The sequence below is a fragment of the Amphiprion ocellaris genome, chromosome 5, assembly GCF_022539595.1.
Source record: "Amphiprion ocellaris isolate individual 3 ecotype Okinawa chromosome 5, ASM2253959v1, whole genome shotgun sequence".
Taxonomy (NCBI): domain Eukaryota; kingdom Metazoa; phylum Chordata; class Actinopteri; family Pomacentridae; genus Amphiprion; species Amphiprion ocellaris.
In genome coordinates this window covers 29,688,694-29,926,070 of record NC_072770.1, presented here as the reverse complement: position 1 = coordinate 29,926,070, position 237,377 = coordinate 29,688,694, and the positions used below count along the sequence as shown (strand labels likewise).

The following is a 237,377-nucleotide window of genomic DNA, read 5'->3' as shown; positions in this document are numbered from 1 at the left end:
ACGTCATAGTTTAGTTTGTTGTCCAAAATATCACAAAAATGTCATAGTTTAGTATGTCGTCCAAAATATCACAAAAATGTCATAGTTTAGTATGTCGTCCAAAATGTGAGAAAAATGTCATAGTTTAGTATGTCGTCCAAAATGTGACAAAAATCAGTTCATGTTTCCATTGACTTTCAGAGAGCTGAATGTGCTGAAAGGGAGAAAATTGAGTTTGGTGGAACTTGTTCATCACTTGATGAGTGTCGCCTTCCTCTGGACTTCCACAACAAAGAGATCCTGACTGATGTTACAGAATCCACCTCAGTGGATGTGCTGCTGACAAACCTGATCAGGGGGAAGATGCTTCCCTCTGCTCGCCTGTGAATAACCACACGACCTGCAGCAGCCAATCAGATCCCTCCTGACTGTGTGGACATGGTGACGGAGGTCAGAGGGTTCACCGACCCACAGAAGGAGTACTTCAGGAAGAGATTCAGAAATAAGAACCAGGCCAGCAGCATCATCTCCCACATGAAGACGTCACAAAGCCTCCAGATCATGTGCCACATCCCAGTGTTCTGCTGGATCACTGCTACAGTTCTGGAGGAGCTGCTGAGAACCAGAGAGGGAGGAGAGCTGCTGAGAACCCTGACTGAGATGTTCATCCACCACCTAGTGGTTCAGGCCAAAGTCAAGAAGGTCAAGTATGATGGAGGAGCTGAGACAGATCCACACTGGAGTCCAGACAGCCGGAGGATGATTGAGTCTCTGGGAAAACTGTCTTTTAATCAGCTGCAGAGAGGAAACCTGATCTTCTATGAATCCGACCTGACAGAGTGGGGCATCGATATGGAAGCAGCCTTAGTGTACTCAGGATTGTTCACACAGATCTTTAAAAAGGAGAGAGGGCTGTGCCAGGACAAGGTGTTCTGCTTCGTCCATCTGAGTGTTCAGGAGTTTCTGGCTCCTCTTCATGTCCATCAGACCTTCATCAACTCTGGAATCAACCTGCTGGAAGAACAACAAACAACATTCCATTGGACTGAACTGTTACAAAGTTATTCGATAGTTTTCTACCAGAGAGCTGTGGACGAGGCCTTACAGAGTCCAAACGGACACCTGGACTTGTTCCTGTGCGTCCTCCTGGGTCTGTCACTGCTGACCAATCAGCATCTCCTACGAGGTATCTTTTGTGGTACCAGGCACTGAAATGAACAAGAAATTGAAGAAAACAAGGGTGGTCTAATCATTTTATCCATGACTGTAGTTATGAACTTGTTGTCTCACTACTCAGTTTCTCTGCATCCACACTACATATATTCAACACTTTAAGTTGTTATTTATTAAATTATTATTGAGTTGTGAATAGACTGTGTTTTTGGCATGCATTTTTAAAAAAATGAATTGCATATTTTACCTTCAATTGTCATGGTAAGGAGAATGCTATTCTTTTTTTAGTCTTGGAACTTATTTTATTGGATTCCTTGACCCTAAAAATGTACACTTTGACACCAAGTTTGTCATTATAGCTATAACAGAAACAAAGATATGGGCCTCTGAAGTATAGTCGGCACCGATGTGTGTGATCTCACTTGTGTCTTAGGATAAATTTATTTCCATGGCTCTAAGGTACTTCCATGCCAAAGGGGACCTTTGCATCATGGCTTGAAGTCAAAAGTGACTTAACCTCCCTACTATTATGTCTGTGTGCTTTTTCTGGGCAGTGTGTAGGCTGCTCTGCTTTGGTGAATTTGTACCTTCAGACATTTTGGATGCAGCCCAGATTCTGGTGGAACCAAGCTGAGTGAGAGGACGTGGACTGCTGGAGCAGAGGTTAAACTGCAGCAAGCTGAGGTGATCCGATAACTGACTGCTTTGTGCTCATGGATACATAATAATAACAATAATAATAATTGTATTTGTATGGCAAAGTTCATACAGCAAGCACAACTCAATGGGTTTGACATGAATTATTTTTTTTTAAAATGACAGAATACCAAACAAAATACAATCAAATAAGTAATAAATAGGTCTGATAGCCACAAATTCCATGAAACTACATAAATGCAAGCCTAAAAGATATCCTATTCATAGTTTTTCACTAGAAGTACAGTTAAATGAATTAAAATTAAGGGGATTTAATGTTTTCCACCATAATTCAGAGTCACAAATACTTTTTTGATCACCAAGGGATCAATAAAGGGATCAATTACAGTTGTTCCCATTCAAAGCCTTAAGCTGTAGAAGATACTTAACCCCTTATAACCATTTGTGTCTTATTTACTACATGAGTTTCTGAGACCTCTATCGCAGGAACATAATAACTAGTTGAATAAAGGACAAAACTAGTTTTTGTTTCTAGAATTGACATTGTTGTGAGCAAAAAGTTGCCAAAACTGCCCAATGTATCATATGTGATACAAAAATATAAACAAAACTCATGGCAATTTTTTGGGTGGATTTTGTTAAAATGGTTAATAACCATCTCAGTTCCAAAAAAATTTTAATTTTCTGGCTATTTTTTGATGGGTCATGCTTTAAATAGATAAGATAAACTTGAGTAGAAAAATATGTCCTAAACATACAAAGATGTGTAGGAAAGTATAAGAATACAAAGCAAAAATATACACTGTCCTGGGAAAATAAAATGTAAGTATATAGTGGCTGATGAATTGCATATTTTTAAGCAACTTTTAGATAAGGTTGGAGTTAGTCGACAGTTTCCGAGGTGGCTGAGGTTCTGTTTTTGTCTCTGTTACTAATTTTACATCAAGAATATGCCTTTTATGTATGAAATTTTGCAACACACGCAACCACAGCTGGTCACATACCACAAAAAACAGATTATACTTGCCACCTATTTACTGTGGATTGCAGTTCTTTGTGTGAACTACACACAATGAAGTAAAATCACTTTCGGTTTAATCTTAATGTTTTACACACACACACACACACACACACACACACACACACACATATATATATATATATATATACATATATACATATATACATATATACGTATATATATATATGTATATATATGTATATATATATATATATATATATATATATACATATATACATATATATATATGTATATATGTATATATATATATATATATATATATATATATGTATATATATATATATATATACATATATATATATACATATATAATATTCTGTGTCAGATTCCCATTGGATGCTCTTTTTCGTGCATGAACAAAACATTAACCGTTTCCTTCAACACACCACACTTAGAATAAATACGTCATGTGACCAAACTTTTATTTACATTTATCAAGTGAATGACTTTCCTCTTAATATTAATGAACAACTATCATCCATTTGTCTTGGTGTTGTGGTGCATTTTCAATCATGGATTATGTGAACAGAAGTGGAGTAGAAATAGCCCTAATTCACACTATGAAGAAAGCATGTCTCTAAAGAACAAGTGTAAACAGATATCAAGGCACAAACATATGTAAAAAGACTTGGAATGAGACAGATAGTACAGAACAATCCATGTTAGGAATAGACATAACCACTTAAAAATCTTGCAGATATCTTAAAAGTGACACATAATTTCAGTTTTGTTTCTTTAAAGAAGTTACTTCAGGAATGTTATTCAGTTTGTGGGAGGGATACAGGCTAATCTATGGACAGTCATGCAGAACAATGCACTATAGTACAAGTGTGAATATTGATTCTGTGTAAACATTGTACAAAAACATTTTCCCTTCATCCATTTTCATTCTCCATGCTTGTTTGTTTTCTTCTAAAAATAAGCTCTGTGCAGTCAAAAGGTTCATAAAATGCCAGTTAACATAAGTTAATGTGATTTTTATAAAAAGTTGTTTTATTAGTCTACTGTATCCTCTTATTAAACTTCAAAAGCAAAAAAGCAAGTAAAATGAAAACCTACAAAACTCAAAAGGAGATCTGAATACAAAAAAAAGACTGGACAAATCAAATAAATACCATTTAAACAAGCGGTTCTCAGACTAGTCCATGAAGATCTATTAAGAATGAAAAATACTTCAATTTTGGTATTTCAATTTGTTATTTTGATGAGATAATGGGCTTTTCTTACTCCAAGTGTTGCTCTTTTAACAATTATTTTCCCCTAAAGCCAGGTGGTTAATATAATTTATGTTACAAATCTAATTAAAAAACAGCCATTTTCTCAGGCGGATGGATAATGCTGTAGTTGTTAGTTGACTGATTGTGAAGAATCAGTGGGTCCTCGGTTAAATATGTGTTTGCAGGTAATCAGTATGAATAGTATAAGAACCCCTGATAACGAGCAGTTAGAAATATATATATAAAAATAACAGTAACAGATTAAACAGAGAATGCAATGGTTGCAAATCAGCGATTGTTGAAGTTCTTCAGGTTCCCCCTCTAGGAATCAAGTCCGTTATGGTTTTCATTATGAAAAGCAGTAATCGTCACATGGCTATTGCAGTCTCTCATGCAGTCTGTGTGCGTCAGGCATTGTCCTGCATACAAAGAAAGATGGCAAATTTAGTTTTCAGACAAAATAAAATGCAGAGACAAGGGCTGTTACTTCACTATTGACTTCACTATTTCCAGTTTACAGGAAACAATTAGGTTTCACAGAACTGGATGAGTTTACACTACACCTGTCAACCTCAAAATGTAATGTAAAGACGAAGTTCATTCACCCAAATATAATCACACACAAAGCGACCATTTTTAATTTTTTACTGCAAGCATAGCCATTCAGATGTACTGGTTATATGTGCTGAGGTTTTAAGGTGTCCTAATCAGGGATGCGGAAGATAAATTTTGCTGTCATAGTAATGATCCATGTCATACTCTATAAAATTCAAAGAACTTTTTGAAAAAAAAAAAGTCAATTTGTTCATGTAGATCCAAATCTCAATCTATAAAATATATGACATTCTTATAGCTCATGTTAGGCCAATTAACAAGTCTTATAGAAGTGCATGCTGAAGGCTCTAATTTTCCCACTTTCAGAGTCAAACCAGAGTCAAGATAAATTTCATTATCAATTAAACTGACAACTATTGCAAGTATATTAGTTGATAAAATGTCATAGAATATTACAAAAACTCATTCAGAAATCCATAGAGCTCAGGCTAACATATTCAAATTTGTTGTATTTTTCTGACTAACAACCCAAAATTTAAAAAAAAGGCTTACAAGTACAGAAGGATCAAAAAACCAACAAATAGTCACATTTGAGAAGCTAAAGCTAAAAGATTTTGACATCTGTGCATAAAAAATAACTTAAGCAATTATGGTTGCCAGTTGTTTTTTTCCAGTTGACCAATTAGTTGATGATTCAAATTCAGCTTGAGATTGAAATCTGAAATACGCCAGTGCCTGTTTATCAGTAAAGATGATTAATAGCCCCGCTAAATGACATGAAACTCGTTCAATAACATTTTATGATTAAGCTTTACAGTAAATCCCACTCGCCCTGTCATCTCTGTATTTTACCTTTAGAAAAGACCACAGTCTTTCAGATTGTTCTTTATTATAACGTCAGTGACGGCGTCAAAGACAAACTGCACGTTCTTGGTGTCAGTGGCACAGGTGAAGTGGGTGTAGATCTCCTTGGTGTCCTTTTTCTTGTTAAGGTCCTCAAACTTGGTCTGGATATAACTGGCAGCTTCATCAAACTTATTGGCTCCTGGGAAGCAACATTGGGGGAAAAAAATGAGATGAGAAAGTGACTTATTACCAAGGGGGATAATAACATCACCTCTGATACTCCGCTGTGTACCTGTGTACTCAGGAAAGCAGATGGTGAGAGGGCTGCGAGTGATCTTCTCCTCAAAGAGATCCTTCTTGTTGAGGAAGAGGATGATGGAGGTTTCAGTGAACCATTTGTTGTTGCAGATGGAGTCAAAAAGCTTCATGCTCTCATGCATTCGGTTCTGAAGAGAGAGGAAACTGGTTGTGTCTTCAGTGTTCATTAAAACGTCACAGCACATCAGAGCTGCCACCAGAGGACAATGTTGTTTCACATTTTAAATGCGAAGATAAGCAGTGCAGAGGCACGTCAGAGCATCTTTTGGCCAAGTCCCTTTTGAACACTTCCTTTAAATTCATAAGCAGCTCAAGAAATTGAGGTCAACTGGTTCAAGTCACTTGAAAAAATACCTCTTAGGACTTTTATTACATAATTACACCTTACAGATGAGTTCAGTGAGCTAATTTTAGCCACCTGAAGCTCACTATTATTAAACCATAATAGGGAGGGATGGGCGGTGTTAAATGCCTCACAATGCATTATAATCTAAAGTACCTCATACTGAAAATGAGCCAAAGAGCAGCAGATGGGAATTTTTCTTACCATCTCCTCATCCTCAGCCAGCACCAGGTCATAAGCACTCAGTGCAACACAAAAGATAATGGCTGTTACTCCCTCAAAACAGTGAATCCACTTCTTTCTCTCTGAGCGTTGGCCTCCCACATCAAACATTCTGCAAGGGACACCAAACAAAGGCGATAAACGGTTTGTTTGTGTGTTTGGAGAAGGAGGTCACAATGAAGACAGAAGAAGGTGAAGCGAACAAGAAAGAACAGAGCAGTGGAGAGAACATTTCAGGAAGAATGGTGGTGAAGGAAGGTAGAAGAAAGTTAGGGTGACATTCCATCCCTGGAAATACATTAAGTTTTCATGAGGTTGTTTGGAGAACAAAAGTGGAGAGATGTAGGTCAGATATCCGATAAAAGACAGCAGGGTCAATGTGAGGCAGGCCTTTACAGTCACAGCAAAACGATGGCTAATGGGAGGCCGAGTGCTGCGATCGAAACTGAGAGGTCTGAAGTCAGAACCACACCAGGACAGTTGCTGTATTCCGATGATACATGGAACAAACATTCCACTGTATCTATGGATACTTCCTGTCTGTACTTATTATGGCAAGCGGAGCAGAATTACAAAAACATGACTTTCCTTTTATTGATTGGCTCCATGCATTATTCAGGTCAAACATTGAGGCTGTGGCAGAAGGTAAATGTCAGAGAGTTTATCAGGAAACAGGTCACACCAGATACATGTGACTGCCGCCGTTTCTCATTAACCACGTCTGTTTAGCTGCTTCATAAAGTGTTACAAAGCAGTATTTTATACACTCCTTGACACCTAAAGAAGGCGAGCCAAACAGATGTAATCTGTACAAATAAAAAGATTTAATCTCATTGTCATCTCTCTTTTGCCAATTTATATAACATATTTTAAATATTATATGCGATACAAAAATGGGATCTGCTTCAGTTATTAAATGTTTAAACACTTACAGCACATCTCACACGTCCAACAGAGATATATCTATACATTCATTACTATCCCACACTTGAGTGCTCAGACTGGGCCAGAGCATATTTTATGTAAGACCTACAGTGCTGTGCCATGTACGACATACTCAAATGTTATCACTAAATAAAGCTCTGGTTACATTGAGTGAGAACATTGTGGGCAGGGTCTAATTTATTTACTCAGCTTTTGAGCAGTCATGATGAATTAAGCCTTTAATTGCTGGTATAATTTGGCTTCTGAGTAGCAGAGTTGCACATTTCAAGCCAGGAAGGTCAGTCTGCCTTTAATGCGAGCGCTATTAGAATTGAATTAAGTGTGAATATTTGTGGTGTAATGCTGCAAACTAGGTGTATCATAATGACTTTGTGTTAGTGCAGGTATCAAGGATGAGGCTGGCACTTCAATGCCGCTGCTTGCACTGATGGTGCCTGCAGTAATTCAATGAAAACACTAGCAATGAGATACCCATATTTAATATCTAAGCTGGATTTTTTTCTTCTATCACCAAATAAGATTGCAAGCAAGCATCAGAGGCGAGTGGACATTCAGAGGTCATATTACCACTCTGGTTACTTAATGTCAAATACACCCTCTGACTGTGGGTCAGTTGCTAAGCGAGAGCTCCCTTGACTCTCACATTGGTTGCTAATGGCTAAGGCCCCTGTTCTGCCAAAAGGGAGACAGAGTGAGAGTGAAAATGGCCGTCTGTTTTTCATTTAGAAACGTATTTATGTTTCAGAAAAATAACCAGAATTATAATCGACAACGATGTGGGTCTTTGCTGTGCGACCTTACTTGAAGTGCAGTTCCTTGAAAGTGAAGTGAGTCTCAACAATGCCGGTAGTCTTCACACGAGTTCGTAGCACGTCCTGCTGGGTGGGGATGTAATCTGCTTTAGCTATCCTCTCCAGGTCATTCAGATAACTGAAGGGAGAAAGAGAGCAACACGATTTTAATGTGATTTGCAAAAAAAGAGAGACAAAAACACAAACAGGCTGATACAGTGCACCGACACGTAAGGTCACTGAGACACTTGTGGTGCATTAACATCCAAAACAGTTTGCATTTTACTGAAGAGCTCTTTCTGTCTCTGCTGCGGTCCTCTCTCAGAGCCTCAAACACTTCATTTGATCGACTGCAAACAAGCTAAATTATTACTCTTTGTGCTATGAATTGTAAATCTCTAAATATTTCCGATGTGTATGGCTTTTCTGTCTGGACTACATATGAGAATTTTATGCCTTGTGATGCATTTTACGCTGCTGATTTACACAGAGGTGAAAAAACTCAGGTTTTAGTATCGGGACTGTATGTGAGGAATTAGTTTTGCAGTCTTGATTGCTGCTGCTGTTGTAGTTTCATCTTTTAGTGACGCACTGCAGACATTTGTTCGATCAATCAACAACATGTTTATTATGCGGCTTATTGGCTGCCTCTCAACTTTGCGTGATCTCTCAAAGGAGATGATTTGACTCAAGGCCATACGTTTCTGTGAGTTTAACAACCATCCATCCATCATCTATATACTGCTTAATCCTCATTAGGGTCGTCGGGAGGCTGGAGTCTATCCCAGCTGACTTAGGACAAAGGCAGGGGACAACCTGGGCAGGTCGCCAGAGCTACATATACAGACAAACAATCACACTCGCATTCACACCTACTGACAATTTAGAGTTACCAATTAACTTCAGTATGTTTTGGAACTGTGGGAGGAAGCCAGAGTACCTGAAGAAAACCCACGCATGCACAGGGAGAACATGCAAACTCCATGCAGAAAGATCCCGGACAGGCCGGGACGCGAACCAGGGATCTTGTAGCTGCAAGGCGAAAGTGTTAACCACCTAGCCACTGTGCAGCCTGAGTGTAACATGCTGAAGTTAAATATAATCTGCTGCAGCAGTTGTCCTAGCTTGCTGGTGCAAATAGGGAGTTTCAGTTTGTTCATTTCACATCACTGCCCTGCAGTAGACGTGTTGGTGCTGGGCTCTGTATCTAATGCAATTTTTTTGGAATACATTTTTCATTGTCACTCCAATCTCTGCGGTGCTGAGCTTGGTTTAGGCTTATGGGGAGTAAGGTGAGGTCAGAACATGGATAGCAAACAGCAACTCTACAAATGGTTGACTGGAACGGGGATGTGAGACCACTGTGGGTTTGCCACTAGACCCACTAGTACTGTGAATGATCTGTAGTTAGAGGATTTCTATGGCAACATGCATGTTCTTTACTGTTTTACTCTACTGGAGTGAATTTTCTGTTCCTCCTGTGATCTATTTAAATACAATGATCCAAGTCCAAGAAAGGCATAGTTGCTGGCAACTTTAGAGTTAAAAGAATGCAAAAAAACAAAACAAAGAGCATCATACAGGATCTATTCAAGATGGAGATGCAAATTAAAATTCACACACAATCAGATAGTTAAGTTCTTCTCTCCAGATATTAACTTGGATGCTTTTCTTTCAGTTCTACATTTGTATCTTTTAGGTCTCTAATGAAAACTGATCTGTCTCACTTTCCCTCTATAGCGTCTCATATTTTCTGATTTCTGACAGACTGTTGGTCAGTAGGGGAGTGTGGAAGCATCTTCACCATGCCTGACACAGCCTGCCCCACTTACACAAGCACTGCATCATCCTCCAAGGCCAGCTGGGAGCTTTAGTTGCCCAGCCAACCTACACTTCACAGAGAGAAAGAGATATATATCCAGCATTTCACCATTCATGCAGGACACATCCTCATAAAATTATTAATCAATGAGCTGATAAAAACCTGTCAGCTTTACTAAAGTGAATAAAAACAGAATAAATCATATACAACAACATTTTTTCATCTCATCATAGCAACCGTTATATTTCAGCTGAGATGAGCAAACTATCACATAAAGAAACATCAGATGTTGGAGCAGTGATACCACAAAATTAATTATGTTGTTTACAAAAAAAAAATAATAATCAAAGGAGACACTTGGGGGTATCGAAGTTTACTTGGAAGCTAACACTCCTTGAAGTAAGCAAAATATGTTTACAATTTTTTTTTTTTTTTTTATCCCTAAAGACAAACTATGGTGTGCTCTGCTTATCAGGTTACAATATCAAAGAATAAAATCCAGAGAGGAAGAAATAAGCACTAAATGGAAATCAATGGACTATCTTTCCAGGCTCAATAACTCCTCAGAGAAGTCCCTGTGCTATAGATGAGAGAAGCTGCAAAGACGGCACATTAGAACCATCACTACACTGAGAGTACAGTATGAAATAACCCCCAATGTGACACAAACATGAAAGTAATCAACACCATCCTCATCCAAATGCAAACAAGAGAAACTCTCTTATTGTAACTCTCTAGAGATGTTTTATTTTCTTATTAACACAGCACTGCTGTGATTCAGCTGTAAAACACTTCTCTAATGTAAATGTCAAGTAATTTGAGAGGAAAAGTGCATCTGACAGGCTGCTCTAATTGAGCCTGTGAATAGCTGCGAGGTATTACTTTATTGCAGTGGCAGTAAATGTGTATTTAATTGTGGCGTAACATTACAAAATACACCCGCAAATGCAGACTCACTATGCTGCAGAGTCGTTGAGCTGGTATTCTCGTGACCTTGCAAAGCAACTCTGTATGCCGCTGTCAGCCCACAATCGCCTGATCACGTTGGCCAAGTCATCAGGAAGGATGCCCTGTTCCTCGGCAGCTGCAGACAGAGCGAAGAGCTGCTGGGCGTCATCCTGCAGGAGGCGATAAAGACACACAACCGGGATGTTACACTGAGAGCATTAGTGTCAAAACAAACACGCAAACTGTTATCCTCCATAAAATTACAATCCACTGTATAAAATTATGCTTGGATTAAAATGCATCTGATTTGTTTTGCAAGTCTGTCTTGATGCAATACTCATATGCTCATATGTACGTTATAGTCCTGTAATGATAAGAAGGGATTAAAACACAAACTCCACAATTCTCATTCTGGGAAAAATGTGTTTTTGTATTCAGCTGAAGATCAAATGTGGAATGTACTCAAAGAAGAGATCTTTTTTGAGCCACTCTGAAAAGGAGAATCACTTGCTCTACAATAATTGACTAATAGCTGTAAACTTGTTCTTGAATTCCTACTTGAGAAATGAACTCGATTAAGATGAAAGCAGCATGAAAATTAAAATAAACCTTCAAACTATGTAAAATATGAAACAGTTTACCTAGAATTAAGTGAAACACATTTGTGATCTAAAGTATAGCAGGCATCAAGTGAAGCTGACATACAAAATATAGCGCCTTAAAAAGGATCAACAGGTGACAGTCTTCTCAGTATTTATACAGTATTTGATTGCAAACTGGTAAATCAAGTAATATGTAGCCATACGATCTGTATCTCTGAAGTACATCCAAAAAAGCAAAGGTTATGCTAGTAGCAACAATGTAATTCTGATTTATTGGAAATCACAATATCTGATGTGCCTTTAAATCTGTGTTGAGCAAATGTATGAAATAGTCGGAGTGACTCAAGGTAGCAGCATGCTGGGCTGCTATAACAGACTGTGGTTTGACTTCCTGCTGTTTGCCACATTGCTTGTTTCTCTCAATTCTCCATATTCCTTCTGGCATGAAATTAATATTCGCCTTCAGGCTTTATTCACAATAATAGAAATATTTTTTAAAAAGCAATAATGAATCCTCAGTCTTGTCTTTGCAAGTTCTCAGTGGATTTATACATTTATGCTCCTTTTATGGGATTTATTTTCATACTTTGAACTGATTTCCTTCTGTTGATTAATGTTTCTTTATCTTCTTGGTGAGCATCAATTCAATCATTTACTGTTCATTATTCAGTTCAGTATGCAGAATTTTTATGTTGAAATAGAGAAACAGTCTTACTACGGTATAATTTCTGTTATTCCTGCTGCATTTTGTTGTAGTGAGTATGAGTGATTAGTTTTATACACAACTGATGAAAGTCCCGCTGCTGGATGTAAGTGATCTATACCATGAATCTCCGCAAATGTGATGCACTTGTCGGAACTCTTCCTGCTCCCTCAACCAGACTAAACAGCAAACAGCGTGAATAATGTGTAAGAGTGTGCAATTTGGCTTCATGCACGCTTTTCAGCTTGTGCATGTGTATGCATGTAAGCACACATGCATGGTCTGTGTATGTGTGTGCACATCCACACTGCTGCTCTGTGCAAGTATGGGCAGGCTAGCACACTAATTGCTATGTGTGGGAGTGTGAGAGTACTGTCACGTACACGCAGCCATTTGACAGATCAGTCGTTCAGAAAAAAAAACAAACAAAAAAAAAAAAAAAACACCACAGCCGAGTCCTCAATCCTTCTATTACAGCTTCAGTTAGAGAACACATGCGCTGACTGTGCTACAGGAATGAGTTCGGCCACAGTTAGACCTCACTGACAGCTTGTTCAAAGGTTGTAAAGTGTTCACAGCAGACTGCATCTCCGCCTGAAGCTGTGACTTGTTGATGTTGTCGGTGGTGTGTGTCCTCCTGTGTCTGCATGTATGAGTGCCATCTGTCCATCCGAACCTTTACGTGAGTTTAATGAATGTGCTGATGAGCTGCTGTACGTGTCTGTTAATTAGGGCTACACCTAATTATTATTTATTACATTAATTATATATTCATTATACTGAAATTGTTTTAATTAACAGATTAAGCATCAGAAGGGGGCGACACAACAGCTAAAGCTCTGGGTTGCTAATCAGAAGGTCGGAGGCTCAAGCAACAATTGCGTCCCTGAGTGAAGCCTTGAGATGCTTGTGCTCCAGGGCTGCTGTATCATGGCTACACTCTGACCCCGGCGTCCTATCCAGCTGAGACATGTGAAAAAAGAATTTCACGCTAAGTAAAGTATGTGCAGCAAATAAAGGTTATAAAGTAACATACTGTGCATACCATACTGTAAGTAGTGCACTTTACTGCTGCTTTTGCATTTCTGGTTAGATGCTAAAATGCATTTTGTTGTCTTAGTACTTCTACTCTGTGCATTGACAATAAAGTTCAATCTAATCTAATCTAAAGGCTTATTATTCTTCTGAATTTAAACCCAAAGTCAGCTTTTGAGGAACAGAACAAAATCTCAAAGATATTCAATTTGCAATTGGATGCAGTAGAGACAATCTGAAAATCGTCTCATAAGAGAAACTCAAGCCAGTAAATGTTTTTTACTGATGCAAGCTGAATGTTTGCTGAGCTCTGACTCTTTCCACTTCCGGACATACTGTATGTAGTTTAAAAGCGACAAATTACTCAAAATTAATCCGCAGGTTAAGACAATGACAATGGCTACTGTTAATTTTCTGAGCTAACATGAGAACCGTCACTGACAGATTCAATAAGCTGTAGCTGCAGTTACTTAAGCTATTTGAGCTGTGACTTTCTGACTTTCAGGTGTTCCCAGGTGACTCCTAAAATAAGAATCCTGTACCAGAAGAACTAGAAGAGCAGAGTTGTGGGGTGATGATTTAACTAGGAGCTAAAACTCACTATAAAGCTGCGCAAAGTAAAGGGGAACTACAAATCACTTGATAGTTTTCTGAAGGCTTATCACCACAAGCAACCCCATTCACATTGTTTTCACTCTTTTATTATAAAAAGTATAGATTGTAGCTGCCTTAACATTGTGTAAGTTGGCTTTTGACATTAAATTAGAAACTAGTTTGACAAAAATGCTACGAAATGCATCTTACAATAGAGCCAAACATTATCTTCATCACCATCTCTTTTGATTTTGGAAAGATACATCACACTTCAAACTCTTCAAATGCTGAGTTTTGCTCAGATTTGTCTCCCAAAGAACAACTTTGTAACAAGTTGAGTTATCCCAAGATTGACAAGCCTGACTTATTTAGAAAGACGGAAGGGTTTTATAAACATTAACATGTAAAGTAGACATAAAATAAGTCACAGTTTCATTTTAAAAAATGGAAATCAGACAGTTGTTCCACATGTAAAGTCTTCCTGCAGCTGTGTATTCTTCAAAAACAGAAAAATCAATTTGTGTCTCTGCTGAGGCTTCAGAAAACATCTGGCTATTCGAATCTGTCTTGTTAGCACTTCTGAACAAATCCAATCCCCCAAATAGCCCTCAGTGGCTGCTGCTGCTCCTGTTGCAGGTCTCAAGTACACATTAAGACTCTTCTCAGTCTATTACAACTTTGAGGTAAGAGCAGATCAAAGATGGAGTAGATGAAGGCGGCAAGACAAGGACTTTTTTCCTGCAGGTTACAAAGATGTATCAGAAAAAAGGATTTACACCGTGTTCCAGATTCTACTATAGCGAGGTTGCTGCTGATAAAAATGCTTCTGTGCACAGGTGTGTGCTGGAACTCACATGATCCCACATTTGTTTAAAACCCTGGCACAGCTTACCCATGTTATTGACTGAACAAGAAGCGCTAAGAGGAGGAGGGATGTGAGAAACAGACCTGGTTTCCCAGAGGCATCACAGCTTTGAAATAGTCTGTGCTCACCAGGTTGTACTAGAATAGGTTTAAGTGAGGGAGTAAAATGTTTTGCTTCAGAGATAATAAGTGGTGCATGCAGCTGAGTTTTTTCCCTATTATTTTGAGACAGAGAGGGAGTGAAAAAAAAAACACAATAAATAATAAAAACCAAGGCAAACTTGTGATTTTAGTTCTGGAAAAGCACACTGCAAATCTGAAGGATTGGGCCAGATACACAACTGCAAAATGCTGTTGATAAAACAGGCTTTTTATTTTCTTGTAGCCTGAGGGAGATGGTGATCTGTCCACTGTTAGTGAGGCCAACTCAATTCTGCATTCTCACACAATAATGATGCCTTTAAGTCTGTAGCCTAACGCTTCCTTATGAATTTTTGTTACTTGTGGTCAATATGCACTTGTGCCTGAAGCTGGAGGATTTTGAAGAACATATTGTATACAGATGTTAAGCTTTAACAAATAAATTGTATTTTTTGCCTGTTTGTGTATCTTACCGCTCTGGCAGGGCTGCAGTAGTCTATCTTGAGACTGGCCATGGCTTTCACAATGGCCATAATAGACTGGATGGTATTACTATAAACCACAGCTCGGTACTGCTTACACTCATCTTCCGAGTAGCCATCTTCATGGATGATCCTGAGGATATCAAGAAACAGGCAGCATTTATTTAGGAGCACATGTTCACAGTATTTTTAAGGTTGTGATGTAATCATGCTTGTGGTAACAATTCCTGCTGTTCAGACCATTAGAAGACCTCCTTAATGCACTTCTGGTGTACTTATTAGTATTCAGACGTTTGATGTTTTTGCACAGAACATGGACTGCAGAGCACATTAGGACTGAATCACCCCATATTAAGTATGATGAAGGAATCGGAGTGCATTTAGCAACACATCAATCACTAACCCGAACATAAAATAACATTATATTGCTATGAATAAGTAATATATGAGCAGTAATAACATAAAGGACATGTGTGAAGGATTTAATAGCCTCTAGCGGTGAGGTTGCATATTGCATCCAGCTCAGTACCCCTCAGTTAACCCTCTGAAAGCCAAAGCCCTGAACTGAACTCGGCTGGACTGCAGGCTGTGTTCACTAAGAGCAGAGAGGCAACGCGAATGGAAACAAATTTAAAATGTAAACCGTGAAGTAAGTTTATCATGTAGAGCCATCATTTTTCCCAACACTAGTAACGTCTGTGGGCACTTGGAAAAATGTGGTACATGTTGATTCCAAGTTGTTTCAATTATTGTACAATAAATAGTCAAAGTAACTCGATTTTTGTCCTTATGGCATCATAATCTGAGATATTTGTACTTCTATTCATGGTTGTGCTGTTTGCATGAAGGTGCAGGAGTTGAGCCCAGTGAGTATGTGACATGAGCAAAATAGTTTATTAAAAAAAAAAAAAAAAAAAAAAAATCGAGAAACTGCTTGGGGTTCAGAGGGTTAACAAGTGTGCAGGAGAACCGACAGTGGAAATAATTCTAAATTCAAATATAAAAGGTTTTCTTTATAGTCCATGTTTGGTTTGTCTTTTTTGTGCTACATTTTGTCAACATGGCACCACAATATAGTGGGGTCCATGAGTAGATATAAGGAGCTCATTCTAAGATTAAAAAAACACAACGTATCCCATTTTTAGGCCATTACAAAACAATGAAAACATGATAATTAATACTACATGTAACTTCTGCTAATAAATCCCCCTAAATCTGACACACTGGTCCTTTAACTGGTATGCCTTTGAGAGACAAAATTGGGCGTTGAAAGGCAAAACATTTTGCAGCTGATAGCCAGCGTTTTCGTCTGCCTTTCCATCTTGTCTAGCAAGAAGCGTACTGTATCACATTTATCATGCCAGCATGCTGTGTAGGATGATGTGTAGCAGTGGGGTTAACACACAGTGAAACTGCCTCAACTCTGCAGCATTCAGCTGATGGAGTATCCTGAGTTTGTGTCCTGAAATATTATCATTCTGAATGCGAGAGTGAGCACACTAATGCCTGTGTGTGCACGAGTCTGCATTCTATCATGCAATCTGCCAGACTTCTTCAGGCTGCAGGAGGAAGTGCAGTGAGAGCAAACTGAGATAACTACATGTTAATTCTGATGTAAAGCTGCTGCTGCTGCTTTTAACAGCACAGTGATGCAAGCGTTAATGAACAGCTGTAATTTAGAAAACATCTGCCTTGTTTTTTTAGCCATGTAAGAACATAGCTCCTAACCTGATGCAATGTTGTGTTTACACGGGATATTTCAATGTGTAATGTTACATAATAGACTAGTGTCATGAGTGTTTCTGTCTTGCAGGCTGATTTATCTGTACGTGTTAATGACCTGGCTTCAAAAGCGACAGACTGTTCCTGTTCCAAACTCATAAAAAATGGATTCAATGCCTGGCTAGCCCAGAGGAATGTGAATAATTAAGCCATTTAGGGTCTTGCGTGTGTGTGTGTGTGTGCGTGTGTGTGTGTGTGTGTGTGTGTGTGTGTGTGTGTTGATTGGTGCACAGACATTACAACAACCTCTGTATTCAGAAACTCTTCACTCTATTATTGTTTTATGGGCAGCAGAAGAAAATAGCAAATATTAGTGAGTGTAATATCCTCTGAAAACCACATAAAATGACACAGTTTTTTTTATTATCTAATAATGCTGTTATAAACGACTACACAGGACCAGAGTGTCTCACCCAAACACAGTAAAAATGAGATCAGTGAAGCAGGACAGGGACTCGAGCATCATTAGGTGTCGGTTTGGTAATTTATGCTCTTGTTTTTCTGCTGGCTTCCAAAATGCATCAAGGTTTTAAAAATGATAACATAATCCGTAGCTAAAACATTCTAAAATCTTCCAACTTTGGAAGAAAGAACTCCTCCTTTGGCTTCTTTTACAGAACAAGTAAATAACCATTTTGCCAACAGACTATATTATGATTACTTCTAAGCCTATCGCCAGGTTTTATGGCATTTATTGGCTGACTCATCACACTAACTGAGTTTCAGTGAGGTGGAGAATCCATCTATGAGCTGCAGAGAACCCACCAAGTATTAAAAATAAAGTGAGATAAACTGTAACTTACTTCATCTGCTTTACAATGGTGCTCTTCCCAGACTCCCCAGCACCTGTAGGAACATTAAAAAGGTAAAGGAGTTATAAAGGAACACTGAGTGCTTTTTGTGTTGGTGTGATTAGAATAAGCTGAACGTCAGCTGTGGGTGTTTCAGCTTTGAAGAAATGACGCCCCAGTGATGACCCGCTCCTGACATCACATTTTGTCCTCTGGGTTGTCTGGTTTATTTATGTTTCCACTGGTGAGGACGTGATGTACAGATACGCACGGAGACTTCTCTATTCATATCAGTGTTTATTTTTCACTCTAACAGAGGAAGGGTGCAGGGAAGAGGGACTGTTTCATGGCTATTTATTACTGAATGTTTCAGGGTTGCATACCTTTTTTCCAACCCATGCAAGAATGAAAAAACACATTATTTTTCGTATGTCATGAATATAGAATCATGAACCATTTTTCCGTTTACTTCATCAGAGATTGAAAATCCAGTTGAAGACACATAAGACAGGAAATTGATCCATGTGAACGATCTGTAACCAAGAATTTTGTGAAGGTTATTTCACTGCGGCAATAGACCTGCAAGCTGTAGCACCACTAGTAGATCTGTTGAAAATTGAAATATAAGGGTCAGCTGCCAAATTTTGGATTTAAGTAGCTGCCAAATTCAAAAAAGCATTAAATAAAAATTTGAAGTCCCTCCTCACAACAATGCCACACTAAAAATATTTATATTTTAAAAAACTACCAAGTTTCTAGCCAATGTGAAGTGACACTTTACTTCATGTTTTAATGCGATTCCACAGATTGCCACTTGGTAGAATTAAGCACAAATAAACTGAACAATGTGCCGTCAAAGTTAAAGAACAAGGAGACTTTCAGCTAGCAAACTAGGGAATAAACAATATTTGAATATTTTAATAAAGGCTTTGCAAAATTTTAGTAGCGAAACCACCTGCATAATTTAAGTTTGTTGCTGTAACGTCAAGACACACTTAAAACTCCAAGGACAAGAAAAATCTTAATTTTGTGGTTCAAAAAGAAAGAATAAAAACCTCCATAAAGAATGAGAATTAAAGAAATTAATTGCTGAAACAGCCCAGCAAAGATGTAAGTGCCATTCAGTAGAAAGTTGTCATACACACAATTCAAAAATCCCATAGCAAATAAACCTACTCTACTGAACTACGAATACAGTGCGCTGTGCTTCAGGAACATTGTAATCCTGTTGCAATGAGTAAACCGGTGTCGTCTACGTTACTGTCAGGACTTTGCCACAACACACTGTCCCTTCATGCCACCTGACCCAGCCCTGCCAACTAACATCAGTCTGACCCGGCTGTGACAGAGCAAGTGTTACCTGTTCACGCTGTCAACACACATCATCTCCACACACATCCAGCACTTTTCTGAGAGAAAAGGGGAAACCCAGGGCAAAGAGAGGAGTGTAAAAAGGACGTCTGAGGTTGCCTTTGCTGCGACACAAGCTGTCACTCATGTCTTACTGCTAGACAGGAATGAAAGCACAGAGCTGGATGGAGGTGTCCAGGGGCAAAAAGTACACAACAATTCAGCACCCACAAAACTTATTTTTACCTTTTCTCTCTGATCATTTATTATCCATAGCTTACACCTGGATGGATCCTGAGGCAGAAACCTTTTAATCTTACTTAAAGCTAATCAAGATAAATTATGTAACTGGGCCGCTGCTTTTATTCATTCGGCTCCGTATCTGTAAGAACGCAATGTTTTATCGCAGGGATTGTTGAACTGCCATCTGAGAAATCAAAGTTTGCCTTCAGTGAGATAAACATGAACAAATAATGAAACTCCAGCTTCTGATTTACAGGTGCTTGGATAAAAGTGTCCTGTTTAAGGATAAAAAGGTGTGTGATGGAAAATGGAATTTCAGTCTCTCTGAGGACTCGCACGTGTATGAAGGTCACCTTCCTGACTCCAGAATAAAACTCATCCATTAATATTTCAAACCTAAAGGGAGATGAACACTTGTGAACAGTGCTGAAAAAGGAGTGAGCCTCCCAAATCCTCCTGCTCAAAGTGTTTTAGGAGGAACTGAGCACTGCTGTTGTGCCGCTTCAGGGAAAACCTCTAAATTGACTTCGGATTTTACAGGATAAGGTCAAGTTATTGTTGCAACCAGAGGGAGTAAACAGTGCAATACAAATATTACTGTTTTTATTCATCATCAGAGTGCAATTCATCATGAATAATGATTAAAAACTGCTTGAATTATATGTCTTTCCCTGCGCTATGACAAAAAATATAAAGAAAATATAGTAGAGCCAAACCAATTTAGCAGTAGGTACTGAGAACTGCCTTAATTCTTCGTGGCATACTTTCAGCAAGGTGTTTCAAACAATCCTCAGAGATTTTGGTCCATATTGACCTGATAGCATCACACAGTTGCTGCAGATTTGTCGGCTGCACATCCATGATGCGAATCTCCCATTGCACTGCATCCCAAAGGTGCTCTATAGGACTGACATCTGGTGACTGTGGAGGTCATTGGAGCACAGTGAACTCATTGTCATGTTCAAGAAAGCAGTTAGAGATGATTTGAACTATGTGACATGGTGCATTATGAGCCTGTGCAAACTGCAGCCTCAGTTTCCTGTTCTTAGCTGACAAGAGAAGCACTCGGTGTGGTCTTCTGCTGCTGTAGCCCATCTTCTTCAAAGTTGGATGTGTTGTGCATTCAGAGATGGTATTCTGCATTCCTTGGTTGTACTGAGTGGTTATTTGAGTTACTGTTGCCTTTCTGTCATCCCCAACCAGTCTGCCCATTCTCCTCTGATCTCTCACATCAACAAGACATTTTCATCCACACAACTCACTCATATTTTGTCTTTTTCAGACCATTCTCTGTAAAACCTAGAGATGGCTGTGTGGAAAAATCCCAGTAGATCAGCAGTTTCTGAAATACTCAGTCCAACACGTCTGGCACCAGCAAGCATACCACGAGTGATTTTAAATAGAAATGTTACTTTTCCATTTATATTTACTGAATTTTTGAATGGTAAAGGAACTGTTAGACAATTCTTTGATTTAGCTTTTTTGCCAGCAGTGCCAACCCCTGGCTGACTTAGTTTACCATAAAGACATGAAACAGGGGAACACAGTGAGATAGTGTTTTTAGTATTAATGCTAAGCTAAGCTAAGATTTCTCTCGAGACATGAAGTGAGGATAAATATCCCCTTATCACAGTCTTAAAAATAAAAGTTAAAAAGTGTTTTCTTCCAAAACTTCTAGCTACTTTTTTACATTTATACTAATAACAATTACAAACAACAACACACATATAATAAAATACATCTTATACAGTTATAAACTTATAATTTAAAGTGTACACAGACATATCATACAGTGTTGTAGATATTGAACATTTTGCACTTACACTGACACAATATATCTGTAAACTGAAGTCTGTTGATAGTATTAACTCACTTTTGGCTGAGGAAGTCTTTAAGATCCACAAGCTGCTTCATGGCTTTGTGAGGAGCTGAGCTATAAATTCAAGAGGATTTCAGATGTCTAACTATTATATAGAGATCCTACAAGAATTGACTATACTGCTGTAAGTAACAAGCTGAGTCATTATAAGAAGAAAGATGAACCTAGCTGAAGTCTTCTGAACACAAAGGGAAAATATACATACAAAAAGAGCTATGAAACTAAAGTTAGAAAATGGTACTACTTGTGAAATTACTCACAGTAAGAAACAGGAAGAACATTAATTTATCCCAATAGAACACGACTAAACCACTATCTCATCTTTAATTCAAGTACAGACATTGCTGGCATTCAAAACAGTGGTTAATCATAAGCAGACAAAGAGCCGCTGCACAGAGTTAATCAGTTGCCCTGGACTGAGCATGACATTAACAGTTTTATTTGCCAATAAAATGACCGGTTGCATAATTAATTTCAACAACTGCCTCAGATGGAGCTTCAATATTGATATGAGTATAACAGTCGATGTCTGCCTCAAAGATCTAACAGTACTGCCAGAAACATTTAATTTTGCTCTTACAGATAAATGTGCAGAAGATTCAAATTGAATGGGTCTCTCTACTGCACATGCAGCCTGTGTTTCTACAGAGCTGGGGCAGCAAAAAGGGCTAATCAGTACTACAAAGATCCATCTATGTGCTGTGCTGGCAGGGGGCACCAGCTCCTTCTTCAGAATGTCATTAGAAACAGAATCTCTATCTGGTTATGAGAAGACGATGCCACGCGCACTTTCTGCTTCTTCATGCCCGACTTCCCACAGTTGCTCTCTATAGCTGGTTTTTGGTGTGTGCCAGAACACACAGCAATGATAAAATACTACAGAAAATACAACCATCTTTCTCAGCACATCCAATTACTCTCACAGGCCCACTCCCATGGAGGACATTCTGGCAGCAGTTCAGTTACTCACTGCTGATGACACAAAGTCTTCATTCACGGACTGATGAGACATCCTGATCTCAGCAAGCGTAAACCTAATATCAAAGCAGAAAGGATCAATCATCTGTCAAAAAGCATTTATGGCATCAATCTACATCTGGAGTTTTCGCAAGATCATTGCTTGTATGTTGATCTTTCTGTTACAGCACTAGTTGATTATTTGATCAGTCTCTTGGCAGCAACTTGACCCCAAAACTCGATGGTGGTTTGACAGCCATTTTTCCTTTAAAAAAAAACATTCAAAATTCATCTACTTATTAAACTTAGAAACTACGAGAACAGAAATAATAATTTCTTTCAACATTATGATGGTCCTTGAACTAATAATCCGTAATGGCAACTTTATTTTTTTAGCTTAAAATCGTGATCACCACATGCCTCATTTAAAACGTCAAACCAGGTGATGTGAAACTCTTAAAAAAATCAAGGTAAAATGAGCCCACAGTTAGTAAAAATGGGACAGGAACAAAAAATGCTCAGAAACTGATTTCTATGCAACGTAGACAAGGGGAACGGATGGTCTCTATGCATGGTTCCTACTGTGAAGCATGGAGGAGGAGGTGTGATGGTGTGGGGGTGTTTTACTGATGACTCTGTATTTATTCAAAACTGAAGGCAAACTGAACCAACATGGCTACCACAGCATTCTGCAGTGACATGCCATCCCATCCAGTTTGCATTTAGCTGGACAATCATTTAACAAAAAACAATTTAACAAAAAATAAATAAATCCTTGAACCTCCATCTCTTCTGACACCATTGAACACAACTGGCAATTTCAGTGAGTAGGAAGCCAGTAAAAGATAGTGTCATGGCAGTATTGACTTCTACACGCTGGTGTCAGATCTGTGGGGAAAAGTGGGAACCTTCAAGTGAAGTGACTGGTGTGACTCCACATCCATCAGAGGATGTCTACATGCACCTGGACCAATGTAGCACCGGGAGGGGAGCTGTCAGAGAAGGTGTTAAAATAATACAGAAAACCGAGCAAAAATAAATCATATTACATCAGTGACATCTGACCTTCTTTGGTCTGTATTTGATCCATATACATTAATTATAAGCCTGAGGCGAAGGAAAGTCACCTTATAAACTGTCTGAGAATAGCTGCGTACAACAGGGAGGAGGTAAGAACTGCTCTGGTGCAGCTCACAGGGCACAGATTCCCTTTGGAGAAACTGTCATAGTACCTTAACCCTGTGTGGTGAGGAGATACTGAGCTGAGACAAACCAACTAACACTAAAAATACCCTAAAACTAAGTCATTTAACATAGAATGAGATTGAGGACAATTCTGAAGAAAGCTTGAGAAAGTATGTAGTTAAAAGGCAGTTAAAGAAGAGGGCAGATAAGAGGTGGACAACTTGGACCAGAGTGACAAATGAGCAAGAAGTAGAGGAGGAGGATGACAATGCAGAGTAAAGTGTGAGATGAGTGAGCATGGAGGGCACCGGTTAGGAGAAAAGGTAGTGGGATGGAGACGAGCGTGAGCGCCTGATAAATTCATGAATATGCATAACAGGCTATCTGCCACTATGCAGATAAATGCAGAGTTCAGCTGTAAGCTCAGCAAGTACAAGGGAAAAAAAGATCAGTGATGGAGGCTGAATACTTGGAGTGTACAGTATGTACAGAATGCAAAGCGTTCAGCGGCTACCAACACTTTATATGTTCTTGGTTTGTGCATCACTTCACTGCCAACGGATTAGTGGTTTGCTAAACTACATGAAACAGGAAATTGTTGAGCCACAGCAAAGATAAACTCAACAGCAGAAGTGAGAGTGCAGAATAAGCAGCAGTCTGAAGTCAAATTGCATCATATTTTGTTGGCAGTTTTGTGGTATACTTAAGAACAAAAATCTACTGCCACATATTGCAGGCGTAGAAACATACTTGCTTTTAACAATGTGACTGTGCAGAAAACAGATTATGCGGTGAATTTTTTTGTTCACATATATGCTTTGCTGGGGGCTCAAAGCAGTTTGCGTGATGGAGGTTAGAGATTGGTTAATTCTAAGATGACGGCAGAGCCAGTGATTGATGAAACTGCTTAGTCAGCTCAGGAGTCAAATGACTGGTGATCTCAGCAGCTATTTTGACAAGCATATTTGTCACTGTGCAACAACAACGACACAAGACACATATGTGGGTAATTGCAGCCTCGCATGAGCTTGTCTTCAGAACTTGTAGCCATTTTTCACGCTGCAGACAAACCTACCGACTCTGACACATTCCCATATTGCACCTACTCTGCCCCTTCTGCACTTTACGAACTCATAGGGTTACTTTCTGAGGACGTGTCCAGACTTTACACAGGATATGCAAGACACAAGATTAGTCTGCCACAAATTTTCGAGCAATGCTTCAAATAGTTGACATTATACCACATATCTCCCGGAGTAGTCAGGGACAACAGTTATTGAAGTATTTCAGTCTGGGCCAATGATGAGCTGCTAGCATGAATTAAAACTACTAAACATTGCTGCAATGAGTGGTTCTTTAATCAGTCACAATGTAATGTGTCATTACACTTAAAAAATGTCAATTTCATGATGGAACTAGATTAAAAAAAAAAAATCAGAGGATCATCAAAGTTAGTTGGAATAATTCTCTGTGGAAAGTGAATGTCTGTACAGAATTTCATGGCAGTGCATCAGTAGTTGTTGAGGTATTTGAGTCTGGACCATCCCTGGAGCCATACGCTAGAATGGTAAAAATCTTTGCCAAGCAGCTATTTGGAGAAACTTACTGCAGCGGAACAAGAAAAAAGAACTCAGCTGTGATGACAAGCACACACACACATGCACGCACGCACACACACACGCACGCACGCACGCACACAAACAACAAACACATATTTTCTGGAAACCGGCAGTCATAAATCCACTCTGCTATTTCAACACAATTTCACAGCATGCTTAGGAGGCCTTTCATCATAAATACTGTGTTTCACATCTCCGTGTCACACAGTCTTACTGCCGTGGCATTTCTTTTGTGGAGACATGCAATAAAGCTCAGCATATGCCAGCGTCATACGCCATCTATTGTCTAAGTGGCTGCCATGGGAGAATGACTCACTGGTCCGGCTGTGACACAATTCCTCCTTCGCTCTCATCCTGGCTTGTTGCCCCCAACTGTTGGTGTCACGACTGCTCACATCCAACTAGCTTTTACAGCCATTTAAAAGGTTAACCTCTTGTGGGCGTTGATGACACTGAACACTATACACAAGGGTGATGCTGTTACTATTTAAAGCTTTGTCGCAGTGCACTGGGGTAGCTGACTGACACAGGCAGGCGTGATGCTATTTCATGACTTAATACATTTGTAAGTACACTTGTCTTCTTGATTTATGAGGGAGTTCATGTATTGAAGCAAGAAGAAATACATTTACTACTGAAATCTAAAATCCTTTTCAGACATGGGATACATCATCAATCTGACATGGGTCACATTTAATATAAATGTTCCTGATTTTTTCATCCAGACATAACCATTACCACAGCAAAGAGAGCCATAATGAGATTGATAATATTGCATTAATAAACTGAATCTGAACTCACAGGAAGCCTCTCAAACTGGCCAAACAGCTGATATGGATAGAGCTCAGGACTCAACCTGAAGACAGCAGCTATCTAACAAATGATTTGACAGCAGCTGATAAACTGCGACTCTGCGTTGCAGCTCATTTGTCTCAAGTGAAGAAAAGTACACAGTGTGACTTGCTGTTAGATCCCAACCAATCCCACCTTCATGTCATCATTCATTATTTTTAGGCTAATTTTAAGTAATTAATGATGTTATCCTCTTGTCCCATGTGCATTAAAGGTCTTTGGAGATGCTCATATGAATCCTGCTGCTGTCAGATGCTGCAGGCATAAAAAAAAATAAATAAATCAAAGGAGAGACAGCTGGAAGCAACAAACTAAACTTAAATTCAGACTACATTTATTATTGGTCAGTCTCATTACTCAGACCTTTTACAGAGTCTGTCTTTATCACAGTAAAGTTATGGACACTTCATTTGTAGAGCAAAGTGACCGTTTTTTGTGTCTTTTGCATGAAAACCTGTCTTTGGCACTCTCTGTGATGTTTCTGAATCAATACTAGAAACAAAACAAGGGGAAAATTACTTTTCCAAATTGCTTCTCCCAACCTGTAGTGTCTCACACTGTGACAGCAAGGAGCTTAAAAGTATATTGGGCTGGTGGTCAGTAGTATTTTGGCAAAATTAAAACTTGCCTTGACTTTTATTCGTATTCATTAAAGTGGTAGATAACTTACTGTTTGTGATAAGATTCATTTGGCTTTTTCCAGATAGATTATTTTTTGTATTTACCTAACTACTTGAATGCTGTAAAGCTGCTTTTAACAACAACAACAAAAACTCTAGGAAAGTACATTTTTGAAATCATGATTTTTTTTTTTTTTTTTTTTAAAAAGCACAACAATTCAGACAAATCATGAGTATGGTTTGAGAGAGACTAATTGGAATGGTGTTACAGATAGCTTGAAAGAAAATGTTGACTGTTTTGACTTAGTCACAGTGCAATTATGACTAGTAAGATGCTCAAACTCAGCTGTTTAAGGTTAAAATGGTTTGCCATAGTCTCCTTGTTGGAAGACCTTTTCCTACTATGCCTTAGTCTAACCTCTTGGAGAGAAAATATGTTTGTTTCTTCACAAAATTACAGTCACAAAAAGGAAAAGACAATGCAGTTAAGTTGTTAAGGAATTTTTCAGAGGCAGGGTTGGAGAAACTCAGTTCAAGGCTAATTTATAAAGGAAACAAGCTTTTCTTTTTTTTGCCACACACTTGGTTCTAGTACACTGCTCTCTGTCAGCAGGCTATTAACAGTCTCCTCTTTTTTCACTGTGCCTGAAGACAAGCATTTCTCTTTCCTCCTCTTATTGACCTATTGATCGCTGCAGTCTTTGAATTATTTCCACCACTTCAGTTTTTCAGGGGGGAACAAAGACCTAGATTAGTTTACTGTATCACAGCGTGCAGTTCCTATTGGCTGACTGTCTACAAACCAGAATCGGCAGCACAGGTGTCTCAGGCAGCCACCTTCTCCCCTGAATCCTTTTCACATGCAGAGTAGAGAGTGATTGAGGAATTTTACATGGCTGGATACAGTACAGTATGTTATCGCCTGAAGTGGAAAAGTAGGTCATCAGCCTTGCAGAGAGCAGTGGAGCTTCACTGCTTTTGCTCTGCAGAGTGGGATGCCTGCTGCACTCTGAATGCACAGCCAGCATTCAATCACTAGAATTCTCCTATGCAGCTGCCGCTTACCAATTCAAGCAAAGCGAACGAAAATGAAAATAGGTGATTTTAAAAGAAAATCACTGAGAGACAACAGAAAGACACGTGGAAGCTTCCTCTGATGCTCGCAAATCAACAGAACGAGAAAAGTGTGAACACGTAATGGCGGCTGTAACATGACAAGCAGATGTATGCAACACAAGCGACGCCTGAGGAAGAACACTGAGCTCATACAGGGAGCGTAGCAAAGATGCTCTTCATTACCGTCTCCTAATAACAGAAGCAAGCACTTTTTCGCTTCTAATCCTTTTAGAACTCAGTGCATCCTTCAGCACCATTGACCATGCTGTTTTAAATTGATGCCTATGAGCAGTGGGTAGATGTCACCGGTACCGCTCTTGACTGCTTCATAGCTTTCCAATACAACCTTCTCAGTCACCACTGACAACGCATCCTCCTACTTAGCAAACACAACACGTGCTGTGCCACAAAGTGCCATTCTTTTTTCAATCCATTTCTTTCCACACGCTCCCCCATGGCAATGTAAAATTAAATGCATAATTTCATTGCTACGCCTGCGATGCCCAACTGTGTCCACTCCTAAAAGTAAACGATCCGAACCACTCGACATTTTCAGAAAGTGACTTTTTGATGTCAAGTGCTGGATCTCTCAAAGCTTATTTCACCGCAGTGGTAGAAAGTCTGAATACTTTGCCATTTCCAGCAAAAAATAATCTATTTGTGAGCTTACAATCATTTGAGGGTGTTTTTTCACAGTGAATCTGACTTTTCAGGATGAGGTTATGAATGTACCGCTGTCCTACTTATTCCATTTGGCAGTATATCAAAAAGCGATTTTTCTTTCAGCCCGCCAGTAACATTTGCATTAATACAGTATTTCATGTTTTCACCCTGTACCAGAATGAAACAGCACTATTGCAGCTGCACCAAAAATCTTAATGACCTCAATAATATCATCCCCTTCAGTAGGTCCAGAGTGGACTGGAGAGAGGGTTAAAAGTTTCCAGCAGATATTGATACTCCCCTTAGGGGTCTTGCTCTTGCTGTCTGTCAATAAGACCTTGCTTGAGCCGCCAGTTCCAAAGGAAAACCTGAATCCACTTTTGCATTGCATGGAGATATTAGATTCAAGGTCAAAGTTTAAATTCTGTCTTAAGGCTCATCTCTAGGGCTGGAAATGGTTTCAGTCCCAATACTTTTTGATATTTGCTTTGAGGGATACAAACATATTTTCCTATAAAATCCTTTTTTATTTAAAAAAAAAAAACAAAAAAAACCAAAAACAACTATTCAACCTCTCGAATGTTAAATGTAGTCTAAGTGCCAGGTGCTGTAAGATTCTTTCTGAATTAAAATACTGTATAAAGTCGACCAATGTAAACCTTTTAGTATTTTTTTGATACAGTTTGTTAGATAATTTCATCTCTTCCAAAAAAAGGTAGCGAGAATCAGAAGCATCTTTAACAACTGGAGGTCAAATACATTTCCATATTCAAAACCAATGCATATTTCTGAAATTTCATTATCATCATTATCATGAGGTTACTTTCAAAAACTTTAACAAGTCGGTTTCCTGGGATGAGCCACAGATATAAACCCACTAATCCCTCAGGTATAAGTCTGAATATGCAGGGGAAAGAAAAAAATGAGTGAGCTACTAATATGATTTGATATGGAAATAGTTGGAAGGATGTCTGCTTGGATAGCGTTCTCACAATGATTTAGTCATTATCTAAATCCTCGGCTCAAAAAAACTGGCAGGGAGCAAAATGTTGTTCTCACTTTAACTTCAGGTGAAGCACAAATTCTAACTCTACACTGCATCATGCTTTCAAAATCGCACCAAATTATTCATCTCACCTTTAAACAGGTCCAACGATGAAAAAAACGGTTATAGTAAGTTTCAGTTTTGTTAAACAAAATTAGGTATTAATTAGATAATTAGCTGAAAAGAATAGAAAAGAATAAATATTACAAGCTTTATTATGATGAAGGTAATACTTAAAGCATCACTTTTTGCACACAGAATTCATACACATTAAATTATTCATTAACATGCAAAAATAATCTCCTATTTCCATCCACTGAGACTTTCAGTGCTTCCTGTCAGCAGAGCAGATTCTACATCTTACATGTGACAGGTTGTCGGAAGTATCGGATATCACAGTGAACATACACCAATCACACAGGTCAGAATCAATATGTACTCTGCTTTGCTGGAGTCCCTGTTAATTACGCAAATCAAGTAAATGCTTATTGATCACCGATTACAACACTTGACATGTGGAGGCCCTTTGGAGAGGGAGTAAACGGGCAATCAGAGAAAAAGATGCTGCGACTGGATGTAAAGCAAGAAATGGAACCTGTCCTGCGAACATGTTTCGTGTTATTTAGACATCAGAGCTACATGCACTACAGGTTTCAGGTGAATTTTCATCTAGAACAAGTTTCTTATAGACAAGTGAGATAAAAATCAGCCTACATTAGAGCCTGAGTGTGAGCCTGATAAACATGCAACGTCAATATACGATACCGATCACTATTGATGACAATCAGTTTTCAGTAACAATCATTCAGACTAGCCAAGCATACCAAAGAAAGTAGAAATGTGAAAAGCTTTATTATGATATACTGTTTAATACAGTATTGCCATTTTCCAAGACCAAGTAAGGAATGGATGGTCTACGGTGTAGGAATTCTAGTCTCCACCATGTGAGGGATTGTTTTGCCTGCTGCTGGTGTGTGGCCAGATATTGTATCACTGCAGTGCTATGAAGGAAAATCCAAGGAAATTATTGTAATTTAATCTATTCAGTAGTGAGAAAACAGTTAACTGACCATCAAACCAAGAAAAGTGTCAAATAAAAGACAACATGTTTTCAGCAAAATAGCAATTTTTCTCCCTTTGGTGAACAGATGTAATCTACATGTCAAACTGCTGACACACTGCACAGTTTCATGTCTTTTTAATCTACTGTAAATGCATACGTTCTGGTATACATCATAGATTTAGACTGCGTTGATCAAAACTAATTCATCTCTTAATTAAATCTGGCAGATCCACAATTCTGAAAACTAAGGCTGATTCTTCAATATGTGAAAACTGAACATTTCCCACATGCTGGTTCTCTGTTCCTGAGCACTGCTCCAGGACATTTGGTAAATTAAAAATTAAACAACAAATATAACTCACAGATTTAGGAGCCAGTATAAAACCCAAACTCTGTAAAGATAATGACATGCACAGCTTTAGTACCTTCTCCTTTGCTCTCCTCTAATCAATCCACTGCAGCAGGAAACTGATTCATCACATAACAAACCATCACAGCTGGTGTTTGCCTTGCAGTCACTCTGCTTATTCTGCCGCCTCCCTATGTTTCTGCATACCGGCATGTCAGCTTATACTCTATGCACTCGCACACATGTCGGCAAACAGATGAGACATCAGGGGTGTTAGGCAGTTGCTGCAGTGTTTGTGGGACTATAAAACCATGCAGTGTTCTACCGGCTCACCAGATTGTTCCGGTGAGTCACGGGGAGCAGGTTTTATGTGCTCAGACTGTTAATATTGGAAATGGTGTTTTGTTTTTTTTTTTAATAGTGTTGGTTGATGAAAGCACACAAAATATTACAATGCAAGAAGCAGGAAAAAATTAAGAGTGGCGTAAAATATCAAACTAATGTGGTTGCTATGCAGCTTTATCTCTGACAGAAGGTTGGTGTAATTTATTAAGCTCACGACACCGACACACTGTGCAACATCTGACAGTTCATCCCTGAATTTGAGACTATTATTTTTCATGACGTTCCCGTGTGCCCACGAGAAACTTGCATTGTGTTGTAGCAGCTGTTTCATTACTGCTGAGCTGATGGCACATACTGTGGGAGAGAAATGGGATGATGCACCTGGAGAACATATCTGAATGTTGGCAAAGCTGGGAGTGAAATGATGGATGGTCTTGTATGTGTATGCACTGGATTAGTTGCCATGGGCACAGCACCACATCGCCTTACCAAAACAAAATCATCAACACATTCACAGGATGGCGTGTTACTACAAAAGATAAACCAACAGCATTTAAAGCAAAGACTCAGTTGGTCACAGCATTTGTTCATTCCAAGTCATGCACAAGTTTACAGAGAGGAGCATAAAGGAATTTCTGATTTGGCTTTGAAATAGCTGCTTAGTCATGATGACATATGTGAAGAATTCATCTTTATACATGTCACCTTCAGAACTATTGCAAATAATATTTCTTGCTGTTACTCGGTCCACTTTCAAAGTGTGCAGGTTAGTGATCATTCGATATACCGATGCTACATCAAGAAAGGCTGATAATCAATATCTGGAACTGATAAATTCATCAAATGTAATGTTTTAACAGCATGTAATACAAAGGTGACTATAGCTGAATATGTAAGATAGAAATAGGAGTGATTAAATCAGGACATTCTCCTCTGTTTATGTGGGATCAACTGGGAACTTCTTTATTTTCTTCATCTTTCACTGTTCTACCGCATTTATTGCCCACTAAGGTCCAGATCTTAAAGCTCTATTAATTATTGTCTTCCAGACTCTGTTTCAGGGTAATTTGTGTCTGCCTTTTAACGTAGCCACTAGCTGTTAGCATAGCCTTAACCATCCTGAGAGTAGCTAATTCCCTTGTTTGTGACTATGGCATGTTTCTTGTTTTTGAGTCTCTGCTTGACAGAAATTTCTGAGACCACAGAGTGACGACAGACAGAAAGAGGTGGTTGCATCAGACCTGAAGTAGCACATTTAATTGATCAATAATAATAATTTATCAATACTTATAATTGGAAAAATGCCAAAGATCAACCATGATAATCGCAAGGCCAACGGTTGGTCTATCCCTAGTGCAGGTACGATTCCTAGTAAAATGTTGGGTAACTCTCACAGAGTAGTGGGCAAATATATATATATATATATATATATATATATATATATATATATATATATATATATATATATATATATATATATATATATATATATATATACATAGTAAATTATGATTTGAAAATCTTTTCTCTAGTTACCTATTGTCTTTCTGACAGGCAGTATTAAATTAAATGGAAGCAGCAAATCACTAAGAACTGTAACCAGCAAATGTTTCTTGCTGGATAATTTCTTCACATTTTGACAACTTTAAATTCTTTATTACTTATATGTGAACTAAATATGAAACTACGACTTGGCTGAGTGCATAGTTAGAAACCACCAGCCAGGCACTGCCCCCCCCCCCCCCCCCCCGCCCCCCCGCCCCCCCCCAAAAAAAATAAAAATCTACCTAGCACAATCTACAAAGCTCTTTAATTAACAAGTCTTGTTAATTTCAAATGACAACTCATAGCAAAGTACAGTTTTGTTAGCAGTTTCCCCCCTCCTGTTTTTAAATACAGATTCCGCAAAGCCAAACTAGCAGACCTTTTGTTGGAGCTTTTTATTTGGTGGTATCAATCTTCTTACTGGACTCATGAGTGATTTTTCTAAAATTGTGTTCTTTCTCTTCAAAGTTGGTACAAAATACAAACTGACACCATTATGTCATCTTACTCACTATTTTATCTTCCATTAATTTAAATATATTCAGCATTCAGCCACTGAAATGCCATTACATGTGAAAGGTCCAGCCATTAATGTGCTAATAAAGCTTTCCTCATTTATTCAGAAGAACCAACGTTCAGACAGCACACAAGCACTTTATTTCTCTGACCTAAACGTTTGACCTTCTCACTCATCTGAAGAGGCGTCCTTGTGTTTTAAATCTCATCTGAATTGCATATGGTGATATTGGAAATCAATAAACTATTATCTGGATTGTTGAGCTGCAGAGAATGGAGGTAGTAGCATGCCTGGTTGGATGCATGTTACTGATTAGTCTCAGGTCTCACCCCAAGCAAAACAACAAGACATCCAGAGACAATGACAAGTCAGCAACACACCACACAATTTAAACAAATTGAATAAATGAATGGCCTATTTTCTGTTAAAATAACATCTACTCAAGCTGAGTGCGGTTCAAGTTTCGAGTGCAGTTCAGTTAAATGTCTTGTAATGACATTCACATCTTTTACTAGCTGACTCCTACACTGGACAGTTATGAGTTACTGCCAAATTAATGGCACATTAATTCAGACTGAAAAACTAGGTCTCCCACATGAGCTTTTAGACAAATCTGAGAAATTAAAAAGCATGCATCACCATTTTGTATTTTTATCAAATCTAGAGTGGGAGCAAGAGGCAGATACTGCATAGCAATAATAAGAATAATAAACTTTAAGACAAATATGCTTCAGACAGACACTCATCAAGATGTTCTGTTTATTTTTAAGAGTAGCATATATTGATTAGATGAAATTTGGCCATTACCAACAAGCATAAACTCCTATTCTCACCATTAGCTGCTAAACAGAAATGGCACTGAGACAGTCGTACATGATGGTCCATTTTAAATTGTCTCAAACTTCACACAGTTTCATACTCTTTTCCAACGTGTGTTTTAAGTTTTATTTATTTATTTATTTTTTGGACTATCTATCTGGTGTGATATCACCAGTATTTGTTCAAAACTGACTGTTTCTGCCCACCTTACCAATACACACTCATTTGTAGCTCCGTTTTTGGTCTCCACCAACTCCTCACGTAATATCTGACTCTTCGGCAGCTGAATACCTCACCATGTTTACCAGCTAACTTTGTCTGTCTCTGTGGCTTTGGAGATAAACAGGTGTCTGACACGAGGATAAAGGAATACTGATGGGAGAACAGCCGTAAAGCCAGAATAATCAACAATCAAAAGATGCTAAAAAGCTCCATATATTGGAGGGATACTAGATGCTTTCATTAAAATAAGCGGTCCTTAAACCGCAACAACAACAAAAAGGCCTTGTAAGGAGAACAGATTGGACAAGCTCAAATTAAGAGAAGACACAACTATATGACCAGTTTGTGATGGAATTAATAATTGAAAAACACTGCAAAAACCTCTAAAATTTCTGAAAAGAGTGAAGCTAATGATGCCCTGTGGTGGCAAGAAATATTTAGGTCAAAAAACAGGTAGTGATAAGTGATTTTTATCTCTATGAGCTTTAAAAAAAGGGGCTTATACCAGCTAGTAGGGATCCGACCTGCAGGGTTATTGTTGTCTCAGCATAAGATTCCACTTTTAACCTGGTGCAAAGCTTTGCACGATTGCCATGAGAGACAGTTGGATGTTTTCACAGCCTGACAGGAAAAGTACTTGCAGATTATATTTTTGATAGTGAGGTAAACAGGAGCAATCATGAATCTACAGAAAACCTCAGTTTGAGCTGTATTCACAGAAGTCAGCTTTTGCTTGGCAAAACATTACCATCTGTGACTTCTGTTAACTTTTTTATTTTTTTTTTTAAATATTGAACATCTCTGTCTCAATAGTGAATGTCGACTTGTTTTACATTCTAATGATGGTTAAAAAATTATCGCTGCAAGTATTTTGGTGCCTGCTGTTTTTGCAGAATGAGGAGGATAAAATTGTATTAAGTGTATCATTCAGTATGAATATAACCATGGCAACCACTCAGAGATGAACAAAGACAAGACTGGTTCATCTCTGTGAGCTCGAACCACTGAGCTAAACTATTTTAACTTCATTCACTGAAGATTCAATGCACTCAGTGTATCATTATGGCATTTCAGCTGCTGCGCCTGCCATAATCTAAAGAGACCTTTAAAAAAACAGAGATATGGGTTTACATTGCAGCGATATCAAGCTTCTTAACTGCCAGTCTACATTTAAATGTGTTAACATATTATTTGTAATGTCTTTTATCTGAACATCCACCAGTATAATGTCTCAATTCAGGGGCTTCCTGTTTTCCTGCAGATCACACCATCTCTCCAACACAGTGCTTCTCCAGCAGTGTAATTATTGTCTTTATGCAGGAACAAGTCACGTCTTCCACTGTCTTGTCTCTCGTTCTAGTGCTGCCATTCTAAGACTAATGGAGCAACTAAATCACAGATTCTATTGAGACCTTTGTGTTCCCTTCCTTCTGCTTCTATGGGCTGCACAAGCTAAATGTCACATTGTTGAACCCTTTCATCAGCCAGTATGGATGGTTTTAGTCCTGAAAATGTTTTCTCTGTGATTCGTCTCAAGATTTATTCCGATCTGTAACAATTAAAAGCTTAATAATCCATTAAATTCTTATTTGAGAATGTTTTCTAGCTCACCTGAATGGGCGGCATAGGTGAAAAGTGTATGACTTCGTTTTAACCCCTGAAACTGTTTATGTGTTGCAGTACAACATTTCTACAGCCTAATGAACTATTGTGTATTTCATGAAATTGCCAAAGTGCAGAGAGGGGGTTGATAGCTATTCCAGGAATCAGCTAAGAGCTGAATCAATGAGTAACCTTGAATAGAGCTTCAACTTGATGGATTCAGGGTTGATTGTAAACACTATTGAATGCACTGAATTTACATCGCTGCTGAGCTGGCATGTCACACAGGAAAGTTACAGCGCTGATGCACTCCGCTGTGTACGTTTTTTAACTCTGCAGCAGCTGGTGAAGCAGGTGATGGAGGCAAACCGATCCTTCAGAAACGTTAACCGGACAGAGGAGCCAAATGTACAATTTTCTCGAATTTTAAACTGGCTTTGTCTGAACAATAGTAGAATAAATCTATAAAAGATATGCACTCTGCAAACCTAGTTAATATTTAGACAATAAGTCTATGCTGTAAGCAAATCTTTCATTTATGATGCATGGTGCATCGGTGAGTCTTTGCAGGAGTTTCATTACCTCTGGCTTGGTCTAATATTCCTTTGTACCAAAATAATTGTGTTTATTGCAGTGGAAAGAACTGCAGAAGTTTTTTGTTGCAGTTGTTGTACAAACCTATTTTCAATTGTTCTAATCACACAATTTGGTCAGAGTTAATTTTAAAAATCCATGTTTATACACAGGTGGTGTCCATGAGTCACCATTTATTGGAGTTAATGACTTATGAGCTCCACCAAAGGACCATTTGCACAACACATATTGTGGTGCATCATGGCAGAAAAAAAAGCACAGGGGTAATTATTTAGCATTAACAGCAGCTGCATTCTGTTTAGTTGAGCCAGTGAGACCCTGTCCATGGTGGCTCACTGGCATGATTTAGTGGGACATCTCATTAATCAAATTAGCTCCTTCTGTGCTTTGCCTGCGACTGAAAACTGGGATTTCAGGTGTGCATCCTGCATGAATCCGGCAGCATTTCAACTGAATTTACTTCTTCTGAAGATTAAAGGAATTTAAAATATTAAATTGCGTGTGTGTGGAGTATATGGCTGATAAATGACTGTAATATCCTGGCCAGGTAGTGTTTTCTTCTCTCAGAAACAGGACTTATGAGGACACAGAATCTGATCTTTGGATAAGGAGGTTTTGATTGTACCAGCGAACAAATTCAGGTAAGAAAGTCAATAATTAATACAAGTAATGTCTGTGGAGAGGCTCCTAAATCATGTCTGATCCCGGTTACCTTCTATGTGGCCCACTGCCCTTTAAAGGGTTCTTACATCTTTTCCCAATGCAATTACTTACTTGCACCTGCTTGCAGGTGGTGCAGAAAATCATCATCTCCAGAGGGAACACGGCCTTAAAAAGACCTGCAAAGGTCCAGTTTCAGCATGTTGTCCAACACCTACAGCTGGCATACATGACTCACGTGTGCTCACCTTGATAAAGTGTAAATTTAGTGCAATATCGTTTTTGGGTTACTTCATTAATCAACATGTCAGTTAATAGACAATCAGTAGAAAACACATTTATGTGAACTATTCAATGATCATGGAGGGAAACTTATCTAACATTTACAGATATCATCTCGGTCTCTGTGATGGGCATTTTCACCACTTTTAAAATCTAAATCTAAACTACAAATTAGTTGTAAAAATAACAATCATGAATTGCCTTCCCAACATTAAATAAGATACACTGAAGCTTTATCAGACTGCAGTTTTTTGCCGTGAGTCTTTGTTTGAATGTATTCAAGGCTACGCTTTGATAATCATAAATACATCATGGTACTTTTTCTGCTCTCAGCCTTGTTTTCTGCCAAATGTGTGAAATAACTATTTGATGCTGTAGATTTCTTTCTCAGAACTGACAAAATGTCTTTTCTCAGCCTATAGAAACAATTACAGAGATTCTTAACTATTAGAATTCAACTTTGACCTCATTTCTTTTCCAGCTGGATTATTATTGTTTTAATCTAACCAAAGCCCGGTTTCTCCATTATTGTCTGCACCCACCATCTTTCATCTCTCCCTCTCATCTTTTATCTCCCCATCACTCCCTCCAACCCTCTATCAACCTGACAAGGATTTTTGAGTGTTCTTGCAAAACCAGTTACGAGGTCAAGGTCAAGTTGCATCCAGCATCTCCTACGTCAAATGGCTTTGGTCTCCAGTGTATCTGAGATGAGTGGATTGATGTTGACACAGGTAATGTGTAAAGAATGAAAAATAACAAGAAAATCTACAGCCTTTGCTGCTTGCTGAGGCACAGTTGCACTTTTCACCTGCAGTATAACAGAGGATGAGTGTAATATAAAAGTACAAGCAGCAAAAATGATAAAAAGCTTCCTAAATTATGAATGGGGCTGATAATGGAAATGTGATTGAACTAGAATTACCTCCTCGTGGTTTTATGCCTCCACCAACCAGTCAAGTTGAAGTTTTCATCGATGGCTGTCTAGACTCATAGAATGTATGAAGCAGAGACTTTGAAGGAATTGAATAAAATGTAGTAAATGTATTCATGTTGGGCGAATGAAGCTGATTCCAGCCAAACGCGAAGTTGTAGTCATGACTACAGACAAGGTTTCAGATATGGATGCTGCTGCAAAGAAGCTACAAATTCTAAAGCGCAGATGCTTGTATATATCTTAAACCCAGCAGCATAGAACATCTGTACAATCACCACATTGTTAAGGTGAACATCACAGATGAGTGTCACCAGTTCACAATCTGTCAGTGTGAAATATGATCATAATTTTCTATTCTGTTCCTGAGTTAAAGGGTTGAATATTGGTCAGAAAAGTGTTTTTGCCGAACATTTACAACGTCAAAGTGAAGTCGACCTTTGAACTTTCGGATCTGCAATGAACATTATTTCATTATTTTTACACATTTGCATGAAAATTTGCAATCAATTAGTTCACAGAATGAGTTGTGGTCACAAACAAGTTTTGTGACAGCACAGTGACCTTGACCTCTGACCTTGAATCTAAGTGAATAGCTGTGTCAAATCTGAATAAATTCCTGAGATATTTAATGGTAACAGGACCGACAACTTAATTAAAAAATGCCTCAGGCCATGGCTGTTACTGGTGCAGCACATTAAAATGAAAGACTGGTAAGGATCCGGTTTGTCATTTGCACCCAAAAGAAAATGAGGAGAGGGAATGGACTTTAAAATGGACCATTATTTTGCATATTTTTTTTATATATATTTCAAATTAAACATAGCTCTCCTCTAAAACACCCTCTTAGACAACAGCTGCAGGTATCACAATCTCACCAGATAAGTTTTCTCATATTGTGGCAGCAGAAAATGCAAAACATACTGTAAATTACTGCAAAAAACATAAAGGCCTGTGGTGTTTTATCTTAATACTCCTCTAAATACACAATCCAGCTTTATAAGAAGAAAGAATTGCACAGATGAGACAGAAAGCATCCACATCTGCAGACACAACGCAGAACTAATATTATTAAAATTATAAGGAACGCTTATTCCAGCAATTCAGTGCAATTTAAAACATCAGCTCTGCCATATATTCTACTTTTAAAAGCATCTACAGTTTCAGGTTGTGTTGGCATCGACCTGCTGGATGGTGGTGGGATATATATTTTACACTGAAGTGTTTCTTCCACACCATTAACATACACGAGGAGAGAGGAACAAGTTTTAACTTAATGCAGTCAAGCACTTCAATAATATACATAAAATAGAATGAGCACTTAGAAGCTTGGCATGGATTGCATTAGACTACGCAGATGTACCTGATAAAGTGCTCAGTGAATGAATTAGAGAACACGATGCTCTTCCATAAAGGATTATACACGAGTTATTCTATGGGATAACTGATAAATGGCATCGCATATGTCTTTGTGTTTTATTATTCAGTTACAAAACTGCACTGTTGTTTTCCAGTCAGTGATCATCGATTCCTTTATGCACCGTCCCTCCGTGACAAACATGCCCTCCTGGGAGCACATATCTCACCATTATGTTAATATGTATCTGAAAAATCTCTTTTTTCCATCATCCAATGACATCCTCTTTCCACTCTTTTCCAAAGAATTATAATAATAAAGTGGGTAGTTTCATGCAGTGTGCTGTACAGCTTCCACCACATAGTGAGCAAACTTAGCAATTAGCTATCAAACAAAGCCAAACTACTAGTGAACTAATGGTTTAGCTATAATCCTAAAGGGGATTAAATGCTGTGTGTAAACACAGCATCCTTTCAGAGACTACACCCCTAGCTGGTGTAGCTAAAGTCGAGTCAATAGAGTAAATCCTTGTACTAAGTGTAAACCCAGCTTTATACATTTGAATGTGAACACTTTAGCCATGAAAAAATGTGAGGTTAAATGTCAGAGTTGTGTATTTGTCCCCTTTGTTTTATTTTACAAAACCTGCTGTCCATTTATGTGCAATACGATGTACATTAAGGTCCTGTACAGAAAGTGTAAATACAGCATACATAAATACTAGCGTGCATACATATAGCTTTTTGTGCATTTCATTTTGTCATTTTAAGAGGTGGAAAAACCTACAAATCCTACTTAGAATTATTATACAGTATGGATTTAAGGCACAGCATTTGCAGTATTGTGCGTCTTAATCTTGTGATGGACTTTCCTGGAGGTTTTGCTGCCTTTTACTGAAAGTATGCTGAAATAGGGAATGATGCAGTAACCCTAAAAGAGCCAACACACATCAATCTGAAAGGCTCTAGTGTGCAACAATGTTTTATTTATTTTTCATTACACTTAAGCTCTCATTTCAATATGAATGTGATGGTTGAAGTCTTTAGAAGGAGGAGTCACGTGTGGACAACAGTCTGAACCACATGAGCCTGAATATGAGTGGAATTCTCACTTCCACAAATACCAAACTTAACACGCTTACAGCATCATAAACCACCATCCTGCCTCAGGAAATATCCACAACTCACTTCCCACTTTATCAAGCCATGCAGACACATCAATGCACTGCTTCAGACATTATCTCATTCACCCAAATCAGAGACGCACGCACACACGCACGCGCACACACACACACACACACACACACACACACACACACACACACACACACACACACACACACACACACACACACACACACACACACACACACACACACACACACACACGCGAGGCCTGAAAGACGAGCCGTCCTCCCGCTACATTACTATCTACTGATTTTAATTATCTGTTTTGTTCTATCTTATTGTATTTTATGTACAGCGTCTTTGAGCTTTTGGAAAAGCGCTTTATAAATAAAATTTATTATTATTATTATTATTACATTAGACCACTGCCACACTGGGCCAAGCTGCCTCATTTAGAAAAATCCTTAAATCACCTCTGATATCACTTTTATGACACTACCATAATAAAAAGCGTTTATCACAGGACATTATTTGTTTCGTTCACAGGGGGTCAAAAAAAAACCTGCCAATAAGCCTTAGCCCGAAGCATCTGTAAAAGGGCAAAATCTACACCGAAAAGTAAAAGTTGCATTCCGAGCGTGACTGCAGTGAGGATTCATTTTTGCCAGTTCAGCACAGAAGTGCATTTACTGAGGACTTAGTGGTATTCACCAGAGACATGACTAACAGCACATAAGTATATTCTTTCAATATGTGGGTAGTTGTGAAGTTGTCATCTCTGGATGGACAGTCTCACCCTGAGCTCTTCTCTCTGACACGAGGAGTGAGTAACGTCTGTGAAGCACTATTATTACTGTCTGCCTGGGGAGGGAATTAGAGCTAAGCTGCAGTGGATGCTGATATGAGGAGGGTTCAAAGGAACAGGGCTGGTTAAAAAAAAAATATATATATATATACCCTCTCTTAGTATTATGGGGTGAGAACTTGAGGCATGTGAGGAAAATTGGCCTTTAGTTAGGGCATTAATTTGCCCTTTAAAATACTTACATGTGAAATTTCTTTGCTGTAATTAGATTACTAATGTCACACACACATAGCTACCACTCTGCATGTGCTGACATGATTATTTGTGATTGTAACCAATAATTATAATGCAAACCCACAGGGAAATTGGAAGAAGTGTCATCATTTTAAGCAGCAAATCTACTCTTAATCATATTTCGAGCTAAATTTGATTGATAGGAACGATGTGCTTCAGTAGACTGTTGCTGAGTGTAATTTCCACTGGTGTTCTTCTCACTTTCCTACTTTTACACTTTCAGTTCAGTTTACTGACTAAAATTTCTCCTAAGTTTTCTTACTGTTCAGACACTGCAGTTTAAATGAGATAGGCATAGGAAGCTTTACAAGCATTTACGACTGCTTCTCTGAGTTTATTTGCCCACAATCTCACCTCTCAAGCTACAGAGACAAATGAATTATCTTTTGTTTGCAGGAGGTTTTTCTCTGCAGCCTGAACGGATTGTAGCCACTACTCACTGCAATCGCTCTTCTCTGAGGAGGGACAAAAATATCAAATTCTCTTTAAAAAAAGGCTTGAACTGAAAGGCAGGAAAGGACGTTGCTTGGCAAAGATGCAAATGAAATATTTATCTACTCAAAATACAGTGATTTTAAATTGTTTCAGCTAGTTTATAATGCTGTACTTTCTATCTGATTACAAATACACCAGTCCCCTTTGCCTTAAACTAAACTTAGGCTTTTCAAACATCAAATCATCAGACATAAACACCTGAGAAATACAGAATGACTCCCCCCACAGGTGCAGATATGAAGCGGTGATGATACTCACTTCTGGAGTTGTTGCATCACAGATTTACGTAACAGTGGTTTTTGTTCCTGGTTCCAGCTCAGATAAAGACGTGCCATCTACTCAGCCACTTGCACACAGAGGTCTCGAGCATGGTGCAACATGGTGAAATCAGTGTCTCATTACAACACTGAAAGAGGGCTGAGGAGAGTTTCAAATGGACTTGACAAGCCATGTGTCGAAATGTGGTTTATTCTACCACGTGCACGCTGTCTGGCAACAGCTCAACTAAATGCTTCATCAAGACTTTGTTGTCCTCCACACAACTTGTTACCGATTGTCCATCCCACGTCCTCACCAACACTCACTATGAACTGTTAAGTAAATCAAACCTGTATTTTGGAATCATCGGGTTAATTTTGCACCTTTCCCTGAGCAGCATCAGTGGCAATAAAACGACTTTGCCATTCAGCAAGTAAAATGAAAAGGAACAGGCTTTTTAGTTCTGCTGAGAACTCAAAATGCTGCGAAGCCATTAAAAAAGTTCTCTACACACTGTGTCATGCTTCAGTGACTACTACCAAGTGAATCATCGTCTGTTTGCCAGGACAAGTCGGTATCTTCTCAAACTCAAATGGTACAAATACAACCGTTATGCTGTCTACATAATGTCCTCAGCTCAAGTTTACAGAAAAAAGTCAACCTCCTGCATGTCCTCCGTGCTCAGAGAGTGGTCGCTTGCAAGGATGTTGTCATATTACTTTCAGCTGTGAGTTTGTGATCTTCCTAGTTCCCTTTTCTAAGGTCCCGAGACATTAAAATAATATGAAGGGAGGTAAATACTGGCGTGGAGTGCAGACTCAAAAAACTGTGATTATGTGGTGTTGTGAGGGATTATCAGAAAATCATCAGCTACCAGAAGGAATATTGCTTAAAAGACTTAACAAAATGTCTCCTATTACCACCAAAAGGACTGCAATGGAGACACTGTATTTGTTAACGAAGTCTTTCAGCGTCTCCGGATGTAAATTCATTCATTTTCTCTTTAGAATTAGCAGCCGGTTAGCTCAGCCAGGCCTAAAGACTGGAAACAGATGAAAGGCTGATAACCTGACTCTGTCTCAAGGTAACAGCATCTCTGTGTCTCACTATTTAGCACATTTGTTTATTTAATCCTCACAAAAACTGACATCAGTAGTGAGTGCGTTTGTGCCGTGACTTCCTAGAACGGCATCAAGACTTCAGGTAACTGCACTTGACCAAGAAAATGTCCTGTACACAACCACGTGTGCTCTGTCAAAATCTGTGGGATAAAATTCCTCTGGACAGCTTTTAAAATATTTACATTGTCTACAATAACATCAGGGAAAGAGTGCAGTTAGTTCTCTGAAATACACCATATGCAAGTAAACATTTTTCAGGTTTTTCAGTATACTGTCAGTCATTGTTGAATTGTTTTTTTGTTGGTGATGCATGACTTGGACAGAATGTGGTGCCGCTCAAATTAGACAAATTTAATCAAACCAATGACTTCCTTCAAGATGTCAGATCACATGTATATTTAGTGTCACATTTCAGTTTAAAATGGGCCATAAAAACAAGTCCAGGATGATATGCAGCAGAAAGATGCAGTATACTGTGATCATATGCATTAACAGGGTATATATAGTCATCCCTGGTGCAGAAAAAAATAGACAGTCTCACCACTGACTCACAAACTCACATCTTCTGTGTTCATTTTGATATCAGTGTTGCACAAAACTGCAGCTTATGATTTACTATCCAGTAAAACCCAGGGCTTCATGGGCTGGTTTGTGACACAATGATACACAGTTCATACATAAACCTATCAGAAACTGGAAAATGTAATCAAAAGCGACAAATGTGGTCAAAATGATGTTCAAAGTAATGAACTACAAGCTCCACTATCATAGAATACTTCAAGCCAAACTGTTCATATGTGTACAATTAAAGTCCCAGTATATACCGTTGAGTTTTTAAAAGTAAACTTTGAAAGTCTACAACTTTTAATTGGACAAAACTAATATGTAGAAGAACAAAGAATTCTTCTGGTGATTCCCATGCAGCTCCTTTGTAAATAATGTACAGTTAAAAAAGTAAAAACCTTGTTCATCTAAAAGGTATTAAAATGCCTGCAGAATGACAACCACTGCGTAATGAAGCATAACAGCTCAGATACACAGATGGTTGGTTTGGATCCATTTCTACGAATCACTTTATTTTATTGAAATGCTACACATGGCATGAAACGTCTCAAAGGTTGGAGATAACCTTGGAATATTAAAAATTAAGCCTGACACAATTATTACATAATGGCCTGATTGCAGTTCTTTGAACTGACAGCAATCATTTAGCAGGATTGTTAGAATGGTGTGTGAAGTCAGCTGAACTTCCACATCATTTTCCACTATTTGTGCCCTCTTCTTATAATGTGTTTTAGTGGCACCGGGTGTTTATCTCAACAGACTTAACTGCTTCTATTCAATTAATGGCATTTCAGTGATCATCTATTGACATTATGGATTTAGCATCACCGTGGGCACATTAAGATAAATGTAAAAGGTGAACCTAATAGCTCGGATTTCTGAGCTTTTCAGAAAAAAGGTGGCAGTCAGAGATGCTAATACAACTAGTTTTAAACTAATACCTTGCATAAAATCAACAAAAACAGACATTTAAATGGTTGCATTTACTAAACTTGCATAATCATGACAACCCTAATCATGTGCATAATCTTTTACATTCGACACAGCCAGGCCATCATCTGTTGTTTACACCTACTTGCATTACAATGACATGTCAAAATGCTGGCTTCAAGCTGCGGACCAGTTTCTACAGTTTTATTTTTTCTTTAAATTATGCTTTGCTGACGCTGAACTAGCTGCTGCCACTTTTACCGTGAACCCTCACAGGGCACATCAGTCAACTGTCAGCTACCGTCTCTGAGTAATCGCAGCTCTACCGCGTTGACGTAATGAAATTTCAAAGACACACACACGGACACACACCTGATTTTTGAAACGCGTGTGATAAAGAGCAGCCTGACAACGGCAGACGTGAGGTATAAAACAGGGTGAAGCCGGCCACAGATTTACAGCAGAATATACCCCGGGAGCGTTTGGTCATCAGATAGCACTACTACATCAGCTTTTTAAGGTTGTCTATCTCACTGTTTGCTTGAAAGATCAGTCTAAGCACATAAATCTGTATTAATAGTAACCCTTGTAATTCAGATAATCAATAAGTGAGTCTGAGTGCAGCCAAAACACCTCTGTGTCTTCGGGTTATCAAGCCTTTGCCATCCTGCAGCTCTACAGCACTCAGCTGGATCCTGTGCTCTATTAGCAGCTTGTCACAGCAAGATGACACACTACCAGCCCCACCTGCCCACCTCCATCACACACACACACACACACACACACACACACACACACACACACACACACACACACACACACACACACACACACACACACACACACACACACACACACACACACACACACACACACACACACAACCTCTTTCAGACTATATTCCAGGCAAGTTTTTACTCGTGCACATTTAGTAAGGAGAGAGACAAATCAGAACCACAGTGATGGCAAACAAAGACAGCCGAAATAGAAAAGACGGGACGTGAGGATGTGCTAATGAGCAGGAGGGTGTGTGTTTGCTGTTTGTCTGTGTGTGTGTGTGTGTGTGTGTGTGTGTGTGTGTGTGTGTGTGTGTGTGTGTGTGTGTGTGTGTGTGCACATGCAGAGAAGAAGGAAGAGACTGTTTTCAAGCTCCACAGCCTAATAAATGAAAGCATTTCACCCCCTTCCCCCCCAGTGTTGTGGGCTATCAAATGGGAATCGCTTTGTTACATCCCTTCGTAATAAGGACAGATGTGTACTGAAGAGCGGAGCTGACGTGTAACCCTGTTAATGTTTAGTCCTACTCCACAGGTTTAATATATTGGATTAAGCTTTCTGGGAAAAATGCCAGCTCAAAGCTCTGAGAAGCTGTGCAGCATGTTGACACAGTGATATCTGACTTATTTCCAAGTATATGGACACTAATTAATAGCACTGACTATGTTTCAAAGTGCCTATTAGCCAGAAAAGCATCCAAATGGCCTCTTTTTCTTGGCTATAGCTGTATACAAGTCCCCGTCTTGGACATATTAAGGATTAACTCTGTAGTTTAATGTCTTCATGGTTCCCTATGTGGCAGTTTGTGGCAGAATTTGATATCCACTCTTCATTTTTTCACTATTTTCCACCACGGGTTGACAGCATCATGTTAAGCTGCTAGGATAATAATCCGTTTGTATTGTTTTACTTTTTGCCAGAAGGTATGTATGAGACTCAGCTGAAATAAGGTTCTTTAGCCCAAAATTTTGCTTTGTTGGCTATCAGATTAGATGCTCATCATCACAAACACAACATCTCCACTGTGAAGCACAGTGGTGGCAGCATCATGGTGTGTGGATGCTGACATCTGACTTATCTCCAAGCACTTGTTTTGGCTAATTAATAGCACTGACTGTTTTTCACTTTGACTGTTAACCAAAAAAGCACCCAAATGGCCTATTTTTCTGTGCTGTAGCTATGTGCAGCTCCCTGTCTTGGACACATTCAGGATTAACTCCATAGTCTGATGCCCTCATGCTTGTCTATGTGGCAGGTTGTGGTATAATTTGACATCCACTTTCTATTTTTGCACTATTTGCAGACAGTTTTTTTGGTTGATATTTTCAGGAAATCATCAAGTTGAGCAGCACAGGTATTAATCAGATATTCTTTGAATGTTTAATCAGGTGCTATGTGATTGCACAGAATCTGACTTCAAAACAGTGGAGATACTTCTTTTCCGCACCAACACACCTTCCAGTTTGCCAAATGAAACCAAGGAGCAATCTGTAAACTGTACATTACCTAATAAAAGCAATTTCACTTCTCTGGCTGCCTTCTCTCCGTCCTCTCGGAGGTTTTTGTCAATCATCTTTGATCTCTCCGCGGCAGCTTTATCCTCGGCGCTCACCGTACAACCCATTGGATCCAAACGCAGGGGCGCACCGCTTGCCACTTGCGCAAAAAAACAACAAAAAAAGGTTACAGTGCTGATGGTCTCAGCGCGTCAGCCGATGCCAAGAATAACGACGGAGCAGCTTTTGCTGCCAGCACTACCTTAACTGGAGAGGAAAACAGCTTATTCCAGAGTTTATATCCACGCGTAAAAAGTCAGTGTCCCTGCTTTTCTGGTCAACTAGGAGCTCAAAAACCAAGCGTAAGATCAGGCGTTATTGACATTCTATCTCTGGTTGGTATCTGTGGTCCATGCCGGGGAGCTCTGATCCCTCCTGTCCTGCATGCATCCACGGGGCTGCGGATGCCTGTGCTCCGTGGCTCACTTGTCTTCTCGGCCTGCTTGGCAGCTTCGTCCGTCGGTGGCTGCTGCTCCTGCTGCAGTCTCTGTGTTTTTTTTCTCGGCGCTCAATTAGGATCGCGCGAAAAATCCTCAGATGTTCCCTCCGGTGACAATTGGAAGCAGTCAACCGGCTGCACCGACGTCACTTGAGCAACTTGTCGCGGTAGTCCAATTAAATCAGGTGAACTCTCCACGGCTGCTTGTGTGGGAACCAATTAGAGGGGAAGCCAGCGAGGCGTGATTTTAGGAGTGTGATGTGCAGACTGCAGTGGGCGCTGTGCCAACCTCATTCCTCCGCATTTGTCGTGAACACAGACTCCAGAGACGAGAAATGCTGTGTTGTGCAGCGGTCACAAACAATCAGGGTGGCTGAGTGCAACGTGCACAAACTGCTTTCTCAGTGCAAAATGCGCAGGGTGTGCTGTTAAAATGGCTAATGAGGTTTTGCGTCACATGTTTATGAAATACCTTGGCACATAATTAGGCCGTTAGAATAAACGGTGTACAGCGCCACCGAATGGACGGAAGTAGATATCGTCACCTTCCTAAATAATGGCCTAAGGCACTTTTTGACAAAAGTTGTTGCTTTGCCTACATCATCTCCTCATGATGCTGGCCGCCTCCTGTAAAATCGCCCACAATCCCAGTTGAACAGATCATGCGATTCTACTCCTGTAGTATAATGGCCTAGGTCAAAGCTAAAGGTGGTGTGGTTCAGTTTTTTGGGTTTTCTGAAAAACTTGAAAAATTGCTCAGGCCAATATTGGAAGAGGGTGTTAAGTCACAAAGAAATATCTTTTTTTTCATATTTTGTAACAGAAACATAAAGTGCTTTACAAAAACTATGAAACTGAGTGTTAAAAGTATTAAAAATAAATTTTAAAAGTGACAATAAAGTGGAAAAACTAATCACCTCCACATCATTATCTTAATAACTCAAAATAGCAATCTTCTAAAACTAAGCTAAAGACTTATATAGAGTAGAATTTATGCATTTCATGAAAGAATGTAAGACACACAATTTATTTATTGCCAGTTTCATGCTTCAAGCCATAAAAGGGGAATTTCACTTCATATTTGTCAAATCTTCAGATAAATTGGCTCATGGTGAATTTCCTTCAAGGTCATATTCTTAGTCTGGCTTTTTTTTGCAATGCAATTTTTGCAATTTTATTCTTCTGAGGTGCACTCTGCTGCATTTGTTTTTATACAGGGTGGGCCATAAATTTCCATACATAGGAAAATGTATATTTTTTTATGTTTCAGATACCCTGGAAGATGCGTTTGATGCTATCTTTGGGGTCACTTGAAGGCCATGGTGTATCAGGTGAAGATACGAGACAAATCATCTCAAGGAATGTATCACCAACGCCATTACAAGCAGAACTTCAACTTCAAACACGTATTAATATGCATTTTCTAAACAATGGTAATCATATAGAGCACATTATATAAATAAAAACAATTGTCCAACATAAAATGTGTATTTTTCCTATGTATGGAAACTTATGACCCACCCTGCATAATTGCAGGAATTTTTCCTGACATTACACAAGCCTGTGCAGCTTGTTCCCTTTTGTGGCCATAAACAAATAAATAAATTAGTATCAGTGTTTTACAATAACAACTTGTGGTGTGTTGACGTTACAAGGTCAGCAGAGAGGCATCATGTTGTCCAACAGTTTGGGTTGAGTGTTTTTGTAAACATGGCCTGCCCTTGATAGATATAATAAAAACACTGACCAGTCATAGATAAACTACTCTTTAAAACGTGCCAAAATATGTGTTTATTTAGGGAGGAAGATGGTTTGCTGCTCAAATGTGTAAATGTCTATTAAATGTACATGCCATGTACATGAAAAGTTTTCACCCCCTTGGATGTTTTCTCCTTGTATTGTATTTCAACACTTAATCGTGGTCAATTTAATTTGACCTTTTTGACCAAGATTTTCAAAAACACTTTCATGTCAAAGTGAAAACAGATTTCTACAAATTCATAAATAATACATAAAATGTCAAATAAGTGAATTGCATAAATAATCCTTTTAAATTGACTCACCTAATTCAAAACAGGTGCAGTCAGCTGTGCTATTAGTGAAATCAAGATCATTTGAGCACAGTAAATGTGTCTCATGTGATTATAGTATAAAGACACTTGTATCTGGAAGGTCCAGTCACTGGTGAATCAGGACTCTTGGATATAACTACACCATGAAGTCAAAAGAACACTCCAAACAACTCTGAGAACAGGATATTGAAAAGCATAAGCAGTGAAAAGCATGTTACTCAGGTTCTCCACTAGTCAAAGCTTTAGGGGAGAGTGGCAAAGAAAAAGCCACTGTTGAAAAAAGCTCAATCTCGACAATTTTTTTTTTTTCTGGAAGAAGGCATGTACAGAACTCTGAAGTCAGCTGAAAACAGGTTCTTTAGCCTGATGAGGCCAAGATTGAACTTGTGGGCCATCAGACTAGATGCTTATCATCACAAATACAACATCCCCACTGTGAAGCATGGTGGTGGCGGCATCATGATATGTGGATGCTTTCCAGCAGTAGGCCCTGGAGGGTTTGTAATGGCAGGGTGCAAAATGAATGCAGCAGCATACAGGGAAGTCCTGGAGGACATGATTCCGTCTGCAAAAGAACTGCAATTTGGGAGAGCATTTGTTTTATCGCAAGACAATGACCTGAAGCATACTACCAACGCCACACAGAAATGCGTTAAAGACAACAACGTGAATGTTCTGGAGAGCCCAGACCTTAATCCAATTGAGAATTTGGTCAATTTATCAATTGACCAAATGAAACACAACAACCGTAAAAACATGCTACCTCAATATGAATTAGTTTGGGTTAAAATGCAAATGAAGACAAGATACAATCTAAAAACATCTACAATTATTTTATTGCCAAACTAAAACTGTCCCTGCTATTTACACTTTACAAGCTACTGTAAATATGCATCACAAATATAAAAGGTTTACATTTATATACATTATTTATATAACGTCTTATTTAATTCACTAAAATCCATCAACCTTGTAATTCAATTATAGTCATGTTATTTCCATAGATTAACATCTTAAACAACAGCTATAATAAAATATCACATAGATTTGTTTACGTACATGACAGATTCCTATTTCATATAATATTTCTGATAATAAAACTGTGTTACCTGTTTAAAATCTAAAGGCATTTCAAAGCAGTAGGTAGTCAGTTGTTATTTTGGCATGATCCCTTAAAGTGAAGAAAAGCTGTTTCTACTAACCATGGCAGAACTAACCCTTCATTTACACCACAACAACCATGGCAAATACATGTGGAAAAGCATGGGATGGAGTACGATGTTTGGACTAAATACTTCTTCTGCTGTTGCTCATAATATGTCTGTAAAAACACCATCAGGAGTCAGGACTGCTAAACAAACATAAAATAAAGTATTATATAAATAAAAAAAAAAAATGAGATAAGTGAGGATTTGCAGTTGACTTCTCTAAAGCCTGAGAGCTGTGATACAACATAAAACCATCTTTGGGTACAAGTAGCAAGTATTTGTCATCACATTTTCTCTTTTTATCCAAGATAAAATATTACATTGTTTAAAAAGCTGTAAATATTTGATCTATATTTCTATGTATTAAAATGTTACAGTAACCAGTAGAAAGTGTACTCATATGCAGTGTATCTGTGATAGTGTGGGTTTTAAAACCATTCTGAGGAAACAAAAATGTTAGAAGTAATCATCCACATATTTGAATTGAGCTAAATGTGTCTTCACAGACTGAACATGAGAACAGTAAAGTCTGGAACATTACTTCTTGTCACATCTTTTAAGAAGGGCTTCATAACACCAACAGTAGCACAGATTAGGACAATAAAACACTTCACTATAAGATGCCAAATCCACAGTATTACAATAACATCTATACATGACAGTGCTGGAAGGAAGTTTTCTGTTACTGTGCGATTCACTATAGCAACTACAGGACAGACTGGACGAAAACATCATGCAAAATATTAACCTCAGGTCTAAATAGTCAACAAGGCTGATCAAAGTACTACAGACCAGTAAAGCAAAGACAGTGTATCAGAATCACAATCATTAAAGTATTGAATTTAAATCCGCCAGCCCACCAGCAGGCTCATCTAATAAAAATTCTGTTGCAGGCCGGTGCTTTATTCAAACCGGAGTTTGATCGAAAAGGTGGGATCACCATTATTCAAATGTAGCTTTATTTAATTTAAACATTTTGTCAACATACTTGTCCAAAAGAAAGTATCTCAAGGCCAAGTACAACTAAACCTTCTTCCATGGCCATTTACTAGTAGTTAGTGGAGAATGTGTATAATATATTTGAAATTTAGATGAACCCATCCTTTAAATTCTTGCTAATTTTGAAAAGCAGTTGGATGATGAACAAATCTAGAGCTAGCTATTAGCTAGCTCAGCTCAGTAAAAACACTAGAGACTGTGTATAATAACTTGCTTGGTGAGCTTTAGACGTGCATGTAGATGTATTTTTAATCTTTGGACTAAGTCTGGCCTGCTTCTTACCCCTGTTTCCAGTCTTTACGCTAAGCTTTGGGCTAGCAGTCTCATAGCTGTAGCTTTATATTTAGTGTACAGGCGGAAGTGTGCTAATATTTTGACTAAATAAGTGTATTTCATAAAGTGTCTATTCCTTTAAGAGCAGCCATGAAAAATTTGGTACCTAGAATTTAAATTTTCACTCAATGTAAGCATCGTAGGCTTCAATGAAGTGTTCTGATATTTATTATACAGTGTGACAATGTTCTTTCCGAAACCTTTAATGGGCGAATCAAGAATTTTAAAGGTTAATAAGCTCGTATGAACTGTTTAGGTAAACTCGAGCTGTACTTGGTTTAAATTCAAGGTCACAGTTGGGTATATATGTGCTAAATGTTTTATAAAGGGAGGTATTAAATCTTTTAATCAAGCACTTTGCATTTTATCAAACTAACTCAAACTTTAAGCTAAAACAAAACTGAAATCATACACAATGTATAGGGATTATTAACTTTGTCATGTACAGTAGTTAAATATAATCCATTTAAAATTAAAAACAAAGAAAAAGTAGCTAGCTAAATAAATATACAAACCTGTTTTTATTGTTTATTTTGCATGCTGTTCCGAATGCTAAAAGGCACTGGGGTTTGTGAAGAAAGTTTGCTGAGTTATGCATATGGAACAAAAAAAAATTACCAACACATAAAATGTCAGCTGCGCTCTGCAGCTTTAAAGCACTTCTTTGTCTTAAGATACATAATGGTTAAAGTTTGCTGCTGGTTCAGGATGAGATCATCTGACTGTCCTCTTCTGTGCGTCTCATGGATAATTATTATTGTGTAAAAATAATTTTAACATCATTTTGCTATTTCTCTTGCATACTGCATCTTAATTACCTCCTGTCTTTAGCTAAAAAGACAATCATTCATTATTTTTCTGTACAGTACCAGCTGCAGTTGTTTGTGTGTAAATAAAGAGGAAGCGACAGGAAAGGACCAATTCATCATCACAGGTGGACTGAGTCACAGATGGTGATGAAAAACAGACCCTGTTCATTCCTAATTATTCAAACAAATTGCATTTTCTTTGCTCTGCGTTAAATTAAATTATAAAATGACATAAAAGTATTTTGTTCAGATATGTGTGTTAAGTTACAGTCAAAAAGTTAATCTATTTGATCAATAAAAGGGTGATTCCTGCCCATGTAATATACTGAATATTGTGTGCTGTTATAAACCCTGTGCTCTGTGCTGGGCAGCCCTGCAGTGTGTCTCCGCTGAGGTGATAGTGCTCCCTTTACCCTGACCATTTTATATACCCCTTTCCCAAGACCTCACACACTGAGGCAGTATCTAGTGGGCTCCTGCAGCAAGGCCGCCCCCTGTTGTCCAGTCGATAATTATGAAGCTCAGACTCATTACCATGAAGGAGACGCCCAAAGCAGCAAAACAGGCGGCCTAAGAATGAGGGAAAAACACACACCAACAGCACAGAGGATTAACTGTCAAGAACTCTGGTATGCAAAGTAATAAACACACAAAAGGTTATATTACCAAATTATCATAACAACTGATTCAAGACTACATGACAAATGTTTTAATGCCTCACCAGAATCTTAGGAGTGGAGGTCATGGGTTCATCCTCTTTGGGAACAATGCGGATGTAGAAGACAGCGGGGAAGATGAAAATAAGGCAGGGAGCCGACGTGGCACCTGAAAGTATAAACAGGAAGAACAGACTGAAATCAAAGCATACAAAATTGGATGTGAAGTATGACTGGCTGAACACTACGGCTGTCCCAAGTCTTAAGCCCAATTTTTGTTTATGTCCACTGTCACACTTTGGTAAAGCTGAATGATTTACTTAATACATACTGGAATATTAATCATTATTTTTTATTGGTCATACCTTGACATTGCTGGTAAAGCTGCAGACACATTATATAGCTGCAAAGCTCATCAATACATATACCACTGGAATATAAATCAGTGTCTCAACTGATCCCAGCCATATTTTATACAAGTGTGCTGGCAGAAGGTCATTAAGACTCACAGAAGGTGTTGTCATGTTGCACCTTTACTAGCTAAACCTCCACAACGCTCTCTGCTCGCCAAAACAAAAGTGCTCTCCTCCTCTGGTTGCTACAATAACACACAGTAAGAGGCTCCACCTGGTGGCACAACCAGATACTACAGCTAACGTACAACACTTTGAAGTGTGTATTCACTAGGACAATGGTATCAAGTGTCAGCAGATACAAAATAATAAATATCTTGGATGTTCTGGGCAAAAAAACAAAACAAAAAAAACAACTTGATTGGGACATTAACACATATATGAAACACATCGAAAACTGATTGTTGCTTTGCCAAGGAGGTGGTAATTGCCGCTGGTTTGTCTGTCCGTCTGATAGCAACATTACCCAAAAATGGATAAACAGATTTGGATGAAATTTTCAGGGAAGGTCAGAAATGACACATGGATCAGTTGATTACATTTTGGCAGTGATGCGGCTTATAGTCTGGATCCACAAATTTTTAAAGATTTCGTCTGTCGGAAATGATACAACAGCTGAGCAGCCTTGGCAGACTACTGTGCTCTCTGTGTGCTTTTCTAGTTGTTTTTTTTAGAACTTTTCTTTTTTTTTCCATTTATGGATATGATCATCTATCATGTTTGTGTTTATGTATTTCATTTCCTACAGAAACTGCATGACAAAGGTAAATATCTGACTCAATAGATTCTAAGGTTACAAACATTCTGAAAAAAAAATTATAGTTATATTTATGGCTTGTATGTGGATGTATCAATACAAAATATATTATAGTTCAGGTTAACGTGAGAATCAATTATGTAGATCTTTCGGACTTTGGCACAATGAGTTTTAATGTTTAATCCTGTGTATAGAAGCTTAGTTGTGGCAGTCATGACCTGCTAGTTTCAAAACATATACATATGTGATTATGACCCAAGACCATTTACTTAACATTGAGATCAGTGTTACAAGCATCATTATATCTTAGTTGGCCTCGGTTTTGACAGTAAGAAAAACAGATTAGGTAAATAAAACTGCAGGATTAATAAAGCACCATCAAATTTGAAAAAATACAAAACATTAAGAACATCAGTGAGTTAACCAGCCTTGCTATATTTACTAAAATAGTAATAAGAAACAACTGAATATTTATCAGAGTATGCTTAGTGGGGCATTTTTATGCTTTCTTTCTTTTTTATATCGCGCTGTAGTTTCTTTTTGGTATTGGCTTTATATAGAACTGTATACTTTCTGTAAGGGTCTAACTAAAGTCTAAAGCACACAGAGGAGCACACAGTTCAGCTCCTTCAACAGCATACAAGGGTGTCTGGTCATGAGCACGACCTAAAAATACTATGCTGACAGAAAAGAGAGAGAGAAATAGCTGAAAACAAAAATCGTTCCTATATACATTCTCCTGTGAGTTTAAAAACGGCCCTGGAGGCTTGCTTTACAGCGTATATTTTCATTCAGATGTTTTTAGTGGACTGTTTGTCTACTCAAAATTAACACTAATAAATTTTACATTTACACATATTTACACAACCACTGTTAAACACAGCTCCACATAACACGTCATGTCATTTTTTCCCCGTTGCTGTGTGCACTCCCTCATATGTACTTCAACACATCTGCATGTTTGCAAAAGCTGAAAGCGTCGCTTTGAAGATGTCCTTGGTGGTCGTTTAACTTAATGTTGTCAACTTTCCCCTCTGGCCTATGAAACGTGACCTGTAATCTGAGGACAAAGTGTGACAATAATATTGACTCAAGCTGTCAGTTTGTTCCACACGAGCAAACATGCGCTGGTCACATTATGTAGTTCAGCTTTCAAGGGTTTTATTGTATCTTTTTTTTTTTTTTTTGCGTCAGGAACTAGAAAGACCTGAAACATAAACTACCATGTGAAATAGGAGGATTTAGTCTGCATATGGAGACAGAATTAGTAACCCACAGTATCAGTACACAACCTTCACCCAAATAATTCCATACATGTAAATAAAGGAGGCATACAGGAAACATAAAATGCTTGTTTTCTAACTTTTTGAATATAACCAGGACTTTTCTCTTGTCTGCAACTTTTACATGTGTGAGGGTAATAGTTGAAAAGCATTAACAGGAGGAACTGATGACCTTAGAGAATCAACGTGGCGTTACACGAGGACCAACTACAACATTACTGTTCTACCTGATTGCAGCTCTGCGTTCAGTGTTGTACTAACCAATGATTCCAAAGATGCCCAGAATGTTCGGAGCAAAGATCACCAACATGTTGATGAAGGTGAGCAGAACGAGAGCGATGCTAATGTGACGCAACCAGTTGAAAGACTTGGTGGGGAAGATCATCTGCTGGATGGCTCTACGCACCTGAGGGAAGAAAAAAAAATCCACTTTAGAACAAGCACAATGATATCATATTAACTGAGCATTAAATACACAAGCCAATGGTCTGACTTACAGGGAACAACACAATCGGGACGGTCAGTGTCACAGCAGTGAGGACGGCGACTCGCACACACAGGATCAAAGTGTCATAAGGATCAATGCGGCTGTAAGTGTGCAGCAGTTCAGGCTCCACATTGTCTGCAGGGATACAGAGAGAAAAGAGGTTATTAATCCATGTGAAGATCAGTCAGCTGCAATAAGGTTGTGACAGGGCTCAGCACATTATCACCACAAGAGGGAGCTTGGACTCTATGAAATAAAGGATAAGCAAAAGCTGTACAAGGTTCAACAATTGTTTTATATTCTATACAGAAAAAACACTGCAGAAATGAATGCTACAAAGTATTACATCACTAACAGAAAAATAAATCACTGCTTAGAAAATATTGTTTTTATGAATCAAGGGGAGTCTTTCCCACAGAAGTATTGAACTGAAATTTGGTCTATTTGCTGTTACTGTATTTTGACACATATCATACCAGACTATTATGAAAAGTAGCACTGGGGCAAGGTTTTAATGTAAATTTGTAAATGTCTTATTAGTTTTGATAACAAATTAGTGCCTAAATTATTTTCGTATCTCTAATAAACACTACTCACCAGTTGGAAATTGTTTATGTGCACAGAAAATTAGAAAGAAATGTTTAAGGAAATTATAAATCCTTTCAAAAATGTGGCTTCATTTTTTCCTCTATCATTTCTGGATAATTGTGCTTTTAAAACAGTTTTTCCCTACTGCCAAAAGGGCCTTTAATTTGCATAGTGCAACTTTTAAACAGCAAGATGTAAAAATAAGCAAACAGATGGGTTTTTAATATCTGGACCTTGGACTTTTTGTACCTTAACTGGCCTCGCTTTTCAAAAAGCATTTCTTTTTTCTGAAACATCTCTCAGCACTCTCACTATCTGACTTGGGCATAAACATTTGTACTCATCCCCTGGTACTGAAAACATTAAGGGCAAAAGAAGTGCCAGGGACAACTGTTCTCACCATAAAAGGTCAGGTACCCAAAGAGAGCCGCCAGAAAGTACATGGTGTACATGACGAGGATGGAGAGGTTAGATACCTTCTGCATCTTCTTCTGTGTTGGACTGAAATCAAACAGTCGACATTATGCAAATGCAACATTTCTCATTGGTGTCAAATACTGCTGGTTGCAGAGGGCTGACTCACTTGCGTAGCTCAGTGTAGATGGGCAGAACCTCAGGGTGGCAAACAAAAGCGAAAGCCAAGATGGGGATGGTGTAGGCTGTCTGTGAAGAAGCACATAAATGTGTGACTCTATTGTTAGCAATGCTGTTATAAGCCTCGAAAAAAGTGTGTGAACTCAAGTAAGTGAAGCATATCTACAGCATCTATGGGCTGCAGTGTTCAAAAATCATACAGATCCGTACGAATCTAAATGTTTTTCACTTTGACCGCCTACCTGGGAGTTCATGGTGAACATGCGTGGCGTACAGTGGGAGTCATCGTGGGAGTCCTCGTGAATCAGAGCGTGGCTGGAGACATTGAGACTGTGGTGGGCAGCAGTGCTATTGTGTGAGAACTCCTCAAAGGGGCAGGGAATTTGAAACTTCTTATAGATAACCTGCAAAGAAATTTGGATATAATCAAAGAAAAGACATAAGAATGAGGCGATGTGTCAGCAAGACCAACAAGAGCCTCAAACCATCAATGACAAGCTCAAAAACTGCATTTCAAGCCAGATGAGGCTGACTCAGCCTCTAATTGCTGAGGTTTTACTCTCAACCTTTGATGTGTCTAAGTAGATATTATATTCGCCTTATCAAACATATCCACACACCACTGAAAACAGAGACAAGGGTGGGAAAGTGAAAACCACATGTGCCAGGAAGACATGCCAAAATAAATGAGGCTTCATGTGAAAAGTAACTGTGACGATGTGCCACTGTGTGAGGTGGATCAACTTACCGCGGTGAGAAAGAACACCATGCAGCTGAGAGAAAATCCACTCGTGTAACCGAGGTAACCTGAAAGTACAGAGAAAGAAAGTGTTAATGTTGCCGCAACTTAGACTGAATTAAAGTGTTGCTTGGGACAATTAATATCTGTATTTGTTGCTCAATATATCCTGGAAGTTTATAGAACGAAAAATGTTTCTTATTTCCTGTAATAAATGTTGCAAAAACCATCCTGACAATATAAAGAAAGACATCACAGCACTGTGAGGACAGAAACAACTTGTTTGTAGTGTGGAATAATGTCCAGATTTTGCTGGCATTGAGGGTACGACTGTTTCAACGATGTCTAATTGAACACCTGCTGTTTCCACAGCCAGCAGTTGGATAAAAACACACTAATTGCTTGACTTTAATGTAACTGCTTTATCAAACTCTCCTTATGCAAGTTGGCTTAAAATCAAAAGAAACTTTTAATTAACACGTTCTGAATATAGAAAATGCTTCTTAAAAAGAAACTGGTGAATGCGTGAGTTAGACAAAAGTACTGAGGAGAAATGTAAAATCCTTTGAAATAAAGTGGAAAAGAGCAAAACTATTCATAATGAGTTATGAATAATGATCTAAAAGTTGTAACAGGCAATGCAACAAAGTTAAAGTAAAAAGACAAGATGTTCTAGAGAGAGAGAGAGTTAAGTGAAAGGATGTGAAGAGTAATAATCTATTGCACTATGGTCCAGAAACAAGAGCTGGAACTTCTGGAAGCCCATTTCAGTTGTTCAAAGAACAGTTATTCAATGTAAAAATATAAACACTTGTATAAAATATTCTATCACATCAAAATGATCATATAGTAAAATTAATAATAATGAGACAGTACGTCAAACAGATGACTGTCTCATAATTAGTGTTTTCCTTCATTTGTGGGGATGTTAAGCCTTTATTGCAGGCAGAGAGAAAACTGCTGCAAAAGACATCTGTGGCTAAACTACAGCTAAACCAGGGACATTCCAAATTTTTCACCTGTATTAAAACAATGCAGTGAGCAACATTTGGTGGGAGGTTTGTTTTCTGAGGCACCAGTGAGACAGGAAATGCAATCTTGGAACTCATGTTTGAGGAACAGACCCGTGAATTTGAATTTAGCTTATCTTTTGTGATAGTGACTGCAAAGAATTTCCACTCATGACGCAAGCGTGGACACATGAAACTGGCCACTCCAGCACTGAGTGTGAGGCTGTGGTGAAGCTACTGTCACACTGACGTGTCCAAAGAATGTCTGTATTTTAAACTTAGCAAAACAGAATGTAGAAAGCTAGTATTTTGAGTATATTAATTGTTATGATGCTAACTTTTTTATGTATTTAGTTTTTTTCTTGGCTCAGGTGTATGTCTGCATATACAGATTAAATGCCTCATTCACACCAGTTACAATACACTAATATCTCTCTTCAAAGCACTCAAATATCTCAGTAAATTTCAGGCATACTAATGAGACATTACACATAGAGAAAAGACATAATTAAGTCAGTATTACTCACCAAGTTGTTTCATTAAAGCCAGAGGCAGGATGACGCTGGCAGAAACCATGATGACCAGGTAGTTTCCATTCAAGTACCACAGACTGTTTGGAGAAAAACCTAGTTTACTTTGGTGAGCTCAGTACTTCAAACATCGGCACTGAGACTCAGCACACACTCACCGAGAGACAGAAACGAAGAGGGACAGAGACAGAAACAGAGTGGAAAGAGCAAGGTGGTGACAAATTGGTTTATATTTTTAGTGAAACCATCGGTGTTTGAAAGAAATCTGCCGGCCCAAGTGGCTGATGTGCTGCATTTTGTCAGGCCAACATTAACCTGTTGGGAACGTCCTTGGCCTCAAGACTGTGGAAAAAACGTGACTGAAGTCCTGGAATAGAGTGTTACATAACTGTGATGATTTGTGTGACAGTTCACATGCAGAAAAGGAAGAAATAAAGTGAACACTAAACAACAAAGCGCTGAGGAAGTTATCAAATATCCTCAATGTTAGCTATGACATCTCAGCCCCTGACTTTATTTGCTTTTTCAAGACAAAAAAACATATGGTAAGAATGTAAAATGTAAAATGGTAAGATGTATCCGATCTCCTTTAGCTGCCGTGCTGCTATATCATCATCTGCTATATGTGGGCATCGCACATGTCCTCACTTCAAACGTACCGTGACTGTCCTTCCTGAAACATGCCTCCCTCATATAACTTAAATAGTCCACATCACATGGATTTGTGTGTTCTTAACACATGTGGGCATGCTGGTGTGAGGATGCAGTCATGGGTCTGACCAGCTGCTGTCATCATGCTCTGTGCTGATGTAATGTGGTGACCCAGTGTTGTAATATAGGATGAACATGAGATATTCAAGTAGCTTCTATCAGTTCTGACATTATTGTTTATAGCAAACAGGCATCATGCGGTTTACACTGGAGATGTTTATATAAAACAGATGGGATGTGGTTAAACTGCTTATTCCCTGTCATGTGAGCATATATTAAAAAGGCAATAATAGTAAATCTGGAGTATCAGTAGCTGTAGACTTGAGAGGAACACCAGCAACATGCAACTTATGGAAATTACTGTCAAACGATTAAAGTCTTCTGTCTCCTAAATCCTGTGTACAGAAAGGTCTTTGTGCCCCACTGCCTCTTTTTAAGCTACTAAGCCTGTTATTCTTAGCCCTGAATGAAACACAACCAGTGGGATCAGCTGTCTGCCATAACCCCTACAGCCTGGAGTACACCATGATCTATGAGACCAGCAGTGTGTTCGTGTGTGTGTGTGTGTGTGTGTGTGTGTGTGTGTGTGTGTGTGTGTGTGTGTGTGTGTGTGAGTGTGTGAGTCTGTGTCTGGATGAGTCCCTTGAAAGCAAAGGAAGCCAAATCCCAGCCCATGCCTTCTTTGGCCCTTTGGTCAGTAGGTCATTTCAGATGATCCCCTTTCACATGTGAGAGTCACTTGAGATGGATCAAGTCCAGTCTGGAGTTCAAATCAAAGTCAAGTTCTTGAGCTAAAGTCCAAATCATATTCAAGTCTTCATTCAGCAGGAAATTACAAGTTATTAAGGTCTCCGAACAGTATTTTAATGTTTTTCTTACGAGGGTGACTCAGGGTGGTGCTTCTTGCATAGCTGAGACAAAATCTGTTAATCTTTATACTTAAAGTTGTACTAATCAGGTCATATTAGTAACGAATCACATGGTCATCAGCATGTGAAGCCCCTTCTAATGAAAAGTCACAAGTTAGTGTCTTTCAGCTTATAGTTTTGGTTTTCTAACCCTTACATTTACTGTTTTCTGTGAGTCTCACTATGCTCAGAGGGTCATTTCTTGGCACAGCAAGCAGTTGTCAGTGCTGTCTTATATACCTGCCCAGCAACAGATGGCAAAAAAAATTATTTAATTAGCAAGGCACTTTAAAAATTCAATGCATACATTTTATTCCTTTGGAAGTCAAGTCTCACATCAGTCAAGTAGGGTTTGTAGATCGAAGCAAACTCTCAAAATCTTATTTTTGTTACTGTAACTGATCCAAGTCCAAGTCTGAAATCTACTCTGGTAGAATCCCCACTATTTCCAAATATTTACTCCTCTCTGCCACACTAGACTCCACTGTAACCTTTTTATTTTACCAGATATTGCTCAGAAATGCCACAATGAAACTTAATTCACATGTACACCATGTACTATTAGAAACAACTCAGGCAACAAGTGAAAGGTACTTTTCTGTCTGTCCGCCACACGTCATTACTGTCTATTTAAAGAGCCAGTGGTCATAAATAAAGCCCCACCCCGCCATCCGCCCATCATGTTCCTAGCTCTTGTGACGCCATGGATTTGAAGAGCAAGAGGAGGGTTGGGTGGAAACGAACAGTGTGTGTCTTAGCTGTTGAGACCTGGCCCTGAGCTGACCTGAACTTGTGCTCGGATGCAGAATTTGGCGCCCCATGTGACACCACCTGCTGCTGTCACTTCTGTCTGCTTATGTGTGACATGTGAGATGTCCTAATATTTAATGTGTCAATTTCAATTGTAGCTACGCCTCTGTGTTCCTGGGCAGGGAGCTTATGTGCCATATTTTTCCGTGGATTTCTGCTCAGCTCTTTCTGTCTTTTCATGAAATCCTAGACTGACCTGAAGGTGCTGAGATCAGGCTTCTGTGGGGCCAAACCATTTGTTGCAGGACTCCTACTTGTCACTGTAGCTAGCTCTTTAGGACTCGAGTGGCAGTTTGAATTTGTGACCTCCCCGATGACACTGTGTGTAACTCAGCTAACTAATGTTTCACCTCCCTTCTTGAGTTAACACTTAACGATGTGCAAGAACTACGCCTCAGTGGAATAAAACAAATCTAACTCATTACTATTTATTACACCATATACCAACATTTTTATTTCTTTAGAACAATGCACATTTTACATTATATGCTTAAGCTTTTCCACTTATGTTTATATTTTTAGGACATATTTTTCTATTTCTGCTTAGCGATATATTTTTTGTACTGCTTATATTTCTAAGAGTTTGAATGGGAGCAACTGTAATCTAAGCAATTTCCCCTCAGGAATCAGAAAAATATTTCTGATTCTATTCCTGATAAAAAAATCTAAATATCTAAAGTACCTACCACTTTTGCTCAGTAATGTAGTAAATGCCACACTCCAGAATTAATCAGTAATTAAGAAAGGTAGACTGACATTTAAGAGTTTTCTATAGGGCAAGGCACAGACACATAACAGAAACATTTAACTAGGCAACAGTAGAGTGATAGTTCAGGCCACATGTTTCAATGGACTTCTTGTGTAGAGATGTTACACAATTCTGCTAAATGCTACTGAATGGAAGTCCTTGGAGATGACTGTCTGGAGCAGTGTTGCTTCTTTACATAGACTGCAGTAGAGAACAGTATAGCTGCAGTCGCTGCTCTCCCTTCTGAGCACAAGGTTTGTTTTTAGATTTGAACAGGCAGTTGGAATCCACTTCAGTCCTGCATGTCCTTATGCAGAGTGTCTGTGTCTGTGGCATGACTGTGACGTGAGCATTGCTTGCCTTCACAAGCCTACAGCAGGAAAGGTTTGTGTTGTATGCATATGTAACTGACAGATACTCAGTCCACCCCCCACCCCTCACCCCTCCGTGTTGCTCAGCCAATTCCGGGCTTCCACTCTTATCACACACACACACCCCTCACACTGACTGAGTCAATACATGGGACAAACTGAAATTTTCTCTGCCCACTTAGTCTGCCAGGCCCCTTGACCCTGCACCCAGTGTGACAGACGCACATGTCTTTTACTGGCACTGGTACAGTGATGTTGATACTGAAAGGAACATAGTGATAATACTCACTCAGAGTTGGGGTCTGCCTTCAGGAAGGCTTGGATGACCAGAGGTAACTCAGATTTAACAATGTACAGGTAGCTGGACATAGCTGTGACAAGATAAGAGGGAAAAAGTGAAAATGTGTGGATAACCGCACCTGAAGCTAATACTGAGGACACTGAAGTCACACCCTATGAATTCTTTAAGCAACTTGGAAAGCTTACTTTAGAGTTTTAAAAAAAAAAACTAAACTTGTAGTATTTATGGGCCAAAATTCCTTGATTACTACTTTAAATCTGACAAAAAACAAATTGTATTTCACAAGAAGAATTGCCTATAGCCTTTGCCAGACTGTGTTTGAGTTAGCAGTAGGAGCTGGACTTAGGTGACCCTTCAGAATGTAGTCACACTGCACTGATCACATTCACACCTGGACAAGATCTGGTTACAATGTGAGCCTGTCTGTCTCCATATCTGGGCTGGTTGGTCGCATTCAAACCCCTATGCATTCTGTGTGCATTTACATCTAGCATTAAAATGTGTTTTCCCTTTTCCAGATAATTATCCAGGTACAAATCTTATGTTAATACGAATTTTAAATGTGATAATTGGCAGCAGTGAGACAATCATATGTGATTATTTCAACTTAGGTTAATTTGCAATTATTGGACCTATTTGGAACTGAAAATTTGTATTAAAAACAACTTGGATTCACTGTTTTAGAAGTAAAATTTTACCAGTTATGCTGCTGAATTATCTTTATGATAATCTGATGAGACTTCCATCCGTACATGCTGTTCAGTGAGTGGCAGGAACTCTCCAAAATGTCATTCCCACAGAGAACACAGCTGTTTACCAACATGACACTGATTCTTTGCTCTTAGTACTTCTCCATACCCTGTACTTATAACTAAGAACAAAAGCTAAAGTAATACTAGTGGTTTAGATGAATCTAGTCATGTGTGTGGCTGGGAAAGAGGGGTATAAAGCCTAAGCCATGTGATGGTGTGTAAGTCACAGTGTCACTACAGGGTATTTGCAGATATTCAACATATTTGTGAACACATTAATCAGACAGTCTCTCCAGATCCTCACCTCCAATATTCTGCAGGGTGATTGCGATACCAGCGGCCATTTTTCCAGGAGTGCCAAATGCCCTGTTCCCCAGCTGTTCATAAGCTCGAATCCCTGTAAGCGGATTACAAACAATATTGTTCAGTTTTATTTGCTGAGATGTCCCTCTCAGCAGCACAGTAAAACACTTGTACATTAGACCATGTGTCATTTTTACTGTTTTATTATTTGTCTAGACATTTTTTACCTTGCCAGACACTATAATAAAGAATAAACAATGTTGATATATTATCTTCATATAATCCATTTAAGCTTTTGGAGAAGTTAAGCTGATGGAAAAACAAATTCTTCAAAATTTCCTGGCATGTAAACAACACTTTATATATATTTTCCTAATAATATAATATAATAATAATAATTGTGTTTGTTTAATCCCTGACTTTTGTTGATTAACATGCTTTAAGTCAAGCATGCTATGTAAATTATTCTAAATGCTCATTGAAGCAGCAGTAGCAGAACTGTTGGACTGTGTTATATCATTTTGGTAACAAAACATGTCGTTGTCCTATATCTTTACAAAACGCTGAGACACGACACAGGGCTTACCCACAATTCCAGAGGATTTGAGCAGCAGATGAATGGAGTACGATGACAAGGCTGCAACTGCAGTCAGAAGAAATCTGCAACAAAATACAGAGGGAGAGGTCATTTATAGAAACCGCATTTTATACATACCGGTACACTGCACTGCACCACATTCGACATTTCTGGAACTATAATCCTGTTATTCCTCTTTTGTCCATTTCCTTAGACACTGCAATAATCATTTGCATTAAGTCATGATGCACTGTGCAAACACTTTTGTTTTCTTCTGTAATAATGATGGGAAAATCAGTGCACTAAGTCTGAGAAGCTGAGCTGCAGTGGCAGCTCATGTGATTAGTTTTCCAGCCACTGGTTGACATTTCAAAGCTGATGTTGCTCAATGCTTGAAAATGCTAAAAGGTGAAATGTTCTAAAATAATACAGCTGAAGCAAATGATACACATTGAAGTAGGAAACATTCTTGAAATAATAAGTCTTTATAACTTTCATAAGGACTATAAATGTGCTCTCCCTCTCTGTGAATAGAGGTCAATAGTCTTACATGTAGATGAAAATGTCGTTTCCCATAACCCCTTTGTGTCTATAATTGCAGTTGTCCTTCTACAGAGTCCTGAGCAAGTCAGTATGGGTCAACATTCCCGATGGGTCAGAGGTTGGTCCCAGATCCATCACCTTTCTCAGACATTTTTCCAGAATTTATGTAAACTCAGTGTTTATTGTAGCCACAAACACAATGAGAATCATTACGCTAAGCCCATGTCTGTAAGCAGAGGGACTGAGCCAAACCCTGAGATTCCACTGAACCAGCACTGATACAAAAGCTGCATAAATCAACCTCCCTCAAATCACAAACAAATAATTATACTGATGAGGACTGAGAATGTCTATTTGTGTTATGGCTGCTGAATGAATGATTCTCTTGATACTAAAGGTTATAATATTCAGCACAAAGCTGGTCATTCAGAGGGGCATCTGTGAAGCAAAAAAAGCAACACAAGAGCAAAGTTGTATAAGAGCAAATACATCAGACGGTGGTGCAATTAAAGCACATTAGTGAGTACCGATTCTTAAAATGTGCTGTGAAGCACATGCAAAAAATGCAACACAGTGTATTAAGATTTCTGTCTTATACAACACAATGAAGTCTAAACATTAGCGAAACTGCAATAAGTTACAATGAAAAATGGGATAAATTGCTGAATGAGTAAAGATACAAATAAGCACCTAACAGTAACATGTCATGTATTAGGAATGTCTGCCATGCTGTGTATCTAAATTATATTGTTTCTTTGCCACCTCTGCTAGTTTTCACATTTTGATTGATTCTGTTTCCTGAAGTTGTTGGATAGCTTTTTAAAATTACAGCTGCCTACATTACAAGCTTTTGCAGTCTTAAATCGTAACCACAGCTAAACATCTGCTCATCCTCCAGACAAATCAATCAACCTCAAACACTGTATCACCAATAGATCATCAGTGGGGAACTTCCTCTCTGTGAGCACAACAGTTTCATCAGTGAGTCTGAGGTCTGCAGCTACATAAACACAGACAACATGACCAAGACATCCAGACTGGTCTGACAGGAGCAGCATGCACAGATCAGGAATAAGTAAAAGACCAATCCAGATGCCTCACACAGGAACTGGAAGTTCAGTTATTCTGAGCTGTGGCCTTTCTGGAGCCTATATGTGGCATCGAGGCAGGGATGAAAGCCCCAGAAAAGAGTATGAATAGAACTAGGCATATCATGATATATGATAGGTACAGCATGTCAGGACACACCACCTACTAAATCAGTCCAATTTGTAATAGCGCCAGCAAAGCACCATGTGCTTAAGTTTCCTTAGACAAATTTGAGGGATTAGATATTAGAAATGAGAGATTATTTTAGAGATTCTCATGACTCCATGTTGATTTTGCCACCTAGTTTGACTATAATTGACCTCTCGCTCAGGTTTATTCAACCAACCCTCAGTTGAGTTGCACAATTCAGCTATCACAGGAGTATGTTAACATGTTCAAAATGGAATTTGATGTTTTTGGAACTAAATAAATTCATATCCTTGCTGAGAGTTAGCTGAGAGAATCATACAGCATACATCAGTTCAATATAAACCTGGAGCCAGCAGGCAAGTGGCTTAGAGCAGAACTTTAAAACAGAGAAACAGTGAGCCTGGTATACAACTGTGTCTGAGAGTAACAAAGTCTATGTACACATACCTCTGTGGCTCATTTTATTAACATGTTATTTCTCATTTCTTGATACCACAAAAGCTGAAGTGTAAAAACATGAAGTGATTTCCTGAAGTTTTCCTTGCTTGTCTGGCAATGGCACTGTCAAGACAAGGCTCCAGCATGTCTTTAGTGAGTTTTACAGGTGCTGGTATTTACATTCTGTATGGCTGTTTCCTTCAGGCTACCTGTGTTTCCTTTTATCCAGTCTAAATAAGTTACATTAGCTATACTAATCAGCTGCAGCTATATATTTGGTGGACAGAAACCGGGGTGGCATCAGTCCTTTTATTTTGAAATGAATAACTGCCCAAAGCACATAAGGCCAGTTTACAGCTTAGTTTATATATGGAAGTGTCAGAGAGATTGAACTATAATTTCTGCTTCCCCATACATTTATTTACTCACAAGAAGAGGAGGATGCCAGTGTTGGCCATGGCATAGGCCAGTCCCAGGATTCCACTGCCCATAATAGCATTGCCCAAGTTGAAGACTGACATGCCAAAAGAGGTCTTTCCTTCAAACTGTGAAAGCAGTTTAAGAAAAAAACAAACAAAAAAACAAACAACAGCACACATGAAATCTTATATTTTAACATCAAATATAATGTTTGTACTCCTGCTGCATGTCCATAAATGTGGGCTTTCTCACTTACATCTGTGAAACGAATAGGTTTCTTTCCATCTGCACTTGGCAAAAATCCCTCATTTTCCAGTCCTCCCTCAGGATCATCAAATCTAGCGGTCAAATTTACAGCTGTTAGATGATCGTGTGTCTATCCACCTTTAAAAACTGTGCAAATATCTGCTGTAGACAGTCAGCAACATGCTTAAGTTATTTGTAGACAATAGAAAATCAAAGATGCAGTTGAAAAACCTTTGCACAACTCTACGAACATACCTGACTGTTTGAGTGCCATTTCTGTATGAGGATCCACCAGGTGAGGCGAACACAAAGACAAGGTAAACGTGCATTTAAAAAACAAACATTATGCAGGGAGTCAGTCATACTGTATGTTGTTCACCACATCTATTATACTGGTCATTATTAATGGGTAACTTATCACAGGGACAGAAAATACACATTAATCAAAGGGTCTATTTTTAGCTTCTAAATTTATATTTATATGCAAAAAAGAATATTAGTTTATTTAATGTACTGTAAAAAATTAAGGGTATGGTTTTCACACAAGGATGACAAGAAAAACAAAAACGTGCTTACATGCGGTGTTAAAACATGAAGAAAAGTGCAACCATTCATCTCTGTTTGGAATAAACAAAGACTACTCACTGATCCTCTTCTAGCATCGTCTTCATTGGCATACCCACATCATCCACGAGGTTGTGACTTTTCCCATTGGATAATATGTTCATCTCTGACTGAGAAGACTCCATCATCCAAGTTATATCAGGTTTCTTTTGGCTTAGATGTGTTTAATGAGAGTGATCCTCCTGAGAAATCTGAAATATCAAGGTCAGAGAAACATGAGTCAGAAACATAGTCACAGAGTAACACAGATAACAAGACATGTTTGTTTATGTTATTTCATCAGCTGATTGCACACTTTGCATGTTTAAAAGCCGTGAAAACATATTGTCTCGGCCATCTTCTTTTAGGGAACACATAAGTTTGCTGTAAAAATTGAAACAAGTTTGATCGGCTCATGACAAAACAAAGGAGTTTGGACCAACTAGGACTCTTCTTACAGCTACCTGCCTGACCAAACTGAACAACAGGAGGAGAAGGGCCTTGTTAAGAGAGTGGCCCAAGAATCTGATGGTCACTCAGGCTGAGGTTTAGAGGCTGAGTATGGAGACATGAGGAACTTCCATCAGTGCAGAACTCCACTCCACTGATCTGAGCTTTATGGCAGAGTGGCCAGACAGAAACCTCTTCTCAGTGAAAGAATTGCTCTAAATTCTAAGCATCATGTCTGAGGAAAACCCTGAACGATTCATCACCTGCCCAATACCATCCCAAAAGTGAAGCACGGTGGTGGCGGCACGATATACCGCTGCAGGAACAGAGAGACTGGTCATGCTGGAGGGAGAGCTGAACACAGAAAGTACAGAGATATGGATGGAAACCTGCTCCAGAGCGCTCAGGGCCTCAGACTCAGCCCAAGATTCACCTTCTGAAAGCACGACAACCTGAAGAACACAACCAAAATAATGCTGCAGTGGCTTAAATAAACCTCTGTGAACATCCATGGGGAGCTCGGCCACCTAAATCCAAGACGATGGAGAGACATGAAAATGGCTTTCATCCACAGTTCCCATTAAACCCAACAAAGCTTGAGAGTAACTGCAGAGGAGAATGGCAGAAAATTTTCCAGTTCAAGAAGATTCAAGGCTCTAAGTGCTGCCAAATGTGCTTAAAGGGATAAAATACTTTAATTAATGTGATAATTCAGCTTTTCTTTTTAATACATTAGCAAACATATCTAACTGAGTGTAGACTGATGGGGGAAATAAATGCCAACATAATAAAATGTGATAAAATATTATTTTCTGAATACTTTCCCAATGCACTGCACATGGGCTCTTTTCACTGGTTGAAAGTGGCTGCACTCATGTCAGAAAAAGCTAATATCATATACTTCTGTGAGCAATATCCTGTGGTCTATCGTTTTATGTTGCCAGTTGATTAAATTTAGATGAATCCGCAGGGTTAATAACTTAAGAAATAAAACTGAAAAATGGTTTCTGTTTGTTATTTCCTGCAAGGTTTTTTTTGTCTTTCTGCCTGCCTGTGAGCATATTACTTAAAAACTGCTGAGCTGTATTTCACGAAACTTGGTGGAAAGGCAGCGTGGGCAAAGGGAAAATCCATTAAGCTTTGGTGCAGATCCCAGTTTTGGTGTACTTTCCTTAATAATGCAAGATAAGGCACTGGCCTTGGCGGAGGTCTGTACTCTCCATTAATGCCTTCTAGTTTTCAGGTTTCCCAGCAGTTTGAAATGGACATAATAATTTTGTTGAAACTATTTGTTGCTGTTTTGTTGTTTAACTATTTGTTGAAATGATCTTTTTTTTTTGCCAAACTGAGTTATTTACAAACTGGAAAAAAAAAAAAAAATTCCGATGTAATGTTGTAATAACATGGCATGGTTGTTTCCTGTAGCTTCCTGTAAATTCTGTGATCAGTGATAGACTCAATGAATTCCTGTCTTCACTATTTGTACAACAAACATGCAGCAATGACTCAGTTCTACTGTTGACACAGTGACTTCCAACACACAAGACCTGACCTCAGTCACTCTCCTCAGTCAGTTCTTTGCGTAAAAGTTCTGCATTAAATAAACCGACGTGGATGTTACATAGCTGCAAATATTCACAGGATGAGATAAAATGGTGGAGAGTGTTACAGATTTTTGTGCTTTTCAGAACGTCAGCACTGAGCAAAGCACACAAGTCCAGACCACAAGTTCAAGGTCTACTTGTTTTTTTTTTTTTTCTCTTTTGTTTGCTCTCTACTTTCATGGAGCAAAACCACTGATTCTCAGTGCTACTGCTGAGATACATCTGAAACTGTGTACTTTTTGATGAATACAAGTATAATGTCACCAAACAAAATGCAAAATCACCCAAAACAGCATGCATCAAATTACTGAGAAAGCAGTGTGCAAAACAGTTATTACTGTAATGCTATAATTAGACATTTTAATCATCTTTTCTGTCGGTAAATGTGGGGTCTGCTGTAACCACAGTTAGTCAGAGGAGAAAAAATGTATATTGTTCATTAATCTGCCAACTAACTGAGAACTAGCTTGCCATAGCTGCTTCTCTCAGCAGCTGCAGTGACAGAAATAAGTACCCTTCACTTTTACACAGTGTAAACTCAGATGGACAATGGTGTGTTGTTGGCAGCTTCCTCTGTGACCAGTGTACAGCAGCTCAATTGTGTTCACCAAGATCACTGTTCCTGCTATTCACACTGTACAATTAAAGAGCATCATTGATATCTTCTCGCTGCGGCTTGAAAACAAACCTGAGAGGATCAAAACAAAGTGATACTGCATCATACTGGACACAATACACAGGTGCAGGAGAATATCAATGGATATAAAAATTCACACCTTCAAAAAAAAGAAGAATGTAATTTAAACCTTAAAAAACCCTGCTGCCCTCAGGGAGACCTTTCACTAAATTATCTAGCGAGTCCCTTTATTTGCTCAAACTTAACATGTCCCTTAACGTAACCTCAAACGTAAAAGCCCCTTATGTCAACACTTCCTGTTGCAACATCAGTCTTTGATAGTGATCGTTTCCACAGAGGTGGGACGGAGAGCAAAAAATGTCATGTCTGTGACATTTTAAAAATAAATCGCCTCCTGTTATGTAATTTGTGATTAGTGCTAGCCAAAAGTTGATTGAGAACTTTGCATCAAGAAACTCTTCAATTATGAATGATAAAAATAACACAAAATTGAAAATGTGACCATTGCACTGCTCGCCCTCAGTGAGAATCAAATCACTGTTTTTGCTCAGCTGTGTTTTGAACAATCATAAAGCGTTGGATCACTGCATTTACAGTAAATACAGCAGGAGGCTCATTATTGAGACTCGTGACATCGGCGTTTTTCCACCTCTATAGTCCCTGTTGTGGTGCAGAGTTGTACATTCAGAACCTGACAAACTCCTCTTGTAAATACACGGCAGACACTGCAGATAGAACAATCTGTCTGGTAACACAAATGAAAATGTGCCATGCATCACACACTATTCTGACAGTTAGTGTAATCGGTGACATTTTTAGAGTAAAATAGGTAAAATACTGTGACTCTTAAATTTCCACGCACGGAATCAATATAGCACACACTAAGCTTGAAGATGTGAACAGGTGAGAAAAACCTCAGTAAGAAGCAAAGAAAGTAAAACCTGAACTGTGACACACATGCATTTAAACTAGGGAATTAAAGAAAACTGTAAACCCAACCATAGGTGGAGAACTGGTAGAAACACTTGGCTTTAACACACAAAAAAAATGAACCAAAAGAAAAATGTTATTTTGTGCAAATAAAACTTTTTCTATGGAAAAAAATGGAATCAATCGCTAGCATGACCCAGTCCACAGACAATCCTTTAATTCAACATCTATGAACAATAATGTGAATTAACATTTTCCTGGGGTCAAATGGACCTGACCAAAAATTGTTGCTCTTTCCAAGAAACGTGTACTGGAAACTATTACAGATGTACAGATCCATAAGACAAAGCATTACCAGATGTTCTCCGTGCTTTAAAGAAGTGTCCGAATCATCTGTAAGCCACTTCAATCTGCTTTAGTTCTCTCTGAGAAGTACAACAGCCACAGAAACATACTGTTATAAGGATCATGATTTGTCTATTGTGTAAATCAACAGCACTGACAGAAATGACAGAAGCAGTGTGGAAATATCTGACATATGACATAAGACCATGTCTGACATGTGGTAGCGATATAAGCCCTTTAAAGAGACACATTGCTGGTACTCTTTCTGCTGTGTAATCTTACCTAGTGATGTGCAAAAGACAGGCTGGACAGTTTAACCATATGTACGTCTATAAACATGCCATTCAAAATGATACAGGGCTGCTTGTTAGAGACTCAACAGATGGAGTCATTGTTGCACTGCTACTGTATTCAAACACGTCTTTCCCTTGATTCATGTTTGCAATTTTTCTAAAAGCTGGCTGAACTAAATTGAGTAGCGGATATTTTAATGATTTATACATCAAAACAAAAGTTTGGTTGATTGATGAAATAAACTTTTTGCTGAAGTCTTGGAATTGGTATATTATGCTAAATGTCTGGCTAACAATACAGAATTTAAATTCCTGTTTTTATAGATATAGTGTTCATAATCTATAAATTCTTGAGCACCCGTTAAACAATCACCATGCAGATATGAGTTTAGAAAACTGACACTGAATCCAGATCCTTGAGAAAATGCCCGATGAGAGTATCCTCTTCTACTGAGCACCAGGAGGGCAACCTTCCTCTGTTCCACTCAACTGGAGCCCCACTGAGTTGTTATGCAACAAATCAGTCATGATGGGCCATGGGAGTGAAAAGTCTCATTTTGAGTTGCTGAACTTAGATGACATTTGAAATGTTTGAACAAGTGGGAGGGTGAATAATGATACGGTCTTCTGTCACTTCAGTGTTAAAGGAAAAGTTGCTATTTATACATTTTACCACCAAAAAACACCTCAAAGCTGCCTTCTTCACAATTGTGTTCTATCTATTCTTGTGACAGCTGAAGATAAAACAAGGCGGGAGCGGGACAAGCGGGGCGCAGTGTGAAAGCACATGTAGATGAGGAAATGCCCATGTGGCACGAGTTTCAGCCAAGAGTGCCTGGCAGCACCAGCTCATCCAAATCCACGTGCCTGCTGGGGACAGAGGAACACATGCTCGTGTCCTGCGCTATCGGCCAACACCTGAATCAAGCAGTCTACTGTGCGGCAAATCAGGCTAAAGAGACTGTAAGATTATCAGAGTTAATTTCTCATATACCGAAACTCCTTTAAAAATATAAACAACAGTTTTACTAGTTAAGATGTGCAAATGAGTTGAGTTAATTTAAACAAACACAAGTAAGGCAGCAACTGTTGTTAAAATGACACTTACCGACCATTTACTGTAAAGACAAAGTATTTTGACAAAAAGCTAAATTAATACTCTTTAATTTACAACTCTGAATACACAATCTCATCTCATCGCAGCACAAGTCATGAATCCAATTCAAAATTCATCAAATAGCTCAGAATAGGTAAAGGGAATATTTTTCCTGCTACCATCCTTCTGTGAATGCAAAGATTGTTAAAGAAATAGCAGTAAAATAGAATTCAGCTTTTCTGACAAGATAACCTATATTCAAAAATTGTTCAAAGGTGTAAAATATGCAAGCAGCCTCTTTGAGTACCAAACCACAATATAAATACATGCTACAGCTGAACAAAAACACTAGTTTTCTAGCTGAATGAGCAAAATGAATTTTAAAAACATGGAAAATGAAATATCTTTAGGCCATAAACTTACTTGATAAAGCACAAGAACCTGTCAAATCAGAAGAAAAAGTAAACGTGATTGAAGAGTTAGGAAGGAGAGTGGTCTAACCAACTTTCAGTAGTTCTTGAGAAAAATGGGTTCAAACTTTTGTGTTTTCAAGAATGGTCTAACATTCGAAGCGCCACTGTAATGCTATGTTTGGGTTGTGGGTTAGACCACTCTGCCACTAAAATGTAGACTGTAAAATGTTAAAGAAATTATATAAAACTCAGTTTGGATTTGTGGTGTGCTAGTCTGCTTCTAACCCCCTCAATTTATCTACCGTATACCTTATATGAGATCTCTGTGTATTTACACACATTTAAATTATTTTTAATTAGATTTGTGGACGCTTTTCACTTGAGGAAGTTCCACCTGACTTTTGAACAGAGGCGTTACAAAAATATTTTAAAAAATAAAGTCAAATATTCCTTTAACTTTTGGGCGGTACCTCTAATCAAAGCTGTCAAATCACCTAAAGCCTCGTTGGTAAATTAATGGCTACAGCTGCTTTATCTTCATGCACTGTGCAGTATCTTCTGTCTGTGAGGTTGAGCCATCAGTAAAAGCAATAAAACATCAGAACTGTAAGTGACACTCATGAGTATTTGTCCACTGCAGCTTTGACTAAATGTTATACGGGGTAAAGAAGACGCGTCATGATAAAAAGTTGATATCGGATTTAATGACAACACAACGTTAAATAAATCACATTCTCAGCCCTCCTATTTCTTCACTGAAGATGCAGCCTGTCTCCTGCCTCTGTATTCATTTGACTCCTTGTCACACACAGACTGAATCGTTACTGGGATCGTAAAAGGAAGCAGCACCATTAGAGTGCAGGCGGGGAGTCATTATATAATTTAATATGCTCTTTAACAAGCAGCCAATACAGCCGGTGTTTACACAGGGATGTAGCTGAGAGCACTAAGCTCAGCTGTCAGTTAAATGATGATTTGCAGAGAAACATGAAGAGATCCAACAATCCCCCAATGTTTCATCAGTCCAGGCAACGGGTGTGATATTAGCTGGACAACTAAAATTTGGATTAAAGAAGAAAATCACATGCAAGTGCACCAATTACTTTTCCTTCTGACCAATGTATGTTTCCAAACATATCTTAGAAAGTGATGACTTAGGATCAAATTTAGTCTAGTAGGAGGTTGAACAAGTTGGTGTAGAAAGAGTTAGCCATTAGTTCAATTTTGTACAACCATAAATGGAATGAATGTAAAGTATGTTATGAGGGCAATGACGGATATATCCTGAGCTGTTTGGAATACAGGAGGAAGACAAACACAAGAACATCTGTACAATGCAGTGCAATGACCCTGCCATAAATCCTGACTTTGTGAACCTTGTAATGTTCCATTTTGAACCTGCGTGAGCACATTGTGACATCAAGTGGATTGCATTATTTCGTAACGTGTTCAAGGTATTTTGACTATCCTCAGTGCAGGTACCACTTCACCTATAATTTCCAAACAATAAGTAAACATTACTAATGTAAATTCTGTGGGTTGATAATACATAGTGTCCAGACTATTGGTATCTGCAGTCTCTATGTCAAGATTACAGGTAAAATGTTTTAGTAACAAGAAAGTAAGACAGATTTAGCTGAGGGCACCAATTAGACTAGAATGATTCATTTGCCTTGGTTTCAATCAGATCATGTTAAAAGTCAGGCTGTAGATACTGATAGCAAACAATAGAGTCACAGTTTGTCATGTCTCTTCACAAGAATCATTTGACAAATTAATGACAGAAAATCTGGTTTTGGTATCAGCACATCATAGCATTGCTGATATATCCCTCTATTTCCCTTATGGGAATATGAATTCACTCCAAATTCAAGAGGCTTTGACCGACAAACGGTTATGAAAATAAAATTGTTTGTCAAGATTTGTATGAAGATCATCTGTGTAAAAATTTGGTGAAGATTTGACAATATTTAAGGCCAAAGACAGCTTTTTTAAGGTTTCTGATTTAATGCATTATAGCAGTCAAACAAATTAAGTCAGTGTTAAAGGTTTTGGGTCTCATCCTTGAGATCTCCCAAAATATCACTCAAAAATACCAACACATTTAACAGTATTAGGAAAACCACATTTTTTCTCTTTGTGCTTTATGACGGCCTGAAAAAAGGCTGCATTGACCAGGTTTGTTGTCAATACATGACGGAGTTGCTGAGATAGGATTGCTTTTGCTGTTTGGTAGCTTTGCTGCAAAATTCGATTGGCTGTAATGGGCAACAAGTTTCAAAAATCTAAACTCTATCTGACAATTTCTGTGAGGCTTGGTCTGAAGATTCTCATGCTTTGGTGACATTTGGAGCCAATTTGTAGCCTTGGAAAATTTGAAACCGCTCAGTGAGATCCAAAATGTTAGGAAATCCAGTATGGTGGACACAGACTTTACAGTGCGCTTTCAACTTAGCTTGATCAAAGAAATCCAACAGCACCTCAATTTGGAAAATCGGGCATACAACATAAGCGCACCTCTAATGACATGCATTTATAAATGTGTCTAACAATGGTGATTACAGACACAGAATCTAAATCAATTTATTTGACAATAAACTAAGAGGAAAGGGCATGCAGAAGTATCATTTACAAGCTGAATGAGGCTGTGCTTGGTTCAGTTCTTGTGCCTATAGGCTTATTAGTTATGTAAGAACTCATTTAACTCTCATTAATTATAAACACTTGTTGATACGCTGCAGGACATTGTTCTAAGAAATAGCTTGGTAATCAGCAGCTGGCAGCAAGGAGGCATTGAACAATTCTACCCCTGGCATTTCAAGCAGCTCTTACACTTGAGCACGTGTCAGCGATAAAGCATCAACACAATTCAAAACACTACATATAAACATTTCAATTTAGATATAGAGATGATAGACACGTAAAGTTTTTCCATTTGTAGAATAGCAACAGTATCATATCAGATAAGCGAGATCTCAAACTTCAAAAGCGATATTATTAGTCAGTCTGTGTTTATTGTCAGCTGGTCTCTGTAGCACGTCTCTGCAGTGCACACTTGTTTACAGAAGAAACGTGTCTTAGAAGTGTTGATGGTGGTCAAGTGTGACTTTAGGAACAGTTTGTATTCACAATATTGGCAAGCACTGCACTCCACCCACGACATGAATTCATTAATGTTGTGTTCAGGTTACAGCTACAAAGAATTTCACCATTAATATTAACATCACACTGATAGATCGTTTGAAAAAAAAAACGCCAAGCAGGAAGCTGACCATCAGCGACCTTGCTCGAAGCTTTCTTCTGGAAAGATGCTCTATTGTTATGAATATGAGAAATTCTTAACACTTGATGTTGCTTGAAGTAAACATTGGATGAATCAAAAATGTGAACTAAAAGCAAAATGACTGCAAATGAAGTACTGTTTGCAGGGTGGCTAGTTAAAACACATGGCAGCTAGACTATTAGTTGCTTAAGAGTTTGAAATGAAAATTAGCTCTTGTCAATATTTGTGTAATAACAATTAATTAAATGCCTATTTGTCTTGTAAAAAGGGTCCCTTGTTGCGATGAACCCTTCAGAGAATCATCACTTTAGTCTGTTAAGTCCATCTGCTCTGAAAGCTTCACAGCATCTTTTGTTACATTGATTCGATTTTCTGACCCATTAGTGTTTTGGTTTCTTGTCATCACTCTCAGACTGTTGGTTCTTTCCACCAGACAAAAAACAACATTATCATTCATTCTGAGTCATTTAAATCATTCTCCTTATCACTCTGAGTTGGTCTTCCTCTCCTGAGGGAAATATCTGACTGAAATCAGCTCCACTATGTTCGCCAACCAGTCACTAACTTTGTCTGATGACTGATGTTGAGGGTTTTTTTTCCCATTGATGCCAAAAATTAAGCAGTAAAGTTGCAAGCTGGGAAACAAAACAATGATCTGAAACTATAATTAAGTTGGAATCCGCCAGCTGCTGTTGAACATATTTTTTATTGTTCCAGAGTTTCAATGGGTCAAAACTTGAGACTGAGTTTGTGCTTTCAACTGAAAGGTCAAGACAAGTCTCATGGAAATGCCCAACCAATCTATCAGCTTATGTAATAGTTAACTGCTGACATTCAGTATATGCTAACAGTTCAGTATCGTGCCAAGTAGATGGTAATTTATGTTCTGTGAGCGTTCAAATGTAAGAGCATATGGCTCATGAAGGAATATTTTAAGCAGCATATATTAACTTGTGAGCACATATCTTGGCACAGATTGGCCCAGGGGGAACAAACTCATGGGATAAAAGCATTAAAGATGCACTTGCAACAGATCAAGGGCCTCCGATATGAAATAACTTCAATCTGAACATTCTCGTAAAATGATAAGCAAAAATATCTATATTTCTACTTAAATATATACGCAACTGTCAACAAAAGACATGCCTTTCTAATCATTTCAAGGCAAATAGACAACAGCACGACACGGTTAGGTTCAATCCACAGCGATTATGAGTCCCATGACAAAGATAATAATAACCTTTGGAGTGGCTGACACTCAACACTTCGGCTGACTCAAACTCAGATATTCACAGGTCTCTTGAGTGTGACAGATGAGTACAGCTGGCTGCGGATAAAAACACTGGCATCCACACACTGCGCACCTGTCCAGCTCCTGCTCCACCTCTCAGCCACTTCCATCACCGCACAAGTTGAGGTCACTGACGGCCAGTAGGGCTTATCTGCTCATTCTCCACCGAAGTGAACCCAGCATGAAAGCCCATATAGGGTGTTAATGTTTAGATAGGGACCAAAGTCAAAAACATACACTCTCTTCCACAAACCCTAGAATACACAGATAGGCATTCTCTGGAATGGTCTATTTACATCAATCAACCTGTTTAAAACTTCTACTTCAATGTTTTTGGTGTTTTAAAATCATTTTTGTACAGTGATTCGGGTGTTTTTCATGCTTTTAAGCAACCGGGGGTTCAGCGGTGCCTTCTTTCACACCCTTTGAATGGTTTTTGCACTGAAATATTCACATTTGAATATCAACCACTTAGTCAAAGATCAAAACAAGCAGCCTTTAACGCACTTGTAAAGTAGACTAACATAAACAATGGTGATGATTTTTTTTTTTTTTTTTTTTTTTTTTAAGTTTGGGGTAAAAAATGTGCCGTCATAAACCCTCCAGCAGAGCAAAGTCTGAAGAGTCAGAAGTTGGATAAATTACAAACCAGTTTAAAGGGTTGATCTCTGTATTCTCTTAAATGAGTTAATACTCATAGCTGTACTAAACATCAAAACAAATGCAGCTGCAATTAATATCCAGATCCTACAAAATGTCTATAAAGCTATATTTGCAGTCTTGGTTTCCTAAAAACTGAGGTAAACTCTTCAGTTGTTTGTTTTGTTTAGCCAGTTGTCCTGGACTCAGCTTATTTGGCAATTTTGCTGAACAAAGAACTTTGATTTATTCTGACTGATTTCCAAACAATTACACAATAATTTCCCGTTGAATGTCAATCATTATTTCTCTTCTCAAAGTAAAGATCGATATTTCACAGCACTGTTTAACATATTAGATTAACATGATAAACTGGACAAGAAGCAACAAGAGACAAACACTGGCACTGATCCACTGCTCAGTGAAAACACCAAAACTCCAAGACAGGTGACAAAAATCGCTGAAAACATGTAGAAGTTTGCTACCTATTATTGCCAGGCGCACAATAACAACACAATATCGCGAGTATTGGACTGCAGCGCAGAGTGATAATGTGCACCATTAACTTCCCACACAGGGCGCTCTTCCTCCTCACGGGTATATTTAGCTCCACAACAACAAAGGCAAAGTGCTTTAAAGGGCTGCTGTAGGTTGTTTTGTTTATTGCTCGTGTCTTGCCGCACGCTGGATGTTTTATCACTGTGTGGAAAGCTACAAAAAAATCAAGGAAAACGTTGTTATTTTCGGTGGGATGTGGTTTCGGAGTAGTAAAGAAAAGCGTCTTTGCGCGTACTCTGGTGCCATGTGGCCGAAACACATTTACTCTGTAGGTTGCAGGAAAAACGTTCCACGGAGCCTATACTGAGGATACCAGTTGATATAAATTAACATCTGCTGGTGATCCAACACACAAGTGAACACATGCAAAAGTATCTGCGCGTGTGTCACTGGTTTACCTGTTGCAAGGCTGCTTTAACTTTGATTTAACGCGTACGCGTGTCGGACAGACAATAGCTGGACAACAGTCTGTCACTTACTCCTGGAGGCACATGGTCGTGACATCTGGAGTTGGCGCTCACTGCAGGGGGACCGGGGATCAATTCTCTCTTTATTGATCACTCCCGATAGGAAACAGTGCCAAATGTGCCAATATAGTGTGATCGTGCAGCCTATAGACACAATAGGTGAAGAGTTTTCACTCTTTTCCCTTGCGCTACTTTTCCTGTGTCGTTGGAAAAATCACACCCCACTATAATGGTTAAAAACACAGCATCACCACCTCAATTTTTCTGTGAAACTGGTTCAGTAAAAAAACACCATTTCAGCCACAAGTGAATCAGCTCTCCAAGCATCATGTCCATTTCCCTTTAAAAAAATAAAATAAAAATACACATTTGTTCAGTCTTACCAAGGCTGTTGTCACGAAGCTTTTCAGGTTAATTCCACGGGTGAGTAGGAATAATGTGATGATCACTATCTCTGTTTCCCCTCGCGGTTATCTCTTTTTGTCTCACTGAAGGTGAGAGTATCTGTCTACACTCGAAGGTTTATTTTACGCACATTCGGACCGTGTCTCTCCAACCCAGCCGCAGCGAAATGTGCCTTGAGAAATGGTCGGCATTGTAAAACCATCCGAGGCACCACTGTGGGGGTCGCATTAGGTCCGCCTTCTTTGCACCCCCGCCCCCGCCGCCTGTGCGCGCTGCTCGCTGTAGGTTTCACCACTTTGGCACCGTAGCCGGTGAAGGAAATGCAAGGAAAGGCACAGAGGTCAGAAATCACGCTGGTAACTCAAGAATTTGGAATGAAGGGATTACGCAAAAAACATTGGATCCATAGAAGGTCTGGGTGGGGTTTACGCACGAAGCTGAGAGTTGGTGCGGATCACACTTTAGCTTATTGAATGCAGTGCAATAGATGGCAGAAAATATATGAAAGTGGCAAATAGTACGTTTTCTTTTTGTTCCAAAATTGCATAACCAATAACTAGTTTCCTGCCCTATATGTGTATAATTTCCAGTCGGATCATTTCTGTACTAGTGTCTAATCCAGCAGCTCTCTGCCTGTGCAGCCTGGTTTGGCACCTGTTAAGATTGTGGAATGTGAAGAGCTTCCCCCTGCTCATTCACGAGGGAACAAAAGCACTTAGAGGTGAGGTCAGCTTTGCCAGTGACACCCTAGTACATTGTAATAAATTAATTTACTAATTGATTTTATTTAATTTTATTTAGGAGAGTGTATGGCTCACTCAGATGGTGCTCATGGTATGATGAGGGTGTGAATTAGTCAAGTTTAGGACAGTAAAACTGAAGAATACCCAACAAATAACTGTACTTATAAGGAAATATTAAAGAATTTTATCCTATGTGTAAAATAATTAAAACAAAAGGAGTATCATATGAGTAACCTTATAAAAATGTTTCTAATCGATATGAATGATATAATCCTGTAAGGTTATCCTATAGGGTTAACTCCTATCATAGTCCAATACAGTACAAAATTGTCAAAAAGAAAATAACACAAAAAACTGCAGAATTAATCCAAAATAAGAAATAGTCCATCTTAATGAGGGAAGAGAAATCCAGGAACATGAGATCGTGATATGGGCCAGAGAAAGACAAAAAAAAGCACAGGGATGGAGATAATGTTCTTAACTTACAAGACAAGGTACCATGCATCTCTGCCTGAGTACACCATGCTATAGTTATAATAAGCTGTGGTTTACTTTCTGGTGTTACCAAAACTGATTCAGAACTTTTATTCCAACATGATTTATTCAACTCAACTGATTGAATGAGCACCATGTAACATTACTACAGCACTAGTGTGGTGCCTTTTCTCAATTTAAGCAGGTTATTTTGAGGTATGTGCTTCAAACAGTGGATTAAAGAAACAGGGAGAAGAAATGAAAAAAAATAAATCTAATACTCACCTTTATATTAAACAGGTCACATTCTTTCTTCTGCTCAGCCTGTCTTCATCTCCACGCTTCTGAGAGATCGACTGCTTTACTTCATTTTTTCCCAAGGCTAGATTTGACATCAATGCATGCTAAAGGGGAAAAAAAGTTGGCACATAAAAATTCAGCCATAGGTTAAGCTGAGTGGAAATTTGTCTTTAGCTCACCAAAATATACATAGCAAGGAGCCGGTGGGGGTGGTGAACTTGTCCCCAGTGCAAGTTCACCAAAAAGTCATCAAGCAGAAGATCATCTAAGTTCATTATTATGAAAGTGGTCCATCTAGCGACCTCTGGAGGCCTTGCTGCCAGAAGGAAGTTTGAGGATACTAATTTTCAACAGCCAATCCATCAGCATGGTTATCTATAGCTCACAGGGAGCCTTATGTGTGCAGTGCAGTAGCTTCAAACTTCAACAGAAATAGACCTGGATATTTATGCACACTATTCCTCTGACCTTTCAGCGTGACTCAACATGTTGAAACAATAATAACTTGACAACAAATGCAAAATCAATCTATTAACACTAATGATTAACAAACACATTTAAGAATCTCTGGTGCTATCCTTTTACTGAGTGCCTGCATGCACCTACCTGCATTGTTACATATGTATACATTTAGGATTGTAACATCTTCTTATATAAAACAGCTACATGGGCATGGGTAATACATGGAAACATTTCTGATACCAGAGGGGTTACTAATTAGTGGCTACTTGCAACAGTAGTGGAGCTAGATGAAAAAGAAAAGCAGCTGGACAACTCAGCAGGCCATGGCATTTAGATGAAAATGTGAGGCCAGCCATAGTGTTACATAAGCAGGTATGTTAAGCAACCGACTGTCTGCTCTTTGCTTGGACGAGGGCAAAACCTGCCCAATTAAACCTTCAATAACGGATTGTTTTTTTCTAACCAGTTGGAAGCACTCTGACATATTATTACCTCGATAATACCTTCTAAACAAACAGATTTTTTTTTTTTTACGTCCAGCATTCATGATCAGAATAATCATGTGACTTCCTCACAAACTAAGTCCAACATACATTTTTTTTAAGCTCTGCTTTGCTCTCAGCTTGCCTCACAGCTAGAAGGCCCCCAGTCTGCGTCCTGGGATCTGGAGTTTGCATGTTCTCCCTGTGCATGAGTGGGTTTTCTCTGGGTTCTCCGGCTTCCTCCCACAGTCCAAAAACATGCCGAGGTAAATTGGCGATTCTAAATTTTCTGTAGGTGTGAATGTGATTGTGCTTGTTTGTCTCTCTGAGTAGCCCTGCGATAGACTTGACCTGTCCAGGGTGTCCCCTGCCTGGGATAGACTCCAGCCCCCCTAGGACCCTAACGGGGATTAAGCAGTGTGTAGATAATGGATGGATGTTCTGCTCTCTCCCAACTGCCTTACTCACCTGAGACATATCAAACTCTTTATCTGCAGCAGGCTTCATTATGTTTGCTGCATAGATGCTGACATCGTTCTTCAGTCTGGGGCATCATATTCTGTCATCTTTTAGAACCTTTTCAATGAAAGAGTGATAAACATGAAGCAGAGCACCAGTTGCAGGCAGGAAAAAACAGGTGTAGAGTTGGGTAATCATTCTCTGTAGGTTCATTACTAATATTTAAAAAAAAAACTGCTTTAAAGAATCATTTGAAATCCCTCAGCTTTTAAACATTGTTGCATGTTAAAATAAATCTGTGTATCATACATTCTGAGCTCTTTTACAAATTCCTGTTGCTTGCAGCAGTTGGCTCAAAAAAAGAGAAAGAAAAGCCCCGGATTGTACCTCGTCTTTTAAGTTAAAAAATAAAATCAGGCAGCCTTCCAAAAAAAAAAAAAAAAAAAGCCCACAGGAGGCTAACAAAACTTTCCACTGTTCTATGTTTATTTTTATCATCTGTAAAGGCTCATCTTACCATCTGTTCCTAACCCCCAAGACATCATATGAATCACATACTGTATATCTCTCTCTAACTCATACACCGTTTCTGGGGTTTTCCAAAGATCAACAGTAGATTCTTTTTCAGAAAATGATATGACCGGTGATATACAGTGCCTATGAAAGGGTTCACTCCCTTTAACCTTTTATTGCATTTTAACATTGAATCTTGCTCAGTTACACATGTGGACAAAATTGTTGGTACCCTTCAGTTAATGAAAGAAAAACCCACAATGGTCACAGAAATAATTTGAATCTGACAAAAGTATTAATAAATAACAATTCTATGAAAATTAACCAATAAAAATCCGACATTGCTTTTGAACCGTGGTTCAACAGAATTATTTTAAAAAATAAACTCATGAAACAGGCCTGGACAAAAATGATGGTACCCATAGAAAGGACTGAAAATAATGTGACCATAGGGACATGTTCAATCAAGGTGTGTCCTCTAATTAGCATCACAGGTGTCTATAAACTTGTAATCAGCCAGTCAGTCTATTTATAGGGTTACTGTCACGGATTGGGGGGAATTGAACCCAAGGTGAGTGCGGCACAGAGCTGAGGTCAGGCAAGGTGACAACCAAAACAGGTTTTTATTCACAAAACTAACTTCAAAACAGGAATAATGTCTAATGACTATGGCCAGAACTCACAAAGTTCAGGGAGGGGGAAGTCAGACTCCAGGGGAGCCGACAGTCCGGGCTCATGCCGGCCAACCGGGGCAGTCCAGGGCGGCGGGGTCCACGCCCGCTATCTGGCGGACGGCTCGGGGAAACCGGGCTGCTCCCGTGGCTTCAGCGCTGCGGTGTCGACTTCGGCTGAAGGTACTGAGGCAGTATGAGCCCACGTCCCCTACCGTGTGAAGCCGGTCTTTATAGCCGTAGATGGAATGATCTGCAGGTGTGAGGCTCTCCCGCGCAGCTGCACCCAATCCACTAATCAACAGCTGCAGAGAGCCTCACAGACCAGCGACACACCGGCAGGGGAATGTACGGCCGAAAGGGGGCGGGGCTGAGCTCGGCCCGTGACAGTTACAAGTAGTCACTGTGCTGTTTGGTGACATGGTGTGTACCACACTAAACATGGACCAGAGGAAGCCAAGGAGAGAGTTGTCTCAGGAGATTAGAAAGAACATTATAGACCAGCATGTTAAAGGTAAAGGCTATAAGACCATCTCCAAGCAGCTTGATGTTCCTGTGACTACAGTTGCACATATTATTCAGAAATTTAAGATCCATGGGACTGTAGCCAACCTCCCTGGACATGGCAGCAGGAGGAAAATTGATGACAAATGGAAGAGACGGATAATACGAATGGTAACAAAAGAGCCCAGAACAACCTCTAAAGACATTAAAGGTGAACTCCAAGGTCAAGGTACATCAGTGTCAGATCACACCATCCGTCATTGTTTGAGTCAACAATAATACAAAAATAGCAGCTTCAAACACACTTGAAGAAATGCTGAACAGCTTGATACTTGTAGATTTGCTCATCTACATATTTTTGAATTTACAACCAGCTATATATGTAGTATATTTAATGTCAGAGCCGTACACCATAGCAGTAAACTATAATTAGTTTCCATGTTAGTTGTACTTTGCATGTATCATCTGTCTTATCATGCATGTATGTGTGTTTTATGGTCCTTGTGTCCCCCCCACCTCTCTATCTCTACCCCTCTACCTCTACCCCTCTATCTCTACCTCTCTACCTCTTCTGTCCCTCTCAACCCGCCCAGCCAGCAGGCAGATGGTTCCCCCCACATTAGAGCCGGGTTCTGCTCAAGTTTTTTTTCCCTGTTAAAAGGGTGTTTTCCTTGTCCCTGTCGCCTTTTGGCTTGCTCTGGGGGTCAGGCATATGGGTTCTGTAAAGCATCTTGAGACAATTTGACTGTAATTGGCGCTATATAAATAAAATTGAATTGAATTGAAATTGAATTGAATTGAGTCAAAGTGGACTTTATGGGAGACGACCAAGGAGGACAACATTGTTGAAAACAAATCATAAAAAAGCCAGACTGGAATTTGCCAAACTGCATGTTGACAAGCCACAAAGCTTCTGAGAGAATGTCCTATGGACAGATGAGACAAAACTGGAACTTTTTGGCACGTCAGCTCTATGTTCACAGATGCAAAAATGAAGCATATCAAGAAAAGAACACTGTCCCTGCTGTGAAACATGGAGGAGGTTCTGTTATGTTCTGGGGCTGCTTTGCTGTATCTGGTACAGGGTGTCTTGAATCTGTGCAGGTACAATGAAATCTCATGACTATCAGGGTATTCTAGAGAGAAATGTGCTGCCCAGTGTCAGAAAGCTTGGTCTTAGTCGCAGGTCATGGGTCTTGCAACAGGATAATGACCCAAAACATACAGCTAAAAACAGCCAAGAATGGCTAAGAGGAAAACATTGGACTATTCTGAAGTGGCCTCTATGAGCCCTGATCTAAATCCTATTGAACATCTGTGGAAGGAGCTGAAACATGCCATCTGGAGAAGGAACCCTTCAAACCTGAGACAACTGGAGCAGTCTGCTCATGAGGAGTGGACCAGAATACCTGCTGAGAGGTGCAGAAGTCTCACTGACAGTTACAGAAATTGTATGATTGCAGTGATTGCCTCAAAAGGTTGTGCAACAAAATATTAAGTTAAGGGTACCATCATTTTTGTCCAGGCCTGTTTCATGAGTTTATTTTTTAAAATAATTCTGTGAAACCACAGTTCAAAAGCAATGTCGGATTTTCATTGGTTAATTTTCATAGAATTTTTATTTATTATTACTTTTGTCAGATTCAAATTATTTCTGTGACCATTGTGGGTTTTTCTTTCATTAACCGAGGGGTACCAACAATTTTGTCCACACGTGTAAGACAAGAATTTACCAATACTCCTTCCTGTCAAAGTTAAAACGATTTCTATGAAGTAATATCAATCAGTTAAAAATCTAAAATGTAAAATAAATGATCAGAAAGACCAAGAAGTAGACTAGTGAAGGAGGCCACCGGGACAGCTATGACTCCTCTGAAGGAGTTACAAGCTTCAGCGGCTGAGATGGAAGAGACTGTGCATACAACAACAGTTGCCAAGCTTTATGGGAGACTGGCAAAATGAATGTCAAAGTTGAAAAAATACTGAACGGAAGTCTCAACTACAGTTCAGAAGGCACACGAGCGATTCTTAAGTCAACTGGAAAAAGTTATTTTGATCTGATGAGACCAAAATTAACTTTGTGGCCATCAGATGAAAAGCTATATTTGGAGGACACACATCCCCACTGTGAAGCATGGCTTAAATACTTGCTTGTAACTCCTTCAGGAGTCATAGGTGTCTTGGTGGTCTCCCTCACTAGTCTCTTTCTTTCTTGTTCACTCAGTTTTTGAGGACGACTACTCGAGGAAAATGTACACGTGCCATATTCCTGCCATTCCTTAATGATGGATTGAACTGTACACAATGGGATAATCAGTAACTTTGAAATGTTCTTGTATCAATCTCCTGTCTTATGCTTTCCATACACTTTTTTCACAGAAGTACTTGATATGTACTTTTATCTTCGTGTAGTTCTATCCAGGAATTACAATTCTACTGATTCCCATGTGTCTGGATCTTCCAGATACAGGAGTCTTTTGTACTACAGTCACTTGGGACACATTCACTGCACACAGACGATCTACATTTCAATAACTGTGGGACTCTTAGCACCAACTGGCTGCACCTGTGTTGAAATGGGTGATTCACTTTAAAGTGGGAAAATATTGATGCAATCACTGGTTTTACATTTTAGATCTTTAATTAACTGACATTACTTTGTAGGAATAAGTTAGACTTGATTGCTTGTCAAAAAGGCCACATTAATTTGACCATGATTTAATGTTGTAAAGCAATCAAAGGAGGAAACTTCCATCGTCACTTCAGCACTTGGACGTAATGTCAATACATACTGTAAGAGGCACAAATTTGGCCCGTCAATGACACAACACTACACTCTTGCTTTTGAACAAACTCCACACTACTTATTCTGTCACCTGGTGGGTTTTTTAGGCGTGGTGTTTGGCAGTGTGTAGACACTCTACAAACAACAGACACAGAGCGTTCACAGAATGAAAGGAAGATATGTAATCAAACGCTCCTCTCACTCACGTTGTGTTGCATCAAGTGTGGTTACGTAACAGAGGTGGATCTGAGGTTCAGAACATTTCCCCCTGAGAGGTGAAAATATCAAAGGATGGGGCACCACGAGGTCCATGAAACAACCTGTGGGATATATTGTATTATGTTTCATTGTGTAACGCATGTTGTTTAAATAAGGACTGCCAGCAGGGAGGCCGGCAAACTGTCCACCTCTTTGTGTGAAGGACCAGACCTTTGTAGGTGAGTGTGACTTCACTGAATAGTTTGACAGTGGAAAACATAGATAAGTAGCAGCATTTGACTCTTCATCTACTTTAATTCTCTCCTCTCTATGCTACCAAACATGTTCCAAGTCAGATTGCAATGATCTCTTTAAGCAAAAGAAGCAATACATTTCTTTTTCACTGGCATATGGACTCAGTAATTACCATTAAGTATTGTAAGTCACAGTCAATGTGTGATAGTCTCTTAACCATTCAACGATCTGTAAAACAACAGGAGAGTAAGTTACTGAAAGCAACACATTTTACCTCTCACCCAGTTTCTTTTCTTTTACTCAGCAGGGCTAACTTACAATGAAAAGATGGGTACATTAACCCTTTCCATCCTGGAGGTACCTCTGGCTGTATCTGCTGTTAAAACACAACCTGTTCACATTCACTGAGGAGGCAGTAAAGTTGCAGTTGAGAATTGTTAGAAGGCTGTTATTCACTCTCTAATTTACTGTTTTTATTATAAATGGAAGTAAAAGATAGAAATTTTTGCCTTTTAGATGTCACTTTGTCTTGGTGATGGAGGCAAGAGACTTATTTTCATTCATCCAAGTGTGTTTTCGCCATAAGCGCAAGTTGCTTCATTTTGGACTTATAGTTGTTTTTGGGATGTTCTTTTGTTGACGTGGAAATATCAGAAAATAGCCCAGAGCCTAGGGGGCTAGGGGTAAATAAAAGTTGAAAATGTCTGGGATGACTAGTTAGAGACTGGGCGTTCAACATCCTACTTTAACATTATCTACCATAGAAGAAGACAAAATTGCATTAGAGATTACAGACTGCAAACTTAAAGAAAAAGTCTGTCCTATTCTGCGAATAGTGTTTGTTAGTGCAAATAAAGGACAAATGGGAACTCAGTTTCGTCTTTCACAAACAGAACTTCTTCAGAAGGAATGTTTCAAAACTTCCCAGGGATATCAAGGAATACCACTGCCTCCCTGTGGTATGTCATTGTTAAATAAAACAATGCAATAGGACACCTATAGCATTTCCTGCAGTTCTAAACAGTCCTTCATTGTTATCCCACACGCAGGGTGCTGTTATTCTTCACATTAGCTCCACAGGGTCCAACACACTGCTATACCGAGAGCAGCTCACGTCAAGGTGTATTACATCTTATCATTAAATATTTTAAAACAGTGGAAGCCCCAGTACAATGAGAGGACCACCATTAGGGCATGTACAGGAGAGATATAAATACAGCAACAAGGCCAAACATGCATGGATTGCTGGTTCATTTATCAATGATGACCAGCGGTGTAACATGGGAATCATGGAGTCTGGCTCTGTATGTGTCACTGGAGAAACTAGTTTTTGCCGTCACCTTTACAGGAGTATCAGACCACAAGGTCAATAATGAGGTAATAAAACTGTGTGAGATTCTGCATTTTGCTCAAGGATACCTCAGCACAGCAGGGTGGCTTCTTTCTGGCATAAAGCCTTAAACCCATCCAGTTTCAAAACAAAACACAGACAGCACCTACAGCAGACTTGTGAAAATAATAATCATGAAACCTGAACTATGGAGCGCAGTGAGTCTGGCTTTCTTTGTGATGTTCATTTTCCTAGGAAGCTGAGTTTCAACAGGGAATGAGACGGAAATCAATTTCAGTACAACAAAAAAATAAGTTCAGGCTTACTCATGGAAACAGAACTTAAAACTGCTCATTAGTATAATCCAGCTGGTAGCTTTGATTTTTGTCAGTTTGGACACTGAGTTGACCCACGCAGACGAAAATCAGTACGTCCCTAAAATGATGACAGTAACATCTTAAATGTCAGCAGTTGGGCATATGTGCACACTGGAAAAGCCTAGACTAGTTCTCATTAAGAACAGGGCATAATGCATCTGGTTCACCTGCAATCCATTGCATATTTGGTCATTCAGCTGATTTTGTTGTCATTCTGATTTAGTATTTGGTGGTTCAGCAGTTTGTTATAGCCTCTCCAGAGTGTCACTGCAATATCAAGTGAAGTTCAGCAACTTAAATATTATTTCTCGAACACTTCAAGAATTGGTTTTTAAAAAATTCCTCCTGCATAATCAAGTATAATGAAGACCAGTACAGAAATCATGTTGCACGTCATTTATTTTCTGTACAAATAGACGAGATTTTGTATAAACTGTACAATCTTTTTATCATGCTGAGACAAAAAATCATTACCATAAAACTATAAAAGAAATATGTAAACCAGGAAAGTAAATTGACTGTGCATATGTACAAATTATAAATTATATCATTATCTATCTCACTATGCCATTACTACAGATTTTCTTCTGTTATCTGGTTTATGGCAAGAGGTATAATCATCAGATCATACATAGACTGAAATTATTAGAAGAGTCGTTTTTGCTTTCCTAGATGCAGACACAGATCATCGACGGGTCATTATAAGAAATCACTTTAGCCAAAGACTAATGACTCATTCCAGCTCAGTGAAGCGAGCAAACATGGCTTTGCGGACTGCATCTTTGTATGTGTCTGAAGCTGAGAGGGTGTAGTTGGTGCCTTTAGTGCCAAGACCAGCTCCCTTTGTTCTCAACTGTGCCTGAGGAGGAATCCCGCAAAGTTTAGTACTATTATTTGAGTTTTATACAGTTATTGATGCTGATATTTGGGGTACACCCTGACATTAGCAGGTGATTGCTGTAAATACCTCAATAGGTGTAGTGATGCCCTGCTGGTTGCGACCAAGACCTTTTCCCTCCTTCCATCCCATGGCCTGCAGCATTTTGTTCCCAATATTGTCACTATTAAGGCCATCTTTAGTTGGCTGTTCATAGTTTCTGTGCACAAAAAAAGGAAATATTCTAAAATGACTGTGAACCAAAAATGAACAACTTGAGCCACAGTGTTTTACACTAGTCAGTAAAATAATAAAAAAAAAACAATGTAACTCACATGACTGGTGTTGGTTGGCTAAATTTCTTCTTCTTAGGTGCTGGAGGTTCTGGGATGCCATATTTTTCTCTCCTCTCAGCTGCTCTGTCCCTGTATTTCATCTATTTACCCAAAGGAAAAAAAACATTTTGGTTTTTAAAATGCAGTCACATTGAGACAAAAAGCAAATGACTCAGTAGCAAGTGGGTGATTCTAAATTAAGCCCAACCTCAGTTTCTTTTCTCTCCAACTCCTCCAGCTCTGCTTCAGTCAATTTAGATCTGCGGAGAACTTCCAGGTTTTTCTGGGAGAGACAAATAAAACAATTAATTGATAATCTTATGTGTATCTAATGGGTTGTTTGGATTTTCCCTATTTTCCGAAGACAATACATGTGCTTTACCTTATGAAGGTCAGAGAGCTGCTGATGTCGAATCAGACTCTCTTTATTGGGAAACTGTCTCCTACACAGCAAGCAAGCCAACTTTTTCCAGTCTGTCAACTTGTCCTGGCCTCCCTCACCATCAAGTTCTGCTCCTCCCTCTTCAGGATCACTGTCTCCACTGTAGGCTGCCACAAGGCCACACTAACCACACCAAGGATAAACATACATAAAAAATGTAATCAAGAACAAAACCAGAATATCACTGTAAATAATAAACATTACACACAACTCAATGTGTCCTTGGCAATAGCTTCCATCACACTGCTAAATTTAACCTGACACAATTGAGTAATGTACAAACTACTCACCTTGGAGGTAGTGGCTGAGGTGGTTGGTGTCTCCTCTTCAGGGATCCGTAGCACCTCTGGCATTAGTCTTTCTAGACTTGCCTGCTGAAAAAAACCCAAAACAAACATTTCAGTCAATACATTTAGGACACATCTGTGTAGAAGTCACATAGACCAGAAATTTGTTAAATACTCATTTCAATCGAGCTACCTTCTTTTCAAACAGTGTGTATCCAGCATCAGCAGCGGCTGCCTCCTTCCTCTCTTCTTGACTAATGGGCTGAAAGCTACTCTTGAAATTCTCTTTTTGCTTGTTGAGACTTTTGGCCCAGCGTTCCATGTCTTTAGCAATCTGAGAGAAAAGAACAGAATATGAAATTAAAATATATGAAAAATATTTATAAAAGTTTACATAAAATATGAAGAAGCTGCTCCAGGAGAAACAATATGTGCTAAAGTAGAATTTATAACAACACCTGCTGAGCAGTCTTGCTTTTGGGCTTCTCCTTTTTCTCTTTTCCTTCTTTAGGTTCTTTACTGCCCGTGGGTGCAGAGCCACCTGTGCCATCATTTTGTCCGGTGTTGGCATTGGTTGGGGCGGGTACGTATGTCTGCTTCTCACTGTCCCAGTATAGATACTGCTGGGTCTGAGAATTGTAGTAATACTGAAAGGAGAAACACCAAATTACATTATCAAAACCATATAAACTCACCAACAGGACACAAACATAAGTGAGTGACTTGCACATGGTCGCACCATGCTACCTACATGTGTATTTGGGTCATAGTAGAGGCCCGTTTGAGGATCATAATAGTAGCCAGATGACTCATCATACTGATAGCTGGATGTATCAGGAACACCTGTCAATTAAAAAACACAGTATCATTAAAATTACTAAAGAAATCTTCTTATGCATAATCCATAGGTGTGATTTTAAGCAACTAAGCATAGACAGTAATAAAAAAGTAATAGAAAGAAATTTCAGGGATAGATGCTTGGTCCACACATTTAGTCAGTCATTTCAAAGACTAGTCACTGTTGTCCTATTTATAAATGTATGTATATTTATAAACTATAAGGAATATATAACTTTTCATCATAGGCTCGAGTCCTGCAGTTTCCATGGACACACTACAACATAACATACTGTACAAGACAGTGACCTCAGGAGAATTGCCATATTTCTTTGTGTGCGTCACACTTCGGTAGAACAGGTATTAAGGGATCTTGTGTGCTCATACCAGCGCTGGTGTCCCCTGTCTGTCCAGAGGCTGCTAACGTACTGCCAGCATTAACAGTAGCAGCAGCTACAGCGACAGCTGAAACAGACGCAGCTTCAATGCCTGAAAGGTGTCCTGTTTGGGGTTTTGCCTCCAGTTGTTGGGCAAGTGGCAATGCCTAGAATTAACATAAAGGGTATTTAAAGATTCTTAGAAGATCGATTAAAAAAAAAAAAAAAAACCTGGACTTTTGTATAATTACAGAATCAACAAAAGTGTGTACATTACCTGCACAGCAGGCTGTGCAATGATATGAGGTTGGTAGACTTGGGCATTCTGTGATATTACGACTCCAACTGCAGTTGGAACAATCTTTACACCTGGAGCAGCTGAAATTGGAGAAGCAAACAACTGTTAATTTTAAAACTCCACATCACTGTGCAAACAGAGTTAAATTAAGACACTGTGGAATCCAGCCGAGATCTCCATCTGTGCTCGCTGCTTATAAAAGCAGGGTTTATCCACTTGACTACGGCAGTTTTTGTTGTCCATACAGCTTTGTGCTGGAATTATACATTTACACATAAATGTGTCAGGCAGGCTAACACAGCAAACTGTGAACCTCAGTATTAGTGTCAAGAAAGATTAGAATACCATCTTGTAATCTCATTGCAAAGAAGGCACAGATAAGACCTCATCTCACAAAATAACAACTGTATTGCAAATTTTTCAACACTAAATAAATATACAAAAGATCATCAGTAAATGTGCTAGCTTCTATAGAAGGTGCAAAAGCATCTCATACCTCCCAGAATGCCATTTCCCTGAGATGTGCTGGCTCCTGCTCCTTGTTGGTAGTACGTCTGGTAATCCTGTTCATCATTAATTGCCAGTGTAAAGATACATTACTTTATATTATTAAAAAACACAGCTACAACCTCATGTCACATCTTATTCAATGCTGTCATCAGTAACCTAATGGTCAGCAAGCTGCTGTATTTTATTAAAGCTGCCACTACATGTTACTACAGACCTGTATTTATTTTACTGTATTCATCTTTTAAGACAAACATATTGAAAGATACCAGCAATAACCGAATGTTTCAGTGAAAATACATATTTTTTTGGACTAACCTGTGAGAGTGGAGTGTAGCCTTCTTGCAGGTAGCTGTACTCTGACATTCCCTCTGAGCTTTGCTGTGGCTGAAAAGTAAAAGTGAATTGTGAGCGTGTGAAAATGACACTGGGAGATGATAAATAATAGAACATTGATTGAAAAAGGGATTTACCTGACTCGAGGACCACTGGGCTGCAGCGATGGCTGTGCTGGCCACAGAAAAGGCACTGACACGATTCCCATCAGGTAGTAATAGGTCCCTAATACAAATGGCAGCAAGGCCAAGAATGCAATTAATCCCACCTGAATGTGACTAAATCTCTCTTCTCTCTATTCCGAATAAAAAATGGCATTTCGCAGAATACAGAGATACGCTGAGAAAGTATAAAAGTTACAAATATAGATGTATGTAAATATTTTCATCCACCACAAAACCAAGGTACTTTATCTACTACTGTACTCACTTTCTGGCGCTCTTAGCATAATCCACCCCAATTGTTTTTCCATCCAGTTTCAGAGGAGGCTGCAGTCCCTGTAAGATGGTCAGCAGCTGAGAGGCCTCCTGTGAAAATGAATAAGAAAAAAATTTAAGAGACATGCAGACATAAACAAGTCGTGAGCTGTTCAAGTAGAAAATGTTCATAAATGCAACTTAAGGAATGCTTTACCAGAGGAGAGGACAGCTGTACAAAGGCAAAACCTCTATTCTGGCCTGTCTGCTTGTCTTTGATGAGGCGAATGTTGTTAGATGAAAGATTAGCATATGGTGCCAGGGCTGCCATGATGGCTTCCACAGTGGTCAAAGGAGCAATATTTCTCAGGATGATTGCTGTAGAGGACAAAAGAGTACATCTAAGAACAACCTATCAGGAAGATATTTTAGTTCCAAATAAAGTGAAACACTGCATGTATTGAAAAAAACTAATTCTTACTGTCGCCATAGAAATCTCCACTGGGTTGAGTTTCAGCGACTCCAGAGTTACCGCTTGCTTCACACTCTGTTGAGAGAATGACAGACAAGTAAGAGGAGTATCAACATAAGTCTTAGAAGTGTGTAATCAAAAGAACTGGAAATGAGGTATAAAGTGATAAGTGTTGAAGCCTGTGCTAAAAGAGTGTGTTTAGAACATCAGATAGCCTATTTCATAAACTATATCATGTATTGTGTTGTGCCCCCCCATACTCCTCCTCCTCCATTTTGTAATATCATCGTCAAGTAGCAATAAAATAATGCATGCCATTTCTCATTTTTGCTGTTGATCTATATCTGATAGAATGGATCCATATCATCCTAGGTCTCCACAACTACAAAACATAAACTTATAATTGCATCCCAGCACTGTTGCCTCAGGCTGTCCGGATGTCTGCAGTCAGTGGCCTCTTGTTGATTTAACTACTTACCGGCTTTGGCTGCTCCACACCTGAAGCACTTCAGCCTCCTCCGGAAATTGTACAGGCCACACTGCAAGTAACCGTTCACATCATTTTTATTATACACCTACTAAAGCCCTGAACAGTACTGCCTCAGAGATTAGGCAATCTATATTGGTTCAGCAAACCATACTTACCTGAGACACAACCTAACCTTTACCATTTATCCACATTTCGGTGTACCACAAAATAAACTGACAGGACTGCAAAAATTGTAACTTAGAGACCTATCACATGTGTGTTTGTGCAGTGTTCTGTGAAGGAATTGTTTGGATAATGTGACCATGAAGCCAACTCATTATTTACTTACAGTGCCACAGAGCCAGTCTTCATACTTGTTCCTTGGGTGACTGTAGTGCATGTCCACACTTTTGCCTTGGATGGTTAGACGTTTCTGAAAGAGGAGAACAAAATCATTCAAGTGTTCATGGTGAGCTTTGATCTCATCAATAGAGCAAGCAGTGTTGGAAGGGAGAGAAGGGGGAGAGGGACCCCCAACAGATAGCCTTTGAGTTAAAGACAGGCACATGATGTATATGTGAGCGTGATGTAAAGAGGGTTCTTTAGGTGTTTGGGACCCGCGTGCCCAGGTTGAACTGGAGCAAAGTGTACAATGTGATCCTAACAGACATTTTGATTGATGTATGGGCTTCCCACAAAAAATGTTAGGAGAAAATGACTTAAAAAAAAAAAGAAAAAGTAAGATTAAAAATCTTCACATCTACTGAGAGGCTGGCTTAAAAATAAACAAAAACAAAAGAACAAAAACCAATAGTCTGCGGTTACAATGAACTCTAAACATACTGATAATTCCTTGGTCAGGAAGATAAAAAATACTGTGCTCATTATCTTAAATGCAGATTGCTTAAGGAGATGACCTCAAAAAAATGAGTCAAATCTGCAGCTTAAAAACCAATGCCTGAACACTTATCTAAACAAAACATCTTTTAAAACATTACACTGTAAATCATAAATATAATTGATGCTTTGTGGTATTCAATCCATTAGGTTTTTCTGTACATTTTCCACACTATGTATTCAATACATTCTGGTTGCCTTTTGGGTTATTTTTTCAGATCCCCAAGATTAAAACTAGACTTGGCGATTGTGAAGCAACCTGATTGGTCTCCATCCATCGGGTAGCATCTTGCAAGTGATAAAAGTCCACGAAGGCGAAACCACGGCTTATACCTAGAGACAGCATTCAAATATAGACGGGAGGCGTGTTAGTTAAGAGTCCATGGGCATATTATTCAAACTCTTCCACAAACTGCTTCACGACCCTGGCCCAGTCTGGTATACAATAGGCCACTCCTTAGGAGTTTTACCATAGCAAGAAATCCTGCTGAATACCACTGTTTGAACCACACCCAACAACAATGTGTGTCTGCCAATCAACTTTCTCTTTAAATGCAATTGCTGCTCTTACTTACCTTACAGAGATCCACAATGTACTGAAATGATCAGTCGTAAATCAATATTTTACATCCTCTTTCCAAGAAAATCGATATAATTCTCCCTTAACTGCTATGGGAAAATGGGTCTGAATGGAAGCAGATTGGCCCTATGGTCAAAGACTGAGGGATGGTTGGGGTCCGTCACACATCTGGTTCTCACCTTTTTTCTTTATCATCAGCCTGACATCCACTGGCTGGGGTCCTTCCAATTGGTCTATGGCAAAACGAATCTAAATGACAACAAACATCCATTACTTTAACACTATTATTTAAAATTTACAACCTTTCAGCAGCCTTTTCAAATTACAGAATTAGGGTAATACACACATAAAAACACAAATGTTGTATTTCTGCAGAGAAACACTTTTACTTACATCATCCTCAGTGACATGAGGAGACAGACCCCCGAGCATGATAGTCTTGCTTTTCTTCTCCTCTCCTGGCTCTCTTCTGTAATCCTGCTCTGGGTAGTCACCATCTGAATGATAACCATCTTCTGATCTATCACTGTTGCGTCGTTTCCTCTCTCTTTGCTTTAAAACGTAAGATAAGTATCAGTGTCATGCAAACAAATATTTTTACTTACACAATATGACACTAATAAAATTACGTAGCTCTTGGAATAAATACCTCTGGACTGTCTCTTGATCCTCGACGATCTCCTTCATAACGGTCATTACGTCTGTCTTCACCCCAGCGGCGCATGTTGTGATCGCGCTCCAGGTCCCTCTCCCGTCTGTCACGCCAATCTGATTCGTCACGGGACTGGTCAGAACCATATCTACCGCTACGTTCTGTCCGACTAATCCTATTCAGGGAGGACATATGAAGAATAAGTGAAGTTAGGAAATCTTTTTTCCTGGCACAAGAGTTCTATCTCATCTTGTACACCACTTTAAGTAACCTTTATCTGCATGATAATATTAAGATATATGGTTCAATCTAACACCATGGTAGGAAGCTCATTCAAACAACTTTTTGATTAAATTTAGACAAAATAATAAGTCTGATATGTCCATCTAGGGTTGGGACACTATCTCAAGTATGCTGGAACAAAGACTGAAACTAAAAGACATCAACATTTCTAGCATTTGTGTAACATGTATATCTACTTTATTAACAGTTAAACAATGTGTCTAGTATTCCAGTACATACCTACATAAAATATATATATACAAATCATGCACACAGATCAAGGAATGGATGTTTTAGTCGTTTTAAATAGACGTGATGTGGGTTACTGTGGGTAACTTAGGTTACAAACAGGGGTAACATAATATGTTCTGAATGAAACTTGGCTTAACATTCATTCTTCTTCCTTTGGAGTGAGGAATTAGCACTAGAGCTTGGCTTTAAACAGCTCGACAATAATAATTAGCCACACCTACTATGGCGCTTGCGCCAGATATAGCCACTCACCTTTTATCGGCGCCCATTTTTCTCAATGGCTTCTGCACTCACACGATTTCTAAAAAGTAAAAATATCATAAATTCGGAGTTCAACTAGCACCGTATTGTGATTCGTGTTGTTAAGACACTCAGATACAAAACAGCCCCCAAAATGTCGAGTGAATCTCGAACAACAAAATGCTTGTAAACGGCTAAAATGGACCCCGAGCTAACGTTAGCAAACCAGGGTGAAATAAGGCAACTAGACACAACTTATGAGAAAACCAACGACGCAGCTGAGAGGCTGTCAAAACTTTCAGTTTCCAGTCTGAATATACAGCAACTTACCAGTGTAAGTTTGCTGGCAATGTTACTGCCCACTGTTACTTTTTCAAAATGATATCTGAAAAATTGTGGGCAAGAAAATTCATCTCACGTCCAACGACTTCTCACAACTACGACAACCTTCTTTATCCCAGAATGCCTTGCCTCACTGTCGCGGTGCATTACGGGTAAACAAAAAATTTAAGCCCAATATTTGTCTTACAGGCAGTTTTTGTTGTAGCCTGTTTTTGGCGTCGGTCGTTTTAATCGGTGATCAGTTAATTTTACAGAAGATTTGATGGGGTGGCAGGTTATTATCTTTGGTGTAGCTGAAGAAGGAGATGAGTAATATGAATTTTGATAGTAGATAAGGCAAAGAGTGGTTGTAGCGATGAAAGTCCTGCCTGAAAGGCAAAAATGAGGGCGAACTCTAAAGTATTGTTAAAACATGCATTTCCGCCATTTTACTGGATGTTGTTTTATGTGCTATATTTATGACAGGACATGTAAGTGTGTTTAGTCGTTTTGTGCAGATATTTGCAAATTGATTTCTACTTGTATTGAATCACATTTTTCTTTGTGCTTTGAACATATATTGTTTGGCTTCACTGAGTATCCAGCTACAATATACATCTACATAAACAATATATTAAAACTATTAGACATTCCACTAATATGAAAGCCATTAAGACTCTTGATTTGTGTGCTCTTTTTAATATATTTGTGTCGTGTAATGTTCTGAGGTGCTGCCCCTGAATGTTAATAGCCCCCTGGCGATTGTCTTTACACCGTATTGTGTTGCACTGTATTGCATTGTTCTTTTAAATAAAGATTTTTTTTAAAAAAATAAGAAATAAAAAAAGTCGTTTTGTGCTTTAGAAAATATCAGCAAGTTTGTTGGTTTCACCACGGTCTGACAATCATACTGTACTCCAATGCTGTTTAAATATTCTTGTCAGTTCACATGGACTGAATATTCTACATGAGATTTACTAGTTACTATCATTCGCTATAACCTGGCTTTTTATTCTCATTGTACGTATACCTAAAGTGCAATTATATGCACATATTCTACAATTGAAAAGTCTAAGCAGACTGTAATTTATGAGGTATGCACAGAAATCCAACACCCTAATTGATCATGTATTATTCAAATACTTTTTTGCAGTAGTGCTAATTACTTTGCAACATGTCTAGCAAAATATGCATAGATAAATCTGACCAGATAATATACTACTTGCTGTTCATTGCATATACTGTAATCATCATCTCATGCATGTTTACCTCTATGTCTTTATTTTCCTTTAAGTCTATCTACTCTCTATAGGTATTCAGAGCTATGAAGAACTAGATTCAAATTCAGTATGACACATATGCAATCAAAGCTGAACTTAAATTAAGTTACAACATGAAACACAGTCATTGTCAATCATTTATTACAGTATTTAAATTCTGAAACCAAAACACCAAACAGTTCACTGTACAAGCAGGTCCTTAATACAGGTGACAACACAATTATTTGTTCAACTTGGCACACAAGAATGTTCCCCTTTTCGTAAACCTCTGATTCGGTAATGACACTGTATGCAACACAGATGGTCAACAAATTGTGCTGATACCAGAGCCACGATTGAGCTCCAGAATATTCTTATGAAACCAATAATTATGGAGCGTAATTTTGTAACATTTATGATGCTTGAGTCACTGACACCCAAGACAGACCCATATATTCTATACAAATATGTCATGAGATAAAACAACACAAAACTCAGCCATATACTATAAAAAAATGGTCCACAAGGTCCCAAAAAAGGAGGGTGGAGTCCATCACACTTATTCCAAAAATTCAGGATGTGGAGTGGGCAGGTAGCTTACGGATGCTATGAATTTCCATGATGAGTTCTAGGTCAAGGTTTCTCCTTTTGTCACCTGTAATGAGATACATATTAATTTAATGGTTAAATCACTTAGAAACAACATTAGTTTAATTGCCATGTAGGTTTTCACAAAGACTTTGACTAGTTTGTTGTGTTGGAGAACAAGCATGTGTTGTCAGATAAAAGTAAACGTAGGAAATCAAAGCTACCAAAAAATAATACATTTCACAATGTTATTTTAACACCACAGCTATACAGATTGTGCAGCAGTGTGCAAATTCTTTGCAACCAGAGAAGGCATTTTTTTTTAAACACTTAAATGCAGTATACTTACTCTTGCCTCAATGTATTCAATCCTCCTCTCCAAAGCTGTCAACTTCTCATTGAGGGTGGCCAAACGGGATCGACACGACATATCTGATGGGGATAGATGTATTTAGCTGTTACCGCACCCATGACATTTCTTTCAGTGTTGCTAAACTAGTCAGTTACAACCACATTCACTCGACAAAGATGCATGATGTCATTGTTGAACAATATACCATTCAGGGTCATGCTCAGCTGAAATTGCTCGACATTAAACACAGAAGACCAGCGTTAGCAGCTGCGGTAGCCTCACAGCTAGCAGTTAGCTGTCTCAACACTTGACTCCACTGTTTGTACTTTGAACGATGTTTTGACATTTGACGAGTAGCTGACAATGGTTCATAAGCAAAGCAAAAATGATTCGACGCCAGAATGTCACTATTCCTCTGCAATGCAACAATAACAAGCTCACGGCTAACGAGCTAGCTGGGAGTGGCCATTGAAAACATCAACATCAATGCTAGCTAACAGCCGGACAGCTAGCTCAGCAAGCTAACTTCAGCTGTCTATCTAAATTTCCACAACACTGCTGATTATATCAGTCAAATTCATGGTTAAAATCTTACCAAACGAGTTCAGAAAGTCGGCGATTTTTTTGATGCTGCTCGTAATTACTTCTATATACTCTCGATTCGCCCAGTCTTGGTGAATCTCTCTTTGCACTGGATCTTCCTGGCCGGCCATGTTGGACGAGATGCAGCTTGGCGTAGCGATCAATCGAGGATAAACCTCCGCCTTCACCCAGGAAGCAGCGGAGCGAAGCTGCTGCCTCTAGTTACAGACAATAGTTTTATAAATGCCAAAACAGCATTAAGTTTAAACACATTTTTTTGTGTGTGTGTAGTAACAAACCACATCTGTTGTTAGATATAGTTTTATATATTGTCAGTTATAATGGATTCTGCAACAGCCCCCAGTCTTTATTTGAGTTGGCTGTATAGGTAGCATCATATGGCTGAAGATATAAGGTTTAATTTTTATTTCTCACTTTGAAGCCGTGAAATTTTATATTAAACACGCTATAGCTTAGCTGAATTTCTAATAAACTGAGTGTAACAGTAAGGTAGATAGATAGATACTTTTTTAATCCCGAGGGAAATTCAAGTCTGTGTAGCCTTCAAAGAGCAGACTCCTACATTGTAAATTATTGACAGTTTATTCAGTTTTAAAGTTCCCCAGTTACTCAAAAAAAAGTTAATAGCACTTAGTTTATTAATTTGCTCAAAGTCACCAAATGAACTTGGAAGTGTAAAACTATCAGAGGGAAACTGTTTTAACTTCAGGTGGGAAAAGTAAAATTTAATTCTTTTATGATATTTTACAGGGTAATATTTAATGGATGTGATTGTGTGTTTGCATGCATTTTATACAAAAGACCACAGCACCATATATGATAAAAACATGTTTATTTCTTCTCTTAAAGTCCACCAAATGAGGACATTTGTGATATGAGTTATACACAGCGGTAGAGTCAAACTTTTACATCTTCATCAGAAACTCCCCTCAAAATGTTTCAAGAAGTGTCTTCATTGGGTAAATAGTCTGAACAACCAGAGTGTATGGCACTGAAAATATCACAAATTTAGGAGTCCTGCCAACAGACTGAAACGTGAAGCTGGAGAGCGTGATAAAATACCCCAGACAGATGCCTTGGCTGATTAATCTTTCTGGGTAGGGTGGTCACAACTGATATTCTACCCGTAGCCCGTCGCAGCACACTTTATTTGACCCTCTTAAGTAGCTCTTTAATATCTACCTCAATGTCACTGGTGAGGAAATTTCTGCTGTAGCGCTTGTAAGGCTCCCCATCTGGACTGACCAGGAACTTCTCAAAGTTCCAGGACACGTCGTTTCTGCGCACTGGACTCCAAATGATGAGCTTTGGATCAGTCATGAGAGCCATGGTGTCATCACTGGGGAACGGGAGCTTCTCTTTCAGATAGACAAACAAGGGGTGGGCATCCTTTCCATTCACATCCAGCTTCTCCAGGAGGTGGAACTTTGGTTCAAAACCATTCCCTGGACGGACATACTTCAACAATCTTAGGATTTCATCATTCTTGCAGTTCTCCTGTTATAAAAATACATAAACATGGTTAAATTAATTATAGATGTGGGAGAGGAGTTTTCATTTAAACTCAAAATAAGGCCAGTGGTGTAACTACATTTCATCTAGTAGTGTACTGAAGTGCAGTCTGAGGGTACGTGAAGTAAAGTATATTCATGGTACTGTATTATTCTAGTTCACTAGGTTTGAGTGATGGGTGTGTTTGTCACTTCACTACTTTCATCCTATAGATGAGTTATTGGTTATTTGACAAATCAAATTCACAAAGTCCAAATCTATTAAGAAGTCACTTTTAGCATAATCTTCATAAACCTCCACCTTTGTCAGCTAAAATGCTGCATTAACACTGATGTGCCAGGAATAATATGAATACTTTTGATAGTTTGAGTATACATTGTCGATAATGCTTATATAAACTATTTAACAGTTTGACCTTTCCGCGTGAAGCAGTTGAACATTTACAGCTTACTGAAATATTTATCGAAGTTAATGAATACCAAACTGTTAAGTTGCTCATAGAGTTTCAGAGTAGGCTGAAAACAGATGAGTGTATCCTCGAAAATGAACATTTCTTTTTACTAGAATTGATATAGTTTCTATATTAAAAAGATCATTTTTAAAAAAAGGAACAACAGGTCTACATTTTGAGCTGTTATAAATGTTAGACATATTTGATCTTATTCTATACACCCATGAAAGGGAAAACACCCATGACTTACCTGATGTCCAAACTGGTTGCAGGGTACCCCCAAGATAACGAGTCCCTCGGCGGAATAGCGAGAATGAAGGTCGTTCATTTGGGTGTAATCCCTGGTTGTTGTTCCTCAGAGAGACGCTACATTTTCAATGAGAACCACCTTCCCCTTCAGTGCAGAGAAACTCAACGTTTCTCCAGACAGCAGTTTTGCTGAAAGGTCGTAGAACCTTTTCAGTTTCCCAGTCATTCTTTCGAATTTCGGATGAAGTGGACGAAGAAATCTCAGAAAAACAGCTCACTTTATCTTTAATCTGTCAAGTTTATGCCTAAAGTCCAGCCCTCACTTTATTCAGAGGGCGGGACATAACCTGTGTAGGGTTATACACCCCTCAAGACTTAGAGGCTTTTCGTTATTATCATAACATTAATTCCATTTTGTAAATAAACGAATAAATAAATGAATAAATTAATTAATAAAAGATTCAAATACAGATGACATTGCTTGAACTCTAATTTCTGATGTCGCCATTTTACCAACAAGGAAGTAGCCTGCCCTCGTGCGCTATACAGTTATGTCATGAATATAAATTACTTTTCAAATGTTTTAATTTGTGTCAGTGACTATGTTTGTTTCTGGTCATTTTACACAAGTATCTGATATTGGAAGTTCACTCAATTTAACCTCTATTCACAAGTGCGTCAAACTGCGTCGACAATAATGGTACTTATGGAATATTCATTAGTTGACCAATGCGAATTTTCAATTTTACACTACCCAACACAACTGAAAGTCAATGAAACTGCATTCATGAAATTGTAGTTCACGTTGATATGACTCATTTTTGAGTGTTTTTTAAAATGTATTTGGAACAGCGGACACCCCTTTAGTCGGCATAAATGGTACTTTCCAGGAAGTAGTACGCAACGTGCAACCTTTGTCGCTTAGTGAACCAAATGAGTTCAGTCAACAGAAGTCCCAATGGAAATCGATAAAACATTATCTTAAACATGCTAGCTTGCTTAAACGAATAAAGCAGTGTTTAGTTCTCGTAAGCAGCTAAATAACGGTACCTGCTCCTCCTGGTGGTAAGCTATCATGCCAGACTGGCTCAGTCTGTGTGTGCTCTTTAGCCTGTTAAGTCTGTTAACTGTGGCTGGTCTACTTTTATATTCCGGACTCCTCTGTGACATTACTGTGCAAACTGGCTGTCCTCCCATAAAAAAGATCACCTTCGCCTATAAGTTCAAAGAAGGACCTTACAAAGACTGCGGACAACTTTTCAAGGAGTCTCACTGTATTGGTCCAGGACTCCCACATATCGGCGTGTTTTATGATGACCCCAGAAAGGTAAACATGCAGACAACACACACTTTTTGTAGAATAGCAGATATATTTTTACACGTTTTCCTTCACTAATTTAAATCACTAATTTTAAATAAAAAAATCAGTGTATTTTAACAATGTAATCTACCAGTAGGTTGTGTAGTCCGCCACTAGATGGCGATAATGCTCTTCTCTTAAAGCGATTCACAATGGTAAGACCGTTCATTCTCTACTTCTCAGCAGATAAAATGGTTAATGCTTTACAATTGCTTAATTCATCCGATTAAAATGTCTCTTTTCGCAAATGAGGGTCAGTTTTGTGCAGTCATGACATTCTGTCTATTCCCCCCCCCCCCCTTTTTTCCTGACCATTTTGCAGAGACTCCTGGGATTGACTGATTTTTGTGTTTCCCCCCTGAGCATTTTCATAACACATCTAGTCAGGGTGTGGTGTGCTTTGTGGATTCAGATGTCATTTAATGTCCTGAGATGTCCCAAACCGGAGCCTAATTCGGGGTTTATGGGACCTATAGGCATTTCTAAAGCAAAGAATTATATTTGACTTAATGCTGTACATTTGGAATCAAAGCACTTAACTGTAACATATTGTTGTTTTCATATTGAATTGATCATATTTTCACTGTAAATTATTGAGATAGATCCTAGTTTCTTTCAAATCTGATTTATTGGTTTTACAGTGTGAATGAGATGACTTAAATCTAACTGCCAGGTTAAATTCTTATGTGGAAAGTGTTAACCAAATACCCCAGTATTATATATGACAATATAGAAATTTGACTTATTAAGGCTTTTTTATGTATGCTAGTGGGTCCCTGTGTAAAATAGCCATTTGTGAATGTGACTACTACTGTTTAACTGACACCATATAACTGTTTGTAATCCTCCACCAATCAATCAAACAACTTTCCAGGCTGGTCATGTTGAATTCACCATCTGACAGTAAGCTTGCTGGCTTGTCTTGTTAGCTCTGGGTTTTTACAACAGCATCTAGTTGTGTAATACCTTGGCATTGTTGTAGCTCCAAGTGAAAGGAGCTGAGCTGTGACAGTGTTGTACACAGTAAGTGTCACAGGGAACATTGCCAGCGTTTAAAAAAAAACAGAGGCGCTTTGAAGTTACACTTACAAAATGATGATAAATTCGAGTAAGACTGTTGTAGGAGTTCCACAAAGATCAAGGGTCAAACAGGGTAAGCTTATGTCGCTTACAGTCACATTCACAAACACTTATCGGAGTGTGACTGAAGCTTTTGCCTTCTTTACAACCACCCCAGTGCTGCTAGCAACACAATTAGGCACTTGGATTTCTCTCGCTCTCTCTGATATGTTTTCCTCCGCTCTCGGTTGTTCCTCGTGTGAACTCATCCAACCCAAAATCTCAGTTCTCATAAGCAGCAGGAAATAATATCGGCTGGATCTGTTTTCCTGATACCTAATACTGCACACTCTCTGGGGTCTCCGAAATCATGTGGTGCTTGTTCCCACATCTTGAAGTGAGTCCAGCATGAGTGGTGTTTTTATTAGGCTCTAACAGACCAAGAAGGCAAGAAAGAGGGAGAAGCACCGTGAGATGTTTGTCAAAATTTACTGCGCTCTTGCAGTAGAGGGTCTGGAGTTACAGGTAGCAAGAATGGAGAAACAGGGGCCTGACAGATTTGACCTTAAGAAATATACATCTGCTGAATGTACAATACAATATGTCATAACCACACCAAACTGCTGACCTCCAGCTACAATATAAAAATGTTGTGTAGAGCTGCAACGCATATGAAAATAGATATCATCTGTACTATGATAATAAGATAAAATATTGAAGAAATTGAATTTTATGTTATAGCTGAAACAATCAGCAGAAAATCCAGCAATGACAGTTTTAATGTTCAATTAACAATTTAAGTCTTTTAATATTATCATTATGTCCAATATTACATGGCACCAGCTTCTCACATAATTAACTGCTTTTCCATGTAAACCTAATATCATTGTGCCTTTGAATTTTTGGGGTGAATGTGGGCATTTTGGACCATTTTCAAAGTGTACTGTTATTTTGTGAACATAGTTAATCAAAGACACAATCAGCAGTTTCATATACACCCACTTGCTAATTTATTTGGTACTTAGTACTACTTGCCAACTGAATGTCATTGTCTTCATAAACAACTATTTATTACAAGGTTGTTGTATTACACAGCAGATTCAGCTATTTGTACCTCACTAACTGGCAAATGAGTGCATATACATTTAAATTACATTTAGAAAAAGGTCAAAATGAGCAGTTGTAGCTGAATGAAATGAGCAGTCAGTGTCTTGCTTGTGCCCTAATTAATTTTGTCATGTTGCGCTTTTGTTTTAGAGGAAACGTACATGAACGCACTAATAGTCAGACCTAGACATTGTTGAATTATTAATACAGAAATATTGAGTCAAATCTACTCCATCATAAACTATGTCAGGGTCACTCAGCTCTGTAATAGTTGTAATATTTTTCTGTCTTAAATATTGTTATACCTCCGATGATCAGAAATAATTTTAAACAGTGTTGACTTCAGTGACACTGCTGCCATGGCTTGATGCACAGCAACCTGATGGAATGTAACCAGAGTTTAGTGGTGGACTCTTCCCAACTCTGCTTCAAAACCCTTTTGTTATGCCCATCCTCTTTTTCCCAAGCCGGCAATTAAGCTACCAGTGGGTCCTAGTTCCTCTGCAGAGTCACAGCCAAGTCCTGATCTAAGTTAGAATAATTGGCGTAATGATCTCAGCTCATTAGCGTCCGAGCCTCAGGATGCCATTCAGTCCCTGCATCAGGAGCCCCAGAGAGTGCTCTCAGATAGCAGAACACTTAGTTGGTGTCTAAATAGTGAGGCACTGTCCACTGATATTTGCAGTGGGAAGGATTTTCAAAAGTGCAGCTGACAGAGGATAAGTGTCAGCATGGCTAGTCTCATCCTCTGTTCTCGTTTTTTTTCACTTTTACCTCCTTTAATCACTTCCTCCTCTGAAGAAACAGAAGACCTCAACAAGAACTTGAGTTGGTCCTGAGATGGTTGCTATGGATACAAGGCTGGAGCAGCTCTGACTGTTTCTTCATACAGCAAACACATATTCTGGGCCCCGCTTGCTAAATCCTGCTCCTCCAGTAGCCTCTTCATAGTTTCAATACCAGGGGGTTTCTCTGACCCAGTGTACCCACATCACCTCTACCCTGCAGCTCTCTGCTTCTGAGGCCGACAAACGTCAGAGGGAGGGAACAAGAGTGGATCATATAGTACTCTGTCAAACTTGATATTCCAAGTATGCAATTGGGGTCAGAGTTTGCAGTCCTTGAGACACAGATTGTCTAAATAAAAAAGCCAAATGACATGTGGAACAGCAATGAAATGACATGTGTCCCTTCTTCAGGGACTCGTGTTTTTGTCACAATATGATGAAAGCTGTGGGAACGGCAGCTGGAGGAGGGGATTGTCAGGAAATGTGTATCAGTCCGAATGCTGGCCTTTTTGTGGTGGGTGATGAAATCGCTCTGCTGCTTGTCCTCTCAGAAAGCCTTATTAAAAACATTTAAAACGCAAGCCTTACAGAATCTGAGCGTGAATAGAAAATGCTTTGTATGCTGGTGAAGATAGTGGGCGCTTCTTTCCCTGTTGTCTCACCAAAGCCAGTTCAGCTGATGTGCAGCAGAGACACGAGAAGACGAGATTCCTTGAGTTGAATTTCGGAACTTTTTCCTTCAGATGAGCTGTCAGTGTCTTGAAGAAACATCAAAGGCAGCACACTGGTGTCTTGATGAGAGTGCTGAGGGGCAAAACAAAGCCTGTGGACAGAGGCGTGTGCTTTTGGCGGTGGTTCTTTGTTCTGGACTCCCTACTTGGAGCCCTGTGATGGTTAATAAATCCACTTGGCTCAGGCTCCCGACTGTGAGCCCTAAGAATAACCAAAGCAACAAAAATATCCTTATGTGCAAAGTTCCCCGGATGTGTTTGTGGCACTTACAGATTAGTCAAACCATTAACTGGATATTTAACATCCATGTGGAATAAACATGATTTCATTTTATTTTCCTAAACAAAGCGTTAACCTTGTTGTTTTCTTTTAGTTCTAACAGCTTCACTGAAAGCCTAATTCTAATCTTGACTTAAGCAGCGCTCACTGTTATTGATTTGGATTGATGAGTAGATGTTTACTCAGGGTTTGTGGACATTTGGTAAAGATCACCTTTCCTTCTTTGAGGCTTTTCAAATTTGCCCTTTATATTTGCATTTTGAACTTGGTGAAGTTGACCAATTCTCACTAAAACATTGGAATGGTGACACCCTCTTATTAATGTGTACAGCCAATAATAAACACATTTTTGCCAATAGTGTGTTTGTTGCACATCATGCTTGGCGACAGTAATATCAAAAAAGAGCAAAGTATGCATCTGAAAAGCTTTGGATTTCTCCGGAATCCTTTTGTACAGAGCTGCGTCTGTTCGTGCATCAATAAAACAAAATGGCAAGAGATAATGTTGGACACAAGTGTTTATTTTCTCACAACCTAGCTCAAACACAGCATAGAGGTAGAAATTAATAGTGGAAAATCATAAAATCTCTTTGGTAGATTCTGACTTTCCTCATTACAGTGATGATGACAATAAACTCTGTGGCACTATGTCATGGTCTCAGTGTCAAGTTAGGCTTTATGCACTAATATTCAACACTGCTTTTGAAAATCAGAATTCATATCAAAATTCACTAAATTGCTATGCACATAGTGTACTTGGCAAGATTTCTGTGCATTAGTACATCGTATTAATAATAATCTTTAGACTAGGATGGTGTTTTTCATTGGCTTGGTCCGAAACCTCTGCAGATGGCCCTCTTGCAGTATTCTGTGTGTATGTTTCAAAGTTTGTGATAAATTATCCTACTTTGCAGTGCACTGTGAACAGAAACACCAAACGTCTACCCGTCACTGGCCTTGCGTGTTGAGGAACAGAGGAGGGAAAGAGACTTCTCAGACACAATAACTGTGCTTGAGGCATTCCATTGATAGGTTTATGAACAAATTGGAGGATTCCGGCTTATTTATTACAGGAGCCTTCAGTGGTGCTCAGCTCAGCTCAGCGGGGAGAAAGTCCTGGCTGTCCCAGAAGTATTCATTTGTAAAGAGTGTCTCCCTTTTCTTCTTTTTTTTAATGGGCACCAGGGTTCTCAAATGGAGGAAGGAGCAATAATTGCTGTGCTGCCAAATGCTCCAGTTAGGGCTCAGATTAATGAGGGTATTTTCTCTTTAACTTTGTCACCTGGCTAACATCACAAGGAGATTTTTTTGCTAACCTCTCACTGCTTTTTTAATGCGTGCCACAGGGTACTCATACATTTGCCTCGCACTACAGACCCTCATGTTTATCACACCTCAGTCTGTACTTTGAAAATGTTGGCAGTTGGTGGCATTTCATAGTTCACCCTTTTTTTTAAAGCAAGATTGAGGCATGAATAGTGATATGAATCCAGACGATAAACAATATAGTGTTTATATGCAATCAGTTCCTGCAGGAAAACACTAATTAGCGTTATTATTATTTTTTTAATGGCAAGAAAACTGTTTTGTTTTGACTGCATTTATCTGTCTGACAATATTGGAGACAGTAATAATTTTGGCAGTTGGAATCACTATAATGAGAAAAAGAGAGAAAGGTCAAATGCTGATTAGACTAATGAGCATGAGCACCCTGCCTCCCCCCTATCTGATTTATCTAGCTGATTGTATTGTTTATGTGCTTTATTTTATCATATATCTTTACTTATTAGTTTTTTTGTCCTCGTTTCTAGGTACCTGGAGCACTATGCCGCTCTGCTGTCGGCAGTATTCTGAGTGAAGGAGAAAACAAGGCCAACGAGGAGCTTCTAAAGCGCTATGAGACATCTGGTTTTAATGTCTTTTCCTTTCCCGAAGTCACACATGTGGTCACTACATCGTTCCCCCACAGGACGTTTTTGTCTGTGCTCCTGGGAATATTGAGAGTCTACCCACGGCTAAACCACTACATCAAGGTATTTTGCTTTTTAGAAACTTCATTAACAATCGCAATGACCTGGATTTTTAAAATATCAATTGTGTTTATTCAAATGGTAAGAAAAGGCAAATACTTCATGCAGGAAAATATGATATAATGAGACTAATGATAACCATGTGTTTCTATTTTGGCTTGGACCTGACCATTTACAAAATATTTTCTGTTTCTTAGGAATTGGGATTGGCTGTAAAAAATAGCTATTATGAGCCACTGTCTGTATTCCTATTTTAGTGATGGGAAAATAGGAAAGGTAGCGTGTGTGTGTGATAGAGTGAATCATTGCTACATCTGAGGTGGACTTGCGTCAAACAGTAGCAAGCAAATGATCAATACCTACCCCCATGATTATCACATGTATATCTGAGTCATGCCATGCGTTTTCAGGCTGCACAAAGTTGAACTGTGTGTCGTCAAAAGTTGCGACATCCTTCCATTACAATTCTTTAGGCCCTCTTCGCTGCATCCCCAGGGTTGGAGGTGTGTGTTAGAAAGTATAGCAGGAAGAGATTTATAATTGGGAAGGAGACGGAGACGTGGTGAGAATGTAATAACTGAGGACAAGAAAGAAAGAGGACGACTTGAGCTCCTTTTTCACACTTAATGATGAATGATCTTACCAAGTGCTGCTCGAGGGATGCTGGGAAAGTGAGTCATTGCGATGAGGAGAGAGGTTTGTGAATATGGTTTAATTGTGAAGTGTGCTAAAACAGGTGGCAACACCACAGGTTGTCTCAATCACTCTGCGTCTGCTGGAGGAATGTGTTTGTGTGTCCTGTCTGGCTGGCTCTACCATCTGCTTGGATGCTGTTTAAGTCTGGCTCTGCTCCAGTGGCACTTAGCCTATCTGAGAGGTCAGCTTACACAGTCTGGCTGTAGCTAGTTGTAGTTGTATCGCCCCTTATAATGGGAATCACGAGTGCATTTCTCATATAACACAAATACCAATCCTTAAATCAGATGATAACATAGTAGCTACGGTTTAATGGTCTTTTGATATTAACAAAATACCTGATAACTCTCCTGAATCTTTTCAAAGATGTCAGTGTATATGTTTTAGAGAGGTGGTCATCAACAGTTATGGTCATTTTGCGGTTTTTAATATTTGGAAACTGCAGCCCCACCTAATATAGTTGAGGTGGACAAAATATTAGATACACTTCTCAGTATTATGCAGTGCAAACTACAGCTTCCAAAATAACCATGAAGTTGAATCAGCATGTCTCTAAAATAGTTGCATCAAAAAGTAAACATAAGTTTCACAAAGATAAGATGTATTCCAGGACAGATATATTTAAACTGCATCAGTTTTGGCTTGTTGTACTTTATTAATACCATAAACTAGTCACCACTGGTTCTGCCTATATTGTCTCATGTGGGTGGTTTTCAGTCCTCATCCATTATTGTTCCCTGCAGCTATTATTGATATGCAACGACTGAAAAAAAAATCCTGGACTTCAGTCCATATTGATCTTTTCTGGTACAAGTCAGACTTAGAAGGCAGAATAAATGTATATTTAAGAATATATACAACTCATCTGTCTGCTTGTTTGCTGTAAGGACACCTCTGAAATGTGAATTTGTTTTCTTGTAATTTAGTGGATACATGGGCCTTGGACTTAGGAAAAAAAATATGTTTATGGAGTTGTCAATCTAGGATTTCTGGCATTCGACGCCACAATTTAACCATAGCCATAAAATTCACATAGAGACACTTTATTCCAAATCCTGTGGTTTTGGCGAGAGATTTTGGATGTCGGTTTCACTTACAATTTAATTAATGTTTTGGGTGTGACTTGCATGTTAGGCAGTTGCATGTGGTGTTTGCCGTTGTTAACTGCTCATTTTGTGACTCGACAGCATGTAGTCATTTAAACACAGCTGTGTTTTCTCAAATGTCAGTGCAGCAGAAACATTGTTATTCCCCGGTGGTCCTCAAATATCACATTACAATGCTTGAGTCAGCTTTCTTGGAAAAATTCACATTGAAATTCTGTTACAACTTTATGCAGTATCCAATATCTCATTCCCACTGATAGATTCTTGTAACACAATACTCACCTAGAATGCATTTTTACATTTTGAAATGTATATGTATAGGAGTAAGTGACAAACTTGAAGTAGTACAAGGAACTGAAGTTAATTCTAAGAAGGAAAAGTAGACGGGGACTCACAAGAATCTTCAATGTTAACATTTAAAGGAGTTTATGTGTTGTTTGACTTAAAAAAATAAAACGAGTTCAGATTTTGTTGGAATTTGATGTGTCATTGAAACTGCTGAAATCATTTTAAATGTCTGTCTTAAGAATCGGTTAAAATAAAATTGCTTGAAGGATTTGAAGCATCTCTGGAACAGAAGGCCCACAAGTCATTTTAGTCATATCTGAAATCTATTTGAAAGGCAAATGCCTGATTGACATTATAAAAATATTAAACTGAGTATTAGTTGACTTAATTATATATAGCTGTGTATGGCATTCAGCTAAAATATATAGATAGGTAACAAATTAAAACTGACACCTGAACCCCTGACCCCATTAATGAGGGGATGTGGTGGCTGCAGTGAGCTTTGGGAGCATTTTGCTGGCATGGTTTGCATCCACTTGTTCCCTCAGACGGAACAGTCACTTCAAAACTCCAGTAACCTTTTTTCTATGATGACACATTTCTATCCTGGAGGGAGTGGTCTCTTTCAGGATGACAGTGCTGCCATCCAGAAGATACAAGGGATCACTGAATGATTTGATAAGTTTGTAAATGATGTGACTAATACGTGACTCCCAGTCACCAGATCTTAACTCAAATGAATGGGAGGTTTTGGATTGGCATGTTATACAGCTCTCTCCATCATCACCACTATCAAAACACCAAATGAAGGAATACGTTTTGGTTTTATCACTCCAGTACAGTTACAGAGACCTAGAAGAGAACAGTGTTAATACAAACTGACGTTGAAGCTGAGAGACTTTATGTTGTTTTTTTCCCCTTTAATTCATCACTGTTCTGCAGCTCACATTTACCAGAAGCAGCTGAACCGAAAAAACTTCAGAATGTGTTTCGTTCAGCGAGTATTGCTGTTGATGGCTGACACTTTAAATATCCCAAGGGATGAGACCTTTTCAGACAAGCTCATCAGCATTTAGCATGCCTGGCTTGTCATGGCAGAATGATTTCTGTCTGTCAGACACTTTGAGACGCTGCCCCATGGTCGGGCCTGATATTTGCCTAGTCAGACCATCGATCGGCCCCAGTGTTTTTCTTCTGTGCTTTGGCTTTTTAGTGGTGGGCTACATCACAGATGCCTTGGCATCTTGAGATTTGGTGCGAGCACAGTGGCCAAGCCTTCAGACTGGATTGGGGAGTGGAGCAGGGGGGATAATATTGCTGACATTCACAGAGATCTAAAGGTTTGTGAAAAGCAGACGATGGAACATTTGTTTGCTTGAGGGTACTGGAGTTTCTTGCCAGCACAGAGGTTCTGGGTTGAATATAAAGCAAGTTTTCATTTGTTCTGTAGAAATGGCCTTTTTTTAGCAACTGACAGACGTGGTAGAGTGATCATGACGCCCCCCTTAGCCAGAATAGAGAAGGAAACCTCAGTTTTGGGACATAAGGTGCTGTCTCTTGCAATTCTTATTCTTGCCATCTGCATGGACAGTGGTGATGCAAAGCAGTGCACAGATGCTAGTCCGCAGGGTCTGTTAAACATGCAGACTTTTAGCTAACTGTGACATGCATTCAGAAAGGTCAGAAAAGGTTGTGGGATTTGTATGCTGGACAAAATCATGGACGCAGTCTAATGCTGGAACGTGTAGAAGTCGGGTTTAATTCTTTTGAGGCTGCATTTTTTAGAAAAAGAAACTGGAACTGACCGGCACGTTCGGACATGTTTTTCCCCATCGGTGAGGTCAGGCTCCTCATAGGGGCGAATTCAAACCCTGTTAGGATCATTTTCATGCAGAACTTGTGTTCAAATACAATTTGCATGTATTTCTTTTGTCTGTTTCATTCAAATCATGACACTAATGAGGTGAAAGGATAAAGTCAGATGGTGAAGATAATTTATTAGAAAACAGCTCAACTTTTAAAAAGCCTTGCATCCCTTAAAATTATAATCTTTCGTGAGCTTCACTCTGACAGGAACCCCTAAAATGTCCAACTTGTCTTCCTATCTGACAGTAGATCTTTAAAATCCTTTTAGTTACTTGCTAGTGTCTTTCACTGCTCTTTATTCAGACACACAGATGCACAATAAATTGTACAAGCAGTGTGGTAAATTATAATGCATGTAAAAAATACAAAGTAGCTGTGAAACTTTTAATATGGATTTTGGTTTAAGCTTTTGAGCAAACAATAATGTTCATAATAAGCAGAGCTGCAACTATTCATTAATTAGTTGTCAACAGTTGTATAGTTAATCAACTAGTTATATAAATGATTAATTGGTTTGAGTAGTAAAAAAAAATTACAATGAAATGCTTAATTACTCTTTATGCAATGTGCATGTTTTTAAAATGTTTTGACAGATTTGTTTGCCCTAGCGCCATATATATATTTTAAAAGTAACTGTTTTTTCTTCTAATGTGGAAAAACTGCAGTTGTGATGCAGTGTAGTTAGATCAGTATCTGTTGTATGTGATTTATTTTTAACTAATTAATTATATTAATGTCCTAAGTCAACAGGCCTCTTTCATCAAGTATGTTGCATCACGACCCTGTGAGCTAACTGTTCCCTCAGGAGCCTCTGTGGAGTTTGCCCATCAAATGTTCAAACATGACTTTCATCCTCCAGCAGCTGGGAATCTACTGTTGGTGTTAAATGTCACATCTACATATGATTGATCTGATTTAAACTTTATTCGCTGTTGCACTGTCGTTCTGAATTAAGATCAGGCAGTAGGGTGTGATTACAATTTAAGAAGGGTAGTTATTTTTAGATATGGAACAAATAGTTTTGTGCCAGTGGCCATTATCAGACTCTTAGGATGTGAAAAACCCAGCAATGCTTAAAGACGTGTACTAGCTGCTGGGGTCTTATTAATCTGCGACTGTGCATTGTTAAATACGTTTGTTCTGCTTGTAATGTTGCCACCGTGAAAATATTTCAAAGAAAAGGAAAGTTCATAAAAACAGATATAGTGGAGTTAGAGTGACTCAACTGAAACAAACAGAACTTCATCAAATTAAGCTATAGAGCGCTTACAGCACATATGGTGTTGTATTATCTACCGGGTGCAGTGGGACTAAAAACACCAAATCCCTGAGGAAAAGAAGTAAAATGTTCAGAGTTTTAGGAATGTATGGAAAACTGATTGGGATATAAATAGAAATGTATTTCTTGCATGCAAAAACAACCTAGAGATACTTTGAAATCATCCTCTGGTGCTGAAGCTGCTGCTGGCATGTTTGCAATTGATTGATTTACCACAAGGAAAGTCTGACGTCTTTCACAAATTGTAGAATTTGTAGCTCTATTAGGAGAACATACTGCGTTTGTAAGTCTTTTCGGACACCTGGTCAGTTTGTATATCTGTGATATTGCTCTGTTCTATAAAAGAGAAGAAAAGCAAATGCACACGTACATGCACACTCATTCTCTGTCAGCTAAAATATTCCAACGCTTTGGTTGTGTCTTTTGTTGAGATAGACATGCAAATTAAATGAATTTGCTCCAGAGTCCTCTTGAGAGATTTTCTGAAAAGCAATCCAAGAGGCAATTTTGAACCATTCAAGTATGAGTCCGACAACATGGTGGGGGCACCTAACCAAGGTGTGGAGGTTTGGGACCTCAGTGAAGGAACTGGAGAAAATGGGAAAGATAAAAAAGAGGCTTAGCACTTAGCGGCTTTATTCAGCTCAGTGACTTTCAGACAGTCCTTGTTCATTTGTCAGGGCTGAATAAGTCTGTGTAAAGAGTGTTGTTGCTTGAGTGACACCTGGATTGTTCGTACTGGCAGCGACTGCTGTCAGTCATTATGCCCTCAGACCCTTTGAACCATTTTTTCCTCCTTAGGGCTTTGAAATGAAATGTAGACTATAAAAGGGTTGTAGAAATATTATGTTCCATCATCCTCTGCTTTGTGTGAAGCAATAAGACTGCTGTACTATTGAGGAAACACTGTTGTAGTTCTACTGTTTTGCTAATAACCACATGAGAAAGAAAAACAGAATAGAGAGAAAAAGCATCAGTGTCAGGAGTCTATTAGATATGGGTAAAGTAAAAGAAGCGGAGGGAAAGTAAATTGCTAAGGAGAGGAGGGTCATTTGCCTCTAATGCAGTGGTAACCTCCGTAATCTTACAGATTGCTGTTATTAACACACAAGCTACAGGAAACGATCGAATGTCACTATCCTCTGAATTACACATTCTGTGTTACTGCTGAGGGCTTATTGTTGGATTCTTCCCCTTGAGTCACCCGTTAAGCATTTTAACAGAAGAACATAAGCAAGTGTTGTTTTCAAACCAAAAGTTACTTTTTTTGTATTTATACAACTAAATCATAAAAGGAGCTCCGCCAATTTTGCACGTCTAAAGTCTATACAGATGTTTAAGGAAATACTACTACATATGTGAATAAAGTCCTTTTGTGACTCCAGAGGAATCTGTGTGATGTGCTGTTACATCACTTGAGACAACATTGGCTACAGGGCAGAAGATTTTGAAAGTGACAACAAAATGGAGTTGTAGAGCTATAGCGGATTCAGTGTTGAGAGCCCTTCACTTTATTTCACACTTGATGGTGTAAATGCCGTCAGTGTCTTTTGCTTGATGCCTTTGTTTGTCCATATCCTGTTGCTATTAATCAAGCTAGATTAATAAGCTGTCCAATACTCAATAGCTGATCATGGCAAAGTCATAACTTGTTTTTACATTTTTTTTTGCAAATTAATTAAGAATAAAAACCTGAAATTTCTCATGTACAGAGTATACTTTAACCACTTTGCTGTGAAACTCGAAACTGTGTTCAGATGCATCCAGCTTGCTTTAGCTATCTTTAGATGTGTCTAGAACTTGACTGGAGTCCATAAGTGCCAAATTCAATTGATTGGACATAGTTTTGAAAGAAACAAAAGTGTGCATATGAGGTCTCGCAGTTCAGAGTTCATATCAAGACAAAAATCGCAGCTTAAACTCCAAGGAACTCTCTGCAGACCTTCTATGATGAAACTGCTGCCAGGCATGGAGCAGGACAAGGGTATAACACCATATCTAAAGCTTTGAGTCATCCTCAGAGCACAGTGGCCTCAATAATTGGGAGATGGAAAAAGTTTGAAACTCTTGTTAGGATTTGCCATCTGGCCAAACGAAATAATTGAACAAAAGGGCGACAATATGAGTAGCACATCGTCAATCAGATACTTACAGCCACTTTTCAATAAAAGGCACAAGTTCATGTGGTCTCAAGCTGTGGCCATGATTAGCCTTTTAGTATGAAAATCATTGAAAAGCATACAATTAAAACACACCAAAGTGACTGAGAGACAAGTGTCTGACTGTCCTTTAGTGGCCCAATCAAATCTTAGAGTGAGGTCCACAGAACAGCTGTAGAAAGACGGAATTTGACATGTGCTTCCTGTCTGAAAAAACTTAAGCAGATCTGGGAAGACATATGGGACAAACTATTAGCCTTTATTATAGTAGACAGTGGAGAGAGATGGGAAATGTGGGGTGAGGAGTGAGACAAGGACATGCAGCAAATGGCTGTGGGTCGAACTCGAACCCAGTAGGCTCCAGACTCTTAGACTGGTCTGTTGGCGATTGAGTTGCATACTGGGTGATGTAGACACAAGGTTTAGACAAGGAAGAGAAATGGAATTACTATCTCTTGTTCTGGTTAATCTATTTTGATACTGTTTTTGCTACTGTCTGTGCAACATTTAGCACCAAATCATGCCTTATTTTTCAATTCTGAAAAACCCAGTCACCAAATGATGAATGTTTATTTTTCTGTTCTATTTGATACATTTCTTTCTCTGCTGCAAGCATTATTCAAGAGAAATCTGCTGCATATGTCTTCATATTCAGTGAACCATGTGCGATCTGAACTCAAACATGCCTCAGCAAATATGACCAAAATGACCCTGAAAGGACAACGGGATGGGAAACCGACACAATTCTGGTATTTTTATTAGCACTTCCTCCCACCGCTCTGTACCATCACTGAATGTCCTGCACAGACAAGACAGAGAGTATGCATTGCTTAACACTTGCAGACAGCTGTAGGCAGTTTGTGTCCTCAGTAGTGTGTTTATCATTGATGCTTCAAGCCAGTTGCACTTAATAGCTATATTCCGTACATGTGTATTTCAAATAGATTCATAGATTTGTGAGGCCAAACTCTGAAACGGGAAAAATGCCTTGAATTTGGTTCAGATCATCCTTGAGACCTTACTGTGTTGTTGCTCTAAAGGCATAAAAGTTATGCTTTTAATACTGGTAACCTGATAAGGCCATCTTATATACAGTGTACTTATGCCTTGTAAGTAAAGCAAACCTGCTCTAACTCTAGTGGCAGTACTATTTTATTGATGACTTTTGTAAAGAATAGAAAACCCATAAAGAATTCAGTCAGTTTCCACATGCAAAAGTAATTTAATATACACTGCAATATGTAGAGGTTTAATGATATTGGATGTGTATGTGTATTTATCGAACTAATTACTTAAAATAGTATATTTATGTCTACACCCGCTCTCCCACTCTCTGAAACAGTGACTACATTTTATTGAGTGTGACAAAACCTTCAAAATAACTTTGTGTGGTCAGAATTTGATCCGTTCAGTCCAATTACATTCGGAAAGTTTTTAAGAGATGTGATTATTTTATTATTTTATGGGCTCCCTGTCAACAAGAGCCAGCTGAATTGGTGGGAGTCACGGTCACACACGTGTTCTTCTGGGTCCGTACAGAAAGATGCTAACGCACCTAAACTTGCAGAAGCATCTGGAACATCTGGGTACCTCATGGATGAAGCTTAGACATTTATTTTTCACAGTATGCACCACAGAGAAATTGTAATTCAAACGAATACCACTTAATTTTGAAATCCAGTTTTCAGATCACCTTAATACATCCATGGTAGCAGTAATTAGTCCTTTCCTTGGGCAACTGGTGCATTGTCAGTTCCATTCCAAGTTTATTAAAGCAATTTTACTGTGTCCTCATTGTTGACAAAAACAGATAAACTCAGAATTACTATAGCTAAAATTGCTCCTGTGGCTGAAATAGTTAATTTCAGTTAAGCACGAATACCTTGCACTTGTCCTAATATTTTTTTTCAGTTGGAGAGTATACTGGTCAGAGTGTTACGATGGAACACTGTGACATTTGTGTCTTTTATCTTTATTATGTATTTATTCCTAGTGATAGTTTAACATTTGGAGTCTTAACTCTTAGAGTTAGGCCAATGAGACACCTTACTTTGGAATGATTGTTTTTCAAAATAGATGACAAAAATGTTTTTTCAATATCTATCTTAAATAGTTTTTACTACTGTATTGAAAACATACCAAACTTTAACCTCAGAGGTACATAGTGAACGGTAATTGGTAATTTTAATTTTAGAAGACATAGGTTGCAGTTTTCTAGGGATCCATTCAGTGTACATTTGTAAAATTTGAGCTTGAACAGGCAACATGCACAAAAGAATTAAAAATCCCATGTACTTGACAATTAGTTTTCTCCCAGTCATAAATGTGGCACTGACATTATGATGCTTGACACTTAGAACAGCAATATATACTGTAGTTTATATAGTCGCAGTAACTCATAGCAATCTCTGATGTCCGCCCCTCTAGGCTTCTAGGCACATGCATGAATATATCTTGACTTAATGTGTCTTAATACTCACATTAACATGGAGACATATGGGCAGTGACAGCTGAAGATGAGTTCTCTAATCACTACAAGAGCTGAATTACTGGCCAAACAGTCAATTTCTGGCTGTGAATCTTAAATGGTGTTCTTTTTGTGAAGTTTGATCTTTCTCTGTTTATGTTAAGTTATGTTACACTTATTTTGAATAGAAGTAGCTATAGTGGTGGATTCAGTGTGGCTGTTTTTCTACAGTCCAGCTCGCATATCATTTAAATGCAGCAGAGTGGTAGGGAGCCCTTATCTGCCACTTCCATCAACTTTCCTCTTCGCCACTGTCAGTGGTGCTCAGTTTCTTTTGCCTGTCTCCTCAGGAGACAAGGGGCCATTGTTGAGGCAGAGGTTGCTGTTTTTATCCGCTTCAGTACTCAGGGTGATCATTTGTCAGCTGTTTGCTTCTGTTTTCCTCTCTCCCCATAGGCTGCTCCATCAATTTTTCACTGTCTTTGTCTCGTCAGGCTCACTCTTTCTCTCCAAGGTACAGTAAGTGCAATGCCCCCTGGGATTTGGAGTCACTTTAAAGTGCACTTTTTTTCAGACAGTCACGTGCTATAAACATGTTAATTGTTATGATTTATTCCCTGAGGATTATCTATATATTTCTCAACACATCTATGAACTGTACTTCAGATAGCCCATTGTTGTTCTGTACAGCTAAAGCCTATCCGAAAGTTATTTATTTATCGTATTGAGTTTTGCAAAATATTTGGTAAATGAACTTGAAGAATATTCCAAAATAATTAAAGAAGTGCTACCTCAACTAAAATGGCAATGATTTTCTGTTTCAAGGGAAATATTTGCATTTTTTCATTACATTTATATTCCTTTGTGCTTGTACATGAGCAGCATTTCTTCCACCCACTCAGCCTGATACATGACTCATCATTTCTCCCTGTGTTACCGCTGCATACTGTGGGAGCAGGGCAGTTCAGATATTAACACCATTACTGGTAAAGGGCAAGACTGTGTGGTAACCCAGGCATGTTTTCTGTTGGAAAGACTGTGTGTCTGCTGTTGTGGAGAGGTTTGGGATTTAGGGTCCTAGTCTGGAAAACAAAGATGACCATCTTGGCCTCTGTCGATTTGTCTTATAAAAACTGTTGGATGGATTGGCAATAAATTTTGTACAGGTATCTATGATCCATCCTCAGGTGCATGTTTTTATTTGTTCAAAACTTGTCTAATACTTGCATAATACTGTTTAAATGAACTAATACCTTAAAAAAACAATTGCATTGTGAACTTATTATCATGTATTCAGATTAGAACTTGATTATCTTTAGTGCTTCTTCTTTTGATTCATCCTACTAATGATGATTCGGCAAAAGCCTTGTTTTCTGGTCATTTTGGGGAATCATGCTCACCAGAACAAGTTTGTCTTGTCTTGTGTTATTTGAATTCATTTGGTATAAATTGGTAGGCTTTCTTAAATCAAGCCAAAAGATGAAGGAAAAATTGAAAATTCCAAAAAGCATAGCCTATTTCTCTGTGAGTTGGGAGATAATGGTAGCTTGTGCACAGGCTTTGTTTGTGTCATGCTTTGGTTGGTCTCCTTCTACAGTAATAGCCCTTTTTGCTTTTTGAAATCACCACTCTGGTGCCCAAATGTATTCACTATGTTTGTTATGCGGTCCCAAAGTGCCTCTTTACGCGCTGGTAAAATATCTCTTCTTTGAGACGAAGAGCTCTTTGGTGTTGTCTCCGTCACCATCTCTTCCAGCTTCACACTAGAGAGAAATTTATTCTTCTTTTGTTCATGCTCTGTGTTGCTGCTCATGAGGGACATTGCAGCAAAATGCATTAATTTATTTCTTATTTATTTATTTTAACGGGGAGAGGAGCAGGATACTAGGGCTGAATTTGAGGGAATTTTGTTCTAGAGACATGAAAATACCCTTTCCTGTTACATTTATTTTCTCCAATAGTACATGTGATGTATTTACACAAAGGTCCCATGCAAATGTTGTTCCCAGCCTTCAGGAAGCTGGATAGAGAGCACTAGCATATCTTGTCTTCATGTAGACCATCTATCCTATTTCTCTAGGGACATGCTGCAGATTGGCTAAAAATAAAGACAGCTAGCATAATGCACAATTCTGAAATGTACATTATTTTTCAGTTTTGGGTAACCTTACCTTTAAAAAAAAATAAATAAATAAAAAATCTCTGGCATTTCACCACTTACCTTTGTAGCATTTCAAACTATTCATTGGACTTGAACTACCTGGATTTGAAAAAAAAAAAAGGAAAAATTGCGTTCTAAAACGTATTCATCTTGATGATCAAAACAACTTGTCATGGTCTAGAAATTATTTTAAATTTATAGTTTTACAAATTTACAATCTGCAGTTAATGTCTTCTCTGTAATTTTTACATTTTGAGGGCCGGATTGGACCCTCTGGAGGTTGGTTTTGATATATAAGAATATATAAGAATTTATATACATACTTATATGTTTCGAACGCCTCAATTTTTCCAGCTTTTTTTAAATTCATGTAGTTCAAGTCCAATGAATATCTTGAAATGGTACAAAAGTAAGCGGTCAACTGCCAGAGGTTAAAAAAAGGTAAGGTTACCCCAAACTGAAAAATAATGTACATTTCAGAATCATACAAAAAAGTCCTTTTTTCAGGGAACAGGAAATGAGTTAACAACTTAAAGCTGTTCTGCAGCAATGCAGGTTGATCAAGCGTTGAAAGTTGGTGCTACCAAATCCTACAGATGCAGATTTACCTTTTTGCAATATTGAAATTTAACAAAGCTCTGTAATAGCAAATATATTTATTGGTAACATGTAAAGGATTCGCCCACTCAGCTTAGGTTGCATGACACCTTTGAATGGTTATCCATGGACATAGCTTTTTCACAGCCACAATACAATATGATGGAAAACAAAATAACGACATTGATCCTGCTGTAACTAACGATTGCTTTCATTGTTGATTGATCTGTAGATTATCTTCTTGATTAATCCAATCTTTGTTTAGTCTGTTAAAGTCAGAAAATGGTGAAAAATGTCAGTCAGTGTTTCCCAATGCCCAAGATGCTGTCCACAAATATTGTGTTTTGTCCACAACCCAACCAAAGACTGTCAGTTTACTATCATAGACACATACAGAAACCAGAAAATAGAAAGCTTGAGTCAAAGAATTTCAGCTTTGCCTTTAAAAACACTGAAACCAAAGAATTAATTGGCAACAGCTGACTACAATCAGTTAATTTGGCAGCTCTAATTGATGGTTATAATCATATTAAGTCACCTGTTATTTAGCTGTTTACGATTCGTTACTTACTCTTCAGCATCCCAATATTGGATAACAAAGGTGGACTTGAGTTATATGAATTGTTTCCTGAGACAAGAAAACAAGCAAATAGCATCATGAAGGAAAGAACGACATATGTCCAGTTTTGGCTCAATTTCTCTCCAAATTTTACAATGATTTCATCAAAGTAAGATGAGCTCATGTTTTGTCTTGTCTGGTCTTGTAATTTCCCATGTCTGTTCACTTAATAATACTGCAATGTAATATTGTTTTTGTGGCAGAAAAACAAAACAACAGACACCTTGCTGTCTAGGAATAATGCCATTTCTGTGCTGTGGAGGATATGAAAAAAAAGACCTTATGGTGACCCTGTTGCTCTGGACTGCTTTAAAGGCTCTCTTGGGCCCCAGGGTGCTGACACTGCAGGGTAGGAGTATGAAGAAAATCAGACAAAAATCAATAAGTACACTACCCACAATCCCCTACCCAATTACACAGGCCTACTGTGAATCAGTTTGCCTCAGCAATTTCACTGCTTATCTAATTATTAGCATCATTTCTGTCCCAGGTCTTCTGTTTGAAAGACAGAGAAAATGGTCTCATTATGTAGTTAGATTTGATTGGTTTCAGTTATCTCACAGCAACTGTAAGTAATAGGTATAGGCTCTTTGTGGGTGCGCAATTAGTAAAAGTGTCCTATGGTATCATAATAAATTTTCACAATAATTTAAACTCAAGGATTTCAAAGCGTATTAGTGCAGTCAGTTACAATTAATTATAGTTTTTGATTACAGTTAATAACAAATTAAGTCATTAAAATGTCATATCTATGCAGCAGCTTTGACGTCTGTCTCTCCTTGTATGCCATAATGTCATTTCACATTATAACAATGTAAGCTGGCAATTGTCAGATTTGTAAGGGCTCTTAATGAGCTGTGCGGTAAAAAAAAAAAAAAAAAACAAACTGTAGGACTGAAGTAAATTATGTTTTTCCTCAGTGAATTAATTGTCTGCGAATGTCAGAAAATATTTTATATAGACTTCTCTCTCTCTCTCTCTCTCTTTTTTTGCAATTATAGAAAGATATTCAATTTACTGTCATTTTTGCTCTCACATAAGATAAAGAAAAGCAGCAAATTAAGAGACTAGATGTAGAGAATAATTGGTGTTTTGCTTGAAAAATCCCATAAATGGTTTCTTATCAAAATGCTTGCCAATTAATTTTCTGTGCCTTCTTGCAATCAACTAATCATTCCAGCTCTGAAACAATGCCTATGTTACAAAAAAAAGAAGCACATTATGTGCAAGTTGCACATCAGGTGCTTTGGTGGCGACCCAGTTTCAGGCCCCAGTTGTGATGCTTCTGGCTCAGCTGGGCGCTGCAATGAACATAATAGACAGTCAAAGTCTGCTCTGCTGCTGGTTAGTTATTTTTGTATACACATATCATTTATTCTGCTTTTCTATACAGCTTTTGTACAATGTTTTGGATCATATTTTGATAATATCCTCAGATATGTACTTGCGATTAAAATGAAATCTAATAATTATGGTTTTTGGCCAAGCAATTGTCAAGCTGTTGAATGCTACAAACTAAATCTTCGTTTATATCTTCATTCATATTGTAAGCTTTATTTTTTAATAGATTCAATGAGTCATGCTGACAGCACACATTTCATTTCCATCTGTTCAGAACAAATTTTACCTTCAGCATTCTGTTTACCTTCACCCACTTGTCTGACCATCACTGTTGGTCTAAAAAAGTCAAGAGCATAGACCCCAGTTTCACTTTATTAATAAAAAGAACATTTGTGCTAACACAGCTTCTGCCTTTTCTGTTTATAAAGAAATAAATTGAAAGTAAAAAGCAATCACAAGAAGACCCGAAGAATCCTCATTTAATCTGTTATGAAAGCAGATGCACAGATGAGTCATTCAGCTTTCACAAGAAACCTGATAGTTTTGTGAAAAGTTCTTTTTCAAGTATAACTAGAAAAGCACTCAGAGAGTGCAGTACTCCTCCAAGGCTGCTCAGTTGACGTATTATTTCCGACGGATGAAATCTTTAATAAAAAATGATCTTGCACTGAGCACAGGCATGTGTTATGCATGTGCATGTTATGTATTTATACCTAATTGCGTGTAAATTACTCTTATAAAGGTCTGTTGATCAGCTCATCACCTTTGGCAAGCCTTTAGGGATAAATGCAGTGGCTTCAGAATCCACCCTTACTCTTTTTCCTTGGTATATGATGCTTTTGTGCTCGGATCTTTTAAGTGTGCCATTAGACTGCTGAGTCTACTTTTACTTGCTCCATTATGCCTGCAGTACTGCATTTGTGAGTTACTTGTCAGTCCTTAATGAACTAGCCAAATGAAATTCAACATGCATCCATTGGCTCCATCCTCTGTAAATTAAAGACCATTCTGACAAGTCAGAATTTAACCAATACTGTATCTGCCCTATACTTCATTTTTACATTTAATGATGTACTGATAGAATTTGAAAGCAAAATTCAACTTGTGTGTGAATGTCTGCGTGCATCTGTACACATCAATATGTATTATGCCCGACTCTGGTGCTGTTGAGTCAAGCAGCGAGGATACACAGATGTTTCTGAAGGAAAAAATGCACTAATAATTGATGTTGCTGAAATCTCTGAAACTGAACTGAACGTTGTTTCTGCAGACAGCAGCGAGAGGAACGTCACTGTTGTCATAATTGGGTTGAGACAGATGGTGAGAGAGATGATAGGATAGATCTGAAAAGAAGTCAGCCCTGTCCCCTAAAGAATCTATCTTATGTGTGTCTGTTCAATCTACAATCCTGATTATCAGACACGTGTGGTGTTCAACCACTGAACAGTAGCTACCTGTCACTACTTCCACTTCATTTGAATCCAGAACATCAGTGAGGGGCACAGGGACTCCATACTCCCAGGAACTGTCAAAAGACAATCATAATCATGAACAGTTTGCACTGTTTGAGAGATACCATGAATTTGCCATATTGCAGGAAATGATTTATGGTCTAAAATGCTTCTCCTTATGTTGTACAAGCCAGTGATGTGAATGCATAAATCTTACCACTGTAATAGAGGGCTCTTAGACTCTCTTAAATAAAGCAACAATTATTAAATGTTAAAGGTCAAACAACAATAAAAATGGTCAAATACCAGTGGAATTATTATCTTTAAATTTTTATCGTCACTATATTATCTCTAAATGTTCAATGAGATTGAGATATTGCATTGTAGCTGTGATGTGTTTCTAGTATTGCTCGACCTTTAACATATGCCAAAAGGGGGAAAGTAACAGACACTGACTGTGCATGAGTGGAATAACAAAACGTGGTGTATGAAAGGTTAATGAGTGCCAAGAAGTGGAGTAGTCTTTGTCATGTGAGACTTTCCCCATCTGAAGGAGTGAGGCGACTAACAGAGGAAGGACAACAGCCTTAACAAAAGCAGCGTGAAATGTGGAGGTTGAATGTTCGAGATTCTAGGGATCGAAAATGGGTTGCATGTGGGGCGTGAGGAGAAAGAAAAGGATTTATCTGAGTTCAAGGATGTAGCTGAGGTTCCCACATATGAAATCCAATCATTTTCACTCATGATTGACTGGACGCAGATGTGAGAGATTATGTGCATGTCAGTGCTTGTATCCTACTGTGACCTTCCTCTGTACGTTACATGTACATGTTATGTACATATGTATATATATATATATATATATATATATATATATATATATATATATATATATATATATATATATAAAAATAATATAACAAGTAAAAGAAGTATTAATGGGCTTCATTTTAGCATTGACAGCAATTACTTTGCACCTTCAAAGGTGAATTAGCACTGACAGTTTTATTGTGTACTCAGTCTAAGTTCATGCCTTTAATCAGTTGTGTGTTCTAACACGTGTTTATCTTGTACTTTGTTATATTGTCAACTTAATGCACAATTTCAGTGAACTGCTTTAAAGGAACACTTTGAGACAGAAGCTTATTTGCTTTCTTGCAGAGTGTTTTAGTACATGAGCAGACTGATAATACTCCCATGTCAGTATATTGAGCTACTACTAATTTGTAGTTTGACATGCAAATCTGCAAATGATCATTTTTAGGCTTTGTACAGGTGGATAACACTAATTTGATCTAAGACATATTTTATCTCTCTTAGGAAAGGAGGCTGTGTGCACACCCATTCCTTGAAATCTACAGAGAAGGTCAGATCCAGTTCATGGCACCTTTGGCCCGGCAAGGAGATTTTTATGTACCTGAAGTCCGACCGGTAGAAAGGAGGCTTTCAGAACAAGATGAGTCGCATAGTGACACAGATATCTCAGGTATGTGAACCTTTATCCCCTGTTTTATTAGTACATATTAAACATTTTTGTTGTGCTTGCAGATGTGTAACAATCAAAGCCCTTAGGTACTACTTAGGCCCATAGCTTTTATAATGTTACTGGAAAAAGGATACTTTTAAACTCCATAAAAAACATCTATTACAATTTGAAAATAGTTGTTACTGAAGGTCAAACCCTCATTCAAGTATAATAAGTGAACAGACGAACAATGTAAACACTTGAAGGCATTGACAGCAGTTTAAATATAGGGCTTCTGTGTCATGTAATGAGCAACTATTGAATAGCAATAAAAGAACGGTCTTTGTCAGATCAGAGTTCTCATTTCGTTTTAACCTAGTGGCTTTTTTCAGCCATAGTTTGTTTACAACCTGGCTCAATCAATCCACCAGCCTCAGTGTCCCAGGAAAAAATAGCCAAATGCTAAAAGCCAGTCTGTGTCAAGCCAGCCTGATCCCCTACTGCAGCCGAGAACTTTCATATAATACAAGACGCAGTTCAACCCACTATCATAATATCCGGTGGCAGTTCAGCTCTATGGTCACCATAATACACTAAGCTTTGGTGACTTTCACAATATTCAGGTCTGTTTTTTTTGCCTCCACAAACTCCTGAGGGAAATATCTGACTGTTTAGCTGCTAAATGATCCACTATGTTTACCAGCTCCCAGCTAGTCACAGTGAAAATGAGGCAAAAACGGACACTAAGCTGAGGGGAACTGCAGAGTCAGGTGATCTCTTTGAGTTAATCACATTAGTTGTTGTCATTTGCCTCACTGTTAATATGAAAACATTAATAAGTGTTGCATTAATCATTTTGAATAGCTGCCAAGAGACATTTCAGAGAAGTGGTATTAGCTACTATCAGTAGTAGCTAGTACCATGTGTGTGATCAGTAAGTGACATCTCTGGAAAGAGAAAAGTTCAGTTAGCTTTACTTTCTGATGGCCATTAGAGAACGACATGTTAAGTCATCTGTGTTGTGGTTTCTGCGTTCGGCCACAGTAGCTGGCAGGACCCAGGGGATTTGGACCTTGTTTTTACTGCTGTTTTGTTTATGAGTTGGACCGCAGAAACAAACTGTGATTGACACCTTCTTAGGTGTTAATGAAAAGCCCAGAAACAACAGCCTCTGGTGGAAGTGTGCTGCCACTCACCACGGGGCTGTCTGCAGCTATGTGGACACCATATGGAAATCCTGCTTTCCCTGTAAAAGATGCACAAGCAATTAAACACAATACCACTTGACAGTAATTTATCCTCAAGAGACACAAAAAGCTTGTGAAGAGGTGGATGAAGCGAGTTTAGTCATGAGGTGACATGGAATGTGGAGATATATCTACAAAGCTGATGATAGTAGCTTCATAGTGCTTAATTGCTGCAGCTTTGTAGCTGTTCGGTTCAGTTCAACAGAGCTAAACTTTATGATTAATCCATCATAGCTTTGCTGAGAATGAACAGAGACAAATAAAGTAAAAATAACCATGATTAATTTTTAAACGTGGTGGATAGCGTGTTGTCTTCAAATCCAGCTGGACTAAAGTAATTATTAGATGATTCGGCCAATGATGAATTATTCATGTAGTCATTTATATTGCAAAAACTGTACTGGTTTCAGCTTCTCTCAAATGTGAGGATTCACTACTTTGGTTTCTTTTATATGATGGTAAACAGCATAACTTTGAGCTTCGGACTGTTGGTCAGACAAAACAATCAGTCTGAACAATTAAAATTGGGCTCTGGGAACTTGCGATTGCCTTTTTAATATTTTCTGTCATTTAATCAGCTGGAAGCTTAATGGGTTTTTAGAAAAAAAATAAATGAAGTCTTTATTGTGTTCATAACACTTTGTCTTTAATTATTTTGCTAACTGAATCTGAAATGTCCAATGTGCTCAGAAAGTACAGAAAACAGTCTAAGATTCTATCCCACTGCTGTATCCACATTCAAATCTGATGTGTTTGTTTTGAAGAATCTGCTTTTAAAAATGTTCAGAGATTGCTTTTGTTTTACTCAAAAACTGCTACATGTTTGAAATCTCCTCAGGGATGGTGTCAGTGCTGGTGCCACAAACTCAATCCTTTCAGTCAGAGCTAATGTGGTGTCCTCACGATGATTTATTTATTTTTTATTATAAATGTACTTTACTAATAGATAATACTCCTTATTCCAATTACTCTGCAGTTCTTGCCTTTCTAGTGGTGACAGAGTGCAGTTCATCAATAATCTAATTTTAATTAGGAATGAAGTGCACTCAAATGCATGAGAAGGCCACTCAATTACTGCTGCAGGTGTTGTGACTCGTGATTGTAATATGTTTGTTAGATTTTTTTCCCTCACTTACTCCCAGTGTCAAAACTGTTTTCCATTTTCCCTCGTAAGCTCAAATTTTACATCTGCACAGCAGAAAACTACCCTTTACAAAGCAGATAAAAAGTGAGAAGAGTGAACAAATCCTGTGCTCTTCACATGTCATGGGTGCAGCACAGAGTGGAAGTGGCATTCAGCTCTGCGACTGTGAATGATAATGTGACAGATAGCCGTGCTCCTGTCACACTGGGATCAACTCAGCCAGGTCAGTGGAGCATTCAGGCCACTGGAGACTTCTGTGGTCCATTGACCCCCCCTCTCAGCCATCCATGATGCTCCACACCCCCACACCAATCCCATCTCGATGACCTGATCAACCTCCAGCTTCTGCACACATGGCTCCTCACTCTGTTAGACAGCAGGCTAAAAATCTCCCCATCACTCTTCGACATAGCTCACAAAGTAGCTTTGCTTTTTGCCCATGAAACAAGTTTACCGTTGCTTGTGTTTGCTGCTCTTAAGACTTTCAGGGCAATTTCAAGCCAAGCTTTGAGTCTTATGAAAGCAAGTCTCTACTCAAAGCGGAAGTCTATGAGTAGACTCCAGTGGGAGTCACATCATGGATATTTGCAGCTGAACATTGTATTTAACCCGCTGATATCAACTGGATGGGTTAGTATGTGACAGGGCCACTGTCACATTCTCTTACCTGCTTCATGATATGAGCGATATTTATAATATATTCTTTACTGTCATGGATGTGACAGATATGAAGGGTTGCTGTGAAAATGGCTTTGGTAGATGTGCTGAAAAGGAGAAGAAAAGACTCTTTATAAAATGTGCAAACAACGTTCAAAGTGTCTTCGCTCTCAGCAGGCCCTTGCAGCATCAGAAACTTGAAGAGAAAAACGCAAGCAGTCACTCACAGTTCATGCATTCCCCCAAGTGTTATCTCCACAGCTCCTATAGATCCAGTGTGTCATCGTATTTTTGTGGAGATGCACACCAGCTGCAAGGTTGCCTGCAGTGTAGCTTGGCAGCTGATGCACATAGCTGCTGTAGGTGCAGCACTCTATGTAAATGCACAGTTTGTTTTCTTTAAATTTGGGTTGAGTACGGTATTCATCCATAGTCAGTGTGTTGTTTACAATAGATGTTGGTCCAGAGGAAGCTGTGGCTCAGGTGGTAGAGCAAGTAGACCATTAATCGCAAGGTTGCTGCTTTGATCTCAACATGCCCAAGTGTCCTTGGGCAGTCACTTCTCATCTAATTTGCTTCGTGATGGCAGAAGAACGCCTTGCATGGCAGCTCTGCCGCTGTTGGTGTGTTTGAATGGGGAAAAAATGTATTAGCGCTTTGAACACCACCAAGATAGAAAAGTGCTACTTCAGTGAAGACCATTTTCTGCTTACTAACTAATCTATGAACTGCTGTGGACAGGGCAACAACAAAACTTATTTTAAAAAAGCACACCTAAAATATACTCTGAAAGATATTTTCACCACGATTCTCACAGCCTTGTCTGAGAGAGAACTGAATCTTTGCTCTCTTCAAAGCAGCTAAACTCCATTGACAAAAACAGTAGTTTTATCTTACATAAGTTGCCAGTTGACTGCTACCTCAGTTGGTTAGCATGTTTGTCATGTTGTGTGACTATGGCGTTTTGACACATAAGTTCAGAATGATTGTGTTAAAACACCAAGATCACACAGTGGTAGACTAAGGTTAAATTTAGGCATGTTCCTAGTGACTAATTTCCCAGTGAAAGCATATAATTGCTATTATGAGCTGCGTTCAGAGTGAGTGGGATCACACTGTCTGCAGGTACATCAAGCCATATTGGTTTGCCGAGTGTGGCTAACATGAAAACACCACCAGCCGTCTTTCCCTGCAGATTAACGCCCACTCGCCTGTGCTGTATGTGGTTACGCCTTGCTCCGGTTGGATGGTTATCTGCCAGTTTATTCTGGCACAGTCTACATACAACCTTATTTCCATTTTCTACTTCAAAATACTGCCAAACTACACTGGTTTTACGAGACATCTTCCCTGCTTTCCACCTGCAGCACCAGCAGGTGACAGGGGGCTGTGCAGCATCTTAGAGACTGGCACTGACCATTTATGAAATATTAATCAGTAGTTACTAGTGAGGCAACACCTGAGTGCATAAACTAAGTTGCCAACAGAGAGAGTTGCTGATGATGGATTAGTACCTATTACAAAGCCACTTTAAGGAAACCAAATTATATCTTTATGCAGGATGAATAATGTAGCTTTTGCTGGTCATCCAACCACATCTAGGACCTAAAAAGTTCATAACTGCTGCAAACTCCAAACTGGTGGTGAGATTGTCAGTTTTCGAAAAGTGTTGGTTGATTTCACATCATCAGCTGAATGTTTTTGCTTCCAAGTCTCACAGAAAATCTTTACAGAGGAAAATCTGACAAGTCTCAAGTCTACAGCTCTGATTGTGACACTTTCTACAATATGTTCATGTGGGTTTTAAGCCTCATTATAAGAATTATCCTTCTGTTCACTGAGTTTTAACACGTTTAACTTCCTCAGATTTGACTATCTCAGTCCAATACTAGATCAACTGTAAATCAGTTGTAGATTAATGCCTGATGTTATCACTAAACCCCTCCAATTAAAAGCAAATTCTAACTGAAAAATGAAGATATCATTCCTAATGTGTGTCTTCCAAAGAGGATTTTTTCCCCCCATTGACTGACTCAGTTTTGTGACTTGCCTCAGGGTTTCAAACCAAAACTCATTGCTTTTTCAGATGTTAATATGAATAATTTTGATGTTTTATTTAATTTCTCTCTTCCCTTCATCAATCACATGCATACGAGGTGAGTTTAAATTAATCGCCTAAAGCTTGTGGTTAAATTTGCTTGTTTTATGTATTAGAATTTTAAATACATTTTTTTATAGATAAAAAGGATTTCATTCAATGCTGCATGATACGCTGTCTTGCATCTCTTTTCATCTGTGCCACTTCTCTTACACTGAAATCTGTGGAAATTGTCATAGTCGATTGTATGCACTGAATGAATAATTTATCACACAATCAGCTGAGGAGCTTACATTGCAATTAATTTAAAATCCCATGACTCACCCGTTGTTCAACCTCCAGTATGTGCTCAACACAATCACATATTCTCTGTCAGCATTCATTTTCGATGTCTCACCTTTTGAAATATCATATTTTAGGAATGTGTGACACAACAACATGAGTCTTTAGGTCGTAAAAGTTTTGGCGTCACACTCAACAGTAAACTTAGCCCACATGAACATACAGTACCTCTTCATAAACTCTCAGTCTCACCCTTTTCTTAAGAGTTGTAACATTTTCAAGGCGATTACTATTCTGTACTGTGTGAATGCTGCAATTTAACCATTTCCCATTTTTGTCTTTGCTTATTGCACTGGAAGCCTCTTAACTTGAGCTCACAGTATGATATTCAACATGTCTCTGTGGCATAAAGCTGTTTTCTAGCTTTGAAGTTTAATGAGCGATGGAAAAAAATCTTGTTTCACTCTGCTCTTTGGTGTCTTAAGAGTCTCACTGTATTCGTTTCCTTTTTCTTCACATTTCTGAATGTATGTATGACTTTTTTTTCCAGTTAAAGCCAGGGTTGATTTGAATGCTGAGAACATGAAACAAATATTGAGATAAAATAAACTTTTTAATTAGCAGTCGATGGCTGATCAATAGCTTGTTACTTAATATTCTTGTCTTCCTCCTTTACACATCCATACACAGTAGTAATGCATTTTAGTGATATGACCTCAACCTTTCATTTTGTTCAATTCGCAAACCTCTGAGATTTTAGCCTTTGCCATTTTTCTAACCAGTAATGTGACAGCTGGCCTCTCTCTGGCTGGTTCTTTATTAAATGTTCGTTTTTGGCATTTGTGTGTGTCATCATCAGGTCTGCTGTTAATGACAGGCTGGCTTAGTGTTAGCAGATATTGATTTGAGAGGAGTGTGGTGTAGAAACACTCATAGCCACACAAAGACAAAAGGTCAACAGGCTGGCACATATAGGTATGAAATTGATCTTATTAACCTGCAAGGAACAAACTCAAAAAACACTGTGGAGTCAAGTGGTTGGGCTGCTTCTATGATCCCATCCAATTAAAGAGCAGAAGACCTTTAGCTCACCGGAGTTTCTAATTAACAACACTTCTGTGCCTATTTTGAGTTTCAGTCACAGCAAAAGGTGTTGTTGCTGGTATCTCATAGTTCATTAACAGGAAAAGAAATGTGTGACAAGCGAGATATAGTACGGCTTCTCTGTTATGGAACAATGCAAAAACAGAAAAGCAAAAGATGATACGTAAGTTAGTCAGTGTTAATAATAAGTTGGGATAAGATAATCACACCAAACTGAATTGAATGTGCAAAATGTGACAACAGTCTTTATTTATGCACAATATGGAGATTTTCTGTTTGATATAAATTTGAGAGGATACAACAGTGGCATGCTGCCTCAGAGGAAATCAGCTAGATATATGAAAACAATATTGTAAGCAGGGATCCACCTCATAATTGGAAGGAAAATAATCCACAGCCTAGTAGTATTTTTCAGTATCAGGATGGTGGTAATTATTTGTGTCACTGACAAGCACATATCTGGTCATATAGTATGAAGCCTGACATAGTGAAAGCATTTCATTTCAATAAACATTATCAGGATGAGTATTCTGATTGTTCTTTGTGCATATGATTTACATATTATTCACCAGTTTGCTGTAAAATAAAGGCAACCGTGTGAAAGATATAATCGCCATTCTGGACTGAAATCACAGTACAGCTGAAATGCCATCATGCAGACTCTGGTTGAGTTCCAGCCCTGGCTTTTTGGGCAATCTCGCTTTTCTCATGTGGTGTTTGTTTATATTGTCCTCTCACCATCTGTCTCTCCCCTCCCTTTGTTGTACTTCTGCTCTAGGTGCAGACTCTAACAGTGAATACAGCTCAGGGAGTGGGGTTCTCCTGTCAGACAGCAGAGAGACCTCACTGGCAGCATCTTCGGTCCATTCAGTGCCTATCCGAGATAAAGGGAACAGAAACTACAGAGGTAGAAGCTCTGGGGGAAGCTCATTTAAAGAGCTGGACTGGGAGCAGACTGGTGGCCGGCAGGACGAGAGAGACGAGCAGCTTCATGGAGACTCCAACCAGAAGAGCCTGGAGGCTCCCACTCAGGAGTGGTGGGGTGTGGTTGGAGGAGAGGAGTGAAAGGTCAGAGAGATGTATTAGCTCAGGAGGAGAGAATAAAGGAAGATGCAGTTGGGAAGCAAAAGTTGGCTGGTGATGGTCAATATTTTTGCTACTGTCAACAAATCTCAAGAAAAGATTCAAGTCAACAGTGCATTAGTATAATACCTTCAGACCTCTCCACTCTGGAAGCACATTTTTTCATACAGAAGATGTTGAAAGTTGTGAATATAATATAGTTTTGTTTTTCTGAAATGTTAAATGATTTACTAAACCAACTGAATGTTGTAGTTTGTAATCCTTTTCACTCAATTTTGAGTAAACAGTGAATTTGTTGGAGACAGCTTTTAGCCACAGATCAAACCGCATTTGGTGTTTTCATGACAATTTACTGCATTCAGAAGATGTACAGAATGTGGCTCAAGCTCACTGTAATGAAGGAACATGTAACCAAGTGCAAATCAATGAATAACAAAAGAGGTTTAGGAATATGCTAAGTCACACGTAAACTACACTGACAGGACTTGTTTCCAGGATGAGTTTATGTTTGCTTTTGATCTTTTCATGTGATTTGTTAAAAAATCTGTAATACCATAAGATCAGTTCTTTTTTCTCTTAATCACAGTTTTAAAGTGAAAATGTTTATATGTTTCAAAATCACTTTTGATAACTGAAAATGATCCACTTGAAGGTACCCTGAAGTTCTTGAAACATGTTTGCAAAAATGATGCTGTTCAAAATGTATGAGATGACTGAAGTGAGTATTTGTTAACCAAAACATTTTACTTGAATATCTTCAGATTTTTATATTTTATCTTTCTAGCTGAAACGATCAACGCTGTTTTGAGGATGACCAAGTTGTTGAACAAGTTGTTGTTATTTTGGTGTACTGAGTGAAACATTATCTTTATACTGAACAAAGTACTGTGCAAAAGATTTAAGTACTTCTAAAACAATGCTGTAAGGATTTTTCCAAAAATATGTGACACGTAAACAGAAAAGACCTCCCTCACATGTTTTAAGAAATCTAAATTGGTGCACTGCTCTTCAAACCATAGCAGTTCTCCAGGTACTGTCAGGTATTTCTTCAAATCCTTTTTGAGAATTTTCCACAGTTCATCTGTGGATTTAGGCTTTCTCAGTTACTGCTGGCTTCTCATGTAATCCCATACCGACTCCATGATGTCGTCATTCTGCCAAAGAATTCAGGATTTATCAAATGCTTTCCTGATACGTGCTGGATAAGAATTATCTCTACTACTTGGCATTGATGAAACATCAATTCACACCAAATTGCCATCTCCCATTTGTAGAAATGTTGAACGAAACCAACCAAAACAGTCATACCTGTAGCGTTCTCCAGCCATTTGCTGAAAAGTTGCCCTCTGTTAGAGCACCAGCTGTCAGTTTTCTGCACCCCAGTGTTTTCATTTTCATACTCAGTTCCGTTTGAAACTTTCACATTTTCAACAAGCTCACATTTATAGTGAGGCTGTTCCGAAATGTTTTTGTGAAACATCTGAAGTGCCTAAAACATTTGCACAGCACTGTGCATGCAGGGAATACAATTGATTTTAACTGTATTTTATGACTTTTCTTTTTTTTTGTACAAAGGGCTGCAATTTCATCTAGTAATAACTGACACAGGACATTGAGATGACTTGACTTCACAGAGTGATCAGTATTGTTTTTTGAACAATTTCTTTTGCTGTGTTATTTGTTTTTCTACTGGGCTGTGTGCTGTAGCTTTTACTGATGATATGCATATTTTAAATGAAAATATACTTCACTTCCAAAGATAATGGTGTGAATGAATGCAGTTACCTTCTTCCTGTCGTCCTCTGGCCACCTCTGAGACTGACTGTGACAAGTTTGTGGCAAAGACAAGTGGATTGACCATTAACATTCGTTTCACTGTGACAAAAAGTAAAGCGCTGTGACTTATATCTGGCCCCTAGCATCCTCAAATTATTTTTCACATAACCATTCTTGGCTTTTTCATTTTCTCTGTGGCCCTCAAATTCTTTTGTTTTACTTTCTCAAGGTTTCTCCCATCTGGTGTCTCTTTGCACAGACTAATTTCTGTTTGTTATTTTCCTCTCGTTCCCTGTGAAATAAAAATGGCAGCTGCAGCCTGAAAGGCCACCTGATGACCCGTGTCCAGTGATACCTATATCCTTTATCTTCCAACAAACAAGAGATCAAATCAAGCTGCTTACAGCATGGCGTTCTCTCTTGGAATGCAGGCGTCTGTGCATTAAACCGAGAGGAAGATGTGTATCAGTTTTAAGTGCATTGTCTTTACATATTCTGATCTCAAGGGATTCTTTAGATTATTATTGTTTGACAGAAATGATTAATACTGTACCTGACAAAGGCTTTTGTCTGGCTTCACTTGACTGCAGTAATTGATATGTCTGAAAACCACAGTCTTTCCTTGAATATACAACACTAGTTAAGCATTTGGCCACACTTGGTTATTCAACGATTTTTCTTTTTATACTTTTTTTTCCTGCATTGATTAATTCAGTTTTGTGGTACAAACTGTGGCATAATATATGGAATTAAAAAGTAACCAAAAAAAGTTAACACCAACTGAAGCGTGAGACGTGACTGTGTGTTTAAAAGTAAAAAAACCCCACCTTCCATCCCTGCTGAACTTGTCTCCTTGTGGTACGATACAGCGCTCCCAGCACTTCTGCAACACTTTTAAAGCTCCCTGGAAGTCCTGTTATGTAAACATGTCATGCAGCATCTGCAATGAGCTCTGAATCTCATAACCTGTGTCAAAACGGCAACCCTTTAGCTTTAATTTCATTTTGGGAAAGAGGCCAAAAACCCTGTATGTGACCAGACGCACAGCACAATTGGAGCATCCACATGCCATCGTGCCACCGCCAGTTCGAGTCATTTGAGCCAAATGTTTCCCTTCAGACACCTCAGGACATTACAGTCTGACCCGGGGGGATAAATTCACAGCACATGAGCATTTAAACGTATGCTCAAGGTGCGCTCTTGACCTGTTTCACCTTGTCCAGTTTTGGAAACTGCCACCTCTTTCCACTGTGAAAACTGTTGTGTCTTCTCTGCATGGTAGCTGCAAACCCACTTCTGGTCACAAGTGATGATCCTCTACATGAAGGTTGGCGCTTTCCAGCTGCTTACTGACAAATAATTCAAACTTCTTCTCTGCTAGAGTTTGAGGTCTGTGAAGGAATCTACTAGTGTTGACAAAACCATGTGTAATGCAGATCCTGCTGCTGGTAGCACCAAAGCTATGTGGTCTCCTGACTTCCTGAAAATTACTAGTTCAAGTTAGCTGCTCTGTGCACACCACAAGCAGTCACAGAACCTTTGGATCACCCCTTGCATTTTTCACATTTTGCATTTCCTAAGGTAGCCACTGTTGACAGCTTTGCATAATATTGGCAATATTTTTAGCAGCATCATGAGGTCATCACCTGGAATGCTAATTAGCCAGATGTGCCTTGTCAAGAGTGAGCTGAGAAATTTCTTGCCCCATTAATGCCACTGAGACCATCTATTGTTTACTGCTACAGTAGAGCTGGTATACAGGTTGTTCTACTGCAATCACCAATGTTGTGGTCACAGTGTGGTATGTGGATGCTTTCCTGCTGACATTGTTAAAGATTTATTCACAGTCCAAAGGCTGGTTTGTACTTAGTGGGATCATCATTTGCTTTTCAAAACTTTGACCCAAAACACACCCTCAGGCTCGGAAAGGCCAATTTGACTAAGAAACGGAGCGATAAAGTGCTGCATCAGTTGACCTGCTGTTCACGCTCACCTGACCTGAACCCAGATGAGATTGTCTGGGATGAGTTGGACCTCAGAGTGAAAGAAAAGCAGCCAGCAAGTGCTCAGCATGCGTGGAAACTACTTTAAGGTAGGAAAAGCATCCCAGGGAACAACCTTGTGGAAGTGCTTATTTAAAGAGCATATTTGGTTTTGTTTTTAGTTTCATACGTAATTCCATATATGTTTTCCTGTCTTCAGTTTTATTCAACAATAATGCAGTGAAAATAAAAGAAAACCCCTTAAATTAGTAGTAGTCTCTAAACATTTGGCTGGTATTACACTGTCAGAAAGAGAGTCATCCTGCAGAGGTTACAGTACTGGCCAATTAAACTTTGTTTATGCCCAGTGAAAGCCTGCTGAAGAGAGGGTGTTTCAGGTAAAGTGAATCTAAATGTGTAAATAATGGAAAATAATATTGTCTAGTTTTAAAATCTTTACAGCTACTATAAAGCCTTATCATGCTACATTAAAAGGATATTCAAGTGGAGGCATTAATTCAACTTCAGGCCACATGTCCTGTACCTGACTGAGTTGTTATGGTGCAACTATGGTAACTGAAACCTGGAACAAATCTTGGATCTTGACTGATTTTATCCAGATAACCAGTTCAGGCCTCAGTAGAAGATTGTTAGAGAAAGCCTGCCACAGTTGTTGTTGTCTGAAATGCATTTTTGGATGTTTTCTGACAGTGTAGTCTCTGTGGAAACCAATATTGCATTCATGGAAATTTATGAGCTGCCTAACTGTCCATTAGAGGCATTGTTGTTGACGAGAATCCTTTAAGCTGCTGTACTGTATGATGCGCTTTCTTCTCAGGTACATGGAAACATGAAAAAACACGCCACTGATGTCTCGTATGGCATCACTCATTTATCAATTTATTCCAGTGGAAAGTGGCCTCGGAGACCTAATTGGCAGAATGCTGAGCGTTTCCCTGACAAATGTTCCCTGATGATCTATAGGGTGTGTTTACATTTTTAATCTAAATGCTGATTACTCTCAGGATGGGGTTAAGTTCCCAGAGGATAAACTTAAACGAGATGGATGAGCTTTAAGGGTATGTGCTGAAACGCATTCTCTCAGTATAATTACAAAACCTCTCTGGAAGGAGTGAGTGCACTCATTTCTTTGCTACTTATACACACGAGGTGGTAACTCAAACGGTTTATTGTGCACACAGATGGGGCATAGGGAATGAAAACTTAACTAGACTATAATGTACCCTCATTGAAGTGATGTAGTAATGATATCAGGCCATAAATTCTATACCTTTGAAGCTGGTAGGGATTCAGTTTTATGTTCATTGCAATTTAACAGATTGTCCAGGATTATTACGACTTATTATTGTGATAGTTTGAGCTTTGTGATAATTTTGATTGGTGAGGATAACTTTGCACTCACCTAAATAATTTCTGAGATTATTGCTGAGATTTGGGAAGATGGTGAAATATCGAGAAATACTCACCGGCAGAGAAATGGGGATACAGCTTGGAAACAATCTCCCAGTTAAGACAAACTATAAATAATGATCCAAATTGTCAGCTGTACAAATTCATCATAGACTATTCTGCTCCAAATACCCTCTACGGTGCTGCTGTGGTCGTTCATGGACTACTTTTGTGTGCAGAGAGGGGTTGGTATTGTCATTTCAAGTGCGCTCACCTTGTCTTTTATCTCCAAATAAAGCGGTTTCAATGGTTGGACTAAAGTGTTTACAGTCTATGCCGTGTTTTCTGGAGCTCATACTAACAATGTTGGTCAGTAGAGTAGCTGAGAGAAATGATGGTTTCAACAACTAAAATTGAACCAACATATATGAAGCAATGAACTATCCTGTAAAGCTGAAGTAGGCAGATTTTTTTCTTTTTCTTTTGTTTTTGGCGTTATTCAGCATATTGTTGTTCTGGTGGTCTGAGAGGAAACTAAATATCTACATTCCCTGCTTCTCTTGGGTCCATTTTCAGATTTTTCTGTGGGATATGAGTCTTGGGTGAAGCCATAAACAAACCTTTAGCTGGATAATCTTTCTGCTCATCTGGTGTGAGGCGGGTTAGGACAGGGATTGGAGAAGGAAGAGGTGCAGTAGGAGGCTGTATATTTTTAAAATTCTGTCAAAATCTGATGTTTTACAGATTTCTGCCTACTGCAGACTGTAAGTAAGGAAGGACACTTGGAATGGAAAGCTGAAACTATGAATGATTTCTGGCTGTGCAGGCAACAAGCTGTAGAAAGAGGCAGTTCTCAATCAATCAGTTTTCAATTACTAAAAATTGCAATATGTTTTGTTTGTGCTGTTTAAGTCATTTTTAAGCAGCTAAACTTCTTTCCAAAGCCAACGTTCATGGTTCTCAGGAAAATCTGAAAACTGTAGTGTTGATAAAAACAATAAACTGTGTCATAGAAAGCATGTATTTCAACATAAAGCTCTCTGTGTTTCCAGAGTAACTGTTGTCAAATAAGCTTTTAAACCAAAATTCTGTTTACTTTTGTCCTATCGGGGCAGCAACAGAAATCCCTCTTATCAGTCCAACAGTAGTTATATTGTATATGTATATTTCAAATATTTCAAAACTCAAATGAAATGAAAGCTATCTACATGACTGAATGCATGAGATTTTCATAGTTTGGGCTAATAAACCTTTCAAATAATTAATTCTACTCAAACTCTGCCTGAATTCCCCTACTGGAAAATGTGTAAAAGCCTGTTGGTGTTTGTTAAAGTGGTGACTCGACAGATCAAAGCAGATTGTTCCGCTTCTTGCCTGTACAAACAGCTAACACCAACTGTGTCTCTAGATTATCATTTATTTGATTTTCAATTAACAAGATCACATTTCAACAAAAAGATCCTAAAGTAAAGCACTACAGAGGAAAGTGTGGATTTTGGGCTGATTGTTTTGTCATCAACGCTGAATTATCAGAAAACCTCCACAGAGAACGGCAGCAGGGTGACTGATGTGCACTGACCACTGGCTGGCAACACTTTGCCTCTGTCCTCTGTAATTTTGCTTGACATTAATTGGCATGTTCTTGTCTAAACTCTGAATTCCACCCACATGCCCTCAACTATTGCAATGTACACTACAATTCTATTTCTGGAGAAAATTGGTCCCCTTGTGTTAGCTGAAGGAACTATGCAACAAGCAGCACCCGCTTGTCATTTTAATTGCCAACTGTATGTAGAAAAAGTTCTTCTTCTTTTTTCTTTCCTTCAGCCCCTAACTGCAAAGTAGCTAGTTAATCCAGAAATGAAACACTTGAAAATGGTGAGATGTGTTTTTGTGCGTGTGGGTGAGAGGACGGTGGTGGTGGCGGGGAATTGCAATTAAGCAGAATTTTACAGAACTTTATGTTGCTTAGTGAATATTTCCAGGTTTGACTGTGCAGAAGGGCAAATTGGACACAAAAACCCAACTGGTCTAGCAGAGGTTTATTTCCCCCTGTTGCTGATGTAATACTGTTTTTGGGTGAGGAAAAGTGCTACAGTTTCTAACTTAAGTTACCAGGGAGACTTTAAGGCTCTCCAGTGCTATACATGTATTAAGAGAAGGCTGGATCAGTGCAGAATGTCAATGATACTTTCCTACACTGTAACAAATTGCTGTAAAAATACAGCATATTTTGTACAGTAATATAACGTTCTTTGTAAATACAGCTGAATACTGTAAATTCATGTGTTTTTAAAGAACAAAATATTAACAGCAAGTTACCATACAATCTTACAGCAGATTACAGTATTTTTCTGGTGTGGGTTGATTTGAGTGTAACTGTTGCTGCAGTCCGACCGTTACTCGTCTCGGCAAATCTTCCTGCACATCACCGCATTTAGCAAACAGTCAACACAAAGAAGTGACGAAATAGGTCTAAAATAGTATGTATCAGTGATTTTACTCATTACTGAGGGAAGAATTAGGAGAAAAGGAAGAACTGAGGACGACGATTTTCAGCCCTCAGACCTGCAGGGACCACCTATAGCTGATCCATCCTGCTCCGGTGGTTCACTTAACAAGGTAACTGTGATTATTAAAAAGTCAGCCTTACTTTTAATTCTGTCAGTCTATTTATGTTTTATTCTTTGACAGTAACATAAACATAGCCAGTTAGTTACTGCTTGGTGTTAGCCACGAGTCGCTAGCATGAATGCTAACGTTTTCCCACACAGTTAGCTAGCAGCTAGCATGAATGCTAACGTTTTCCCACACTGTTAGCTAGCAGCTAGCATGAATGCTAACGTTTTCCCACACTGTTAGCTAGCAGCTAGCATGAATGCTAACGTTTCCCACACTGTTAGCTAGCAGCTAGCATGAATGCTAACGTTTCCCACACTGTTAGCTAGCAGCTAGCATGAATGCTAACGTTTCCCACACTGTTAGCTAGCAGCTAGCATGAATGCTAACGTTTCCCACACTGTTAGCTAGCAGCTAGCATGAATGCTAACGTTTCCCACACCGTTAGCTAGCAGCTAGCATGAATGCTAACGTTTCCCACACCGTTAGCTAGCAGCTAGCATGAATGCTAACGTTTCCCACACTGTTAGCTAGCTAGCATACGCCCCTTTGGCTATAGAGTGGACAAAACTTTTGGTTTTTCTTTTAAACCAGACCAGGAAAATGAATTTCTAAGCAACCAGATCCAACTAGGTTAGGTTAGCTATCTCTGTCTTTTGTGTAATTTTGTACAATGTGATGCTCCACTGATCTGCTACCAAATCTCCACATGTACTTGTCTGCATTCGACCATTTAGGTAATTTCAAGTTTTAAAAAGGTTTGTAGGATGTGTCATGTTGCTAAACAGCATAATACTGTAATATTTTTTACAGTAATAAACTGTTGTTGTAGAATATGGTAGGATTACTGTAAAATAACAGTGCTCTGCTGGCAACTTTTGCTGCCAGCTCTTTACTGTAAATTTACAGGTAAATTTCTTAGAGTGTATGTAATATTAGTGTGACATCACAGTACATGAGGGCAATCAGGTAGGCCTCCGTTGTACCAACAGATAGGACTGAACTGCAGAGGTGAAATTATATGAAATAGTTGGAATTGTGCGTGTGTGTGTGTGTGTGTGTGTGTGTGTGTGTGTGTGTGTGTGTGTGGGTGTGTGTGTGTGTGTGTGTGTGTGTGTGTGTGTGTGTGTGTGTGTGTGTGTGTGTGTGTGTGTGTGTGGTGGGCATGTGGAATGAGGGGTGGAGGGGGAGGCTGCCTTTTCCCAGTGAAAAACAAACTGTGCATCGTGCCTCTTGAGTTTGTGAAGTACTGTGCCACTCAACTTGAGTGTGATTCAGTTTTAATGAGATGGAGGTGAATGAGGAAGCTGGCCTGCCTTCACAGAGTGGTTAAAAAAAAAGAAAGAGAAAAAAAAAGTTGATGCTCATTTCTCTCTTCTCATCTTTCTAATTTTAGTTGGAGAGAAAGGTAGCGTTCTTGTAGACTCATAATCTGTTTGGAAAGATTTTTTTCCTTCCTCTTTTTTTTAAGGAGAGGTTTATCATTAAAAGTTAGATTGACACCATACAAGCTCAACTCCACAGGGAATGCAGTGGATGAGTCACAGGACCTGTGCGAAGTTGGGAACAAGATTTTTGATTAATGCGTCTTCCTCGGTGTTTTTCTTCTCCTTTACCCCTGCATACTAAACAGCACGTATTGTTTTATTTTGGAAATTAGGTTTCATTATTTTTTTTGGAGTCTCTCCTGCTTGCGACTCACTCCGCTGCCATGCAAACACACGCTGCATGAAGTCTGCTCAGGTTTGTGAGAGGCGAGCAGCTCATTCTAGCAGTGGAGGAGAAACAGAGAGGCTGATCCGATCGTGCTCCAGCAGGATTTTTTTTTCTCACCAGCTCTTGTTTTGAAGTTGATTCCGACCTCACATATGAAATGTAACGCGGATATTAATTTTAAGAAGTAGAGACAGATAATTGCTTTTATATACACATATTTAGATGCACTTGCCTCTGAGTCTGGCTCGCAGTGACAAACAAAGAGAAATCCCCCCTCGATCCTTCTGTGGACATATGAACACTTGGGCGGTCAGCTGCGGGCTCGAACTCACGGCGGCTGCCAGGAACAAGTTGGAGGGCAGCGAGAGGAGTTTGCGAGACTTGCTAATGTGAGCGGACACTTCAGAACCACGGACAGATCCAAACTGCTGCCTGGCAAACATGCCCAAAGTGATCAACATCTGGACTCTGCTCGTCACATGAAGCTCGGCTGTGGGAAGGGAAACCTGCGAACACGTCCGGGGAGGACTCATCTTTAGAGCTACAAACCAGGTAAGACGTGATCCGCCTTTTTCTCTTAACTTTGATCCGTGCATGTTAAACGTGGGGGGATTACTTTGCGCAGCGCCTTTGCGTTTTTGATGGTTTTCAGGGGAGAGAAAAGCGTTCCAAGCAGCTTCAAACTTAGCGGCGTCCAAATCCGATTTCACTTATTGGCAAGACATTTTACACACAACTCTCATCTATTCTATGCACAAAAAAGTCACCTTAAAGCACGCTGAAGCATCAGGCGGACTTATTTTATCATTAGACCACCGCACGTCTCAGTGTGATCGCACAAACAAGCATGAATATGAGGAGTTGTATCTGATAGTGTCACTGTCACAAATACAGAATGGCATAAATCACTTCAATCGGACAGGTTCTTCTTAAACCAATCAGAGCTTTTGCTTTCAGACAGCTTCAAACAATGTTCCTAACTGACTCCTGCTGGGAAACTTGTCTGTTTCATTTGCTGTATTTACGGAAGGATTTAGTCAATGCTATATTGCACATTTTGTCAGACAAGGTGTGATGTATCCCTGTAAGATGCAGATTGGTTATTTTAGACATCACCACTATGTCTTGATGGATGTTATCATCATAATATCAGCTGATTCCACCATCCTGGCCAGCAGTCAATAGACTAAGACAACCTGTTGTAGGCAGCTTTATTTTTGTATCCTCTATTTCCCCCCCTCTCAGTTTCAGTATGCGATCTAATTATGTCTGGATAAACATCCAGGTGGGATATTAGCACATGCAAATCACCATAGTTTCGGAGAGCTTAACAGCCTGACAGCCAGCTTCCCCTGTGCTATTCTGATAAAAATCATGCATTTGATCTATGTTCAAACTCACCATCGGCTGGCTGCTGGCCACCACAGAGGCATCCTAATTCCTTCAGCTGACAAGTCCAGGTGGGGGGATAAACTGTGTCCCCACTGGAGATTATATAATGATGGAAATGGTTGCATGAGTTAGGGAGCCTGCAGGCTTTTTCCATTCTTTTGTTTTTTATTAGTCATGTAAAAGGGTTCTGGCTTTGAACTGAGTGATTTGTCCTGCATCTTTGCACTAAATAGTGCAGGTTTGCAGCAATATGTGAAAATCTGGTGTCGTGTAACACGGCAAAAATGAAAGCAAAATTTGTGATTTAACATATGCAGAAAAGGATGTCTCTAACCTATGTTTTTATTTTGTCATAGATCATTATCCTGATTTTGTCATTTGTTAATAGCTTATCAGTTCTATTCACAAACATTGGGAAGCAATATTTTAAATGCCATAAGACAAGAGCTGTATTTAGGCTGCCATTACTCAACAGGCTTAATGATTCATGTGCAGTGGATTAGGCACTAAATTAAATGTCATGTCATGTCCTTTAAAGTATTCAATAAAAGTGCACACAGACTCTGCCCAGTCTCAAAATTTGAGTTGATGCACTGATAATACAGTAATTAATAATAATTACTGTATCGTAATAAATAGAATTGTTTTGTCTTTCACGATCAGAGTCCACAACAAGAAACGGGTGGTGTGTCCTGATCTTATGCACAAATCCAAGCCATTTCTCAGCTCATTTCCTAGACATAAGTAACATTGTATTTCTCCACAGACACATGTACATAATGTGATTATACACGCCAATCACCATCATCGCTGAAAGCTACTCTGCACTGAGTCATATATCGTACACTAGCTATATTTGGATGAGGAATAAGGACAATAAGAAATGGCGTTCTCAAAACATCTTTATGCTAATGTTGGAGAAATCCTCTCTGTGCTGGGCAGGAGCAGTAATGCATTAGCTGATGGTTCAAAGCTGAGTAAAGCACACTGCCTTTTCTTTTTGAACTTGCCTTTCAGAGGGAATATTGTGCGCAGACAGCTGGGGAGCGAGTGACTCTCTAGGCTGCTGAGTGTGAGTGTGACAGCCGTTTCAAGATAGTTTTAATGATGTGATCGAGGCCTGATAAAAGCTACTTTAGTACTAAGCAGAAGCTGAGATTTAATGCTCACGTGAGCTGATAACACTGTATATTAAAGAGTTTCACATGACTGGAGAGAAATATGGTTTTGATGGATGTGATTCATGTCCACTTCAGCTTCTTCAGCATGTATGTGCAGCACTTCTTGGAGGTTTAAGAGGCTCTGCTGGACCTCCAACCTCACTTTGGCCTAGTTTGCATAGGTCTGCCTAATTGGCTGTTCCTTATTGCACCATTAATTCACACTGTGACCTAGTCTTTTCAAACAGAGAGCCCCCATCTGCTCCAACAGACAGCATAGAAGGGCAATTAGACTCGTAATGCTGAACTCTTCAAATTTTTGTTCTCACCTTGCTTCTAATAATAGGGCCAATGTAGCGCAGCAATACCAAACACCTGAACCTACTGTTTCAGGATACACACCAGATCTGAGACAGATTTTACATTACAACTCTCATACATTACCACATGTAATCCCCTTTGATGGATGGAGGGTAGTTGATCCATCAGTGCACCATAAGGTTTACCACCCACAACCTGATGTAATATTTATCTGGGGAGAAATTCAGCATTCATTACATGTTTCCCTCCGCGTTTCCTCTGTTGTTTGCCGCGTGCGCTGCTCTTAGGATGTCACAGGATATTCTTCAGTGTCCCTGCAAAAGCATGCATATGCACATACACCACATGAACTTATCTGTTTGAAGCTTCAGAAGCTTTTTTAACCAGCCCCTGCATACCCCACTGTGACGTTTTTCTGCCTCTGTGAGCACAAGAAACAGGATGCGTTCAGACTGAACCAAATGACTGTTAACAGAGCTACTAATAAAAGAGATAATAATGCGTTTGTGGTTGTACAAGTGACACATTTTTAGTATTATTATAATGTCACTGTGCGACAGAAGGGGAAAAGTCAGTAATAAACCTCCCATTGCTTCTTAAAGGAGAAGGGAGCGGCAGCACATCAAATAGTCCAAACTACAGCCAAGCTCTGTGTTTGCCAGCGTGACTCCTCTAAAATCTCACCTTGGATTAAAAAAATGCAAAACAGCCTCACAGACAGTTTCTGCTGATATTTGGTGGCATCGTTGCATCGCTCTGACTTTCAAATCACGGGGCCGATTTATGCAATGATCAAGATAATAATCCTGAAAAGGTTGTAAGTGTATGGTTTTTAGTACATCTGTGTAAATGTACTAAAAATGTAGTGTTTGTGCTAAAGTTGTTTGTGTGTTTGATGCATGTGACGAAAGACTGGAATTGAAAAAAACAAATATCACAGGATTGGTTCCTCCTCCTTAGGAGCTCTGATTGATCGAACCTCACCATCTCCCTAATCCGAAATCATAACAACTCCTGGTGAGATCCACACCTGTAACCTCAACATGATAGGAATCTATATTAGCATACATGTCTCACTGCCCACTTCTCTGCAGTCCAACCCTCATTTTTTTTACCCACCATGTTTCCATGGCAACCCCAGCCATTGAGGAGTACCTCCGTCTATGTGATATCCCAGTAGTAAGCTGGGAAATGATGCTTTGCTCGCGAAGTACCTTAAATATCTGTAAATGTTTGATGTGGTCACTTCGAGGTGGGAACTTTGAGTTTGTCTTTCTTGTAAAACTGCAACGATTGTATTTCACACTGAAAGGCTGACTGAAAAAACAAAAGCCTACATCTGTTTGACTTCAGAAAGTAACTCCTAAGATTCATGGCTCAGTTTCAGCCTCTTTACAAAACAGTCTCGGGTTTAGGCTGTCCAATAAAACCATTATTTGTCTGTAGCATTCCTGTGGATTGCAGTAAGGTGAGAAAAAGCGATGCAGTTCTGGTGCAAATCGATAAAAAAAGATAAAAACCACTTGCAAGAGAAAGTTTATATATAAGCTGGTGACCTTTATACAGTTCTATGCTTAGTTTGACTGTTTCATATCTTTGAATAAACCTGCGGGCGAAAAGCTGAACGAGGTTAACAGCACTAATGAAAATCACTGACAAATGTCAAAAATACCAGCTATTAGTGGGCATAAGTGACGCGCATTTTAAACCACACGGCCATGTTGTTTCTCAGCTCATTTTCTCTCTGTAGATTGATAGAGAGATTCATAGTTTCTCACCACAATTCTCTCTCAATTGCTTAAATTGCTTTTTTCTTTCGTTCACTCAGGAAACATCAAACATGCTGTACTCACTCAGAGAAGACTTGAAAGCAATCTGCCTCCAGACTCTGTGAGCCTTTGCTCCTCTCTACTTCAACCAGCTAAACCCTGCTACCTGATCCTGCCATGCTGAGTGCAGTGCTCTGCCCCAAGTTGCAGGCCAATTCTGCCCATTATTGGCCTCTTCACATGTTCCTGCTGGAGCTGCTGATACCAGGAGTCCTGCCTAGCATCTCCAGATTGCCCCCCGCAGCCAAACGTGAGATCATCATGGATGGAGACTTGGTGATTGGGGGCCTGTTCCCGGTGCACGAAAAAGGTGATGGGATGGAGGACTGTGGTAAGATCAATGAGCAAAGGGGGATCCAGAGACTTGAAGCCATGCTGCTGGCACTTGATGAGATTAACTCCAGCGATCGCATCCTTCCCGGACTCCAGCTGGGGGCCCACATCCTGGACACCTGCTCGAAGGACACCTACGCTCTGGAGCAGTCCCTAGACTTTGTCAGGGCCTCTCTGACCAAGGTGCACGATCCAGGTTTCATCTGCCCAGACGGCTCCAGACCGATCCAAAACGAGGTTCCGCTGGCCATTTCTGGGGTCATTGGAGGATCCTACAGTGATGTGTCAATTCAGGTGAGTGCACCAGTTCGTTTATCTCACATTTTCAGAGTTCCAGTTACATCTGTGTGTGTTTACAGGAAACAACAACACATGCAGCACTAAAATACTGACAGAATGAAACACATCTATGCATTAAAGTAATCATACATATGATACTAGACAGACATACAGACAGCGGGCATGAAAAAAATTGAAAAATTGGGATGTTAAGTTCGTGATGATGTTGATGTTGGTGTTTTTTCACTGACCTGCAATTAAAATTGACATTTTTTTAAACAGTATCCCTCTTCCCTTACATAAGCCAAGTGTTGCAGTTTTCTAGACTGAACCATAGGTTAACCATAACCTTGCTTGATTATATTTTACTTTCCATAAACACAACTGTTTCCTTCCCTTAACCATAACATAGTTGTACTGAGCAAGTTTTGCAAAAAAAAAAAACAATGAAGATAATCCAATTCTCATATACTTCAAAGTCCTATTGTTTCTGTAATTTTCAATAATTTGTATTATTGCAGTTATGTTTCTGTAATCAAGTAATTTCTGAACACACTTTCGTGTCCTTGCAAATATTTTGCCACTGAAAACTTTTATTCCTCCCAGAAAACCCATACTTACCTCATTAAATCATTGCAGTTATTCATGTATTCTCTCATAAACGGGATAACTGACTGCATAAACTTGCAGACTTAAATCTGCATACAGATTCACTCAATTCTATCCACAAATTCAGATAATTACTAGAAAATTTCTTGCATCTGCCCTTTCTGTGAGCTATCAGTAGATTCTGCTTTGGCTGGAGCGAGAATCCACCAGGGATGATTCTGTTTGAAGCATCAGCATTCAGAGAAACATCCATCACTTTGTCAGCGACTTCATTTCCGCCTTGCAAAGAAAATTGACCTTTCACATGCGTATGAAAGGTTGCCAGAGGCAATGCATCTGAGCTAATTAATTAATTCTGATTGCCCTCACACGCCATAATTACAATGATGCACCGGGCGTTAGCGAGACAAAGTGTGTAGGAATAATTTGGTTACACTTTCCATTAACTCCAGATCACAACACATTTACTATATGCAAGCACACGCACACGTACACACACAGATTAATGTCTTTTCCTCTTTGTGGCAAAGCCTTGAATAAATTATACACATGTAAAGATCATTTTCATTAGCATTAGCGGTGGGCTACACCTAATACTTGGTTTAATCACATAGAGCTCATCTGACCTCACGTAATTTCCTCTAACCAATGGTGCCATGTTTGTCAAATTTGCACCTGTTACCCGTTTAGCACTTAATTATTCCAGCTAATGGACATTTATTATCAACAACACATATTATTCATCTGAAGTCATAAATGACTACAGCACTTAGGTATTTGATTGTCTTCCCCTTTTTGTGCCACCCAAGTATGTCTTAGTATGAAAGGGTCTTGTAAGAACAATAGTGACATTTTTGCAACCGGAAGTTTCTCAGTTTCACACAATGCATTCAGTTTCCTGCTCTCCACTTCCTTTTGTAATAAAATGGCCATTGTGGTTGGCCAGAAATACCACTGGCCCTGCCCCTTAACATATTTTCTCCAGTTGAGACATCACACTGTGGGGTACCTAAGATTGGTTTGTCCAAAGGGCGCAGTTTAAGGATATTAAAAAGTTGGTGAAACAGCCAGGATTACCAGTTCAGTTAAATGGGAAAATACACCCCATAAGGACAGAGTGCTGGTAGTTGATATGTATCTTATTTAAAATACAACAGTCAAGCTTTTTATTTCAATAAAATCAGATTTAAAAAAAAAAAATCTTGAAAGAAATATTACTGGCTGCAGCCATAAAACAAAGCCTCTCAGACATTAAAAGTCACATTTTAAAAAAGCTACAGTCCTCATCAGAATAGCGTTGAAATACTAATCCGACGGTTTATACTTGACAATTAGTTGTTTTCACTCTCACCTTTGTTTCACCTTCTCAGCTTCTTATTACAAATATTTTATTTGTTCATCCCTTTGACTCAGATGCATTTCCTGTACATGTTATATCTCACATTCACAATTCTATCAAGTCATATTGGTAACTCATACTTTCACGTCCAGGTGTGTCATGTTATCCTATTACATATAAACCTACAGCAAAGAGACTTTAGCTTAACTAAAGAACAGATGGAAACAAGAGGAAACTAGAATAACTTGCTCCTACCAGCCCTTCTAAAGCTCACCAATTAGCACATTTTCTCTCATTTGGTTAATCGGAACAATAAAGGAACACCAGAAGATGTGGTCTTAAAGAGTTTGTGTGCTGACAGGTTCAAATATTAAGCTTCTGGCTGCAGCTTCATACATCACAAACAGATATAAGTGTGATATTGATCTTTTTCATTTGACTAAAAAAACAAGACAGTAAATAAGCACATTTCCCAAAATGCCGAGGCAGTGTTTTAGATAACCTTGAATCCTCTCTGGTATGAAACATCTGTGGAGTTATAAAAGTCTTCACATCTAAGGTATTGAACCTGTACTTCATTTATATTTTTTCATATCCCCACACAGTAAGTAATATGGGAAACACTGTTCCTTGAATAAGTTTAGCGCTGCTGCCAGAATGCAATTCAGCCTTAGATAAGTTCCTGCTTGGAGTCTGCAAAGATGAATGCGATTCATCTCAGCATGTTAAAGATGAAAGAAGAGTCAGACTGGACCGGACTGAGGATTTCCACCACCATGTTATAATCGTCTAAAGCCTCCATTACACTCAGGATTTCCTCTCTTAGAAAGGAGTGAATGATACAGATCGTGCTCGCCTGTAATGCTGATGATGCTTTGACAAAAGAGCAGCATGTTTTTTTTGTCTGCGTGTCTCCCTGTGAATGAGTCTTCAGCAACCACACAGTCACAAAGGCTCAAAAAGAAACTCTCTGCTTTGGAGTGTTTTTGTATGAATTTGAACACATACCTCCACTGTCACTATGCTCAACAGTCTCTTTTGTCGGTGCCCTCACTTCCTGGGCGGCATAATGAATGGAACCGTGAGAGTGGCTAGGAGCCCACGGTGGGATTTTTTTTTGAGAGGTTACTGGTTAACACAGTCGCTATTTATCCCAGAGGAGCACTTTTTGTGGCGATGAAGGATGTTATAAAACGAGTGCCAGGGACTGTCCTGGGGAACTTTGAGAGGAGCTGCTTTTCCCATCTGTGGGGTGCATCTCCATTGGCTGGCCGGCTGGCAGGGATGCATCCACCTGCATGTGGAGAAGCGGCTGGTGCTGCCTGGGATGAGGTCAAGGACGAGATGTGGTAAAGATGGTGGGAGATGAGCCAGCTCCTCCTCTGCCTCAAACGATCCCCTCGTAATTAGCCCAGCAATATTCGAGACGCTTTCGTCATTGTCTTACTCATCCTGGTGTATTTTGCTGTCCTTGTAATGTCGTCTCACTGTTTAAGCTCTTGGAAAATAGCTTTTATTGCCATCTGGGATGTTAGCTATATAAAATCAACCATGAGTGATGACTCAGTTTTCACAGCCTACATAGTTTACAGCCATGAATTGATCCTAGCATTATAAAGAAATCATTTTTAAAAAAAGAACAATGAAAGCATTTTCAACTATTCCCACTTGTTTCCTGGACAAATAATATTAGGATGAAATTGTGCTCTTCAAATCCACAAGGCAATGCACTTTAGTAGCCACACATATAAACAGCAGAGATTTGCTCAGAGGCATAAAGTCACAACTTTGTCTGCAGCATGAACTTTATGCAAATAGCTTGAAACGCAAATCCACACAGGCGCCGTTGCAAATGTCCTTTAATAATTTAACACACATGCACACAAAGAAGAAAAAAAAATGTATTTATGTAGCAATAACCACTAAACTACACTTAAAAATCAGCAGCATCCTTTAAATTAAATATGTAATATAGCAATGCCAACCATAGTCAGAATGTAGAAGCCTAAAAAAATTTAATCTCTTAGATTTAAACACCAAAAACATCCACTAAATCCTCTAAGACCATTAGACAAACTGTTGTGCCCCTGTTGAAGCTGCAGGGACGGACCTCAATACTTTGAGGTTATAAAATCTCTCCTGCCGTATATTGATGTTTAATATTTTTTGGTTTGCTGTGCTTTATTAACTGTGTTGCTGCGTTGTGCGGAGGAAGTGGAGACGGTTCTGTGTTTATTGTGTTTCTGTCTTCTCAGAGTGAGTAGGGTGGGAAAAAAACCCAGCCTTGGTGTTAACTTCAAAAGGGTCTTGTTTATCATGTGATATTATATAGCCGAACCCCCCTCCAACTTTTCCCCCTCCTCCTCTCCTCTTCCTGAACCTGTTATTTTTGAACTGGAAGTTTTAACACATTCGGAGAACACATCTCGGCTCTCTAATTAGCACATCCGAATGTCATTCAAAGTGAAGGAAAACACTGTAATGACTGGAAGGTTGGTTAGAGTCAGGACCTGCACAGTCAATAATAACTGCTATCAGTTTCTAGATGCACTTCTCTTCATCTAGTCTGTCTCAGAGCTGTTTTTTTTCCTACATAGTGTAACAGATATAAATAATCAGTCTTTATGCAGAACCTGTGGCTGTTATTTAAATTGAGTACTGAGATATGTGACAGGAGCACCACATTTCAATTTCAGTAACAGTTAGAAATTACCAGACTTATCAACTTTATTTCATAAGTGCCGGAGGCGAGAAGTGATATCTCAAAACTTAGCGCTAAGAAGGCGATAAAGAGCAGATGTATCCCTGTATTCAAGAGCAGCTCGAAAGGTTGCACTTGTGGTGAGTATTGTTTTGCTGGTGGGAGGAAATAATACTGTAGATGTAAGTTTAATGTGAAGAATTGTCTGTTCCTGAAATAGCGCATGCGAGCAAATGAAAACACATTCTTTTGTTGCTGATTTCTTCCCAGCTGTACCAGCACTAATATCAGATTTAGATCACAGACATCAGTGACACATAGACATGAATACATGCACATCGGCATACACGTGCATCTACAGACCTTTAATGCATTTGTGTTGCAATATTTGTGCAACATTGTCATGTTACTAACATCAGCATGTAAAGAAATAGCTCAACATTTTGCAAAATATTCACTTTCTTTCGAGTTAGAGTTAGATTATCAAGTTGCATTGACCTCCTGAGTCCCATAACACGTTCACATCATGTAGGACAGAAAGTAATGATGGGAAAGATTTCTCATGTTTATGACTTGAGAGGGGTTGGGCATCTCAAGATGGCAGCTGCCAGTCTTTTTGAGCTACTGCGTCTCACTCTCATTTCATTAGTGAAAATACCAGCTGTCTTAATCAATAAACACAAGCAAAGCAAGACAGAAAGACACTAACATGAGCTCTTCAAAGAATAATCACACTACCTAGCAGCAAATTGTTTTGCTGAAAACCTTATTAATAGCTACTATGCAGGACTGTAATTTGACAGAATGTAATAATATAGATGGTGTAATAATGTTAGCTACTTTGCTTCTTCAGTATAGATTTCTATCTAATAAATCTACATTTAACAGCAGGTTTAGGCTTTCTGTTTACACATGTTTACAGTCTTCATGCCCAGCTTGGAAAATGGCCTTCAGCCTTGAGGCATGTATTTAATGAACAGGCAAAGCAGCATTATCGATCTTCTCATGTAGCTGTTTCAAAGAAAGTAAATAACATTCCCCTAAATGTTGAACTATTAACATATATCTGGAAGTTTGAGATAAGAAAAATGAATATTCAAGTTAGTTTGTTGACTAGAATGAACATGGTTTGAGCAGCATTTGTCACTCCCTCATAACTTCTTGATCATCAAACTACTGTGAGCACTTGATAGAATTTTCAGGACAAATCATTTATGGGAAAGCCTCCTATAAAGCTACAACTACAGCAGCCTGTTTAAAATTTACAGAGGCAGCAAATAACAAAGTTGCTTCTAATCAGAAAGAAATCCTCATCGGCTGCAGGACAGGAGATCTATAATTCAATTCAATTTACTTTTATTTATATGTAACGCCAATCCACAACGTAAGTCATCTCTGGGCAGTTTACATAATAAACTGGAGACCTTGTATTATTTTATTATAGAGAGAAACCCATCAAGGCTAAATGATTCACTTTAAGCAGGCTCTTTGGTGACAGAGAAAGAAAATACTCCCTTTTACTGGAAGAAACCTTCAACAGAAATGGACAAGCCATGCATACGAGAATGATAAGCAGTAGGGAAGTCAGGAACTGCAGATCAGAAATTCTAGCTCCTGAACCAGAGATACCTGCAGAGAGCACAAAACACAAACTATGGGAGAGAGAAGACACAAAGTTAATGACATGCAGTGGCGGTATATAAATGTTTGGAAAGTAAAAGGGAGAAGAGTAGAGGAGAGGTGCTCGGTGCATCGTCGGAGGTCATCAAGCAGTTTGGTCTATAGCAGCATAACTAAAGGATGGTTCAGGGTCACTTGACTCAGCCCGAACTATGAGCTTTATCAGGAGAGAAAGTTTTAAGTGTATTTTTAAAAGCAGAAAATGAATTGGAGACTCTAGGACAACCTTTCTAGCTACATTTGTCAGCTGTTTTATAAGATACACCTGTGAAATCGAATACAATTCAATACAGCAGCGTTGCTATAAATTCTGCTTCTATGAAGCCTCAGCATTTTCAGTCTTGTTGTCAAAAAAGGTGACGGTCATAGCTGGAGGTGGAGTTCAACTAGACTGCACTGCATATATGTAACTATGTGGCTGGTAAGCAAAGTAAAGTAAGTAAAATATATGGCAGAGCTGTTGTATTAGGTTGCTTTAAAATAGCTGGTGCAGATTTATTTTAAAAACGATATACAGTTCTGCTGTGATTTTTCTTCCATAGCAGTAAGTATTAAAAAAAAAACATAATCAGGATAATCTTGGAGCTGAAAAATCAGTCGGCAGAAACTAATACGAACGAGCAAGTGCAACAGAAGTGTTCAGTAGTATGAAGTTCATTCCAATTTCCAAATTGGAGGAATAAGTCTTGGAAGGAGAGAGACACGGCAGCCATCGTCAGGAATACCAAGATTATACTGGGGGCTTGGGTTTGCCTCAGATAGAGAACAAACTAGATCCAAGTGGATGAGCGAAGGAAAGACATCTTTAGTTTAAGACGTATGCATTTGATGTTGCACAATCAGTTAAATCACACCGTCGGTGTGCTGTTTCCACGGTCTCTCCCCAGCAGAGCAGCACCATTTAGCCTTGATTCTGCTTCCTCTCAGCAAATTTTTGGATCAAAGTTTAGACACCAGCATACATTAAAACTGTGCAAACCTGTCATTGCTTCTGACTGCCTTTTTCACCTATATTATGACACAAGCCATTAATTCAATTCAAATGACTGCAATTAAAAATGCCATCAGAACAACCTGAATGATTCCAATCTACATATGAACTGATGCCACTTGCTATAAAATTATGGTTATTTCCTTTAACTGGGGATTTATTATTTCCCTTTTTGCTTTGATATTTTGAAAGTACCACAGTGAGAAGAAATAATTATGTTAATTATATTCTATATTTTGCCTAAGAAATAAACTACTGTGTATTTGAATACATATTCCTTCAGTAACTAGACAATTAAAATGATGAATTGACATTTTACCTCACAACTCTGTGATTCACACTGTATATTCATTTTGTATTTAAGATTTTACAGTCCGTTTCAACAGTCACATTAACTGATACAATTGAAATGCATTCCATGTGCTGGTGGATCCTCGGTGAGCTGTACATCCAGAGTTGCCTCTGCATGTCATCCACTGTATCCACTCCAGGGCTCAGCTTGACAGGGACCTCAGGGACACACAGATGGACTTTCCATGTTGAACGACATCATGACAGACACGAGTAAGACACTACCCATGTTTCAGATGCCTCATATCTTTCTTTACTGCCTCTGCCTCTTCAGGAACACCAGCGTGGAATCCCATAATGCTTCTCCTCATAATGAATCCCACACAGCATATCCAGCTTATCGGCAGTAAAGCTGACTGCAGTAGAGATTTTTCATTTATTATATTTAAATCCAAAAAATATGATGTAAGGGTCTTTAAATTTTATCTGTGTGCTGTCTTATTTCTTCTATAAATTACATTACTGTGATATTGACCGAACTGATATTGACTGAACTGATATTGATGTAGATGTACTGTAGAGACAGTTCAACCAAACTCTGACATTCCTTATCTGTTCTCTTTGTCCTTAAAACATCGGCAATCGCTGCTGTTTTCCTTCTTTATTGTTTAACTACTTATATTTTATCATATACCTACATAATTTGGTATAGTACCACAACACACTGCTGACTGTTAACATTATGTTACGCATTGTTTTTGTGTGTTATGCATCTGTTGGAAGCTTGTGGCACAAGGTTAACATAGAGAGGAATAAAATTGGTAATTGACTAAAAATGAGAGAGAAATCTCAAGGAACCCATATATGGGAACCTTATGTCTGTTTTCTTCTTGTTAAACGCTATAGGATTTTTTTACGTAACTCTCATTTGAATGAAAATATAAATATCCTTTTATTTTCTGATATAAAGTGATACAACAAGAATTAAACAGAATGTTGTAAATAGTCCATGCATTTACATGTTGCTGAAAACAACCTACCTAAATTGAAAAGTTGGGACAAAAGATACTAGATAATGTTCTTAATAAAAACAATTATTGTGTAGTTCATAGCACAAGTAATCCAGAGCAGCAATGAAGGCAAACAAACCACTGAATTAAATAAGAATCAACAGAACTCCTTCTCTATACACGTAAAGACCTACAGTATTTTCACAGCAACATTAGTCTCTGTGTAAAATGTTAGTCAGTAGCTACCCTGTAATTTTGACAAAGTATGTTCTTTATTTTTGCCTGCAGTAATGCAAAGAGACTCTGACTGGTGAGTTTGTGTTGACAGGAGCATTGAAGGGACAGAGACATAAATACATAACTTCTACTTCACAGGGAAACAATACAGAAAACAATCTCTGTTTCACTAATGAACCTCCTACATAATATCATCAGAACAGGACCTAACTTACTCCCATAATCACTATGATATATTAAAGATAACCTGAAATTATAATGAGGTTATTAATCTATGCAGTAATTTGCAAATATTCCAATTCTTGAATGCCATTATACTTGCCCTTATATGACAAATGAGCACTGCTCATATGATTTCTACATCTTTAAAGGGTGTAATTTTAAGAAGATTATTTTTTGTAGTTAATATGAGAATGCATGCAAGAAGTTCCTTTAAAATATAATCAGATTACCTTATACTGGGAAACTGTGAAAATATGCCTCCATCATGTATTCTTTTTGAGTTACTGCGGTCAGAGCAATGTCTCATTTAGGGACTACTTTGGGGTTTTAAACCAGTGGACCGTGAAGAGCATCTAATTGGAGCCTCTTTTTTTAATTTATTTATTTTTTTGTAATTGCAGTTGTGATCCAAACAAGTCAAAGTGGCTTGGGTCATCCTAGGGATCAAGTTAGGTTGAAGTCTAGAGTTATAGATTATGGATAAAGTTTTATGTAAATCTCAAATCAGAGCCACTAAATGTGTAGACAAAACTCCCTTCAGACTGTGGTGGTGGGCTGGTTAGGAAACTGAAGGCAAGTCTACAATTTTTGGATTCTAGTGCACTGAGAGTAAATTTACGGTAGATACTCCTGAGCCAGTACTGTGGCTGTTCTTATCTGACTGAAAGGGAAACACCGCATGAGGGCGAACAGACGGTTACTGTCACATACTCCAGTGCCGTCCTGAGAGCTGCGCTGTCAAGCTTCTCCAAGAATCTATTGATGAAGGCCAACTGTCTGGCTGAAAAGCCCTGCAAGAGGAAACTACCTTGTTAGCATGCAAGTGTGACTGACTGACTGACTGACTGATTCAGTGTAGCTGCCGGTATGTTAGACTGCTGCATAAATACTGTATATAACCCAGGCAATAGAAATTCAATCAGTGACTCTCATCAGGCTTCCCCATGCATTAACAATAGAAATCACATCTCTCTCTGGGTAATTTCATGAGACCTCTGCCCTATATGTTCTACTGGAAACAGTGTGGAGGACTACTGCCGGGTGCAACTCGCTTGTCTAAATACATCATATTTACTCCATCATCCCCTCAAGAGCTTGCAGTGTTTCCCGTCTTCTCTGCTGCTTCTTGTCTTTGGGGTGTTTTTCACTAAAGCAGTTTAAGCGCTGGGATGTTGCAGATCAGTGTTAATGTCAGTGATTTCTGAGGCAAAACAGAATGTGTTTGCATTGCATTTACAATGTCAAGCAGTCTCCCCTGTTTGAGTCCAGTACTGTATATTAAAATACTTCACTTTCTATCTAAAGACTGGGCTAAACAATGAAAAGGTGAATGTGTCTGGAGGAGAGAATTGTGCAATTAGGGGAGAAAACTCCTGAAAGAGGAAAAAAGTAAACAAGTCTACTGTGCTGGTGGTTTAGCTAAATAACTAATGACGCTGCTAACATACTGATGTTATGCACGTTTATTTGTTTGCTGTGTTAAGTATCTTAGCTAAATGCGTTAGTGGACTAAATGCTTGTTTTTTATTTTAATATGTCATAGTTTGAAAATATTATTCTTGTTGCTGTGATTATACATATATATATATATATATATAGTTTTTGTTTATGATTTGTTGGTATTTGTTAATTTGTTGGTGTCTGCATGCTTGTTAACACAAGAAATTTTGGACATGAACTGGACTCTGCACTACTTGTGTGATGACTGTCATTAGTTTGGTGATAAAGTAATACTGGGCAAGAAAAATATTTGGCCTGATGGTGGTACTAAATGAAGAGTCAATCATGAAATGTCATGTCATTGCATCCAACATTTTTTTAAATTATTATTGTTTTAACTTAACTGACCGACCTGCAGCCCAACCAGTCACCATCGTAGCTTGGAAAACGTTGAGTAAAATATTCAGGAAACAAATCACATGCAGAATTTTGTGATTCCGGTGTACATACAGTATATAACATATTGAAATCTCTGTTTTAGTCCTTGTGGGCAGGAATGAGTGAGCTGGAAGAGAGAATGGTACTTTTAATGGGACTTAGTGTGAGTGCAGCAGGCTCCAATTACATCCATGGGGATACCATTGTTTGGAAAGCCTCCAGGCATACAATGATGCCCGAGGGAGGAGGCAGTCATTTTGAAGCCCATGGGTATTCACTAATCACCACTGTGCTTCATGAGGAATCCTGCAGAAATGACAAGTTTTTACTGCCTCTCTGTCACAGCTCCATAATGCTGTGTGGGGAAATAACTGCCATGATTTTTGTGTTATGACTACAACACAATCATTTCAGCGGGCTTGCATTCAACGCAGATGCCACGCTGGGTTTTCAGTCAAAGATTATCATCCACCCCTGGTGAACTCAGCACCACCAGCAATCATCTCTGTGAGGAAATCAATATATTTGTCCAGGATAGACGGCCGTCATATCTTCTGGCCAAAATTTTTCATGAGTCTTAAATGACTTGACAGAATGGCTTTAGCTGGAGAAAACAGCAAAACACGCTGATAAAATTCTTATCTTGGTGCCATTGTTGCCATCATTATCGGGCGCTATCACTGAAGGGATTTGTGGCACTCGCTGCTGGTGATGTGGATCCTTGACAGAGTAAACAGTTTGAGATAGAGCAGCATTGAATTGTTGCTGTTTCCACTGCCAGTCTCTGCTGTAGAGCTGAAAAAGACAATCAGACAGTTGGTCTATACTTGAATGTCCCCACTTCACCTAACAGATGGATATGCTCAAATTAAAAAGTAAAAAAACTTTTATAAAAACCACTTTAAATGAGACATTGCAGTATTTTGATGAAAAGGTAAAATTTGAAGTATCACAAAAACAAAATGGCCTTACTGCACTCAGACTGGATTGGTATCACAGGTGCTATTATAATACAAAAATGTTGTAGTAGTAGTTGTAGTAATGAATCCAACCAGGAAGTCCAGGTGTGATTGACATTGAAAAACATTTAAAAAAAATAATAAAAATACTGTAATTGAAGCATTTAAAGTTCATCTTAGTAGTTTGTAGAACACAGCAGTGTGCAGACTTCATACAAATCTGGCGGCAGGAATCCTCAAATCATCACTAACAACAATTAACCAACTACTATGATTAACATTGCTAAACTAACCTATATTATACCTCTTTCTCCAGGTGGCCAACCTTCTGCGACTCTTCCAGATCCCTCAGATCAGCTATGCCTCCACTAGTGCAAAGCTCAGTGATAAGACCCGTTACGACTACTTTGCCCGTACCGTGCCCCCTGACTTCTATCAAGCCAAGGCCATGGCTGAGATCCTGCGTTACTTCAACTGGACCTATGTGTCGACAGTGGCATCAGAGGGGGATTATGGTGAGACCGGCATTGATGCCTTCCAGCAGGAGGCCCGCACTCGACAAATCTGCATCGCCACCTCAGCCAAAGTGAGCCGCACCATGAACCGCCAGGGCTATGAGAACGTGATCCGCTCCCTGCAGCAGAAGTCCAATGCCAAGGTGGTCATCCTGTTCACCCGTAGTGAGGACGCCCGAGAGCTGCTGGTGGCTGCTGCTCGAATGAACGTCACCTTCACCTGGGTGGCAAGTGACGGATGGGGAGCGCAGGAGAGTGTGGTGCGGGGCAGCGAGACTGCAGCAGATGGAGCGTTCACCATTGAACTGGCCTCCTACCCGGTCAGAGAGTTTGAAGACTACTTCACCAAACTGAATCCGTACACCAACACGAGGAACCCGTGGTTCAAGGAGTTCTGGGAGCACCGGTTTGGCTGCAGTCTCCAAGAGCACGGCTGCAGTGAACGCAGCTTAAGAGATGGAACTTTTGAGCAGGAGTCTAAGATCATGTTTGTGGTGAATGCGGTCTATGCCATGGCCTATGCTTTGCACAACATGAGGCAGGCAGTGTGCTCCAACACATCCAAGGTCTGCGATGCCATGAAACCAGGTAATGGCAAAAGGTTCTACAAGGAGTTCATCCTGAAAACCAAGTTTGAAGGTAAGTACAGCGAAGACATCAAATACAGACATGAAATGTTTCAACAAGATAGAAGGAAATGCCTGTTCTGTGAGATAGCTGTTAAATAGCTGGAAATAGGATTCATTTCACTGTGAATGTTCCAATGTAAAGCAAATGGGGGTTGCAAATAAGCATGACACAGGATTTAGACTTCAAATAAATTCCTCCGTGGAGCCAAAAAAGGCTTTGTAATTATTCAATTAGCAAAAATAATCCATGAATTAATATGGAGGAATTAGTGAGAGGGAAACCTATCTAGAACATACTATTCTGAGGATAGCAGATATTCCCTGGATGAGTAAATGCTCACATTCAGATGTGGTAATGAAGTAGTAGGAAACCAGTGTGTTTTTACATGATAGGGTGTTCATTTTTTATGTATGTATATATGTATGTGTGTAACAATAAAAGCACTAAAATAAATACAGTTCTGCAACTTGCACTGTTTAGTTTCTAGTTGTATATACATAATATTTGTCCTTTAGATTATAATGACTTTTCTTTATTCTGCATAACAAATTTGTTACATAATTTACCTCAAATAATAGTAATATTAGGAGATATTTAATTAGCTATTATCCTTGTCTTGGTAATGTATATGTGTAAATATGAGTTCTGAAAATCCTTCAGAGCACCTTTTAGTCAATATTGCTGTATTTTTGCTTCCTACCAGCTCCATTCAAACCTGCAGACACGGAGAACATGGTGCGCTTTGACTCTGTTGGGGATGGCATCAGCCGCTACAACATCTTTCATTACCACAAAGAAGAGGGGAAGTTCGTCTACAGGAAGGTTGGCTACTGGGACCAAAACCTGACCCTGAACACCACCATGATACCCTGGCGTGGCCTCATACCACCCACTTCCCAGTGCAGCGACCCCTGCAAGAAGAACGAGGTGAAGAGCATGCAGCCTGGAGACGTATGCTGCTGGATCTGTATTCCCTGTCAGCCCTACCAGTACCTGCAGGATGAGTTCACCTGTGCTGACTGCAGCTTCGGTCAGTGGCCTCTGGCTAACTTGACAGGCTGCTATGATCTGCCTGAAGAGTACATACGGTGGGAAGACGCCTGGGCTATCGGGCCAGTTACCATCTCCTGCCTTGGCATACTGTGCACCCTGTCAGTCATCGGCCTGTTCCTGAAGAACAATGAAACACCTGTGGTTAAAGCCAGTGGGCGGGAGCTCTCCTACATCCTGTTGCTGGGAGTGCTGATGTGCTACAGCATGACCTTCATCTACATCACCAAACCTTCCACTGCTGTTTGCACCCTACGCAGACTTGGCCTGGGCACCTCATTTGCAGTGTGTTACTCTGCCCTGCTCACCAAGACCAACCGCATCGCTCGTATCTTCAGCGGGGTGAAGGACGGAGCTCAGCGGCCGCGCTTCATCAGCCCAGCCTCCCAAGTAGCAATCTGTGGCGCTCTTATCTCCTGCCAGCTGCTGGTGGCTGTTATCTGGCTGCTGGTGGAGGTGCCAGGGGTTCGGAAGGAGGTGAGCCCAGAGAGGAGAGACGTGGTCACCCTAAAGTGTAACAGCAAGGACTCCAGCATGCTCATGTCACTCACCTATAACTGCATCCTCATCATCCTCTGCACCGTCTACGCTTTCAAGACAAGAAAGTGCCCTGAAAACTTCAATGAGGCCAAGTTCATCGGGTTCACCATGTACACCACCTGCATCATCTGGCTCGCCTTCCAGCCCATCTTCTATGTCACTGCCAGCGACTACAGGGTAACTATCTACAAGTTTCTTTTTTTAAAGTCAATTGAGTATTTCTGACTTATGCTTCTAAAACCTTCTCTGGTCCACTGATGTGGAATAATGTAAATAATATCTATAAATGACTGCCCCTTGTGTGTTTACCATTCCTAAAGAAGAAGGTGTCACTTTCACATTCCATTTGATCACCATCACCCAGACTCATGAAAGAGCAAACTTTCTTTTCATGTGGGCTGAAGGATCGTTCAAGACAAGAACAAAGACTCTGGAGACAGATCAGGCCTGAATATACTGATAGAAATAATTAATGACAGTCAAACTGATTCATTGAATCACGACGTTGCTAAATGCTTAATGACACTTCAGGTGCAAGGAGGGGAAATTTGAAGATTTATAACAGTTTCTGTTTTTAAACACAGAACTAAATCAGATCTGGGCCAATATAATGAACTCACTCTCACATAATGTAGGCAGGAATACTGAGGGTTTGGTCATTTTGTGACCTATGCCATAGTCATGTATATACTGTATCTGCTGCAGAGTTGTCACACAGAGAATAAAGATTTGCAGCCTTTAGGTTTTACATAAATCTCTAAAAGCTAAATTTAGCTTGCATCACAGAAATGACAAGGAATAAATGAGCTGAATATGCATCCTGAACTCGTTAACAGCGTAATGTTACAGCAGGCCACGAGTTAGAATATGCATTTTATTTATAGCCGCAAGCAGGAATTAATCTGTTTCTCTGCACAATGTGAAGCAAGAGAAGTACGACAAAGCATACAACTGACAGACCGTGTAAGTTATGAGTGCTGGTGCCTTAGGCAGACCCAAGGCTACTGCCACAGCATTTTGGTCAAGGTGTGTGCAACAAAGCCTTTGTTGTGCAAACAGATGGGGAGGAGGTCGGGGATCACACAAGCTCTGTATCACATTGAGGCACCTCAGGGTTTTCATGTCTGTAGAGATCAGCCTTTCTGGCACCCAAATCATGAACCAAACACCACCTTTCCTGATCTTCAGTAGGATTTAACAGACCAGCTGAAGGTTGTGGAAAATAAGGTTTCGTATTGGTGAGACAGCACACAGGGTAACTGTAAGAATGGAAAGTTTGGCACTGCAGCCGGGACCTTGATGCTTTGGTTCTGTGTGACAACAATAATAATGGCTGTGGGTTGAGTTGCCACATTTCAAATTGGGGCTGGATAGCACAAAGATATTCTAATGAGAGAGTAGCCTTGATGCCCAGTGAATCATGATGAACTGAATCTTTCACAGATAAATACTAATATTCCCTTAAAGTATAGAGGATGTAATCAAATTTTTCCTCTTTTCTTAATTCAAAATGATCACAATTGATATAGTCAGTTTCTACAGTATAGGTTCTATACATTGGCTAATTAAATACAAATATTTTTGTTGTTAAATTGATTTTTTTAAAACTATAAATTGCAATGAAATTAAGATACCGACTTATAAAATGTGAGGAAAGGTGAAAATAATATTCAGTCAAATTCAACTTCAATGCAATCATCTGTTAAAAAGGACTATAAAGACAGCTATTTAATAATAACACATCATACAGATATAGTAAAACATTCAAAAAGTAACCCATCACTGAATCAAGTAATAAGTGTAGCCTCATTCTCTTTGATGCCAGTTGAGAAGTAACAACACAGTAGGGTTCACAAGGCACTGCAGCATCTACTATCTGGCTTTCTAATTATTTGTGTAAAAGGAAATAACTGTTAGAAAGACATCTTTATGGCCCGGAGAGATTAGGAGCTGCAGACAGAACACAAGTATTATCACCAGCAAACCTGCTCCAGATTGATATGTTTCGGTTATTTTTGAAGGTAAAGTGTGAGCTGTTGTTGCGTGGTATGTTTGGGAGGGATTTCACTTCATGCTGTGGTTCTGCAAATAGAAGTTCCTGGACTGCAGGGGTAACCAGTGGGGTGGGAAGAGATGGAGCTCAGGAAGATGACCCCAGCAGTCAGCTCACATTAGCAGCTGAAATATGACTAACAAGGCCCTGACTTTCCAGGACAGCCAGCTGTGCTTTCCCCCATATTCTTCTTCTTGTCCTCATATTCATGCACATACAAATGCACAATTAGAATTGCTAAGATTGAAAACCTCGCACTCATATCAATAATTGAAAATGGAAATGTGGCTAATAATGCAAGAATGATAACTATATGAAACACGAAAGGGCATAAGATTGTTTTTGATAAGACTGCAGGATTAATCAGCAATATTTATTGTTAAATTTAGCCTTTTTTGGGCACAATTAAATAAGCCATTGTTTGCTAACTTTCCCAGATTAACTTAAAAGTGATCATGTTAGTGTCACATTTGCAGGTTGTTGTTTCTCAATAATTTGACATGGACGTTTCTAAACGACTCCTGGAAAAAAGAGAAATTAACAGATTTGTTACATGATTTGAGGATAACCACAGAAGAGTCAAATGGTAAAGCCACAGATTAGATAAAAGGTTTGGAAGAAAAGTGAGCAGGTAGTTTGAAAGAAAAATGTGATTGAGCCGATTTGATCAAAGGCGGCTGAGTGTGTTTGCATGTGAGGAGTGCTGAGGCCAGGTGGCCTTTGAACAAACTACATTAGTCCTTTTGAAGAAAAAAGCAGACAATCTAAGTGTAAGACTGATGTATTCATCATCACGCACTGTCTGTGTTCACAGGTGCAGACCACCACCATGTGTATCTCCGTCAGTCTGAGTGGTTCGGTGGTACTCGGCTGCCTCTTTGCCCCCAAGATCCACATCATCCTGTTCCAGCCCCAGAAAAATGTGGCGACGCTCAGAGTCACAGCCAACCGCTTCAGTGCCACAGTTTCTACTTCTGCCTCTGCTCCCAGCTCCAGCTACTCTAAAGGTACAAACATACATAAACTGTATCTGGAACTAAAAGATAGTAGTTGTGTTTAAGTCTCCACACAGATATTGCATAGATGTTTTAACACAGTCAACAGTTTCAAAAGACCTGACTGACATTTGCACTGCGTTTCACTGTAAAAAAAACAAACAAAAAAACAATCAGAATGACAGACTAAAGTTCTGCCATTTGTTGCATTTATTTCAGTTTCTATGTTACTATACTTATTTGATAAAACACAGGCATTAGCAGTGAAACTTAATAAATAAAATTCAACAATATTAAAAGTTTCTCTCTCCTTGTTTCTGTGGTTTTGCATCAGCATGGCTGAGCAATTAACATCGAGCCATAATGTCTGTTTTCAAGTTGGATAAGAGTCTTATCTGAAGCTAATTAATAAATGGACTGTATTCTTAAATATACAAGGCACATTAAGTTTGGTGCCGCAGTGACTACTATTTACCTGGAAAGCACAAACAGCTTTCAGCCTTCACTACAGCTGTTGCATTTAACAGCTTACATTAGCTTATTTACCTGTTATCTCCTCTCCCGGCCTTGAGTGATTTTTGCTTTCTGAAAGGAATATTTGATGTAAGAACAGAGACATATTCATAGTTTCAGCTTGAGTGAAGGCTGTAATACAACAATGGAAAAATACTCCAATTTGAGGTATTGTGCCAAAAAGAAATATACGGATTTTCTTCATTATTAGGTTTTTGTCATGCAAAGTTCATTTTTGACCATGTGTTTTGTATATAAAATCTTGATCACCAAAGTAGCTGTGATATATTAACAAAAGTAACAGATTTAATGTTCAGTTATCTCCAAATTGTGCTTTGAGACACGGAGCTTGATGTAAACTTTCCGTTTCTATAGTTTTCTTTATCTCTGGTTTAGTGTTTTTTTTTTTCCCCTATCAGTGGAAAAGTCTTGCCTGTCCAACATCACTGCTTTTATTCCCTCAGGATCAGCCTCCAACTACGTGCCAGCAGTTTGTAACGGCCGTGAGGTGGTGGACTCCACAACGTCGTCTTTGTGAGAAAAAGGTTCCTCTCAAGCACAAGAGACCGTCCTGTCATCAGTCATGCTTCCATCAAACAGGGCTGAGTAGGACGGAGCCCCCTTCATGCCATCTAATGCGTTGCAGAGAGATAACTCTGTCAGGGTAGACTGACTGGCAGTGGCAAGGGTAACTAACTGTGAAAGCTAAAAGATGTTCTCACAGCGAGCAGTATGTATCAGCTGTAAAGCCTTTTTGTATAGATTTAATATGCTGTGATCTCCTCGGTTTACAGATAGATGTGATTAAATGCACCGTGCCTTGTCCTAAAGAGTCTTGTTGTCAAATGGGTGGTTGTGAAGCAATAGTGTTATACAAAAACAAAAGGCTGTTCTTATCTTGTCCTTACAGTGCTGTGAATATATCCAAATGTTTTAGACATCGACAAAAAAAAAGAAAAAAAAAAGTTTTGACATGAATTTAGTTCTTCTGTTAAACAAAATGTGTGACTAACCATAGTGAATGTGGTGAAAACTAGGCAACTAGGCAATATAAAGGACATGTGTTACTGTAGACTGGTATAACAGTGTGTGCTTTCTTGTAATTTATGTAAATAAAATGTTTTTTAATATTAAAACATTAAATTCTGCTTTGTTTGGGTCTGCACTTGCAATTCTTCACTGTGAAACTGAGAGTGGCAGTTCACAGGAAACACAAGGAACCTGTGGACAGATTTTTTTAAAATCACAAATTTGAAAACTTATTTTACATGAAATACCAAACTCTTGTACATTTTTAAAAAGGGACAGTGTGTGGCAAACAGTTTAGAAGAGACTTTAAATACTTGTCAAAATTTGGCAGATTTTTCTTATCTATAACTATTGTAACTATTTGGGTATGTGCAGTACTCATACAGAGTATTCATTTAAGCTAAACATTTTCCCATTTTACACTGAAAGGAGGGTTCTGGTTTTAAATGTACATAATATAAAACTAAATCTGTCAATATTTTCAACTATATAAGCAGAAAATACAGGTATTCCCTCCTAATATTTATGTAATGTACACACTATTACATAATGAATAAGGGCATGAGTAATAAAACACATGGCTGTGAAAACAGTGAGTCCTCTGCAAAGCCCTTAAAGGACACCTGCAGGACAACGGTAGAAGTGAAAATACTAATCAGGCTTATTAATGCGTCACTATTATACAATAATTACTGCATCTGACATAATAATGTCATCACTTTACAGCCTGTTTCCCAAAGTTACGACAAATCAGTCTTTTAATTCAGCGTCACTGGAAATTTAGAGCAAATGTCAAATAATGTAAGATGTCAAATGATCGTTCGTCTTGATGTACATTATCTGTCATTGCTTGTATATGTTAATCATGTTTTTCATTCAAGATTTCAAAGAAAATCTACAGGTCTCACATTTCGCTCTGACAGGCCAGCAAGGACCGACACAGAAGAGGTTACCATGACAAAATAATTCAGGGTGAAGCTTGGACTTGTCCGCAGCTGACAGACATCCACATCAGTACTTTCCAAAAAGAAACTAACTTACTTCAAAAATAACAACAGAAAGAGCACATCATGGTCCAACTCCTACAAAGCAGCATCTTCACGCTTCTGGTCCATGCAGGCGTCAGCCCACCTTACCCACAATGCCCCAGTTCCTTCACTCAAGCAGAAGCTGTGAAAGCGCTTGCTTCTATAAAAACAACCCCAGGGGAAACACACAGCTAGCACCTGCATGAACAAATACTCTGTGGGTTTTTAAAAGTGACGTGTATTTTAAAAAAAAAATGATACAAAGTCATTTTTAAAGCTTTAATTTACAAAAAAAGACAATCAACAATTCACTATTCTGTCACTTTGGCTTCCTCTGGATTAGAAGGTTTCCTTTTAAGAGGAATAACATAGATCCCGTTCTTGGCTTCTTTTAGTCTCCACCACCGACCCAACCTGTAAACAGAATAACAACATTACCGGATTAAAGTTTGATACACAACCTACACCAGAAGAGAAAGGGGATAAATGCTAGTCTTGTGATTCACTCCTGTTTTGTTGCTTCTTGCTGAAATAACATTTCAAACTGATCTGACAGCGAACAACAGTTCCAAGATGTCCAAATCTAAATAACCTGAACCTCTTCTTACAGTGCCTCAAAAGTTGTGCAAGAAAAGTGAATCAATGTCAGTCAAACACTGTTATCAGAGCAAACTCTAATATTTAGTATATTGTGCTTCACTGTGATCTAATAACAGGAATTTTATTAAACTGTCAAATTTAGATGCACTGAAGCCTTGAGGTTCTGTTCAGTGTCAGCTCTGATTCAGAATCAAAGCGTGTTCATTAACTTTAAACTGCAGATAGGTCAGAACTGAGATCTGCAAATCAGATTGTAACATTTATGAGTTGTTTGAAACCACTGAGAGGTCAAATTCCAACAAATCTGTCTCAATTTAATCATTAACTCTTATAACAAAGTGTCCTTAACAATATAAAATTATAGGAAGCTCACATTCAGAGTAGGGAGAACTGACTGTGTGGTATTTAAAATGGTTACATATATATTTAAATGTCTGGTGAGAAGTGAGTTCTGTACAACTTTATACTAGTATGGCATCTATAGCAAGAGAATATCTTTATTCTTGTCTTCTGCAGCCCATCATTTTGGTTCTGGCTCTCTCAAGATCAGAGAACAATGTTTAGACAGGATTTACTTAATTATCCTTATTCCTGTGAGTAAAAAGCTGTAACTTCAAAAGGCTTTCAAATGTTTGCACCTTTAACTTAATATGGAAGTTTTTCACACAACCATTTTAAATATGCAGCATCTGGATCTCAAGTCCGTCTTTAGGATGTACAATTAAGGCAACATCAATCACAGTTTAAATTAATGCTCAGGTATGTGGTAGTTTTTTTAATTATCCACTTCATGCTGCAAAAAGATAAGAATCCACCTTCAAGCTTCCTTTATCTTGAACTAAACGGAAAAATGAGTGGCGTTATCTAACAATATATTCCTTGAATTTATTTCAGTGAGCTAATTTATTCTTCTTGATGAGTCTCATTTTAAGACATCACTTGTTTAAAGAAATGTGAAAAGTCTGCACTGAAAGCAATGCCGATGTTTTTTCACCTGTGGCTGAGAGACGGATTAACACTGCCATCTAGTGGGATTTCCATTTACTGAGCATGAACCCGCACTGACTTCCAATAGTTTTCAGGAAGTCTGCAGACTGTTTCTATGGAAACATGAGCATTAGTCAGTTACCTGTGCTCCTGTCCAACTCCTGCCACCAAGAACTGACCGGAGCTTGAAAACTTCAGACTGTTGACAAAACCGGACTGAAAGGGAGAGTAGAGGAACCCTGAATATCACAACAGCAACCATAGCAGCTGCCATTAATACATTAATAAATAAATAAAAAAACAAAACAAACATGCTGTAACTTTTTCAGTATAAAGTAAAAGATAAAAATCTCACCACTGGGACACTGAACAGAGGCTCCAACCCACGATAATTCTGGCCACACTTCCACACGTTCACCTGAGAGTTGTGGGAACCTGCATAGAAAAACCATCATTACCGAATGTCACTACAACCAGTCAAATATCTCAAGTACAACTCAAACAATAAATCCCAGTTGTTGTCTTGTTGAAATTATAAGACTCTTCCTTACAATGAAGAAATGTGCATTCATACAAACCAACTGTGAAAAGCTTTAATTAACACATCCTGCCCATATTAGTATGTATACGTGTGATTTAAAAAAAAAAAAGCTCATCAAGAGGACTCTCACAGCCAGAGGCACCTGAGGCAACAGTATCTGAGTTCTGAAGCGCCGCCACTGAAGCGACCCAATGAGGCTGCTCCAGCCCGGCGTCACCATGGCAACCGTGAGCCAGCTTTACTGTGCTGAGAGGCTTCTTCTTGTTGACACTCCAAAGAGACACGGAGCTGAGGTCGTTGCGAAAATTGAGAAAGGGCACAAAGGAGACACGAATGAACTGTCAGTACGATGAAATCGAGGGGAGAAAAAAAAACCAACTGTAACTGACACAATATGAATGTAAAAATTGCAACTGATGTCTTACCCATCATCGGCTCCTGTTATCATGTGCTCCTCGTTTATGAGCTGGATGCAGTCGATCGAACCCCTGAAGGAAGAATGAATGGAGTTAGAGATGACGCAAGTCTTTCTATATATCCACCTGAACTATAACAGATATAACAATAATAGACAGACTCTATTATCGTCTAAAAAAATAACAATCAAGTCTGCTTTGATTTTTCGAATCTAAAGATCTTGGACAGTTTGTTCTTGTACATTAATACTAATACAAGGAGACTCACTCGTGGCCGTGAAACACCAGCTGAGATTCCTCTGCGATCTTCCACACTCTCACAGTGCGATCTCGTCCCCCTGCAGTCACACAGCGCTCACGGCTCAGGCTGTCCAGTCCTGTGATAGCATCCTGATGGCCAAAGCTAGTAAGATTCACAAGTACAGTTAGATTCACAAATTAAAAAGCAAGCAGAAGTGTTGGGCAGCGACAAATTATACAGATTTGTTACTTACAGAGTTTCCACATATGCATTCTCATCCACATTCCACACTTTGACCGAGCGGTCATGTGAGGCACTGTACAGATCATGAGTTCCCTTCCTGAATGAAAGGCCCTGAGAAGGAAAAACAATGTCATGTAAATATATAAACATTTGTAAAAGTTGTATCTAACCATTAGAGAGACACTGACAACGTACCGACACAGGGCCTTTGTGTCCTGTGAATTTATACAGATGTTTACACGTGGCTGCCTCCCAAATCATGATCAGTTTGTTCATGTCTCCGGTGGCCTAAAAATATATGAAGATGCTTCTGCTCCACTTTATTGCTACACTCACATACCATAGGTGACCAAATTCTAGCAAAAGCAGGAACTGCTGAAAGGAGGACAACTCACCAAGTATTTTCCATCTGATGATATGGCCATACACAGGATGTGTGCTGTATGTCCTACATGGCGGTCCTCTGTACCTTTCCTTCCACCGGGTATTGTATGCAGTTTCTTACCACTCTCAACATCCCCTGAAGATATAACGGCAGATTTTAACAGATTGCTCAATCACAGTTACAGCAAATATAAGACAAATTTGACAGAGGTTTTCCAGAACACAATTAAAACAATGGCTTTAGAGGATTTAACTAACACTTAATGATGGAGCAGTCTTTGGCAGCGGAGAAGATGCACTTGTCATCTGGTGCAATGACCAGACATGTAATTGGAAGTTTGTGTCCTCTTAACACCCGGATCTCTGAAGCATCCGGTGGTATGAGCTGAATGACAGAGAAAAAGTTACATAAAATGTTAATCAGCAGCTTTTTCCAAAGGATATTGGACAGACAGCAGAAGTGAAGAGATAAAACTATTATCTTACATCTTTGGCAATAAGTCGCTGCAGCTTTCCTTTCTGTTCAAGCTGAGGAGAGATCACATACACAGAGAGATCAATACAATAGACCCAAGTACAGTATTTAATCTTCTTCTGTTAAATGCAAGATAAATGAAAGCATCAATCAATCTGGGCTTTCCTTCAGAAGACTAAGAGGGGGCATAATGAAGTCAACATCCCAAAAACTCTAAATATTGTACGAGGGGATCAATAGTATTTGCATCAGCATTTATTTGGTTATTTACTGCAGAATATGAACTGTAAATCAAATCAGAAGGTTTTCTTCTTGTAAAACAAATAAGAGAAAAGAGAAAAACATGCATAAAACTGTAGCTGCTCTTCGAGCTCCAAATGCTAATAAAGCACAGCAACCCAAATGAGCATATGAGCATTTTGCCTACCCAGAGGTTCACTAATCTGGAGAGATTGTGTTTAGACCGATGAAATGATGAAACCAGAAACTAAGCTGCGACTCAACTAAATGGTGAAAGTTCACAGAGGTAGTGGTGGACAGCAACAGGTTACGAAGAGACTGCTAGCTCTTCTTTTCTCATATGATGCAACACTGGCAAAGACATCTGAAGACATTTTTTGCTTGGGATGACATTCAGATTAGGTTTTGCATTTAGCATACAGAGGACTCTAGAGCTCATTCAAGGGTCCAACATATTACTTAAGTTGTCTTGTGTAGGTGCAAAAGACACTGCAGACAAAGTACCTGTTTTTGGTCAACATCCATCTTTCTGTAGCTGAAATATTTCCATAAAACTGACAATTCATTTCTTTATTTATAATCATTTTCCATTTCAGTGTTTCTCTCCTCTTCCTTCTATTCCTCTTTGCTCATCACATTTGGAGCCGGCATGCTGACAAATTCATTTTTTTTGTAGATAAAAGTTTAAAACAAATAGTGTAACCAAGAACCCTTAAATTGCAGTACAGTGTGAGAGTTAATTGTGCAACTTTCAGTTTTGTCTTGAACAGTAAAAACTATACAATGGTGTGCTTGAGTTATTTTGCCTTGCTTCACATTTCACCTCCTGCGCTGTGGCTTTTGTGCATGCACACATTGCATTGTCGAGGTAGAAACGATATACTCGGCATCTGTGCTTCTTACCACTTCTTCTTGAAGTCTTCCTGCGATCAGGTCTGTCTCAAAGGAATCTTCCTCTGCTCTCTTTTCCTCTGATGAGAAAAAGTCCTCAGTTAATACCCTCTAGCACTGACTGAATGCTAAACCTCGACGGTGCGTGGATAATGCAAGTGTACCTTCATCCTTGAGCTGTTCAAGGTAAAGCTTAGCTAATCTAAGCTTCTTCTCCTGTGGAGTTTCCTCATACACATGCTCCTCATTGGACTGCCTCTTCTTGGGCACTGCAGGACTGTGAAAAGAAACACAGCAAATCCAGATGTACCAAGTAAGATCTCTGCTTTCATTTCATGGACTGCATCCCATTAATGCGAAATCTCAAATAGCCACATTAGAAGAGCACCTTTCTGTCTCAGACTCGCTGGAAATCTCTTCGTTGTATTTATTGGGTTTCTTTGCTCGTACTTTACCCTTTCCAGCTGGATCCCCATCACCCTGCGACAGAAAAAAGAAATGAGGGTTTGTAAGAATCAGAATCCGTTTTATTGCCAAGTAGGTTTTCAATTTTATTTGGTATTTTGGTGCATAACAGTAAACACTGACGAGAAGCATTCTTTTTAAGCATGACAGATTTAAAAAGCAAATGTCGCAAGCCAAAAAAGTGTTAACAGTCCCATAACATCAATAAGGTCTTTCAGAAGACTGAATTAGTGCCTGAAACAGTGTAAAAAAAACTGTTACAGCAGGTTATACCAGGTGAGCAGCATGAGTAGGCTAACGCTACATGCTAACCGTTTAGCTCACTTACCTTACGTTTCGTCACCGCTGTGTTTTTCCCTTTTTTCCCTAATTTGGGGTTTTCTTTCCCCTTTATGAAAAATGACGAAGACATGGTGAAACGCGACAAACAGCGTTTCAAAACAGTCAATAACTATAGATAGTTAACTCTCCCACTTTCTCATGCAGCAAGTCAACACTAAACCCACATGGGTAGACTGCAACCGAACTAGGAAGTTCAAGTAGGGGGTCGAACGCTCACCGATTGGCTGTTAACGCGTTCTTTTTGAAATATCCCGCCTCTTTTTATAACGCTGGATTTTCATTGGTTGAATTAAGACCTTAGATGAACAGGAAGCTGTACTGGGAAGAAATACTTCCCTCGGGGAATAAGTTTTCGCACTTTTGTTCCGCACACAACTGTAAAAATGTGCATTTCAGAGCACAATAATCTTATTGACACGAGTGACACACACAGTGAAAGACAAATATAGTGGCAGTATTTCACATGTATTTAACCGGTGACTTGCTGCGCGGCTGTTGAAAAATAGCTGTAATCAAACCAGGATCTATGTACTGCACTACTGCAGTAGTACTACTGCTTCCTCTACTACGCAGTATTTCCATGTACTGCGCTGTCTTTGTCCTCAGTGGCTGTGTTTACACTTTATCGTTGAAGTCAGCCTGAACGGCCAGGTGAGGCTCCTCTATGCGGTCTAACATGAAATATCACATGTATTTGGTAATGTATAGAAATAGTGTCACTCAGTGGCTCCAGCTGGAGGCTAGTAGGAGGGGTTGAGCGGCCAGGGGGAGGGAGAGGAGGCTGCAATGTATACTAAAAAACATTTTAATTTTCTCATGCATGAATGAGTTTAAAACGAACAGACAGTCGTCGCTGAGAGGCTGGAAAAAGTTTGACTCCGAGTTTGACTCCATCCTGTGCAGAAAGGCAATGCTGGACGTGTCAGCGGGTCAATCTGTTACTCTTTCCAGATTTGCTTCACCCTTCCCGCGATGCCACCCAAAAGAGACGCAGGAACAACTTCAACACAACCTGCAGTGAAGATGGTGAAGATCGGCAACGTTGCAGATGCGCCGGATTTTGGCTGCGATCCATTGGAGGACAAGTACAGGTTGGCTGAGGAGAGTGGATACTCACCTTTTCCCAACAACGAGGTGAGAAGCTCAACTCTTCCAGCTGTGCACAGACACAACTGTTGTACCAAGTGTGTAGGCTGTTCATGTGGCTTCTTCTCATTTTACAGCCTGAAACCATTGAATTTGATGAAGAAAATATTACAAGCCCAGGCATCAGGACAGACACCATCAGCCTCCTTATGAAAATAGAACAACTGCAGGCACAACTGAAATATGAGCGCAGATGTAGAATTCTGGCAGAAAGAGAGCTGAGAGAACTTAAAGGTGGGTGGAAAGATGTCTGATTACTTCACTAATATCCTAAAAAAAGTGCCCATCAAGACCACATTTTAATAAACGGGATTAAATCTGCGTTTTAGGTCATGACCTCTGTCTTATTTTCACAAACTTGTTGGGTTTAATATTACAAATAGGAGTTTACATTCTATATTTGAATGCTTATTATTCAAATTTATGCTTCATGAGTAGATAGCAACAAAATAGTTTTTCAATAAAATTACTAGATGAAAAAGAGCCAAGAACAAACAATGTATTTAGTGCTATTTGGAAAATAATGACTGCCTTTTTTTGTTAAATTTCCAGTTAAATAATTTTTAAAAATGTCGTGTTCACAGTGGTACATTCAATTTATCACACTTTAATAATTAAGTCTCCAATAATCAATGGATGTTTATCTGGGCTTGAAATAAGCTTTTCATCCAAGAACATTTGCCATTTTCATTACAATTATTACAATATTACATTATTTCAATACCAGTTTAAATAAATGGGATTTCATATTTTCCACAAAACTTAGAGACTTCTAAAGCAAGGTAGAGAAAGACATACCATTTAGTCTATTATGAAGGTGAGATTAAAATATATAGGGACAGATTAAATGTGAAATTGGCTACTGGCTAGTCAAACATTTCTGCAGAGGAAATTTGGATTCAAAGTTTCAGAAATTCTGTCCTAAACTGTAAACATGGCATTACATACTTAAAAGTCACTTTATGAATACACTTGCTCTGTTTCTGTTCGTATTCAGTGATTTGTCACTTTTTGCAGAAATGAACACTCTCATGATGCAGATGAGACACACAGCTCATGAGCTACGAGTCACTCTAGATCATGTTCTACAAGGAGGCGAGGCAGCAGTTGCACCAGAAAACTCTGAAGAAAATATTTCCTTCCTGACTGAGCCTGAGGCAGAGATGAGAGCAGTTCATAACATACCAGAGGTCAGTGCTCCTGTGTGCTGTATTACTACATGTCTTCTCATACCAGTGCAGTTGTGGGCAGGTTGCTCAGCTCGATTGCATTTTGTTCACTTAGGAAGACTAGTGTTAAGTTAGCCCTACTGTTAGATTGTCACCGTTTTCACCAGTAGTAGACAACTATAATAAAGTGGTGCTGTCAGATTAAGCTGTTTGTGCTTTTTCATATTTTTTGGATCTAACATTTTGTCTTTCTTTGCTGTCAGGATGATCACAGCGTCCTTTATATCTCTGAGAATCTTCGAGTGCCAAAAAGTCTTTATGAACGAATTGCCGAAATCGGAGACTACAAAAAGTACACTTCAGCACTGCTGATGATGCTTTTTGACAGAGAAACCCTGGCCACACACTCTCTGCAGGGCCGGAGGAACACCTTTACAGGAGAGGACAGCCACAAGCCTCAGCTCCCTCCTGACATTTTGAAAAGTATAATTGGTAAGACAAAGAGCATTTACTATAATTGAGGCTTTGCAGCTGCTAATAGTTTATGAATTTGGTACTCGGGTAGATTTTATACTGTTGCTTTTCTTCCTCCAGATCATGTTGCTGTCAAGTTCGGCGTTGACTGCAGCCAGATAAAAACAGCAATCCGCACAAAGTTGAATAACGAGGACAAACTATTGAAGAAGAGACTGGGGTTGGTCAAAAGTGAAAACAAAGCGATTATCGATCAAGGTTTTTGCCAAGATGCTTCACTTCTGCCCGAAAATGAAGCGATGACAAATGACCTGCCTGAAAATGGAGCCATGATGAATGACTCTCAGTTATAGCCTTCACAGTCTGCCTTCATCTGTTGGTCACCAGTATTTCACGTCTGATAGAAATGTGTGACAGATCGCCTTTTTAAAAATTCACATCTACTTTATTCACCATTGAAATCTAGTGCACTACGTGTTTAACACTATGGTAGAATTCTATTTTTTTTACTTTAACTGTTGTCTATCGTACGTTGGAAAAGTGTAACCTGGTTGAGTAGCACTCTAAAATGTCACATAATCTTCGATGGTAAAAACAAGTGTTCTTATTTAAGTTTCTGTACTGTACTTGAGACAATCTGTGGTTGTATCTTAACCGATTTGTGAAAACGAGCATTTCTACTTTCAGTCAGCTGGTGTTTGTGCGTGTAAGTAGGACGTTTGAAAATGTTGCAGTATAATAGGTTTGTATCCTGCTGTTATTGACAAACAGCATTACATCAAGTGATACTGTGTTTCTAGATTTGCAGTTTTGAAATATGCTGTAATTCATCCTTCTTCCATGACATCCGGTTATCATGTCTTTGTTGTGCTTCACTATGTAAGGGTCAATAAACTTTTGGAGCTGATATTCTGCCAGCGTACTTTTTCTTACATGAACACAGTATAGCACAGCGTCGACTGCAATTTTGTCTTCCTAACAGCCAACAGATGTCAGTGCTGAGCCCAGTTTCATGCAACATTGATCCACAACCACAAAGCTACTGTTAGAATTTAAAAAATGAAATGTGCTGAAGTCAATTTAATGAAGAAACTACTGTGTGAAATGGTAAAAGCCTGAACAAATCCAACCAATATTTCCGTATCTTCATTCCCTCGGAAGCTACAGAATAGAGGACCGTGTGTAACACCAAGCACAGTGGACAGTGTGTGACAGTCACTGCCACATACTGACCGATGAAAGAGAGTGTGTTTGGGACATGGTTAATGTCAGTGGGTGGTGGTTTGATGCAGTCATCTTCTCCTGAAAGATGTGATTTGAACAACCAGCTACTGCCGGCTCCTCCCCCTCCTTTCCCTGAAGCGAGCTGAGCTGTCAGTAGATTTGCAGCACATCACCTCTCTCTGGTATCACTCCTCCCTGGGGTCCTCTTCCAAGGCTCAAAAGATAGTTTCTTTAAAGGAAATCTACTGCTTTAATCAGAATTTGCAACACAGCAGGATAGTTTCTGACAGAATTCTGAAAAGTGGACCAACACTTTTATTCACCTGGAAGCAAAACCTGAGGAGTGATTCTGATGGTTTTCAAGGTTTCAGAGATGAGTCTTCACCATGCTTTGGGAGAAATCAACTTCACAAGAAGACTTCGGAGGACTTGCAGACAATTTTCATAATGTAAGAGTTTCATGGTAAGTTTTTGTGTGAATATAATTATACAACTAACTTTGAAAACTACAAAGTTGATTTTAGATCATTTAAACAATGTTCATCTATTTGGACAATTTTTTCTATTTTGTTAAAGAAAGCAAAATTGCTAGATCCCTGAGTGCTTTTAATGTAGTGTAATCACATCAAATTGCTACAGACATCTATAATTTTGCTGTCTTATCTGTCTAATACTGACATCAAAAGAAACAAAGAGGCCTGACAATTACTGAAGTGTTTCACCAGCATACTGAGGTACATATGAATGATGGGTTTTATGGAACAGACTGAGATGGAATGAGTCAACTTCCAAATAATCTACAAATGATGCCAAGATATATGCAGTCAGAAAAGACAGGAGCAGATGACGCTGCAGCATGTAGTGCAGATTTATTCCTTCAAAAACAGTTAAACTTGTAAACATGATGCAGTGACCCTCATCTAGTGGAGTTACTACAACATAGCGTCCATTCATTTGTGACAAACAGGAGTAATTCATACACTTCATCACCTATGGAGTCCTGATATCCTACAAGCTGCTGAAATTATAAGAGAATTGATGATATCTTACATTTCAACTTGCTTTAAGCATTTCACTAAGTTGTAATGACGCATCACATATTGATGGAGATGGATGTATTTGCAGCCACACAATGTACTGCAGGACCACTAGGATCTCTAGTTGATTATCATTATCATTTAAAGTGTTAACTGGGAACTCATAATCTTTTTCAAAGGTTTAAAGTTTGATATTTCACTTCTTAAATAACATAAAATAGTAGCTTATTAACATCATTAGGACACAAAGGGTGACATTAAGGAGCTTCCCTGTTATATCATTGTTCCTGCTAATATTCAATGTCACTGTATTTATTGGGGATTGAAAGGCCTGTTATGCCCTGATCCCCATAAAAAGGATTTTAAAAACAACTTATTTCTGCTTGAACACTACCAGTAAAGAAGAACCACAGAAAAGGCATAACCCAGTGCATGTTTTCTGTTAAAAATGAGAATTACAAAGATTTTAAAGAACTAAATGAAGTGAAAATGACTGAAAGCTGAATGTGACCAATCTGCTCAGAAGTGAGCTTGAAGGAAGCAGCATATGCAAGTGGAACATGATGAAATTGGGGACAGCCTTACATAATATGTATGAGAATGTACATGCACTAGTCGTTACTCGGGATAAACCTCAGTACAAACGTGGCATGCCAACAGCAGCCCGCCAGAGAAGATTACAGCGGCCGAGAGCATCAGTGGATCACTGGCAGAGAGCAGCATCATGTATTTAGGACACAACATCCTCCACAGTCACATATCTGAAACCTGATTATGATCATCAGCACAAAATGCATAGATGTGACGTGTATGCAGGACACATTTGAGGCAATCCAGACCTGTCAGAGAAGCGTTTATGTTAAAATTTCTGCATTGTACTTAGATATACATATTGTATAGTATTTCTAAATTGTCTAACGATGTGGGTCTGACCTGCTCTGATTAGAGGTTTCCTCTTTGATCGAATGGTGAAGGGTGACACTGAACACATACTAATCGATGCAGCCAGTTCCCTGCAGCTGGGCTAAAACAAGCACACTCATTATCTTTCATTTCTAAGGGATGGAGATGGATGGAGGAGACACAGGGTGTCCTCCATGAATTATTCCTATTGATCCTGTTTCTCCCTCACCAAAGAGGGAGAGAGCAAGAGAGAGGGAGAGAGTCCCTTCTGAAATATTCACACAAATATTGTGACCAGTTATTGATTTGTTTGTGTGTGTTGTCTTAAACGTTTGGAAGGGGCAGTGGATATCCCTGGATGTTTGCATTTGCATACTTTATATCAGTTGGTGTTGAAAATGAGGATTTATTGCTGCATGCACTTAAGTAAGATCAGTCTTGGTTTAAATACAGCTGCATACACTAAAGTCCTCTGTGCCTCTGGAGGACTTTGATAGTCCTCAAGAAATACATGTTTTCAATGGCTGTTGGCTTTGGATTAATAGTGTTAATAGTTCAAATTTATTATTATTTTAGAAATTCATCTCACAAGTTGCTCTCCTCTGTTGCTCGTTTTAGTATTTTATACTGTTTTATTTTGTTTTGCTGACTGATTTTTAGAAGTTTTAGCATTTTGTTCCTGCATATGTAAAAATGTCTACAGCACTTTGGTCAACTCAGGTTGTTTTAAAACTTCGATATTAAAAGAAATTGATCAATCTGACTTGATTTGATGATGTTATGGTAATGTCATGTCACAAATTATGTATTTGTAATAGAAAACCTTTGTTGCAAACTGGAGGTATAGAGTTTGAAACATGTAAATGTTTAACAGGCAGGGAAGGCCTAAAAGTATTATACATTGCTAAAGTTGCCCTTAAACACTAGCTAGGGTAGTGTCACAGCATAATGCATAATTTGCATTGTTTCCTTAAGTGTCTTTAAAGCTGCTATAATCAATATTTTCATATTAACAGTCACACAGCTACTAGCAAAGGGGCTTGTTCTTACTGAAGAATCTGCAGAGAAACAGTTCAGCTCTACGGAGCTTTATAGTGATTTTCAGCTCACTGTTTTGACTACAACTTTTCTGTTTTGTGTTCCTGCTCACCATTCTTGCCATTTTAAGCTGCAGCAGGCAGCTGTTTCCAGCAGCTCTAAAACCTAACCTGCTCAGCATCAAATAGCAGAAAACTGTCTTGTAAACACAATGGAGCATTTAAAACAAATGTAATCCAGTTTAAATTTTATATATTTTGCTCTTAATATCCTTTTTAATGGGCTCTAATATTTCTTTACAGGAGTGAAGATTTCCATTGGCCTCACCACTGAATAATGGAGGAGATTGGAATACTGATTTGTACTTTGAAACCTTTATTATGAATGATGGAGGAAAACAGTACATTTCTGAGCGCTGAGTATAATGACAGCACCACTGTTTGGGCACCAATGCCCTCTGCTCCGAGCAGACAGCTGGGCACTCTTCCCAACCCACAAACTCGCTTTAAGGACCTGACAGGGATATTTTTCATGGTGACCCTTAATGTTCTGGCACTTCTGGCCAACACTGCTGTTCTGGTGGTTGTTATAAAAGCCCCTCATCTCAGGAAATTTGCCTTCGTTTGCCACCTTTGTGCAGTGGACCTGCTGTGTGCCATCTTGCTCATGCCTCTGGGCATTGTATCCAGCTCTCCGTACTTCGCTGGCGTCGTGTTCACTGTGCTGGAGTGCCAGGTCTATGTCTTCCTCAACGTAATCCTCATAGCTGCCTCGATCTTCACCATCACAGCCATCAGTGTAGAACGCTATTACTACATTGTCCACCCCATGCGCTATGAGGTCAAGATGACTCTGAAGCTGACTGCAGCTGTGATGGTGATGGTGTGGGTGGCATCTGCTGTTTTGGGGTTGTCCACTGTGTTCGGATGGCCGTCTTATGGCAGCCTGAGTTCCATCAGTGCGGCTCATTGCTCACTGCATTGGAGCTACAGTGATCACAGACGTGTTTTCTCTGTGTTCTTCAGTGTCACCTGTTTCTGTTTGCCTGCTATAGTGATTTTTGCTGTCTACTGTAATGTGTACAAGGTGGCCCGTGTGGCTGCCCGGCAGCATGGACCTCTGCCCTCCTGGACAAACAGCCAGCTGAAGCATCGGTCCGACTCAATAAACAGCCAGACTACCATCATCACAACTCGAAACGCACCTCGCAGGATTGTGCGTGACCGGCCTTTTGGTGGTGGTAAAGCTGCTCTCACTCTGGTGGTTATTGTTGGCCAGTTTCTAATCTGCTGGCTGCCTTACTTTGCCTTCCACATCCATTTGACAGTAGATGTAACGGGCCAGATCCCTGATGACCTGGAGGAAACGGTCACCTGGCTGGCATATTCCTCCTTTGCTATTAACCCATTTTTCTACGGGCTTCTGAACCGGCAGATCAGGGAGGAGCTGTGTAAGCTGAGACGTTGCTACTCAGCTCGACCAGTGGAGCTGGCTGTCTCCAGCCATGAGGGCTCAGGCCATGAGAACTTCATGCAGTTTCTCCACAGAACCAGCTGCACTTTAGAGACACGTGCAAGCTTTGCTGCATCCAGTCCTAGAAGCACTCTGGATCAAACTGGCCAGACTAGTTTCAGGATACCAGGGCAGATCCCAGAAGAGTTCACTTAGATATACCTCACTGTAGTTTCACAGTATTAGCAGCCTGCTGGATGTAATACATGACTGAAAAGACTGTTTGCAATATGTCAGAAACCATATCTGCATATAGTTTAGCTGCAAAAGAAATAAACACTGTTTTTGTCTTTGAAACTTGATATATTTTTACTTTTGTCTAAAGACTCTACTAGAGCTGAAAGCTAATGGACTTAGTTTCTTTAAATGGTTGTTACTGTATTTCTTAAAGCTATCAGTGATACAGCTACTGAGGAACTCTGTTTTTACTACATACTAAGTAATGTTACTGCAATCAGTAGATCCATTTTTATCAAAAAGTCATGAACACAAATATCACACTTTTACTTGAAAAGTAATGATAGTATGATCAGTGAGCAGATCTACAGAGATTATGAGACAGGAGGAATTTATGATCTGCTTATGCAGTTATTCAGTTTTACAGAATTCCAAAATTCTGACTGCTACTTGTTTTCATATGTACAAATATAGCAGCAATACTGTTTGTATCACACAATCAAATGTTGTCATGTTTTTCATGTATACTTTATTTATTGTAAACATTGAGGAGTCACATTATGTTAATGTCAATATTTGCTATTTCTTATTCATGTCAATGTGAAGATAAACATAGGATACTTTAATTATTCAAATGAATCATTGTAGGAATGCATTTATTTGTACTGCATGTTAGAAGCAAGCATTATGTACAAGATTCACGCTCACACATTTTTATTTTTAGTTCACTGGCCTATGAAACTGATTTATTCTTTTCCCTGGGCAAGACAGTTCATGGCCGGACAGTCATAGAAATGGGGCTTCTTCAGTTATTTTCTGTTTTCTGCAAGCAAAAAACACTCAGCTTACTGCTCTCAGCTTAGTTATAATCACTGATTTGAAGGGACAGGATCTAAAAGGGGCAACAGGGTGCTCTGTCTGTCCTGTACCCACGAGATCTCCAGCCAGCCTCACCATTAAAACTCCATCACGTGTCGTGTCAAAGTATCCTTGAGCTCTTTCACTGTATTTTCCCTTGGATGAGAGTACCAGCTAAATGCTTTAACATGGAAAAAAAATCAGATTCCCATCTCTCTGTGAAAACTAAATCAGTAATAATGTTCCTGCATGTGTTTTCAGTTTGGTATTTTGTCTCTGTGCAGACAAGCTCTGACTCTGTGGGTCCTGACCTCCATGTCCTCCATGTGTCCACTTATGAAAAGCCTGTGACTAAGACTGAGCCCAGTTAACACATGATTATATAAGTAGAAAATGCCATTTCATAACAGCTGAGAGGTTGTCTCTAATACGCTGGTAATATGTGGACACAGACAGATTAACAGCAAAGAATATATTTTTCCATACATTTACCGATGAATACGACTGAATTGCCAAATACATGCAGACATTAAATTATGGAACATACAGTTTGTTCTTTTCAGTCTGGGTTTATGATTTATGATCTGCAAGGATCAAATTAATGGAGACAGTTTGATATGTTGCTGATGTTTCTGTATTGATTATTTTTGAGGGGAATTTGTAGCTCTCCCAAACTGATTAGACTTAAGGGATAACATTAAATTTGTGCAAACCCTGTGAACACCATCTACAGGTGCAAACATAAATCAGTAAACAAATAAATTGATTACATAGAGAGCAGTATAGAAATAACCCCTGCATTTTAGTCTGGTGGCACTGATGCTCCTTGTCACTAGTGAAGACACAAATATCAATGGGAGAAATGATATCTGTTTACTGACAGGCAATAGAAAAGACATCCAACACACATACAGTAACTGAAATCCAATTTATAGACATCTGGATATGTTAAAAGCAAGATAACACTGTGCCACTTTATGGTCTCTGGCTGTAAACACATTCTCGAAAGTGCTGCGGAGGATCAGCACAACTCTGATAACAGTGCAGCCAAGTGTTGTCAGCAAAGCCACCATAATAAAAGAGCAAGCAGTGAGCAGATATGACGTTATACTTGAATGGAGGCTTGTTGTGTACAGAAAGATGTTCTACATGTACATTTACACACAGAGAAATCTCTTCCACTTCCAAACAAATGCATAAAAAGACTGGAAAGTTTTAGATATTGAAGGTAGGTTAAGGATGCTTTCAAAAAATATTGGCATCAATATATTGTAGTCCTCGAATTAAGTTAGTTACAAGGTTGTGTAAGCAGAAAACACTTTAATGAGACTGAACCATCTGTTGCAGGAATCCTTTTGTCTAGAGGTAGTTCTTCATTACTCTGACTGGATGTTGGGGATCATTGACATGCTGCAGAATTTAAAACTGATCAGATGCTTCCCTGATGATATTGCGTGACTGATAAGAATCTAAATAATCCCCAAAATAATTCCAAATATGTCTTATATATCTGGTCTGATGTTTTAGATGCTGTGATGTACAAGGCATTGGTGCTTCAGTGGGCAGTTAGAAAATACATCATACTGTCAGCTAACATGGAATTAGGTTAATTATCACTAATAAACCCACTGGTGTCATGTGTCATGAAAATACAGGAACATTTTTGCATTCCCAAACAATATTTATTTAACTTCAAGTTTAAATTTACAGTTTGTTTTTTTTTGCAGTAATATGTCATTTATGTAGCAAAATAATATTTTAAAGGGACAATAATGTTGATGAAAACAAAGTTCAAAGATCTGACTGCCTGTTTCATCACACCGCTTCCAGAATGCAGGACTCGGTTTAATGAATAATTGAGCCACAAGAGTCTTTATAAGTTGCTAATTAAAGTGAAGGACCTCCCACTTCAGTGACAGCTTTTATGAGGCCGAGACAATCACATCAATTGTCCGTCTCCTTTGCTAAAGCATATTCACTGTAGATCAAACAGGATCACACTCCATGGAAAATGAGAATTCATGGCTTGAGCTCATTTGAGTGCGGTTTGTTATTTGGTTGTGCTTATTGGTAAATCTGCTGAAAGGACTTAATGTTCTTCTGGCTGCTGGACCATGTGCTGTCAGTTTGCTTTAAACCTGATGACCTGCTCATCTGGTGAACAGCCTGATGAATGATGCACAGACGTAATAATGAGACAGCCACTCCTGAAGAATCAAAGGCAGAAGGTATGATTGATGGCGCTGTCAGAAGAAGTGATCCGCGTTATTTCATCAGACCTTCTGCTCAAACAGTAACAGCATGAGGACAGCATGTACACATAGAACACGGAAGCCACCCAACCATTCTCACTGAGCTCAAGCTGTATAACCTCATGTCCAGTGCTCTAAGGTTCCACAAATTAATTACAGACCCAGAGCCAGGATGAGAGGCAAGTGTGCAAGATTATTCTCTTTCTTGCAGAGAGTTGCAGACTCTTGTGTCTGTGTTGTAAATATATGGCTACAGTCAGCAGATTTGCAGAGCTCATTATGAAGACTGGGAAAGGAGAAACAGATAACTTGGTTCTGTCTAAAGGTCTGTCTGCTAGCTCCATTATTGTGTATTATGATGGTTATTTATGGTTTAATTTGTTCAAAATTCACACTGTAAAAATGTAAAAATGTGGTTTTACTAGTTATGTACCAGACTATTGACAGACAGGTGACAAACTAAAGGAAAAACTAAATTCATAGTGTCTGATTCTCCAAGTTTTTGCAACTCTGTTGGAAGAATGGAACATCATTCTTCTGACAGATGTTCCTACATTTGGTGTTTTGATGATGGCAATGGTAAAACGTAGATGCTGTTCATTTGAGTTGACATCTTGAGACTGCAGAAGCCACAGCATATTTTTATTATATTTTTAACCGACAGCACACAATTAGAAGTAATCGCACCAGTAACTAATTTGCATATGTTTTTCTTAGACACACACACACACACAAAAAATGCAGAAAACAACACAATATGTGAAAGTCAGTCAGTGTGTTTTAAGAAATAGGATGAGTAAATATAATAAATAAAAGGCAATAATTGGTGGTGACCATTTTGTTCTGACTTCAGCCAAACCCTGAGGCCAGTTTTAAACACTGCAAAGCTTCCTGAGGCCTTGTCCACACGTAGCGGGGTTTTACAAAAACCCCGCTACGTGTGGACGAGGCCTGAAGCTCTTTCACTTCCCCACCGCTTTGACTAAGAAAACAGCTTGACCAAAAGCTGTCTTCTTAACTGTGTTGCCCAATTACCTCTCTTAAATGTTCTAGTCCCGCCCACACTCCCACTGTCTGGGTAGATTCATGTCATTTATAATACTTATTAAACCATTCAGTGACCCACGGTGCCCCATGGATAGTGACACTGTCATCTGGGGAAAGACCGCTAGCATCAGGACAGAAACATTTCATCAAAGCATAAAGGTGATCAGCTTTTATTAATTTGCAGTGATTCTTCCCTTATAGTAGACAAATGGATGCAGCCTAGGCCAGCAAAATGCATGGCATGTCGGGGTCAAGAGTTCAGGTTTCCCTTTAATTTGTCACTTGTATGTATGTGACATGTGCAGCAATGACCTTGTTAGGAAGAGACAATGATTGAGAAATAGTCGGGCACGTAACCTTGCACAAAGCCTTTGTATAAAATATTTTTTGAATGTCGTTTATTTAGTAACATGTTTCTGTATTTCGATATTTTGGATTTGTAGCAACAGCATCTTTGTAAAAAAAAAAAAAAAAAGGGTAAAGCTCCATCATAAACATTGTGTCCTTGCAAACTGGCACGTGGGCAAATTATATAAATTCTAATAATTTATTTAGATAATCCTGCTTAGGGAGCAGCAACTGCAGTAACATTGCTTTATTGACAGGAAGTCCTCAGTCTGGCAGGATACAGGGTTAGCAGCCACATACTAATTACTCATGCAGCAAATACTGTCTCAACCACTTGGCAAATACTTACAGCAAAATCAGAGCTGACTGTCAGACATTTAGCTGGTAAAGTTTTGCTGTGGCTGTTTTTTTTTTCAGTCTTTTCTATGTTAGATTAAAACCAGGAATCGCTTGTCCTCAGAGGAAGTGCAATGCTGAATGTCCTATTGAACTGTTGGATGGGATACCTCATTCACATAAGAGTACTGATTTAGGGTTTTATGTTGAGGAAACATGGAACTGTAGTGATGAGACATAAAACTGAACTTAAGCTGATCATACTGCAGGGAGCACTGAGAGTGGTTACTGCACCGTCATCTGGACATAATAAATAGTCAGTCTGACCTATTGTGCTAGAAACAGCTGGACTGGCAGGTGCCGAGCAGGAACACTGTCTGACATCCCTCATGCCCCATATAAGCAGCTGACGCCGGTGACAGAAGGTCGGAGCTTCAGCTGGACTTAAATCATTTCTTCCGGTAAAAGAATGCAACAATTACATCAAGCAAAGCGCTCTCCTGCAGCACCTTTGCACGTCATCACAACAGGTATATTTTCTCTAGAATAATTACCACACCATACAGATTTTATGCAGGGTTATTTTTCTATTTTGAGATTGTGAGGGATCACAGTTCAAGAATGATTTGAGAAATCATGAGATTGGAGTGTGGGAAAAGCCCTGAAAACCTGTTTTCTTCAACAGTCTCTCCTAAGCACGTCCTACTTGAACGCAAATTTGTGTCACAGAAAAACAGTGCTGCTTTGTCTGTGCTTTTCATGCTAGTTTGAAGTGGGCGGACATGAGATAGAAAAAGAGGATTTCACATAATTCCAATCCACCAACTAGGATTTAGCAATATTTGAATCAGAACATTGACAGTTGTCCTGCTGTTTGCTTATATTGCTCAACTAGAGTCCAACAAATCTAATCAAACCACACAGTCCAAACGAAACAGATTAGTCAAACTCTTAAAAAAATAATTCTTGAAGATATGTTTTACTCTTGGGATGTGTGTCTATGAAAGAGAAATATATGTCTCATGAGTTTCACACATACACACATACACACACACACACACACACACACACACACACACACACACACACACACACACACACACACACACACACACACACACACACACACACACACACACACACACACACACACACACATATTTGATATGTTTGCTTGAATCTTAAATAAAGATTTTCAAGATTTTCATTTTCTCAAATCCTCTTCCTTACATCTTCTTGCATCTTCTATCCTGCAATTTTTGATTAAGAACCACAGTGTTCAATAGCTGGGCCACATATCTTTCTTTTTCTTTTTCCCTCCTGCTTCCTTCTCTCCCTCTGTTATTCACACGTATACTCGCTGTCTGCTGACCTCACCTGTGCAGCCGGAGACAAATAAAGCCCATCTGGTGAGGTGTGCGGTCCATTAGCATGCCATCGTCTCCTGCGCCGGCACAGGAAATTCTTTGTCAGGAATACATCGTGTTCTCTCTCTATCTCCATCCAGCAGGCAGAAATGATCATTACCATGGAGACTGGTCAGTGTTCATCACTGAGCCGAGGACTTATCCTAAAAACTGAGCAGATGCATGGTTTGTTATGCACTTGGTAGCAGGTTGTTGCATGGTATGTGCAGTATTTGTTCAGTCTTTTAGACCTGAAAACACTTCAGTTTTGTTTACTTATCTTAACATTGTGCCAGTAGTGCACATACTGCTGAATACATAGCTCCTAAAATTAAAAAAATGCTGCAATATACCATAATTTTTGCAGATGGATACAATGAGCATTATGGAATTAGAACATTTCTGGACTATACATTAGCTTATTCTTATTTAATTTTAGGAATTGACATTTCTATCTTGTCTATTTTATATGATTCAGTTTAGTTTTACTAACGGATTACACAAACTTTATGTTGTCTTGATACAGGACTCTGGTCAGCTCAGGTTGTTTTTCAGTGTGCTATATAAATAAATTTGATTCGATTTGATTTATCAGAGCATCACATTGCCAGCTGCTGGGCTGAAGAGAACGGTGAGAGCAGCGTGGCATCGGCCTTATGATAAAGGTCTCGTCTGATTTGTCTAACCCAGTGGATTTGTAGTTGATCTATTAATAGCAGTGGCTGGTCAATGGGTACAAAGGTTGACAGAGGTGAAAGGGGTTTTCAAAAGCAGGCTGCAAAATGTGCCTTACACTGGAGAGAGTGACAAGAACTGAGGATGCTCACTATCTTGGTTTAGAGGAGGATATTCTGGTACTATTTTCTATAGCAGCATAGTCCAAAGTACTGGCAATAAAGGTATGTTTTGCAACATGTACCAGGAACTTATTTTGCTATTAAAAGATAAAAGACATGAGTTAAGACGTAGTATAGATGTGGCTTCTTTTTTTTTTAAAGAGGGAGACAGAGACAGCTTTCAGTTCCAAAATAATGAATTTTATAATTATTTTTGCTATTTTTTCCATGTTATTTTTTATTCATTAAAGCTACTAATTCTACTCCCATTGCCAAATTTGAATGTAAATCCTTCTTGCACAGTAGGTCAGTGTTTATCACAAGAATGAAGCACATTGGATTACACAGGCGAAAAGAAGCAGTTAATTTCCATGAGAGACCAGAGAGGGGCAGTGTTGTCTTGCAAGTTCTTCTCTGACACAAAGACACTTGGATTCACTGCAGGAGATAGGAAATGAATGAAATGTTAGGATCAGCAAAACAAGAATAACACAGTCACTAAATATGTTTGGTTTAATTTTGTGTCCCTGCTTCCTTTATTGGCCTACGTACTGTTAACCTCTGTATACAAGGTGTCTGCCTGATCCCAGTTCCATTAGTGTGTATGGGTGTACACAGACCCGTCTCCATGCTCACAGTATTTATATCCTCCCTATCCTTCCTATCCTCCCACAGCACAGGCGCAGGAAGATGATCTTCACTTGAAAGACCATCTGCAAATACCATCCAGGGCACTGTAACGTTCCCAATATAACCTCACTACACAGTCAGCTGGGGGGGTCCAGACGGTGGCCTCGGTCTGAGCTACAAGCAAATCATCCACTTTGCTCTTTCTGGATTGTGTTTTCTTCACATGATTGAATGGACACCATGATGAAAGGGGAAGATTCAGAGGAAGTAGAGATCGACTTGGAGGACTCCAGTGACCCTGAAGAATTTGAAAATGGTGAGGAACCTCAGACGCTGTGGAGGGCCCCTCCTGCTCTGGAAGAGGAGGAAAACATTCATACGTCTACACTGGTGGAAATCAGTGATACCAAACCTCTGATTAATGCCAGAGACCCCCGAGGTATCAATGACTGTCTCAAGGTATTGCATTCTTACGCTGAAGTTTTATTAAACTTTGCTTTATGGACCATTTGTGAATCTGTCTTGCTGCGCATTAGCTGATAAAAAAAATCTCTAAATCACTGGCATGCAGAACCGAGAAGAAGCTTGGCTGATTGCACTGCCCTCCAGTGGAAATCATTTATTTGTCAAAATGAATAAACAACTGCACTGGTAGCATTGCTATCACGTTCTCACGTTCTCTTTGTGTCTCCAGGTGACATTTGAGGATGTGATAGCTGAGCCAGTATCGGTGCGCAGCGGAGACAGAATCTGGATCTGGAGCAACGCCCTGTTTGAGGTGTCCAGGATTTGGATTTACAGGATAGTCACAGTACTTCTGGCCATTCCCATGTCAGTTATCTCTGGTCTCATCTTTGCCATCCTCAGCTGCTTCCACATCTGGTGAGTTTAGATTTGGCCTCCCTACTTTACAAACTGAGGGAGTCATTTATTTTTCCTCCTTGCTTCTGTTAGTGTCCAAACACATGGATAAGTTTAGGCATAATCTTTATTTCATCAACGTCCAAGGCCAATAACAAGTTTGCTTGTGGTGCTTGTATCCCTAAATAAGACACAAAACACTGTCAACACTTTTCAAAGTCTGCAGGTCATCCAGAGTAACTGGAAACTGTTTCTGGAAAGACACTTCAGATCCTTTGAGTATTGTGAACACTACAGTTAATATTCTGCCCCCCTTCACTGCACTCTTGTGGCTGCAAACTTTACAGCTATAATGGAGCCATAAAGATGAACTTTGATGCTGAAGATGAAACAATTCTCAGAGAAATAGCAACGCTCGAGTATTTTCTGTAATACTATGAAAGTGTCCCCCAACTGGTGATGTCCTTTATCTGGCCCTGGAGAGATTCACAGGGAAATTCAGAGCAAAAAGCTTCAGGTGAAGTGGAGTTTGAAAGATGTGGGTGTTCAATAGGTAGAGGGTGTCTAATGAAAGGCCGTGTCCTGTTGCATTTTAGGAATTCATGTGTTTTTGAGGCCTACTGATGCTATGGACTAACTCTGAAGAGCTATGGTGACATAATAATCCCTGCAATCAATATATACTCTATATTTTTAGTACTTTTATTATAAATACAAGCAATTTGCACCTTCATTGTAAAAACCATCTATCTATCTATCTATCTATCTATCTATCTATCTATCTATCTATCTATCTATCTATCTATCTATCTATCTATCTATCTATCTATCTATCTATCTATCTATCTATCTATCTATCTATCTATCTATCTATCTATCTATCTATCTATCTATCTATCTTCACTCTACCACTGTCAGTCAGTGTAATGTTTGATTTAACTATTAATAATTCAACAATAGAAATGAAATGAAACTGCAGGTATGTCAAGAACAGTGGTTCATATCCTGGGTCAATATGAGAAACAGAGAAATAATGAATTAATGAATGTGCAAAATTCCTGTAAAAGACTTCCTTACTTGATCTTCTTTTTCACTTTTGTTTACTTCTTTGCCAGGATGGTTGGTCCCTGTATCCACTGTGTCCATATTGGCACTCGCTGGCTGCAGAGCCTGTGGAGCATCGTGCTGGGTGTCATTGTGGATCCGTTCCTCATAAGTGCTGGGAAATGTTGTGGAGGCTTCAGCATCCACTTCGCCAAAGAATGAGACTCACACAGGAGAAGCACATCCAGAGTGGAATTGTGTTCATGTGGACCTGGCCCAAGCGGGCACTGATTTTTGATTCTTAAATTTTTAATTCAAATTAAAAATACAGATTTTCAACAGTTAAAACAGCTTTTATCCAAATTCTATAGTACGTTCTGGTTCTACTTTATGATTACGTCAGGTTTTTTAACAATAGGTGGATACGTCTTGGACCTGACAGTGACAGAAGAGAGTAATCAACCCTCATTGTTTTTGCTCAGCATGGAGTACTTTTTTTCCACCTTGGTGTCACAGTGGTGTTATGATTTAGGTAATTTCAGCAGAATTTCTTCTACAAATGAATTTTACATAATCTGTCACAATGTTTAGATTTGGTTTTATATTTTCTTGTATTTTTAAACTGCAGTTTAGAGTGTAAAGATACCCTCCACCCCGTTTGAAGATGTACAAAAAAATACTCTAACATGCTTTGAATAATAATTTGTGTCTGATAAAAAATTCAATTGCCTGTTTGGAAATGCTTTAATGACACCTACGCCTCATCAGTCACTGAAAAATGTAGAATCTCTGAATATGCAAAGAGTGTATCTTTCATTTCAAAATGTGTTTATTGGACACTAGATGTGCTCTGCATCACTGGAAGTCTCATCACGTGTGCAATGCAGGCTTCAAGTCTCCACATTATATTAGTGCTTAGAGAGAAACTTTCCACTTTCAGGAGGTGGGTTCGAAAATAGTCTTCTAGTGTCAATCTCTGAACATACTGTGCATGATTCAGCACAATAACAGTCGTCACATTTTTTGATAGAGACCATAAGAACAAAACTGTACTTCTGGATTAGTTTTAATTTTAGAAGATTGTAACTGTAAGATGTACCTGTGGAAAAGAAAATGGATTTTATTAGAAATATTAGATGTGCTGCTCTGAGAGGAAGTAGCAAAAGGGCTGGTTTAAAGTTTTTTTTTTAAGTTTTACACTCTAGACTCATTCCTGTGATTGAAACAAAGCACTGAAGTTGGAATGCAGGGTTTCCATATAAATGAATGTCTGCTGTATTCAAGCTTTTGCCAGATGGGTCGACACAATGATTAAGCACATCAGTGCCACGTAAACCTCGCTCCATTATGCTGTATCTGGTATCTGCTGGTGCACTGATAGTGGTGCATTTTCCATCAACCAGCAGTGATTAATTTGCCACAGCTGAAGAACCACAGCAGCAGAGACAACAAAGGCTTCCATGACTAGAAGCATGGCAGGAAAACCAAGGACACACCGTTCAGAGGAAGGATAAAAAAGAAGGTGATCAACGGTGTGGTCTAAGCATGTGTCAGCAATGTTTCTGTTGTTACCTTTACAGCTAGAAGGGGGAGATAAAAGTTCTACACTGCAGGTTTACAATATTATTCATAACAATATATGTCATGTTGCACTGCATGGTCAGTATGAGGGTCAGGATTTATGCTACTATGTATGGTAATTGAGCAGTTGTTTTTTAGACTTGACTTAATCACCTTTTGTGGACAACAAAAGTACCCAGAGGAACATCTTACTACTTAAACCTTGCTCAGGAAACAGAATTGTAATACTCATTTCAGCCTCATTTTAAATGAAATTTTGTCTGATATGTTTCTCATATTTATCTCCTAAAATTCGTTCACTTGAGACTCAAAGGAGGATACCTTTCTAATCTTAACTAATGGCTCCGTTTCTTCTCAACTGAGCTACATGTGAGCTATGTATCAGCTTTATGAGATATATTTGAGTTAGGAAGGTATCTCCTTTAAGTCTCAAGCAAATCTCACCTACATATTCTGGTGAATTTTAAAAGGGCAATATGAGAAGCATATCAAACAAAATCGAAACTAAAACAAGGCTGAAAAGAGAATCACAAATTTGTGAGTTATAGAAGTCAAGCTTTGAGGAGTTAAGGTTTCGTCTGGGCAAGTTAATCAATAAAGTTTAGAGAGAAGTCTTTGTGTATGGTTGGGTGGTGTTAGGTTTAGTGTAAAAGTTAGTATAGATTTGGGATAAGTCTGAATGAATATCATCAATGTAAGGTCCTCTACAGTGATGAAAACTGTGTATGTTCGTCCTGTTACTTGTCAGCATTGCTCTCTGTCTTTTTGACAGTTTGAGGTACTTATTACTGGCGGCTGCCTGTTGGCGTTTTGGGATTTTAATACGATAGAGTTGACACACTGCCACTGACAGCTGACAGTAACCATCACAGCCAGGAGCAGAAGAACCAGAGGAGCATCCACATCCACACCAGGGTGATCGGCCTCATCAACACAGACTTTATTATCACAGAAACGCATGACTGGAAACAAGGTAGACATTAGCATACATTTGTTATTTAAATTTTGAAGTTTATCAAGTCAGGACAGCATGACTGTGTGCCTATAAGAATGCTTTCTCAAGTGTCTGCTAACATGATGTGACTGTCAGAGATATTTGTAAAGGGACACAGTGGGAAAAAATGACAGAGGAGGAATAAATCTGATCATTCTGACTTTACTGTGTGCTCGCACAACAAACTGTAAACTCTGAGGTCTTTGCTAGAATTTAGGCCAAAATGATAACATTTTTTGCCCTGTGTACTGGTGTTTTGTTAGCTATATGTTTCATTTTAAGTATGTTTTAAGCTTTAAATAAGTCAATCTTTGAATTCTCTTGTGTTCTGCTCCCTGCAGAAGGATGCCATACACTTAGTCAGTGTTTTCTTTGACAACATGCAAGGTTATATAATGCTAAAGAAATTTTAAAACACACTTAACAATTCAAGAATGCACATTATCACATCCTGGCACTGAAGTTCTCAGTATGCTAAGTATAAACTGCTGGCACATTGCCTTAAATCATACAGTTAAAGCAACAAAGCAGGAAACTAATAATAACAGTGCTCAGCATGGCCATGAGGTGAAAACATTGTTCTGGTTTGATTCCAACAACATTAAATGAAAATCAACAACCTAGAAAACAAAAGACAGAATAGATTGAAAATAATGGCGAAGAGACACACAAGGAGCAGTGGAAACTATTTACAAAATGAATTTCATATTACTTCATGACAGACAAACATTATTTGATCTGTACAGCAAGATAGTCTTCTGAAATCTTCTGAAAATAAAAAGCATCCCTGTGGAGTTTGCTTTGTTGATGAAATTTTGTTGTGGTATGACAGTGCAGCTCTGCATTAAGCCAAACGTCAGGAGTGGATATTATCACCCATGATAATGCAAAATGTTTGTACGCAAACAAAGCTGGTTTAAAATGGGTAAACAATCATTATAGGAACTGAAATATTTGCACAGATCAAAGTGTTTTCTGCCAAACTTTTACTTCAAATATTTTTCTTTTTTTTTTCTTAGTAGAATGGATTTCCTTGTATAATATTAATATCGTTCTTGCTTTGTATGATAACTTGGACCTACTTGTTTTTGAAGGTCATATCACGATCACTACTATAAGAACACGACTTTAAGATACGGGACAGAAGTGCATACAGAAGTTTGAGAATGCTCATATGTGTTTCAACAAAAAGGTAGAGGATTGGATAACGTTATTTTTTCGTTTAAACGATCGTTTAAACGATGGATCAAGGAGGCCATCGAGATCAGGAAGCGGGCGAGCTGCTCCATGAACGGGGACGAGGGAGCCTACACCTTCTAATACCTGGGACTCCATCCTCCAGAGACCACCGGACGGCGGGGGGCGTGGCCTGTCTGACAGATTCTGACAGATCTGTCAGACCGGTCACATGATAAAAAGGACACGTCAGCACACGTCAGATGACGCTCTGAAGAAGACTGCAGCTGCAGTCGAAACATGTCAGCTAAGGTAAAACCCATCTTTACTTTGATTTGTCGGGATAAAAAATAACATTATCCTATGATAATTAACGACAAAATGAACATCATCCAAAGGTAGAGGATTAATCTTTAGATGCTCAAGCCTAGAATATAGATCAGTTACATGATTTGTAGGTTTCTCATGCAAAGCGAGTCCAAAGGGGAGAGCAGTGTTTTGGGAAAGCCAAGAGAGCACACTTCCTTAGAGCTTTAAGCAGACGGCAGCTGGAGCTGGTGGGTGTTGGAGCTTCACTTTACGTCACATTTTGTTCACATTTTGGACACAATGGCATTTCTGTTATCTCGGAGAGCAGGGCAATGTCTGGACAGGAAGTTTACTTTGTGCGTTTGGCTCAGTTTAAAATTTGAAACCAAACATATTGCAGTGGCCAGTGAAGGGCTGCTGTAATTAAATGCCCGAAATGCGGACTGGCATGATAGGTGGATTACTCAACAACAGACGGCTTGGACAGCTTTTCATTGCACTGGTCCTCCTGTACTGGATGTGTGTGTGAGGCTCCTCTGACTGCTGGCGTTCTTGATCACGTACGTGGACGAGCTGGTCTTGTTTCTACACTGTTGGTCACAGCTGCAGGACGAGTCTGTCAGATACCGTCTACAGCAGCAGAAGAAGCACTGCGTCAGGTCGTGGAAGAGGTGACCAGCGAAGAACATGTAAATCCAGGGGTTACAGCAGCTGTTGAGGCTGGCCAGCAATATGACGATGACGAAGGCCACATCTAGGGGAGAGAAAGGGAGATGAACGGGTTGATTTGGGAAAAGAAAGCATCTTAAAGAACCAAGATTTCCCATGAAAAGATACAAGAAAAGTTACATCTGTGTAGCCAGACCTAGACATGTCTTGAACTACAGACTTTCACTTTTGTCTAAGCTACATTAAACGCACATGAAAGATCCTCACCGTTGAATCTGATGACATGTGACTTTACTGCATGTTTCTGTTCAGTCCTAAAGACACCATATTTGTTTGATGAAAACTATCCAGTACAAGTTCCTCCTGCTTCAGCAATGTTTGCTCAAAAACCTTTTTAAAAAAATGAAACTACAACATCTGACTTGTTTTAAAGATTTTTATATTCAGTGATAACAATTGGGCTTGGGAATTAGAAGCACAGACGAGGTATAGAAATGCTGCTGTTTTTCAAATTTTGGGGGGATTTGGGGACAATGATAAAAATATAGATGGGATACACTCCAGCTAAATGCAGCCATGAATAGAATAAGCAGTACGGAGAAGAAACAGATTGGTGGATCTTCAAAAGGTCCCAAAAATAGAAAGTTTTTTTTATCTTTATCCCCCTTAAGATGTAATCACGTGAGGCTAAAGTCTTTCAAGCTGCACATGGCTCTAAGAATGGTGATGTCAATCTATTGGCTGCTTCAACATTTTCGGCTTTTATTGAAAAATCTCTGACTATTACATGGATTACCACAAAATTTGGCAAAGCCATCATAGGCCCCAGATGCTAAAACTGAAATAACTCCATCTATTAGGATCATCAGGTCAAAATTGCAATTTTCCACACTTTTGTTTTATGGTCAAATACCTGCAAAACTAACAACATTGTCCATCAGCATTAACTACATTTTGTGTCATTTGCAAATTTTAGTCTGCCAGCTGGTGTTCATGAAGCTACACTTCCATTAAATTCAAGGTAAAATGTTATAAGCCAGACACGTGCAGTCAAGTGGAAGGCTGTTATACTTTAAAACCAATCTGGACACGTTTAAAACTCTCCTTGTCATTTATACAAGTCCCTCCCTGTTCTGTACTTAAGTTTCCCATGATTTCTAGAGAAAAATATGAGCTGACATGCCGCAGCACCCCAAAGCTTTTGGGATTATGAAAACAAAACATGAAAGGCTGATGGATGCCACACAAATTAGTCACAAACATGACAAATGGCTTCAATTATGAGAGAGGCTGTCCTGGGTGGAAAAATAGAAGTTATTTTCTCATTCATTCAATTGATTATATTTCCAAGCGTTAGAACCCCAGAGCACAGTGAGGAAGCACGGAATTTGAACAATAGAAAATGGAAAACTTCCAAGTTTTTTTTTCTATTCCTTAATGGGGTGAGAGAGATTTAGTGCCAGTTGTCTTCTTCTCTCCTCCAGTCTTGACCTGTTCTCTTGCTGCTGCTCTGACTCCTACAGTACTTGCTTTACTGTGAGATTTTACTGTGAGAGGTGTCCTTCATGCAGTGTCAACCCAATGTACGCTCTAAATTATGAGACGTGTTGAACAGATAAGTCAAACAGCCTGCCTTGAGCTGTGATATTACTTGGTGCAGGAAGCCTTGGCCATTGGGAACATAGCTCTCCTGAATCAAAATACCTCAAAATGACAGCATTCAAACTTTTTTTCCTTTTAACTCTGGTGCAGCTCACTCTGACTTACAATGCATTTGCCAATGTCTTGTGCTGCCAGAAACGAATGAAAAACATTAATCTTGGCTCCCTCTCTGTAATATCATGATGTGCTGCTCTTTTGAGCATGTTGGAAAAATGGAAAAGAGGAGATGTTGACATCAAAAGGAAAAGCCGTGACGAAGCTACTGTCAATTACTTGAAGAACACACACTATATCAAAGATAATTTTGAGGATAAAAAGTTAAACAAACACTGCAACAGAGCAGAAATTCAGATTTCCATTCATTATCAGGGAATTCTCTGCAGGTTGTACAATGTGCTCATATGATACTTAAAGTTCAAGCAAAAGCCCTGAGCAACAGGAAACTCACCAACATCTTAACCTAAGTAACAATACTACAAGGAGACTTTGACTTATCTTTATTTTTGTGCCTAGATTTGGACAAAGGATTGTCTCCTTCGAAATCTACGGGAAGTTAATATGAATTCCATCCACAATGGCGGATTTATACTGAATCCTCCTTTCATGAAACTGCCCTAAATCCAGAAAATATTAAATATTTCAACCTGGTTGCATCTAACAGGACTGTGTTTTTGGCTATGCTCTGCAAAAATTATAATTTAAAGATTTGGACTGTGAGAAAAGTTGCATCTGTTGTTCTCCCTATTCTTCTACATTGTTTGTTCTTGTACGTAACTTGATTTATGCTTGATGTGGAATTGTCATTAGTGTGAAATTCAGAAACAGTACAATGGGTGTAATTCATAAAGAGTATATTTAGTGTTGCTAACCAATGAAAACTATGTATCTGAAATTTGGTGATGTTTAATTTTTCAGATACCTTGAAAATTAATTCTTGCTTGAGAAGATTCTCCTTCTAAATCATTAAACGAAACATTGCCCAAAAAGATGAAACCGGGCTGTTTTTCTTGGCTTGTAAAATGTTTACATTTTGGAGACATGTTGTTTTCATAGGACAGCTAAGTATGTCATAGTTTACTGTTGTGAGTGCGGGACAAATATACATTTCCCCTAATAATAAAGACATGCTAACAGTGGCTTTTAGTCACATATGATGTTTATATTGCCAAAAGGTAATAGGAAATAGTTCAGTGGCACAGTTCACCCAGTAATTCAAACAATCCCTATTACAACAGAGACTTTAAGACTTACAGCAACAGTGCATGCACTCTGTATTATTGTGTGTGTTTCCCCCTAATTTGTGAAAAACTGTTTAGAAGAGGACTAAAACAGGAAGATGATTAACTTGGGCAAGTCTGCCATATGTGATCTAAATCTCTGTGCAGCCTGAATTAGAACTTGTGCAAATTTTTCAAGATAGCACAACTTAAAAGGTTATTCAGCATATCGGCCCTGCTGCTCTTGTTCCCTTTAATGGTGAACTAACAAGCTATAGGGGGCAAATCTGAGCAAACTCTCCAGTTAAATGGACATTATACAAACTATCACCGGGAATCGAGATAAAAATTCTTTGATGTCTGGGCACATTTACTGTCCCAGTGGCTCTGAGGGATTCTGAACTGATAGCCGCTGTAAATGACACTCCTATTCATCTGTGCTCACTCTGGGGAAGTCTGAATTTAGACACCATTGTGTTGCCGTGAAAGAAAAAAGGATTGTTTTAGCATTCTAAAGGATGTTTTGTGAGGTGGAAGAATGACCTTTAAATGTATGAAACACTTAGTGATGAAATATTGTTGTAGAATAACAGGGTTTTTTTTCCCCCATCAAAGGTTTATGGGCAATAAATTCCCCATAATAAATCTAGGACAAAGTTGACCCTCTGCCTCTTGTGTCACTAAGCACTTTGCACATAATAGCAGGTGGATAATATCTTCACAGACCAGTAAATATTGTCATCAATCATAAAAATGTGTTAACATGATGTATTTATATTAAGACTGTAATACAAGCTGTATCATTGCTAACAAGAAAAGATGACCACTGGGTGAGACTTTACCTTCTCTTGGTGCAGCAGGATCCCATGCAGACCACATCTGGACAAAGAAAAAGGGAGTCCAGCACACAATGTAGGCAAGGACCACCACAAATGTCATTTTCACTGTGCGGATCTTGGCTTTTGAAATGAGCCTCACGCTGCTCACACGAGAGAGTGGATGTGCGCCTTTGGAGGGCCTTGGAGTGAGAGCCAGGAAGTGTTCCCTTCTGGTTTTTAAATTGAAATTCTGCCATATTTTAAAACATATCAAGCCATAGCAGATGCACAAAATTGCAACTGGAAAAATGTAAATGCTGAGACTCATCCAAGTGATGTATGCTTTGGCACCCCACGGCTGCACGAAGTCCCCCCAGCAGTCATAAACACCGTTCCCGACCTCCCTCAGAGAAAATATGTAAGTTTGAGGAGTGCTGAATATCAGGCTGAGCGTCCAAGAGGCGATCACACAGAAACGATCTTTTCTCTTGTGCACGGAGCGGAGCGGCTGACAGATTGCTAAGCACCTGTCAATTGACATGAGGACGAGCATGTAAGTGGACGCAAACATGCCCACGACCTGGAGGTATTTCACCAACCTGCAAAGCAAATCCGGACCATAGAAGCGAAAGGTGATATCCCAAATGAGCTGTGGTAAAACCTGAAAGACTGCAACGACGAGGTCTGCGATGCTCAGGTGCTTCATGAAGTAATACATCCGAGACTGGTTGTGCTTGGTGGTGTGGATAGCCCACAGGACGCACAGGTTGCCGATCAGAGCGAGCAGCAGCACCAGGACCAGGACGGTAACTTCTACTTTGGCCACGTTTTCATTTCGTTTTAAAGGGTTCACTGTGGTGTTTCCTAAATGACTTTCGTTTCCACGGCTTAAGTTGCTCCATGAAACATTCTGAGACCAGCTGTCCTGCTCGCGTAAAAGGTCCCCCATCGTGCGTAAAAGCGCCACTTTGGCGCAGCCAGCAGTCACATCACAAACCTGGATTAAGGACCCGTTCTCAATTTATGCAGTGTAGGTTTCCTGCACAATTTACTGCCAGTCCCCTTCGTTAAAGTATGTATTTTCCTTGCTTGGTTAAATGGCTCTATAATCCGAAATTAATTTAGGTGCTCTGCAGAGAAACAAAATACACCGCTTTAATTTAAGACTGCTTCATTGCAAGCTCATCTTTGAAATGCAAAAAAATTAGTAAACACATAACCACATTAACTGACTTTGTCTAAAAAAAAACAAAACACACAAAAAACTTACCTTTTCGAAGCTGTTATTTTATAGATCTCGGAGCACTGCAGTCCTCATCACTGGCTGCGTCCAGCTTAATGTCTGGTCTGCTGAGGCTCTGTAGCCTATCCTGCCAGTGCCAGTAACCCCCACCCCTTATTTTCTTCTGAAGGAAACTGACTGTGTTGAGTATGAGCAGGCTGGACAATATAATCCCTCCTGCTCCAATTGTAAATCAAATGTCCCTCAACAGTATTTTATCTGTTATCTTGGATTTTGAGGTTGTGAGTCAACACTTTTAGCATCTGCATTATTTGAGGTGATCCCTTGTCAGTTTCAAAAGGAGGAAAATTCCACTGATCAATAGGGGCCACGTGTTTTCCAGAGGCCACCATATGGAAAAGATGTTATCTGGAAAAGAAACAGTAAATGCTTTAGTTAAATCTAATTAAATCTGGGACTGTGAGGATGTGCTGTACACTTCATGTCAAGGCTCAGCCAAGGATGATTGCAGGTGAAGTCAAAAAGCATATTTTAAGTGACCTAGGGCAGTAAGTCAACAAGTCCAATTGAACATTAAACCTGCACAAAGCAGGCTGATGTGAGTGATTGCAAACAGACCCAAACCAAACATCTGTTAGAAACAACTAACTGCCTTGAGCCATATTAAATTTCCACAACTGCTCCCTGAAAGAAAGAAGGATCAGAGTTAGAATCCAGGTGGTCCATACAACACACTGAATAAAGCGATCATTAAAATATGAAAACAAACAACTTTCAAATTGACTTTCATACAGCAATCAAAATTGTTGTTTAGTTTAAATGTCAGGTATCTTGTTTTTGAATCAAACTCTTCATATATTCACTCAAATCCAATTTAAACTAATAACTCTTTCATTCTGTGTAATATTCCTGCAGTGATTGCTTTCCGAGCAGGCAAACAAAGTACTGGGATCTGTCATCATTGAAGTGAACCTGAATATTTCTTATTTTGTTCAGCCACAAACAGGTCACTGCTGCTTTTCTTGGTAAGAATTATTTATTGTTCTCAGCCTCACGTGAACATCACGTACAGTGTGAAAACGTTAGTTCCTCTCTGTTTATTTGACATGCTCTGCTGAGCACTTGCAGGTGTGCTATTGTCAATCACCAGTTCAGCTGAAAAGCCCTGAAGTCTTATTGAATGAATGCTAGATATAATCTGACTGTACTGGCAAGTAGATGGCCTGTTTTATCTCTGGAGTGTCGGTACATGTCAGTCAATACACGTTTCTGATCAACCAGCAGTTTCTGTCTGGGGAACAAAATGCTGCAAAGAGACAGTTCAATGGAATACAAAGCAAGTGTGCACTTTTAATCTGTAAAAAAATGTTCTTGAATAATCATTCAATTTCACATCATACTTCTGCTGAAAGCCAGGTGAAAAAAATGTGAACACCCCCACTAAATCAGTTTGTCTGCGCAGAAGAGATCAGTGAAAAATGTTTGCATGCAAATCCAAGAAAATACTGCCTTTGTGGAACGCAGTGACTACATGTTAAGAATTAGAGAAAAATGTCTTTAACTGCTTAAAAGATCTCTCTGAAAGGAATACCACCAGTAAAATATACCAGAAGCAGAATGAAAGATATGCCAAAGCTTCATGGCATCTTGTGATTCGCTCCCTATGCAGCCACATACACATCATTTTCAGTCAAACAAGTAGAATTACTGACATTTCCAGGTAGTTTTTAGGACATATTACTGACACCTATGTCATTTTTTCCCCCTATGGTCTATCTGAAGAGTGTGAATTGCTCGACCTGTCACATGAGTTGAGGAAGTTGCATGTAAACATGACAACCAAGATGCTGTTATTTTGGACGTATATGTGCCAAAAGGTCCCTCCGTCATGTCATGTTCAATAAAAATATCCTCCCAGTGTATCAAACTGACATGTTTTCTCATAAAAAAATTCCCTTGTACCTTAAAATAGCTTAGACGTAACTCTACACCATCGCCTCTTCTAGAATGTGCACATCTGTGAATTATCTGCCACTAGCTCCACCCAACATGTTGCATCTCAAGCACAGCAGCTCACCTTCAACTCTGCTCAAACACTGTGAAGCTGCTCAACACCAAACAATGATAAACCATAATGCTGGAGTAATTTGGCCATGCTTGTTTGAACCAGAAACCAATTCTGAAGTAGAATCATGATACGAAGCCTCCCACCCTACAAGCTGACAGGATGGATTTTAGAGGTTTGCCACATTTGAAACCCCAAAAATCTGAATCTGTATTTTGAGGCTGTCATTGGTACACTACAGTTTTACGGTGGAAAGGTTCAGCCATGGTACCGACTGTTTATTTCACTCATGATTTGGCTTTCAGCATGTAAAAATACCATATAAACATGTCAACAAGGTCACAAATATGGTTTTCAGTACAGGGGCCTTGAAAGCCTCTAAAACACTTTATTAAACAGTCATAACTAAAAGTTTGTTTAAAAAAAAAAAAAAACCTCCTTTAAAAAGCTTACAGTTATAGACTTTAAACAGTTTTTCTCCAGATGTGCTTTGAGTAACGCGTCTGCTGATATAAATAAACAACCCCATTAACTAACCATCATCACATTTTGATTGAAGTGATGTCACGTCTTGACTGATGCCTTAACTTATTCCCAAGGTCAAATAAAGCACACAGAATAATGATTCATCTCTCCTGCAAAGAAAACCCAAGCTGCTTTAACTTTGGCAGAAAGTCATACGTTCATTAAAGTCCCTGCCACTGAGAAGCCGTGTAAGAAAATAGGGTCTATAAATGGTTGACAGCACAAGTCTTCACCTGATGTATAAAGCACGAAAAAAAGTTTTCATATCTTCTACGAAATTTATGTGTCTGCTTATTGTTGTAGTAAAATTTATCATCACCTTGGTCTCACATTATCTACATTCCTTAGCTGAGGAGTGCTTGGTAACTTCACGAGACAGCTGAGACTGTAATGTTTTAAGGACAATTGCTACAATAACCTGAAATGTATTATTATGTCTTATGAGTTCTGCCCTCTCAGCTAAAATATTCACTCTGCATTTCTCGTCTTTATTTTTCATTATTATTCTTTATTATACTTTAATAACATATGAAAAACAAATACTGCTGCACCTTGATTGCTTTTTTTTTTTTTTTTACTGCTCACCCAGATTTCCACAACAAATTAACACCCCAGATGGGACACAAACCCACAATCCCTGGCACAGGAAGCCAGTGCCTTATTCATTAACTCACTATTATGCACCATATAAAGTCAAATGCTCCACAGTGAGAGTATCGCTCTCTGAGAAAAACATTGGCGGTATTTTTCCCTGGTGAACAGTTAATACTGCTCATGAAATTGGTGAGATCGCTTTGGAACTGGAAAATTTTGCATCTCAGAAATGATGAGCATGACACTTGCTATTCAAGGAGGGATTTGTCATATTATTGGGACTGACGGTTGTATATATACTCCTGATATTTCAGATAACATGACACATGTTGTTCCCCATCTTCATGATCTGCTGCATGAAGAGAAGAGCAGAGACCTGAAGATTCCTGACCGATGGAGCTGGAGATCTCTGCTGACCACTGAATGCTTGAAGTATTTAATGATAAAGTCGTGGTTAACTATAGTCATTATGTGTTTTGCTACCGTGCTGTTTGTCCCTTGTGCTTAACTCTGATTAAATGTACTTTTGGACAATATGTAAAACTACCACATCAGGAAAATTAAGTCTCAGATTCCTCAGACTGGATCCTGCCTTAACATGGTTATTACTCAGAAATGTATTGATTTCGTGTCCAGCATTGCATAATTCTTCTTCTTCTTCTTCCATCATACAGTTTGTGGTAAATGTGACTAAAAGCACTGCAAGTTGCATATTAATGTATATGTTTGATGTGTATTTACTGTCACGTGTTTAATAAAGTGATGCGATTATTGCTTCTGCAAAGACACTGACTGGCTCTGTGTGTTTGGTTCCATACAAACCATTTTCCCCTGAGATCATGTTCTCAGTGACCCTGTTGAGATCAGGTTGTGGTGCCGGTGGCATCCAGACTCCTCCCACGTATGCATGCAGGTGTGTCCAACTCCACATTGGAGATCCCCTCGTTTGGCTTGTCTTGACCCACAACACATTTCAGGGCAGCCTGATGTGGTGGTGATGAAACATATGTTGGCTTAGCACAATAAATTTATGAGTTGGTTGGGGGATATTTATCATTCCATTGGTGCATTCCTCCGCTGAGCGGTGTCTGTTATCTTCATGAGGAAGCTGAAATTATAATGTCTAAAGGATGAATGGTGTAACTTCATCGTGTTTGATTCTTGATCAGACCTTTGAACACTATCCTGGTGTAAGAGCTCTGCCCTCTTAGCTTAATTATTTACCCTGCATTTCGCTTCTTTATTATCCTTTATTATACTTTAATAAAAGACAAATGGTGTTGCACCTTGATTGCTGTTATTAGGGCTCATCCAGATTTCCACAACAATTATGTTAAGCTGTAATGACTTCATGGCTCCAAGCAGCCACTTAGTTTGTTTATGCCTCCGGCCGCCTCTGAGAGTATCGACCAGAACACTGTACAAAGTTTTATTAGCCATCCGAAAGCATCTGAAGACATCAATTTGACATAATAAATAATGCAACGTTAGGTGTCATACATTATGCAATGCATTCTAGTTAGTATTACCCTGCACTATACAGTATTGTACATAGCTTCTCCTTTGTGTTGTTGTTCTCAGTCTACTAAACACTAGCAGCTGGTCAAAGCCCCAACCACTGCTAATCTGTGCTGTTGTGTACACGTTTTAAAGCAACAGCTAATTCGTAAGCTATTTTAACAATAACGTACAGTCCTAAGCATGTTTGACATCTTATGTAAACTCCTTTCTAAGAAGGTTTATGACACCACAACTAAAAATAATGAAAACTCTCATAGCATGAAATTCAGTTGGACATTTTATTAAAAGAAATGGAACACAGGGGAATATTTGGGAAATAATACTTTCTCTCATGTGGCTCCTGGCTCCTCTCGTAGGGTTTAGCATTCATCAGGAGCATCATCTGGCCAGTAATGATTAGTCCACGAGAATCATCAGTTTTCACATGGGACATAATACAGCTTAAATACTGGCAGAGACAGGTGAATAATAGTAATGGAGATAATGGATATTGGCCGCTCAGTCTTTTATTTTGCCTCTGATGTATTCCTCAGTATTTTCCTGCAAAATTACACAGTTTAGAATTTCAACTGAACTAAAAATAATATTTTTTTAAACCGATTTTTGCTGTAAATTGTATTTTTAAATGCTGTCACACTTATCTGGGAATTATTAGACTGCAGGCAAATGTATAATGCATAACAATGAAATGGTCTTAAACTTTTAATCAGTGAGAATAAAGCTGTAGATTAGAAGTCAAAGTCCTCCTGATGAAGACTGCAGCGATTAAAGAGCCTAATTATTTAGTAATTTTTTCTGTTATAAAAGTATGATAATGCACAAATCTACAACTTAAGATCACCAAAATCCACAAGTACTTCAGATAGGCTAAAATATTAACCTGCTGCAGGCTTTAAGTGGTTTGCAATCAGCTTGACAAGTTCCTCCTTGACCAAGACAAGTTCCCTGTCCATTTCAACATTTTGCTGTAGAATGTGAATTTTAATCATAACAGTCATAAAGTTTTACAATGGAGATGTGAATTAGTAATGAAAAATTTCCAACTAATAACTTTTAAAGCTGTCCATGGTGGGATTTAATTCTTGGACTAGAATGTGATGTTACAGACGGACTACTGGTTGACAGAGACTGTTAAAGGGTTCTCATGGTTTTTCAGTGAAACATCTTGCTGTCAGGCTAAAAACAAGTGAGAGAAGACAAATAGCATATCAGACTTATACGTCAACAGTGTGGCTGCAACAACAGGAACTGAAACACACATCCAATCAAGAAAGAAAGAAGAAAAAAATCTGTTTATGTGATTGCCTGTATCTCTCAGATGGAACGGATCAGAATCAAAGTCTCCATCATGTGGTGGAAACCGAGACCCAAATCCAAACCATACCTCTGTGGAGTGTGACTGAGACTGATTGTTGTGACAAAGAGCCATAAATAAGAATTTACCTGGGAACAATTACAATAAAGTATACAAGGAATACAGAGAAGTAGATGACCAGCACAAACTGAAAGTGACCTTTAGTACATTTAGAGGAGATAACACTTAAAAAAAAAAAAAAAAAACATAATTAAAAATGCCTGTGACTTATCCAATGCCAAGTCAACTTTGACATTTTCCAAAATACTGGCAGGAGGAATGATGCCTTTAAACTCAGCAACACGAAACTTCCTTCCCATCAGTTTAAACTATTATGAATGAGAAGTACAATCACAGGTCAGACAAGGCCATAGTGTTCCCATGATGAAGTAGTCTACTGACAAATCACTGGGGTTTTGAGGAGATTCCCTTTTGCCAATTTTTATTTTATTTTATCCATTACAGATTGTTAGCGTGCTAAGACAACACCGCGATCTCTGCCCATCTCATGTATTTGCAGCAAATTATAAAAATTCCACCAACCAACTGAACCCAGTGCTTTGTCAGGATCCTGATCAGAAAGCACAACTCCACAGAAACTGACCGATTTAGAAATGCAGTGAAATATTACCTCAAGTAATCCTTGCATGACACCATAGCAGCGGTGGATGTTGCTACCACTCACAAAAACAAACTATCCAAAGTACATACTTTCCCTATGTTGTGTATAAAGAAAAAATGCCAGCATTCAAAAATGATATAACTCTGACTGTAACTTACAGTCCAAACCATAAGTATTTGGACGGTGACACAGTTTTGGTTTTCCAGACTTTGTGCTTTAATGCCAGATCTCAGCTTTCACTTTAGTTTGTTTACATAAATACTGAAAGAACAGTGGAAACATAGCCCTTCTATGATAAAGTTCACTGGTTTATATCTATTTGTAGAGAGGTACACAAAGTCAAACACAATCACTGTATTTAATATTCTATGGAAAATTCTTGGCTATCGCTGACTGCCTGAAGTCTTTGACCCACAGACATCAGCAAACGCTTGTCATCTTCCCTGTTGATGGTATTGAAGGCCTTCACCAAAGCCACTTTTAGCTGTTTTTTGTTGTTGTTCTGTGCCTGCAGTGCCTATAAAAAGTATTCATCTCTCGTGGTAGTTTTCCTTTATTATTGCTTTTCAACAATGAATAATGCTCAATTTCATTTTGGATTTTTTTGACAAGAATTTGCAAAAAAAAGACTCATGTCAAAATGCCAATTAATTAAAAATACAAAATGTAAAATGAATGATTTCATAAGTATTCACTTCCATCAAGTCAATATTTAATTGATGCACTTTTATATTCAATTACAGGATTGACACTGTGTGGACAGATTTTAATCTGCCTTGCACATCTGGACACTGAAATTTTACTTCACTCCTCTTTGTAAATCTGCACAAGCTCTGTCAGGTTACACAGGGATTATGTATTTACCTTTCATATTCAGCCACAAATTTTCATTCGGACTGAGGTCTGGGCTCTGAGTTGGTCGGTCCAGAACATTCACCTTGTTGTCTTTAAATCATTTCTGTGTAGCTTTGGCTGTTTGCTGCAGGTCATTGTCTTGCTAGAAGCCAAATCTCGTCCCAACTCATTGGTTTATCGTAGACTGCATCAGGTCATCCTCCATTATTTCCCGATACTGTTCTGTATTCATTTTAGTCTCTACCTTTACAGGCCCTCTAGGGCCTGCTGCTGAGAAGCATTCATATATTATGATGCTGCCACCACCATGCTTCACAGTGGGAGTGACGTGTTTGTAATGAAGTGCAATGTTTGGTTTCCATCAAACATGGCATCTTATGGCCAAAAAACTCGATTTTGGTCTCATCCGTCCAACAAATCTTCTTCGACTTGATTTCAGAGACTCTAATATGCCATCAAGGGAACTGTAGTCCACATTTAATGTGAGGTTTTTCTTTTTCCAGAAAGGGCTTTCTCTTTGCCACTGTTTAATGTTTGACTGGAAAAGAACCCTGGCAACAGTTGCTGTATGCAGAGTCTCTCCCATCTCAGCTGCTGAAGTTCGAAGCTTCAGCAGAGTTATAGGTGTCTTAGTGGCCTGCCTTACTAGTCGCTTTCTAGCACAGTGACTGAGTTTTTGAGGACAGCTGCTCTAGGGAAATTTATGTATGCACCATATCCCTTATATTTCTTAATGATGGATTCACCTGTTCTCCAGTAAGTATTCGTCACCTCTACACCTCTTAATTCTCATTCGGGTCGCGGCGGAATATCAGTCAGGGGACACTCTTGAAAGGTCACCAGTCTATCATAGGGCTACACAGCTACAGACAATTTAGAATTATGAGTTAAACTCTGCATGTTTTCTGACTGTGGAAGGAAGCCAGAATACCCGGAGAGAAACCCACACATGCAGAGGGAGAACATGTAAACTCCCAGGCCGGGATGTGAACCGGGGATTTTCTAGCTGCATGGCAACAGTGCTAACAACCAAGTCATGGTGTAGCCCAAAAAATATCCGTAGACTTAAAAATTGTCTTCATTTATCTTCTGACTTATATTTTTCAATAACTTTTTTACAAAGTTGCTTGGAGTGTTCTATTGTCTTATTTTTTGGATTATATGGCATTACTTTGTAGAGATCTGCTTTCATTATAACATTAAAGAGTTTGGGTTTTTTTTGCAAATTCTTGTCAAAGGAGCCAAATTTAATTGACCATGATTCAATGTTGAAAAGCAACAAAAAGGTAAACTTTCAATAGGGATTAATGCTTTTTATAGGCACCATAGTTCAGTCGTGGAATTGCAGCTTCAGCCAGTCAAAGCTATTCAGTCTCTTTACCCTGCACCTTGAAAAGCTCTGTGTTTACTTTGGTCATATATTTATTGTTGTCCTGCTGTATGATGAATGTGGTTTGATCCATTTGGTCAAGTCTAAACACTCAGAGTGCTCCCGTGTACTCCTGCATTCATCGTACTGCTGCAATCAGCTGTGAAATCATCAGTAAATGTCAGTGTGTCAGAGCCATAACAGAACCACTGCCATGTCTGACAGAGTGAGACATGTATGAAAGGTGAGGTAGTATGCTTTGGCAGCTCTATTTTTTCCCTCTACACTTTCCTCTTTCTGTCATTTTGATAGAGATGGATTTCTTTTCATTGATTCAAAGCACTTCCCCCCCAAAAAACTGTATGTTTTTGCAAACTACATTCTGACATTTCTTTTAATAAGGCTGGACAGAGTCCTCTGAGGTGCTGGTAATGAAGTCTTCTTTTGATTGTTGAGAAGTGAACACAGACACCTATCCTGGACAAATCAATGCCTTGCTGTGCTTCCCAACAGCAAATCAGCTACCTTTGATAACTGTCCAATTTTTAAACCATGTCTTAGCCTTCTTCACTTGCATGGTCACCTCTTTCAATACTAAAAACAAACCCTTCCACCTCAAACTCTCATTCAATGCTTAGGAAACATTTAGCAACCAAAAGTACAGTCACTTTTGACACTGTGTGTTTAAAGGGCTGCATCTAACACACAGAGCTCTTTTTATATTGACATAAACTTAGTGCTATTATTAATGTAGTATACATTGTTTTATTTCAAACTGAATATGGTGAAGCATAAGGCCTGAAGAACAAAAAAAAAATAAATGTACAGAACAGTCCAACTATTTATGGTCCTCTCAAAGTGTCGAGTCTTACAACATTAGCGTACAGTATACTGTATGTAACAGATGATTTTCAGATTCTGACATATGTTCTTGGTTATCTCAGTGGATCTCTGTCAATTTTAGTATAGATAAATTACATTAGCCCACCAGGATAGATATGGGTCCAAAATACAACTGGAAAATACAGTATATTGTAAAAATATCTTGTTTCACGCCATCACTTTGACATGAAACAGATGAGAGTCTCAGTGGAGGCTCTTCAGTACGGGAACTGTCATGTAAATGCACAGAGAAAGGATCCAGTGTTACAACCCTGACCGCCCAAACACACAGTCTGACACGTACTCAAGTGCACATGATATCTATAGGCATCACCAGGTCATCAGTATATTTTAGTGACAGAGGTTTGACTTGATGATGTAAGTGTGGAGACGTCCTGCTGTGGGAGTGTCTGAGCAAACGAGGGTCAGGGCAACGCAGTATAACAAACCAGTGTGTTGGTACAGCTGCCCTGTGGTTTCTGTGCACTCATGCAGGTATAAACCAGCAGTCACTCTCTTGTTCCTAACCTGAAGCATGTGTGTGGTGGTGGAAGGGTCAGAAATCACATGCAGAACTAAATCATGTTAGCGTAACTAAAACAGGGTTTGTGTGAACGCTGCCAACCAAAACAAGCGCCGTCTCTCAAATAAAAGGCAATCTTTTTTCTCTTACGCATGCCTGTTATGTGTTGAACATGTTTAAAGGTTGCTTTACACAAGCTTACTTTTTCTCTCTGCCGCATGTTTTCTTAGATAACACATCAAACAGTAAGCATTAATTACACCGTTTAAATTAGAATCCTTAATCCAAAAGTGTCAGATAAATGGTTGATCACAATGCTACTCATTCAAAACCAGAATAAGACTGTTTCAATTAAGAAGACTTCAGAAGAGACAGATAGTAATGATGAACTCAAGATCCGAGTTTATTCATGCAAACAATGTAAATGTCTTTAAAGAAGACAATAACTGAATACAAATACTGTTTATTTAACTCATTCAATGAAAACCTACAGTCATAAACACCATAAATACTGACAAAAATAACACCTGACTTGATAAAAATCTCAATAATTCCAACTGTAACTATTTCCATATCCAAACAGGAAGTGTTTTTTTTTTTTTTTTTTTTAAGGTGGTTTATGCAATTTAGAAATGGCCTTGAAAGTTCTTGTTGCTCTGGTTTATTCAAAGTGTGTACACACACACTCAAAACCAGCTTTATAGAGTCCACTTGTGAAATCTAATGTAATCCAAAACAACAGCTGCACCATTTAACATTTACAAAGCTTCTACATAAGCAGTTTTTATTGATGTGATTAAAAAAAAGTGATAATTCCACTTTTAGGAACACTCTGGACTGCATTACATTTAACGTGTTCACCCCATTAACATACATGAGGGGGAGGAGGAAGATTTTTAAAATAATTAATACTGTTACAGATTGATAAGCATGCACAGTATACAGGAGCAAACACCTAGTCTTGATTACAATTGTGCTTTTCCTGATATTATATGTCAAACATAATGTTTTCAGCATTGTTCCAAAATAAATCTTTTACTAGGAGCGTGTTTCCCAAACCAAATGACTATTCTCCAGGAAGTCCTCACCTTCTTTGAAATGCAGACATTTGGTCAGAGTGCTGCTGTTAATCAAAGCTTTTGTTTCCATTGAATCAGTGGCAGTGCTGAAGCCAAAAAGGGACATGAGCACTTTTGAGACCCAGTGTGACTCCAGTAATGAAGCCGAGGACATTTTAATCTACAAAGTCAGTACAAGATACCTTTGTATTTCTATGACATAAGAGTAATAAAAAGTTGAATTTCCCCATTAAATCTTTTAAAGTGAACTACCTTGGTTGAGTGAACAAATAATAATCACTTTGTTTTAGTGCCAGCAGGTTGAACAACTAGTCCAGCATGTGGACACAATTTAAGACACCAGGGATAAAAGCCAGGTCTCCCTCGAATCCATACACAGTGGTATATGTAGCCGCTGGCACTATTCTTTGAGGATAGCATCTGTAACATCTGCAGCTGAACACAATTAATGGAAAATTAATTACATGCATTCAAGCAGTGGGTTTGCATGCAAACGGCTACCTTTTATTTCTGCCTTTTGTAAAAGTGCAACTTGTCCATGAGCTCATAATTCTGTACTACAACTTCAAGGAATAAGTATTTCTTTACCAGGTAACATTTAAGGGAAAGAAGCTGTCTTTGAAAACACGAGATGCTGAAGAAATGCTTGGATGCTTTGCAAAATATTGTAATTTACAGTTTCCTCTGCAATCACACGCTGATGGGAGATGCAGCCCTAAATCACGGCTGTTTGTTTACTTCATGTCAGTTGAAGCTGACACTGGTTTGTACTCCCCCTGAGCAAACTCATTTCCAAGTTTTGACTGATCAAAAGTGAGTAGGAGGGAGACTGAAGAGGTCACTGCCTCATGCTCATATAAAATAAATTAAAAAATGTACAATTTTAGGAAACTATTATTGTAAAAGTTTGTTGTGGCACAATTTGACAATAAAACCTATTCTTGTATATGTGACACAAAATGAGTCAAGTTAAAACAGTATTTGTTTTGTTACACTCAATGTGGATGCGTTAGGCCGAAGGAGAGCTGGATACTGGACACCAAAGGGGACAGAAGCTCACCTGAATAAAAATTGCTCACCTGGTGCCTGAGTCAAAAATAGAAATAACTCTATAGGTGCTGGATTTGTTCAGCATTATGAAGTCTACACATGCATGTTAGTGCTTCACCTTGGAGCAAAAACCACAGGTTATCACTCATGTCACAGACTTTACATTGTGAGAAAAACAGTTTTCTAGGTGTGGTATGGAACCTCCATGGATTCAAAATTTATAATACAAAGAGTAAAATCAGACCTTGTTTGCAGTTGAAGGTGTCCTGTCTGCAGTTTTTACAGATGTGTCTTTCATCATGGTCAAAAATGTGGAAAATGCTTTTTAAGATGCAAGGGAGTTTTCAGGAGAATTGTCACGAGTGATCACTGGGAAAACCTGGCGACAAGGCTGACTGACAGCACCATATTAAGCTCTCTTCACTAGTTTGCTACGCTTAGTTCTCAACAAACAGTGGCCCATTAGAGGGCTGTTGTTATGGACACATGCTTCATATAGTAATATAGAATACACATGTGAACGAACAGATTTAAATCTTTCTAATAACTGAACCCTGCCTATAGATTTAGTTTTATGAGGACATGTGACAAATTACTGCAGATGTTAACAATGCTATTTCACTTTGGATTGTTGGGTTTTCTGTTCCCTGTTTAAAGTTCGTAAGGCCTGTACCTTACTACGCTAAGCACTGTGAGATGACATAGGCTGTGAATCCGCGTTACATAAATAAAATTGAATTGAATTGAACTTCTATGATCATCCTGGAAAACACTTTATTTTGTTTTTCATTTCACACTTGCTGCTAGTAGTCCCACCCATTTGAAGATGCTGGCTCTGGTCTGCATAGATTCTGTGCTTTGGGCCACTTTGCAATCAAACAAGTTGTGAATAGAAAAACTGCCAAAACATTGTCTTTTAAGCTGATGCAAACTTGTCACGCAGCAACATTGTCATTTATTTAGTGTTGTGTTCCTGGTCTGCAAATGTAAGTTCAGTTATTCATTCCTTGCTTATGTCTGTCTTTGGGATCTACTAATTCTTGAGGGAAATATCTTTATCATTGCAGACTGTGAGCAATGAGCTGAAACTCATTAGAAGTTCTGTAAAGCAGATGGGAGCTGCACATTCAGGTGATGACTCTCCGTAGGTTCACCAGGAGAGACACATTTCATATTCATTACAGCTGCTTTAAACAATGCAAGACACACTGATATGCACTGAGATATACATAAAGAGACACAGGTGCATGATATAAGAAATAACTCCAGCAGTTAGAAGAAGAGTAGAAAGAGAACTTGCATCCTGTGTGAACTTCTTGATGCTTGTTAAATTACACCAGATGGAGCTGACCCAGGATAAGGTGTGTTGGTGTTGCAAAGAGGCACACGGTGCTGCTTCCTCCATTATGAAATGTGGGAATGTCTTGTTATGCAACCAGTGTTGGGAATGGTCATACCGTGCATGAAGCAAGGCCCCAGGCAGGGAATACCACGAACTGCAGGAATAAGCTTGTAATGTGAAAAATCCCCAAATATAAGTGAAACCAGTTGAAGTGAAAAAGTTTGTTTTTTCTATTGGTGAAATCTTAAATTAGACAAGAGTAACAAGAGTTACTGCAGGATGTTTTGGTTCATGTTGTTTGTTAGTGTTTTTTTGTAAAATCTTGAGAGAAACGACTACAAATGTTCATATTGGTTTTATACTGAAGCTCATGTCTACAAGAGCAAGTGAAAGTGGTAGAGTTAACTTGGTTTTATGGTACAAATGAAAGAAGATTTTATTAATAACTTGCACTGCTAAGGAGCATTACAATGAAAAGAAGATGGGGACTACATTTTAATTCTTAAAGAAATTTAAGGAGCTGAGCACTAAAGAACAGGAAGGTTTTCTTTAGAGCTACTGAACCGACCAGAACCTAAAGAAAAACTGTGGAAAAGTTTGGTTAATATTGTTTAACCACAAATTTTTTTTGTTCATTATTCATTATTTGCCATCCATCAAAATGTCTTTGAGATGTTTCATCAACAACCACAGTAAAACGGTTTTAATGTTAGTGTTAGAGAACACTGAAACTTACACCCCATCCTTTTATTTATTATGAAACTGCCAACTCTCTCTGGGAACCACAAATGTTTGTTCACAGTTTAACCAGGTTTAATGAAATAGTTGTTAAGACATTGCAGTCATTAGTTTAAATGAAAGTGATGGAACAACCAACAAATCATCAGGCTGCAAGTGGGATTAACAATATACTGACTCTTTGGAAAATAACCACTTCAAGGAGCCTGAAGCATCACTTTGGTTTTGATGAAATGTCAGAGTGTAGCTGTGGGTGGATTGTTGTCACTTATTTCTTAAAAGTGGACTTGCACTGAGGAGCAAACTGATTCCTGGAGAGAAGAGTTACTGTGACCAGGACCTTCCTAAGTATGAACAAAGGGCAGTAAGAATAAAAAGGCTAAAACAATATAGCCAAACACGTAAAATATACACAGAAATACTTGATGCCTTTAGCCAAAGATATGGACAAAAAATAATAATCAAGCCAAAGTTCATTTTCTAAAACTAACTAAAATCATTATAAAGCAGACAGATAAGTTTTTTTAAGCATTATGTGAAAATTATTCAAAGACAGAGCAACAAATACACATTTTTCAGGCCTTATGCACATTTTTTTCCCCTTTACTTCTACTGTCCTCTACCGTTGTCCCAGAGATGGTTTTGTGTTCACCATTCTAATCCAGTTCAGTACACCAGTTCTGCTTTCTGGTGTGGTGAGCCTTAAAGCAACACACGAACCTTCTGACCATATGACCTGAGGGTATTGTTTTTGCCAAGCAATAAACATAGAACAGTGGAAAAACCGCAAGAATTTGGGATTTAAGAGCGATGGTTGCCCACTGCTGTCCCTCAGAGCTTGTGTGTTCCCATGAAAAGATCAAGAAAAGATAGCCAATCATTAAAAAAGAGTCTTATCAGTAATCCAACAAGCTCTGACGTGTATGAGAAGAACTGGTTGAAATTTTGCTTTTTGAATATGTTCCATAACAGGGAAATACAATTATTGGAAGGATTTTTGACCATTTTCTCAAAAAACAACAACATCAGAGGCTGTTAATCAGTAGTCAGCTTTACATATAAATGCAGAAGATCTGCATGTTTGTAATCTAAAAGCTAATTTTACGAAGCAGCATTTCAACACGATGCATATTTTGTCTGTCTTACTATGTGGAAGTGAAGTAACGCTATAGTCACCTCAGGCTGGACTTAACATTTATTACAAAGCAACTTTAGAGTGTTCACAAGCTGCAACCTTTTAATGAGCCTTTCTCCCCCACAGATGCTTGTTTAATAACTTGTCATTACGAGGTGAAAACTGGAAAGAATGTTAAATGTGAGATACAGCATGGCGAGTCCTCTGTTTGGTACACCCTCATTAGTGAGTGTGGATGTCATCATGATCAGTATAATGAAAGAAGCGGGAGAGGAACAGAGAAAAACAAAATGTGTGTGTAGAACTTTGTTGTGGCGCAGCACCATTGTATAGATGCAATTAATGGCACTCACAAAGCCTGTGTTCTGTCTGATTAAAGAGGATTCACAAACTGAACATCTTGTGAATGTAGAATGAGACGGCACTGCAAATGTGCACAACACTAAACCACAGAGCAAAATGAGTAAATGTGGTTGGTGTTTGCTAGTGTGACATAAAGAAGCTTGCATTTATGTGTGTTCATCTTTGTATGTCGAACTATGCTGAAACTAAAAGCTTCATATTCTCTTTTTCCAGTGCTTGTCAAAGCGCATTCTGAGGTCTGTCTATTTCTGCCTCATGTTGGGATATTCTGGGATGTTTTGCTCCGAATCAGACCGTAACCAAAATGGAAACAGTGGGTGTTGGTTGGTCCGAGCCAACCCGAATGTGAACACGCTGTAAAATAAATCATTGTTATCTGTCACATAATATGATGACAGCACATGTAGCATGGTAGATTACTGTCTGTAATCACAACATGTATGTTGTGTTAACCTTTCGAACCCAGATCTCTCCATGAATATGTTCCCATATGTAGCTTTTACATTATAAAAGAACATTTTCTATGCATGACAACATTACATATTTTGTATGTGACTGTTCCAACACTTGAGTTAAGTATTTTAAGCCATGACATAGTTTTTCATGACTGAACCATTATTTAAATGGAAATATTCTGTATGTCTGGTGCATATTTGTATGATTTTAAAGTAAAATTCTACATGTAAAGAAACGAGTTTGTGCCCTATAGACAAAGACACAGATGAACTACAAATGCAAATTATTTAAAACTACAACTTATTGCAAGTTATTGTAGGATCAAAAGTAGTATTTTCCGAAATTAAACTGAGATAAACTTTGGCAGTAATAGCAGTTTTTTCATTTAACACCTGTACATCAGTAAGAAGATTTCAATCAGAAAAGGAGATGAAAATAAAACCTACAGTGATCTGTAACACTGTCTTCAACATTCTGGGATGATTAAATCTTAACAGGAAAATTCAATTTTCTCCTTCATATTTTGAGAGCAAGCAGTTAATCTTGGGTGAAATCTCAAAGCCCCCTACATATGGTGCCCATTATTCAGTCCATTTATATCAGTTTCTTTAGTGAGGTTGCTTCCAATCAGTCTTATCATCTGTCTCAGTGCAGGAAAGGCTTTACTCAATAATGCTTCATAGTTCATTGCTTGATCACAGCTTTTTGCCAGTAAATCACTGATACACTCTAGTTTAACTGACTACAAATCTGTTCGCTGTAGCAGGTGAGTTTACTGTCAGATACTGGCTGCTGTAAACACATAATATTGCCAAATGGAAATACAGTGTAGTCCAGCTATAGCAGTGTTTGTTTTTGTATCATTGTCTGTCAGCTTTAAGTGTGAGTCACTGTTTCCGTCAAAGTGGTCTCAGTAATTCAAAAGGTGTTCAGGAGAGAAAATCATCATGATTTAATTTAAAGTTTTTCTCATCAATTCTTGTTTTAATTTTCTGCGTGTAACTTATCACTGCATCACACGAGACTAGAGGAAATGAGAGTTAGTCACAGGCTGTGGTGGTGTTTATAGAACAAAATGAGATAGCAGCACATCGGCCTGCACAGAGGAAATTACGGTTTATGTATTTACTGGGAAATCATGATTCATCAAACTCCTCTATGAGATGGCCTTTCACTTGTCTCGATTCATTTAAAATGCATGATCCCACGATCCTGTTGCACCCAGCTATATGTGTAAATGCTTTTGGACTTGTTTGCTTTTTTGATTGCATACATTTGGACTATAAAATTTCAGTAATATATTGTTGCAAAATTAGTAACATATCATGTAAGTGTGGTGTAAAAATAGAGAAAATAGAACTATCGCAGAGATCTGTGAAGTGAAGCCTTTCAGGTGTTTAATTCATTGCGGAAAACAAGAAATAGAGTCAGAGTCTTCGTATATGTTCACGTTTGGCCAATAAAGCTGATATTGACAGAACATGAAGCCAAGAGAGATGTTTCAAACATGGATGTTACCACAGAGAGGGTACAAATTCTAAAATGTGGATGCTTCACTCACACCTTCAACGTACGATTTCTTGAGTTACAGCGAAAAACGTGTTTCATGAGGCAACACTGACCTTTGACCATCAAATTCTAATCAGTTCATCCTTGAGTTTTAGGGGACAGTTGAACCAGATGTAATTAACCCTTTAAGACCCACCATTGTGCAAGTCCGCCAGGATATATTTTTACATTTTTACATGCTGTAGTGCCATTTTTTGGAGTATTTTTATTTGCTTTACATCAAAATAACCCTGATATCCCAAATTTTAATAATATGTATTGATTTATGTCTTAACTACTACAAAAAATTGCTTAAAACTGCAATAAACCTTAAAAAAAATTAAAATCGTTTTTGTTTTGTTCACATATATTTCAAAATACAGAAATTGCATAGCTGTATCCCTCATATTTGTAAATGTAAAAAAGTTGCACAATATCCTTTGGAACCACGGGAAATTTATTTGGAGTCTGTACATAATTTGCTTTTTGAGATATGGTCAATTTTGTAACCTGTAAAAAAACCCGAAAATAAACAAAACTGCAAAATTTGCAAAGAGACAACATCAACATCAAAACAAATTATTTACAATAGTGCAATGAAATTTCTAAGTGTGCCAGATACTTATGAACACACATATTTTATGTACAAAACCATGGTCAGACCATAAAAAGTGCATTTGAAAATAAAAGAAAATCGTTTTTACTGAGTTGAATCAGAAACAGTATTTTGATGGTCTCCTGGTCCAAGTACTTGGACAGGTCTGATGGAGAAGGGCTGTCCACATATTCTGACAGAGGTGGCTGGACACCTGGCCTCCTTTTCGGCAGGCAGGAAATGTGGCAGAGAAGGTAAGCTGTCAGGTTCCTGCTCAGTTTTCCAGCCAGCTGTAGGGAGCGCCTCTGGCCCGGAGCGCTCGCTGGTGGAGCGGCTGCTGCAGCGTCTCCTGGCTGGAGGCCGGTCTGTCCCTCTACATCTCGCTGGGGTAGCAGGACAGCAGGAGACCTCCATTCTCTCCTCTTCCTCCTCCTCCTCCTCCCCAACATTGTAAATGCTGCACACAGAAAAAGTTACGTGGCACGTTAGCTGTGCGCAGCACATGACTTGTAAAAATGATGCGTATTTTGCGCGGAATGCTTTCGGCGGCGTTCCATGTATATTATACTTTCTTTACTTTTCTCCAACTCAAAACGAACAACTTCTCATGAATACAGACTTACATGTCACTGGAATGATCACTTCATTCGATAAGATCGGCTTCATCCGCGCTGGTGGCAGAATCTGGGCCAGACGAGTGGCTGGACTCTTCATCCGACGCTGTAGTTTGCTGGAGAGCTTCGCTCCAGATGTAAAATAATTTGGCACGACCAGGTTTTTGCGGCTCCTCAACTAACACTACTGTGTCAAAGGTGTGTGTGGTGGGTCCGTGTACGGATCTGGTAACTGGATTTTCCGTTCTGAAACGGGTATTGAAAAACAAAAAACGAGTGGTTATTTGATTTTTCGTTTTAAAATACAAAAATTAAAATTGAAATACAAGGCGTTTTTCCTTTTCATGATCAAAAAGTGATATACGATTTTTTTAAATGCTTTGATTTTCGTTTTATATTTAGAATAAAAGGAAAGTAAAATCAATAAGAGACTGAAACGAAAAAAGGTCGGTTTTTTCATTTTCTGAGACCGGAAGTGGTCATCAGCAAGTGTGGAGCCAAACGACAACAAGATTCTCAGAGGGCGGAACCAGAGAGCAGCGATTGGTCAGACTGACCGAGAGCCAGAGAGCAGTGATTGGTCAGACCATAGATAATATAGAAGACAGCGCGCTAGCGTATCTAGCCTGTGTATATCTATGGTCGGCACGTCTGGTAGCATCTGTGGCTGCTGTTGATCTTGTTTTTGGAGTAAAACACGGTAAGAAGATAAATACTACTAACCAGTAGCATTGTTTTGATGTACGTTAAGTCAGCGACTTGTGAAGAGTTGTGTTTTGTCGTGTTTGAGCAGTTGGTCCGGACGCGTTAGCTAGCTAAGCGGCTAAGTTAGCTAGCTAAGAGGCTAAGTTAGCTAGCGGGCTAATTAACACAGGTGGCTAACTTACCGCTGAACACCTGTGTTAGTTGCTGCTGCAGCTGTCCTCATTATTAGAATGACCTTCTCAACCTGTATTTCTCTGCTGTGTATTTTAGCTTTTAAAAAAGTTATTTTACTTTAAGGTTAACTGAAACCTGTTGAGCTGCACTGAAGTTTAACATTCAGCTGGTTTGAATTAAACCGCGCTTAACATTGCACAACATTACCTCTCTGAATCTCCATAATTTCATTAAATTCCTTCTCTCTTCCACTGCTCAAGTTCAATCCAGTATATAAAGTGACATTAATAGTGAATAAACTAACAACCAGCCATTGTATTTATTTATTACTGCATGTATTTGTAGTAAAACATGAGATGAAACATCCTACTTTTGGATCTAGAACTGCACAAGCTGTTCATTTTCAGTCACCTGACGAGTTAAACTCCCCTTTTTATGTGAGGTTGAAGCAGAAAGTCTGAGTTAACAAAGAATGTTCTTTATAATTTGCGATACCTGTTATCTCTGACTGAGGCTTTAGTTTTTGTTGAGCTGATTTACACGTAGAAACTTTGTTTTGGAAAATTTCTCAGCAGCTCAGAGGACAGGCTGCTTTTTACACAACCTTGTAAGAGAATGTCTGTCAATGCTTTCAGCAGAATTTAGAAACACAACACTTCCTAAACAGATATTTTGAGGCTGTGGGGTTGAACGTTTGAGAGTATATCAGTGTGTTTGTTTGTGGTCTTTCTGTTTCTAGGTGGAAGCTGAATTAGTGAGGATGACTCCTGCTCCTGTCATCTCTAAGCTCCTCACACATCTTTACCTGCACATGAGGAAAATCACTCCTGTAGAATGCAGGTATGTTTGTCATTATTATAAAAAGGTGTTGCCTGGTGACCTGTTAGAAACCCATTATACAGAGTCAGCCAAAATAATGTTTACACACATCAGGAAAAGAAAAACTTGCATAAATATTTCAATACCAAATTTATTCAGACATCACAAGATTAATAAAAGTTATCTTTGGCCTCTACAATTACAAGAGGTGCTCAAAGTGGTGGCCACTGGCTTCCAGACATTTCTGTTGTGTTGTAGACGTCACTTGTTGATGCTCCATTCATGAGGGTAGCGCCATCTGTTGGGAAAACATTGTACAACAGGACACAGAGTTGTCATGATTTGATCAAACTTAGAAAGAGGTATCTATATGTGTAGAAGTACTGATACAAATGAAATATTTATAAAAGTTTTTCTTTTCCTGATGTGTGTCTACATTATTTTGGCTGACTCTGACTCTGTGAACTTAATGAGAACAAAACTGTCATTTAATTGTTGCTGTGAAAGCTTCTTTAGTGAAAACCAGCTGGTGTTCTGCTTTGAAACAAACTGCTGTTGAGGTCTGTGTTTTTAGGTTTAACCCCACAGTTTCTGAATGAACTGATAGTTTGTTTTTTCTTCCTGATCAATGTGGACGTTATAATTGATGGTAACATTTACTGATCATATAATCAGCATGACAATATAACAGTATAACATTCTGACCACCTGACTAATACTGTGTTGGTCCCTTTATGCTGCTAAAACTCCTCTGACCCAGTGGTTCATCAGAACCTCTGGGGATGTCCTGTGGATTCTGTGGATCCTGTGGGTTGCAGGGTGGGTCCTACCTAGACCAGGCTGATCCTGGACCATCCCACAGATGCTCAATCAGATCTGGATGTGGGGAGTGTGGAACCCAGGTGAACAGCTTAGCTCTGTCGTGTTCCTCGGACCACTCCTGTAGTAGCAGTTTTAGTTTGTCCTGCTGAGGGAGGCAGCTGGCATCAAGGACTGCTGTTGCCATGGAGACTAGGGGGTTGTTTGTCCTGCAGTGTTTAGGTGGTGGTACATGTCAGACATCCACATGAATGTCAAGGTTTCCCAGCAGAACGTTGCATTAGAACAAGATGATGAATGTTGTTCTCTTCAGCTGTCAGTGGTCAGAATGTTGTGGCTGATTGGTGGATCTGTCTGCCTTTACTCTGACATCCAGAGTTATACAAAAGTGTAGTATGTGTGCAGTGCAGAAGACATTTACTTTATTGTATGCGTTTTTTTGTTTTTTAAGGGAGAGCATTTTTTTTTATCCACCTGAAGAAGACCTAATCTTTCCCTTCAAAGGATAGTTAAATGTTACTACGGCTTCCATAGTGGTCTCATCAGAGAAAATCATATCCATATACAGATTTTTATTAATTCCAGGGCTGGTTCAGTAAAGATTATAATAATAAGTACATCAGATAATTCTTGGTCGCAGTTGGAATTTTGCAGCCTGAGAGATGGTTGAGAAGGTTTCAGTTCTTGTTTTAGCAAAATATGTTATAATAGAAGATCTTTATTGTCATTGTACATGAAATTATCTGCAAACCAGCAAAATGCATCAGTCTGACGTATCTAAAAATGAATAAAGAAAAATGGTTCTAAAGCCAATAATAAACAGAATATTTTGAGGGAATATTCTAAAAAGGAAAGAAAAGCTCCATTCTCACTCCTCTCAGGATAAACTGTCATTAAAATTGACTTTAAATTTAGCTTCAACACGAGATAAAAACATTTACTTTCATTACTGATGTTGTCAAGTTTAAATAAAGTTCATGCTACTTTTATAAAATGATGAAAGTGAATAAATTGTATTTCTGTGATCTGTTTGATTTCTGTCTTTTCTCCTGTCATCCAGATGTTCAGAGGGAGATGATGCCACATCTGGTCCAGCTGATGGAAGGTCTTGAAGTTCTCTGACTGGCCTCGACTGAAGATGGTCGTCTCACTGGATTTAAGGTTCAGATGCTCAGTAACAAACTCCACCAATGAGCCAACAGGGAAGCTTTAGGTTTATTAAATGTTGCTATGAAGGTTTCGCTGTTTTTCTTTGTGAATGCAATGTGCTCCAACTGAAACTTGAATTAGAACTTAGAAGTAAATCCTTCCATCTGAAAGGATCTAGTTACATTAATAACCTCATAACATTCTAATTTTTATTCCAGTCTTGGTTGAAAATAGAATCTCTGTACTGATTCAGGTAAAAACTGAACTTCACAGCATGTTGGAGCAAAACAACCAGATGAAAACTGTGATGGTGTTGGATTGTCAGACCGTAATGTTGCAGCTCAAAGCAGCTTTTCTAGCTCAGTTCATTCTGACATTCAGCTATGAATCAACACAGCAGATGGTGATCCATGCTGTGGAAGTCTCACATCTCCTGATTTAATGCAGCTGCTTTGCACTTTTTACACTGTTTATTCACCAACACTTTATTTAATAAAAGTCCCATCTAGTTTTTATGAGGAATGTGATGTTTTAATTTCTCTGTGAATAACTGCAGTCTAATGCAACAGCTGGAGTTGTAACATCTGTCCTGATATTGATCATGAAGTATTGATCAGAATACTTATGGTCAGCAGTCATCCCTGAAGTTTTACATTAAAATCTTTACTTGTGTTGTGAACTTTGGTAAGAAGCAGAAACTTTTGCGTTGCCATGGATACATGAGTGTTAAATTCTGTCCATGTTTCCATTTTGGGAAATTCAGTCCAGTTCCAGAATGTGGAGGAATTTAGTCTCACAATCACAGACAACAAATATTATCTGAAAGTTGGGTTATTGTTGTTTATCAGCACAATACAAAAAGATTAATGTTAGAAATATTCCAGTTAAGACTCTAGAATATCATGATTTATGTAAATTTACCTCAATAATATGAATGTTCAGGTTAAGATTGTACAGTGATATTTATTATGTAAGTTTAGCTGATTAAAGTTTATGACTGCACTAAAATATTATTTAAATTGACATCATTATTATAATATTTAGGGTCAGACCCTACAGTATTGAGATTAAGAAATCAAATATTCTATAAAATGTAAATACACTGAACTCATTTGAATATATTTAAGTGAGACTCTACAATATTATTTGACACAAATCTATCTAAATCAGAATTTTAATAATTTTCACGCCAAACATTTACTGGACTGATTTAAATATTAAAATCACTCCTTTCTAATCCTCTGCTGTATGTTCAAACCTGAGGCCTTAAATAGAAACACACAAGTATCTGTTTGAAGGAACTTCTGCAGAGTCCTGGTTCCAGAACATGATGATAGAATTATAGACAAACTTTAACAAAAGCTGCCTGAGAGTTTACAGGTTTTTATGTTGGATTTCTTCAGTAATTTAATGAGAGTTATCAGCAAAAATCAAGTGTTCATTTGATGAACTTCATTTCCTCAAACATCCAGAATTGGAGCTCATATCTTTGACAGCTGTAAAGTTTCTGCTCCTTCAAAGTTCACAACACAATGAATGAATTCCTAAAACACTCTCAATGCTGGAGAGCGTTTGATGCTGAAGCAGTGACCAGTTTTTGTGTTTCTTCTCTGGAGATGCACAATGAGGGACGTCTGCAGAGACTGAGAAAGAGTCTCACCACATCCTGACATGAGAAAAAGACTACAATGAGAAAACCTATCAGACAGCAGATGGCATGCATTCAAGGTGAGCTCTGAACATTTGATCTGGAACAGGAATTCAATAACGGCAGCATGAGCTTCATTTCAGTCTGTAGCTGCTGAATTCATGGATGAATCATCTGGCACTAGAGAGGAAGACCATCAAACATCCACGTCAGCTGATGGAGGTCCAAGAGTCTCACCAAACAAACAACCTACAGAGTGAAGACCTCAAATCTGATTGGACGGCCTCCTATTCAGCCACATGTGTGAACAAATGCCTCTAAGTTGATTTGTTTTCTAAAATAAATCTAGTTTGAGTCCTAATCTATGCCTGTGTGTTTGCTTCTTTACACTGCTGTTAACAGTTTAGGCTGTTAGATTGTTCCAGATAAGACAAGTACAAGATTCTTCAGAGCCGGGTCATAATGTTTTTTGAGCAACACACCATACTATGACGTTTTTACAATGATGGTTCTACTATGGAACCAGTTTGACATGTTCAGGTGTTCTTTGTGTGAAAACTCAGAGATTTCAGGTATCAGAAGGTGGTTTTCAACTTTCTTTATTAACTTTCTGCTTCAACTTTAAACTAAATTTCCTTCACTAAGCCAGCCCTCTGGACTTCCAGTAAGCTGTGTTCCTATTGGCTGTCCAGGTGGCTGCTTGGTGTTATCAGGAACACCTGAGCAGCTCAGTGTCTTCCTGCTTTATGTGGCTGCAGACAAACATTTACTCTGCTTCACCAGTGAACTGGGTTTGGCTCTGTTGCTTTAGTTTGTTTTTTAGGCGTTGGCTTGCAGCTTCCAGCAGTAAAATCGTCTTTAATGTGTTTCTTGGTGTGTTTTAGGGCTTTGTACTGGATAGTTGTCTTGGTAAATGTGGTTCCTTAGCCACAGTTAGCACATGGTGCTAATGTGTGCAGTGATTAGTGGATTTGGTGCAGCTGAGTTGTGTTTTTATCTTGGCTGTAGTGAGTCTTCAGAGGTTTTTGGTCAGACACATTCTGTATTCTTGTTTGTGAACCAGCGTTGGTTGTCCAGAAGGTAAGAGTTCCTGTCCTGATTCTCTGTTCTCAGAGGTTCTCTGGTAGGCTGCAGGAGACTTTAGTGTTTGGGTTGTGCTAGTTTGGTTTTTGTACGGTTTCATTTGGACGACTATCTTGAGGCCCCTCCATGTGGTTTAGTGAGGTTTTCTGGAACAGTTGTACAAAGCAACCTGCAGCAGAAGAGGCTTTGAGAGTTTCTAGGAAGTTCTGGAGGCCAGATTTTAGAGCAGCAGAAACATTTGTCAGCAGTTTGAGCAGGAGAAGGTGAGCTTCAGAGTAGAAATGAGACAGAAACCTTCTTGATCCGTGTGGTGAGGTCCTGTACCAAGAGTTTGAGCAGGTTGTGAAGAGTCTGTAGTTCTTTGGTCTGAAAGCACAAGAAGAGTCGACTCATTAAAGGAGAGAACAGGAGATATTGTTGGTTCTTCTGTCGCTCTGCAGTTTTCTTAGACTGAATATCAAGTTTATATGTTAAATGATTTCCCATGTGAGCCCAACAAGACTTCAATAAACTCCCTCCATCCCCTGGACACAACAGATTTTATTACCATGTTAAATCTTTTTTTTTTAAATATATTTTTGAGTTTTAATCATAGTTTTAGCATAGTTTTTTTCTCTTTGCTTGTTTAGTTTTGTCATCTGTGTAAAAGGTGTTAAACAAATAAAGTTGAATTGATAAACTGAATAATTGACTAACTCATGATTGTGACAACAAAAGTATTTTCATTGTGATTTAAGGGTTTATTTCATTTTTAAGGTTGGGGTTAAAATATTGGCAGAAAAAGAAGATTAAAGAAATAAACTACATAACAAAAAGCAATTAAATCAAAGGAAAAAAAATTAATACAATAAAACTTTTAAAAGGTTTTATTATTAAAAAAGATTTAAGAAATTTAAGATGTAATTTTCTAATTAAACATTTAATTTTTTAATTACATTTTTGTCTTTTTAAAGGTTTAATAATCTAATTAAATGTTTTGCATTTTTAAAAATTTAATATAATTTAATTGTATTTAATGTTTAACTCTATTAAACAGACAAAATATTGAATTAGATAATTCAACAAGATACAATACATGTCATTATGAAATTAAACAAAATTTTTAAAATACAAATATTAAAAACTACAGATAAAATATTTTCGATAATTAAACATTTAAAAAATACAATTAAACAAGAACAATATTAAACATTTTTAAAAATGCAAAACATTTAATTAGATTATTAAACCTTTAAAAAGACAAAACATTTAATTAAAAAATTAAACGTTTAATTAGAAAATTACATCTTAAAGACAATAAAACTTCAAATAGGAATTAAACAGAAAATACAATGAAGCATTTAAAAAGAAAATTAAACATTAAAAGGTGGTAAAACATTTAAAAAGAAAAACAAAGATTTAATTGAAAAATTAAATATTGGGAAAGAAAAAAAAGAATTCAAACAAGCCGATAAAACATTTAAAAAAACAATTAAATATTAAAAAGACAAAACATTTCGAAATCAAATCAGACATTAGAAAAGAATAAAGGTGAGAAAAGAGCAAAACTAAACGTTTAACAAGAATCAAACTAAAGACAAAACATTTGAAAAGACATCAGTTAGACTTTAGAAGATCAAATTAAACAGAAGAGACAATAAAATGATCAAAAAGAGCAAAAACAGATAAAGGTCTTGAAGCGTTTTCTAGTCTGAAATGAAAACATCAAGTTGTTTCTTCAAACATTTCCTCTTTCTATCTTCTTGGTTTGATTATAGACAGATTTACTAAGAACTCATTTCAGAAAACTGCTTTCCAGATAAAGTCTACTAGAAGTTGAAGGCATTGATCAAACTAATATTACCTTCTGATCTCCACAAACTTTACTGTTTAGTGAAGAGAATCAAAGTTTGTTGAGGATTTCTAAAAAATCCACAGGTGAAGGTCTGAGAAGAACTCAGATGGATGGTCTAAATGTGAAATCAAGACTCATGGTCACAAGTTTTAAGGCTTCTGTTAACCAGAAAGTTCAAACTAACAGAGAAGTACTGAGAAACTTTTAAAACTTCAGTCCTCAGACTGTGTGAAAGCTCAAACTAACAGAGAAGTACTCAGGAACTTTTAAAATTTCAGTCCTCAGACTGTCTAAAGGTTCAAACTAACAGAGAATTACTTAGGAACTGAGAGGATTTCAGTCCTTGGACTGTCTGAAGGTTCAAACTAACAGAGAACTACTCAGGAACTGAGAGGATTTCAGTCCTTGGACTGTCTGAAGGTTCAAACTAACAGAGAACTACTGTGGAACTTAGAAAATTTCAGTCCTCAGACTGTCTGAAGGTTCAAACTAACAGAGAACTACTCAGGAACTTAGAAAATTTCAGCCCTCAGACTGTGTGAAAGCTCAGGTCCTGAGGACTCGGGAGGTGTGGAGGCTTGGAAAGTCTTGGAACTGAGGGTTCAACCCTCCAGCACAAAGGCTGAAGTCCAACCTCCTTAGAAAAACGGTCGAGTCGAGACTCGAGTTAAAAAAAAAACTCGAAAATGGCAAAAAATAGATGATAAATGCGCAAAAAAAAGAAGTTTTAGTATCTGAGCGAGTAGCTCAGGAGGATAAGAAGAGGACTACCAAGCGGAAGATCGCAGGTTCAAGACCTGCCACCGGCCTTTTTCTGTCTTTGTCTTTGTCAGGATTTTGAGAAAATTTAAGAAGTGTCTGGTCTTGAACCAGCGACCTGCAGCTCCATAGGCAAATCCTTAACTCACTGAGCTACAGATCAGATACAAAGAAATAAATTCGTCGTCCCTTTGGCATCGTAGTTCCTGAAGTGACCACATGGGTGGAGCTGAGGCGGAGCCTGGGTGGAGTCAGGGCGGAGAGTAGGCGGGGAGGTGGGTGGTGGCCTCCCCCCTCTACTCCCCCACCTCCCCCCACCACCCACCACACCTTCCCCCGCCCCACGAGTTCTTCGAGTCTCCACGAGTTCTTCGAGTCTCGACAGGTTTTCCCGAGTTTCTGGAGTTTCCACTAGGTCAGAGGCAGAACAAGTTGTCATGAAGAGGTGTTGAAGTGGGCCAGGATGGACTGACTTTTTACAGCCACTGGAAGGAAGACCACTAGAAGAGCAGATCTTTAACCACCATCCATAAAATCCATGGAGTCGCTCCAGAGAAATGAAGGGAGGTCAACTTTTATCAACCTCCATCCACATGTTCAACTTCATATCTTTACTTGGACATTTTTAGCACCACAAACTTTTAGTATCACACTTTATTATCATTTATTAGGACTTTAATGGAATCCACCAGCAGATTTAGTTTTTGTTGACAAACTTTATTCTTGTCATCGTGGGACTGCAGTATTTAAAACTGTTCCTTCTATTTCACCTCATGTTTATTAGTTTTAGTGGAGAAAGTTATTTTAACTGTCGATTAATCTCTTAAAAACCAAATAATAAATTGGATTAATCAAGAGCTTTAAATTTCTTACTTTGTCATATTTTAAATATGACAAAAAAATATAAAAATAAAGCGTCTTGAGACAATTTGACCTGTAACTGGTGTTATATAAATACAATAGAATTTAAATTGTATGTATCTTGTAATGTTGGAGTAATTCAGCCATATATGTTGGAAAACACATTTTCTTTGACCATTAATCTGTCGTTTTTTCGACTAATTCATTTCTTTTGGTTTATAAAATGTCAAACCCAAATATATTCAGATTACTGTCATAAAAACCAAAAAGATTTACATTCATGATGCAGGAATCAGGCAATTTTTCACTTTTTTTTTATCTTAGTTTAGTCAGAAAGATAGTTGATAATGTGTGAATTTTTGCAGCTTGTGAGCTGTAGAAGGTTTTAATCTTTGGGGCCGAGTGTCAAAAAACATTTAGAAACCAACATCAACAAAACACTCAAATATTTGAACATCATTTGCGTGACAATGTCAAATTAAAGGACATTTATTTCCAACATAAATGTGTGATATTTATCCTCTGGAGCTTTCTCTTCACATATTCTTCCACCTGGACTGCTTTGGTCGGGATCATGTGCAACAAACATTTGAAAAACTGCACTTTAACATCAATGAATGACACTGAAGTTTAATCTCTACATAAATGAGAGTGAGTCTGGATGTGCTGCTCTGTCATTAACTCCTAAGTTTAGGGAAAGTTCAAACAAAAGAGGACAGTTCAGGTAAGACTTGAGAATGAGCTTATTCTGAACAAACATCTCAGACTTTCTGAGCTTCAGCACCTCTAGCAAGATATTTTAACAACAAGCAACTCAAGAGATCCAGAAGTTGGAGAGAGTTAGCTTTAGCTGAGCCAAAGAACATGTGGGACGCTAACCTAGCAAACATTTCAGACTTTTCTCTGTGAATTCTGAGAAATAATTTCCTATTTATTGACAGAGCTACACATCTTAACTCAGTCTCATTAAAACAGACTCTAATTCAGTGTCATCCATCCATATTAAAGTGCAGTTACCCAAAATGTTTGTTGCATGAGTTCCAACAAAACCTGTCCAGGTAGAAGGCCACTTTGACAAACAGGAAGTGGAAGATTCCAAGCAGATTTATAGAAGGGGGAACCGGACTGTACTAAGTGTGGTCGAGTATAAAGGGGTGTTTTGTGGGTTTTTAAGGCTGATAATGATTATTAGTGAGACATTTGGAGTAGATATTCATTTGCAGTAAATGAAAGTATTTAAAATCTTGGAGTTAAACTTACAAGAACACAAACTTTAACAGAAAACTTTGTTGATACGTTTTTGTTTTGTTTACAGATGTTAAGTTAAAGGAGTTTTATTCGTGACGTATAACCAATCAAATCACTCCAGAAGACAGAGCGACCACAGGTAGATAAAGGTTCAGAGCCAAAGTAGCACCATTTTTAAATGTATTTATTACCATAAATCAGTAAAAAATAAAATATTGATAATCAGTAAATCAGTCAGCCCACAATTACTACAATTCTACAATGTATGTCTCTTTCCTTTGACTTGTTATTTGTACAATATACGATGTATATGATGGCGTTTTTTCATACCAAAGGCTATACTATGATGTTTTCTAAGAGACATC

At 38.8% G+C, this 237,377-nt stretch overlaps 11 protein-coding genes, 2 long non-coding RNA genes and 1 pseudogene across 18 annotated transcripts; 6 read left to right on the top strand and 8 right to left on the bottom strand.

Moving 5' to 3' along the window:
- Positions 1 to 3,256: 3,256 nt before the first annotated feature.
- LOC111574939 (guanine nucleotide-binding protein G(i) subunit alpha-2) lies at positions 3,257 to 48,452 on the bottom strand. Its single transcript, XM_023279777.3, has 10 exons — positions 47,800 to 48,452; positions 47,548 to 47,697; positions 17,865 to 17,907; positions 15,271 to 15,412; positions 10,868 to 11,028; positions 8,099 to 8,227; positions 6,335 to 6,464; positions 5,762 to 5,915; positions 5,476 to 5,668; positions 3,257 to 4,487 (listed from the first exon to the last, which is right to left on the bottom strand). Exons 2-9 carry the CDS (start codon positions 47,663 to 47,665, stop codon positions 5,478 to 5,480), a joined length of 1,068 nt encoding a protein of 355 aa, XP_023135545.1. The 5' UTR covers positions 47,666 to 47,697; positions 47,800 to 48,452; the 3' UTR covers positions 3,257 to 4,487; positions 5,476 to 5,477.
- A 2,474-nt stretch (positions 48,453 to 50,926) lies between these two features.
- slc38a3b (solute carrier family 38 member 3b) lies at positions 50,927 to 82,105 on the bottom strand. Of its 2 annotated transcripts, XM_023279783.3 has the most exons (17): positions 81,874 to 82,105; positions 69,527 to 69,696; positions 69,137 to 69,157; positions 68,892 to 68,973; positions 68,645 to 68,760; positions 66,005 to 66,078; positions 65,420 to 65,512; positions 64,352 to 64,433; positions 60,512 to 60,594; positions 58,984 to 59,042; positions 58,478 to 58,639; positions 58,225 to 58,304; positions 58,042 to 58,142; positions 57,064 to 57,188; positions 56,828 to 56,972; positions 54,179 to 54,282; positions 50,927 to 54,027 (listed from the first exon to the last, which is right to left on the bottom strand). In XM_023279783.3, exons 2-17 carry the CDS (start codon positions 69,631 to 69,633, stop codon positions 53,923 to 53,925), a joined length of 1,539 nt encoding a protein of 512 aa, XP_023135551.1. In that variant the 5' UTR covers positions 69,634 to 69,696; positions 81,874 to 82,105; the 3' UTR covers positions 50,927 to 53,922. The 2 variants fall into 2 exon arrangements, with proteins under 2 accessions (XP_023135551.1, XP_023135552.1); XM_023279784.3 differs by lacking the exon at positions 69,137 to 69,157 and having other exon boundaries at positions 81,874 to 82,103.
- A 1,292-nt stretch (positions 82,106 to 83,397) lies between these two features.
- Positions 83,398 to 86,921, bottom strand: LOC118470958 (uncharacterized). Its single transcript, XR_004848157.2, has 3 exons — positions 86,012 to 86,921; positions 84,825 to 84,932; positions 83,398 to 83,516 (listed from the first exon to the last, which is right to left on the bottom strand). It is a non-coding gene; the product is annotated as an uncharacterized LOC118470958 (long non-coding RNA).
- A 4,908-nt stretch (positions 86,922 to 91,829) lies between these two features.
- Positions 91,830 to 100,479, bottom strand: rbm5 (RNA binding motif protein 5). Of its 2 annotated transcripts, none has more exons than XM_023279791.3 (25): positions 100,335 to 100,479; positions 100,017 to 100,065; positions 99,228 to 99,405; positions 98,972 to 99,130; positions 98,758 to 98,827; positions 98,258 to 98,331; positions 97,451 to 97,534; positions 97,111 to 97,171; positions 96,642 to 96,707; positions 96,378 to 96,538; positions 96,174 to 96,271; positions 95,882 to 95,969; positions 95,727 to 95,795; positions 95,398 to 95,464; positions 94,881 to 94,981; positions 94,614 to 94,770; positions 94,141 to 94,232; positions 93,848 to 94,036; positions 93,583 to 93,723; positions 93,393 to 93,476; positions 93,043 to 93,225; positions 92,869 to 92,943; positions 92,661 to 92,761; positions 92,416 to 92,545; positions 91,830 to 92,307 (listed from the first exon to the last, which is right to left on the bottom strand). In XM_023279791.3, the coding sequence occupies exons 2-25, from the start codon at positions 100,031 to 100,033 to the stop codon at positions 92,182 to 92,184; spliced, it is 2,571 nt and encodes an 856-aa protein (XP_023135559.1). In that variant the 5' UTR covers positions 100,034 to 100,065; positions 100,335 to 100,479; the 3' UTR covers positions 91,830 to 92,181. The 2 variants fall into 2 exon arrangements, with proteins under 2 accessions (XP_023135559.1, XP_023135560.1); XM_023279792.3 differs by having other exon boundaries at positions 93,393 to 93,473.
- Positions 100,480 to 101,729: 1,250 nt separating this feature from the next.
- Positions 101,730 to 103,281, bottom strand: brk1 (BRICK1 subunit of SCAR/WAVE actin nucleating complex). Its single transcript, XM_023279786.3, has 3 exons — positions 103,120 to 103,281; positions 102,522 to 102,604; positions 101,730 to 102,239 (listed from the first exon to the last, which is right to left on the bottom strand). Exons 1-3 carry the CDS (start codon positions 103,235 to 103,237, stop codon positions 102,213 to 102,215), a joined length of 228 nt encoding a protein of 75 aa, XP_023135554.1. The 5' UTR covers positions 103,238 to 103,281; the 3' UTR covers positions 101,730 to 102,212.
- A 661-nt stretch (positions 103,282 to 103,942) lies between these two features.
- On the bottom strand, positions 103,943 to 105,664 carry LOC111574945 (glutathione peroxidase 2-like; annotated as a pseudogene).
- A 571-nt stretch (positions 105,665 to 106,235) lies between these two features.
- On the top strand, positions 106,236 to 139,915 carry LOC111574954 (testis-expressed protein 264 homolog). Its single transcript, XM_023279799.3, has 4 exons — positions 106,236 to 106,666; positions 112,476 to 112,697; positions 130,045 to 130,210; positions 137,500 to 139,915. Exons 1-4 carry the CDS (start codon positions 106,415 to 106,417, stop codon positions 137,784 to 137,786), a joined length of 927 nt encoding a protein of 308 aa, XP_023135567.1. The 5' UTR covers positions 106,236 to 106,414; the 3' UTR covers positions 137,787 to 139,915.
- A 6,984-nt stretch (positions 139,916 to 146,899) lies between these two features.
- On the top strand, positions 146,900 to 171,986 carry grm2b (glutamate receptor, metabotropic 2b). The gene is made up of 6 exons (XM_023279778.3): positions 146,900 to 147,859; positions 152,009 to 152,636; positions 164,855 to 165,692; positions 166,387 to 167,450; positions 170,141 to 170,333; positions 171,299 to 171,986. Exons 2-6 carry the CDS (start codon positions 152,127 to 152,129, stop codon positions 171,370 to 171,372), a joined length of 2,679 nt encoding a protein of 892 aa, XP_023135546.2. The 5' UTR covers positions 146,900 to 147,859; positions 152,009 to 152,126; the 3' UTR covers positions 171,373 to 171,986.
- A 1,170-nt stretch (positions 171,987 to 173,156) lies between these two features.
- On the bottom strand, positions 173,157 to 178,897 carry rrp9 (ribosomal RNA processing 9, U3 small nucleolar RNA binding protein). Of its 2 annotated transcripts, none has more exons than XM_023279779.3 (15): positions 178,703 to 178,897; positions 178,298 to 178,389; positions 178,074 to 178,186; positions 177,922 to 177,989; positions 176,790 to 176,831; positions 176,562 to 176,688; positions 176,315 to 176,439; positions 176,115 to 176,207; positions 175,930 to 176,030; positions 175,704 to 175,838; positions 175,445 to 175,507; positions 175,150 to 175,307; positions 174,834 to 174,913; positions 174,621 to 174,694; positions 173,157 to 173,305 (listed from the first exon to the last, which is right to left on the bottom strand). In XM_023279779.3, exons 1-15 carry the CDS (start codon positions 178,784 to 178,786, stop codon positions 173,203 to 173,205), a joined length of 1,458 nt encoding a protein of 485 aa, XP_023135547.2. In that variant the 5' UTR covers positions 178,787 to 178,897; the 3' UTR covers positions 173,157 to 173,202. The 2 variants fall into 2 exon arrangements, with proteins under 2 accessions (XP_023135547.2, XP_023135548.2); XM_023279780.3 differs by having other exon boundaries at positions 175,162 to 175,307; positions 178,703 to 178,896.
- Positions 178,898 to 179,087: 190 nt separating this feature from the next.
- Positions 179,088 to 182,412, top strand: LOC111574957 (protein insensitive-like). Of its 2 annotated transcripts, XM_023279802.3 has the most exons (6): positions 179,088 to 179,367; positions 179,668 to 179,850; positions 179,940 to 180,096; positions 180,880 to 181,052; positions 181,295 to 181,523; positions 181,626 to 182,412. In XM_023279802.3, exons 2-6 carry the CDS (start codon positions 179,689 to 179,691, stop codon positions 181,856 to 181,858), a joined length of 954 nt encoding a protein of 317 aa, XP_023135570.1. In that variant the 5' UTR covers positions 179,088 to 179,367; positions 179,668 to 179,688; the 3' UTR covers positions 181,859 to 182,412. The 2 variants fall into 2 exon arrangements, with proteins under 2 accessions (XP_023135570.1, XP_054866437.1); XM_055010462.1 differs by lacking the exon at positions 179,088 to 179,367 and having other exon boundaries at positions 179,461 to 179,850.
- A 472-nt stretch (positions 182,413 to 182,884) lies between these two features.
- On the top strand, positions 182,885 to 188,802 carry si:ch211-213o11.11 (probable G-protein coupled receptor). 2 transcript variants are annotated; one of them, XM_035952631.2, is made up of 2 exons: positions 182,885 to 183,178; positions 186,010 to 188,802. In XM_035952631.2, exon 2 carries the CDS (start codon positions 186,092 to 186,094, stop codon positions 187,373 to 187,375), a length of 1,284 nt encoding a protein of 427 aa, XP_035808524.2. In that variant the 5' UTR covers positions 182,885 to 183,178; positions 186,010 to 186,091; the 3' UTR covers positions 187,376 to 188,802. The 2 variants fall into 2 exon arrangements, with proteins under 2 accessions (XP_035808524.2, XP_023135571.3); XM_023279803.3 differs by having other exon boundaries at positions 182,885 to 183,192.
- Positions 188,803 to 195,213: 6,411 nt separating this feature from the next.
- cav4a (caveolin 4a) lies at positions 195,214 to 197,744 on the top strand. Its single transcript, XM_035952632.2, has 3 exons — positions 195,214 to 195,568; positions 195,804 to 195,991; positions 197,086 to 197,744. Exons 1-3 carry the CDS (start codon positions 195,341 to 195,343, stop codon positions 197,234 to 197,236), a joined length of 567 nt encoding a protein of 188 aa, XP_035808525.2. The 5' UTR covers positions 195,214 to 195,340; the 3' UTR covers positions 197,237 to 197,744.
- A 1,767-nt stretch (positions 197,745 to 199,511) lies between these two features.
- Positions 199,512 to 206,658, bottom strand: oxtrb (oxytocin receptor b). The gene is given in 3 exon segments (XM_055010987.1): positions 199,512 to 201,618; positions 201,620 to 201,828; positions 205,465 to 206,658. Coding segments are annotated over 3 exon segments (1,218 nt in total). The 5' UTR covers positions 206,390 to 206,658; the 3' UTR covers positions 199,512 to 201,534.
- Positions 206,659 to 226,480: 19,822 nt separating this feature from the next.
- Positions 226,481 to 230,094, top strand: LOC129348896 (uncharacterized). The gene is made up of 3 exons (XR_008601639.1): positions 226,481 to 226,613; positions 227,532 to 227,632; positions 229,491 to 230,094. It is a non-coding gene; the product is annotated as an uncharacterized LOC129348896 (long non-coding RNA).
- Positions 230,095 to 237,377: the final 7,283 nt, after the last annotated feature.

Bases quoted from the DNA above. Each gene is read 5' to 3' on its own strand.
- LOC111574957 (XM_023279802.3), top strand. From the start codon at position 179,689: ATGCCACCCAAAAGAGACGCAGGAACAACTTCAACACAACCTGCAGTG. The intron at 180,097-180,879 runs GTGGGTGGAAAG...CACTTTTTGCAG, and splicing joins AGAGCTGAGAGAACTTAAAG to AAATGAACACTCTCATGATG. The intron at 181,524-181,625 runs GTAAGACAAAGA...TTCTTCCTCCAG, and splicing joins CATTTTGAAAAGTATAATTG to ATCATGTTGCTGTCAAGTTC.
- cav4a (XM_035952632.2), top strand. From the start codon at position 195,341: ATGGACACCATGATGAAAGGGGAAGATTCAGAGGAAGTAGAGATCGAC. The intron at 195,569-195,803 runs GTATTGCATTCT...TTGTGTCTCCAG, and splicing joins GTATCAATGACTGTCTCAAG to GTGACATTTGAGGATGTGAT. The intron at 195,992-197,085 runs GTGAGTTTAGAT...CTTCTTTGCCAG, and splicing joins CTCAGCTGCTTCCACATCTG to GATGGTTGGTCCCTGTATCC.
- LOC111574939 (XM_023279777.3), bottom strand. From the start codon at position 47,665: ATGGGTTGTACGGTGAGCGCCGAGGATAAAGCTGCCGCGGAGAGATCA. The intron at 17,908-47,547 runs GTAATGTACAGT...ATGTTCCTACAG, and splicing joins AGTGAAATTGCTTTTATTAG to GTGCTGGGGAGTCTGGGAAG. The intron at 11,029-15,270 runs GTAAGATACACA...CGCCTCCTGCAG, and splicing joins ACTGCAGCCCTGCCAGAGCG to GATGACGCCCAGCAGCTCTT.
- LOC111574954 (XM_023279799.3), top strand. From the start codon at position 106,415: ATGCCAGACTGGCTCAGTCTGTGTGTGCTCTTTAGCCTGTTAAGTCTG. The intron at 106,667-112,475 runs GTAAACATGCAG...CCTCGTTTCTAG, and splicing joins TTTATGATGACCCCAGAAAG to GTACCTGGAGCACTATGCCG. The intron at 112,698-130,044 runs GTATTTTGCTTT...TATCTCTCTTAG, and splicing joins GGCTAAACCACTACATCAAG to GAAAGGAGGCTGTGTGCACA.
- rbm5 (XM_023279791.3), bottom strand. The intron at 99,131-99,227 runs GTATTTATTCCA...TACGTTTTAAAG, and splicing joins GATCAAGAGACAGTCCAGAG to CAAAGAGAGAGGAAACGACG. The intron at 97,535-98,257 runs GTTGCTTCACAA...CTCCTCTTTCAG, and splicing joins GATGGATGGAGACCAATCAG to AAACGTCTAACCATCCAAGG.
- brk1 (XM_023279786.3), bottom strand. From the start codon at position 103,237: ATGGCCGGCCAGGAAGATCCAGTGCAAAGAGAGATTCACCAAGACTGG. The intron at 102,605-103,119 runs GTAAGATTTTAA...TATCCCCATCAG, and splicing joins CGACTTTCTGAACTCGTTTG to ATATGTCGTGTCGATCCCGT. The intron at 102,240-102,521 runs GTAAGTATACTG...ATCTCATTACAG, and splicing joins TTGAATACATTGAGGCAAGA to GTGACAAAAGGAGAAACCTT.
- grm2b (XM_023279778.3), top strand. From the start codon at position 152,127: ATGCTGAGTGCAGTGCTCTGCCCCAAGTTGCAGGCCAATTCTGCCCAT. The intron at 152,637-164,854 runs GTGAGTGCACCA...CTCTTTCTCCAG, and splicing joins ACAGTGATGTGTCAATTCAG to GTGGCCAACCTTCTGCGACT. The intron at 165,693-166,386 runs GTAAGTACAGCG...GCTTCCTACCAG, and splicing joins CCTGAAAACCAAGTTTGAAG to CTCCATTCAAACCTGCAGAC.
- slc38a3b (XM_023279783.3), bottom strand. From the start codon at position 69,633: ATGATGGAGTCTTCTCAGTCAGAGATGAACATATTATCCAATGGGAAA. The intron at 64,434-65,419 runs GTGAGGATCTGG...ATCTTGTCACAG, and splicing joins CACCCTGCAGAATATTGGAG to CTATGTCCAGCTACCTGTAC. The intron at 59,043-60,511 runs GTGAGTAATACT...CTGTACTTTCAG, and splicing joins GGCTTTAATGAAACAACTTG to GTTACCTCGGTTACACGAGT.
- rrp9 (XM_023279779.3), bottom strand. From the start codon at position 178,786: ATGTCTTCGTCATTTTTCATAAAGGGGAAAGAAAACCCCAAATTAGGG. The intron at 176,832-177,921 runs GTAAGAAGCACA...ATCTCTCCTCAG, and splicing joins GAAGACTTCAAGAAGAAGTG to CTTGAACAGAAAGGAAAGCT. The intron at 174,914-175,149 runs GTGAGAGTCCTC...TTTTCTATGCAG, and splicing joins TGCCTCAGGTGCCTCTGGCT to GTTCCCACAACTCTCAGGTG.
- si:ch211-213o11.11 (XM_035952631.2), top strand. From the start codon at position 186,092: ATGATGGAGGAAAACAGTACATTTCTGAGCGCTGAGTATAATGACAGC.